Source organism: Lepisosteus platostomus, chromosome 18 (genome assembly GCF_059453375.1).
Source record: "Lepisosteus platostomus isolate fLepPlt1 chromosome 18, fLepPlt1.hap1, whole genome shotgun sequence".
Lineage (NCBI taxonomy): Eukaryota > Metazoa > Chordata > Actinopteri > Semionotiformes > Lepisosteidae > Lepisosteus > Lepisosteus platostomus.
In genome coordinates this window covers 15,791,671-15,995,764 of record NC_142628.1, presented here as the reverse complement: position 1 = coordinate 15,995,764, position 204,094 = coordinate 15,791,671, and the positions used below count along the sequence as shown (strand labels likewise).

The 204,094-nt window shown below is 44.4% G+C and overlaps 8 protein-coding genes and 1 long non-coding RNA gene across 15 annotated transcripts; 7 read left to right on the top strand and 2 right to left on the bottom strand.

Moving 5' to 3' along the window:
* The first annotated feature begins 5,851 nt into the window (after positions 1-5,851).
* Positions 5,852-31,054, top strand: LOC148645784 (mucin-5B-like). The gene is made up of 44 exons (XM_088611568.1): positions 5,852-5,972; positions 6,767-7,028; positions 7,906-8,020; positions 8,226-8,316; positions 8,576-8,685; positions 8,780-8,996; positions 9,422-9,547; positions 9,940-10,057; positions 10,373-10,511; positions 10,655-10,768; positions 11,259-11,328; positions 11,465-11,602; positions 11,754-11,918; positions 12,065-12,156; positions 12,244-12,370; positions 12,616-12,871; positions 13,336-13,382; positions 13,474-13,574; positions 13,760-13,911; positions 14,718-14,856; positions 15,044-15,154; positions 15,376-15,555; positions 15,838-16,074; positions 16,382-16,538; positions 16,931-17,059; positions 17,372-17,732; positions 18,636-21,108; positions 21,498-21,675; positions 21,907-22,157; positions 24,323-24,512; positions 24,880-25,084; positions 25,368-25,546; positions 25,899-25,968; positions 26,135-26,241; positions 26,673-26,704; positions 26,850-27,027; positions 27,303-27,407; positions 27,734-27,774; positions 27,902-28,024; positions 28,692-28,787; positions 28,884-29,012; positions 29,759-29,798; positions 29,994-30,117; positions 30,618-31,054. The coding sequence occupies exons 1-44, from the start codon at positions 5,909-5,911 to the stop codon at positions 30,859-30,861; spliced, it is 8,583 nt and encodes a 2,860-aa protein (XP_088467694.1). The 5' UTR covers positions 5,852-5,908; the 3' UTR covers positions 30,862-31,054.
* Positions 31,055-32,871: 1,817 nt separating this feature from the next.
* LOC148645783 (mucin-2-like) lies at positions 32,872-53,260 on the top strand. Its single transcript, XM_088611530.1, has 48 exons — positions 32,872-33,018; positions 33,738-33,999; positions 34,593-34,707; positions 34,913-35,003; positions 36,641-36,747; positions 36,845-37,061; positions 37,433-37,558; positions 37,948-38,065; positions 38,361-38,499; positions 38,629-38,742; positions 39,205-39,274; positions 39,409-39,546; positions 39,698-39,862; positions 40,383-40,474; positions 40,602-40,728; positions 40,975-41,230; positions 41,317-41,366; positions 41,439-41,539; positions 41,632-41,783; positions 42,133-42,271; positions 42,416-42,526; positions 42,738-42,917; positions 43,185-43,421; positions 43,553-43,709; positions 43,801-43,932; positions 44,111-44,249; positions 44,451-44,494; positions 44,570-44,722; positions 45,004-45,348; positions 46,200-46,868; positions 47,061-47,227; positions 47,393-47,564; positions 47,736-47,986; positions 48,289-48,472; positions 48,716-48,911; positions 49,041-49,219; positions 49,488-49,557; positions 49,651-49,757; positions 50,044-50,075; positions 50,194-50,371; positions 50,608-50,712; positions 51,126-51,166; positions 51,276-51,398; positions 51,489-51,584; positions 51,673-51,801; positions 52,117-52,156; positions 52,271-52,394; positions 52,878-53,260. Exons 1-48 carry the CDS (start codon positions 32,943-32,945, stop codon positions 53,131-53,133), a joined length of 7,272 nt encoding a protein of 2,423 aa, XP_088467656.1. The 5' UTR covers positions 32,872-32,942; the 3' UTR covers positions 53,134-53,260.
* Positions 53,261-61,117: 7,857 nt separating this feature from the next.
* On the top strand, positions 61,118-79,885 carry LOC148645782 (mucin-2-like; the record flags this gene model as incomplete). Its single annotated transcript, XM_088611862.1, has 30 exons — positions 61,118-61,232; positions 61,862-62,123; positions 64,017-64,131; positions 64,337-64,427; positions 64,687-64,796; positions 64,891-65,107; positions 65,535-65,660; positions 66,050-66,167; positions 66,477-66,615; positions 66,755-66,868; positions 67,073-67,142; positions 67,298-67,435; positions 67,587-67,751; positions 68,551-68,642; positions 68,763-68,889; positions 70,710-70,965; positions 73,398-73,447; positions 73,539-73,639; positions 73,831-73,982; positions 74,305-74,443; positions 74,664-74,774; positions 74,991-75,170; positions 75,438-75,674; positions 76,083-76,239; positions 76,703-76,834; positions 77,123-77,264; positions 78,359-78,402; positions 78,482-78,652; positions 79,018-79,056; positions 79,263-79,885. Coding segments are annotated over exons 1-30 (4,497 nt in total), but the record flags the coding sequence as incomplete, so codon positions are not given.
* An 8,872-nt stretch (positions 79,886-88,757) lies between these two features.
* On the top strand, positions 88,758-106,023 carry LOC148645781 (intestinal mucin-like protein). Its single transcript, XM_088611533.1, has 19 exons — positions 88,758-88,766; positions 90,555-90,679; positions 91,829-92,003; positions 92,297-92,547; positions 93,172-93,355; positions 94,182-94,383; positions 94,674-94,852; positions 96,173-96,242; positions 96,559-96,665; positions 98,045-98,076; positions 98,219-98,396; positions 99,123-99,227; positions 99,803-99,843; positions 99,932-100,054; positions 100,143-100,238; positions 101,060-101,188; positions 102,524-102,563; positions 103,614-103,731; positions 105,698-106,023. Exons 2-19 carry the CDS (start codon positions 90,557-90,559, stop codon positions 105,864-105,866), a joined length of 2,322 nt encoding a protein of 773 aa, XP_088467659.1. The 5' UTR covers positions 88,758-88,766; positions 90,555-90,556; the 3' UTR covers positions 105,867-106,023.
* A 10,580-nt stretch (positions 106,024-116,603) lies between these two features.
* On the top strand, positions 116,604-187,647 carry LOC148645778 (mucin-5B-like). 7 transcript variants are annotated; one of them, XM_088611525.1, is made up of 50 exons: positions 116,605-116,761; positions 118,192-118,248; positions 118,579-118,647; positions 118,779-119,040; positions 119,378-119,492; positions 120,037-120,127; positions 120,334-120,440; positions 120,784-121,000; positions 121,169-121,294; positions 121,511-121,628; positions 121,924-122,062; positions 122,301-122,411; positions 123,018-123,087; positions 124,149-124,286; positions 124,407-124,571; positions 124,781-124,875; positions 125,477-125,603; positions 125,710-125,965; positions 126,249-126,301; positions 126,834-126,934; positions 127,157-127,308; positions 127,462-127,600; positions 127,900-128,010; positions 128,113-128,292; positions 128,492-128,731; positions 128,901-129,057; positions 129,248-129,376; positions 129,860-130,010; positions 130,124-130,167; positions 130,274-130,489; positions 130,790-135,971; positions 136,845-136,915; positions 137,404-137,702; positions 138,095-138,269; positions 139,244-139,494; positions 140,326-140,509; positions 140,758-140,974; positions 141,239-141,417; positions 141,665-141,734; positions 142,013-142,137; positions 142,396-142,427; positions 142,626-142,794; positions 143,079-143,183; positions 143,397-143,437; positions 143,764-143,886; positions 144,182-144,280; positions 145,170-145,298; positions 145,704-145,743; positions 146,128-146,251; positions 146,660-147,831. In XM_088611525.1, the coding sequence occupies exons 1-50, from the start codon at positions 116,683-116,685 to the stop codon at positions 146,904-146,906; spliced, it is 11,877 nt and encodes a 3,958-aa protein (XP_088467651.1). In that variant the 5' UTR covers positions 116,605-116,682; the 3' UTR covers positions 146,907-147,831. The 7 variants fall into 7 exon arrangements, with proteins under 7 accessions (XP_088467648.1, XP_088467651.1, XP_088467653.1 ...); XM_088611527.1 differs by having other exon boundaries at positions 127,900-128,292; positions 130,790-131,734; positions 132,290-135,971; XM_088611528.1 differs by having other exon boundaries at positions 127,900-128,292; positions 130,790-132,023; positions 133,089-135,971.
* Positions 136,158-137,210, bottom strand: LOC148645780 (uncharacterized). Its single transcript, XR_015928179.1, has 2 exons — positions 136,845-137,210; positions 136,158-136,400 (listed from the first exon to the last, which is right to left on the bottom strand). It is a non-coding gene; the product is annotated as an uncharacterized LOC148645780 (long non-coding RNA).
* Positions 152,293-154,671, top strand: LOC148645779 (mucin-5AC-like). Its single transcript, XM_088611566.1, has 4 exons — positions 152,293-152,392; positions 153,819-153,875; positions 154,206-154,274; positions 154,406-154,671. The coding sequence occupies exons 1-4, from the start codon at positions 152,314-152,316 to the stop codon at positions 154,669-154,671; spliced, it is 471 nt and encodes a 156-aa protein (XP_088467692.1). The 5' UTR covers positions 152,293-152,313.
* A 400-nt stretch (positions 187,648-188,047) lies between the features above and the next one.
* Positions 188,048-189,400, top strand: LOC148645777 (mucin-2-like). Its single transcript, XM_088611861.1, has 4 exons — positions 188,048-188,096; positions 188,316-188,410; positions 188,899-189,025; positions 189,132-189,400. Exons 1-4 carry the CDS (start codon positions 188,048-188,050, stop codon positions 189,383-189,385), a joined length of 525 nt encoding a protein of 174 aa, XP_088467987.1. The 3' UTR covers positions 189,386-189,400.
* A 3,506-nt stretch (positions 189,401-192,906) lies between these two features.
* On the bottom strand, positions 192,907-202,507 carry tollip (toll interacting protein). The gene is made up of 6 exons (XM_088611036.1): positions 202,284-202,507; positions 197,674-197,823; positions 196,862-197,044; positions 196,619-196,771; positions 196,434-196,524; positions 192,907-196,162 (listed from the first exon to the last, which is right to left on the bottom strand). Exons 1-6 carry the CDS (start codon positions 202,314-202,316, stop codon positions 195,945-195,947), a joined length of 828 nt encoding a protein of 275 aa, XP_088467162.1. The 5' UTR covers positions 202,317-202,507; the 3' UTR covers positions 192,907-195,944.
* Between the last annotated feature and the right edge of the window lie 1,587 nt (positions 202,508-204,094).

The window sequence follows — 204,094 nt, the reverse complement described above, 5'->3', positions numbered from 1 at the left end:
TGAATTAATATTAGTAGTGAAAGGGGTATATTAAATCAGGGGTGATCCTGGGCACTGTACCTGTAGATTGGTACAGTGAGTCTCTTTAAAGCTCCATCACCTGAGCTGGGAAAAGCTGTTAGTCTGGTCCAATTAAGCCAGCGATGAGCTGGATGTCTGTTAAGGGCCCAGCTAGACTGAAAACAGTGGCAGTCCAGGACTAGGACTGGGGACTCCTGATGTCAATGACCGAATATTGCTTAATAAACCTCAATCAACACTCCAGTTACAGTAACGACACGATAAGATAGATAGTTTCACTTCAAATCACCCAGGATGGAGGGATGGGTCCTTGTGCAGTGACATCAGTCATTAGGAGTCCAGCCTAGCAATTCAGCCTGGAGGAAACCTCCTTTCACCAACAAAAATCCAGCTGTAAACTGAGCGCTGGAATAAGGTGACTCCTTGAAGCGCCCTGTTGCTGGCAGCTGTTCTGCCTAATGACACTGCAGCTTGTCCAAAAGGGCTGTGGGTTCTGGGGACGGCTCACCTGAGTTCAGCAGATTGCTTTCATACAGTATGTCTGGCTGCTGAGGGATAAGGCAGCATCAGCTCATAGCCTCTCTTCTGCCTGCAGCCCCAGTCTCCCACCCTGCTCCTTCCAGGCCTCAGCTCCTGCAGGCAGTTATGGCCCTTTAGCCACTAAACCCTGGAGGTCCGGGACTCTGTAGGAGACGAGCTGCAGGCTCTGAGCCTGGAGGACCGGGACTCTGTAGGAGACGAGCTGCAGGCTCTGACCCCTGGAGGACCGGGACTCTGTAGGAGACGAGCTGCAGGCTCTGAGCCTGGAGGACCGGGACTCTGTAGGAGAAGAGCTGCAGGCTCTAATCCACATGTTTCTCATGTGCCTCTGACTGGGGGCTCCTGTTATCAAACAGCACATGTGTTCGATTTTGCACATGCATGCCAACTGAAAATAAAATAATTGCGATTCTCCTACTAAAAGAAAACTTCAAAAGTAATAAAACTGAGCATCCAGTGTCCAATAGTCTCACTGATGACCAGTCCACTGACAGTGGAGCACCGTGAGCCCTGGTTCGCTCTGGGGTTTCCCTGGACCCTCTGGGGTTCCACTGTGCAGAGGCTCCTGATCTTTCCCATGCCCAATGGGAGACCCTAGTGCCCTTCAGCAACTTGGAACATCCTTCAGAAAAGAACACATTCTGTAACAGGACCAGTAAAGGGAAAATATTTCATTTAATCCTCAATGATGCATCTTATCTCGCTAACATGCTCTGTAAATTTCAAAAGGACTGCCATAACTGAAACTACCCAACAGACCATCAGGCATTCATTATTGTCTGCCCCCTGTATGGAAACGCCAAGGGAATAGAAAGTAACCTGCCTTTGAAGACTGAAATAAAGACAGTTTAGCTGTGTGTAAATGCAGAGCATCAAGGACTGATGAAGCAGGTTGCCTAATCGTATCTTTTGCAAGAAGAGCCAAGAGGCTGATGCTCAATGAACATCAGGGCAATAAAAGGAATTCAAAAGCATCTGTGAAGTGACAGACTGCAAGGTGGACTCCCAGACTGTACAGATATGACTCTTTATCTAAAACAAATTCTCAGTTTAAAATCCTGGGGCGGAGTGGTGGCTCTGCAGCCGGCAGAGGAATCCTACTCCGTTAGGCTCCTGAGCAAGGCCCTGAACCCCAACTGCTCCAGGGGCGCCGTACAATGGCTGACCCTGTGCTCTGACCCCAGGCTCTCTCCCTGTCTGTGTGTCTCCTGGAGATCAAGCTGGGATATGCGAAAAGATAATTCCTAATGCAAGAAATTGTAAAGGGTTAATAAAGTGATGTTATTATTATTAAAATCCATTCATTTTACTGCATACACTGCACACACACACACAAATGTATACGTGCAGTTTAGCAATGTATTTCAAGAGAAATAAAGCCTAATTCTCTGAAAAGGGTACGAGACAATGATGGGATTTGAGAAGAGCATCACGAGACGATCCTCAAGCGAGGCAGGACAGAATCTCTAAACCAAGGGGCGTACTGACTCGACTCTGAGGCAGCCAGACTCACTGCTGTTTCACCGAAAACAGCAGGTGGATAAATTATGCCAAGACAGAAAAAGAAAGCACAGTGGATGGGCTTTAGAGAATTATAGATCCTTATGCTCCCGGCATCAACTGCAATCATTTTAGTAATTAGAGAGCTCACAGTAGCTGTGTGTTTGACTTTAGTGGGCTGACCATGTGCTGGAATGCATCAAGGAACTACCTGGAAAAGGTAAACACTGATAAGACTTTCTTCATAAAGGAGAGAGGGATCGGGAATGGTAAAGCAAACCAAAAGTAACCCAAAGAAAGGCCGTTCTCAAATTAGAGAGAAAAGACTAAAAATGCGACACATCCCCGATGTCCCTAGCTCAGGATGAACCCCTGTCTCTGGACAGTGTCAGGCCCGTCCCGGGCTGGGGAGAGGACAGTCTGCCCACGCTGCTGGACTGGGTGCCACAGAGCTTTCAAGGCAGCATAACAGAGCAAGCAGCTCCAGGACCAGGAGGTGCTCACGCAGGCCGCAGTGAGATAGAGCCCACACCAGCCTGCCTGGCGCTGGGGTGCCTGTGCCAGCAGCAGGCCATGCTCGGATCGGGAGGAAGGGAACAGAAGGGCCTTTCCAAGCAGATTCCCAGACTCTCCTCCAGACCAGCCCCCTCCCACCACTGCACTCCGGTCAACACTTGTGCGAAAAGTTCTTGCAATCGCAATGCTCTGTGGCCCAGCCAGAACAGGCTGAACTGCTCATTAATATCCCATGGCTGACAGGTTCAAATACAGGACCACGCCAAGCTACTGCCTGTCTCATGTTAAAGAGGCTCCTCCAGAGTGTCAGACGAAGGGTCTCCTTCACAACCTCCTTGCTGAGGTTACCCCAGCAGCCTGTCTACCCCTCACTGAGCAGAGCAGCTGCATCCTCCTCGTCCTCACTGCTCAACCAGGGCACAGGGCTCGTTCCCGTTCCCCAGCGTGGACACGTCACATGGCTGATCGGTCTGTGGCTGTATTTCACCAGCAGTGACTGCTGGCCCCTTGTATCTGGCCCCTTGCAAGACAATGTAAGTGTCATGCTTAGCTGTCTGCTGTCTGTGGGTAAGCGCATGCCAACGCTTTTCAGAATGGGAACAGGTTATTGCATCCCATTGCACACAAGCTGGAGAGCAGACCTATGTGCTGGTATCTGCTCTGCAATTAATTATTACTTCAGCACAGTGTGAAGCAGAGGATAATCCAAACCACAGCTCACCACAGTTTACACACAGGGACGGGGTTCAGGATGTCGATTGCCTGGGTGGGTTAATGATAAACTGCAGGAGCCGCAGGAGCAGCAGCTGGGAAGCTGAACTGGGTGGTGTGCTGCTGCTGTTTGACGGAACCATCTAATGCAAACACCACAGCTTACGCAAAAAAAGCTTTGACTCGCTGTGCCTCCCTGTATCCTTATTGCAGTTCTCGGCTGTGACTGACGCCACTGACATTCCATTGCATCTGCAGGAACTTTAAAAGATCCATCTGGGCTCCTGGCAGGCTCTCGGTACAGAGCCTGTCTCTGGGGACCCCCTTCCTATCACTGGACCCCCTGTGTCTGGCCTCACTGCAACGATCCTCCAGGTTCATTCTCCAGCTCACATTTCTAATGTTGGCAAATTCAGTTGGCAAAGGTCACACATGTCAAATTAATACAGATAAAAATCTTGCTAATAGCTCCTTAAAAAGCTCCTTTTTTGGAGCCTGTCAACAATAGAAATTTGTTGCAGCCCGCAGTTATATCCACAAGCATCTGTCACAAAACACCACCGAAAATCTAACGTCCAAATTGTATTGTCTAGTTTTTTAAGATGGAGAATTGTAGAATCACAACCAGAAGCCCTCGTGGCCCAGGTAAGTACATTTAAAACCACTTCTTTACACAAAGAGTGGTGGGAGTAAGGACAAGCTGCCCAAGCCCACCCTGGTGTCTTTCAAGAAACGGCTGGACGAGATTCTTAGAGTGATTTGTTACTAACTTCCAAACAACTGGCCTCCTCTCCTTTGGAACTGTTCTTACGTACTTGACAAAACCAGTTGTGAAGATCACTGACCAAACTGTGACTTAACAGATCTCTTATTTGCTCTGCCTTTCCAAGTAATGAAATATATTAAACATTCGTGGTTATGGTTTCTGAATTAAGTGCTACTTTTTGTCAGACTGGCTAGAATTATTTTTTTGCTGGCGCAAACATAGAGATTTAATCAATAAAAGTCAAATATGACAACACTAAGTGACAATACTGGAAAGAACCCTATTTGTATCTATTGTTATTTAAGTCACTATATAAACAAGATACCTGTACGTCAAATACTGCCGTCTATTTTGTCCCGGAATCTATCAGGATGTGATCCGCCCAAATCTGCTTGGATCAGGAGAGATTACGCACAAGCGCTGGCAGACCACAGTGCTCGGAGTCGCCTGCTGATCATATCACTTTGCATGGCACCCGAATGGCTGAATACTCAGGGCAAACAGGTGTTTCGGCTAGTTTGACAATTGAATTTGCCTTGTATCTTCTAAGAAATGAATTGTGGTTTTCGGGCAGTGTAGGCCCTAAGTGGGGGTGTTTTGCTTTGAAAGGGTGGGGGTCCTTAGCCGTGCTGTACAGCCCAGGCTGGGGATTCGGCATGCAGGTAGAAGTGAACTGGGCTCTTATACCACAGGCACAGCACTGAAGCTTGTCCTCCACCAAACCTGTGATCGAAATGTCACCACAGGCCCCAGCCTCCTCCAGAATGCACATTCATTTCCATACAAATCTGTCCACAGCAGTGGTCAGGCAGAGCATAGTCTCACCTTCAGACAGCTACATCCTGCATCACCATCTGCTAGACTTCTGCCTTGCAGACAAAGCAGTTCCTAATACTTCTTTATGCTTGGCTAAATGTTTAATACACTACCCCCTAGAATTAAGAGTGTGAATTAACACAAATGCAGGAGTATCACTTGCAAGCATCACTTCCAAAGCTGGCTCTCCATGGCAAACTGGGAGTCTATAAACCAGAACAGAGGTCGTGCTGGGTTTGTCCTCCACTCAACAGTGTGTCAAAGATCTACACTGAAGTCCTGCCTTGTGCCACATGTGCCAAATTCAAAGATTTGAAATCTTTTTTCGAAGTTTTCTTTTTTCCAGTCTATAATACAGCGCAATTCGAAAAACAGCATGATTCCATCTGCGGTTAACTCGTCTATTAATGGCCGGCAGGGTAAACAGGAGAGGGTGCTCGGTTCAAAGTGTGTTGTGTCTGGGCAGTCTCTGCGGACAGAAGGAAAGATTCCCCAGGCTGTGCAGGTTGCGAAGCAGGTTATCTAGTGTTTGAAAGTCCGTTATGTGCCTTTGGAAAGGGCTTTGAGGAAGAGCCACGGGCCACTGAGGGGCTCTACATCCTGGGGGAGTCTGCACACTCTTACTCTGTACAGTAACCCACTGCCAACTGCAAAAGCACACAAACTCTCTGCACTTTCATGTTTCGCAGATAGCTGAATGAATGCACATGCCTTAATGTGGACTTTGCGGCCCAGTTTCCAGGCCCATGGTTTGTTACTGGAATGACCGTGACACGCAGGTCCTGATGTGACGCACATCACGGCTCACGTATGGCTGCTGTAGTCTCACCCAGCCTGCAGCATGTTAATGGGATTTGTTTGCACTGTCTCAATAAAACGCTGCTATCTGTCAGAGGTCCCACCCCGCAATTACAGCCCTCCCGCTCGGCGGCGGAGCGTATATATAGGGATGGATCGCTCAGCCTCGACCACGAACCGGACGGAGAGACTCGGCGCTCGACTCGGCAGCCCCCTCTTCAGGACACAATAGGGACGACAATGGCATGGATCTGTGTTTGGAGCTTCCTGATTGCCTGCACTCTGGGGTCCGATGTAACGAAAGGTAAGGAGATGGTTTGGGAAAAAGAAGAATACTCTTACTTGCCGTGCGGATGGTCATCACTAATGACTCCTGGCATTTTAATGACATAGTGATAAGGGCACAGCATGCTGATTACCAGCAGGGCCTGGTACCTCTCAGTAGAGCAATTGTGAGTAATGAAAGACACAGCCTGGCAGTGATTAAAGGTTAAAACCCAGGTTCTATAGCAGGAGGTCCAAGTCCTGGTCCTGAAGGACCACACACACGCTGGTTTTTGTTTCATCAAAGCCCTCAGTTACATAATCAAACTCTTAATTGAGTTAATCATCAATTAATTTATTCGGACTGTTTTCAGCTATTCTGCATGTTGGAAGTTGCCTCTTCACTACTGCACTTTGTAAATAAATTACAATTTTGCAGCAGAACAAAATTGCCAACATTCTGTTAGCAATGGTCCTGCAGGGCTAGAATTGGGAGCATCCGCCCTGCAGACTTATGCGTACTTCAGAAGAAACTCTGTTGAGTTCTGAGGATGCAGCCCTGAGCAGGAAGACCTACAGTCTCCCCTGGTCTTTGCTGGTGTGGGCCCTGTAGAGAGACTGTGAGCCCACAGGTACACCAAACCTTCCAAACGACAGAAGCAGACAAAAACGCTAGTAAGTTAGCACTTGAGGTAATGCTTAAAAAACCTTAACGCTGGAGGCAGCCATTAAGGGATGCATGTAAAAAAAACGCTTGCAGTTTCTTTTAATTGATCACCATCAATCTCAAGCCGCCCTTCAGCCAGTTGAGCTGCCCTTTGCCCTTCCTCCTAGGCAGCGGCAGTGAGCACATCCAGACGATCTGCAGCACCTGGGGCAACGGGCACTACAAGACTTTCGATGGGGACGTGTACCAGTTCCCGGGGACGTGCGAGTACAACCTGGCCTCCGACTGCCACGAGTCCTACCTGGAGTTCTCCGTGCACATCCAGCGGGTGAAGCGCGGGGACCACTCGATCATCAGCCAGGTGGTCATCACCATCAAGAACATCATCGTCGTCCTCCACAACAAGCTGGTGGCCGTCAATGGAGACGTGTGAGTACTGATGAGATTCGTAACGATCATCCTCAGTGTCACCCTTTGCAGACTGGACACTGAAACTTGGACACCTCCGTCTGGGGAAAAAGCCTGTTAATTAAAGCAAGCACAGTAATAATATCTTCACTCTAGTCACTCAGTAGGGTAGTGCTTTGTTGTGGTCTGGTAGGGTTAACTGAAATATTTCAAAAATTGATTCACTCCAGAGGAAAAAATTCTAGATGTATTGTCTTTCAATTCCATTAATTTTTTACGCAAATGTATCTTTATGAAGCAAAAATGGAAATCATGAAATATTGTAAACATGAGGAAAAGACTAGGACTGTCTCAGCTTGCCCTTGAGACAAGCTTAACTGGGCAGTTTATATCATAAAAGCAAATGACTGATTAATGCATTTGGCATTACAGCTTATTCCCTCAGGATGAGGATTTCTGTCTCTGACTGCTCACTGCAGTATGTACACTGAATGCTGACACCACCTCTCTCCTGGTGCTCGGGCAGGTTATAAAGTATTGGTGTGAGAATCTTTATGTCTCTTCAGAAGCTCAGTTCAAGGACAAAGCTGACAGAAGTGAGAAAACACAAAGGCATGGTAGCAAACAGAAATCAGCGATGAGTTCTGAAAATACATCAAGTTTAACTAGACTGTTCTTGGCTGTAAAAGTCTTATATTCTGTCCTTCAAATCATATTTTTTCTTGTGCTCATATTGGTGAGGAAAGCTTCCTCATGCAGGTTGTTACATTAAGTAAAGTCAGAATAATCTTCTCTCTTTAATACACACAGTCCAGTTACAGTGTTGAAAATGAATTGCCTTACAATCAGGCTGCAAAAGACAAGGACCTGAAACTAACGCAATGTATTTCAACCCCAGTGTGAAAACCCCATACTACGGTTCAGGAGTACTGCTGGAGAAGAATGAGGTTTACACAAAGCTGTACGCTAAACTGGGACTCACTGTCATGTGGAACGGAGAAGATGCCATCATGGTAAGAGCCAGCTCTTCAGAGAGGGAAGATTCATTCCCATCCTGTTACCAGTAGGTCACTCCTGGAGCTGTAACGAGACCATAGACATGACTTTGAAATGTTGGCATGTCTCAGGCCTGACATGCACACATTTCTCCATGTACTTCTGTCAAGACGCCAGGCTACCCCAGTTCTGAACTGAGCGTTCTGGGCTTTCTCTCCTCAGCTGGAGCTGGACTCCAAGTACAGGAACCGCACCTGTGGGCTGTGTGGGGATTACAATGGGATCAGCATGTATAATGAGTTCATCTATGAAGGTGAGTTATTGGAACAAGGGACTTTGAAAACTATGAGACAGTCAGGCATCACACATTGTTGTCAAACACGAATAGTGAAGACTGAGTTTATATACTTGTGAAACTACTTTTCTCATGGTTATAATTTATTTAATATAATCAAAAACCTTATGTGTACTTAACACAAATGAATTTAGTAAACTATTCATCAGTTATTCTGTAAATGTCATATCTTTTGCATTGCCAAAACATATTTAAAACCGTAAACCTTCTTATGCAGGTGAAGCCCTGAGCCCCATTACATTTGGGAACCAGCAGAAGATCCATCGGCCCAATGAGGTGTGTGAAGACCCCTATGAGGAGGAATCAACACCTTCCTGTTCTCAGTATGTGAGTATCACGTCTAAACCTCCAGCTCGGCACAGAATGTGATTGTGGACAGTTTCTCATTTCAGTGGCTGTAACCTGCCTGTATTGCACCTAGCGCACACCCTGTGAACAGCTGCTCAAGTCCAACACCTGGGCCGACTGTATGAGCTCCGTGGACCCTGAGCCCTACCTGCAGGCCTGCATTCAGGACATGTGCAGCTGTAACTCTACCCTGGGTGACTTCTGTGTGTGCAGCACCCTCTCCGAATTCTCCCGGCAGTGCTCCCATGCTGGTGGCACTCCCCAGAACTGGAGGACTGAGAAATTCTGCGGTAAGATGCATCAGGGTCCGGTGCTAGATTACAGGCGAACTGTTTATACCAGATTAGTATTGGGTTATAATTCATTACTACTTGGAATCTTGCCCTTAGGCTGTAACTGATGTTTTTGCTGCTCCTTGTAAGAGAGCAGGGTTTTTATCCTGAAAACTACTTTGTCTTTTTTGCTGCATAACTGTGAATTGCTTGGCCTTCTTTACTGCTGTGAGAGGCAATATTGTATATAAATATGATCCTTTGCCTTAAATCAGAGTCTAGGATCTGCCCTGAAGCAGAAGACCTTTGCAGTATCTTGAAATCAAAGCATCTGACAGACATCTGAACTCCTCACAGCTTCATCCTAATTCATGTCCTGCAGTGCTTAGTGTCATTAACCCATTGCTGTGATGACCTCTAAATATACTGTGTCCAAACTGCAGCCAAGCAGTGTCCCTTCAACATGGTGTACTTGGAGAGCGGCTCCCCCTGTATGAACACCTGCTCCCACACTGACACCAGCACACTGTGTGAGGAGCATCGCATGGACGGCTGCTTCTGCCCCGCAGGTCAGTGCCCCTGTGTTCTGCAACACCACCCTGTAAAACCAGGATGACATGCCTGGTCTCCAAGACCTGTTTTGGATGCTCTGTGCAGTTATAATTAACAGTATTGCACAAGATGCGAGACAAGAGGCTATTTGAATACAAATGACTAGGAAATGGGATGTAAGACTATGTTACTGGGTGAGTTAGGCTGAGAGCATGACGTGACTGTAGATCCACATACTGTCACAGTGTGTGATCACTAATGACCAAGTAGAGAAATGGTGACTTGCATTCTTCCAGTAAAGAGGTTATTTTTGGGTGTTGAAGTCCTTCCAGCAGGACCAGTAGGAGAGTGAAGCAGGCAGTCTGTCACGGACTGTGGTCTCATGCTGCCTGTCTTTGCTGTGCCACAGGGACGGTGTTTGACGATGTTTCTCAGACCGGGTGCATTCCAGTGGAGCAGTGCCAGTGCAACATGCATGGCACACACTTCCAGCCTGGGGAGACAGTCCAGCAGGAGTGCGAGGAATGGTAAGCGGCATCTTCGGCCACTGCAGTGGCTTCTGTCACCTGCACTCTCTCTATCTGATTCAGTGTAGTTTGAAACTGAAATGTTAAAGACCAGGTCCCATCTTATCCTCCCATTAAAATGGATTGTGTTCACAAACACTTATTTCTGTGTGACGTGCTGTGCATGCTGTTGTCTCTTTGGCTTTGTGTCCTAAACATGACCCATCCTTGTTTCTAGTGCTTGAGGCAGAGTTCCTCACAGTGCTGCTGAGCCAGGGGTGATATTCTTCATGCAGGGTGTGGGTGTGAAACTCGAAGGGCTGTTCTGTGTTTCAGTGTGTGTGAGTCGGGGAAGTGGGCCTGTAAGAGCCGGTCCTGTCCTGGGAGCTGTGCTGTGGAGGGGGGAGCTCACATCTCCACCTTTGATGGCAAGACCTACACCTTCCATGGAAACTGCTACTATGTCCTGTCCAAGGTAACGTCCCTGCCCATTACTGTAGGACGTCCTTTCTTTGTCGTTTCCAGATGTTTCGAGCTGTCCTGTAGAAATGTAAATTAGTACAGCCCTCCTTGATAAGAAGTGTGGTTTGAGTCTCTATTTGTTCCCTCTCATCTCAGCCGTGCATGGGAGCCAAGTTCAGCATCCTGGGAGAACTGATTCCCTGTGGCTCTCAGGACTTGGACACCTGTCTGAAGACAGTGGTGGTGCTGCTGGACAATGACAAGAACAATGTGAGTGTGGAGCCAGAGAGGCTGGTACTGGAGGGACAAGATACCAGGAAGGACAGATTTATTTTGACAGGTTACTGTAACTATATCCTGACTAGATCGGCTGGATTCCCACCATAAAGTGCCTTCAAGAATCTCTATGGAGTCACTGCTGCTAGCAGGCTTGGCAGTTTATTCTAGCAGACACTCAGAAATGCTCCCTGTTTTCAGTCCATGGAAATGCTACAAGAGTGCATCTGTGGTCTGTCCTAGTGTACAGTGAACATGGGGATGACAGTGGGAGTGAGAGAGGAGCACAACAGTATTTCCAAAGACCATTCACAAGATTTTGTACAAAAATCTTATTAAAGAACCCACCCTGTCCATATGAGCCACAGTTAGCCTTTATAGTAGGTTTACAATGGGTATTAATTCAATTCTGAGCACAAGGAAATATGTACAGTATATTACCTGGTCAGCTGCTGGATCTTTAACACGTTTCTTCTTCTTGAAGGCTTTGGTGTTTAAAGCTGATGGGAAAGTGCTCCACAACTCGGCTGAGATCAGTCTCCCATACAACACGGGTGAGAACTAGACTCCGTCTGTTGGGAACGTGCCCTGTTGTGTAGGGTGTATGATGAGACTGTCACAACAGAGAACTGCATGAATATACGAACAGTCAATACAGATCTAATGGCTTCCATTTCTGTCATTGTTTAGCGCACCTCCATGTCTTCAGACCCTCCTCCTTCCATATCATCCTGCAGTCGGACTTTGGTTTGCAGCTGCAGGTCCAGCTGGTTCCCATCATGCAGGTCTATGTGTCCCTGGAGCAGTCCTACAAAACCAAGATGTGTGGTAAGTTGCACTGCATCTGTTCCACAATAAAACTGGAGCTCTCTGGTAGCTTATCTTTGCCCAACAGCCTGTATTGGAGTTCCTTTGCTATGGAAAATGACAGTAAGTTGCTCAGGCAGAAGCCCCACTGTAAGCAGTGTCTTGTGCACAGGTCTGTGTGGAGACTTCAATGACGTTCAGAGTGATGACTTCAAGACCCAGCTTGGGCTGGTGGAAGGCACAGCTGCCCCCTTTGCCAACTCCTGGAAGGCCCAGGCCAGCTGTCCAGACAGGTCTGACCGGCTGGATGACCCTTGTGCCCTCAGTGTGGAGACAGGTGAGAGTCCAAGAGCTGCCTTCCATGTCCATATACAGCATGTGCTGGTCAGATAATGGGACTGAGTGTATTCAACCATTTGTTTAAAAATGGCATCTCTGCCACAGTGCAGTGGGATCTAATGGTTTTTCTTTCTCTCCCTTAAGAGAACTACGCTGAACACTGGTGCTCCATTCTGAGGAGTGACCAGGAGTTTGTCAAGTGTCACACTGTGGTAGACCCTGAGGATTACTACAAGGTACACATGTGGCCATCTTGTTTTTTTGAAAAGCAATTTGATTCGGACTGATAATAAGGATGACTTTCCTGCCTGCTGTGATTCCAGAAATGCGTGTACTCCACCTGTAACTGTGAGAAGAGTGAGGACTGCCTGTGTGCTGCCTTGTCCTCCTATGTGCGAGCCTGTGCTGCCAAGGGTGTGAGCCTGCAGGACTGGAGGAGCACTGTGTGTGGTGAGTGGGGGAGGGGGGGACTGGGGTCAGGGGCTCTGGGGGCCTGTCGGTCCCAGAGCTGAGAAACCAGCTGCAGGTACACACCAAGTCCTCTGTCCAAACTCCAGGCAACGGGGACAAAAGGCAGAGGGGAGGGGAGTCTTAAGCTTCAGCTCTGTTCATGTTGGAGCAATGCTGCACATCTTGGGGAAGAACTTTGGCTTGGACGTCTGCAGAAGTTGCATTCTTACTCTACTGATTTACAGATAAGTACAAGACGAGCTGCCCTGCCACTCAGACCTTCTCCTACGGACTCCATGGCTGCCAGCGCACCTGTCTCTCCCTCAGCTCTGATCTCCAGTACTGCTCCCCCACCTTCCTGCCTGTGGACGGCTGCACCTGCCCTGACGGTCTGTACCAGGATGAGCATGGCGTCTGTGTGCCCAAGGCCAAGTGCCCTTGCTTCCACAATGGAGACCGAATCCAGCCTGGGAAATCCATCACAATCAAGGATGAGCACTGGTAGGCGTCATTCCCAATATTCTTAAATAAACACCTGATAATCATCGAGAATTACAGGATATCATAATATTTAAGAGTTTCTTCCATATTGGAATAAGACATAAGAATAAAAGAACACAAGAGCATTTAAACAAGAAGAGGATACTGTCTCCTTCTGCCCAACTAGCTTGTATAGTTTTCAGGAGCGAATTGGTTCATAATCTCATCCTGTCAATGCCTTATAAGAAACCATGGTTTTAACTTTGACAGTATGGATGAGTAGCTTGTTCCAGATCAGAACCACATTTTTAGGACAAGAAAGTGCCTGTTTTCAGTTTGCGTTTTTCTTTTGCTTCCAAAATCCGTATGGACAAAGCTAATTGCAAATATGGACGCAAGTATTTGAATGCATCTGTTTTTTAATATGAAGTTTTCATTTTTGTTATCACTAAGATATAAGTAACCTACACATTCTGTGATTTCAGCACGTGCACCAATGGGAAGTTACACTGCACTACAAAAACATCAACAAGTAAGTACCATGGGCTCATGGTTGGCAAAGCATGCAGAGAGCTCTTGTTTTCTTCTGCTGGCTCTGACTCCCTGTGTCCTGTGTACTGCAGGCTGCCCATCCTCCAAGACCTACTTCAACTGTTCCACAGCCAGGCCAGGCTCTACAGGTCTGGGGTGTCAGAAGACCTGCAGAAACCCTGCTGGCAACTGTGTGAGTGAAGGCAAATTTCTCTCTCCTCTTCTCCAGCTTTTCAAGCTCCTCTATTCTATGGGCTTTTCACAGAAAATCAATTCATGCTTAATGTATTAGAGATTTCCAGTTTAATTTAGTTGTTTTAAAAAATCTAAGACTTTATTTAATAGCCTGATACATAACTTTGTGCTCTGTCCCTGCAGTACCCCGTTGGGTGCGTGTCGGGGTGCAAATGTCCCGATGGGCTTTATGATGACGGGATGGAGAACTGTGTCCATGAACATCAGTGCCCCTGTTTCCATAATGGAGCTTTCTTTGCCAATGGAAAAATAATGAAGGAGAAGTGCAACACTTGGTAAGTCTTTGACTAGAGGCCTTTTGAGCAAATCGACTCATTTACCTCAGAGCCCTTTCCCTGTCCTTCCTTATCCAAGAAAGAGCTTTGCGCTTGAAACACGTTGCTATTTGCTATTTTCTATCTGCATTAAGCAATTGTCTGCCTTGCATTCTTTATGCTTTTGAGGCCCTGTTTACAGTTATACTTAAGTCAATAAGTATTTATTCGTCTGTGACTGGATGATTCAGCTGTAAGACAACCCTGCATTTTCTACATCTTACTAACATAGCTCTTAAGAGTCCAAAACCCTAATGTATGAGATTTGCCATTGAAAATTGCGATTGCATACTCTTTGCATTGATGTGTCTTTTATTCACCGGTCTCTACAACTGAAAGAGTTTACATTCATTACTCCATTTTTAAATCCACCTGGACATGACGCAAATGCATGGCATCTTCAGACCCAGGAGTGAGACCATTAGATACGAACCCTTTGTGTGAAACTTGAGAGCTGTGCAATTCCATATCGTCATAGCTGCTGCCTGGCAAAGCCTCTTGCGGTGTATTGCTGAGAAACAGTTCTTCACTGTTGACTCTTGCGCACATATTGTCAGCCTTCCTGCTTGAGTTGGATCAGGTGGACTACCTGGCCTGTATACAACTGCAGTAAGCCATAACCTTGGTGCAATCCAGACTGCAGTGCTGAGAGGTAGTCACTGTGTAAACTGAGCTGTGCTCATCAGGATACTCCTGTTGATATTGACAGCTGGTGTGATTCCAGCTCTCTTCCCCTGGTTCAATGTTTTTGGTGACTCTCTCTCCAGCACCTGCAAGGCGGGGCAGTGGCAGTGCACGCAGGAGAAATGCCCGGGCACCTGCACCATCTATGGCAGCGGGCACTACATCACCTTCGACGGTCGGAGGTTTGGCTTTGATGGAGACTGTGGATATGTGGCAGCTCAGGTACTGTTTCTAAGGAGCTGTATGCTGATTAGCTTACCATTTATGCTGTCTGACCATCACAGAAATTTTCATAAACTAGATTATTGCTTTTACAGAAACACCTTAATGGCCAAGACACACAGAAAGCAATACGTTTATGTTTTTTTAATATTTATGCACTTACATTAATTATTACTATGTGTTAAAGGACTTCTGTGGAGATAAATCTGCAAACGGCACCTTCAGTGTGATCACTGAAAACATTCCCTGTGGAACAACAGGCACAACCTGCTCCAAATCAGTGCGGATTTATATGGGGGTAAGAGCCATTTCTTGAATATCATCATAACTACTTTTCAGGTATATCGTCATCCTTCTAGATCCAATCTCAAGCTGTACTCTATAGAACCGTTCTCCCATGTTTCTGACCCCAGCGCTGAGACGTTGTCTGGTTTCCTGCAAGCCTCCCCACTGTCTCTTGTTGTAGAAACTGGTATAAATGTTGGGGTTACCAGGAGCTGAGCTGTCTGTCTTTCACAGAGAACTGAGCTGAAGCTGTCTGATGGGAAGTATGAAGTAACTAAACTAGACTGGGGAGAACAGGTGACGTACAGAGTGCGGACTGTTGGCTTGTACCTCGTTATCGAAACCAGCATTGGGCTGGAGGTGCTCTGGGACAAGGGGACAGCCATACACATCATCTTGGATCCATCGTACCAGGTATTTCCAAAATTTCTGACACTGAGGTCTGTAGATGCAAAAATAAGATGGATTTAGTGGAAGATGCCCTTGTCATCCAGATGTTGTTTCCATGGCAAAGAGAACAGTATCACTGTACTCTGCACTTGTACATCCACTGTCTGATCCCAGATTTGCTGACATTTTAATTTATAAGTTTAACTTTTTCTCAGCATGAAGTGGCTTGTGGGAGGGATTCTGCAGTGCTGCTGTCGCAGGATGTGCCCTGCAGGCTCCCTGACTTGTGCCCTGTGTCTCCTCTAGGGGCAGGTGTGCGGCCTGTGTGGGAACTTCGATCACAACGGGAAGAACGACTTCACCACCAAGGGCCAGCTGGTGGTGGCCAGCCCCCTGGAGTTTGGAAACAGCTGGAAGGTGTCCAGCAGCTGTCCCGACGCAGCGCTCCATGACCCCTGCTCTATGAATCCCTTCCGCCATGGCTGGGCTAAGCTGAAGTGCAGCATCATTAAGGGAGAGACCTTTAAGGACTGCCAATCTAAGGTACACCCATCCTCATATCCCTTGTGCAAAGGATTGTAGAGGCATGTATTTTAAACAGCATTGCATGTCTTATTTGAGTGACTTAGTGACTGAGTTGAATCTCTGTCCTTAGCACACCTCCTGTGGATGAGCATACAGAATTCTCCTCCCAGTCAACACTGCAGTGTTGCAACATGATTTTACATTATGTTCACTCACTTTGGATATCATTCTGAGTAACTGTGGTCTTTGAGAGGTGAATACATTGCTCAATATTATGGCTGTAATAAGCTGTCATTTTCCATATTGAATTCCTCCCCCTGTGCAGGTGGACCCTGCTCCATACTATGACGCCTGTGTCCGTGACTCCTGTGCCTGTGACAGTGGAGGAGACTGCGAGTGCTTCTGCACAGCTGTGGCTGCCTACGCTGCAGCCTGTAATAAAGCCGGTGTTTGTGTGGCCTGGAGGAATCCAAAGATCTGCCGTGAGTACAGACACCGGACTACAAATTCACAATTACTCTTCATTCCTTCCTGGTGCACATGCCTGTTTAAGATGCCCTTAACTGTTATTAACATTACATTTCCCATCTAATGTTATGCCATGTCATGCCTTACAATACAATACTCAATACAACACTCTCGATAGTTAAAGCACGGCCCCTACATTTCAGCCTGAAAACAACCACAGGTACAGTACATCAGAGTGGACACCTCCATAAAATCAGTTCAGTTAATTACAATTACTGTCAAATTGTCCATCAAAAGAAAGCAAGTTTGTTCCACCTATTTTTTTTTAAATATAAGTACCACACACTCTTCAAAGAGAACAGCACAATGTACATGTGGTTTCCTGGATGTGCTTTGTCTCCGGCAGCTGTGTTCTGCGAGTTCTACAACAAGCATGAAATGGACTGTCAGTGGCACTACCATTCCTGCAACCCCTGCATTAAAACCTGCCAGAACCCGCATGGAACCTGCAACACCTCGCTCCTAGCCATAGAGGGTAAGAGACCACAAACACAGCCTCAGGTTTTTGAGTGAAGGTAGCTTCTTACTGTATAACATCTGCCTCTCCCATCACCATATTTGATACTACTAAAATCATCGATCCCTGCCTGTCTTGGGAAGAGTAGTACAGTACATGATCTGTGAGGGTAGCTGGTATCTTTAGCCACTTCCTTTATTGTTCAAGTGCCTGCACACCTCACCCTAAACTCCATCAGCTAGACTCTGTACCATTAAAGGTCATAGAATGATAGTACTGTGCAATATGTTTGGTTTTCACTACTAATTACGGAATTGTGTTCATTTCTAGGATGCTTCCCCAAATGCCCTCCAGAAAAACCTAAATTTGATGAAGAAAAGAGGGTCTGCGTGGACGAATGTGAACCCACAACAACCACCACACCCACCACCACAACAACCACAACAACTACACCTACTACCACCACAACCACACCCACCACCACAACTACACCCACCACCACAACAACCACCACAACCACACCCACCACCACAACTACACCTACTACCACCACAACCACACCCACCACCACAACTACACCCACCACCACAACGACCACACCCACCACCACAACAACCACTGCAACCACTACAACTACACCTACTACCACCACAACCACACCCACCACCACAACTACACCCACCACCACAACGACCACACCCACCACCACAACAACCACTGCAACCACTACAACTACACCTACTACCACAACGACCACACCCACCACCACAACAACCACCACAACCACACCCATCACCACAACAACCACCACAACAACCAAATCCCCAAGTAAATCCACTTTATTTACATTACTGGTGAATTTTAAAAATTACTTGAATAATTACATTATGAATCATAAAAAATATTTTAAAAAATTAATTAATCAATAATTATATGAAATAAATCTATAAAGAAACATAGAAACCACGACTAAGTTCAGTAAAAAAGTATGTTACTTGCAATTGCAATCACTTCATTTCTTCCTCAGTTCTTCACATAACTACTAGAATATGATATTCACAACACATAAAGTATGTTTTTCTGAATTAAATAAAACAAGCGAAAGTACAGCCATGAAGATAGATCCTTTCACAGTAACTGTTGTTGCTGTTAATGTATTGTGCTCTTCAGCCATTTAGTGTGGTATTTTACTTCTCTTGCTTGTCCAACATGAGCAATATTCTACGTCGCTCTGAATTGTTGTATTGTAATTAGTATTAATGATGATAATGATGATTAGCACCACTTAATGATTATACACCACACCACTTGGTGTATACTTAACTGATTTCTGCATGTGATAGTTCAAACTGTGATTATACTTTGTTCAAGTTATAGTTTCACTTTAATTAAGATGAATTTATAGTATATAATTTCACTGTAAAAAAGACATGAACAGCAGACTAGAGGTCATATTGCAATGTAATGTCAACAATGATTGAGTGGGGTGTTGTAAATCCATAGTTCTTGTTATAATAAACCTTTACTTGTTCTAGTTATTGGCCTATATCGCCAATAACAATAACTACCGTTTAACAAAATTCTTTCACTTCTTCACAGATTGCACAGAATGCCAGTGGACAGATTGGTTTGATGTTGATTATCCAAAGTTAGGTCCTGATGGCGGTGACTGGGAGACCTATAAGAACATTACAATGGCAGGACATCAAATCTGTGAACACCCAGATGAGATCAGTTGCCGGGCAGAGCCGTACCCTGATAAACCACTAGACCAACTGGGACAGGAGGTTCAGTGTAACGTGTCATTTGGGCTGATATGCAAGAACAAAGAGAACATGAAGACCCCACCCTTCAAGTGCTACAACTATCAGATTAGAGTGTGCTGCAGGCGGCCCATCCCCTGCAGTACTACAACAACCACAACTGGGCCCACTACCACAACAACCTCTCCAACAACAACCACAACAACTGGCCCCACCACCACAACAACTGGCCCCACTACCACAACAACCTCTCCAACAACAACCACAACAACTGGCCCCACCACCACAACAACTGGCCCCACTACAACAACAACCTCTCCAACAACAACCACAACAACTGGCCCCACTACCACAACAACCTCTCCAACAACAACCACAACAACTGGCCCCACCACCACAACAACTGGCTCCACTACCACAACAACCACAACAACTGGCCCCACTACCACAACAACTGGCCCCACAACCACAACAACCTCTCCAACAACAACCACAACAACTGGCCCCACAACCACAACAACTGGCCCCACCACCACAACAACCACAACAACTGGCCCCACCACCACAACAACTGGCCCCACTACCACAACAACCTCTCCAACAACAACCACAACAACTGGCCCCACAACCACAACAACTGGCCCCACTACAACAACAACCTCTCCAACAACAACCACAACAACTGGCCCCACCACCACAACAACCTCTCCAACAACAACCACAACAACTGGCCCCACCACCACAACAACTGGCTCCACTACCACAACAACCACAAGAACTGGCCCCACTACCACAACAACTGCCCCCACTACCACAACAACCTCTCCAACAACAACCACAACAACTGGCCCCACAACCACAACAACCTCTCCAACAACAACCACAACAACTGGCCCCACTACCACAACAACCGGCCCCACCACCACAACAACCACAACAACTGGCCCCACCACCACAACAACCTCTCCAACAACAACCACAACAACTGGCCCCACCACCACAACAACCTCTCCAACAACAACCACAACAACTGGCCCCACAACCACAACAACCTCTCCAACAACAACCACAACAACCGGCCCCACCACCACAACAACTGGCCCCACTACCACAACAACCTCTCCAACAACAACCACAACAACTGGCCCCACCACCACAACAACTGGCCCCACTACCACAACAACCTCTCCAACAACAACCACAACAACCGGCCCCACCACCACAACAACCTCTCCAACAACAACCACAACAACTGGCCCCACCACCACAACAACCACAACAACTGGCCCCACAACTACAACCACAACAACTGGCCCCACCACCACAACAACCGGCCCCACCACCACAACAACCTCTCCAACAACAACCACAACAACTGGCCCCACAACCACAACAACCTCTCCAACAACAACCACAACAACTGGCCCCACCACCACAACAACTGGCCCCACTACCACAACAACCTCTCCAACAACAACCACAACAACTGGCCCCACTACCACAACAACCGGCCCCACCACCACAACAACCACAACAACTGGCCCCACCACCACAACAACCTCTCCAACAACAACCACAACAACTGGCCCCACCACCACAACAACCTCTCCAACAACAACCACAACAACTGGCCCCACAACCACAACAACCTCTCCAACAACAACCACAACAACCGGCCCCACCACCACAACAACCGGCCCCACCACCACAACAACCTCTCCAACAACAACCACAACAACTGGCCCCACCACCACAACAACTGGCCCCACTACCACAACAACCTCTCCAACAACAACCACAACAACTGGCCCCACTACCACAACAACCTCTCCAACTACAACAACAACAACTGGCCCCACTACCACAACAACCTCTCCAACTACAACAACAACTGCCCCCACTACCACAACAACCTCTCCAACAACAACCACAACAACTGGCCCCACAACCACAACAACTGGCTCTACTACCACAACAACTGGCCCCACCACCACAACAACTGGCCCCACAACCACAACCACAACAACTGGCCCCACTAGCACAACAACTGGCCCCACTACCACAACAACCTCTCCAACAACAACCACAACAACTGGCCCCACTACCACAACAACTGGCCCCACCACCACAACAACCTCTCCAACAACAACCACAACAACTGGCCCCACTACCACAACAACCTCTCCAACAACAACCACAACAACTGGCCCCACTACCACAACAACTGGCCCCACCACCACAACAACCTCTCCAACTATAACAACAACAACTGCCCCCAATGGCTGCCCACTACTGAATCAAACTGTGAGTATAAAGCACTATCACAATGAATTTAAGCAAAGTTTACCAATACACAACTGAGCATATCTAAGTAAAGTTAGTTTTTAACTATTATCCGAATGTATAGGATTGGATAAAACTGTAAAATTAGGTGATCATTTATAAAGGTCAGGTAAAGCAGGAGAAAGTAAGTGCATTTACATACTATTTTTTATACAACATAAACCTTATCCTAATGAGGACTACAGTTTATTTGAGGCAAAGCCCTTGGAACAAATGAATCTCTAAATTTTAAAGGTAGGTCACTGTCCATGGCACAGTGGATTAATTAGTTTAGACTTGAAGAATTTATGGTGAAGGTTTGTACTGTAAGTACTGTGATTTCTAATCTATTTTTCATTCTTGAACTCTAGCAAAATGCAACATTTGAGATATGCAACTGCACAATGGCTAGATGCATTGACAACAATACAATTGAGATAATCCCCTACGAATGCCCTCCTGTTCAGAATATCACCTGTGCAAATCGAAGACCCCCAATCTTGGTTTGGGATGAGTACCATTGCTGCCCCTTATATTATGTGTGTGAATGTGAGTATTCTGCTGTACCTCTGGAGTGCTTTCCTAGGTGTATAAAAAGTCTAAATCTCTACTGAAAATGGAAAAAACGAGACCCATGTAGATCCATATTCACCAGGAATAAGCAAAGATTAATGTTGCAACAGCCCCCTTTAGTTTTGTTTAGATGTATTCTTGAAGTTTTATACAGACTGATACGAGTTAGCTCAACAGTGATGGACTGATGGGATTTCTGTTTTACAGGCTACTGTTTTGGCTTTGGAGACCCCCACTATGTCACCTTCGATGGGCTCTATTACAGCTTCCAGGGGAACTGCTCTTATGTGTTGGTGGAAGAGATCAAACCCATATATCATAAATTTGGGATTTACATCGATAATGTGTACTGCGATCCCCGAGAGGAAGTGTCCTGTCCTCGCTCCATCACAGTCTCTTTTGGTGGAGAGGAGATCACCCTGAAGGATAAAGACGACACATTGAGAGTGAGCCTGCAGGTCAGTCCTAGCTGGTTTTACTCATCCTCAGTTTCTCTATTTGGGTCTTTCATGTTGATTACACATCTTTAACTTTGATCATCTTCATACAGAATTTCATGAGGAGCCACCTCAGGACATAACTGCCACAGCAGAACTTTAAGAAAGTTAGGAGGGAAGCTCATTCCGCTCATCGGATTTTGTTGTTTCCCAGTATAGTAAATGTTTCATGATAATAGTTGAAGTAGGGAGCTGCGTCAGTATGCGTAAACTGTGTAGTGTGCTCTCTGAAGGCACCAGTTCTGTAGGGTTTGGGCATTTACTGGGACAATTATTAATTGTAGCAGTAAATCACAAAATGATTCTTTTGATGGCCTTAGAATCCAACCATGCGATATAACTCAAACAACGCACACACAGGTACTAATACATGAGGATACATTTATTAATACATAGAATATGCATATAAACCTAACAGATCTTATCGAGAGGGTTATCAGAATACAAAAGATATATATTCATTCAGTTACGAAGTGTTACATATATCAAGAGGACATACGTTCAGTATATCATTCATTTAGACCGTTTCGTAAATGAACTTGGTTATGACTTCTACATTAGATACTCAAAACAAGTACATAACTCTTAGGAATTAAATTGATATCAACTGGTTGGGATAAAAATTGAATTCTCGAGCAGTAATGCAGTGAATCTCTGGGGATTCAGATCTCCTGCGGGCACAAAGAAACAGTTGCAGGCTGTTGCTGTCCAATCCGCGCTCTCTGGCTCCGTGCCAGGCTGTGCTGTGCGGCTTGCGACGGTGCGCTGCTGATGCTCACTGACAGGCTAGTTAGTGTTGGCTTTAACTAGCACAGTTTGTGCACAGGAGAAAAGATGATTGTGGGTCCCAGCAGGTCAGGAAGAGGACCGGTTCGTTCCTGATGAAGCGCTAGTTCTGAATACTGATTCAGCTGTGCACAGTTCTGACCTGTTCACGAGGCCTGCTGCTGGTGCTAACCTCGGGTGGATCCTCTGGTTACTCTTTGGCAACCTCGGCTCTAGACTCTTAGAACAGAGGAAAGTTCTGGCACTCGGACACACTGGCCGTTCCGTGGTTGTCCGGGATGGTCAGGAGGCGTGCTGCGAGAATGTCCTGCCCTTGGGAGCCTTCTGCTCCTGGGCCGTCCTCCCCTTTAGAAAAGTCTCCTTTTAATTCCCTTTAGAAACGTCCACAGAATCCTCCCAGGCCCTCTGTGTTGCCTGTTTTTACCTGGAGGAACTTCAGCTCGTTGATTGGCTGAAAGTTCCATGGGCATCAGAGTCCCACGTGGGTTACTCGGCCCTACCAGTCCTTGATTGGTTGATCAAGGTGAGATATGAGTCACTTACTCCTGACACTTAGTAATGCAGTCCAGATGTCCATCTGGCACTCCCTAGACAGATAGGCGCCAATGGATGACCATTGATCATGATAGCCAGGCTTAGCTAAGTGCATCCCCCTTTGGGAGCTGTCCCTTATCAAAAGAAAACATCTTTAAATCAGCCTGCATGAATAGCTTCTCTGTGGCTGCACCACAGAGATGAACAGGGAGATGAGGCCTCATTTGGGAAAGCACCGCAACACTTAATTCTGTCTTATTAACAAGCATTGCCGCTACAACTGCAAAGGAGCAAGTAAAGGTTTATTCCCTGCTGATAAGAAGAAAAGAAACACAATGTTTCAGCTGTGGAGCCTACATCTTCTATGAACCAAAGAAGGCTCTACAGCCGAATAGATGTGTTTCTTTTCTTCACTTTTCAGCAGGGAATAAACCTTTATTTGTTCCAATGTTACACGATCCTGTCTTACTCACTTCTTACTATTAGCTTCCTGGATATTATTTCCACTTGACAATCTCAAGCAGCATTTAATTTGATAGTGGGTAAACAAAATGGACACACACTGAATATTGTGCATTGAACCAGCACACTGTATCTTGCTGCCTTCTCTGCAAGTTTACAAATGCACTGATCACCTGTATTTCATATCTGAAAACCTACTCCTGCCATCAGACATTTTTTAGATCAATCACAGACCTGACAAAGACCTCACAAATGACACTATTTTTAAACTTTCCAAAAAAGGCCCAGGGCTCAATAGCATGTATACTAATGTTTGTTTTCCTCCCGTCTGTTTCTGTGTGAAGGTGCTGGTAAATGGCGTTCCGGAGCCTGAAAAGGACAAGTACGAGGTGGGAAAGATGACTGTACAGAAGTATGACTATAGTCTGAAGCTGGACATCCCAAGCATAAACACTTCGGTGACTTTCGATGGAATTTCCTTCACTATCAACATGCCTTACTCCATATTTGGCAATAACACACAGGGACAATGTGGTAAGTGCAAGGAATACCTGTAGCAGAACTACAATTGGAAAACTGTAGTCTTCATAAGCTTGTCACCTAAAAGCCTCATTGTCTTCATTATCTGAGGCATTAAATTGCTCTTTTTGTTTCCTGTTTTAAGAATCAGAAAAAAATAATTTACAAATGCAAACTTTATAATTGCTACCTGTTATTTTTTTATTAGTGTACACACCTGAGTTGAGAACTGATTCGCTGCTTTCTACATCTCATTATTCACATCATTTAGGAAAAACTATCAAAACATTACAGAAGTTCAAAGTAATTTGGCCTCTTGTGAAAACAGTCTCCATTCACAACTAACTCTTTGATGTGCAAAAATACTGCTTTCTCTCCTCAGGAACCTGCAATAACAACCAGGCGGATGACTGCATGATTCCTGGAGGCCAGCTGGTCAAGGACTGTGCTGTGATGGGAGACCACTGGGTGACACAGAAGAGCAAGCCCCTCTGCCCCACACCTGCCCTGCCCACTAGCAGCCCACCAAACCCACCGCCCACCGGACCCTGCAAACCGGATTCTGTCTGTGGCCTCCTCAAGAGCACGTGAGCTAACAAAACAGGCCAGCAGTCACCCATTCATCGACACAGAGCAGCAGATTCCTTTTTCCAAACATTTGCAGCCTCCTCTGGTTTTATCATTGCTCTTAATTTACCTGTTTTAACTGGAAAAAAGTAGCATCATTTACATCCTAATTCAAAACCCCTATAAACCCTGCAGGACTCAGGCAAAACTCATCATAATCTCACTGACTGACAACTTTCCTTCATGCAACTCCCCCTGCCACTGCTGCCCAGTGATGGACTGCCCTCCTGTTGGTATCCGCAGGGTGTTTGCAGCGTGCCACAAACTGGTCCCTCCAGAGCCTTTCTACCAGGGCTGCGTGTTTGACAGCTGCAACGTGATTGACCCCTCCATTGAGTGCTCCAGCCTGCAGGCCTACGCCTCCATGTGTGCACAGCTGGGCGTCTGTGTGAGCTGGAGAGATGCCACGAAAGGGAAATGCCGTAAGTGCCTCATCCTGATTCCTTTGAGCTCCTGGATAAAGCTCCTGAGCATGTGGTCAATCAATTCCACTGCAGTACTTTAATTAATACACAGGATATCTCACATACTGTCCATACTGTATATGACAAGGCAGGGTGTGGTAAAGACAGTTTAGAAGGGCTGCAGGTCTGTGCAGATTTTATTATTATTATTTAAAGGTTTTAAAACATCAGGTTTTAGAATAGCTTTTCATAAGGTGAAAAGATAAAGAGGTGTATTGCACTGCTGTGAGCATGCCCCAGCACCATGAACCATAGCTCTTTTCTGCAGTTGGTCTACCCAGCTGACTAAAACTAAAATCTTCTCTTACAGCCTTTTCCTGCCCTTCCAATATGGTCTACAAGCCATGTGGTCCTATCAGTCCACACACTTGCCAGGACAAGTAAGTTATTATCATACAGAAGCACAGTGAAGGAAACAAGAACAAAAACTGGTCTTGAATTTAAAGTTTGATATGTGCTTCTGGCCTATTCCTCACCAGAGGGGTTGCACTGAAACGTTATGACAAATCGGTGCTGTTTGACTTTCTAACTGGGTTTTGTTTTCAGCCCATCTCAAAACCAGGGACCCCAACCAGCAGAGACAGAGGGCTGCTTCTGCCCAGCAGGCTCGATCTTGTACAACAAGCACACTCACGTCTGTGTGGAGAAGTGTGGTATGTGCATTTCATTTTTCATTTGAGAAAAAAACAAACAGCAAATCATTAGTTTTAGTAAGGGTGTGTTCTCAATAACAGCCCTGGTTAACATTTGGGGGAGAAAAGAACAGAACAGAACAGAATAAGGGTGCTTACAAGAACTGCAATTAAGACTACCAGCCTGAGCACAGTTTGATTCAGTTCAAACTATGTGTACAGTACGTATTGTAGAAACGGTGTCTGCAAATAATGTCTAAGCATTTCTAAAGGTTATTATTGCTCAAAGTCCATGATAAACTTTTAGGGAAAGATGACACAGTAGTACAGCTATATCATCAGACACCCCACAGTAACAGCCTCAGTCTGTAATGTCCAGCCAAGACACCGCTGTACCTGCACCTCCACAGTATCCTACTGACCTGCCTCACATTCGCTCCTTGTTTCCACAGGATGCCTGGACCCAGAGGGCAAACCTCGGGAGGTGAGGCAGTCTTGTTGTTTTGTTCTGGTAGTTAGAGAACTTTAGCTACCAGGGGACAACCTGAGCCTTCCCTGACCTTGCTGATATAAGAGGCTGGGAGGCTCTAGTACGAGGTCTGTCTGTGATTCTTCTATTTCTGCCCTAGTTCGGGGAGGCATTTGAGTACAACTGCCAGAACTGTATCTGTGACGTCAACATGAAAGGAGTGAGGTGTGAGCCAAAGGAATGTCCAGTGAAGCCCAAACCCGACTGCAGTGGGCCAGGCTTTGTCACCACCAGTGAGACCAGCTCGACGGACCCCTGCTGCAAGGAGCTTGTCTGCAGTAAGTTCATTTCATGACCAAAAGAGTAGTCTGCACCTACACTCAACCATCACTTGGCCTCTGTCACAGAAGAAAGGAGGAACCTGCTCTGCCAATCATCCGCCATGTGGCTGCTTCAACCACACATTAAAAATACATCTTGGCTATGTCACATTTTCAGCTCAAGATGTTTGTCTAAATGCATGTATTCTTGGGAACACGTTATCACTGCCTCAGTTGTCTGTGTTGGTGAAGTGGCGGACAGTCTTGCATTGCCTCTTGCTGTTTCTCTTCAGGATGTAATGCCAGCACCTGCCCACCCACTCAGACGGACTGCCCAGTGGGATTCAAGCCTACTGTCGTTATCCCTGATGGGAAATGCTGCCCAGAATATAAATGCGGTAAAGGCATTTAATCTTTTAACTCTCTTTAAAAGCCCAAAGCAGAACAGAACAACACTTGTTCAGTCTTCCAGGGCTTGTAATAAATTGCATTGGGAACTACAGGTAAAGTTGAAAATAATTAACTGCTATTCCAGGGTCTCTGGTTTTCAGTTTGATTCCTGTGACTTTTTTATTTATAGTTCACATAGATATAATTGGTTTTAAAGACCAATTTTTAAGGTTTCAAAGATGACAGCTTTAGGCAGTCTTTTATATACACCCTGAAGTGCAAGATGATATGCAATTTGGGCTCCACAGAGAATAATGTTTCTTTTTTTTTCCAGATCCAAAGGAGGTTTGTGTGCACAACAATACAGAATACCAGGTAATTTAATGGGTAACCCATCTGTCTATGGGTTTTGTGAAAATGCTGCATTTAACAGTACTGTTTCTAGTTTAAATGGAGATTCTAGCTCACTTCCTGTGTTCCTGTGTTCCCATGTCCTTCCCAGCCGGGATTCAGTGTTCCAGTGGATAAATGCCAGCTGTGCTCCTGCACCAAGGATATGGATCTCTCAACCCATCTCGGCATTATCAGCTGTGTACCCCTGCCCTGTAACAGGACCTGTGAAGAGGTGAGGAATTTCCATGAGCAAATGCACAGCACCTTCCATCTCAGGATACTTAATTGGAAGACTGATAACAGTACAGACCTAGATGCATCATGCTGATATACATGGATATTCACAATTCAGTTTGTCATATGCACAAGTGCAATGATACTGTGATACTGTGCTTATACAGTATTTGTATGTATGCTCCAACACAAAGACGTCGAAGAAACACCAACTTACACACAGAAAAGCAGCAGCAACAACAAAGTTAAATAACACTCAACTTGAATTAAACCCAGCACAAGCGGTGCTAAGAAACCGCAGTGTGAATCGGTGGCAGAGGCAGAATTAAAGAATCTGACGGCTTGCAGGAAAAAGCTGTCTCTGAATCTGGAGGTATGTGCCTTTCTGCTCCTTACCAGAGAACAGGGGAGAGAAATGTGAGGAATCAGAATTATTGTTATCCTAAGCAATACTCCCAGCCCACCTGAGACAATGAGATGTACAAATGTCCACAACAGAGGTACTCCGACGATGGACTGGACTGACCCAATCACCCCCAGTAAGGCCTTTCAGCCAGACAACGAGCTGCTGCCAAACCACACTGTAATACTGTATTGACAGTGCAGTATATACACATGATGTACACACACAGCACACATATGTAATGGATGTTTATATTTTTCAGGGATTCAAATATGTGGAGTCTACCGGCGACTGCTGCGGGAAGTGTGTGCAGACTCACTGTGTCATCCAAGTGGGCGGCACCATCCACGTACTCAAGGTCAGCTCCTGCTGTTTCAAACTTTGGGAAGGAATGTCAGCTTTCCAAGCTGTCTTGGGTCTTCACTAATACCGAGGGCTTCCTTCTCTTTCCAAGCCTGACGACACATGGTCGCCTCCTGGAGACAAGTGTGAGGTGCACAGCTGTCTGAAGATCAGCAACACCTTCGTCTCCACCAAGGCCACCATTCAGTGCCCTCCCTTCCACGAGAACAACTGTCAGCCGGTACGTGCACAGAAACTAAAGCAACTGCCTGCCAACCACTTCTGCTTCCTTCTGGGTTAAAAGAACGTCCAGTTGACGTGTCCCGGCTCTTCTATTAAACATATTCCCATTTGCGATCTGTGGCTACGGGTGGCTCAGTACCAAGCCAGTTAGTGCTGCGGCCTCACAGACTGTGTGTTTTCTCTGGCTGCTCCAGCTTCCTCCCACAGTCCAAACACGTGCGATCTGGGTTAACGGGCGTCTCTAAGTTGTCCCTTGTATGCACATGTGAGTGTGTGCACCCTGTGACAGGCTGTGCTTTGGCTTGTGCCCACTGTGTGCGAGGCTGGGCTCTACCTCACCAAGACCCTGTACTGGACTGAGCGCTTATTGAAAAACGGTGGATATTGGGCTATTCTACACTCATCTCAACTACAACTGTAAACTGTGCAGCAAGAATCTTCTTAATATCTTCTTTCTTCCATCCAAGGAATAAAATGGCAAACATTTTCTCCTAAAAAAGAAACTGGTAAACTGGGACTAAAGTGAAATATTGTAGATCTGGGAATGTTTTAAACATGAAAAAGCATTTCATTTTAGTGAAAAGATGACGTATTCACAAGCATCTCACATTGTGCATTTAGCGATTGCAAAATTCCCATGAATCTTGGAAGAGTGACTGTGTGGAAGATGTTTGGTCACCTGCTGATCTTTGCATCTGTTTTGGAAGCTCTTGCTCTAGTTTTCCATTTTTATTTTCTCTGTAGGGAACGATTGTGACTGCTCCAGACGGGTGCTGTAAGGCCTGTAAGTATTGCAAAAACTGAGGTTCATTCAGGTCATAAATGCTACCGAGCCACAGTGATGTCGTGTTGACTCACTGAGTCTGCCATGACTGTAACAGTTACAGACTTGTACTAATCCTGTCAGCTGAGTGCAGTAGAGATGCCATCAGCCACTTGCTCTGTTGCACTGGGCTACCCCTGCGGATTGTCTTTGCAGGTGTGGAGAAACAGAAGGCCTGTAAGGTGTCCACTTTGAAGACTCACATCACGGATAAGGGCTGCCAGTCCCAGGAAATGATCGAGATGACGCACTGTCAGGGTGCCTGTGACACCTACTCCATGTAAGTTCCCCTGCTCAATCAAGACCCTGGATTTCCAGTTTCCATTGAAAAAGCACATGGCCTAAAACCATGGAGCCTTTAGAAGTGACTATATTCTGCTGAGCTGGTGGTTTTGTGAAATAGTTTCTATCGCAACGGGCAGAATTAATTGCTAGTTTGGAATGTATAGGTTTTTTTCCCCCTAATAGGTCACAAGTTCCTCAGAATTTCACTCACCTGACTTGTCAAAATACCTGCTGCAAAATGTAATGATCTTCCAACTACTCCACCAGGGGGAGTGCTCCACATAACATTATTTCTGTACCAGGAATGGATTTCTGGTTATGGTGGCCTACACGAAAATGCCCTCTTATGAGTTCCGGACTAGCACATTGTAGTACAGTAAATGAATGTACAAATGTACAGTAAAAGAAAAGTCACAGTTTTCCTCTCTACCCTGTAACGATGAGTGAAACAGAGGGCTAAGCGCAACGTTGTTTCTCCTGGTCATTTCCTCGCAGATACTCTGCTGTGGCCGCCAACATGCATCACAAGTGCACCTGCTGCCAGGAGGTGAAGACTCAGAACCGCACCATCCAGCTGATCTGCCCCGACGGGACCACCAGGCCCTACACCTACATCCACGTGGAGAAATGCGACTGCCGCACCACAAACTGCGACCAGCCAGCCTCTGCTGTGCAGCTTCCCGGCAAGCGGAACCGGCGATCGGCTCTCAGCACAGGGACGATCTTCTACAGGCACTGAGCTGCGCAACCCAGCCACGCTCGCCAGCGCTAGGCTCCGGATAGCAACGACACTGCTGCGCTTTGAAAGCACTTCTTAACAAATACTGGGTTTAATTTATTGTTGATTTGAGACTTTAAACTAATCAATTATTCTCCAAAGTGGTAAAATCTATATGCTTTGCTTGTGCAAATAAAAAGCAACTTCAAAACCATTTTAAACTCTGATCTGTCTTGTTTCTGTGTTGAGTGTAAGAAAAAGAAATTGCAAACAATGACCTTTTTGCGAGTATCTCAAATATAGACATTTCTTACAATATGTAACTTACTGTATATTACAATATAACTTTCCTTTTGGACTGTCTGACATCTCAGGAGTATCAAATCGTCATACAACCTTTTTAGGAATTAAGCATTTTAACATGAATGTAATCTATGACTCAATCTCTGAATTCAAGTCTTTCTGAGCTGGGGAGCTTCTCTCCCCATTTAGACCCGGCTAACTTCTCTTCCCTGTGCTACACATCTGCACAGTGAGATGACAGTCGCTTCCTTTGTTAACCAGTATTCCCTTGGATTGCCATGACCTTCGACTGGAGATCCAAACTAGACCGACACCTCTTCACTCCTGCCTACCTTCCTTCAGGAACACAGGGATGCATCTTGGATTCATCAACCCTCATCCTTCCACAGCCATTCTGTTTCAGTTCCTTCTACTAATTTTTAGTTGCACGTTAATGCAGTGGCCTTGGGTTTCTAGCACTGAGGTATTGGTACATGAAATTTGAAGAGGCATTTGCTCTGGGCTTCCCTGATGCCAGGAGAGCTGGCCAGTTATGAACTGTTCCCTGCTCCACTAGTTCCCTAGTAGTTCAGTAATCCTCAACTCCTCTTTGCATATGCTTTCCCAGGACACCAGCACCACTCTGGCTAAGCGCAGCCTCACCTGCTCATACAGGTCTGTGCTGGGCTCTGGGCTCTGAGCTCCTGCAGCTCTGCCAGTCTGTGCTGGGCTCTGGGCTCCTGCAGCTCTGCCAGTCTGTGCTGGGCTCTGGGCTCTGGGCTCCTGCAGCTCTGCCAGTCTGTGCTGAGCTCTGAGCTCCTGCAGCTCTGCCAGCCTGTGCTGGGCTCTGAGCTCTGAGCTCCACCAGCTCCCCCAGTCTGTGCTGGGCTCTGGGCTCTGAGCTCCTGCAGCTCTGCCAGTCTGTGGTGGGCTCTGGGCTCTGGGCTCCTGCAGCTCTCCCAGTCTGTGCTGGGCTCTGGGCTCTGGCTCCAGCAGCTCCCCCAGTCTGTGCTGGGCTCTGGGCTCTGAGCTCCAGCAGCTCCCCCAGTCTGTGCTGGGCTCTGGGCTCTGAGCTCCAGCAGCTCCCCCAGTCTGTGCTGGGCTCTGGGCTCTGAGCTCCAGCAGCTCCCCAGTCTGTTCTGGGCTCTGCTCATTGCACACTGCACCTTAAAATACATTTTAATTACAGAATTACAGAATTTAGTTTGATGCACTATTGGCACTCTATATTAAACAAGGGAATTTGTAGCAAACCCCAGACGAGGAGAATTCAATCGATTTTAATGTACTGTATAATTTCACGCCGACTTGACGACACGTTGGTACAAAATGTGAAAGATAACAAAGCGAAGATGGACTACATTTAAATGTAAAACGGTATACTGTAGGAAAGTTTAATTTGGTATAAGACCCCGGGAAGGCAAAAAATCAGACCTCTGATGACTTCGGTCTGCACACCTGCCGCCAAGGCAAACTGGACTGCGCAGCACGGACGCTAAAATCACTCATTTAGCACTTGCGCGTACCGGCAGCTGGATAACAATCACACTCTCATATCGACTTCGGACCAACTGAGGACCCTGCTACGCGCAGTGAGGGCGCTGACGTCACCACACTAGCTCCGCTACATCATGACGGCAGTTAATTGCTATTTCTTAATAATGAGCTCCTCTGACCCGCTATTCGTGATGGAGATAGAGGCCCCACCCCGCAATTAAAGCAAGTAGTGGCGTGGTATAAAAGAGAGGGGGGGCGCAATCTTCCCTATCAACCGGGAGAAGCTCTCATACTCTAGTCTTTAGCTCTCTCTTCAGGCCGCGATGGGGAGGATAACGGTTTGGCTCCGTGTTTGGAGCTTCGCGATTGTGTGCGTTCTGGGCTCTCGGTTCTCCAGAGGTAGGACGCCGTTGTTACACACACACACTGCTGCTGCTGTCGCCGTTCGTCACTGCCGGAGTAATGAGGTGCGATCTGCTCAGCCGGCCCCGTGGCGGAGCTGTCGGCTTGTGAGGCGTCTCTTCCTGAGCCGAGCGGGGCTGCTGTCAGGACGCGAGTTGCCGGCATTGACAGGCGGCTTTCGTGGAGCCCGCAAGCGGTCTGCCGGCCGGAGTGGGTTCGCTTTCTCCTCGGTCGGAGTGACGACCTCGCCCGCGTCAACACAAATCAAACCTGTCTTTCACTTCATAAGACTGACTTCCTAGTCTCTATCCCACATGTTAATTTCCTTAACAACTAAAATCAAACCCTTTACAGCATAGCGTTTCAAAACCAGCTTGTTTTGTCGGAAGGCTGACGATCCTGTACAGCGCCTGACCGCAGGTTGAAATGCTGCGGTCTGATCGGAGGAAGAGCTTCACACACTGGTTTCCCTGTGGAAGGGCTCTGCAGATGTCTGGTCGTTATTGTGCGTGTTCTAGAACTGATAATGGGGGTGGGTGGTGGGGGAACCTAAGTGCTGTAATGTGGTAACCCCAAAGTATGCTGTCAGTGGCTGCTGTGTGCAACACAACAGCTGTTCTTAAGAACTGTTGTCAAACTAAGGACTTCTATAGTTTCGCACCTGTTAAACTGACCGCCCTTCAGCCAGTTGAGCTGCCCTTTGCCCTTCCTCCTAGGCAGCGGCAGTGAGCACATCCAGACGATCTGCAGCACCTGGGGCAACGGGCACTACAAGACTTTCGATGGGGACGTGTACCAGTTCCCGGGGACGTGCGAGTACAACCTGGCCTCCGACTGCCATGACTTCTACCTGGAGTTCTCCGTGCACATCCAGCGGGCGGAGCGCGGGGACCGCCTGGTCATCGGCCAGGTGGTCGTCACCATCGAGAACATCATCGTCGTCCTCCGCGGCAAGCTGGTGTCTGTCAATGGAGACATGTGAGTACTGAAGGCTCAGTCTGGGCTTTCTTAACTGTGCTGACCTTCTGCAGCACATGTTCTTGTGATTCTGACTACACCTACAGCAGGATATGATGCAAGCCCTTTCTTCAATAAAATGAGCCTGGGAATGTTTCTCTTAATCGCCCCTAGTGAAATACAGACTAGTTATACTGCATCCCTTTTCATTAAAAACTCTTGCGGCCACAAAGCATTCAATGTTGACAAGTGGGAGGAATGATTCTTGTCAGATCTTCATTCTCCCACTCCAGGTGTCTAAACGTGTGGGTCTTATAACCTTTAGGGCCTAGGCTGTGTGGAGGAAGGAGAGCTGCACAGTTCTGGAGCGCAGAAATCCAGAAACTGGCGCAAAATGTCTGTTCCTTGTTCAGAACAGTCAAGGACATGATAAACCTACTTGATTTGAAAGCTTTCTTCTGTTTCAAACCTACAGTACCTTATGTGGTGTAATAGTTTCAGCCTCATGAAGTAGAGCTAACCCCCAAATAGTCACTAGTCTTTAAATCCACAATGTTGATTGTAGCCTTACAACTTGGGACTAACACCATGGATTTTTTTTGACCCAACCCCAGTGTGAAAACACCATACTACGGTTCAGGAGTACTGCTGGAGAAGAATGAGGTTTACACAAAGCTGTATGCTAAACTGGGACTCACTGTCATGTGGAACGGAGAAGATGCCATCATGGTAAGAGCCAGCTCTTCAGAGAGGGAAGATTCATTCCCATCCTGTTACCAGTAGGTCACTCCTGGAGCTGTAACGAGACCATAGGCATGACTTTGAAATGTTGGCATGTCTCAGGCCTGACATGCACACATTTCTCCATGTACTTCTGTCAAGACGCCAGGCTACCCCAGTTCTGAACTGAGCATTCTGGGCTTTCTCTCCTCAGCTGGAGCTGGACTCCAAGTACAGGAACCGCACCTGTGGGCTGTGTGGGGATTACAATGGGATCAGCATGTATAATGAGTTCATCTATGAGGGTGAGTGGACTTTTGCCAGAACCTATTTATGTTGTGGCTTTGCAATTAAAAGCAATTTGAATGCTTTAATAGGTTGCTGTAAACTTCTACAGTGTCTCATGCTAGGTTACATTTTGGTGCTTATCTTCAGAGCCTTAAGTATGTGTGGATTTTCTGAGTAGAGAACCAGTAGGAAATGCTCGAGAGTCTTAAGGGTTCTGCATATCTTGAGTTTAAATTGTATTTTGTGATGGGGAGGGGGGGGCTCCTTCCTCCCAGGAAAGGGGAGATCTTCTCTGTACCCCCAGCTCCCCAATATGCCTACATAGCTTATGTAGGGGTATATTAAACTTCTGGTATTAAGTGATTTCTCCATAATAAGTCTTACAGTAAATGCATTGGTCAACCAACCTGTAGTTAGGTAGGTCTTCTGAGGCAACTTAACTATAAACTTAAATGAAGTGCAACAAATAGTATCTAAACCTGCATTTGTGCGATACTATATAGGCTACACTTGTATAAAGCCAAAATCGTTTGCTCATTCATCTGAAGGGGTGGAGGATGTCAACAGGTTTTCCTAGCTCTTGGATTTCTTGAAAGGGGAAGGTGCCCTCAAATACCATACAAAGTCTAAGCACTCAACAGCTGCTGTTCTCTTGCTTCAAGAGATCAATGCTCATCTTTCAAACAAGTCGGGTCACATTTCAGGACAAGAACTAGCACCTCTGCAATTTCTCTGAATCGGTTACACACCGGCCTGTGGCGTACTTGGTAACGGATATCCTTCGATAACTAAGCTATTGGCTTCATGACTGGATAGCTTGTAAAATGCTTTTTTTTTCTCTTAATTTTTGTGCTTGCATCCTGGTTCAAATTGAATTTATTCAAACCCATCGTTGTGTTTTGGGTTAGGCTCCCTTGTCATCTCAAAGATTTTAAAATTTACTAGTGCTTTGGATCCATTTCCAATCTCTTAAGAGTGGAAAGGCAAACAGGATCAGGAAGATGAAATTGGGCATTTGCCAAGGGCACACCATGACATTTTAAACATGCTAAGTGCTTGACTTGTTTTAAATGAAAACGACCATAGTAGCTGCTTCTGAACTTGCAAAGCATATCAACCTGATCTATATCTGAAGCATAAGCTTGTGGGAAGTTCTCCACTGTGGCCTTCTCTTAACTTCACCTCTCCTGTACAGCTGTACAAGTAAATGCATGCTGCTATCTGTAGTCCTCCTCTTTCAGGAGACATCTCATGAATGCAGCTAGTAAGAGGCCGTATACATGAAGCTAGATTAGACCTGCCCCTGGGTTTTGATTGTTGCCGATGTGGTTCAGGAGACCCAACAACGTCTCTTTCTTCCCACAGTTTCAGTATACCACATCAAGTACAACTATAACTGGGCACTACGTTCACTAGCTCTTGTAGCCAGGAAGCTATGAATCATGTATTTTACATGATTGAGCTGCACTTTCAAAGGCTAAAATTGGTTGGAGTCCACAGAGGGGCTTCCACCCAGCCAGCTGGCAAGGTGTGACTACCTGGTAGTAGCTAACGTGTACCATAGCTTGGCTGGAGAATGGAGTAGTACAGAGGTTGCCTTGCTAAAATGGCTCACTGTTTATGCAGAGTTGTTGGAAATGGTTTCTTTGTGCAGGTGAATTGATGAGCCCTGTTGCATTTGGGAACCTGCAGAAGATTCATAAACCCAGTGAAGAGTGTGAGGACCCCTATGAGGAGTCAACACCTTCCTGCTCTCAGTATGTGAGTATCGGGTCTAAACCTCCAGCTTGTTCATAATGGCATTCTGTACCAGCTTCTCACTTCAGTGGCTGTAACCTGCCTCTTGTATCGCACCTAGCGCACACCCTGTGAACAGCTGCTGAAGTCGCGTGTCTGGGCCGACTGCAAGAGCTCTGTGGACCCTGAGCCCTACGTCCAGGCCTGCATTCAGGACATGTGCAGCTGTAACTCTACCCTGGGTGACTTCTGTGTGTGCAGCACCCTCTCCGAATTCTCCCGGCAGTGCTCCCATGCTGGTGGCACTCCCCAGAACTGGAGGACTGAGAAATTCTGCGGTAAGATGCTAAATCACAGGTGGATTGTTCTACAGCTGAGATTTCCACTTGGATTCTTTGCAGCTTTGAAGTTTTTGCAGTTCTTGGTGGCTGAGATGGAAAGCCTTTTTCCATCTTGAATTTCACTACAGCTTAATTGAATTTACTTTCTGACTGCAGTGATAGAGGTACAGTCCTTTGCATTAAACCAAAGGATTTCTCCTTTAATGCTAGTCTTTTACTATTCACAGTAAAAATCACTGTACAGCACATCTAGCATCTGACAGACATCTGAACTCCTCACAGCTTCATCCTAATTCATGTCCTGCAGTGCTTAGTGTCATTAACCCATTGCTGTGATGACCTCTAAATATACTGTGTCCAAACTGCAGCCAAGCAGTGTCCCTTCAACATGGTGTACTTGGAGAGCGGCTCCCCCTGTATGAACACCTGCTCCCACACTGACACCAGCACACTGTGTGAGGAGCATCGCATGGACGGCTGCTTCTGCCCCGCAGGTCAGTGCCCCTGTGTTCTGCAACACCACCCTGTAAAACCAGGATGACATGCCTGGTCTCCAAGACCTGTTTTGGATGCTCTGTGCAGTTATAATTAACAGTATTGCACAAGATGCGAGACAAGAGGCTATTTGAATACAAATGACTAGGAAATAGGATGTAAGACTATGTTACTGGGTGAGTTAGGCTGAGAGCATGACGTGACTGTAGATCCACATACTGTCACAGTGTGTGATCACTAGTGACCAAATAGAGAAATGGTGACTTGTGTTCCAGTGAAGAGGTTATTTTTGGGTGTTGAAGTCCTTCCAGCAGGAACAGTAGGAGAGTGAAGCAGGCAGTCTGTCACGGACTGTGGTCTCATGCTGCCTGTCTTTGCTGTGCCACAGGGACGGTGTTTGACGACGTTTCTCAGACCGGGTGCATTCCAGTGGAGCAGTGCCAGTGCAACATGCATGGCACACACTACCAGCCTGGGGAGACAGTCCAGCAGGAGTGCGAGGAATGGTAAACGGCATCTTCTGCCACTGCAGTGGCTTCTGTCACCTGCACTCTCTCTATCTGATTCAGTGTAGTTTGAAACTGAAATGTTAAAGACCAGGTCCCATCTTATCCTCCCATTAAAATGGATTGTGTTCACAAACACTTATTTCTGTGTGACGTGCTGTGCATGCTGTTGTCTCTTTGGCTTTGTGTCCTAAACATGACCCATCCTTGTTTCTAGTGCTCGAGGCAGAGTTCCTCACAGGGGTGATATTCTTCATGCAGGGTGTGAAACTCGAAGGGCTGTTCTGTGTTTCAGTGTGTGTGAGTCGGGGAAGTGGGCCTGTAAGAGCCGGTCCTGTCCTGGGAGCTGTGCTGTGGAGGGGGGAGCTCACATCTCCACCTTTGATGGCAAGACCTACACCTTCCATGGAAACTGCTACTATGTCCTGTCCAAGGTAACATCCTTGCCCATTACTGTAGGACGTCCTTTCCAGATGTTGCAAGCTGTCCTGTGGAATGTAAATGGTGCAGTCATCCATGATAACAAGTTGGCTTGAGTAGGTCAACTTTTTGTACCCTCTCAGGACTGTGATGGAGCCAGGTTCAGCATCCTGGGAGAACTGGTTCCCTGTGGCTCCAAGGACCTGGACACTTGTCTGAAGACCGTAGTGGTGCTGCTGGACCATGACAAGAACAATGTGAGTGTGGAGCCAGAGAGGCTGGTACTGGAGGGACAAGATACCAGGAAGGATGGGTTTCAGTTACTGTAATATCCTTCCAGTGAAGATCACTTGGAATTTCAAGAACCTGTATGGTCAAGGCACCCTTCAAGAATCTTTATGGAGTCACTGCTACTAGCAGGATTGGCAGCTTATTCTAGCAGAAACACTTGGAAATGCTCCCTATTCTCAGTCAATTGAAATACTGCATCTGTGGTTGTAGCGTACAGTTAAGATTGAGGGGGGGGTGATTCCAAAGACCATCCACAAGATCTCTTGCAAAAATCGTATTAAAAAAACCCACCCTGTCCATATGAGGCACAATTAAAACCTTATAGTAGGTTTTCAATGGGTATTGATTCAATTCTGAGCACATTGAAATATGTACAGTATATTACCTGGTGAGCTGCTGGATCTTTAACACGTTTGTTCTTCTTGAAGGCCTTGGTGTTTAAAGCTGATGGGAAAGTGCTCCACAACTTGGCTGAGATCAGTCTCCCATACAACATGGGTGAGAACTAGACTCCGTTGTGTAGGGTGTATGATGAGACTTGAGCTGAGCATTGTGACGGTCACAACATAGAACTGCATGAATATACGAATAGTCAATACAGATCTAAGACTTCCATTTCTGTCATTGTTTAGCTCACCTCCATGTCTTCAGACCCTCCTCCTTCCATATCATCCTGCAGTCGGACTTTGGTTTGCAGCTGCAGGTCCAGCTGGTTCCCATCATGCAGGTCTATGTGTCCCTGGAGCAGTCCTACAAATCCAAGATGTGTGGTAAGTTGCACTGCATCTGTTCCACAATAAAACCAGAGCTCTCTGGTAGCTAATCTTTGCCCAACAGCCTGTATTGCAGTTCCTTTGCTATGGAAAATGACAGTAAGTTGCTCAGGCAGAAGCCCCACTGTAAGCAGTGTCTTGTGCACAGGTCTGTGTGGAGACTTCAATGACGTTCAGAGTGATGACTTCAAGACCCAGCTTGGGCTGGTGGAAGGCACAGCTGCCCCCTTTGCCAACTCCTGGAAGGCCCAGGCCAGCTGTCCAGACAGGTCTGACCGGCTGGATGACCCCTGTGCCCTCAGTGTGGAGACAGGTGAGAGTCCAAGAGCTGCCTTCCATGTCCATATACAGCATGTGCTGGCCAGATAAAGGGACTGAGTGTATCCAACCATTTGTCTAAAAACGGCATCTCTGCCACGTTGGGGTCTAAAGGTGTACAGGGCTTTTGTATCATTCAGAATGTTTGGGTATGGTGGCATGTGTTGCCATGAAGCCTGAACATGACATATCCAGTGCAATACAGAAAAAGCTAATGGTCTTAAAGAGAAGGAGAGCTAATGAAGAACCTGATACACTGGGTATCAAAATGCAAAGGTTCATATAAATTAAAGCTGAACCTACCTAGACGGTATAACTAGTAACAGTTGTAATAGACTGTAAGTCAGAGCCTTCTCTGTTTTGGTAGCTTTGCCTAGATAAAATCATGGGCATGACTGTTTAATGCCAACTCGGTCTTATAAATGGTAATAGACAGTGATTGTCAGGGGTCTGTAAAATTAGTCCATTACAGTAGTTCTGTGGAACTGAGGTGTTTCTGTGCTTCCATCCCACAGAGAACTATGCTGAACACTGGTGCTCCGTTCTGGAGACTGACAGGAAGTTTGCTGAGTGTCATGCACTGGTGAATCCCAAGGACTACTACAAGGTCTGGCTGTGAACTCCAAATCCAGATTATCTCGTTTGCTTCACTTTCTCTACAGATCAAAGAACAATTCTTCTGGTCAACTTGGATGTCTAATGTATAGCTAGTTTCCTGCCTGCTGTGATTCCAGAAATGCGTGTACTCCACCTGTAACTGTGAGAAGAGTGAGGACTGCCTGTGTGCTGCCTTGTCCTCCTATGTGCGAGCCTGTGCTGCCAAGGGTGTGAGCCTGCAGGACTGGAGGAGCACTGTGTGTGGTGAGTGGGGGAGGGGGGGACTGGGGTCAGGGGCTCTGGGGGGCCTGTCAGTCCCAGAGCTGAGAAACCAGCTGCAGGTACACACCAAGTCCTCTGTCCAAACTCCAGGCAACGGGGACAAAAGGCAGAGGGGAGGGGAGTCTTAAGCTTCAGCTCTGTTCATGTTGGCGCAATGCTGCACATCTTGGGGAAGAACTTTTGCTTGGACGTCTGCAGAAGCTGCATTCTTACTCTGCTGATTTACAGATAAGTACAAGGAGAGCTGCCCTGCCACTCAGACCTTCTCCTACGGACTCCATGGCTGCCAGCGCACCTGTCTCTCCCTCAGCTCTGATCTCCAGTACTGCTCCCCCACCTTCCTGCCTGTGGACGGCTGCACCTGCCCTGACGGTCTGTTCCAGGATGAGGGTGGCATCTGTGTGCCCATGGACAGCTGTCCCTGCTTCCACAATGGAGACCGAATCCAGCCTGGGAAATCCATCACAATTGAGGATGAGCACTGGTAGGCGTCAATCTTAAGGATATTCCTGAGGTACTCCACACCAGTTAATAGTTAACTACTGAACACTTTATGCCTTTTCCTTTTAGCACCTGCACTAATGGAACATTAGATTGCCAGCTAACGGAAAGATCCATAAGTAAGTACTTTAGCCTCACTGCTGGCAGCCCAGATGCTGGGCTTTGTCTGATTCCTATTCCCTATTTAATAGGCTGCCCGTCCCATAAGATTCCATTCAGCTGTTCCACAGCCATGGCAGGCTCTCCAGGCATGGACTGTGAGCAGACTTGCAGAAACCCTGCTGCTGAATGTGTGAGTACAGAGGTTTTCCTTTCCAGTTGTAATCTGGCTTCAAGTTGAGAATTGGTAGTAGCCTGGTGCTTCATTGTGCTCTGTCCCTGCAGTACACCGTTGGGTGCGTGTCGGGGTGCAAGTGTCCCGATGGGCTTTATGACGACGGGATGGAGAACTGTGTCAATGAACATCAGTGCCCCTGTTTCCATAATGGAGAGGTCTTTCCTCCTGGGGTGACAGTGAGGGACAAGTGCAACACCTGGTAGGTCCTTCCCTAGAGGCATCTTGTGTAGCTTCAATGCAGTTTTTAGGCATCTTAATGGGGATAAGTACTTTTATTCTTTTAATTGCAGTTAAGCTCGGTGCTCACAGATGAGAAGCATTTGGTCATTGCTTTACTAGTACAAAACATGTGAAGTTTACTTCACAAAGTAATTTCTCCAGTGGTAAACTTAACTGTGAGTTCACCATTATCCTGACAATAGTGAGGTACTTCCTGTGTAAATTTAAGCTGTGCTCATCAGGGTACTGCTGTTGATATTGACAACTGGTGCGATTCCAACTCTCTCTTCCCCTGGTTCAATATTTTTGGTGTGTCTCTCTCCCTGCAGCACCTGCAAGGCGGGGCAGTGGCAGTGCACGAAGGAGAAATGCCCAGGCACCTGCACCATCTATGGCAGCGGGCACTACATCACCTTCGACGAGCAGAGGTTTGGCTTTGATGGAGACTGTGGATATGTGGCAGCTCAGGTACTATTGCTAATGAGCTGTTGATTTGATAGGGTTGTAAGAAGGTGCTCTTGCAAGTCCACTGAGCTTGTTTTGTCTTAATTGCAACTTTACATGATGTTGCAATGAGCACCCTTTACTAGTGCCATGACCATTGTGTTAAAGGATTTCTGTGGAGATGAATCTACAGACGGCACCTTCAGTGTGATCACTGAAAACATTCCCTGTGGAACAACAGGCACAACCTGCTCCAAATCGGTGCGGATTTATATGGGGGTAAGAGCCATTTCTTGAATATCATCATAGCTACTTTTCAGGTATATTGTCATCCTTCTAGATCCAATCTCAAGCTGTACTCTATAGAACTGTTCTCCCATGTTTCTGAACCCAGCGCTGAGAAGTTGTCTGGTTTCCTGCAAGCCTCCCCACTGTAGAAACTGGTATAAATGTTGGGCTCACCAGGAGCTGAGCTGTCTGTCTTTCACAGAGAACTGAGCTGAAGCTGTCTGATGGGAAGTATGAAGTAACTAAACTAGACTGGGGAGAACAGGTGACGTACAGAGTGCGGTCTGTTGGCTTGTACCTGGTTATTGAAACCAGCATTGGGCTGAAGGTGCTCTGGGACCGGAAGACAGCCCTCTACATCATCCTGGATCCATCATACGCAGTGAGTCAGGACTGCCTGCAGTCAAGGACATCTGGTGTAAAAGAAATTAAATGGGGATTTAGCAGAAGAGACCCCATACTGTTTTTTAACATGTTGCATAGATGGCAATATGGAATTACTCTTCTTGTAAAGTATAAAGTACTGCTGGACTAGTACACTGGGCTCTAATTTCTCAGCATGAAGTGGCTTGTGGGAGGGATTCTGCAGTGCTGCTGTCGCAGGATGTGCCCTGCAGGCTCCCTGACTTGTGCCCTGTGTCTCCTCTAGGGGCAGGTGTGCGGCCTGTGTGGGAACTTCGATCACAACGGGAAGAACGACTTCACCACCAAGGGCCAGTTGGTGGTGGCCAGCCCCCTGGAGTTTGGGAACAGCTGGAAGGTGTCCAGCAGCTGTCCCGACGCAGCGCTCCATGACCCCTGCTCTATGAATCCCTTCCGCCATGGCTGGGCTAAGCTGAAGTGCAGCATCATTAGGGGAGAGACCTTCCAAAACTGTCATTACATGGTAAGTCCTCCTACAAGATTAGATGGAGGAAGATTTAAAAGGATTGTGCATGCAGCTTGGCCTGTCCGTGCTGCTTTCTAAAGCAGAATACAAATACTTGTATACTAATTTATAAACGGATTCTTGTGCAGGTGGACCCCACTCTGTACTATGATGCCTGTGTGACAGACTCCTGTGCCTGTGACGGTGTAGGAGACTGTGAGTGCTTCTGCACAGCTGTGGCTGCCTATGCCGAGGCCTGTAACAAAGCTGGGGTTTGTGTGGCCTGGAGAACACCTGAGATCTGCCGTGAGTAGGGCCTACAAGATGCAAATAGGAAGATCCTTTGAAATGTCATGACCACATCAGGATGTCCTTGCATTTGGGCTTTCTTTTTTAGCTGTATTTTGTGACTTCTATAATACTCCTGAAGAGAACTGTACATGGCACTACAGTCCCTGCCACCCTCTATGCTATAAAACCTGTCGGAACCCAGAGGAGAACTGTAGCAGCTCCTTCCTGAAGCTGGAGGGTAAGACCTAGAAATCGTGTCCACCCTTTGCTGTGTTCCATCAGCACCACCTCCTACACTGACTCTTGCCATCCTCGAGCAGTACGTTGAAGTGGATCATGGTCTCCAGTGTCCTACTCATTTCTGTGATCCAGAAAAACCTTTCTAGTGGGAAATGTCTAAAATTTGGTTCTTGTAGGTTGCTATCCCACATGCCCTTCAGACAAGCCTTTTTTTGATGAAGACCGCGGAGCCTGTGTGGAGAAATGCACATGTTCTGTTGATGGGACTCCCTATCTTCCTGGCCAGGAAGTTCCCAGTGACCAGTGTACCACATGGTAAGGCATTCCAGAGCACAGATGTACTTCATTGGAAATTGTAAAGGTCCTCTCTTTTACTACAGCTGGTGCTTTATACAGTCCATACTGTTATTAAAGCTTGTGTAATGGCAGAGGATGAAAGCTGCTTTTGGTTAGGTCAACTTCTACAGCACCTTGGGTTGATGGCTGCTTTGATCTGTGCCCCTCTTGTTCTTGCAGTCACTGTACAGAGCTGGGAACTGTTGAGTGTACAAAGCACCCTGGTGAGTGAATACCCTTTCTTTCCAACAAGTCCTGCAGAAGTTGAATTCTTGCCTGACTGGGGGTGTCTTCCACAGACTGCTGCGAGTACAATGGAGTGGTGTATTCTGATGGTCATGTGATTTCCAGTTTCCCAGACCACTTGGGCATGTGCTCTTATGTGACTTGTAAGAATGGAACAGTTATAAAATCTGAGCAACTCTGTGCATCAACTACTCCTCCAACGACAAGTAAGAATTTTATGGTTCTTCTATAGAATGTGCCCTCCAAGTTATTTGCATCTTAAAGTGGCTAATAGCTTGAATTCAAGCACAAGTCTTGGGAGTTCTTGTTGCAATGCAGGAGGAAAGGAACAATCCCTCTGGTCTTAATCCTCCACAGTACACTTGCGTCAAAACTGAGCAAACGAATGTAACAGATTTGAGCCAAATGGAATCCAGTGTTTGGCGCACGGAAATGTAATGCTTAGATGCCGGCATGGTACTAACGGGTAGGCCTTGTGCTCCTGCAGTGTGTGAACCCAGATGTGAATGGACAGAGTGGTTTGATGTTGACTTCCCGGGATTTGGCCCTGGAGAAGGTGAAAGGGAAACCTATGAAGAAATCCGTCGCCGTGGTTATGAAGTCTGCAGTGATCCCATTGCCATTGAATGCAGAGCTGTGGAGGCACTAGAAAGGAGCCTGAACCAAACTGTGCACTGCGAGCTCTCGCATGGGCTGATCTGCAGGAATGACGAACAGAGGGGGGTGCTGCTCTTCTGCCTCAACTATGAGATCAGAGTTTACTGTTGCCGCCATGGCAGCTGTACCACTACTCCTCCCACGACTCTTCTGACCACAACCAGTTCTCTCCCAGGTAAGTGGTTTTGCTCTGCCTTGGTGGGTGAATGAAGTACTCATTTTCACTATGGTGACTGTGAATTTTAACAGTCTACAGCTGGAGGGCTTAAAGTCAATACTGCTGTGTTCTCCTAACTGGGAGAGCCAATCGGATCCAGATTCCTTCTGCACTTGAAGTAGTTCTAGACTTGCTTTTTGGTGACTTTCTAAAGACTGTTTGGGGAAACCATGGAGCAAAAGGTGATTTGAAAGCAAACATCTGATCTCCATTTGACCTTGAAAGTTCCTGTGGGGAGAATTGAGAGGCCAGTGAATTTTAGTACCAAGTACAAATAAGGGTTTCCTTTTAGGAACTTCATTCTCCAGTATCTGGAGGAGTCCATTAAAACTTGCTGTCTAGCTCGGCAAGCCTGGGAGCATGCTGCAGCTTGGATTTTAGCATTTGTCTAGCTCTTTCTAAATGCTGAAATAGTCTAAAACCTGTTGGGTGCTACTTGATCGAGATGTGAGTGTTTATACATGGACTGCCTTGCTTAGTGCTTCATTTGGGTGAGAAGATTTGTTTTGGCCTAGTGAAGGTTGCACCAACTGATGGTCCCCATTGGGCCCTGTATTGATTCTCCATTGGGGCTGCTGTTCCCTTCATGGGCACGAGATGAAGTGGATTCCCTTCTATGATGAAGCCAGGGCAAGCCATTTACTTATACTTTACATCTGGAACGTACTGGTTCTATAGTCTGGGGTGCAAATGAAATGGTTGTTTGGAGGCATTTAACTGGTTATTCTAGTGAAACCATGGATTGTAGTGGTTTAAACTTTGGAATCAACTCCTGTCGGTTAACCTACATGTGACCTTTTTTTTTCAAGCTTGCAAGCCCATCTGTAAGTGGACAGAGTGGTTTGATGTCAGCTATCCAAAGATGGGACCTGATGGTGGTGACTGGGAGACCTTTGAGAATATTAAAAGCCATGGTGGTGACATCTGTGATCACCCAGAGGACATCCGGTGCAGGGCTGTGTCCTACCCCGAGTACACCCTGGAAGATCTTGGACAGAGGGTTCAGTGCAATGTGTCATTTGGGCTGATCTGCAAGAACAGAGATAATATGAATGCCCTTCCTCCCAAATGCTACAACTATGAGATTCAAGTGTCATGTTGCAGTTTGAACTGCCAATCTATAACCCCTGCAGCATCAACTCCCCACACCACCATTGCTGAGTCAACTACTTTTAAAATTGTTACTGGTCCTAAACCTACATCGGGAGCATTGGTGATCCGAACATCTCCATCTCCAAATGCCACCACCCAAATGACCACCCCCACAGCCCATACCACTGTGCCAACAAGCCATTCCCCATCCACAGTGGGTACCTCTACCACTGCAGGCTTTCCAACCAGTACCCCTTCAACTGGGGGCCCCATCTCGGAGGGTTCCTCCACATCAGTGAAAAATCCCACCACCACTGTTGGTCTTCCTACAACGAGCACGACACCTGAATGTTTCTGCGTTGTGAATGGCACTACCTTTAATCCAGGTGAGACTTAAATACAAGTTTAGGGGGGTTCCAGTGCACTTGACGTTGATAATGTCATTGCTAAGGTGCAAGAAAACTGCCCACTTCTCTGGGGTGGGGGGGGGTGGGTACTCCAGCATTTATATGGATCTTTCTGGGGAGTGAACTTCTAAAGAGGATGCCATAACCTTTTTTTTTTTTTCTTCCCTTCAGGGGATGTGATCACTGATGTTAACAGTGTGGCTGGCTCATGCTTCTATGATGTGTGTTCTGATGTTTGCAAGATTGAAAGGCACTCAAGACCATGTACAACAACCCCCACCCCTAGTCCCACATGGACTACTCCCAGAATCCCGGAATGCCCAGGATGGAATAAAAAAGTGAGTTTACTTGAAGGTTTTGCAGTGAGTAGTAATGACCCAAAGTATTTTTTGGTAGAACTTGGATCAGATCTTTTCCTGGAATGCTGGATCCTGTCCATCTGATCTCCAAATGGATCAAAACTACATTCAGTTCTGAAGCTGGAAAACTTTTTTTTGTTCTAGCAAAACGAAGTCTTTGAAATCCACAACTGCACAATGGCTAGATGCATTGAGAATAACACAATTGAGATAATCCCCTACGAATGCCCACCTCTTCAGAACCTCACCTGCACTAATGGAAGACCCCCAGTCTTGGTGTGGGATGACAAATGCTGCCAGCATTTTGAGTGTGAATGTGAGTATTGCTGTACCTCCCATGGGGTTTTCTATTCAAGCTGGAGAAAACGATTTGGTATGTTTCCTCCCTTTCAGCAGAGCCAGGCTTGCTTGCTTTTTCTGGTGAACACAATCAATACTTGAGCCTAAATTTCCAAGTTCATTCAACAGGCTGATTTCTGTTTTACAGGCTACTGTATTGGCTTTGGAGACCCCCATTATGTCACCTTCGATGGGCTCTACTACAGCTTCCAGGGGAACTGCACTTATGTGTTGGTGGAAGAGATCAAACCTGTGTATCCTAAATTTGGGATTTACATTGATAATGTGCACTGTGATCCCCGAGAGGAAGTGTCCTGTCCTCGCTCCATCATTGTCTCTTTTGGTGGAGTGGAGATTGCCCTGAAGGATAAAGGGGATACTGTGACAGTGAGCCTGGAGGTCAGTACTCCAGGCCATTATCCACCTTGTTTCTAGTGGGCAGTGGGATCTCCCACTTCTATGGGGAAGGCTAATGAGCCTTAATTTAGAATTTCCCTAGAAGTACTGGACTAAAGATCTTTAACTTGAAATTCCATGTATGCCTGCCATGGCATCCTTCAAAAGAGGTCTTGGCATCAACTTGACCTAGAAACCAGAGGCTTTTAAATACCTTGTTCAAAAATCCCTAATCTTAACCTCTTCAATGAGTGGTCTTTGGCCAGTTATGCCTCATCACTGTGCATTGCCCTTTCTTTTTGAAGGTGCTGGTGGATGGCCAATTGGCTCAACTCCCTTTCAAAGGGGAGAAGATGAGTGTTGTCAGCTCTGGCCTTAACCTGGTGCTGGAGATCCCAGATATAGGTGCTGTGGTGACTTTCAGTGGAATTGCCTTCAGTGTCAAGCTGCCTTACTTCAGGTTTGGCAATAACACGCAGGGACAATGTGGTAAGTGCAAGGAATACCCCTGTAACAAAACAAGAACTGGGGAAACGGGAGCCCTGATCAGTGGGGGTTTAGATTTTTTTTTTTTCCTGCCCTTTCTGGGATATTGCATCCAAGAGGTGCTTGTGTGGGAAGAGCCAAATCCATTTGTAGAAGTTCATCTCATTTCTGCAATCCTATGGTGTAACTTGAAGCTGGGTTTTCCATCAATGAACCAATTGCCCTCTTCCCTCCCCACCCCCTCAGGAACCTGCACTAATAACCAGACAGATGACTGCATGCTTCCTGGAGGCCGGCTGGTCAAGGACTGTGCTGTGATGGGAGAATACTGGCTACACAAAGATGAGCACAAGCCCCACTGCCCCTCACCACCTCCAGTGACCCCCAAACCACCCTCTGGACCCTGCAAACCACATTCTGTCTGTGACCTCCTCAAGAGCAAGTGAGCTAAAGTCTCCACTATACTGGAGTTCTGTCCTGTAGGCGCACCTAATTGCACAGACTGAATATGTGCAAGACTCTTCTCCCCCAGCACTTTAAAATTGCAGCTTGCCTGGTCATGTATTCACAGGGTGTTTGCAGCGTGCCATAAACTGGTCCCTCCAGAGCCTCTGTACCGGGGTTGTGTGTTTGACAGCTGCCACATGGAGAACAGCTCCATTGAGTGCACCAGCCTGCAGACCTACGCCTCCATGTGTGCACAGCTGGGGGTCTGTGTGAGCTGGAGAGATGATGCAAAGGGGAAATGCCGTAAGTGCCTCATCCTGAAGGAATTGGGTGTGGAAGAACTACTTTGGCATGTGGTCAGTCTCTTTCCATTACAGTAACTTACAGCTGGGAAAACGCTTAAATTAACAGCCACAGTCAGACCCTTTATTCAAAATGGTTTTGAGGAAAAGTCTTAAAGCTACCTTGATCTAATGCTGGGTTCTGAAACCTGTAACCTCTGAATAACCTTGATTTTAAACACTGAACACAATCCTCTGCCAGCTGGCTAATGGGCATGTTTCTTTCACAGCCCCTACCTGCCTTTCCAACATGGTCTACAGGCCCTGTGGTCCTGCCAAGCAACCCACTTGTGAAGACCAGTAAGTTACTGGGCTGGATTTTCAGTTAGAATCCACATACTTCTAGTTGGGGAAGAAATTGTAAGGAATTAAACCTGTATTCATGTTCTCTAGCTCATCGGAAGGCCATGATATCCTTCCGATACAGACGGAAGGCTGCTTCTGTCCTGAAGGCTCAATCTTGTACAACAAGTACACTCAAGTCTGTGTGGAGAAGTGTGGTATGTGCATTTCGGTTTAACTGAGCCTTTTCTAAGGGCACTTAAAATGCTGCCATTCACTAAATGTTTGCCTACAAAGGTGTTGGTAAACTTGCAATATTGCTATTGAAGTACATTGTCAAGTGAAGTTAACTTACTATTGGCTATACCATCAGACATTGGACCAACATTTAATTGATGCAGGTCTTTTTTTAAACATTTGTATAGACTATAATGACCTGCAAAATGGTACTGTACCAGCACTTTGATTTAGCTTTATTGACCATTATTGCATTGTTCTGTACAGGGTGCCTTGATCCAGCTGGTGTACCTCGAGAGGTTAGTTCTCACTGCCAGGCAGGGTCACGTGAGCCTTTCCTGACCTTGTTGAGAAGATGGGTGTGGCTGGGAGGCTCTAGTACGAGGTCTGTCTGTGATTCTTCTATTTCTGCCCTAGTTCGGGGAGGCATTTGAGTACAACTGCCAGAACTGTATCTGTGACATCAACACAAAAGGAGTGAGGTGTGAGCCAAAGGAATGTCTGGTGGAGCCCAAACCTGACTGCAGTGGGCCAGGCTTTGTCATCACCAGTGAGACCAGCTCCACGGACCCCTGCTGCAAGGAGCTTGTCTGCAGTAAGTTCATTACATGACCAAGCGTAGTCTGCACAGACTTGACCATTACCTGTCCCCTTTCCTTTGCAAGTGGGCTAGAACATCTCTTGATGGCATAAGCCTACTGAGTTTAAGTCCTTATCTTGACTATCAAGTGTTCCAACAATGCCACCCTTATTGTCAAGTGCTCCATAGTGCCTAGACCTATGTGCCAGTGTTGTGATGCTCATGTGAGGTATCTTGTTGTTCCACCTCAGGGTGCAATGCCAGCTTCTGTCCACCCAACAGCATGCTTTGCCTAGTGGGGTTCCAGCCCGTTGTCCAAGTCCCTGATGGAAAGTGCTGTCCTGAATACAAATGTGGTAATGAGCCCTGCATCTCTCTAAGCTGGTTCCCTCAGGAAACCAGAAGTAAACTTTAGCAGTGTTTGGGTTCTGAGGGAGCAATTTTGAATGTGTGATTATCAACTTTATTTCTACTCCACCTTCTAGGTCTTTATGAGCAGTACAATGCTGACTGAAGGCCACTGTTGGAATTCCAAATGGATTGCATTTACCAAGGGTTGCAAAACCTGAATATTGAAACAGAATTTGGACTTCAATATGGCTACATGCTTAAACACTTTTGGTCCCCAACAAAATGCCACTAAATGTGCAATATGAAGTTAGGATTTGTGATTCTCCTGGCTTTAATACAGAACTGCTTTAGGTAGTCTATTCAGTAAAGTCTTAAGTAAAAGATTCACTGTGGAGCCAAACTGCATTTTCTTTTTCAGTGCCAAAGGAGGTTTGTGTGCACAACAACATGGAATACCAGGTAACTTAATGGGCAGCCCATCTAGGGGTGTGAATGCTGCACTTAATCTAGAAACAGTGGGTTTAAAGGGAGATTCCGGCTCACTTCCTGTGACCCATGTTCTTCCCAGCCGGGATCCAGTGTTCCAGTGGATAAATGCCAGCTGTGCTCCTGCACCAAGGATATGGATCTCTCAACCCATCTCGGCACTATCAGCTGTGTACCCGTGCCCTGTAACAGGACCTGTGAAGAGGTGAGGATTGCGAAGTTGCAAGGCGCTGTTCTGGAGTTAAATATCCCAGCTGGTAGTGGGATTTACCTAGAGGCATCATGTGTATTCCAGGGATTCCAGTATGTGGGATATAATGGAGATTGCTGTGGAAAGTGTGTGCAGACTCACTGCGTCATTGAAGTGGACGGCACCATCCACGTACTCGAGGTCTGCTGAGCTGTACTGGCAAGCTTATTGATTGAAGTTGCATCATGGCTCTTTACTAATGCTGAGTGCTTCTCCTCTCTTCCTTTAGCCTGGAGAGCAATGGTCCCCTCTTGGACACAAGTGTGAGGTGCACAGCTGTGCAAAGATGAACAATGCCTTCATCTCCACTAAAGCCACCATTCAGTGCCCTGCCTTCCACGAGAACAACTGTCAGCCGGTAAGGGTGCACAAAACCTAAAGCCACTACTTGCTCTTTGAACTGGAAATGTTCATAAAGCTTCTGGCTTGGCTAGATGTTTCTAGCATTGTGGTTACATTTTAAAGCTACATATGGTTTATATTGGAGACCTCCTTCCTATAAAAGGATTTTCTGGTAAGGAATCAAAAGGGTTGAAGCTCAATATGCTAATTGCATTCTACAGGTGCAATCTTTCTTACTGTGGTACTGGGCACTTTTGAAATGGCTTTTGTTTCCCCCCCAAGGAAGTCGGGAAATGACCTGACTAGGTTTCATTTTTTTTTTTGCCTGTAGGGAACAATTGTGACCGCTCCAGATGGGTGCTGCAAGACGTGTAAGTATTGCAAAAACCTTGATAGACTTCTAATCCTGTCAGCGGAGTGCAGTAGAGATGCCATCAGCCACTTGCTCTGTTGCACTGGGCTACCCCTGCGGATTGTCTTTGCAGGTGTGGAGACACAGAAGGCCTGTAAGGTGTCCACTTTGAAGACTCGCATCACAGATAAGGGCTGCCAGTCCCATGATCAGGTTGAGATGACGCACTGTCAGGGTGCCTGTGGCACCTCCTCCATGTAAGTTTCCCACCAAACTGCTCAATCATCCTTGTGGGGGGGAGTTGTCCGCTTTGAAGCGTTTTGTCTATAATGGCCGTTCACTTCAACCAGTTTCCCTTAGTGTTTCATGGTAAAGTAGGGACTATTGTATAGAAGGAATTGTTACTGTTGCAGTGAGTAGGTTTGGGACCCTTTTTGGGCTAGAGAAACTAGTGCCTTGAAGTGAACTTTGTTCCCCTATGTAGAAGTGTTAACTTGTAGACTAATATGCTTCAAAACATCCCAATAGACCCAGAGGTTGTTGCATTAGGAAATTGCTATTGAAGCAGGAAAGGCTTTCTGCTTGAATTTATTGCTTTAATCTGCTTGCTGTTTAAGGGTAATTGGCTAGTGAATGCAAAGGCAAAAGCAAGGCTACTTCAATCAAGTAATGAGTGAGTAGAATAGAGGGCTAAATGCCACTTTTCTTCCCCCCCGCCCCCCCACATTTGTGCATTGCAGGTACTCTGCTGAGGCAGCTAGCATGAAGCACAAGTGTGCTTGTTGCCAGGAAGTGGAAACTCACGAGCAGACCATCACCGTGATCTGCCCTGATGGGACCAGCCGGCCCTACACTTACATCTATGTGGATAAGTGTGACTGCCGCACTACAAACTGTGATCAGACCACTTCTGTCATGGAGTCCAGCAAACGGAGCTGGCAATCCGCACTAAGTGATGAAAAGGACTTCAATGAAATGCCAAAAATTGTTCATTAGTGCTCAACTTTGTGAATGGAAATACTGCAGCTTTTGGGTCATTTTCCATGGTTGATTTATTGACTTCAGAAGTTTTAAATGGATCTAGTTGTATTGAGCCAATAAAATTGCTTCAAAACACCTTGAATTTTGGTGCAGAGTTTTTTCATTCTCGACGAACATGGTGGTCGTACTTGAGACCCATTTGAGGGAACTGAACTGGTTTATTGCAATAGCCCAAATACTACCTTGCCATTCCAGTTCACTAGGCTGCATCAATGTTTAATGAGCAGAAGAGACTTTAGGGAATTTCTAAGCCCTTGTCATCACATTGGCATGTTTCACAGTGCCCCTGCACTAAAGCTCCAACACCACTCTGGACAAGATTTGATAAACTTAATCATTACATATAACCTACTGTGATCAGGTCCATCCATTTCTCAGTAACTTCCTTGTTTCAAGTGCCTTTTTACAGCCTTTCTTGGGAGACTAAGTTCGGATCACATTTTTTGAGCAGCAGATCTGGGCAGCCAAAAGGAGCCTTGATTGTATTCCCCTACTGTTAAGGGCTTGTCATTAAGACTCAAGTGCAGAAGTATTTTCATTCAGTCTGGTCTCAACATGATTCAGCCCTTCCATCATAGTCAAGCATACTGTAACTGTTAATAGCTCAATCCCTAATTGCAAAGTGTTATGAGGAATTGTGCACTCTTGTGTTGCTCAGAAGGATCGCGTGCAATGTTTACATACTACCTTCTGAAGTCTGTATGGTGCGGTTACTGTGAGCATTATCCTAAGCCATCAAGAGCAGAGACCTCCTCCTTAATAAACATCTTGCTGGCAAGGAGGGGATGTAGCCGTCAACTGCCTTGTAGCTATGGGAGGTGCTGTTTATCTGGCAAAGCTAGTCTGGAAGGAACAGAGTATTTAAAAAGTCTATAAGGAAAACCACAACCTGTGCCTTACTGTACTTCTGTAACTTGCATTTTCCTATTTTTAAATGCAGTACTTTGTTTGGAATGTTGTGTGAATACACTACATTTCTTGAACTAGGGAATCTACAGGCTTGCTTCATTTCACTTGTACTACAGAATGAGCACATGGCTGAGGTCCCACACTGCCAGTGAAACGGACTTGAGCTGTCAAGTATTGCCAGAACACCGGGTGCTTCACCACTCCTAAGACTCCTTTCAGTTGCGCTGTTGATTTTGTGTTTATCCAGCACTGAAGCACATAATCCAGATAAGTATCGGCCCCACCTCTACCTCATACAGGATGCAGTGTGTTCTATCCCCCTGCATTCCTGGTGCCATGGTGTTTAATTTAGCAGGGACAGATACCTAAGCCCTTTGCATTCATTCTAATGGCTTTAACAACTAAAACTTATTGCAGGCTTTAGTAGCTCAATTGGGGAGCTGCAGCAGTGTGGGTAGGAACAGGTAAAGGTTTATTCCTGCTGAAAGGAAACATTTAGTCTGTGGAGCCTTCTTCATGTGTCACAGGCTTTTACTTGTTGAGTTTTAATACAATCCACAGTCCTAAATGAAAACTGATCTGTCTCAGAATCATGTTTCTAATGTGAAATGTATCTTTTTTTTTTCCAGTCAATGGGTACTACGCATGTCTTGCGTGCCATTGAAAGTGTTGTGTTAATGACTTGTAAACGCAATTTATTTCCTTATGTACAATTGGGGAGAAAACATTCAAGACATGTAGGCGTATTTATCTTAAGCTTGTCTAGTACCTGTAATGTTTCTGTTCACCGGTGCTGATATTTAATACAGGGCTTTGTGTGCTCAGCCCGAGGCATGTTGTCTGTTCCTTCCTTGGGAAACACCTTAGTGACATAAGCATTTCATACATCAGTCATAACCTAGAAGTGTCCTGTTTTTATCTTTGAGAAGCATTACTTAATCAGCTGCATTATTTTGTGTAATACTTTCAGTTATAATACTGAACAATACTGAAACAAAAATGTTTCCTTTGTTATATTCCTATCAATCTCTCCTATAATATTTTTGTTTAATACATTATGTACTGTACCCTTTCTTTAACTGGATCTTTTCCTTGTATTTTTCTTAATTAAATTATTAATCTATTCCACATAACAAATGTGGAATTTATGCCAGCAGCCATATCACTCTGCAATTCCCAGCTGGCAGCCCCACTGGAGCTCAGCAGTGTGAGCCTGGTCAGGACCTGGATGGGAGACTCCTGGGGAAAAAAGGTCGCTGCTGGAAGAGGTGTTAGTAGGGCCAGTAGGGGGCGCTGAGGTCTGGGTCCTAATGTCCCAGTATAGTGACGGGGACACTATACTGTAAACGGGCACCATCCTTCACATGAGACGTAAAACCGAGGTCCTGACTCTCTGTGGTCATTAAAAATCCCAGGGCGTTTCTCGAAAAGAGTAGGGGTGTAACCCCGTCGTCCTGGCCAAATTTCCCATTGGCCCTTACCAATCATGGGCTCTTAATAACCACACTCTATGAATTGATTTCATTACTCTGCTCTCCTCCCCACTGAGAGCCGCTGTGTGGTGAGTGTTCTGGCACACTATGGCTGCCGTCGCATCATCCAAGTGAGGCTGCACATTCGTGGTGGTGGAGGGGATCCCCATTACCTGTAAAACGCTTTGAGTGGAGTGTCCAGAAAAGCACTATGTAAGTTCAAGCAATTATTATTATATCATAAATAATACTGTTATTTTCTTTAAGCACACCTGGAGAAACAGCTTCAGATCCACCATCTTCTTGGTTATCAGAACTACTGTAAGTGTTTGTGTGTCAGCACTGTCTCCGATCCAGGCAGGAGTCTGAAGAGTCTGAGGTATGCCACCTGAGCTCCCCCTAGTGCATGTCTCTGACAAATCCTCATTCTTCTTCCCAAAACTGCTGTTTACAGCGTCTCTCACCCTTTCTGATATCCTTTGAAAACCAATCCACAAGTGATATCACGGGTCATATAAAAATCTGATGGCTATGAATCTGATAGTGCCTCTGCCTTTCCAAAAATATGTAAGTAAATTAAAACAATTCTTATTAAAAATATAACACTTAAAGCAATGGGATAACATTTCAGTAAAACTCTGTTGAATAGGCAAAAAGCAAATCTTTGCAACAAAGCATTAAGATGATGTATTATGCTTTAATATGCTGAAGTATGAAGTATTAAAAAAGAAAGTTAAAAGGCACTAGCCCACTCATGTGGAGATTTCCAGTAATACCATTAATTCTAAGTGCATCTGAAATGTTGAACAGGAAGCAGTTCTTTACAAAGGGTTGTGAAGGTCTGGAACAAGTCACCCAGCGATGGACAGTACCTCAAGCTGGATGACTTCCTCAGATCTAGTTAGCAACTACTGTAGCAACCAAGCAAACTAGATTTGTTGTGTGGCCTCCTCAAACCTCAAACCTCTTTCAAATAAGACCATATATAATTTTGTCTTTTTAAAGCCAGGCCACCAAAAGCTATGGGCCACTGTAAGGCCATCCAGTGTCAGGATTTGTAGGTGTCTTTCAAACGGTAGAAAGGTGTACAGTACCTGCTCTTTCATCTGCTAATACCAGGATGGGATGTGAGGTATGTGATGTGAGTGACAGAACTTGGGGCTTTTTTCTGTCATTCTGTTCAGTTTCTAAAAGTCAGTTTCCAAATTCTGTCATCAAAAATAAGGAAAATTTTAAGGTTGTTAAAAAAGACTTGGGGACAAAATCTTGTGTGATTCTTTTAAAGTTCAAGAATTTTACGTTTAGAACAGACATTTGACATAAAAGTAATATAAAATAATATTTCAGGGCATCATCTTTCTTTTATGAAAGTTATTTCTTAGTGTGATTTTGGGGAATGTTAAGGATTCAGATCTGCCGAACATCTTTTGAGAGCAGAATGGCCTGATCTCAGGTGGCTTTTCCATCAGCTGATCCGTCAGGGTGAGAATCAGGCCTGCAGAAGGCCATCCAGGAACAACATTTGCATGTCTTCACTCTGATGTTTACCTGTCAGTTGGTTTCACAAGAAACAAACTTGTGAAACAAACACGGAAAAGGAATTTCATAATTGTAATGTTGTGGTATTATGTGTGTGTATTTACACAATAGATTTGCAGTTAACCGTAGTTAACCTGCTGTGACTATTTATAGCTAAGTCATAAAAAGAAATTCACAGCACAAAATTCTCTAGAAGATGTGTCAAAAGCTTTTATTACCAAGCTGTTAATAAAATCTTAAATTGCACCACAGGGCAATCAAATCAAATGGAATGGAATCAGATCGGATCAAATAAAAAAAATTGCCTTAACCAAAGAAATGCTGTACATGGGTATAATTTAAATGTTCTATGTTAGACTTGTTAAAAGAATAATTCTTGCAAAACGTTGCAAAGTTGTATCTTGTAATAAGAATATTTTTTTCTTTGTGGCGCTAATTGTCTTCCATACATAACACTACAGTTATAAGCAGCTGTACGCGGATTTTAACACATGATATATTTTGCAAGATACAAAGAAATAATGCAAAGCCCGATTGCTAGTTTATTTGTCCCACACTCTTACATTTGCTCCCATGTGTACAGATGTGTACTGTTATTCACTACAAAAGTGGTGGGTGAAATGTCCTGCTAAAAGGTACAGCAACAGTCTCTCACACAGGGTTTAAACCCACACCCTTTCATTTAGAAGTTTACAGCCCTGATCTCAGCTCCACACAGCTGTCCGTGTGGTGCTGAGCCTCTCAGTAATCCTGCCACTCACATTATTTTTTTTTCCCATCACTCCTCCTAGTTGGTCTCGCCTCAGCGTGACCTGGACCTGATGAGCTACCCACAGTGCAAGTCCATCGAATCTGCCAGCACGGATCTATGCCGCAGGTCTCTGATGCAGCAGTGGAAGGCCAGGAAAGGCCTGTACCTACATTATAGGGGATAGGATGTTCTGTCTGGGCTCCTCTGCCAGCTTCAGGCCAGCATTCACTAGTTCAGTCAATTTCCAATTACAATGAATAGAGATGACTCATATAAAGGGATGGCGTATTTAATGCTGTAGTGTTTGGCATTAACTCATCTAAATAAGAAAAAATGGCAGCCCCAGCCAAAGGTCAGAGTTGTCAAACCCCCCTCGTTTATGAGGAATGAGACAGGGAAACAGCTGCAAGGGCACAGACAGGGTGGAAGGAGGGGTGAGAGATGCACATAGTGATGTGGGCAGCCAGCGAGTGTTATTACGAAAGAGAGCAGAATTGGAAGATGAGAAACAGAAGTGTTTCAGGTACTAGCAGGACTCAAGGTAAATCAATCTCTAGGTCCCAATGGTATCTTACCAGTTAGCAAAGGAAATGAGTGATGTTCTTCAGAACGTACTGTATCAATTCAACTCTTTCAAGAGTCACTCAAGTCAGGGTGAATACCCATGGATTGCCAAACGGTAACTGAAGTGCCGACAAAACCAACCCAAGTAATTATAGACCAATAAGTCTAATTTCTGTTAGGTTAGGTAAACAATTGTTAGAACTAAACTAGAGGATCACCTAATTTATATCGAAAAGCCATCCTAGGGTATACTTAACACAGTTTCAGAAAGATGGATCTTGCTTAATCAACTTGTTAGAATTCTTTGAATAAGCAACAACAGAAATGGACAAGCGCAGATCATATGATATTGCGTATTTAGATCTTTAGAAGTTTTATGATAAAGTTCCAGATGAAGACCGCTGCTCAAATTCCAGATGAAAGAATTTCAAGGAAATGTGTTCATGAATTAAGAACTGATGAATAAATAGGAAACAAAGACTATAGATAAGGGGTATATAGTCAAATTGTGTGATGTACAGTAGTGGAGTACCACAGGGGTCTGTACAAGGACCACTGCTCTTCCTAATTTATATCATTCAGGTTTGTAGATTATACCAAATCAGGTGGATCAGCAAACATTAAAACTGTTAGCAGAAAATTAAATTAAAAAAGATTTAGTAAAAGACTGGGCAACCACCTGGCAGATGACATCTAATGTTGACAAGTGCAGAGTTGTGCATACAGGTAGTAAAAACAAAAATTGTAAATACAAGTTGGAAGATGCTGAGCTAGACTAAACTACTTAGGATAGTTTTTTATGTTGACATTACTTAAATCTACCAGACAGTGTGGAGAAGCAAAACAAAAAACGGCAAGCAAAATGTTAGGCTATATAGTTGGAAGGGTAGGAGTTAAATTAAGGAAAGTCCTCTTAAATTTGTATTATGCAGTAAGGCCCTATTTACAACAGTGTGCACACTTCTGGTTGCTACAGTATGTTACAATACATATTGCAGACATTGCTCTGGAATCAGACCTGCAGCTGAACAAGGATGGAGCCTTTCCACCTGAGCTTGTTCAGCTGCTGTAGCAAGTTGTCTGATCTCAGGTGGCATTTCCATCTGCTGGCTGCCACTGTACTGTATCTGTCAGAGTGAGAATCAGGCCTTGAGGAAGGCCTAGCGCAACCACAAGAAAGTGTCCAGGAACATTTGCATGTCTGATGTTTACCAGTCAGGTGGTTTCACACAATTCACATCAAAAACAAGCAAAAGAAATTAAATAATTGTATTGTTGTGGTATTATGTGTATTTACATAATAACTTAACCATTGATTCTAGAGTTACTATGTAAACTGTAGCTAAGTAATTAAAAGTGACTCACAACACAACTTGTGTTCCTTATAAGATATGTGCTTCACATTTGTCTTAATCAAATGACAGAATAGTTGTGACTTAAATCTGCTGTTTTACTTTGGACCTTCTGTACACATAATAATAATTTTACAAATAAGGGAAGGCCATTCAGCCAACCCAAGCTTATTTGGTTGTTATTGAAGAATCTCATCCAGCTGTTTCTTGAATGAATACAGATATGTCTCAAATACAGGGTTAGGGAATGTGCTCTACATCTCCACAACACTTTGTGTAAAGAAATTCCCATTCTCAGTTTTACAGTATGCAGTTCCAAACTGTATCCTTCTGTTCATTGTCCATGAATACTGGTTAATTTATGCATTACTTCATTCAACTCAATTGACTTCTCATTTAAAATATGTAAGTCAATTCAAATCTATAATTGCAGAGAGCCAAAATTCATAATTAAATATTAAAACACCAGTTGACTTAACGCCTTATTTTCATACACATAAATGTGGTGAATTTTAAAGTAGAGAGAGTACAGCAATGTAATTCATGACTACATTGAAAGAGGCCAAAAAATGTACTGTTTTTAGTATAACTTTGGTGTATATGCATCAGTAAGGGGTTGAAAATCAGATGAAATGGACAGATTTAGCTTGTCTTGTTATTTCCATGGCTTTAAGGCAAGGGGAGATTACACTGGAAAACACTGCAATCATCCGCACTCATTACTGGTTCCAGAGAGGTTCTGTAATTCTGTAGCTACAGAGGGGTGTGTTGGACAGTAATGAAGCCAGCACAACAACACATACCATCTTTGGAATTAAAGTACAAATGAAAAACTACAATTCTTCAAATACTAGATCATACAAATCATGAACTGTGAAATCAACTACTACACTGTATCAGATTATAATCTGAAAAGCAATTAAACATCAGTACAGAGTCAAGAAAATAATACTTATTTTAAATGGTCAAAAATTAGCTTCAATTAAGATCTGAAATACATACTGTACTGTATAGTTCACATAGGGTTGAATTTTACCCTATTGGTGACATTCATGAAAGTTCCTGCCTGCCTCATTTCTGCAGTTTTTTAATAAATACTCTGAGCTGGGCTCCTGCACACTGCAACGCTGTATTGGACTGAGTGGTTAAAGAAGATGGAAGAATAGTGGTGGGGAAGCTCCTGCTTTTGCTCCTGTTTCATCATTGTGTTTAACTTGTTGCAAGGAAATTCTACATGATACCTGTTTACATTGAGGAATCATCAAGCTCAGCCCCTGGTACTTTAGTCCCTCCTTACCTCTGGAGCTATAAAAGCCAGAGCTAGAATCCAGTTGGGACACTTTCCCCGAAGATCCTGTGGAGACGCTGCAGCCTATCCACAGTGAACCATGGGAAGAAAGGCAGGGGTACCAGTGTTGGTGCTGATGTGGCTGATGATGTTTGCTGGTTATGGCTCTACGCAATCAGGTAGGCAGAGTAGATTGCAGCTACTAAAGGTTTATGTTTAAAATCAGTCAAATGTTGGCAGTGTCAAAGAATACTTTTGGGAACTCGTACACAGATTTAAACAATGAAGATGAATGTGTAATAACCAGCTTTCTGATCTGGTATTTGGAGAATAAATACACAAATCACCTATTTCAACAAGAATATGAATTAAAACTTAAACACTTCTTTAAGTAACAACAAGCTTAAAAAATACAGCAAGTTTTATCAAAATAAGTGTTTAAAACACAATTTCCAAGATTCTACTAAAACAGTGAGACCTGTACCAACAAACTTCCTTCAGCACTGAACGTCACTGAACATCATTCAGACACTGGTTTCCCTGTGGAAGACCAAGGACTGAGATGGATGGGCTCTGCAGATGTCTGCTCGTTATTGTGCATGTTTTAGAACTGACATAAAGGGGGTGGGTGGTGGGGGAACCTAAGTGCTGTAATGTGGTAACCCCAAAATATACTGTAAGTGGCTGCTGTGTGCAACACAACAGCTGTTCTTAAGAACTGTTATCAAACTAAGGACTTCTATAGTTTCGCACCTGTTAAACTGACCGCCCTTCAGCCAGTTGAGCTGCCCTTTGCCCTTCCTCCTAGGCAGCGGCAGTGAGCACATCCAGACGATCTGCAGCACCTGGGGCAACGGGCACTACAAGACTTTCGATGGGGACGTGTACCAGTTCCCGGGGACGTGCGAGTACAACCTGGCCTCCGACTGCCAAGAGTCCTACCTGGAGTTCTCCGTGCACATCCAGCGGGCAGAGCGTGAGGACCGCCCGGTCATCAGCCAGGTGGTCGTCACCATCAAGAACGTTGTTGTCGTCCTCCGCAGAAAGCTGGCGTCTGTCAATGGAGACATGTGAGTACTGTTGAGAATGTCTGAAAACTCAATTTATAAAAGGGGGGAACAGAACTGAGCCAAGAAACTGGAAGTGGGCTTCTGTTACAAGTAAAACCTTGGAAATGACACTTAGAATTAGAAGTTAGCAAAATACTTATAAAACAATAACATCTTAAAAAACAGCCAACTAGTTTTTGAAAAGCAAGGTTTTGTTTTAACTAGCTAGAATTTTTCACACAAACTCAAACAGAGCAGATAATACAAGTTGATATATAGATTTCCAAAAACATTTTGTCAAGGTCTCACAAAATTTTAAGGGGCACAATTTTTAATTGAATTGCACTGGCTGTGGATGTTTGCCCATTATACCTTCCAGCATGTAGGGGCAGCAATATCCTGTAACATTAGTTTTTTACGGGACAGGGTTATTAGCCTTGTGCCCAACCTCCAACATGGATGACCCACTACTCTGAGATTATGAGTCTCATGCTCTACTAACAGAGCTAGTCTGTGCCTGCAATTGAATTGCAGTGGTGTGAATGCTGAAACAGTTGCAAAGGCCGCATAAACACTTGGGCAAGGTCAAGGATTTGTCAGACACTTCAAATACCAAATTAAATGTAATGTAATATTTTAAACAAATCTACTGTACTTTTTTGAAGAAAAACTGAAATCACAAAAGGTTGTTAATCTGAGAAAAAGACTAGGACTGTCTCAGCTTGCCCTTGAGAGAAGCTTAACTGGGCAGTAATGCGTTTGGCATTACAGCTTATTCATTATTGCTTATTCATTTGGCATTACTGCTTAGCCAGCAGCCATATAACTCTTCAACTCACAACTGGCAACCTACTGAAGCTAAGAAGGTGTGAGCCTGGTCAGTACCTGGATGGGAGACCTCCTGGGAAAAACTAAGGTTGCTGCTGGAAGAGGTGTTAGTGGGGCCAGCAGGGGGCGCTCAGCCTGCGGTCTGTGTGGGTCCTAATGCCCCAGTATAGTGACAGGAACACTATACTGTAAAAAGGCGCCGTCCTTCGGATGAGACGTAAAACCAAGGTCCTGCCTCTCTGTGGTCATTAAATATCCCAGGGCGTTTCTCGAGAAGAGTAGGGGTGTAACCCCGGCGTCCTGGCCAAATTTTCCCCTGGGTCATGGCCTCCTAATAACCCTTATCTCTGAACTGGCTTCATCACTCTGCTCACCTCCACAATGAAAGCTGGTGTGTGGTGAGTGTTCTGGCGCACTATGGCTACCATCGCATCATGTGGGTGGATGCTGCACATCAGTGGGGGTGGAGGGGATCCCAATTACCTGTAAAGCGCTTTGGTGGAGTGTCCAGAAAAGCACTATATAAGTGTAAGCAATTATTATTATTATTATTATTATTATTATTATTCCCTCAGGCTGAGGATTTCTGTCTCTGACTGCTCACTGCAGTATGTACACTGAATGCTGACACCACCTCTCTCCTGGTGCTCGGGCAGGTTATAAAGTATTGGTGTGAGAATATGTCTCTTCAGAAGCTCAGTTCAAGGACTAAGCTGACAGAAGTGAGAAATCACAAAGGCATGGTAGCAAACATAGAAATCAGCACATGATTTTTAAAACGGTGTTGAGTTCTGAAAACAAATTCAGTTTAACTACACCAGGCCGTTCTTAACTGTTCTACTTAACTGTAGAATGTAACTGTTCTAGGCTGTAAAAGTCTTATATTCTGTCCTTCAAACCATATTTTTTCTTGTGCTCATATTGGTGAGGAAAGCTTCCTCATGCAGGTTGTTTCATTAAGTAAATTCAGAATAATCTTCTCTCTTTAATGTACACAGTCCAGTTACAGTGTTGAAAATGAATTGCCTTACATTCAGGCTGCAAAAGACAAGGACCTGAAACTAACGCAATGTATTTCAACCCCAGTGTGAAAACCCCATACTACGGCTCAGGGGTACTGCTGGAGAAGAATGAGGTTTACACGAAGCTGTACGCTAAACTGGGACTCACTGTCATGTGGAACGGAGAAGATGCCATCATGGTAAGAGCCAGCTCTTCAGAGAGGGAAGATTCATTCCCATCCTGTTACCAGTAGGTCACTCCTGGAGCTGTAACGAGACCATAGACATGACTTTGAATTGGTTGTGTGTCTCAGGCCTGACATGCACACATTTCTCCATGTACTTCTGTCAAGACGCCAGGCTACCCCAGTTCTGAACTGAGCGTTCTGGGCTTTCTCTCCTCAGCTGGAGCTGGACTCCAAGTACAGGAACCGCACCTGTGGGCTGTGTGGGGATTACAATGGGATCAGCATGTATAATGAGTTAATCTATGAAGGTGAGTTATTGGAACGAGGGACTTTGAAAACTATGAGACAGTCAGGCATCACACATTGTTGTCAAACACGAATAGTGAAGACTGAGTTTATATACTTGTGAAACTACTTTTCTCATGGTTATAATTTATATAATATAATAAAAAACCTTATGTGTACTTAACACAAATGAATTTAGTAAACTATTCATCAGTTATTCTGTAAATGTCATATCTTTTGCATTGCCAAAACATATTTAAAACCGTAAACCTTCTTATGCAGGTGAAGCCCTGAGCCCCATTACATTTGGGAACCAGCAGAAGATCCATCGGCCCAATGAGGTGTGTGAAGACCCCTATGAGGAGGAATCAACACCTTCCTGTTCTCAGTATGTGAGTATCACGTCTAAACCTCCAGCTCGGCACAGAATGTGATTGTGGACAGTTTCTCATTTCAGTGGCTGTAACCTGCCTGTATTGCACCTAGCGCACACCCTGTGAACAGCTGCTCAAGTCCAACACCTGGGCCGACTGTATGAGCTCCGTGGACCCTGAGCCCTACCTGCAGGCCTGCATTCAGGACATGTGCAGCTGTAACTCTACCCTGGGTGACTTCTGTGTGTGCAGCACCCTCTCCGAATTCTCCCGGCAGTGCTCCCATGCTGGTGGCACTCCCCAGAACTGGAGGACTGAGAAATTCTGCAGTAAGATGCATCAGGGCCCGGTGCTAGATTACAGGCGAACTGTTTATACCAGATTAGTATTGGGTTATAATTCATTACTACTTGGAATCTTGCCCTTAGGCTGTAACTGATGTTTTTGCTGCTCCTTGTAAGAGAGCAGGGTTTTTATCCTGAAAACTACTTTGTCTTTTTTGCTGCATAACTGTGAATTGCTTGGCCTTCTTTACTGCTGTGAGAGGCAATATTGTATATAAATATGATCCTTTGCCTTAAATCAAAGAGTCTAGGATCTGCCCTGAAGCAGAAGACCTTTGCAGTATCTTGAAATCAAAGCATCTGACAGACATCTGAACTCCTCACAGCTTCATCCTAATTCATGTCCTGCAGTGCTTAGTGTCATTAACCCATTGCTGTGATGACCTCTAAATATACTGTGTCCAAACTGCAGCCAAGCAGTGTCCCTTCAACATGGTGTACTTGGAGAGCGGCTCCCCCTGTATGAACACCTGCTCCCACACTGACACCAGCACACTGTGTGAGGAGCATCGCATGGACGGCTGCTTCTGCCCCGCAGGTCAGTGCCCCTGTGTTCTGCAACACCACCCTGTAAAACCAGGATGACATGCCTGGTCTCCAAGACCTGTTTTGGATGCTCTGTGCAGTTATAATTAACAGTATTGCACAAGATGTGAGACTAGAGGCTATTTGAATACAAATGACTAGGAAATAGGATGTAAGACTATGTTACTGGGTGAGTTAGGCTGAGAGCATGACGTGACTGAAGATCCACATACTGTCACAGTGCGTGATCACTAATGACCAAGTAGAGAAATGGTGACTTGTGTTCCAGTGAAGAGGTTATTTTTGGGTGTTGAAGTCCTTCCAGCAGGAACAGTAGGAGAGTGAAGCAGGCAGTCTGTCACGGACTGTGGTCTCATGCTGCCTGTCTTTGCTGTGCCACAGGGACGGTGTTTGACGATGTTTCTCAGACCGGGTGCATTCCAGTGGAGCAGTGCCAGTGCAACATGCATGGCACACACTTCCAGCCTGGGGAGACAGTCCAGCAGGAGTGCGAGGAATGGTAAGCGGCATCTTCGGCCACTGCAGTGGCTTCTGTCACCTGCACTCTCTCTATCTGATTCAGTGTAGTTTGAAACTGAAATGTTAAAGACCAGGTCCCATCTTATCCTCCCATTAAAATGGATTGTGTTCACAAACACTTATTTCTGTGTGACGTGCTGTGCATGCTGTTGTCTCTTTGGCTTTGTGTCCTAAACATGACCCATCCTTGTTTCTAGTGCTTGAGGCAGAGTTCCTCACAGTGCTGCTGAGCCAGGGGTGATATTCTTCATGCAGGGTGTGAAACTCGAAGGGCTGTTCTGTGTTTCAGTGTGTGTGAGTCGGGGAAGTGGGCCTGTAAGAGCCGGTCCTGTCCTGGGAGCTGTGCTGTGGAGGGGGGAGCTCACATCTCCACCTTTGATGGCAAGACCTACACCTTCCATGGAAACTGCTACTATGTCCTGTCCAAGGTAACGTCCCTGCCCATTACTGTAGGACGTCTTTTCTTTGTCATTTCCAGATGTTGCAAGCTGTCCTATAGAATGTAAATTGGTGCAGTCATGATAACAAGTTGGCTTGAGTAGGTCAACTCTATTTGTACCCTCTCAGGACTGTGACGGAGCCAAGTTCAGCATCCTGGGAGAACTGATTCCCTGTGGCTCCAAGGACTTGGACACCTGTCTGAAGACAGTGGTGGTGCTGCTGGAAAACGACAAGAACAATGTGAGTGTGGAGCCAGAGAGACTGGTACTGGAGGGACAAGATACCAAGAAGGACAGGTTTCAGTCACAGTAACTATATTCTTATAAAGAAGAAAAATCCCATTAAAGAACAAACCATAATAAGAATTGGCAGAAAATGTATGTCCCCGATTAGACAGTAGATTTTGTGCTTCCTCCATCTTTATATTCCTTGTTATTGTTGTAGGCGTTGCTGTTTAAAGCTGATGGGAAAGTGCTCCACAACTCGGCTGAGATCAGTCTCCCATACAACATGGGTGAGAACTAGACTCCGTCTGTTGGGAACGTGCCCTGTTGTGTAGGGTGTATGATGAGACATGAGCTGAGCATTGTGACGGTCACAACATAGAACTGCATGAATATACGAATAGTCAATACAGATCTAATGACTTCCATTTCTGTCATTGTTTAGCTCACCTCCATGTCTTCAGACCCTCCTCCTTCCATATCATCCTGCAGTCTGACTTTGGTTTGCAGCTGCAGGTCCAGCTGGTTCCCATCATGCAGGTCTATGTGTCCCTGGAGCAGTCCTACAAAACCAAGATGTGTGGTAAGTTGCACTGCATCTGTTCCACAATAAAACCGGAGCTCTCTGGTAGCTAATCTTTGCCCAACAGCCTGTATTGCAGTTCCTTTGCTATGGAAAATGACAGTAAGTTGCTCAGGCAGAAGCCCCACTGTAAGCAGTGTCTTGTGCACAGGTCTGTGTGGAGACTTCAATGACGTTCAGAGTGATGACTTCAAGACCCAGCTTGGGCTGGTGGAAGGCACAGCTGCCCCCTTTGCCAACTCCTGGAAGGCCCAGGCCAGCTGTCCAGACAGGTCTGACCGGCTGGATGACCCCTGTGCCCTCAGTGTGGAGACAGGTGAGAGTCCAAGAGCTGCCTTCCATGTCCATATACAGCATGTGCTGGCCAGATAAAGGGACTGAGTGTATCCAACCATTTGTCTAAAAACTGCATCTCTGCCACGTTGGAGTCTAAAGGTGTACAGGGATTTGTGTTCTGAATTTGCGGCAAATGTTTAAGAACATGTCTGGATATTGCAGCAAGTGTTTTATTATTAGTAATTAAGACAAAAATAGACATTAGCTTTTCTGTATCACACTGGAAGAGACTTAACTGGATGATGAAAAAACAGCAACAGGAAGGTGAATATCAGCCTCACAACAAAAGCTTGAGTGAATAATGACTACGAGATTCCTCATCTTATTCCTCATAAAGACACTGACAGAGAGAATAAGGAGAGCTAATCAGATCAATTTTGGTCATGTCAGATCTCTGATGCAAAACATTTCTTGCTTCAATTTTTAACATCTAACAGCTGATTGTCAGGTTTTTTCTAAAGTTGTGCATTATCAGCCTATAAATGAAAGTTGATGCCATACAAACAGTGTGAAGAGTCTGTACTGTAACTCAAAACCTTCACTACAATTGACAATCTTGACTAGATTTTAATAAAAAAATGTCCAGGATTTTATTCCTTCATGAGTTTGGGCAGTACGCAATACCAACAATTTGATAACAGAAAACAATCTGTTGGATTTATCATAGGCTGTCACTATAAATGGTAAAAATTGATGCTATTGATTATTAGTGGTCTGTAAAACTAGTCCATTACAGTAGTTCTGTGGAACTGAGGTTAACCTGTGCTTCTATCCCACAGAGAACTATGCTGAACACTGGTGCTCCGTTCTGGAGACTGACAGGAAGTTTGCGGAGTGTCATGCACTGGTGAATCCCAAGGACTACTACAAGGTCTGGCTGTGAACTCCAAATCCAGATCATCTTGATCTGTAGAGAAAATTAAGCAAATAATTCTTCTGGTCAACTTGGATGTCTAATGTATAGCTGGTTTCCTGCCTGCTGTGATTCCAGAAATGCGTGTACTCCACCTGTAACTGTGAGAAGAGTGAGGACTGCCTGTGTGCTGCCTTGTCCTCCTATGTGCGAGCCTGTGCTGCCAAGGGTGTGAGTCTGCAGGACTGGAGGAGCACTGTGTGTGGTGAGTGGGGGAGGGGGGGACTGGGGCAGAAATCACACTGGAGTAGTGCTGACATACAGTAGGGGGTGTACTGATCCTCAGAACCACACAGAGAAACCAGCTGTTTTGGGCACATTAGCTGAACCCTTTACAAAAAATGTAAAAAAGGACAAAATATGGGAGATTTTACAGCTGCCAAACCCCACCTCATCTATCCCATGTGATTGAGACCAAGATGACTGGTGTATCTGCCTGTTTTGCTGTAATGGGCCTGTGTGCCAGAGTCCTGTTTGCTGAATATGGTAACAGCAGCAACTCCAATAATGAAAGAGTCCTTCTGTGTTTCACTCTGCCAATGGTGACCTTGCATTGCCCATTGCTCATTACAGGCTCTTGGCCTGTACAAGGGATTGCACATCTGAACCCGCTGAGATTGAACCATGCCCAGTGACACCTCATTTAGAATATTGTGTATAATTATAGTGACTAGGTTACTAAAGATATTTCTGCTCTGGAATCAGTCTAGAGAAGATCAACCAAGCACATCCCTGGGATCAGAGGGAATATCCTAAACTGACTACAAATACTGAATCACTTTAGTCTCAAACAAGGAGGGCTCAAGCAATATCAGTTGCTGTAGTACTGTAGTAGAAGAGTAGAACCTTGCAGCATAACCCCGGTCTTGTTAAGAACATAAGAATTCCTCCATAAGAACTGATGATGATCGTTATTCCATGCTGAAAAGAGAAGAAAAGAAACAAAGTTTCGGCTGTGAAGCCTTCACACCCGAAGAAGGCTCCACAGCTGAAACGTTGTGTTTCCTTTCTTCTCTTCTCAGCACGGAATGTTTTTTTCTGTTATCCCTTTCTTGTTTCTTTCCTGTCCTCATCATTCTCCTTTTGCGATATATTGATGTCTTTCTTTGTTGCCCTATGTTGCTGCAACTGTTGAAATTATGTAATTTTGTTTGTTTCCAATAAAAAAACACTAAAAAACATGAGAATTGTTACCAAATGACGCAACTAGTTCATTTGATTAAAATAGTTTGTTGCATGCAATTATACTGCACAATTGTTTGTCCACCATCATAAGTGAATAGTAGGTAATCAGTTCTCTAATCAAATATTTTATGAAATTAAGGGGATAGATTTGAAATTGGTACCAATAGCTTTTGTTGCATTATTGCTGCCTCTCAGTATCTAATGATTGGGAATGTACGGTAGATGATGTCTTGTATTTTACTTATTTTAAATTCACTTCAATTACTTTTGTTATTGAAAAGACTGAATCCCTTTATTGGCTTGGCACTTTTTATTGTATAGCTTTATGTATCAGGAAGCATCTCAGTAGACTACCTCTCTTCTGTCAAAGAGAAAGCCTCTAAAACTGTCATCAGCCTTTTCAGATGTTTGAATAGTCCTGAATTTGTGTTCTTTATATTTTTGTTACTGTATTCCATTTTATTAAATAAACAACTATGTTTGGATAAATAAGCAAGTAAGTCAAAAGTTCCATAAAATACTATTATTTTGAAAAAGATTGACTTACATACAGTATGATATTAAATGAAAAATATTTGATAGCAGTGAACATTTTGGCAGCTGTTGAAAAATGAAATGCTGTTCTACTATAGTACAAGTGCTCCAAGAACAACTGTGTGAGTGTAATAATTATATTTAATAGGATCACAATGTTAGTTTAACTGCTTTAATTAAAGAAACAGTGCAAATATTGTGATTCACCTAATTAAATTATAATCCCATCCTTAGTTTCTTTATATGTGATAAGACACCCTGTTACTGTTACTGATTGTCATTAATTGTGCATGTTCTGATTCACAGACACATATATAGAGAGCTGTCCTGACACCCAGAACTTCTCCTATGGGCTCAGTGGCTGCCAGCGCACCTGTCTCTCCCTCAGCTCTGATCTCCAGTACTGCTCCCCCACCTTCTTACCTGTGGACGGCTGCACCTGCCCTGACGGTCTGTACCAGGATGAGGGTGGCATCTGTGTGCCCATGGCCAGCTGCCCCTGCTTCCACAATGGAGACCAAATCCAGCCTGGGAAATCCATCACAACCAAGGATGAGCAGTGGTAGATACCATTTCCAGTACTCTTTAATAGACTTACAAATGGGAGATTACGAAAGTGGTGAAAATCAGGATGAAGCAAAAAGGTCAGCATTTTATGAATCAAAATCCATTATTCAGTCCAGTTTCTTTCTTCCTGGGGTATCAAGCCAGTTACTGGCTGATCCTTTTCCACCAGGCTCCATAAATGGTGCCCTCACTGCACGCAGCTTTGGTCTGCCCAACACAAAAGCAGGCCTGGTTCTATTCGTCAACACTGGGCTACTGGGAGTGAAGCTGCTCTGGCCCAAATTAATGCCCACTGCCTCCAGTTGGCACTACAGTGTGAACTCCCAGATCAGTTCAAATCGGTGCTGTCTAATCTAATTGCTGGGAGTCAGAGAAATGGCAGCAAGGCCAATGTTAACTTGAGACCTGATGGATTCATTGCTCTATCTGTGCTCCTGCTGCAGTGAGGAAGGGAAAGTTCAGGAATGAAATCCTGGCTCCCTGATACCTAGCAGAGCTTCACTGCAGACAGATGTGGGCGGTGACACAGACAGCTTGTTAGTCCTGCAGACAGAAGTGAGTTCTTGAAGAGGCGTGTATGCAGGTTCGGCAAGGAAAAGCTGTCCCTGCAGTAGGACACAGTCTCTAGGATGACAGGGCAGGCCTCAGAGCTGTTGCCCCTGCTCTTGCAGTGTCTTGCAACTCACCCAGCCCCCTGAGGTAGCCTGATTGTTATAAGGACTCTGGTAATGCCACAGGCCTCTCACAGGGACCCAGGGGCTCAGGCTACTGACACCAACACTGTCAGTACTCTGCCTCCAGGAAAGCTGCTTCCACTGCTGCTGTGCCCTGTGTCTTCTGTCGGCCAGGGCTCTTCCTTCTCTGGCAGCTTGTGGAAGCCAGGTGGAGGTGCAGGAAGCTGAGATCCACCCTCAGGTGTGGTTCCTTTGGGTGTAGAGGCCTATTACTGTGGAGCTGGTGGCTGTTTGTCAGTCTCTGTCTCAAGTGGTGGACCGCTGTCTGCAGTCTTTTATGCATTAGAACATTCTACCGTGGACAGTTCTAGCCCTGACATTTGATCATCCAAAGAAAACAAAGACTGGGCTTTCCTGTTTAGAGAGCAACTCACTCTCCCCTGTTTCTGCTCCATCTACCTGGTCAGTACTAGGCTCACACACCTCTACCTTTTCACTAACAGCATTCAGAGCAACACCCGTCCTGTCCTCCAGCAATCTCTCTTCTGATCTCAGTCTTTACACCTCTAGGTTCAGATGACTCTGACACCTCTGCATCTATCGAACCCTCTTTTGACCTGTTGCTCTTTGATTCCGTCTCTCCCACATTTGAACACCAATTATGGAACTTATTCCCTAGCTCTTTGTAAATTATTTTTATTTCACTCGAAATCAGAATTTGACCAAGCGGTTCAGTTAGTAAGTAAAATAACTATTTATAACCCCCAGAGTGATTTCTAGCAACATACAGCACTTGAGCGGCTGGTATAACTAGAGGCACGTGAGCTCTTTGTTCTCTTGTACAGCTTTGGTGAGAGGAGTAATAATCCAGGCACACTTGGTTAAACAAATATTTAATAGAATGACAAGACACAAACTACACTACATAAAACAAAACATACTGTACAACACACTAGTTACTCTATGTACAGTTATTAAAAACAAGGTGTTTCTGAGGCCTAACATTCTGGTCACCCAGAAAACCCCAGACTGCTGCTATGCAAAGCTCTTAATGCCTACAGAGGCCAGACAGGAGAGAAGCTGCCTTCTAACTAAATACAATGTAACCTGCAGTTAAATCTCTCTCTCTGCACCCTGGGTGCCGCAAAATAAATGGGAGCCTATATCCCTATCCATAAAAAAGCACCCTTAGCAGGAAAGACATTTCTAACTGAGGTATCTTTTACACAACAAACCCAAGTTCCCTAAAAACACAGAATAGCATGCTCTCTCTAGCAAGGTTCAAATGCTTAGCTCCAGTCAGGTTTGGTTTGGAAGTAGGGGCTCTCGCCTGGCTACTTAAGCTTCAAGTCCCAACTCTTCTGGACACTTGTCTCTCCTCTCCTTGTTCCCTGCCTCTGGCTTCTTCTCTTTCTCTGTGCTCTTAATGTGCTCTTATATTGCGTGTTTCTGTACTGCTCCTTTACAATCATCAACCCACAACTTACCTACAGTAGGTACTGTATACTAAGGTAAGCTTTACATTTTTTCTGCTCAAGGGACCCCTGTAACAATACTGTACACCCGATTATCAGTGAGATTCAAACAAATGGTGGCATAATTTTCTTTTTCTTTTTTTCAGTGAACTGCAGCATAAAACCAATGCAGGGACAATGTCAGATTTTAGTATATAATTTTAAATACATCTGTTTTAATACTCCTTTTTCTTCTTGTTATCACTGAGATATGTAACCTACAGATTCTGTGTTTTCAGCATGTGCACCAATGGGAAGTTACACTGCCTGTCTACAGAAACATCGACTAGTAAGTACCAGGGGCTCGTGGCTAGCAAAGCATGCAGAGAGCTCTTGCTTTCTTCTGCTGGCTCTGACTCCCTGTGTCCTGTGTACTCCAGGCTGCCCATCCCCCAAGACCTACTTCAACTGTTCCACAGCCAGGCCAGGCTCTACAGGCCTGGAGTGTCAGAAGACGTGTAAGAATCTGGCGATGGAATGTGTGAGTACAAGCACCCTTCCTGTCAGTAACACAGCCTGTCACTTACAGTAAGTACAGGTACCTTACCTAATATTTTTAGCTGTTCTAAAGTTTTTATATATCAATTTCAGTATTCACAAAATGTGAATAAAGTTTTGTGTTTAAATAAAAAAGCCCACTCAGTTTGTGCTGGGTGTCCTTTGTCCCTGCAGTACATTGTTGGGTGCGTGTCGGGGTGCAAGTGTCCCGATGGGCTTTATGACGACGGGATGGAGAACTGTGTCCTTGAACATCAGTGTCCCTGTTTCCATAATGGAGATGTCTTTCCTCCTGGGGTGACAGTGAGGGACAAGTGCAACACCTGGTAGGTCCTTCCCTAGAGCAAATCAGCTTATCAACTTCAGACTCTTCTCGCTATACAGAAGTGTAAGAATATAACTTGAATACGTTTTATCAGAATACTTCATCTACAGTACACCTCACACTATGCCTCATGTATACATTTCAACATTCATAACTGCTGCAATGCAAAATGCTTGATGCTTGATAATACAGCAGACTACAGAGGGGTACTTTCTGTGTGAACTAAGCTGTGCTTATCAGGATACTCCTGTTGATACTGACGGCTGGTGTGATTCCAGCTCTCTTCCCCTGGTTCAATGCTTTTGGTGTGTCTCTCTCTCCAGCACCTGCAAGGCGGGGCAGTGGCAGTGCACGAAGGAGAAATGCCCGGGCACCTGCACCATCTATGGCAGCGGGCACTACATCACCTTCGATGAGCAGAGGTTTGGCTTTGATGGAGACTGTGGATATGTGGCAGCTCAGGTACTGTAACACTCTGTCAGCCCAAAGTGTGTTATGAATATGCACAGTAGCTGCTGTTTCATAAGGTAGTTTATGCTGTTATCTTTCTTTTTTAAAAAATCTATATCCTTGCACAGAAAACAACAATTAAATAAGAATTTATAAACTAATCTTGTAACAATTATGTTTGATTTTTTAATTTTTTTAAAATATTACTATGACTACTGTGTTTATTTTACAGGACATGTGTGGAGAAAAATCTGCAAACGGCACCTTCAGTGTGATCACTGAAAACATTCCCTGTGGAACAACAGGCACAACCTGCTCCAAATCAGTGCGGATTTATATGGGGGTAAGAGCCATTTCCTGAATATCATCATAGCTACTTTTCAGGTACAGTATATCATCATCCTTCTAGATCCAATCTCAAGCTGTACTTTATAGAACTGTTCTCCCATGTTTCTGACCCCAGCGCTGAGAAGTTGTCTGGTTTCCTGCAAGCCTCCCCACTGTAGAAACTGGTATAAATGTTGGGCTCACAAGGAGCTGAGCTGTCTGTCTTTCACAGAGAACTGAGCTGAAGCTGTCTGATGGGAAGTATGAAGTAATTGAACTAGACTGGGGAGAACAGGTGACGTACAGAGTGCGGTCTGTTGGCATGTACCTCGTTATCGAAACCAGCATTGGGCTGGAGGTGCTCTGGGACCGGAAGACAGCCCTCTACATCATCCTGGATCCATCATACGCAGTGAGTCAGGACTGCCTGCAGTCAAGGACATCTGGTGTAAAAGAAATTAAATGGGGATTTAGCAGAAGAGACCCCATACTGTTTTTTAACATGTTGCATAGATGGCAATATGGAATTACTCTTCTTGTAAAGTATAAAGTACTGCTGGACTAGTACACTGGGCTCTAATTTCTCAGCATGAAGTGGCTTGTGGGAGGGATTCTGCAGTGCTGCTGTCGCAGGATGTGCCCTGCAGGCTCCCTGACTTGTGCCCCGTGTCTCCTCTAGGGGCAGGTGTGCGGCCTGTGTGGGAACTTCGATGACAACGGGAAGAACGACTTCACCACCAAGGGCCAGCTGGTGGTGGCCAGCCCCCTGGAGTTTGGGAACAGCTGGAAGGTGTCCAGCAGCTGTCCCGACGCAGAGCTCCATGACCCCTGCTCTATGAATCCCTTCCGCCATGGCTGGGCTAAGCTGAAGTGCAGCATCATTAAGGGAGAGACCTTTGAGGACTGCCACCCTATGGTACACCACACCACAGACAATTCACATCTTAAATGTGGACTTTGTATTAAAACAAAGGTTTTATTAATTAGTCACAGATCATTATTAAAATTGTACTTTGACAAATGCCAAGCCTGATGAGTTTAGATTTGACTTTAAAATCCTGCTTATAACTTGTATTATAACAGTGCTCTGATTGCTCTGATAATTTTTTACAAGTAGGTTTGTATAATAAAAACAATTTATTATTATCACAATCATCTTCACTATCTGGATAACTCGTGTCTAAGCACTTGTGTTGTATATCGTGATTGAATTTGGTTAGGGTTATTTAAAATATCCAAAATGTTTATAACAAAGCTGAGTGTGTGGTTTTGATGATGTGTGATAAATGTAAAAAGCAGTGTGTCTTGGCCCTTCCCTGTGCAGGTGGACCCCAGTCCGTATTATGATGCCTGTGTCCGTGACTCCTGTGCCTGTGACACTGGAGGAGACTGCGAGTGCTTCTGCACAGCTGTGGCTGCCTACGCTGCAGCCTGTAATAAAGCCGGTGTTTGTGTGGCCTGGAGAACACCAGAGATCTGCCGTGAGTAGAGTTTACAAAATACAAGTTTATATTTATGGTTCTGCATTTTGCTTGTAGATGCTGCTGCAATTCATGCCTTTGAAAGATACTATCTATAGTGTCTGAAACACCTACATTTCCTGTTTAATAGTTGTATTAATATCACTTAGATTTTTTGTGTTTTTGCTATGCATCTTATTCAGTACATGATTGGTATGATAATATCTGCAATGTAACATAACACATAGGATGGGTGTATAAGTCTGTTCCAATTAGATAGATTCTTAACTTATATGACTTTCTGCACAAGTACAGAGTGAAAGCAGTTGAACTTCAGTACAGTTATCTCTCCGTAAGTAAAAATGGGTTCATTGCAAGTAGATGGCCAACCAACAAAGTCAGAACTCAGAGCTTGATATGAAGGTTATGTATTCTGAATTATGCATTCTGTTTAAGGATTGTATATGTGTTTTGTCTCTTGCAGCTGTGTTCTGCGACTTCTACAACCCCCCTGGAGAGGACTGTGAGTGGCACTACAGTCCTTGCCACAGCCCCTGCATTAAAACCTGCGAGAACCCGGAGGGAAACTGTAGCAACTCACTCCTGAAACTGGAGGGTGAGACTACAAAAACATCATTTCAGCCTGTTCGTCTCCATTCACCACATTCTGATAATCCTCCCACCATTATACTATGGCAGTGGACGATGATAGACTATGAATATAGATACTCCAGATAAAAAGCAAACAAACTTTATATGTCAAAAAACAGACTTAATACGTGTTTAAAGACACTTTGCGGATCCCAGGACAGACTGCATCATTATTACCAATTGCAGCTATAAGAAATTAGCTTGTTTCTAAGTACTGCATAATTACAACATGTTTTTCTCTGTTGCTTTGTAGGCTGCTATGCCAGATGCCCTCCAGACAAACCCCTGTTTGATGAAGAAACCAAAACCTGTGTGGAGAAATGTGGATGCTATATAGATGAAATTCTCTATCGTCCTGGGCAGGACGTTCCCACTGCTGAAAAGTGTACCACGTGGTAAGGCACCCTCAAAAAGAACTACTCATCCAAACTTAAATAATTTTACATCTCTCAAATTGGCTATTGGCAATTCTGTCCTTGACTCTCTTTATCAACAGTTGTACTACCACAGCAGGTTATCATCCTCTGAAATGTAAGCTGCTGGGTCATCTGTTTCTTTTCCACACAGTGAGTCCAGTGTTAACGAGAGAGTTAACAGATGGAGGATGGATACTTTTCCAAACCATAACATTAAAGGCCACAAATGGGCGCTGTGAGGGTAACTTTGCTCCCATAACCCCAGTGGGACTCAGTCAGTTGTGTGACACATCTGGGGAATCAGTCCATTCAAGCCATTCCAGATTCATACTAGAGCAGATGAAGACTGCACCCTGAATGGGCACATTTACTGGATAAACTAATTCAGAACCATGGAACAATCAATCTGAAAACTGTCACAATATGCTCAGCAAACACAAAACACCTCTGAGAAAGCCATGGGTTTTATTAGTAAATATATATTTATGATCTAAACTATCTAAACTGATGACTGTCACGAAGCGTCTTTCAGAACCCTATGCAGACAGCGCAATCCGGAAGGGAGTGAGAAAACACAGGGAAAAAAGACTAGGATAGGGGCTGGAAGAAGAACAGGGGGCGTCTCCAAGGTGCGCTGGTGCTCGGTGGGTGTGTCCAGGGCAAACAAGTCCAAAGGGAGTCTGTGAGAATAACCTGAGAAAGCCAATGTCCAGAGCCAGGTGATCCATCCTGACACAGACGAACGAAGTTAAAAGCCGGAGCGGGATCCGGCGAAGGGCCGGGGGGAATAAAAGGGGGTAACGGGGCCAGGAGCTCCCAGTCCCGGACCCAGATGGTTAGGAAGCCGTTGCGAAGCCTGAGCCGTGGAGCCCCTCCAGGACCCTCCCACCTGTGTAGGTGGGCTTCCGGGCATCCATGTTCCAAAGCTGAGCCCAGATTGGCAGGAACGCCTGGCTTTATAGGACGGGGGCAGGTGCGGGAGATCAAGAACAGACAAGGAAGGGCTGGAGCGTCCTTAAGAGGAGGGGTTTACGAGTGTGACAATGACGTGTACTTTGTTTTTATTCTTGCAGTAAATGCACACAATCTGGAAACACAGAATGTGAAAGGAAGCCTGGTGAGTTATTTAAATATAGGCACTTTATAATTGCTGAATGTCTTGAGTCCATGACTCAGTTTGAATCTGCTTTCCACAGGTTGTTGCTTTTACAATGGAAACGAGTACAAGGAAGGAGAATCCACTTCCCAGGACAACGAAGAAGGAGAATGTGTAACACACATATGTAGAAATGGAACCATAACAACATTCAACTGCATTATTACTACAACCATTACATCTACAACTCCCACTACTACACCCACAACAAGTAAAAACTATTTGAGTAATTCTGTTGTTTTAGAATATTGCCAATAACCTAGTGCTCTGTTCGACTACAATAACACAATACTACAATCATATGGTTTTTTGTGTAACTAAGCAGAAAGAGAGAACGATGTAGCTAAAGAGAAGAATTTAGATAACGTTAACAGTTTCTGAAGAAAAATGTTCAGAATTCTCTGAGCTTAACACTCAACGGGTCTATAGGTATAGAAATTTAGTAAAAGATGGAAATCACTTAAAGAAAACGAGAGAGTAAAATACAGAAACAGGACGAATTTCAACTGAAGTCTCATTATAATAAAAAAATATATATTTTTGTAAAAATTATAACTTTGTCTTTTTCACCCATAGTAACACCTGCAACTACCACCCCCCACATTTCTACAACACGTAAGTCTATTCTGATTTGCCAATTCTCATATTCTTTAGGCTTAATGTTGATGTTCAAAGCTCTCACAGGTCAAAAGGGAGAATGTGAGTGTACATTTCTTCCTCTGAACTACTGTATTTTAAGAAGGAGAGCTGAAAGACACAATGCTTTCTTACATTATACACAGTTTGATTAAGACAGTACAATTTTTTAAAACTTTTTTCAGCTTGTGAGAGGAGATGCACATGGACTTCCTGGTTTGATACTACTGATCCAGAGTTCACACCTGATGGTGATGACTTGGAGACCTATGAGAATATTAAAAGCAAGGGTGACAACATCTGTGATCACCCAGAGGACATCAAGTGCAGGGCAGTGTCCTACCCCGAGTACAGCCTGGAGGACGTAGGACAGAAGGTGCAGTGCAATGTGTCTTTTGGCCTGATCTGCAAGAAAGAAGACAATGTGAATTTAATTCCTCCCAAGTGCTACAACTATGAGATTCAAGTGCTTTGTTGCAGTAATACCTGTCCACCTACAACAACCCCCTACCCTCCCTCTACAACAATCACCCCTTCACCTCCTACAACAACCCCCTACCCTCCCTCTACAACAATCACCCCTCCACCTCCTACAACAACCCCCTACACCCCCTCTACAACAATCACCACCCCTCCACCTCCTACAACAACCCCCTACACCCCCTCTACAACAAACACCCCTCCACCTCCTACAACAACCCCCTACACCCCCTCTACAACAATCACCCCTCCACCTCCTACAACAACCCCCTACACTCCCTCTACAACAATCACCCCTCCACCTCCTACAACAACCCCCTACACCCCCTCTACAACAATCACCCCTCCACCTCCTACAACAACCCCCTACACCCCCTCTACAACAATCACCCCTCCACCTCCTACAACAACCCCCTACACTCCCTCTACAACAATCACCCCTCCACCTCCTACAACAACCCCCTACACCCCCTCTACAACAATCACCCCTCCACCTCCTACAACAACCCCCTACACCCCCTCTACAACAATCACCCCTCCACCTCCTACAACAACCCCCTACACCCCCTCTACAACAATCACCCCTCCACCTCCTACAACAACCCCCTACCCTCCCTCTACAACAATCACCCCTCCACCTCCCTCTACAACAACCCCCTACACCCCCTCTACAACAATCACCCCTCCACCTCCTACAACAACCCCCTACACCCCCTCTACAACAATCACACCTCCAACTCCAACAACAACCCCCCACACTCCCTCTACAACAATCACCCCTCCACCTCCTACAACAACCCCCCACACTCCCTCTACAACAATCACCACCCCTCCACCTCCTACAACAACCCCCTACACCCCCTCTACAACAATCACCCCTCCACCTCCTACAACAACCCCCTACACCCCCTCTACAACAATCACACCTCCAACTCCAACAACAACCCCCCACACTCCCTCTACAACAATCACCCCTCCACCTCCTACAACAACCCCCCACACCCCCTCTACAACAATCACCACCCCTCCACCTCCTACAACAACCCCCTACCCTCCCTCTACAACAATCACCCCTCCACCTCCTACAACAACCCCCTACACCCCCTCTACAACAATCACCCCTCCACCTCCTACAACAACCCCCCACACCCCCTCTACAACAATCACCCCTCCACCTCCTACAACAACCCCCTACACCCCCTCTACAACAATCACCCCTCCACCTCCTACAACAACCCCCCACACTCCTTCTACAACAATCACCCCTCCACCTCCTACAACAACCCCCCACACTACCTCTACAACAATAACCCCTCCACCTCCTACAACAACCCCCTACACTCCCTCTACAACAATCACCCCTCCACCTCCTACAACAACCCCCCACACTCCCTCTACAACAATCACCCCTCCACCTCCTACAACAACCCCCTACACCCCCTCTACAACAATCACCCCTCCACCTCCTACAACAACCCCCTACACCCCCTCTACAACAATCACCACCCCTCCACCTCCTACAACAACCCCCTACACCCCCTCTACAACAATCACCCCTCCACCTCCTACAACAACCCCCCACACTCCCTCTACAACAATCACCCCTCCACCTCCTACAACAACCCCCCACACTCCCTCTACAACAATCACCACCCCTCCACCTCCTACAACAACCCCCTACACCCCCTCTACAACAATCACCACCCCTCCACCTCCTACAACAACCCCCCACACTCCCTCTACAACAATCACACCTCCACCTCCTACAACAACCCCCTACACTCCCTCTACAACAATCACCCCTCCACCTCCTACAACAACCCCCCACACTACCTCTACAACAATCACCACCCCTCCACCTCCTACAACAATCCCCCACACTCCCTCTACAACAATCACCCCTCCACCTCCTACAACAACCCCCTACACTCCCTCTACAACAATCACCACCCCTCCACCTCCTACAACAACCCCCTACACCCCCTCTACAACAATCACCACCCCTCCACCTCCTACAACAACCCCCCACACTCCCTCTACAACAATCACACCTCCACCTCCTACAACAACCCCCTACACCCCCTCTACAACAACCACCCCTCCACCTCCTACAACAACCCCCCACACTCCCTCTACAACAATCACCCCTCCACCTCCTACAACAACCCCCTACACCCCCTCTACAACAATCACCCCTCCACCTCCTACAACAACCCCCTACACTCCCTCTACAACAATCACCCCTCCACCTCCTACAACAACCCCCTACACCCCCTCTACAACAATCACCCCTCCACCTCCTACAACAACCCCCTACACCCCCTCTACAACAATCACCCCTCCACCTCCTACAACAACCCCCTACACTCCCTCTAAAACAATCACACCTCCACCTCCGACAACAACCCCCCACACCCCCTCTACAACAATCACCCCTCCACCTCCTACAACAACCCCCCACACTCCCTCTACAACAATCACCCCTCCACCTCCTACAACAACCCCCTACACCCCCTCTACAACAATCACCCCTCCACCTCCTACAACAACCCCCTACACCCCCTCTACAACAATCACCACTCCACCTCCTACAACAACCCCCCACACTCCTTCTACAACAATCACCCCTCCACCTCCTACAACAACCCCCTACACCCCCTCTACAACAATCACCACCCCTCCACCTCCTACAACAACCCCCTACACCCCCTCTACAACAATCACCACCCCTCCACCTCCTACAACAACCCCCTACACCCCCTCTACAACAATCACCCCTCCACCTCCTACAACAACCCCCTACACCCCCTCTACAACAATCACCCCTCCAACTCCAACAACAACCCCCTACACCCCCTCTACAACAATCACCGCTCCACCTCCTACAACAACCCCCTACACTCCCTCTACAACAATCACCCCTCCACCTCCTACAACAACCCCCCACACTCCCTCTACAACAATCACCCCTCCACCTCCTACAACAACCCCCCACACTCCCTCTACAACAATCACCCCTCCACCTCCTACAACAACCCCCTACACCCCCTCTACAACAATCACCCCTCCACCTCCTACAACAACCCCCCACACTCCCTCTACAACAATCTCCCCTCCACCTCCTACAACAACCCCCTACACTCCCTCTACAACAATCACCACCCCTCCACCTCCTACAACAACCCCCTACACCCCCTCTACAACAATCACACCTCCAACTCCTACAACAACCCCCTACACTCCCTCTACAACAATCACCACCCCTCCACCTCCTACAACAACCCCTTACACCCCCTCTACAACAATCACACCTCCAACTCCTACAACAACCCCCTACACCCCCTCTACAACAATCACCCCTCCACCTCCTACAACAACCCCCTACACCCCCTCTACAACAATCACCCCTCCACCTCCTACAACAACCCCCTACACCCCCTCTACAACAATCACCCCTCCACCTCCCTCTACAACAACCCCCCACACTCCCTCTACAACAATCACCCCTCCACCTCCTACAACAACCCCCTACACCCCCTCTACAACAATCACCCCTCCACCTCCTACAACGACCCCCCACACTCCCTCTACAACAATCACACCTCCACCTCCTACAACAACCCCCTACACTCCCTCTACAACAATCACACCTCCACCTTCTACAACAACCCCCTACACTCCCTCTACAACAATCACCACCCCTCCACCTCCTACAACAACCCCCCACTCTCCCTCTACAACAATCACCCCTCCACCTCCTACAACAACCCCCTACACCCCCTCTACAACAATCACCCCTCCACCTCCTACAACAACCCCCCACACTCCCTCTACAACAATCACCCCTCCACCTCCTACAACGACCCCCTACACCCCCTCTACAACAATCACCCCTCCACCTCCTACAACAACCCCCTACACCCCCTCTACAACAATCACCCCTCCACCTCCCTCTAAAACAACCCCCTACACCCCCTCTACAACAATCACACTTCCAACTCCTACAACAACCCCCTACACCCCCTCTACAACAATCACCCCTCCACCTCCTACAACAACCCCCTACACTCCCTCTACAACAATCACCACCCCTCCACCTCCTACAACAACCCCCTACACCCCCTCTACAACAATCACCCCTCCAACTCCTACAACGACCCCCCACACTCCCTCTACAACAATCACCCCTCCACCTCCTACAACAACCTCCTACACTCCCTCTACAACAATCACCACCCCTCCACCTCCTACAACAACCCCCTACACCCCCTCTACAACAATCACCCCTCCAACTCCAACAACAACCCCCTACACCCCCTCTACAACAATCACCACCCTACCCCCATCTACAACAACCCCCTACACCCCCTCTACAACAATCACCCCTCCACCTCCTACAACAACCCCCCACACTCCCTCTACAACAATCACCCCTCCACCTCCTACAACAACCCCCTACACCCCCTCTACAACAATCACCCCTCCACCTCCTACAACAACCCCCCACACTCCCTCTACAACAATCACCCCTCCACCTCCTACAACAACCCCCTACACCCCCTCTACAACAATCACCCCTCCACCTCCTACAACAACCCCCTACACCCCCTCTACAACAATCACCCCTCCACCTCCTACAACAACCCCCCACACTCCCTCTACAACAATCACCCCTCCACCTCCCTCTACAACAACCCCCTACACTCCCTCTACAACAATCACCCCTCCACCTCCTACAACAACCCCCCACACTCCCTCTACAACAATCACCACCCCTCCACCTCCTACAACAACCCCCTACACTCCCTCTACAACAATCACCCCTCCACCTCCTACAACAACCCCCCACACTCCCTCTACAACAATCACCACCCCTCCACCTCCTACAACAACCCCCTACACCCCCTCTACAACAATCACCCCTCCACCTCCTACAACAACCCCCTACACTCCCTCTACAACAATCACCACCCCTCCACCTCCTACAACAACCCCCTACACTCCCTCTACAACAATCACACCTCCAACTCCTACAACAACCCCCTACACCCCCTCTACAACAATCACCTCTCCATCTCCTACAACAACCCCCTACACCCCCTCTACAACAATCACCACCCTACCCCCATCTACAACAACCCCCTACACCCCCTCTACAACAATCACCCCTCCACCTCCTACAACAACCCCCTACACCCCCTCTACAACAATCACCCCTCCACCTCCTACAACAACCCCCTACACTCCCTCTACAACAATCACCCCTCCACCTCCTACAACAACCCCCTACACCCCCTCTACAACAATCACCACCCTACCCCCATCTACAACAACCCCCTACACCCCCTCTACAACAATCACCCCTCCACCTCCTACAACAACCCCCCACACCCCCTCTACAACAATCACCCCTCCACCTCCTACAACAACCCCCTACACCCCCTCTACAACAATCACCCCTCCACCTCCTACAACAACCCCCTACACCCCCTCTACAACAATCACCCCTCCACCTCCTACAACAACCCCCTACACCCCCTCTACAACAATCACCCCTCCACCTCCTACAACAACCCCCCACACTCCCTCTACAACAATCACCCCTCCACCTCCCTCTACAACAACCCCCTATACAACAATCAACCCTCCACCTCCTACAACAACCCCCCACACTCCCTCTACAACAATCACCACCCCTCCAACTCCTACAACAACCCCCTACACCCCCTCTACAACAATCACCCCTCCACCTCCTACAACAACCCCCTACACCCCCTCTACAACAATCACACCTCCACCTCCTACAACAACCCCCTACACTCCCTCTACAACAATCACCCCTCCACCTCCTACAACAACCCCCTACACTCCCTCTACAACAATCAACCCTCCACCTCCTACAACAACCCCCTACACTCCCTCTACAACAATCTCCCCTCCACCTCCTACAACAACCCCCCACACCCCCTCTACAACAATCACCCCTCCACCTCCTACAACAACCCCCCACACCCCCTCTACAACAATCACCCCTCCACCTCCTACAACAACCCCCTACACCCCCTCTACAACAATCACCCCTCCACCTCCTACAACAACCCCCTACACCCCCTCTACAACAATCACCCCTCCACCTCCTACAACAACCCCCTACACCCCCTCTACAACAATCACCCCTCCACCTCCTACAACAACCCCCTACACCCCCTCTACAACAATCACCCCTCCACCTCCTACAACAACCCCCTACACCCCCTCTACAACAATCACCCCTCCACCTCCCTCTACAACAACCCCCCACACTCCCTCTACAACAATCACCCCTCCAACTCCAACAACAACCCCCTACACCCCCTCTACAACAATCACCCCTCCACCTCCTACAACAACCCCCTACACCCCCTCTACAACAATCACCCCTCCACCTCCTACAACAACCCCCTACCCTCCCTCTACAACAATCACCACCCCTCCACCTCCTACAACAACCCCCTACACCCCCTCTACAACAATCACCCCTCCACCTCCCTCTACAACAACCCCCTACACCCCCTCTACAACAATCACCCCTCCAACTCCAACAACAACCCCCTACACCCCCTCTACAACAATCACCCCTCCACCTCCTACAACAACCCCCTACACTCCCTCTACAACAATCACCCCTCCACCTCCTACAACAACCCCCTACACCCCCTCTACAACAATCACCCCTCCACCTCCTACAACAACCCCCTACACCCCCTCTACAACAATCACCCCTCCACCTCCTACAACAACCCCCTACACTCCCTCTACAACAATCTCCCCTCCACCTCCTACAACAACCCCCCACACCCCCTCTACAACAAACACACCTCCAACTCCTACAACAACCCCCCACACTCCCTCTACAACAATCTCCCCTCCACCTCCTACAACAACCCCCTACACCCCCTCTACAACAATCACCCCTCCACCTCCCTCTACAACAACCCCCCACACCCCCTCTACAACAATCACCCCTCCACCTCCGACAACAACCCCCCACACTCCCTCTACAACAATCACCCCTCCACCTCCTACAACAACCCCCTACACCCCCTCTACAACAACCACCCCTCCACCTCCTACAACAACCCCCTACACCCCCTCTACAACAACCACCCCTCCACCTCCTACAACAACCCCCTACACTCCCTCTACAACAATCACCCCTCCACCTCCTACAACAACCCCCTACACTCCCTCTACAACAATCACACCTCCAACTCCTACAACAACCCCCTACACCCCCTCTACAACAACCACCACCCCTCCACCTCCCTCTACAACAACCCCCTACACCCCCTCTACAACAATCACCCCTCCACCTCCTACAACAACCCCCTACACCCCCTCTACAACAATCACCCCTCCACCTCCTACAACAACCCCCTACACCCCCTCTACAACAACCACCCCTCCACCTCCTACAACAACCCCCTACACTCCCTCTACAACAATCACCACCCCTCCACCTCCTACAACAACCCCCTACACCCCCTCTACAACAATCACACCTCCAACTCCTACAACAACCCCCTACACCCCCTCTACAACAATCACCCCTCCACCTCCTACAACAACCCCCCACACTCCCTCTACAACAATCACCCCTCCACCTCCTACAACAACCCCCTACACCCCCTCTACAACAATCACCCCTCCACCTCCTACAACGACCCCCCACACCCCCTCTACAACAATCACCCCTCCACCTCCTACAACAACCCCCCACACCCCCTCTACAACAATCACCCCTCCACCTCCTACAACAACCCCCTACACCCCCTCTACAACAATCACCCCTCCACCTCCTACAACAACCCCCTACACCCCCTCTACAACAATCACCCCTCCACCTCCGACAACAACCCCCCACACTCCCTCTACAACAATCACCCCTCCACCTCCTACAACAACCCCCTACACCCCCTCTACAACAATCACACCTCCAACTCCTACAACAACCCCCTACACCCCCTCTACAACAATCACCCCTCCACCTCCTACAACAACCCCCCACACTCCCTCTACAACAATCACCACCCCTCCACCTCCTACAACAACCCCCTACACTCCCTCTACAATAAACACCCCTCCACCTCCTACAACAACCCCCTACACCCCCTCTACAACAATCACCCCTCCACCTCCTACAACAACCCCCTACACTCCCTCTACAACAATCAACCCTCCACCTCCTACAACAACCCCCTACACTCCCTCTACAACAATCTCCCCTCCACCTCCTACAACAACTCCCTACACCCCCTCTACAACAATCACCCCTCCACCTCCTACAACAACCCCCCACACCCCCTCTACAACAATCACCCCTCCACCTCCCTCTACAACAACCCCCCACACTCCCTCTACAACAATCACCCCTCCACCTCCTACAACAACCCCCTACACCCCCTCTACAACAATCACCCCTCCACCTCCTACAACAACCCCCTACACTCCCTCTACAACAATCACACCTCCACCTCCTACAACAACCCCCTACACCCCCTCTACAACAATCACCTCTCCACCTCCTACAACAACCCCCTACACCCCCTCTACAACAATCACCCCTCCACCTCCTTCAACAACCCCCTACACCCCCTCTACAACAACACCCCCTCATACAACTTCTACGACAACCCCCTCTCCACCACCATTCTCCCATACTCCGTCTACTACCAGAACATCAACCCCGTATCTCTCTTCTACATCAGTAACCTCTCCTTCTCTGTCTACATCACGTAAGTCTGATTCTCCTTCATCTTATTTGTTTATATAAAACAAACAGTATTTAAGTATAATACTGCAGTGACTTAGTTTAGAGTCATCAAGCCATTTAAAGATCTTGATAGTAACCAGTACTGACTGAAAATATTCTCCAGATCACTTTTTAAATATTTAATTTATGGGGACCTATGGGCTCTTTACTTATAATTAGAAGGTCTTGAGTTTAAATCCTCTTATTTTGTTATTTTACCCTTAATATTCTCAAAAGTAAATATGGTTAGGGTCTAGTGTGCTATCTCTGACATTATTTAATTTCTCCACAGATTCCACCACATTTTCAGTAATTACTGGTACTCATGGTAAGCATTCAACAGATGGACAGATTAAAACAGGAACAACACAAAAACCACCATGCCCTTGCATTTTGAATGGAACTCATTTTAATCCTGGTGAGTTAGACTTTTTACACACTTATGGAGAGTTTATTATTTATTATACATACATATAATTCATATTTATTTCCCCTTTTTTGTAATCATTTTTTGGTAACAAAATAACAACATAAAATAGAAAAACAGCCTCCTTTTCTATTATATCCTTTCCCTTCACCTCTCTTGGGTGGTAATCACCTCTACGCCCAAACCGTCCCACAGAGAAGCCCCGATTAACTGAATCAACAAGTTGAGCACGGTGATGAACTCACTGGAGCTTAGATCTTGTCGGCTGTATCTATTGTCGAGAGGTAAAATGGAAATTGTTCCAAACAGCATCAGAAGAAATGCTTTCCTTTATACAAGGTACATATCTTTATCAAATGTCATGATCTCAGCAAAAGAAAGTAGAGCCAGGACACCAGTTTCATAGATTAGAGATGTGATTATTCTAGAATAAAAAAAGTACTCTAGACAAAAAAATGATGTGAAGTCACTTAATAAGGCACTGGGCCACCACATGTGGCCACTGCAGTCTGTATGTGCCTATACCCTAGAGTCCACCCATGTCTGTAGTTCTGTACCACTCTTCCATGAGAAGTCAATCAACCATACAGTACCTGATTGGTGACTGAAGTGGAAAAAACACTCCTGGTCATAGTTCCTGAAGACCCCATAAAAACCCAGCTGGGTTCAGATGTGGTAACTGAGAATGTCATGACATACAGTATGGATATATCAGTGTCATCTCATCAAACTGTTGTGCGACCACACATGCTCTGTGCATGGAGGCGTAGTAATCATCCTGGAGATCACCCCTCCCTGCAGGAAAGAATTGCTTCAGGATGGGGTGAAGACCATTAAGTAGCAATTAGCTTTGTCCTTGTATTCTAAGGGAATGAGTGCATACAAACCATGCCAAGAAAATTGCACTTTACAACCTTGCTGAGCCACCAGAAGCCCTCACTGCTTTTGTAGTCTTCTTTAGGTTGGCCACAAACCTTTTTGTCTGTCAAGAATAAGATGAAGGATGAATAACCTGACTCCATTGCATTTATCCCCTGTTCAACAGTCTCTTGCCAGCGGTCTTTGCACCACTGGACTCTCAAACATTGACACTTGTGAGGAGCAGTATCAGTGCCCTGATATCCAACTGTGGATATGATGCTCTCCGGACTATTCGGTGTAGTTGAAATTTGCAGTCAATTGCAAATTGATGCTCACCTGTTTATCTTGTCTTTCCTGATGATGTTTTCCCTCTGAGTTCCATGCCGACATCACTTTAGACATCATTTCTTGTGAAACATTAGCATTTTGAGCTGTTTTGATGACTGGAAGCCCGGCCAAATGCACCCCAACAAGCAACCTTCACTATCACTGCTAGCCATTATTCTAGGCAAAGAGGCCTATCCAGCATTGATATACATGACTCAAGGCATACTGGGATGTCATTTCTTTCATTAGTGCATGAGTCACACTTGTGTGGAAACTCTTGTTTTCCACATACTTGGTGTGCCTCATTTACGGAGAAGTTTCTAGTTCTTCCAAGAGTACCTCTACTTCTGTTGAGTTTGGTAGCAATACAGAACAAGCAATAAAGTGAAAGGCAATAGTTTTGTTTGAAGTAATTATCAGTAATGATCTTCTTTCTAAATTCTGAGAAGACTGACCTCACTATTTCCAAAAATCATTTGTGTTCAATATTGTGAATCCTTTCACATCTGACATGGAAATTGTAGATGTGAATTGTAGATTTATTCTTCAAATAAATAAATTAATTTTTGTTTTTAATTTATTTTTCTGCAGGAATGAATATAAGTATTGTTAGAAATACAAATGGATTCTGCAATTACACTGTCTGTTCTGTTGCTTGTAAGATTGAGACAAAACAAGAGCCGTGTCCTTTTGACTGCCCAACATGGAATAAAACAGTGAGTAAATTCTGCTAATGGTTTGGTTGATGTTCAACCAAACATTGTTGAGACCTTCAAGTAACATTCTCATAGGTTCAACAACCATTTTACACAGAGTAATTTCAGATTCATTAAGAAGTATTCATATAATAATTATAATTTCTTATTAAGGAATAGAATACTGTATATTGGTATGCACTAGTGAAGGTACTTATTACAGGAAACATAAATTTATCAACAACAACTAGTTGCCTGTCTGCTAGTTGGTTTCTTTGAGTAAATATGAATTTAAAAACTAAATAACGTGTTAGAGTTAATTGGAAACCAACATCACTTGGATACAAGAGAGAGTATAATATGGTACTGAACACTTTGTTTTTGTAAATGATTTGTGTTGAAATTAAAAAGTATTTCATAAACAGTATTATTTCTTGTAATCATGAATGGAAAGATCAAGAAAAAATTAGAGTAATTGTGATACTTTAAGAAGGTCCATATTTCCATATTTATTTTTAGTTAATTCTGCTTTACTAATTATGTTACAACAACCTGTGGCACAGTGACTACTGTATACTGTAGGTAGAAATACAATTCCCATAGCATTTTCGGTAATGTGGTCCAGAGAAGAATCTGTATTATGTCTGAACCTATAGCCCTCTCACACCATCAAAATGATATTAACCTTAGAACGAGCAAAGAAAAGCAATAAAATGATTGCCTCCTCTCACTGGCCCATGTTCTCATGTAGTTATATATAGAAAAATGACATGGGTCAATAAAGAAGTGGAACAGTTATCTCTTTGCTGAAAATGAGAAGAAGGAACATTTGTGCCAATACCTATCAACACAGCAGATACCTTAGAGGTAATTTATTCTTACAAATGAAATCCTAGACAAAGCTTTATTTATAATGCAATCCTAGTACAGTAACCTGTACAGTAGCTGATGTTGTTTGGCACTATTCGTTCTGTACATCAGATGAACAGGAGGCTATAAAGTTCATGCCTGATGACTTGCTCAAAAAGTAACAGTCCTCAGCAAATGGTTTCCATGCCTGTTTCAGGTATTTGCTGAATTCATAATCTTGAGCCCCTCAAACAAAACCCAAAGGTAAACTAGATAAGCATACATGATTTCATTGTAATACATGTTTTCTATGAAATACAGTTAAATGAGGTCTTCTGGCTCAGCAATTGCAAGAAGGTTATATGCATTGGGAATGATACAATAAAGCCAGTCCCCTATGAATGCCCACCCACCACAAAGATCTCCTGCTCTAACGGAAGAACCCCAGTGTTGGTTTCCGATGAGAACACGTGCTGCCAGCATTATGAATGTGACTGTGAGTATTCTTTTACACTTCTGGACAAAGAGACTGGGCTGGACTGTATGTAAAATCTCTGTATTTAACAATCTAGGTTAAAAAATATAATTGAAATTTTAAGGTTTTATTTCTGCTAGTAAAGTAAATCCTCATTAATTGCAATTGAAAAAACAAACATCTTATCCTAGGTAATGTAGTGTATTTAGCAAGATGTTGTAACTAATTGCAGTGTTGCACCTTCACACAGACCGCTACAGATTGGTGCCACAGTAAAACAAGATCATAAAGTCAAACTGGTTTTGTGTTTGCAGGCTTCTGTAGTGGCTGGGGAGACCCCCATTATGTCACCTTCGATGGACTTTATTACAGCTTCCAGGGCAACTGCACTTATGTTTTGGTGCAAGAAATCATACCTAAATATGATCAATTTAAGATTTATATCGACAATGTCCAGTGCAACCTGCGAGATAATGTGTCTTGCCCGCGTTCGATCATGGTTTCTTATGGCACACAAAAAATCACCTTGATTAATAAAGATGTCACAGGCAAAGTCAAACTGCAGGTCAGTATGTATTGCAAGAATGTCAAATCATTTCTGCTGTATACATTTCTGCATTCATTAACTTCTCATAACCGTATGAAACTGTTTTCTAAGTACATATCCTACATTGATGTGACTTGTCTTTAATTTTGATAATCTTCATAGATTAATTTCCTGAGAAGCCAGATTAAACATCTTCAACTATTAAGCTTCTCCTCACAACATTGAGAAAAACATTATTATAAGTCATTCAGCACCAAAGCTGATCATGTGTACATTCAGTAATCTGTATTACAAAATAAAACTAAATGTATAAATGAATACAATATATTTTATTAGAGTTTATTTCATCTAATTTCTGTGTTTTCACCATACTGTATCTAAGTAATCTTACCATGCTGCCCAAAAAAGTATTTAATGGGCACAGATCCTAAGTGAGTCATATCAAAAACCACATGTGGCTACTGTATATCTTCACCAAAGGCAAGAAAATGTACTTATTAGTTTTATGTATCATCTGAAATTTGAAATCAAAGATTTTTAAGCATGTCAAAAAGAATACACTATTACAACTTGATCAGTTCAGCTGTATTGTTCCTGCTTTATTGCTTCTGTAACTTTTCCCTTATTGTTTTCTGTTTGAAGGTGTTGGTAAATGACAATGTCATATCATTGCCTTTCACTGGGAATGGCACAGAGGTCTACAGTGCTGGCATTAACGTGGTGCTGCAGATACCAGAGATTAATGCTGTGGTGACCTTCGGTGGAATTGCCTTCACTATCAATCTACCTTACAGGTTATTTGGCAATAACACACAGGGACAATGTGGTAAGGCCATTACATTTGTCCCGTTTAAACATTATTTTACACGTCACCTGTCAGACACCTCAAAGTGGCTTGCATTGAAAATCCAAAGGAATAATAATAACCTACAAATGTGAAAGAATAATAAGGGAATGGAAAAGGTTTAAGCCATGACTTAATAACACATGAAATCATGCTTAGTAGAGGGAGAAGACCCCACAATTGTGGATCATAGGAACAATATGTCTGGTCCCTAAAAAATGCAGTATGTACTGTAATCTTGTAAATCTGAGAAGAAAACAGAATGACAAGCAGATCTGTCAGGTACTCGGGAATTAGACCAGTCTTTAAACACAACAACACCATTCTCAACTCAATCTGATATTTCCAAGGTAACCAATATCAGGAATATAAAACTGGATTGATGTGATTAGATAATTTAATTTTATCTAAATACAGGAGTGTGAATATTGTGTATTAATTAATCTAACATTTTTTCCCCAAGAAACCAGTAAAGTCAGTTTTTCAACTTCAGCTCCACCAATACACTACTTTTGCTGTGTTTTAAAAGAAATCACTAAAATATTCTCCTTAAAGATTCGATGAATTGGATGTTGCAAGCTGTTCACTGTTATACACACAGTCTTCCTCTAGAGTGTTATAAGGTTTAGCTTCTGTGTGAAAAATGATCAGCCATGTAAGGTTGTATGTTCTGAAGAAAAACATCTCAGCAATAGAATTTGTGCCTTCTGGAATTAATTTGAGCACTGTGTGAATAATAATAGTGAAGAAGACCTATTTATACAGTAACTGGAAAAGACTGAGAGAAGGAAATATTTTCTCTCCTCAGGAACCTGCAATAACAACCAGGCAGATGACTGCATGCTTCCTGGAGGCCGGCTGGTCAAGGACTGTGCTTTGATGGGAGACCACTGGGTGACAAACAAGAGCAAGCCCTACTGCATCCCACCTGTCATGCCCACCAGCAAACCTTCAGGCACCACCAAACCCCCCTGCAAACCTGACTCTGTCTGCGACATCATCAGGTCCAAGTAAGATAATAAAACAGTCCAACAGAGACCCATTCATTGACACAAAAGATTTCCAAAAGATTGCAGACTCCTTCAGTTTCACCTGTACTCTTAATTGAACTAATATCTCACAGCCCCCTACAAAGCCTGCAGAACTCTGCCCTTAGAAGACTTCAATTTACATACCAAAAGCTTATCATAATCTCAGTGAGTGATGAATTTAATCACTGATTTTGCACTCTGAACTGATTGTGCAACTGCACTGACTCCTGTTGCCCAGTGATGGACTGCCTGCATGTTGGTATCCGCAGGGTGTTTGCAGAGTGCCACAAGGTTCTCCCTCCAGAGCCTTTCTACCAGGGTTGTGTGTTTGACAGCTGCCACATGAAGAACAGCTCCATTGAGTGCTCCAGCCTGCAGACCTACGCCTCCATGTGTGCACAGCTGGGCGCCTGTGTGAGCTGGAGAGATGCCACGAAAGGGATATGCGGTAAGTGCCTCCACCTGAAGCTGGGAGAAATCTGGTATAGACTCACACGACATGTGGCCGGTCTGTTTCAATATCTTATAGAAAAGGATAGTGGGTTGTAAGGAATGTACATTCATGTATACTTAGCTCCTAAGAAAACTGTGTCATTGTTTGGTTTGGGAATTGTAAGATCTCAGTCCACAAGTCCCTGCAACGAATTGTCAATACAGCAGAAAACATCACTGGAGCCTCCTTTCCCTCCAGTCAGGACATCTACTGTACCCCACACGCTGCACACACCAAGCCCCTGGGATCATGGACCATCCCTCCCACCCCTCCTGCAACCTCTTTGCCCTCCTACCATCTGGTAAAAGGTATCGCAGTACACGGCCCAGCTCCACCACTCTGTCACAGCTTTCTTCCACAGGCTGTCAGGCTCCTCAACACCCTGGTACCTACTGCACCTACTCCAAATCTGGAAAACCAGCTCTTTTTTGCCTAATGTCAGGCACACTGTCTGATGTATTCTTTGCACAATCCTGTAAAGTAAATTGCACTATGCAAATTGCACTTTATGTACCCTGTACCCTGTCAGAAATGTCTATGTCTATAGGATTGTCTTGTCAGTGTCTGTCTGTATTCGCACCGTAGACCAGGAGAATGATATCTCGCTCCTCTGTATACTTGTTTATGGCTGGACTGACAAATAAACTTGAACTTGAACAGTTTCATATTGGTAAACTGGAAACATAACAAGTTTATTAAAAAGAATCCCAGAAAAATATTTATTGATCACTTAGCCAAACAAAGCCAAGGGAAAAATTAACCAAATGCCAAAAGGATTGCTGTAGAAAGTAAAACTTTCCTAACACTATACAATGCTTTGCAAACGTTTTTATTCCTGCAAACAATGGCAAACTTTGCACCATCCCAGTGTTCAAGGTTAGTAGAGATGCATCCAAAAAGGCTGGCAGCTGTAATTACTGCCAAAGGTGTTTCCATCAACTAGTGACCCAAAGGAGTGAATGCTAATGCAGTCAGCATATTTTAGTTTTGATTTTTCTTTGTAGTTCTTGCTAACATTTAACTTCTTTTACTCATTAAAGTGTTTAGATCAAGCATTCAAGTTTTTTAAAAAATATATTCACTCTAAAAAAGTGTATTCATCATTTGTAATTAATCAGAATGCAAAACGGAAGGGGAAGAATACTATTTCAAGGCACTGTAGACTGCACAATACCATAAAGTTTACTCCTCCTGACACACCAAGGCACTATCGATACTATTTTTGCTGGGTGTTTTATTTTACATAACTGGCATCACACGTTTTCTGTTTTATAGCCCCTACTTGCCCGCCCAACTTTGTCTACAAGTCATGTCATCGTGCAAAGCAGCTCACTTGTGATGACAAGTAAGTTATTAGGCAGATGAAGAAAGAAGAATGTACTTTCCAGTGAGGTTATGAACATCTATGTCTGGTGTGTGTTTCAAGTCAGTGAACCAAGTGCAAACTGCAAGTGTTATTGAAGGAAAAAGTGTAAAGATTTCTTCTACTCAGTTATATATTTTTTTTATTCTGGAGAACTTCACAGAAGTTTCAAATACCAGTAACAAACACAATCCAGTTCACACTGTTGAAAAGGTAAAAGAGAGAGGAATAGGTTAAAATAGTTGGACAACAGCATTAATATTCTCTTTTTTAATTTAGATTTTATTTTTTTTCTCAGCCCATACGAAGACCAGGATATCATCCCACTGATAACAGAAGGCTGCTTTTGTCCTGATGGGACTACAATGTACAATAAGCAGACTCAAATCTGTGTAAAAGAATGTGGTGTGTATATTTATTTTCCATTTTGTCTGGAGAGATGCTGTTTGTTTTGGAGCAAATTGAGGAGGGTTAGTTAGACTGCCAGTATAGTCTCCCTTCATTAACTGGTACTGTATGAGTCAAGGTCCCAGACAGGAAAAAACAGTGAAAAAGGCTGCCCTTATCTGAACCTGAATGTGGAATTCTTCGACTTCTATTCTACTAAAGGGTTATTGATAGAAAGCATGTTCAAACACAAGGCATCTTATCACCACTTGGCAAACAATGTTGGCCAGACAGAGGTGAGAGACTGTACAGATGTTTGGGAACATCTGGAGGATGACCGTGTATGGACAGATTTCAACTCCCTCCTCCGGAAGAGCTTCCCTTGCATTTTGGATGTTACCAAGGTCACAGCAGCAGTTACATTCGTAGTTGTAAGATAACAGGTGTGGATGACATTAACCTGAAGATGTTAAAAAGTTCTGAGAAAAAGGGGTTGATGGTTAATACATTTTAATGTTGAGTGAAGGTACAGGGCCTCTGGATTGGCAAACTGGGGTGCAGGAAAAAGGATGTGTTCCAACTATAAGGGGATCACATGTCCCAGCCACTCTGGAAAAGCTTATGCCAGAGTGTTGGAGGGGAGATTCCATCCTTCAGCTGAATCACAAAATGTTAAGGAAAAATGCAAAACCTGTCCCAGCTCTTTGCTCCCTTGAAGATATATGAATGTCTATTGGGGTTGATAATCCAGTTTATCTCTGTTTTGTAGACCTAGAGAAAGAAAATGTCCTGTAGGACCTGTCTCACCATAAGAACAGACAAGACACTGTGTTCTTTACCTACTGTATTTATAGAGAGACCTAATGAAAAACAGCTGTATTAGATTCCTTTCTTATGTGAATGCCTGCACTTATTTCCTTTTAAACTGCCCTCTTAAACTTAAACTGATCTTAAACTGCCCTCTAGCTCAGAGACACAGACATTTCAGAGTTACAGCAATTCTAAAGCATCGAAAGGCAAGTGTATTCTCAGTTCCTCTGCCTCTCACTCCGTCAGGCACTTTATGTTCATGATGCTATAGCTTGGTATAAAAATATATTAATTTGATATGTTTGTATCAGATTATTTGTATATAGCTGATTACTAAGAAATGGGGTTCCACAACTGCTGGTCCCGAGCCTGTGTAGCAGCAGAAGCATTATTAGAGTCCATTACAATTTGACCTGGTCTATCAGCTATACCACCAGACATCTCAATGTCGCAGCCTCTCCACTACAGTCAATAAGGGTCTATTTAGAGCTCAGATTCAGTCTGTAATGTCCAGCCAAGACACCGCTGTACCTGCACCTCCACAGTATCCTACTGACCTGCCTCACATTTGCTCTTTGTTTCCACAGGTTGCATGGATCCAAATCGTAAAGCTCGAAAGGTGAGGTGCTGTTCTTTCACATCAACATACTGTATGCTACACTTACCAGGGGACAACCTGAGCCTTCCCTGACCTTGCCGATATAAGAGGCTGGGAGGCTCTAGTACGAGGTCTGTCTGTGATTCTTCTATTTCTGCCCTAGTTCGGGGAGGCATTTGAGTACAACTGCCAGAACTGTATCTGTGACGTCAACATGAAAGGAGTGAGGTGTGAGCCAAAGGAATGTCCAGTGAAGCCCAAACCCGACTGCAGTGGGCCAGGCTTTGTCACCACCAGTGAGACCAGCTCGACGGACCCCTGCTGCAAGGAGCTTGTCTGCAGTAAGTTCATTTCATGACCAAAAGAGTAGTCTGCACCTACACTCAACCATCACTTGGCCTCTGTCACAGAAGAAAGGAGGAACCTGCTCTGCCAATCATCCGCCATGTGGCTGCTTCAACCACACATTGTAACGAACAGTTCTTTCCGGACCCTATGCGGATGACACAATCCGACGAAGTGGGGAAACGTCATGCAGGAATACGGGGCTGAAGACAGGGGGGCGTGTCCAAGGTGCGCTGGTGCTCAGGGGAGGTGTGGCCGAGGCGAACAATCCCAAAGAGTAATCCTTAGAGTATCCAAAAACACACGAGAAAGTCCAAAACCAGGAGATCCATCAAAACACGAAGTTAAAACCACGAAGGCCGGGTCGGAACCGGCGGACAGGGAACAGGAACGGGACCAGGCGCTTCCAGGTCCCAGACTCGCACGATACGGAAATCAGATGCAGAGCCCGGATGAGCGTCAGCGCCTGGCTTTTAAGGTGGGCTGGGAATAGGAAACAGGTGCAGAGAATAAAGTCTTAAGTGAAAGGGCTGGAGCACCCTTAAGGAGGGGGAACTATAATCGTGACACACATTAAAAATACATCTTGGCTATGTCACATTTTCAGCTCAAGATGTTTGTCTAAATGCATGTATTCTTGGGAACACGTTATCACTGCCTCAGTTGTCTGTGTTGGTGAAGTGGCGGACAGTCTTGCATTGCCTCTTGCTGTTTCTCTTCAGGATGTAATGCCAGCACCTGCCCACCCACTCAGACGGACTGCCCAGTGGGATTCAAGCCTACTGTCGTTATCCCTGATGGGAAATGCTGCCCAGAATATAAATGCGGTAAAGGCATTGTTTAATTAATTCATTCTGCAAGCACAGAGCATAAAGGAATGACACTTGGTCAGTTTCCACAATGTGTAAAACATTGTTTTGTGAACCACACATAATGCCTGAAATTGTGTGGTCCCTGCTTTATTGTACTTATAAGTCATCTGACAATAGCCAATGAAACAGCAATTTAAAGAAATACTGTATATAGAAATTTTCCTTACTTTAACACAAAACACAAAGAGCTAAAAGAGGAGCTGTATTGTAGGATTTAGTACCTGGTATGTTTGGAAACCATTGGTTTTCCTTTAACAAACAGTATATGCCGATAACAGATCTCAGCATGAATAACACATTAGTAAAATCTGCTGTCAAGTCTTGCTATAAACAGCAGAACAGTTTCGTGATGTCATAACTGCAAACAGTTTGATGTCAATAACAGAAACCAGTTTTTACAGGGGAATGGAGTCAGATATGATGTGATATTTAAAAACTAAGATTAGTGCTCTGATGGGATCATTTGGTATATAAGAAAATATCAAGCATCAATGATTTTTCTTATGTTTCTTAATGTCGTTGTTTTTTAGAGAAAAAGGGGGTTTGTGTTTACAGCAACACAGAATATCAGGTAACCAGTTAGAGGATTTATTATTGTATTTCTATTCATGTATTTGTGAACGTGCAGTATTCTACAGAGTATTCTCTGTTCTTCCCAGCCGGGATCCAGTGTTCCAGTGGATAAATGCCAGCTGTGCTCCTGCACCAAGGGTATAAATCTCACAACCCAGCTCAACATTATCAGCTGTGTACCCCTGCCCTGTAACAGGACCTGTGAAGAGGTAAGGTTTTCAGCCAATGCATAGTGCCTTGTATCTCAAGATATTTAATTACAAAGACTGATAATATTACTATGGATATGTTTTCCAGGGTTTCCAATATGTCCAGTCTACCACCGACTGCTGTGGAAAGTGTGTGCAGACTCACTGTGTCATCAAAGTGGATGGCACCATCCACATACTCCAGGTCTGCTGAGTTATTTATTGTATATATATATTATTTGTGGAAAAAACATTTTCAAACACCATAAAATAGGATGCAAAAATGAAAATATCTCATTTCTCACACTACATGAACTTCTTTTTCACTTTTCTACCTAAGGACTCCTGAAACATGGTCGAACAGCTACAATGTAACCCCCGTATAATAAGGCTTCAATTGTGTCCATGATAGCACCATGGACCCAGCAGTCAGAAGTACCATATCAATAATATGAAGACAGGCCAGGATCCTGGTATCAGGAGAGGGCATGACTGGAGGTTCCTAATGCTGGACCAGCTCTGTTTAGCTGCAGTCAAACCAGCCAGCCAGATCCTTTCTGCCACTAAGAGGCGCAGAGTTGTCATGATTCACAGGGATGCTAAATGTGAACATGGAATAATCCTATTTAGAAAAATGGGACCCAACCTATTCCCAGCACTTAACAACCTCTGAACTAGTCAGGACTGTTATCTGCACTCTCATAACTGCATTTTGTGATACATAGAACATTTGAGTCACAAGAGGGAGATTAACTCTTTAGTTTCTTCAAGGCTGAGGAGGAAATAAGTCCAATTTCTTTCATGTCCCTGCCACCTAAGACCTTCAGAAATGAAAATCTCCACCTAAACACGCATCTCAGAAATGAAGGACAACAAAAAACTCAAAAGAAAATAGGTGGATGGAGCCTTATTGTTGAGCAGGCTTGCCAGAATCCTGGTCAGGTGATCTCCTACTGTTTTTAGCATTAGCAAGACTGCCAGCTATCAATACTGATTAACACCACGTGCTTTCTTCTGTCTTCCAAGCCTGGAGATAATTGGTCGCCTCCTGGACACAAGTGTGAGCAGCACAACTGTGAGATAATCACCAACACTTTTGTCTCCATCAAAACCAGGATTCAGTGCCCTCCATTCAACGAAAGCAAATGCCAGCCTGTAAGTGCACAGAAACCTAAACTTGTTAAAAACTTTGCTTTCTTCATTTGGATAGCAGAAAATGTTTCCTGCTTTCTTGATTTTCTTTTAATCTAATTTATATTTCAATTTTTTTTGTATTCATCTCAATAATATCAAGACAGGCCAGGATCTTTTCACTATTGACGTGTTTCTTCCTATCAACTTTCCTGGTCTGATCATGTCTGTTTTACATACCCTCTGGTTCATATTTACCTCCTTTACAGTTCCTTTCACCCTAAATATGCTAAAACAATCAGTTTAATAGACACTGGGATTGCTTTTCAAAATGTCACTCTCAGCCGAGCCAGAAACAGTCATGTTTGTCCAGTCATTTTTTTATTGCAGACAACGCCCTGCTATTTACATCAGATATCAGGAAGAATACTGGCTGATCTTTACAAAGATGAAAGATTTCCTTGCTCACAGTTCACCACTTTACCTCCCCCTATTATTAACTCACTGATCATCTTTGTGTTCTGGATTTAAATATTCGTACAAAAGGAAAGGACTGTATCGGAATCTCATACTCAGATTGTGTTCACATATTTCTCATTTACAAATGCAGTCTTTCACACTTCCCCCAGAATTAAATTTAAAAGGCTGTATTGGCAAATAGTTGCTTTTCTGACACATCTACAGATATTTTAGCTCTTCTGCCATTTTCTCTTTTCCCTTTACTTGTAACTGGTAGCACTGCATTCAGTTGATGACAACAAAATGTGCATACTCTTAAACTTGTAAATGAGTTTTCTTATTTACTTCCCAGGAATAAAGCAATTATCTCTATAATCTATTTAATGTTTATTTTACATGTTAATTTAAAATCGTCGCCGCGGTTATCGCCGGGTTTGTCCGATATCTAGGGGCAGGAGAGGCGTCGCTCTGAATGTATTTCTGTTAAAACAGCCTTAAAGCTCAGTTGTCAGAGAACTCCCGAGAGAAAGTTGCGCCTACGCTAGAGTCTGGCTCGTCCTCCTCTGCAGCTGATTCACCCGGATCCCGGAATGACACTCTCACACGGGTGTGACGCTCACCTGTATCCCCTCTCCCTTGACGCCCTCTAGCGGTGACCTCAGATATAGACTGATTCTCCGCTGTCACGCCGTACAGTGTAGAGAGAAAACACAACACACAAAATCTCATCTTCTTCAGAAAGCATTAAAATACATTCAAATTATTTATTTTGCACTTTTAATTAGCAATATAAAAGGGAATTAGCATAAGCTAATTGAGGCGGATATTAAAGATACTGTATGCTCATACAGTATCTACAGTACTTGAAAACTGTTCTTAATATGTATGTATTCCCTGTAGGAGACCATTACGACAACTGAAGATGGTTGCTGTAAGACATGTAAGTATTATGAATACTAAACTTAATTAGGTGAAATGATAACAATTACAGGAATCTATGGGCCACATTCATTTTTTAGCAAAAAATATGACATCACATGTTAATTTGTCTTTTCTAATATGATTGATATTACATAAAGCATTATGGTTAGGGTTGATAATGTTGATAATAAAAAATCAGTACATTGTGGTACAGTTCCTTCACCGATTTATTCCTGACAAAGCATTCCAAACATTTTGAAAAGATGTAGGTGGGTTCAAGGTCACCACACCATAGTTCAACGGGTCACAGTCATTATTTTTACTTTTTGCAACTGTTAATGTACAATATGTTAATAAACAGTAGTGATGTATTTAAATGTATCATATCTGTTTTTCGATAAATGGTAAATGGGTGTTGTCATACCAAGTTTGTGGAAAAGTTTTTTCATTTAAAGCAAAATGATAATTTTTTGTAGAGTAGATATCTGACTCATTTTTTCAGACAGCAAGCAGAAATTTACATATTGTGAATGTTTTACTAATTTTACTAAAATGTATCAAGAGAACTCTTTACCTTTATAAGTTAAAATATAGTTAATGAAAAATGTAATGTAATAATTAAACTTAGCACATTCATAAATTATTTCATTGTGCTGTATTTATACAAATCTTAGCTTTGTAGCTTCACATGACAGCAGGCCAAAAACATGCCTCCTGCTGTCAGTTTTTGCTAAAAAAACAGTATATATAAGTCACTGAATGTACTTATTATTTTTCACTTGGGTCTGGAATATCAGACCATGAATGATCATGAAGTGTAGTTTTTCTATTTTCTAAAAATGATTGGTATTGCTTGTAAGCTCAGACCTGTTTGGTACTTGTTTTACTTGTGGCAGATCTCCTCTTCTCCTTACTGATTGAATAAATAAGACTCTATCTTTATTTTTAATATGGACCACATTAGCTTGATGTGCTGTGCTCTGTTAGTATGGCTAAATATTCTATGGTAGTTGTCTTTCAGCTAGGTCCATAAGCCTTAAGTCGCAGCCCGTGTTGTTTTTCCTCACAGGTGTTGAGAAGACTTGCCAGTTGACCACAGTGAAAAGGAGCATCACTCAGAATGGCTGCAAGTCCCCAGATGTCATAGAAATGACACAATGCGAGGGTGCCTGCAGCTCCTACTCCATGTGAGTTTCCCACGAATCACATTCTGAAAGGTGCCCACAGATGGGACAGTATTCTATTGCAGGATTAGCCTTAGCAGTGTAGATACCTATCTATGCAGCTGGGTGGACTGGGGGAGTCAGGATGAAGATCACAGTGAGGACTCGAACCCTTGATCCTCCTGTCGGCAGTCTAAAACTCTGGCTACCAATCTAGGATAATCTGCCCATTCCACTACTGACATTTTTGTTCATTTACTTTGCTTGTAACTGTGCAGGCCTAAATGGTGACTTTCACAGCATGAAAGCACAGATAAAATAATCCAAATATGGATTACAACCAGAAAGGAAACTCCTAGAGTTATCATAATGTCTTTGGATTCTACAGACTCAAGAGAAATAAGGCCTAGATATCACTGATTTGATAAACTGCTCTGTGATCCCTTATACAATGGACAGAAACAAACACAAAACGTAATGACAAGCTAGGTTTATCTTACACTAGAATTTCAGTAGGTGGAGTATTTTCCACAGAAAATGATGTACTGTTATGCAGATAAAGGCTTTCAACTAACAATACATGATCTATTTTGTGATAAAATCTTTTTTTAATTGTCAGGCAAAATATAAAAAACAAACAAAACCATACAATCCCATTTTCTCCTCTACTGCCCTCTCTGGAGCCCAGGTAGTATCCTGCCCTCCATCTCTCCCCTCAGGTTATTATTGCTGTTCAAGTGGCAACTCCTTCCCTGCCCAAAAGGGCACCTCCTCCCCAGCCCGTTGGAGCTGCTCAATGGACAGCTCCACATGAACATTGAGGTTCAGCCGTGCCAAAACAGGGCTGGCAGAGGCTATGCCCCCATCTTCATAGCAGTAATAACACCAGTCAGTCAAATTCACTCCTGTGGCACAGATAAAACTGATCAGCTTTAACTTACTGGAAGTAGAGTTAAATAGGACTAGGACATGATAGCACATAGCACAGATTGCCAGAGGTTAATATGAAGATCTCAGTTTGTTGGCAAGAGCAAAGAGACCAGTTCCATTGTGCAGATCTTTACATTCAGTATTAAAATTAGGGACTGGAACAGACACACTGCACCTCAGGGAACTCCATTAGCTTCCATTGCTGAATGATGGTGTATACAAAAAAGAAAACAGTAACCTATAAATTGTATGAGATTGGAGGTGTTAGGCTGTACAGTACATACTGTACTTGTAGAAAGTTTCTTACCATTTTCTAAACTGTGAATTTCCAGATCGGACCACTAGGGGGAAACAAAGACATGCTATAGTGGGAACCTGTATTGTTTTTCCACCACATACTGTACACCCTGACCAGATAAGAAACATCAGGGCTGAAACATAATTTACATTTTTCAGAAAAATTCCAGAGTAAATGAAGTCTTGTAATTTGCAAGGAAAGACTTTCTTCTCATTGTTAAAGCAAACAGGAGCATCGGCATCAAACCAAACTACAGTAGGTGCTATACGAATAACCAGAAATATGTCTAAAGCTGAAAACATTCAAACTAAAATAATTAAATTTGAATCAGCTGACAATAATCCAAAAAAGAAGGATGCAAAAGCCATCTATTTTTATGGTACCCCATGTAGTCAGTGCAGTGGATGGAGCTTTGGTCAACATAATATTTAGCCTGACACGCGTCTGCTTTGACTGTCTGAAAGAAGTGGTTAATATCCTTTTTCGCATGACAGAGGTCTGCTTTCAGTGTGCTGACACACATTTCTCTCATTGATCTGCATGTCTGGGCTGTCTGAGAAAGCTCAGGACTGTACAGTACTCATGCAGGACCATGCCACAGATGGTGTCATGAAATGGCAGAAAAGAAACTTTATGTGGTTTAAGATCCATTTTACAGTACATGACCTCCCTAGATGCTGAAGATAGATTCTGCACAGCCCAGCTTTAAGCTGTGGGATAGACACAACGATATATGAGTTGTTCTTTCTTATGCCCTTGCAGGTACTCGGCTGAGGCTGCCAGCATGCAGCGTAAGTGCTCCTGCTGCCAGGAGGTGAAGACTCACAACCGCACCATCCAGCTGATCTGCCCCAATGGGACCACCAGGCCCTACACCTACATCCACGTGGACGAGTGCAGCTGCCAAATCCCACAGTGCCGAGTGCCGTAGCAGTGCGATCACCTGGAGATCAGTACCATGCACAGGAAGGAAATGAGCTGCTGAGCTACTTGCCTTTGTAATCACATGTTTTTAGATAGATGACAACCCCACTATGCTTTTAAAATGTGCTACTTTGTTTCTGCCTTCTAATAAATTCTTGACTTACTTTTTTGTGAAGGTGTCTTACACATATTCACTGTTTTTCAAAGGGGAAAATAAGTTTGCCTGATCCAATAAAAACAACATCAAAACAATTATCAAAATCTCTAAATTATTGCAATCTAAGAGTAAATAAAAGGAAACACTTAATTTATAAATCAGAGTTGGGGGCCTTTTTCATCTCAGTTCCCATAACATACTGTACCTATGTTGTAAGTTCTTCAAATGATATGGCTGTAATTAACTGGAGAAATGCAACAGTGTACTGGAAGACACATTATTCTGAGTCAGTCCAGGTCGCCGATGGGATGTATACTGTAGATGTTTAATAGGAGAACAATGGAAAATGTTTGGGGAATTATGGAGCACTCGCCACATTTTGTGTTTCCACAGTTTGTGCTCCAGCTCTGAAGCTGGACTAGCTGCCTCTCTTCCGAGGGTAAGCTTAGCTGTCCTTGGGAAATCAAGAGTGGACAAACATATTAATGAAGCAGAAATCTGTATGCAGAGCAGGTTACATATCACCCGCTGCAATCAACTATTGCTAACAGCTCAAATTCCCTACAGTATACCACAACACACAGTTATGAGGAATTATGCACTCTCCTGTGTGAGTTGGGTTATTTCTAAACAGGAATGTGAGCTGCTAGGAAAAACTGTGCAAACGTGTGTACAGTTCCTTCTGAAGTCCGTACGGCATACTGTAGTTACTGTGAGCATTATCCTAAGCCATCAAGAGCAGAGACCTCCTACTTAATAAACATCTTGCTGGCAAGGAGGGGATGTAGCCGTCAACTGCCTTGTAGCTATGGGAGGTGCTGTTTATCTGGCAAAGCTAGTCTGGAAGGAACAGACAGTATTTAAAAAGGCTATAAGGAAAACCACAACCTGTGCCTTACTGTACTTCTGTAACTTGTTTTTTCCTATTTTTAAATGCAGTACTTTGTTTGGAATGTTGTGTGAATACACTACATACATTTCTTGAACTAGGGAATCTACAGGCTTGCTTCATTTCACTTGTACTACAGAATGAGCACATGGCTGAGGTCCCACACTGCCAGTGAAACGGACTTGAGCTGTCAAGTATTGCCAGAACACCGGATGCTTCACCACTCCTAAGACTCCTTTCAGTTGCGCTGTTGATTTTGTGTGTTTGTCCAGCACTGAAGCACACAATCCAGATAAGGGTCGGCCCCACCTCTACCTCATACAGGATGCAGTGTGTTCTATCCCCCTGCATTCCTGGTGCCATGGTGTTTAATTTAGCAGGGACAGATACCTAAGCCCTTTGCATTCATTGTGACAGCTTTACTAGACACAACTAAAACACTTGTTTTACAACAACCTTTGCTAATAATCTTCAAAATCCGTGAGCCACATTAAAAAAAAGATTTTCCTTAAACTTACAACAAGCATCATGACCCGCAAACTACGTTTAGTTTAGTCTGTATAGTATACAAAGGAAATAAATTCCTGAAACAGCCATCCCAGGAGCTGGGAAAACTCAACTCTAACAGTTCACAGCTCCATTTACTAATAATAACTCCTTACACTTATACAGTGCTTTTCTGGCCCCTCCACTCAGAGCTCTTTACAGGTCATGGGGATCCCCTCCACCCCAACCAGTGTGCAGCCCCACCTGGATGATGCTCCAGTCCTCTCACACACACCAGCTCTCAGTGGGGAGGAGAGCAGAGTGATGAAGCCAGTTCAGAGATGGGGGTTATTAGGAGGCCATGACTGGTAAAGGCCAGGGGGAAATTTGGCCAGGACACTGGGGTAACACCCCTACTCTTCTAGAGAGACACCCTGGGATTTTTAATGACCACAGAGAGGCAAGACATCTTTTTACATCTTAGTTTTACCTCTCATCCAAAGCACAGTGCCTTTTTACAGTATAGTGTCCCCGTCACTATACTGGGACATTAGGACCCACACAGACCGCAGGGTGAGCGCCCCCTACTGGCCCCACTAACACCGCTTCCAGCAGCAGCCTCAGCTTTCCCAGGAGTCTCCCATCCAGGTACTGACCAGGCTCACACTGCTGAGCTTCTATGAGTTGCCAGTTGTGAGTTGCAGGGTGATATGGCTGCTGGCTGTTTGTGGGAGGCTAACATCCAGCAAGTCTCTTTATGATACTGAAAATACAGTCCTCTGTCTTTTTTCACTGTCTCAGTTAAGCAAACTGCTTCAGCTGCAAAACTGAACCTTAACCTTAAAATGCCCACCTGGGTATGACTAAAGTATTTTGAATTGAATAACTGAGAACTTGACTGAAATGGAAAGTAGAAGATGTTCTACTGTAATTGGACAGCCAGAGGAGATACTGAGCGGAAGAAGCATTCAGCTATTTTTTACATGAAGCTGGGCTCTTCATTTCACACAGCTAAAAGCCAAAGACTAGCAAATAACAGTGGACAACAGTAACTTTGGAGTGTGTATTGTACTTCAAAACCCTCATTAGCATGAATTTTCCTCTATACTGGGGAAAGGACTCCACAAAATGGAAAAGCCTGCAAAACAGTTTGTATCAATAATCTGTCTGCAGCTGACATCCCATAACTGTTATCTGACAAATTACGCACTCTTCCTCCTTGAGTTTTCTGCCATGCTGTGGAATGGTCTCAAAGTGAAGGACATTTAAAGAGTTGAAATTAGAGTCTATCAGAAGTTGTTAAAGATAACATCCCACAGTAAGAAAGATAATGAAAATAACGATTAAGATAATGAAAATAACAAAGATAATTAAAATTGCCTGGAGTCCTCATGTTCTCTCTGTGTTCACGTGCAGTTTTCCTCGGGGTGCTCCTGTTTCACACACTGGGAGGCTCATTAGCTTCTGGGAAAACTGGCCCTGGTGTGAGTGTGTGTTTTTGTCTGCGTCTGTTCTGCGATGGACTGCTGCCCCATCCAGGGTGCATCCTGCCAGGCACCCAGTGCTTCCAGGAATGGGCTCCAGACCACAAGAATCGTATTAAAAGTGTTGTGATCATGTGAAAAACAATGACTTGCAGTATTTCAATGAATTCAAGATTGCTATAAGATAGTACAGTAAAGGGCATTGCAATTAATGAGTGAGGCACAGTGGACACACAAGGTGAAATGTTTCAAGGACCTGTCAGAGAGCTGCAGTACTGTGAAACCTCAGTACTATCTGAATGAGCATTCTCAGATCAGACTGGGAAACCGTCTCACAGGTTGAGAACTAATAAATATAATTATCTGAAAGCCAGATGACCCCCCACTGAAGATGTTAGACGACTGCCTGAGCCACCCCATACCATCTTCACTGCTTTATACACAAATGTCTTTAAAAAGTGTGAGTTTTTGTCAAGCTTGAGTGTGAGTAAATATTCAATGTTATTTAATTAGTTATCTTGTTTAAATCATATCAGAAGGTTATTCCTTAAGGGTAAATATTACATAACCTTACATACAACACTCTTAGCAAAAGACTGTTTTGCTTTTGAATATGACACACTAAATGAACAATCAATAAAATTTACTGAAAGAGCATAACTTATAAATATGTAATATGTATACAATTCATACTGTAGGTACTTTATATATAATAATATGTATAACTCTTTATGTGTGTCAGTCAGATACTATTAGATCAAGTGCTACTTACTGTAGGTACCCAAAAACTTGCCCTATTTCACAAGTTCTGGGACATGACATTTGGAAAATATTCCCTAAAGGAAACAAATTCAATTTCACAAGTCACATCTGAAAGGTAGGACAGTGACGCACATTAAAGAGGTCTTTCAGCCCAAGCTGCAGGAGCTTTGTACAGTTTGGTTTTGAGAGGTTTGTTTGAATTTTCCCCATGTTCTGTTTTCCAAATGACTGTGCCCGCAGAGTCAACAGAATCATGTGGGAAGATCAACAGAACGTATAAGAGACTAACGCTATTTCATGTTTAAACAGTTTTGATTTACAAATATTAGTAAGTACACATTTACCTATGACCATAGGTTGCTGCTGATTGACTGGAGAGGTGTGTTTAATGTCATCGATAAAAACACAATTGACCAGGTGGGGTCAGTTTTCTGTGCTGAAAAAACATTGTACACGATCAGTTGTGTTGATTTAAACGTTTTCATTCAGAGAAAAAAAGCCTGCACACAGCATTAAGATCAAACAGAGCCAGGAAACACAATACAGAATCCTTTACCAGATAGAACAGTGATGTGCATCTCCTGCTCTTAGGGACTGCAGTCCAGGAGGGTGTGTAGGTCCTTTAAATCATTTTTCTTTTTCTAAAACATTTTAAACCTTTAAAAAATATTAACAACTGAAAACCTTTGAAAAACAAATCCAAGTAACCTGATTTATCAGTTGTATGGGCAGATTAGAGATGTCACACATCTCTTGATGAGCAGTTCAAGGAAAACCCTGTGATTCCTAGGGACAGGGGCAATGCAATGCTAATCAAGAGTATCTGACGTGTGGCACGAAAGCACACAGGTTTTGACATTTGAGATCCTGAGCTCATTTATCCTGGTGAGCCTCCGGTGTTTTCCGGATTCAGTGCTTCCCAGCAGTATGGCAAATGCCCACCCAGCATTGCTCTGGAAGCCCCCCTCAGATTCCGAGTGAGACCTGTCCTTGTCTGGTGCGCTGTGATGAAAGCAGGAAACAGGTCTGCTTTGTGAAAGGACTGAGCACACATTCGGGATGGAAAGTGTCAACAGGAACTGTGTGACGTGCGCGCCTGGAACATCCTGGACCCTGGCTGCGCCTGCAGTTGGGTCAGCAGTGCAGCTCCCCTGTGCGCTCTGGGCAAAACCATCATTTCCTCATCACTGGGCATCAGCCCAGTGTGGGCAGCAAGGGCAGCAAGAGCGCGCCCACAACTCCTCTAGCACCCCTCTGCCCCTTAAAGCTAAACATCATAGTTTATACTGTATTACAACACTGAGAGCTGGCCGTCTGATAATAATTAAGAGTGTCAAAGGTGTGACTGACAGCATAGCAATACAGTACCTCAGTTTAAAATGCTTTAACCAAAGCCCAGTTTGTTTCCCGTCACTAACCATACAGTATATCATTTGTAATGTGTCTAGTTTAGTATGTCTTATTAGTATGTACTGTATGTGCTCTCCAAAGAAATACTGCAGTAGGACTTAAAGTGAAACACGTAGCACTTTTTATTTATATAAGTAGCCGAGAATCTTTTTCCACATTGGTCTAAGGAGAACTTATATGTTAAGAGTACTGCAAAGACCAACATCAATCAAAATCTAATACTGGTCAGTGGCACACTGACTTTTCAGTGAAGGAAGGTTGTATTGAGTCAATACGAACGTCATTGAAATAATTAAGAAAATCGCATTACAAAATCCACATTCTTAAGTTTTATCCAACAGGAATCTCTTAGCAACCAGAGGTATCTTGTGTAAAATTAGACAAATTGCTTCAAAATGATAAACAGAAAGAAACCTTTCACACACAAGTGTTAAAGAGTGTGCCGTGTTGCAGATATCATTATGTGAGGATTAAGTGGAAGACTTAACTTGGCCAATCCTCAGACATCATTCAAATTGTGCAAACTTAAAAAAATGTTAACAAATGTCATATGCCCTAATGCCAATGTCATAATGTCATATGAGAATTTTATAGGTACAGTATAATCGCACGTGATACTAATCCCACAATACTGCGAGACTAATAAGGCTAGAATATGACATTAAATTCTATAGTACATTTATTAATGTATTTATTATTTAATGTCTTCTGTTACAGTGTCACATGTTTTGTTATCAGTGACAAAATTAACAAAATGTCCCAATGCTTGTTTTGTGCGTTAACTGCACTGTTTTCTGTTCTTTCTATTCATCTAATGGGTTTTGTCTAAAACATCCTGTAATTTTTTTAATAATTATAAATGCTCTGTAAATCACAGAACACTTCTCTCTCTCTGTGACCAGTGTAGCCTACAGACAGGAGGAGGTCATATGGCCCAGGCCCAGTCTTGCTTGTTTGATAGTTCATGCTGCTTAGTAGCCAAGTGAGTCGGAATCATCTAGCCTTTTATTAAAAGGGTCCAAGAGAATGGTCCTGTTGGCTGGGAAGCATATTCCATATTCAGGATATTTACACCTCTTTATGTAAAACATGTTTTCTAATCACCACCCCAAATAAATACTGTATCTCTTTTAGTTACCCTGTTGTGTGTTGTAACTCCTAAACACTGTAGAGGGTTTTAGATTCTTGTAACAAATAGCCTTCCCATCAAGAACGATCAGGAATCATTCTTCACTGAGCTGTTTCTAATGATATAATATCCTTTTATGGCGTCTGGCTGAGCACAACAATCTACTTGATATGAGGTCTTGATAGTGCATTGTCAAGCTTCCCTCTCTTAGAATTCCCCACTCTTGTGTGTTCTAGCCAAGCATCCTGTATGCTTCTCCATTGCCTCCCCCTATTGAGGACAGATCAGATCAGAATGACTCATGCAGCATGAAGTGGTTTGTATTGTGTGTGCTTCTACTTCCAGTGTGGATCGTTTTGCACTCACCGAAGTGAATTTGTCTTCTTGTTATTCCTTTGATACTGTTTCTGTTTCTATAATGTACACATTAATAAATAATAATAATAAAGTATAAGCTTTATAATTATAATAATTTTAAGCTTTCTGTATAAAGCACCTCTCTAAACCTGAACATAGTCTTAAGTACATAAAAACATAAATAATAAAAAAATAAAAAGGAAATACAGTACATGATGAATTGCAAGGCAATCAGAATGGCAATATTTTAGATTTGAAGTGTGTTCCATAACTGCATGAACAACAGAAAAAGAACGATCACCAAAAGCCTAAGATCCAGTCCTTGTGACAGTGACCAAAGCTGAAGAGCCTACAGGAGGGAGTGCAGACATGAAGGAGATCAGAGATGTATGATGGAGCCAGATGATTTGCTACACTGCTACACACACCAACCCCAGGGAGTTCTGTACAACGTGCACTAATATGATTGAAAAAGATACTTCAATGCCATCCTTATATTTCTCCTTGTGTATTAAATATTAGATTTATCCTGTTTATTTAACATTATTTTTAATATTTACTTAGGAGGCTTTAAAATGTTTTAAACATTTGCTGAACAAAAGGCAAAGAAAATACACACTGTAAGCACTACACCCACATTCAAATCATTAGGTGTGATCATTGTAGTTGACAGCTAAGCATATATAATTAGTGCCACACATACCAAATGTATGTTTGTTTTACAACCTTACTCATCCTGTTGTCACTTAATGTTGATCTACACCCTTCTTATTAAGTATTTAACTTTAATGTAATTGTATCTTTTTAAAGAAATAAGCATTTCTTATAAATTTCTAAATGAATCTATATCTCATGTAGCTTTTGGTGCATTAGCAAGGTAATATCCTGAAATATTTCAGTAAGCAGAATAGTACTGTATGCTTTACTGGTCTTCAGTAAACAAACGCCACCTGGTGGCCCTGTGCTGCAATGGAAACAAGTCGCCTTCTGCTCCAGTATTCGAAGGAGTGGGACCTTGAACCATGAAGGAAGGTAGAAAAGTAGCCACACAGTATCATCCTGCAGCTCACTGGTGTGAGCCTGGTCAGTACCTGGAGGGGAGACTCCTGGGAAAGCTGAGGTTGCTGCTGGAGGTGTTAGTGGGGCCAGTAGGGGGCGCTCACCCTGCAGTCTGTGTGGGTCCTAATGCCCCTGTATAATGGCGAGGACACTACAGTGTAAAAAGGCGCCGTCCTTCAGGTAAGACGTGAAACCGAGGTCCTGACTCTCTGTGGTCATTAAAAATCCCAGGGCGTCTCTCGAGAAGAGTAGGGGTGTTACCCCAGTGTCCTGGCCAAATTTCCCCCAGGCATTTACCAGTCATGGCCTCCTAATAATCCCCATCTCTGAACTGGCTTCATCACTCTGCTTTCCTCCCCACTGAGAGCTGGTGTATGGGGAGTGTACTGGTGCACTCTGGAAGCTGTCACATCTGTCACAAGTAACCATGCAAGGAAGAATAAAATATATAAAATAATCTACTTATAAGGTGCTTATTCTTCTACAACTCAAATAAGTTGTTACTGTTTGAACCACTACAAAATTATGGAGTTTCAGAAAGTTTCAGAAATATTGTATATATACCTACTGTATATAGATACACACATACTATACATAGTAACTTCTGTATAACCTCTGTCGATACTCACACTTTGTTTGGCCCAGAGACATGTCTTCACCTCAATCACTCAATAAGACAGTTTAATATCCTGGATTGGTCACAGTGTTTTCATCCTTTGCTATGGTTTAATCTATGACTTTTCAGAAGTTTTCTTTCTTTACTAAGCTGGATCTTGGAAGCAGCATGATATACTTTAACACATGTATCTAAAGAAAGCTCACAAACGTACACCACTCTATACACTTCACCGTCATTCATAAAATTCTACCAGATAAGGAAAAGAAAATTCTGGGGCCTTTTCTGTTTTCCTTCAGTGGATTTTATTTATAATCAAACCTGCCAATAGACTGTGATTAAGTCAAGTTAAGTTAAGTTAAGTCTAAATTTTGAATTTGAATTACTGAAGTATAAGATAAGTTCATTTTATTGACCATATACAATTTCTTGTATTAGGAATGTGTCTTCTCACATACAGTACCCCAGCTTGCTCTCCATGAGACACACAGACAGGGAGAGAGCCTGGGGTCAGAGTGCAGGGTCAGCCATTGTATGGCACCCCTGGAGCAGTTGGGGTGAAGGACCTTGCTCAGGGGCCCAACAGAGTAGGATTCCTCTGCCGGCTGCAGGATTTGAACCAGCAACCTTCCAGCCACAGGAGCAGATCCCAAGCCACAGAGCCACCACACCACCCCCCAACTATGGAGTGAAACTGTGTGGTGGCTCACTCTTGCAGCCTGCCAGAAAAGTCTGTAGACTCAGGAGGCGGCTCTTGTTAGCCAGGTCCCTCCTGGTGACTCATTTCCAATTCAAACTGGCTTTGCCTTGCAGCTCTGTCAGCAGCATCAGCTGGAGGTATTTATTTACTGGGATTGGAGTAGCACACGGGCCTGGCATGATACACCTAGGAGCTGTGATGAGTTTCCACATACAGGCACTGTTCTATTGTTCTGTGGGTCACGCTGCAGTTAATATTTGACCACGCAACCAGTTTAGCATTTGCTAAAGTGAGAAGGATTCCAAGATAAACTGATACATAGTCCTGCATGTTGTGAATTTCTTCCACACTGGGTTTATGTAAGACAGTATTTTACCATGTTTGATCATATTTTAGGTTTAACAAAGAAAAATAAAAAATAATGACTGCATACCATAATATTTTGTAAAATAGCATCTGAAAGAAGATATACTATGTCACATATTTACAATATTAGAGATTATGATGAGAAAGAAAATTATTCTTATACCTGAAAATAACTGTTCCCTGCCTAGATGGGTTCAGTACATTAAACCTTAAGGTCGGAATTCGTTGAGATACAAAATAACTGAAACTTAATAATGTAAATTTATATAGTCTCCTCCCTTTTCATATTCATAAATGTATACACTTTCCTCATTTTGAATGTATACAGTTAAAAAGTTATAAAATTGTAAAATACTAGGGGAACAAACAGGAATAGACAATTTTTGCTTGTGATGTATAGTCGGAAGTGTACTGTAAAAGTAAGGCTGAATATTGGTGGTTTATATGTAAAATGGTTTTGTTTTGTTCTCTAAAATAAAAAAAAAAAAAAGAAAATAACAGTTCCCAACTGTCATACACATAAAAATATCATTCAAATAGACTTTGATATTCTTATGGAAAAAGGAAACACAAAAAGAAAAAAGAAAGTGACCTCATCAATCCTGTTAACTAGAAGATTTGCTACATGCCTTTTCTGTTCATTTCAACACATTTGTATTCTCAAACACAATGTTTTGTCTTTATAAACAATATAATTTCTCTAGTAACTATGGCTGACATTTATTTTTCACACTTTAACCTCATTTATGATAAGGACAATAAAATAGTTTTGTTTCTTACTAAGCATCCATTTGTGATTTGTTTTTACTGAACCACCATATAAAAATGAAAACCATACAGTATAAACATACATGATAATTTTAGTAACCATTTCATTTTTTTCGACACCTACCTAAAGTCTGTTAATATTAATGCAATGTACATGCCTTTAGGAGTGTGCAGTATTATGTTGTGTAATGCCTCTGCACATTTATGGGTTGTAAGCTCATAGTGTAATCCATGCTAGTTATTAGCCTGTAATTTTAAATCCAAAAAATAACTCAAGACATTATCAAACTTAGTCTCCAAAAATGAACTTAATCTGATTGATGCAAAAAATGCAGGGAACCATATTTATAATACAATTTAACAAGTTTTTATCATACTTAATTTGAATTTAGGTGAAAATATGTTCAAGGAAAAAATTCAAGAGAAAAGCTTTCAGACAAACATTGAGACGGAATTACTCTGGTAGCCAGATATCATATCCCTACATTTGATAAGGTGCCAAGTTCAACCCTCTGCCCCACCTTCACCTCTGACTTCAAGGAATCATGGTAGCTCCTCGGCTATGGTGGTATAAAATCCAGAGCCAGAGCCCAGGTGAGACTACCCTGCTTCTGACAATCTGATTGACCCACTGGGAACCATGGGGACACGAAGGGGAATGTCCACATGGGTGCTGATGTGGATGATGATATCCATTGGATATGGCTCTATGCAGAAAGGTAGGCAGAAGACATCTTCAATATACGAGCTCATTACAGGATAATAGTGTATGAACTGATCAAATGATTAATTGATTGACAAGCAGGGTTTCAAGAATGTGACTGTACATGATCTAAAATACATCTTTGTCAGAATTTCCTTTGGGAGCCAGTGAAACATCTTTGATTGACTGGGCAATATTCATCCCTTTGAAACATAATCAATCCACAGCAGAAATAAGGAGGGTTGAAAATCTTTCTCTTAAGTACTTTCTTTAGTATTAGTATTTTCTGTGAATTTTCTGACCATTCATTTGTTAATACTGAAATATCTGTGGGCTTAAAAACTCATTAAAATGTTCATATAAGAATCTGTTCACTTAACAATGGAGTATGTGTATATTTTTGGTATACATACCAGCTTTATGTGTGTCTCAACTGCAGCAAGCCTTACAAAGTCCAGGATCACAGACCCAAGGTGGTGCCCACGGGCTCTGTTGTGCCGTTGGTTTTTGTCACAGTTGTGTTGTATCTTTGTCAAGGCTGCTCATTTTAGAATAACATGACATCTGGATATGAATGTGGCAAAACCACATGTGCAATAAACTTCATAAATTAATTAACTTAATTATACTTAGTAATCAGGAATACTGTATCATTACAAAAAGCATGTGGTAAGTGAAAAAGGACAAGGTCCTCAGTCAATGTCGATGTATGACATGAAGCTGCTTAAAGTTAAATGTATTAATTAAGTATGAAACAGATACAAATATTGTTGAATATTCAGTAGTTTCAGTACCAGTGTCATTCTAATCCATTTTACATTTAAGAATTTCAACCAGGACCTGTATAATTTAAATACTTTCTGTGATTGCAGATGTTTTAATATACTGTATTACAGAAAATATTGATGACTATATTAAAATTAAAAATTGAATAGTTTTATTATTTGCTTTGAGTTTGATATAGAATTTAATTTTCTGAATCATTTATAATTACTTTAATTATCATTTACATCATTACATTACACAGCATAGGAAAAATATCTGTCATAAATGAAAAAGGGTGATGAATTCTAAATCTACCTAATGACTTTTTAGCTATTTTAGTTTTAAAGCTATTTGTGCCCCTGATTCATTTAAAATGAGGATACTGTAAGAACATATTAAAACAACAACAAAAAACTGGACATTACAGGAGGGTAGTACTAACAGATAAAGCATAGACTAATACTTAACTCTGATGCACCTGAAAAAACAAACTCTTCTGATTGCTCGACGTCTATGTAATCACTCTTACATTGCTCTGTTAAAAATAAACTATATATTTTTTAATATAATACTTCACTTATAATGTGTTTAATTAATCACTGAAATGTACTAGTCTAAGGACATACAGTATTCCACCCTGAACACAGTTCAGGAAGCATCCATTCAAAACTCTCTACACAGGCAGTCAGCAACAAACTCAGCAACAGACTGAAGACTATGACTATGGTGGTCCCACAGGTAATTCACCAAACACCTGAACTTCAAGGACACTTTAATTTCAACACTTTGCAAAAGAAAATAATTGAAAGAAAAGAGAGACAGAAGAATACGGTTCACATGTCATAGAATTTTCTCATTGAAACTGAAAATACTACATTTCTTTAAGAAGTATTTAAATGGTTTCCCCTGATGTTAAAACTCTAAGATGAGAAACGGTTTCTGCCTGTTTGATTGAGAGACATTCTACAGATATTATCATGACAAATACATGATAAATACATGCCACACAGATGATAAATAATAAACTTTTCCTATTAATTTGGCTAATTTGTATTTTTAATTTGTCAGATGGCCCGCCTATTCCTGGTAAAACGGTTACAATTATCCCTTCAATGACCAAGATAACAACAATAGGAGGTAAGGTCTACACAGTGCATTTACTGGCATTGATAAATGGACACCCAGATGAACAGTTCAAAGTGCACTGTTTAATAGTGCAATCCTGGATGATGAATACTGCTTGACATCCCTAGTCTTTCTTGCCCAAGGCGTGAGCCCAGCACACAATGGCCAGGTCTGCAGCACATGGGGTAACTACCACTTCAAGACCTTCGATGGGGACGTTTTCCAGTTGCCGTCCACCTGCAACTACATCCTGACCTCCCACTGCAAGAGCACGTATGAGGATTTCAACATCCAGCTGAGGCGCCAGGTGGTGGACAAGCTGCCCGCCATCAGCAAGATCACCTTCAAGCTGGACGGGACAGTGGTGGAATTCTCCAAGGACTCCATCATCGTCAATGGAGAGACGTGAGTTCTTTGTCACAGTGATGTAAAAATTGCAAACCCGTTCAGCTCAAAGTTTCAGACAATAAGCCTGAAGCTCTGAAAGCTTCTTAGGGGTTAATTATGAAAGAATCATAAATCTGGGAAATCTTTTCTGCTTCTAGTTTTATTTTTCCAAATGTTTACTGACATATACAGGTAAGTGTTTTACATGAAACAAAGCAGTCAGAAAGTTCAGGGAACTTTTTGACTGCTTTGTTTGTCGGGGAATTTAACGCTGATTGTATAAGGGCCACCCTGACCCTGTAGCTACCCACAATGTAACAAACTCTGATCAGACCATGACTTCCACCTCTTTCAGAGTCCCCCTGCCATTCAGCCAGTCTGGTGTTCTCATTGAGAAGAGCTCCTCCTATATCAAGGTCACTGCCAAGCTGGGTCTCGTTGCCATGTGGAATGAGGAAGATGCCTTCCTGGTATGAAGTACACACATATTACATGTTCTAATTTTCCAATTTTATTTAACAAAACAAATAACAGAAGCGTCATCTCTTTACTGTAGAATATATGGCTAATAATCATGCCATCAGATTGCACTAGGAACGCTAAAAATACAGATTTTTCCTTTCTGTAACACTTTAGCAAGATTTTATAATAATCTATAACAATTGCTTAGAACCGAAACCTTGAGGCCAACTCCCAGTTGTAAAGCAGCTAGTCAACATCAGCAAACACTCACAAAGGAAAGATTAATGAAAGATAACATAAATCTCAATTTAATAGATCACCTAAGAAACTCCAATCACAGCCTCCTACCAACTCTGCAAATTTAAAGACACACCGCAATCCTAAATGGCATTTTATAATTAGGCTATTATTTATACATTTATATGATTTATTGGGCAAGTATTTTATACAATACTGAATTAGTTTAGAACTTGGTTACTACAGTTCACAAAAAGTTAATTACATTAAAAAGCATCAGCTATTTTCAAGGAAAGTTTTCATTTCACTGTCTAGGTGGAAGTGGATGAAAAATACCGAAACCAGACCTGTGGGCTGTGTGGGGACTTCAATGGGGTCCAGCTCTATAATGAGTTCATTCAAAATGGTAAGCGGGTATTAGAAGGGCAGCTAGGGAGGTTACTGCCAGTCAGGCTCTGTCACAGCCCCTAGATCTAGCCACCCATCCCCTTCACATTCAAAGGTCTAGAACTGCCAGTGACAACGTACAGTAAGAGATATTGCAAAGAACATTACAATCACTGCAGTAAAGTACAGAGCAGGACCTCAACTCAGTAATCTTGCTTTTTCAAGGCATGAAAGTATCTCCTTACGACTATGGAAACTTCTGGAAAATGGATGGCCCAACAGAAACCTGTGTTGAACCCACACCAGCATCTGATGACAAATGCTCAGACCTGGTAACTGTCTTCTTTGCCCTCTTTGATTTATAACAAGTTCTGTATTTCCTTAATCAGACTACATTTGATCACACTCTTGATATTGTTTTCATTATATTATGTAAAACTGTGAAGCACAAACCATATATCCTCTCTTCTAAGACAATTTCAGACTCTATTACCATTACCGAAAATATTATGCAAGCTTTAATAGCAAATAGTACTAAGGAAGCTCCAGCACTGATTAGCAATTAACAATACCAAAGGAACCATGTCAATTGACTCAGCTCAGATCCTTGTCATTGTGCTCTTCTGTGACTGAGGGTTACTCTTATGCTTCTAACAGTAAACTTTCCCTCTACAGACACCGATATGTGAGCAGCTTCTGTCCAGTCCTGCGTTTAGCAGCTGCAAGGGCCTGATCTCGATTGACTCCTTTGTCCATTCCTGCGTCAAGGACATGTGTCACTGTGGCAACAGCACCAGTGCCTTCTGCCTCTGCAACACTCTTTCAGAATACTCACGCCAGTGTGTGCACGCTGGAGGGAAGCCCAAGCAATGGAGGACTGCCGAGTTCTGCTGTACGTTTACCACCCTGCTGCCGAGCTCCCATTGATCTATACGGCTTTTAAACCTCGTGTCCGACGTGTACAGGAGACATAGTCATATAACCCTCCTCAGGAGAATAAGAGGCAAGACAAGATGACAGGCATTTCAGACTCATGACTTCAGCTTTGTGTGCTCTGCAGCTAAGAAGTGCCCTTTCAACATGGAGCACCAGGAGTGTGGGATTCCCTGTGCTGACACCTGCTCTAACCCAGAGAGAGGACAGCTGTGTGAAGACCACTGTACAGACGGCTGCTTCTGCCCCCCAGGTAGCCACTGCATTCGCTGGCTTTAAAGATTGTCCATATCAGTCAATCTGCAGTGTAGCCTGGCTTGTAAAGTACTGAACTTGGTTAATTGTACCTCACACCTGGTTTTTAGAAAGATACATTTTTAACAGGAAAAGGAGTAATTCTTTGTTTGTAATTTAGTATCTAGTAATATGAAGTGTAATATCTGACTTGAAAACTTTCCTCTCCAAAAAGACACTGTTTTTGATGACATCACTCAGAGTGGCTGCATCCCAGTTCAGAAGTGCTCCTGCAGCCACAACGGACAGACGTACACACCTGGGGAATCCTACTCCAGCAGCTGCAGTCGCTGGTAAACTGTGCCTTTGTGCCTGCTTTCATTCTGTATACCAAACCGTGTGAATTTACTGACCTTTCAGATTATACTCTCAAGACCTGCCAACAGATTTCTGTGCTTAAATAAAATGTTATTATGCAAACAAAATTGTTTATAAATGTGTTTCAGAAGGACTTTACAACAATGATTAATGAAAAATAAAAAAATAAAAATACTGGAGAACCAAAATTATCAGCAAGTAAAGCTTTGGCATAAGAAACAAAGATGTCAGGCAACTTGCTCAGCTGAACGTTAATGCTGTTCCTTGCAGCACCTGTGTCGGGGGACAGTGGAGCTGCCAGGACCTGGACTGTCCTAGAACCTGCTCTGTACAGGGAGGCTCCCACATCACCACTTTCGACGGGAAGCCCTTCACCTTCCACGGAGACTGCTCCTACACTCTGGCCAAGGTCTGAGCTCACACACACCACCAGTCTATCACCTCTACAGTTCAAAGCAATTGCAGCAATAAGTACATTGCCCATTTTAAGAATATCTGGAAAGGGATTTAAAGGCAACTTCAAGTAACCAAGCACACTAAATCTTCTGATGCTGTGAATGTGGACCTGTTTCTACTAGTGTAAAGTGTTCTCAAAGCATCTCAAACAATTAAACCGTCACATTTCTTATTCTGTTCATTTTCCTTAGCAATGCAATGACAGTCAGTTCACAGTCTTGGGTGACATTGTCAAGTGTGGATTAACAGACACTGAGACCTGCTTGAAAGCTGTGACCCTGGCCATCTCAGCAGGACAAACTGTAAGTTACCTTTGAGCTTCCTTCATGCACCACACTGAAAAAGACAATCTATGCTGCTCTTTCCTGGGTGGGAGCAACCTGCCACTGTGGTCTAGGAATTGTCTCAGGTACTACTGTTAGCTTTTGGTGTCCAAGAACCCAGCTTGGGAATACAGTAAGTACCACCGGTGCATGTTTGGCACATTGTTGAGAGAGCAAGCTTAGGTAATAATGAAACTATTCAAATACGTATTGTAATTTCTCATCTCCAAGCAAGCCTGTAACCAGGTAACAAACCAAAATTGCAAAGCAAATCATGCAGATTCTGCAGTGAAAAGTCTGCTGCACAACCTATACTTATTCGCTTGTACATCATATTACTATAGTCATTACAAGAACTAGTGAGCAGGAAGGGCAGCCTCACGTCACAGATTGTGGGAACTCTTGGTCTCGCCAGGAGGCTGCAACAACATTTTGTGCTTAATTACAAATTTGTACATTTTCTCTTTTAATTTATTTTGTTACTGAGATCTAATTACTGGTCTGAGAAACTGGGACTGCAGTTCCCCTTTGATTTAGAGGGGTAATAAAAATGTTCAATATCTCCTCTACGTGTATATTCCACAGGTGATCAGCATCAAGCCCTGTGGAAGTGTGTTTGTGAATGGCATCTTTTCTCAGCTGCCACTCTCTACAGGTCAGCTCATTTACACTCTTATTCTACCCAATATATTGAATGAAAATTCATTATCACAATAAATAGTTTCTATTAGCCTGGACAAGGCTGGCAACACTGTGAGGATTAAGTTTTTCGACTTCTCCAGTGCCTTCAATACTATCCAGCCCTTACTGCTAGGGAGGAAGCTGGAGGAGATGCAAGTGGGTGCCTCCGTGATCTCATGGATCACAGACAATCTGACAGGCAGACCACAGTCTGTGAGACTTCAGAACTGTGTGTCTGAACAGGTAGTGAGTAACACAGGGGCTCCTCGGGGGACAGTTCTTTCTCCGTTCCACTTCACCCTCTAAACTTCGGACTTTAAATACAATTTTCTACGCGGTAGTATGCTGGGGCTCTGGGTATAGAGCAGGGGATGCTAACAGGCTGAATAAACTCATCAAAAGAGCAAGCTCTGTCATTGGGTCTGACCTGGACCCCCTGGAGGTAGTGGCTGAGAGGAGAGTGGTGTCCAAACTAGAGGCCATCGTGGACAAGATCTCCCATCCCCTCTATGACATGCTGTGAGAATGAAGAGCACGTTCAGCAATAGACTGATCCACCCGCGGTGCGACAGGGAGCGCTACAGGAGGTCATTCTTGCCTTCTACCATAAGACTGTACAACTCATCCACTGTGTGTCTGAGCAGGGGCAACACTGACAGGGACCTGTTTCTGGACTAAACAGTAAACTCCCTGCTGCATCTGGCTCTTTCATTTACAACTGTTTTTGTGCAATATATGCCAGGGACGTGTGCAATATATTTATATTTATATTTATATTTATATTTATAATGTGCAGTACAACTTTTTCTGTACTGTTCTGGTTTGTGCTTTTTATATTTTGGACTGTGCATAACTCTTCTTAGTGCACTTTTCACTGACTGTACTGATTGTATTATATGTATTGTATTGTATTGTTATATTATTATATAATTTCATTACACTGTTGCTGTGTTGTCTGTGTTAAGTTGCTGCTGTACTGCAATTTACGGGATCAATGAAGTACCTATCTATGTAATATGATATTTGCGATTGCAGCGGATGTCGTCATCTTCAGACCCTCCACATTCTACATCATTGTCCAAGCCTCCTTGGGGCTCCAGCTACAGGTACAGCTCACTCCGGTCATGCAGGTCTACATCACCGTCAGCTCCTCCAACAAGGGACAGACATGCGGTACGTTCTGAGCTTCATCATGTCTTCAGAGAGATCCCGGACAACACTTAATTTAATCACTGAATGCCCAGTGCTAGAAATCCGATTATGAGTAAAACTGGTTAATTAACCTCTTTACAGGTCTTTGTGGAAACTTTAACGATGTCCAAGCAGATGATTTTAAGACCAACAGTGGAATAGTGGAAGGAACAGCCGTAGCTTTTGCCAACACCTGGAAGACCACAGCGAGTTGTCCAGCTGTGACGACCAGCTATGAAAATCCCTGCAGTCTGAGTGTGGAGAACGGTAAGACTGGCCCCCACTCCAGCAGGGTTTTAGTGTTACTGAGTCTGACCTGCAAATCCTGGCTGACATTCTGTAGGCTTGTGGAGCTGGGAAGCAACAGTCACAGGAAATGTTCTTGTTTATGAAGGGCAAAAGAAGTTACTTGCACCTTGCCTTTTGTAAATGAGAAAAGGTGCCTGTACTTACCCCACCTTTCTCTCTCTTCACAGAGAAGTACGCCCAGCACTGGTGCTCCATGCTGTCAGATCCTCAAGGAGTGTTTGCTGCGTGCCATGCTGTGATTAGCCCAGATATCTACAAAACAGTACGTTTCTTTTAAACTTAAAACATGAAACCTTTGTAAAATCTGTCACATTCATGTGAAGACACTATATCCTGAATCTGAGAGGCAAGAACAAACTGGGCAGTCTTGTGAAAATATCTCATAAGGTCATTGGTCTTGATCTTCCTATCCTCATCTCCATCTATCAGAGACATGTTTTGCATAACTCTGTCTCTGATCAAATTTCTTGATCAGAAATTTCCACTTACACCCATCAGAACCCAGATAACGACTCCCCAACTGCAAAATCAACAGACTGAAGTTCTCATTCATACCTGTAGCCATTACTCAACACTCGAACTTCTCTGTAAATATGTAGATTGTTGTTCCTGTCATTTTGTTTCTTGTGTCTGTCTGTACACCAACACTACTTTGTAGTAGTCGTACATATATAATGGGGTGTTGATGTTTACTTTAATGTTTGAATGTTTGATTTTCAAATTCCAACATAAAAACTTGCAATACAGACAAAAACAAAAATGAATTTCGAGCTTATGAATTGGCTTCTGTTTTTCTGAGAAGTAGTAGCATTTCAATTACTCTTGAATAACCGAGAGCACACCCTCTGCTCCTCTGCCCCCAGAACTGCATGTACGACAGCTGTAACTGTGAGAAGAGTGAGGACTGTATGTGTGCTGCCATCTCCTCGTACGTCCGTGCCTGTGCTGCTAAGGGGGTGCAGCTGGACGGCTGGAGAGCCAGTGTCTGCAGTAAGTGTCTGCAATAGCCAGGGACCTGGGAGCTTTCAGGGCAGGAAGTTCAGACACCTGAAGGGAGTGTTCCTGTGACTGAAACCCTGGTTCTCCCTTCCTTCAGCCAAGTACTCCAGCACCTGCCCCAGGACTCTGGTCTTTGGCTACAGCATGACCAGCTGTAATCGCACCTGCCGCTCCCTCAGCCAGCCTGACCCCACCTGTAGCGTCCAGTTTGTGCCTGTGGACGGCTGTGGCTGTGCCAAGGGGACCTACATGGACGAGGAGGGCAAATGTGTGCCAGCTTCACAGTGCCCCTGCTACAACAAGGGCACAGTGGTGCCAGCTGGAGAGGTCATCAGGAAGGATGGTGCAATTTGGTAAGGAGCTTTTCTCTCTTGTCACTATACTATTATAGATGAAACACATTTCAGGATTTCTGGCTTCATGCTGCCTTGTGCATATTCTTCACCAAGGACAGTGCTAAGTTGGTAGGAAGAATCTTACCACAGAAATATCAGTGTTCGGGGATGTCTAGTTGGTGTGAATATCTCTCCGTGGGAGACAGAAGGGCCAGCTGCAGGGATCAGGAGAGCACCAGAGAGAGTGTGCTGTGCTGTGGTCTTTTCATGCATTTCCAAATTCTTTTCATTCCTTTTCCAGCACTTGCAAACAAGGGGAACTGAACTGTATTGGACGTCCAGAGCCGAATCCTAGTGAGACTGCCTTTCTCTTACACTCTTTTCTGAAAAACATGCATGTTTTTTTTCTGTTTTTACTTAACACATTTTTAAGTTATGGGAAATGTGATTTCAGATATGAGAGGCATATTAACTGAAATGTTTTTCAAAAACTATTTTTCAAAAAATAATTCAATAATTGTTCAATCTTGGCATGCCTAACAACAGTCCCCAAAACCAGAGATGGATTGTGGAATAATCCAAGTGAGTGGTTAAATGACTTTAACTGGTACCTTCAAAACAAACATATGATGGACACACTTGTCTATTCTTGTCAATAGGTTTCACAGTAAAAGACATGTTGGTCTAGGTCTGGATAGGTCCTGCAGAAATAAAACAGTAAAGATACATTCTCACAAGCTTAAGTACCTCTGTGAAGTGCTGTTGAATTAACTACTGACTATAAAATCTTTGAAGGTTTTGATATACAAAGTAACAAAATACTTTATTTTTCTTACAAAAGGTGAAATGCAAAAATAGAAAATGTTTCCTTGCTTTTCATTTACAGCCTGCAAGGAACCAATGATCTTTTTCGACTGCACTAAAGCTGGGGCTGGAGCCAAGGGATCAGAATGTCAGAAGAGCTGTCAGACACTGGATATGGATTGTGTAAGTGAACCTGGACATCTTAATTCTAAACAACGAGAGCTGTAGCAATCTGCACAGTGTTTGGTGTCCTAAACCCAGACATCTTTACAGTTCGCATGGAAAACATGGGGGAGGCTTTCCAAAAGATTAAAGGACACATCTAACTTTTGTAATGCCAGACAATTCTTCTGGGATAAATTCATGCTAAACCTGGTTAAAATTATGGCACATTTCTCTTAACAGATCAGCACAGAGTGCACATCAGGCTGTATGTGCCCACAAGGTCTAGTTTCTGATGGGAAAGGGGGCTGTGTGAAAGAGGACCTTTGTCCTTGTATGCACAATGGAGCTTCGTATCAGCCTGGGGACAAGATCAGAGTGGACTGCAATACCTGGTAAATGAACTCATTACACTATACGTGTTTCAATATCTAAGTTATGCACTACTATAACTGTAAGCTTATAATAGTGAAAAAGGTCTGAAAAATTATATTTGAAATTAAACCTAAACATTCACTGCTTTTTGCTGTTCATTTGTATCACTTCAGTACTTGCAAAAACAGAAGGTGGCAGTGTACCAGTAACCAATGTCAAGGCACCTGTGCCATCTATGGAGATGGACATTACATCACTTTTGATGGGAAGAGATTCAGCTTCAGTGGAGACTGTGAATACACTCTCATTCAGGTACATTTCAAAATAAAGTAAAAGAGACTTTTACAAGAGAACTCAAATCATAATTGTCAGTGGATAATTCACTTATTGGGGTTATACATTTGTCGCGAGTATTTGTACCTATTCTTCCAGTGGGATATTTTCTTAAAGCAGTCTCCTCAAAGGTACAACTGCAATGGCTCTCACAGTATGAAGGTGTTCGTGTTGTACACAAAATAAAAAAATAATTTATTTCAGGGTGATTCAGACAAAACTCTCTCTTCTTAAGATTAGAAAGGGATCATCAGTTCTTTTATCTATCAATTGTTCAGGACTACTGCAGCCAAAACAATGAAAACGGCACCTTCAGGGTGATCACTGAGAACATCCCCTGTGGCACCACTGGGACCACCTGCTCCAAGGCCATCAAGCTCTTCCTGGGGGTGAGCAATCAGCCCTCTTTCTTGAAAGAAATCCAGCTCAACCAAAACACATTAGAATTACAGGCACTTATGTTGAATTTAAATGCTAATTCTTCTTTTCAGAACAATGAGCTGAAGCTATCTGAAGGAAACTACCAGGTGATCCAAAGAGGTACAGGCGTAGAGGTTCCCTACCAGATCCGCTACATGGGGATTTATCTGGTGATTGAAGCCAACAATGGCCTGATCCTCATGTGGGACAAGAAGACGAGCATGTTTATCAAGCTTAACCCTAAGTTCCAGGTCAGTAAGCATGTCTGCACTAAGGTTAATGTTACAGATAAATGTGTTTCTGTTAGTGCAGTAATGGAATATGTGTGACCCAGGATAAATAAATACTAATCGAACTTTCAAAGCTACAGATCTGCTATAGGTCTTGTGGGTCTTGGAGCCCCAGCTCTGGAGAGAATGTGGATTTCTGCATTGTGCTCTTATTCCTCAGGGCCTTGTCTGTGGACTCTGTGGAAACTATGATGGCAACGAAAACAACGACTTTACCACCAGAAGCCAAGCTGTTGTGGTGGATACACTGGAGTTTGGAAACAGCTGGAAAGTCTCCCCCAGCTGTCCTGATGCTGTTGTCACAAAGGACCCCTGCAGCTCCAACCCCTACAGGAAGTCCTGGGCTCAGAGACAGTGCAGCATCATCCAGAGCAGAGTGTTCACAGCCTGCCACTCTCAGGTACTGCGATCACACTGGAGATATGCACACACCACGGCAAGATCAGGGCAGGAAAGACACCAAGCTTCTCAGTGTGATTGGAATTTGAATCTAAAACAACAGGAACTGTGCTTTCCTGAAGGGAAAAGTAATGAAGAGTAAGGGTGATTGAAGATATTTCTCTCTAAAGGTGGACCCCACTCCATACTACGACGCCTGTGTGACGGACTCCTGTGCCTGTGACACTGGAGGAGACTGCGAGTGCTTCTGTACAGCTGTGGCTGCCTACGCTGAGGCCTGTAATGAGGCTGGGGTTTGTGTGGCCTGGAGGAGTCCAGAGATCTGCCGTGAGTCACAGACTGAAGCACAATTCTGCTTTAACTCACTGTCTCCTAAAGAGAGAGATGGACACAATGACTGACCAACACACTGACACTCAGTCTCTGTGATGAAGACAGGAGAGAAATGACACCTACATAAAAGCTGAAAAGGGATCTGTATGTTAAATAAATGAGATTTTGTCATTCCTCTCTCCAGCTCTGTTCTGTGACTTCTACAACCCCCCTGGAGAGTGTGAGTGGCACTACAAGCCCTGTGGCTCGCCCTGCATGAAGACCTGCAGGAACCCCTCAGGGAAATGCTCCAGTCAGATCCCAGCCCTGGAAGGTAGGAATTCTAGCTCATATTCTTTGAAATGTAAGACGCATCATGAAGGAGGTAATCACATCATAAGCTCTCAACTTCAGCTTTCAAATACTGCAAATGTGTTTTCAACAATCAGTGTTCCATCACTGGCTAATTCTTTGTACTGTAGTTAAAGACATCTCAATTTTTAGTGACTGCTAGAAGCCTTAAAATTCATAGTAATGTGCAAGAATAATATAACAAGCTTAAACGCTGTTTATGTATCACAATTTTATTGAGTGTTCATAAGTTTTTGTGCGTATTTTCTGTCAATTTCTTTTTATTTCATTCTGTATAAATAGAAAAACTGCCCACACCGAGATTTTGTCTCATATTCTAAAATTGTACAGTTCATACGTTTTATGATAGAATTCATCGCTCTGTATGCTCAGAGTTGTGCGTACTACATGAATTACATTTAAAGAAAGAAAATAATACAACAAATACTGTATGTTTTTTATCCAGGCTGCTATCCAAAATGCCCTCCTGAGCAGCCCTATTTTGATGAGGACTCGATGAAGTGTGTGCAGAGGGAGAGCTGTGGCTGCTTCGATGGTGACAGGATTCATTATAAAAGCGGAGAAGAGGTTCCCTCCGCTGAGAACTGCCAGACATGGTACATTTTCTGTTTCATACAATACCAGAACCAGCACTATAACACTTCTCGTATGAAGAGCTGACCAAATGTATGAAGGTCGAAAACACTAAACCTTACTTTCTGTCCTTTAGTTATTGTAAATCCACGGGAGTGCGGTGCAGCTACAACGTTCACGGTACAGTATGCAAAACTGTTTCTATTATCTAAATAATACTGCAGTAGTTTCAGTTCACAACAAATGGGTGTTAACAGCATGCAAACTGACCTGCCTGTGCCTACAGCTTGTTACTGCACATACCAAGGAAACAAGTACCCATACGGCACAACAATCTACAACACCACAGATGGGCTTGGAAGCTGCATTACTGCCGTGTGTGGAGAAAATGGCACAATCCACAGGGACATGTATCACTGTACTACTCCTGCTACAACAACAACCACCCCAGAGCCAACGACAACAATCTTCAACTTCACAACACCATCGCCAAAGACTACCAGTAGGTTTTATTGGAATGTAATTCTGCCTTTCTATCTATCTCCTTCTCTCCATGCACACACACTATGTATATCTAAGCAAAAATACTGAATGTGAATTTCTAGTTCTCCAAATCTATTCCTATTAATTCAAAAACTTAATATTTGAAAAAGGAAAAACATTTGTACATGCAGTGCGCTGCTTTGAAACAGTGAACATCTTGGACAATTGGAAATGGACTAATGAAAACACAATTCCAGCTGTAGTATCCCCATCATCTGTTTCCCAGCCTGAAACTATTCAATATTGTCTTCTATTGTAGGTGAGACCTCTCTATCATCAAGCACTCCAGGGACCACCAGCTGTGTGGAAGAAGTGTGCCAGTGGTCAGTCTGGTATGACATCAGCTCCCCAACTAAAGACAATGAAGGAGATCATGAGACATATGATAACATCCGAGCTAAAGGACATTCAGTGTGCGCTCACCCAATTGAAATTCAGTGCAGGGCCCAGGATTACCCCAGCACTCCTCTAGGAGACCTAGAGCAAACAGTACATTGCAACAGATCTTTCGGACTTAAATGCAACAACAAGGAAAATCCCACTGTGTGCTTGAATTACGCCATCAGAGTGTTTTGTTGTCGTGTTGTGCCTTGTGGAACAACAAGTGTACCGCCGATAACGTCTTCCAGTACAACACCAAAGAAAACAACAACCCCAAAGACAACACCTGAAGAAACAACATCAGCCCCGTCAACAAAATCTTCTCCTTCAACATCCTCAGCACCAAGCTCCACGGAACGTACCAGCACTGCAACAGTAACAACACGACAACCTCCGTCATCATCCACTGTTGTTTCCACAACATCCAGAGGAACACAGCCCACTAGCACATCAACTTCACTTCCCACAACCATCTCCACCAGCTCAGCAACCACCTGCCGGCGCCCATGTAAATGGTCCCAGTGGTACGACACCACTTTCCCCACACTTGGAACCCCAGGAGGGGACTCTGAAACGTATGACAACATAAGGAAACATGGTGGAAAAATATGCGAAAAACCAAGCAAAATTGAGTGCAGAGCAGAAAAGTACCCAGATAAGGCCATAGACGATGTGGGTCAGATTGTGCAATGTGATGTTGCGAAAGGACTTATATGTAAAAATGAAGACCAGTCAGGCATGGTCCCATTGTGCTATAACTACCAGGTGAGGGTTCTGTGCTGTGATGAGTATCAATGTGAGACAACGACAGAGCCAACCACTCCTATCACAACCCCTCCCAGCACAACCACTCCTATTACTACCACACCCAGCACAACTACTCCCACAACAACCACTCCAACAACAACCACTCCCACAACAACCACTCCTATCACAACCCCTCCTATCACAACCCCTCCCAGCACAACCACTCCTATTACTACCACACCCAGCACAACTACTCCCACAACAACCACTCCTATCACAACCCCTCCCAGCACAACCACTCCTATTACTCCCACACCCAGCACAACCACTCCCACAACAACCACTCCTATCACAACCCCTCCCAGCACAACCCCTCCCACCACAACCACTCCTATTACTCCCACACCCAGCACAACTACTCCCACAACAACCACTCCCACAACAACCACTCCCAGCACAACCCCTCCCACCACAACCACTCCTATCACAACCCCTCCCAGCACAACCACTCCCACAACAACCACTCCCACCACAACCCCTCCCAGCACAACAACCCCCATCACAACCACACAGAGCACAGTAACTCCCACCTCAACCACTCCAACAACAACCACTCCAATCACAACCACACCCAGTACAACCACTCCAATCACAACCCCTCCCACCACAACCACTCCTATTACTACCACACCCAGCACAACTACTCCCACAACAACCACTCCAACAACAACCACTCCCACAACAACCACTCCAACAACAACCCCTCCCACCACAACCACTCCTATCACAACCCCTCCCAGCACAACCACTCCTATTACTACCACACCCAGCACAACTACTCCCACAACAACCACTCCAACAACAACCACTCCCACAACAACCACTCCTATCACAACCACTCCTATCACAACCCCTCCCAGCACAACCACTCCTATTACTACCACACCCAGCACAACTACTCCCACAACAACCACTCCAACAACAACTACTCCCACCACAACCACTCCTATCACAACCCCTCCCAGCACAACCACTCCCACCACAACAACACCTATTACAACCACACCCAGCACAACCACTCCTATCACAACCACTCCCACAACAACCACTCCCACCACAACCACTCCTATTACTACCACACCCAGCACAACTACTCCCACAACAACCACTCCAACAACAACCACTCCCACAACAACCACTCCTATCACAACCCCTCAGAGCACAACCACTCCCATCACAACCACTCCCACCACAACCACTCCCATCACAACCACTCCTATCACAACCCCTCCCAGCACAACAACCCCCATCACAACCACACAGAGCACAGTAACTCCCACCACAACGACTCCCATAACAACCACTCCAACAACAACCACTCCCACAACAACCACTCCTATCACAACCACTCCTATCACAACCCCTCCCACTACTTCTTCACCAACAGCTTCAACAACAGTGTTCACTCCTACTTCACACTGCACTGTGTGTGAATGGTCAGAATGGATTGATGTCAGTTATCCTACTTTTGGTCCAGATAATGGAGATAATGAAACCTACACAAAGATTAGGGATTCTGGTATTCATATTTGCAAATCTCCAGAGGCAATTGAGTGCAGAGCAGTAGACTATCCAAATGTCCCCCTCTCAGACCTGGGGCAGCATGTGGAATGCAACCCATCAGTAGGACTGATTTGCAAAAACAAAGATCAGGGTATACCACCAATGTGCTTCAATTATAAAATCAAAGTTAAATGTTGCAAAAATATATGTACCACAACTACTGGCAAATCAACTTCATCTACAACAACTACAGCTGCTACCCATACATCATCTAAGAGCACTACACCTCAGACAACAACACAAGGACCCACTACAACTAAATTAACTAAATCTCCTGAAACCACTACAGCTGTTCCCACCACCACTACTTCAACAACAACTGTGTCTACAGAGACAACTACAACAGAAAAACCAACAACTACAAAATCAACACAACCAACCGGGACTACCACCACTGTTAAACCAACCACTACTTCAGCAACAACTGTGACCACAGAAACCACCACATCATCTTCTACTCCTATCCCTGTGACTTCAACTGCACCCATTAAAACAACATTCTCTGTTATTACTGGCAGAACTCGAATGCACTCAACAGAGCATCAGGTTCAGACAACAAATACATTCACGACTACAACTACAACAGAAAAACCAACAACTACAAAATCAACAACACCAACCAAGACTACCACTACTCTTAAACCAACTACTACTTCAGCAACAACTGTGACAACAGAAACCACCACATCTACAACAGAAACCTCAACAGCTCCCTCTACATCCACCCATGTAGTCTCAACAACATCACAAGTAGTCACAACCCCTACTCCTGTCACCACAACAGAGACCACCTCTAGACCCTCTTCTACAAGAGTAACCACAACTTCATCCCCTGAGACAACAGCGTCCTCATCAACAGAGAGCACCACTACTTCAACAACAACTGTGTCTACGGAGACAACTACAACAGAAAAACCAACAACTAGAAAATCAACACAACCAACCGAGACTACCACCACTGTTAAACCAACCACTACTTCAGCAACAACTGTGACCACAGAACCCACAACACCTACAACAGAAACCTCAACAGCTCCCTCTACATCCACCCATGTAGTCTCAACAACATCACAAGTAGTCACAACCCCTACTCCTGTCACCACAACAGAGACCACCTCTGTGCCCTCTTCTACAAGAGTAACCACAACTTCATCCCCTGAGACAACAACGTCCTCATCAACAGAGAGCACCACTACTTCAACAACAACTGTGTCTACGGAGACAACTACAACAGAAAAACCAACAACTAGAAAATCAACACAACCAACCAAAACTACCACTACTGTTAAACCAACTACTACTTCAGCAACAACTGTGACCACAGAAACCACCACATCTACAACAGAAACCTCAACATCACCCTCTACATCCACCCTTGAACCCTCAACAACATCACAAGTAGTCACAACCCCTACTCCTGTCACCACAACAGAGACCACCTCTGTGCCCTCTTCTACAAGAGTAACCACAACTTCATCCCCTGAGACAACAACGTCCTCATCAACAGAGAGCACCACTACTTCAACAACAACTGTGTCTACGGAGACAACTACAACAGAAAAACCAACAACTACAAAATCAACACAACCAACCGAGACTACCACCACTGTTAAACCAACTACTACTTCAGCAACAACTGTGACCACAGAACCCACAACACCTACAACAGAAACCTCAACAGCTCCCTCTACATCCACCCATATAGTCTCAACAACATCACAAGTAGTCACAACCCCTACTCCTGTCACCACAACAGAGACCACCTCTGTGCCCTCTTCTACAAGAGTAACCACAACTTCATCCCCTGAGACAACAACGTCGTCATCAACAGAAAGCACCACTACTTCAACAACAACTGTATCTACGGAGACAACCACAACAGAAAAACCAACAACTAGAAAATCAACACAACCAACCAAGACTACCACCACTGTTAAACCAACCACTTCTTCAGCAACAACTGTGACCACAGAAACCACCACTTCTACAACAGTAAAACAGAGTTCATCTTCACCAACAGCTTCAACAACAGTGTTCACTCCTACTTCACACTGCACTGTGTGTGAATGGTCAAAATGGATTGATGTCAGTTATCCTACTTTTGGTCCAGATAATGGAGATAAAGAAACCTACACAAAGATTAGGGATTCTGGTATTCATATTTGCAACTCTCCAGAGGCAATTGAGTGCAGAGCAGTAGACTATCCAAATGTCCCCCTCTCAGACCTGGGGCAGCATGTGGAATGCAACCCATCAGTAGGACTGATTTGCAAAAACAAAGATCAGGGTATACCACCAATGTGCTTCAATTATGAAATCAAAGTTAAATGTTGCAAAAATATATGTACCACAACTACTGGCAAATCAACTTCATCTGCAACAACTACAACTGCTACCCATACATCATCTAAGAGCACTACACCTCAGACAACAACACAAGGACCCACTACAACTAAATTAACTAAATCTCCTGAAACCACTACAGCTGTTCCCACCACCACTACTTCAACAACAACTGTGTCTACAGAGACAACTACAACAGAAAAACCAACAACTACAAAATCAACACAACCAACCGAGACTACCACCACTGTTAAACCAACCACTACTTCAGCAACAACTGTGACCACAGAAACCACCACATCTACAACAGAAACCTCAACAGCTCCCTCTACATCCACCTATGTAGTCTCAACAACAACACAAGTAGTCACAACCCCTACTCCTGTCACCACAACAGAGACCACCTCTGTGCCCTCTTCTACAAGAGTAACCACAACTTCATCCCCTGAGACAACAACGTCCTCATCAACAGAGAGCACCACTACTTCAACAACAACTGTGTCTACGGAGACAACTACAACAGAAAAACCAACAACTACAAAATCAACACAACCAACCGAGACTACCACCACTGCTAAACCAACTACTACTTCAGCAACAACTGTGTCTACGGAGACAACTACAACAGAAAAACCGACAACTACAAAATCAACACAACCAACCAAGACTACCACCACTGTTAAACCAACCACTTCTTCAGCAACAACTGTGACCACAGAAACCACCACACCTACAACAAAAACCTCAACATCACCCTCTACATCCACCCAAGAAACCTCAACATCACAAATAGTCACAACCCCCACTCCAGTCACCACAACAGAGACCACATCTGTGCCCTCTTCTACAAGAGTAACCACAACTTCATCCCCTGAGACAACAACGTCCTCATCAACAGAGAGCACCACTACTTCAACGACAACTGTGTCTACGGAGACAACTACAACAGCAAAACCGACAACTACAAAATCAACACAACCAACCGAGACTACCACCACTGCTAAACCAACTACTACTTCAGCAACAACTGTGTCTACGGAGACAACTACAACAGAAAAACCGACAACTACAAAATCAACACAACCAACCGAGACTACCACCACTGCTAAACCAACTACTACTTCAGCAACAACTGTGTCTACGGAGACAACTACAACAGAAAAACCAATGACTACAAAATCAACACAACCAACCAAGACTACCACCACTGTTAAACCAACCACTACTTCAACAACACATTCAAAAACAACTGAATGTGGCTGCCATTACAACGGGAAGCTGTTTCCACGTGGTATGTAAGATACTGTATATATATTTAGAACTATATGCTTTTTATGTGTCATTACATGTGAGGAAATTAAGGAGTCAAATCAGAACACCTTTCTATACACAAATAATCATGACATTGTGAAAGACACCTCCCAGCCATGTTGAAGCAGATTTATCGGGAACCTTCACAAAACAGCTTGATAGACACTTTGATGAATAGGTTACCACCAACCAAACAGACATAAATTATAACAGACATATAATTATGAATCTCTGCTTAAATCATCTAAATATCTGTCCATGTCTCATTCTTTATCCAGAAGGAGTCCTCTCAGACATTCTAAAATACTTTAAATCTATTAGTGTGGGACAGATTTAAGACCAGAAATGAGTCTGAACAAACCAAAAATGCTAATCTGAACATATTAAGGTCAATAACAATACAAAATGCAAAAATAGTTTACCTACTAGTGCTTAACCCATTATTTCACCTTATGTTTTAACGTTCAGGTTCACTGCTGTATAACACCACTGATGGCGATGACTGGTGCTTCACTGCTTTCTGCAACGAGACGTGTGAAATAGAGAAACACTCCAAGCACTGTCACACCACTGCTTCTCCTCCAACCACAAGCGCCCAGACCTCCACTGCAGTTGGCCCAACAACACCAGGGAAGACAACTACAGCCAAATCAACTCCCACAAAGACAGAGTCCTCCACTGCTGAGACATCAGCCACAGCTCCAACCACCAGCCTCCCAACCACAACTCCTCCATTAAACTGTGACCAGCTTACACCTCCTAGAAAGGTACTTTATATCTCACTTTCTGGGTATTACTTGAATTAATAGGAAAATGTGTTTAGTTCTAAATGTTGCTCTTTAAAATAACATTATTGTGTAACTTACTGCAATTTCTTTAAATCAGTATTTTACTGAATTATTAAAATTATATTAAACACTAGTGTTTATTACCAGATCATCAAACAATTTGTGTCAATCTAAATAAGCATTTTAATTTCAAAATATCTGGTAATATTACTGTAGGTGTCACATTTTATTACATTGGCATTGTATGAATATCTTATTTTGCTTTGTTTCATTTTGATAATTATTATACTCTTTCTAAGCTTGACAGAAATGTGCAGAGACTTTGTCACACTATTGTGCCTTTGCTCAGTTTCATTCATCTTTTGTGCTAGCATGGCGAATCCTGGCACTTTGGCAACTGTACCATAGCAACTTGCCAAGGAGGCTCCAACATCACACTACAGCCGGTGCCCTGTGAGCCTGTGACTAAACCACAGTGTGCCAATGGTCTGCCTCCGCTTGAGAAGTATGATGAATCTGGGTGCTGCATCCGCTACGAGTGTCAATGTAAGATCTCCACAACAGCAAAGATTAAAAATGTATTTCAACATTATGACACAAAGACAAACTAGGAAGACAAAACACCTTCAAGATTCGAACTCGCAAAATGACAAAACACAAACATGAAAGATTCTTCTGTTTTGATCTCACCTGAAAATTTGCATGCACTCCCATACTTTTTCTTACTCTTAATTATAAAACTATGTTAGTAGTTCAGGTGGGGAGCTGCGTCAGCACGCGTAGGCTGCAAAGGAACAAGTAATAGGTTTATTCCATGCTGATTTCAGCATGGAATAAACCTATTACTTGTTCCATTATAATACTATTACTACATTGATTTTTCTGTAACAACATTTTCATTTATAACAACATTTTCATTTATTCCACTGAACTGTTCAGTTTTACATGTGGAAATGTGTGTCCATTATCCACTAACACATATTTCTCGATTTTCCTCTCATGCTCAAGTGATTTATTCTCACACCCCTGTCACTACCTTGCTACAGAACACAATTTAGCTTAAACTGCAACAAATAAAGCAGAGCTTTACAACAGTCAAATTGTCTTTCAAAAAGAAACAAATCTATTTGATTTATATTAAAACACACATTTTTGTATGGGTTCCAATAAAAGCATCATATAAAACTTTAGTTTTAGAAATTGACTAACAGAAAATAGTTAAAGTAATGATCACAGCAGGTTATTTTCTGAGAAATGTCCAGTCTTTCAAAGCTCAATTAAACATTTGAACATTTCTGAATACCACAGCATTGTTAGGAAAACCTGCTTGGGATAGCATAGATTGAATTCAGTTATTAAATACTGTATTATGAAAAATACAACATGAAAATCACCAAAACTATTAAACATGCATATACATAATATTCCTTTGCAAGTCTAGGATCCTTATCTGTTTGTCTGCTACATGTAGAACACCTGGCAAGTGGTCTTATCAACAAGTCTCTTGTGTGCCTCCTCAGGTGTCTGCTATGGGTGGGGAGACCCTCATTATGTCACCTTTGATGGACAATACTATGGCTTCCAAGGAAACTGCACCTACGTGTTGGTCAAGCAGATCATCCCCAAATACGACAACTTCACCGTTATCATTGACAACTACAATTGCCACTCTGAGGATGGCCTGTCTTGCCCCAGGTCTCTGACTATCTATTACAAGTCGTATGAGGTGATTCTGGACCAGCGGACAATCAATGGAATCACTACAAACTTGGTAACTGTTTCCCTATTTGTTTAGTTGTTTAGAGGGCAGAAAGCTTTCTAAGAGGAACTTTAGGATGAGTTAAGACCTTCTTCTACCTTCATCAGAAGTCAAACTAAAGTGGAATAAACAACGAAAGGGATCATTCTAAATATTTTTATATAAATATTTAACTTTAAATTTATTCAAATCCCCTGATGAAATCAAAGGGTTTTGAATAAATTTAGGGATTTTTGTGCATATGATGAACAAAAAAATATCATATAAAAGTCTGACTTGTGTGTGCTTAAGAAATAAAAAAAAAGTTAGATTTTTGTATAGTAGTGCCACACAGAAGAAATCCATGTGACACCGCTGTATCATAACCCTATTATTTCATCAATTCTTCTCTGGCTGGGACTTCATCTGAAAAGATGTGTCCCATACTTCCAGGCAGAACTGTGCTAGTTTCTTTTGTTCCTGTGGTTTTTAGTGGTGATCAGCTTTCTCAAATGTTAGATTGGATTGAGGCCTGGATATTGACCTCAATACAATATGTGAACATTAAATGTTTTATTTAATGCTTATTTAATACAGTTACATTTTTTTACTTGCATCTTATAACTATAAAAAAAATAGTTTTTTAATATTGAATAACATTCACAAAAATGTACCAATCTGATGTTTGGATCAGTACAGTATATTGTGTAAACTATACAATTGCACAAAATTTATAAAAACAAAATCAAAGCAAACATTAAACACAATTAGAATCTGTACAAATGAAAGAACCTGAGTGATTCAAATAAGTGCATTTTTATGTTATTGTGTTTGTTATTAATCCATTCTTCTAAAATTTCTCAGATATATGTCAACCAAAAACGAATCATTCCAGCCTATAAAAACAGCGTCTTTACAATTACAAGCAGTGGAATTGACATGGTTCTGGAAATCCCAGAGATCAACGCTCTAGTCTCATTCAAAGGCCTCATGTTCAGCATCTTCTTGCCCTACTCCCTCTTCCATCACAACACGGAAGGACAGTGTGGTAAGAGGAGACTGTTCATTGTCTTCACGCTTATTCTAATCAGAGCTGTTGAGCAACTGTGATCATTGAGAGACGAGGGAGAAAACAAACGAGGAGCATTCTCTTAAGCTACATGCAAACGCCTCCTTCCATAGCTGTTTTAACAAACTTGATCTGGTTATGTGTGTTTAATTAACTTAATTTATTTTCACATACACTGTATTCTAATTAAATTATCCTAATTAAATCTGCTTTCCTCTATTTTAAAGGTAACTGTGACAACACAAGGAAAAATGACTGCAGGCTGCCAAATGGACAGATAGATCCCTCATGCCCTGACATGGCCAAACACTGGCGTATTCATGACAAGAATAAACCCTACTGTGACACTACAACTACAGTGCAGCCTCCTGTGACAACACTGCCATCAAGAACAACAGAGTCACCTGTCTGCAATCCAGCCATCTGTGAGATTATCTACGGAAAGTAAGCAGAATCAAGTGTAACCTCAAGAATCCTTGTGTTGTATCTTCATAGGACAGTCGTCACATTCCAAAAAAAGAAAATAAAAAATTAGCACAAAAACAGGACAGCCACGCTTTACCTCTTAATGAACACTACCGCATAAACTCAAAATTCAATCTTATTAACACAGTAGAGAGCTGAGGGCAGACAACGTCTGCTGTTTGAAATGTAGAACGTTTTGCTGTTGTGTGACTCGACGCAGCTGATGCGACCCCTCTGCCGCAGGGTGTTTGAAGAGTGCCGCACCGTGATTCCTGCGCTGCCCTTCTACGAGGCCTGCAGGTTTGACGTCTGCCACATGCCCCACACCAAGATCGGCTGCTCCAGCTTGCAAGCGTACGCCGCCCTGTGCTCATCGGTCGGAGTCTGCGTCGACTGGAGGAGCGCGACAGGGGGAGAATGCGGTAGGGCCAAGTCAGAAAACAGCGGGGTAGCTGCCTTCTTTACTGCTCAAGGGCTACCAGTGTACAGGAGAAAACATGTGAGCTCAACTGAGTACGGGCAACAACTGACCAAATCTGTGCTGTACCAGATACCACACTCAGCTCCATAAGAAATTCATTTTTAATTTCCACTAAACACATGATTGTCTCTTCAAGTTACTGTAGAACACAGCAGGAACTCAAGGTCCCCTTTTCTGCTCCTTTACAGACTATAACTGCTCAGCAACCAAGGTGTACAAGCCATGTGGACCAGCAGTGCAGCCAACCTGCAATGCAAGGTAAGTGAAATGAGTTGCCTTCAGCTGAGCACACACTAAGATTTACCTTTGTGATTCTCTTTATCATACTTTTGAATTATTATGCAATAAAACAATCCCATACACTCAATTTAAGTTTCAAAGCTATTTGTATGCCACAAAAATAAAGCAATGTCGTCATTTTCTAGACAATTCTCAAGATCAGACTCCAGATCTAATAATATGTACAGTGTTACATTTTCTATCAGTCACACTAAACACAGGCTAAACACAAATGCTGTGTTCACACTTTTAAACAGGTACAATGAGAAATTCATCCAGCAGAGCAGCAGAGAGCAGACAAGTGACTTCACTGAGGGCTGCTTCTGCCCCCAGGGGACGATCCTGTTCAACTCCTTCTCAGACATCTGTGTCCCCTCCTGCGGTAAGGACTGCTGGCCCCCACACTGGGTTACAGAAGTTACAGAGTACCCACCTTCCAGGTCAATCCAGCGCTAGTACACTGTTTACAGTGAAATACATGACATTTGGGAAGCTAGACATAATTAGCACTTTATTAGTTATTTTTCAGGCTTAATTTTCATTTTTTTTTATTGTTGTTTATAAAAGAGATCCGCACAGAGGATGAAGCTACAGTAGTATTCACTGAGGAATTAACTCTGTTTTAAAACTTTCTGTTTAGACTGCACTGGACCAGATGGGAAACCAAAACTGGTAATGACATTTTATATGTTATTGTTTTTTCTTTATTTGTGTCTTATTCGATTAATTACCAGTATGTCAATGGTCAAGATAAGAGATCTTTAAAGCAGGAGCTCTTTCCCTCCACATACTCTTCTGCATAGCTGAGCTAACGGCAGGTGCCCGAGGGCAGGATAAGCTGGTGCATTCACTCTGTGTGTCTGCCCTCAGCCTGGCGAGACGTGGGACAGTAACTGCAACGAGTGTGTGTGTGACGTCGATTCAATGAGCGTGCAGTGCAAACCCCGGCAGTGCCCCAGGCAGCCCCCCGTCACCTGCAACAAGGAGGGCCAGGTGCTGGTAACTGAGACAGTCGACTGCTGCAACAAGTCCCGATGTGGTGAGTAGCTGCAGGGACAGGGACAGACTCAGGACTGGAGGGGTTAGTGCTGCTGGGAGACTGGCTCTTTCAACAGCATCATAGAGGTGCAGCATTTAGAGCAGCACAGTTAATGCTTTGAAAAGACTATTGTTATTAAACTATTACAGTACTTTTGCAGTTTATCATTTTGTACCTTGCTAATAAGCATATGCTTAGCATGCTTTAAGCATACTCTTTTCTTTGGTGCAGTTTTAACATTTTTCCTGTTGCCCCCTGTTCTTTATCGCTCTTCTTCCCAACAGAGTGTGATGTAAAACTCTGCCCAAAACCACAAAACACCTGTAAACTAGGATTCAGACCAGTGATAACAACCCCAGAAGGAAGCTGCTGTGCTGTTTATAAATGTGGTGAGTGTTACTGGTGTTTTCCACTGTGCTGTGCTGACACTGTCAGTAGCTGTCTTCCCAGGAATGAGAAGTAGACGACCTGTTTTTCTGTATTTATAGTATTTATTATTCACAAAGGTTTTTAATACAACCAATGATGCTCAGTAGAGAATCCAGTTTATTTCCCGTCTATTTTTAATTAAACTGATTCAAGATTTATTTATTTCTTTACAGAACCAATAGGTGTCTGTGTTTTCAATAATACTGAATACAAGGTAAGATCCTTAACTAACTTTAACTTATTCTGGGCTTGCAGCTGGCCAGATCCTTTGACATGTGAATACAGACACTTTACAAATCAAGACAAGGTCATGTTATACCATTTCAGTTACTTCTGAAATGAGTTTGAGAATTAAATGACAATTACATGTGTACACGTGTTCTTATGTTGCATATTTTGTGTGTATTTGTCTATGAACTACAATGACTTTAGTAACTGGATGTGCAAATTCACTTCAGTTGCCCTATCAGCTGTTAACAGGTTGGGGTCTCCTGTCCTCTGTGTGATTCTAAGGGTGGTTCTGTTTTGCTCTCATCACAGCCAGGTGTCAGTGTCCCTAAAGACACATGTGAGTTGTGCCAGTGCAGTTATGAGGTGGATCCCAATACAAGACTGAACATCATTGCCTGTGATCCAATGCGCTGTGACAAAAACTGTCAGCTGGTATGGAACTTCCCTCAAAATTCCTGCTGATATCATATCTACAGAATCATAAGGAAAGACAATTGGCTATATTTCTGTGTGACTAAAATGTGTTAATTAAGGTGTCCCTATTAATAACATTTTTTATGAAGACTATTTCTAGCAATATTCTGAATTACAAAACCACCAATATAAAATCTATACTATCTAGTATTATTTCTTAATACTTTTCCAACTTTCTGACTAATGTGCTGCAGATGAGAATAGAAACTGGTTAACTGGTTGCCTGTGTTCTGTACATTCATTTTCTCTGCAGGGTTTTACATATCAAGCTGTCCCTGGACAGTGCTGTGGCCAGTGTGTACAGGACAGCTGTGTCATCATGCTGCCAGACCACACAGTGCATGTCATTGAGGTGAGAGCACAACACTCAGCATATGAAATAGCTTATTTTTGTGCTGTTGGAAAATCTTTCTTTCAGGAATCATATGGTATTTCAGAAATAGCTGAATGTTACTCTGACATGTAAAAGGATAAGAGCTTTAATCTGGCTAGAAAGTGCACCAATTAAACTTTGATCTTGGGCCTTATACCAAGTTGGTGAGGTTAAAGAGGGAACAGAAACAGCCAGCAAAATCAATTTTAGCAACACAAGAAAAAGTGGCTATAAATGACAAAATTCACATTATAGATTGCTACTGTTTTTGAAGTGTAAACCTTTGCTTCACTGTTCATACTTGTCTCCTCTGCTGGGCAAAGGTTTTAGAGCAGCTATTTGCAAATTGAGACCACTTTGTGATGTGTGTATTTCTGTTTTGGAAGAAACTTTAATTTCTGTACTTGTATCAGGGCTATTTTATAATATTGTATATTATATTACAAAACAAGACTGAGAAAACTATCCTGGATAAGAAGAACTATATGCAGCTTACACAATTTACCATTGTTGGTAATAATTTTTAAAATCCCTGTTAATTTGGTCATTTCTAGTAAATTGTGAAAAGTTCTTTTTATTCCCCATTTAACCCAATTCAGCATCTTCTGTATTATTTTGTTATTTTTGCCAATTGCTGAAAAAAAAGATTTACTAACTAAAATATAAATTCAGTGTAACTAAACTCAATCTTAATAAACTAAAAACATTCATTACACAATGTGCAATTTTATTAACTGGATCACTTTTAACACCCGATGCATGAGGGGATTCTATGATGAGGGCAGAGTTAAAATACATGTTCAGAAAGAGGGATGGCATATCAAATGTTTACTGCACTACGTTAATGACGTCTCCTTTGCAATCACAGCCTGGAAACCCCTGGTCGCCCCCTGGTGACAAATGTGTGAAATATGAGTGTGTGAAGATCGAGGATCAGTTTGTACCAGTAGAGGCCAAGATCACCTGCCCTCTCTTCAACCGCAAGGACTGCATTCCTGTAAGTGTACGAGTCACTTCCTCATTCTCCTGTGTGAGAGTGTACAAGGCTGCAGGTTTCACAGCTCTGAGCCAGCTCTGAGTTTGGTGATTCCTACTGTGTTGGATTAGAATAAAAAAATAAACTGGGATTCCAAATTTAAAAGACAATTAACAATGACTGTGGGTTTTGTCCAATCCTGGACCTAAGGTGTATAGACTTGGTTAAGAAAGCTATATTGTCACAATTTCCATTCTGTATGGCCTAACAACTGGTTTGTATGGTCATCCACCTTGTTCCTGAAAGAATCAGGAAGTGCCTTCAGGAAGTATTCTTCCAAGTGCCTTCGTTTAAAAACAAGCCTCCTGTTCTCGGTTTTAAACAGACCTTTTCTCATAAAAATCTTATCTAAATTTGTTACTGCAGGGCACAGAGACAATTGCCCCAGATGGCTGTTGCCATGTCTGTGAGTATCATTTACATCTTTGTTACATTCTTGAAATCAACACTGTAAACCACTGTGAATAAATACTGTGCTTCATTAACAAAATCAATGGTAACTAGAAGCCATTTATTTTGTATAAATCAGAGCTCAGTCCTGGTGACCTTGTCTTTACTCATTAGTGGAGTAATCCTGAAGGAGTCCACAGTCTTGAAGCTGATCTTACTTCTCCTTGACAGGGTGTGGTAGATAAGGCTCTTGGGTTCTGGGTTTGAATTTGGATTGGTACAGTACATCTTTCATGTGGAGTTTGGAGCACAACGGCATCAACCCCATATAGCAAAACAAACAGTCTACCTCACTTCTTCAAGCAGTGTCAGTAACGCTCTCTGTGTGTCACCTGTCCAGGTCCTTTAATACCAAGGAACTGCAACATTAAGACGAACACCACCTACATCACCAACAACGGCTGCCAATCCAGCAAACCTGTGGACATCACGTCGTGTGGGGGCTCCTGTGGAACCTACTCCATGTGAGTTTCAGAACTGTCTCTGCAGCCTCTCCCTGCAGCTTGGAGTTGTTTCATGTTCAGGTTTCACATAGCTCTCACACACCCTTATCATTATAATAGGGCAATGCTTGAAATTATGGCTCTACGTCCGGTATTCTACATTTTTCTGAGATCAGGAATGATTCAAAAAAGAGGTTTTGAATGAAACTACTTTACACACACAACCATCAACCACAACGAGTGACAAGCCCACTTCATTTGTGAAGTACAGTAATGCAGTTAAAAGTACATAACTGGGCTTAGTATCATGTACACAGTATCAGTGAACCCTTCCATGCAGCAGTGCGTGGGACAGTAACTGTGAGTCCCGCTGCCCTGCCCATGCCTGCACACCTCTCCAGGCTCAGCCCTCTGTCCTGCCCTTGCCAGGTACTCTGTGGAGGCCAACGCCATGGACCACAGCTGCTCCTGCTGCCAGGAGATGGACACCACTCAGAAGCAGGTGCAGATGGTTTGCCCCGACGGCACCACGTTCAGCCACTCCTACACCTACGTTGAGAAGTGCGGCTGCAAGGAGATCGAGTGTGAGGACTGGGACACCCAGCAGTCTACCAGCAAGGGTCAGGAGCCCTCCAAGTCCTCAAAGGGGCGGAAAATGTACAGAAGGCGACGGTGAACTCGAGGAGAATGAAGACTGCACTACCCTGATTTTAACCCCGAATCCTGTGCTTTTGTTTCTCCTACATTTAAAATATATGATGCACATCCAACTACCAAAGACTGTCAGCTGAAATGAATATATTTAATTAAAGAGGGGCTAGGTGACTGCTGCAGAATTATTTCCTCCCTTAATTTTCAGTGATTGCTTGCTGTATTTATTCTACACGTTCGCTGAGACGTGTGGCTGCAAGGAAACATAATGTGCGGACAAGAACACCCCCAGATCTATGAAATCTGTTGCTAAGGGTCAGAAGAAGACTGGCAGCCAAGAGCACACAAACAGGTCTTCAAGGGGAATGACAGCCCACAGCAAACAGGAGTGAGCAGGAAGTAAACTGACTGCTGCACTCTGCTGATCTAAATGATTTTTTATTTTTGTTTCACTCCATTTAAATTACCTGTTAAACTACAACACGCCCCGTTACGATTAAAGCAATCTATTTTTTAATGAGTTTAAACTCAGTCAGGCATCTTTTTCCAATTATTGCTTACATTGTTAACTCTTTAGAGAAAAAGGAAACATACTGTTGTTTTTCTTCTATGTGAAGAGTTTTGTAATAATACAGTTACATCTAAAAAGGTAAAGCTACGTAGGAAAAAGTCCAAAAGCGCTATAGGTTTTGCATTATTTTCTTACAATTAAATAGAAAAAATATATGCAAATTTAAGCTCTGGATTGTTTTGACTTGTCATATAAAATATAAATAGCTGTAAAGTGTTCCTGTTTATTTATCAGCATATCACCCAATTATATATCAAACAATTTATCTGAATCCATACCCATGGGCTGACTGTTCAACACACATGAAAAACTGCATCTTGCTTTCCTTTCCTGTGCAAAATGCTGAATCTGATCAATAAAAAATTCCCACTTTGCATGACTCTTGTTTCTCTTTGTGTCATTTCAACACATTCAATAAATTGCATTTAAGCCTTGAGAAGCACTGTTTCAGAGATATCTAGGTAATGGGTGTTACTTCACTGCAGTCATGTACTCATTGAATACCACAGTATTCTAAAGGCACATAAAGCTACTGAAACTTCTGATTTATACATTTCTAAAGGAGTGGTAAATTATACTGAGTGTAAAAAGCAATATATGAATCTATTAATCATATATGAATATACAGTATGAAATGAATGAATTGTTCGAATCCTAATGTCAAAATTTTGTATTGGTTAATCTTAGCACAGAGAATCTAGTACATGACAATCTTTCCTTTCTTTATTCCTGTAGCTTCATAAACCCAATTTCTAGTTTCATGATCTCCACTCTCAGGCTGTTGATCTCATTATTCAGACTGGAATTATCTCTGTTTTTACTCCTTTGTGCTGTTGAGTCTCTTTTTTTTATTCTCTCCAGACTCACTCTGAGAGCTGTAATTAAGATGCAAACAATACAGATTTTATTACTACTTTGTCATCGGCATGACAGTTTTGGACTGTCATGCAAACTAATCTAGTGGACTTTAGTTACATTGAGGGTGTTTAACTTTCCAGGTGAGATATTCTCTACCTCTCTCTGTTTATGAAGTGAAAGGTAACGGATCTTAATTTAAATCAGCATCTGCAGTGGTCAAACAAACGATACCGCATTCCAGTCAAAATGAGTAAACAGTTGTGGTCTTTTGGCTTTTAGGTCCAGTATCTTCCTGCTCCCCTCCCTGCAACCTCCTTTAATCTGACTCTGTGTTGTGTGTTGTCCACACTCTGTGGGTGACAGGGTCTTCTCCTGCTGCACCCCAGAGCTCTGGAACTCTCTCCCCACGGATATCAGAGAGTCTCCCACCCTGAGCACATTCAAATCCAGACTCAAGACCTTTCTCTTCAGAAAGGCTCTTATTAATTTGTGTCTGTGTCTGTGCACTGCATCTTCTACTGCCTAGTGTTTATTTGTGTTAATTTTGTTAGCTCCTATCTTTGTAAACTGCTTGCTTTTGTCTCAACTATTTAACGATAAAACTCTTCGAGAAGCTGCTTTTAAAGGAATAATATAAAAATGATTATAATATAAAAGAAGAGGTAAATACTTAATGAACTTAATGAACTCTAAAAAGTAGTTGCCTTGTGCTTACAAACAATTACAGGGTGGCCTGGCCACTAGAAGACACATCTGTTTTTCACCATTATCAAGTACAGTCATACTTGTAGATAGAAGTCTTTAAATGGAGTTTATTTAACTAAAGATCAGGAGGGATGACCACAACCACACTCAATCATCCCCAGCCGTCAGTGATTAGCAATCACTCCATTCGTCCTTCCTCCACCGAACACTATAAATACCAAATTTTCCCACCTCGAAACTGATTTGGAACGCACATGCAGTGCTTGTTACAGACAGCACTTTACAGAAGGTGGTCTTTTTGATGTTGGAATAAAACCTGGCTTTTTAGAAAGTCAATGCTAATGCAATGGTTGGCCCTCAGCCAAGTGGGTTAAGCCAAATATTCACTCCACAATAGTTTGTTACGTTTCAATTTTGGGGCTTTGTTATTCCTCGTGAAATCAATCACTCATGATGAAATTACTGATATAAATAATATCTTGAGATATATATATATATGAGTATAATATTTCCTTATCACTTTTTGGGCAATCTGGAAGATCCAATAATGAACAGAAACTGAACATAAATGAAACAATCAAACACAGGTATGCCAGCACTTAATACAAAAACAGCACAGTTGTTATACTGGCACAACACTAGCTGCATGGATGGAGAGATTCATTATTACATTTCTGGGTGCGTGGTAGATGCAACTGTGTGTAGAAAAGAAACAATGAAAATGAGTACTTTTGTAATTTAGCAACCTGAACAAATATTTTGTTTATTAAGTATTTTGCTTATATGATAAGGTTATCATAGAAGTATTTTGCATCAGGAGTATACATTGCACTATGAAAGCTATAGTCAAGTGTTTGTTTCTACACTAAGATACCAAGAGTGACACCTACTGTTGAACTGAGGACATTAACGGTCCCACAGCACTGTTCATCTGAGTAGGAGACTGTTAAATGAGACGAGATGATAAGATCACTTTATTGGCCACATACAATTTCTTGTATTAGAAATGTGTCTTTTCACATACCCCAGCTTGCTCTCTATGAGACACACAGACAGGGAGAGAAGCTTGGGGTCAGAGCGCAGGGTCAGCCATTTATACGTCACCCCTGAAGCAGTTGGGGTGAAGGGCCTTGCTCGGGGGCCCAACGGAGTAGGATTCCTCTGCCGGCCGCGGGATACAAACCGGCACAGAGCCACTGCACCGCCCCCGTGTGATGTCTCCTCCTATAACTGTGCTATTTATTCCAAAACATGGGATATGTTCTGTACATATAGGAGACCAAATCTAAATAAATTATACCTCTGCAAATATAAACTTACAAAACCAGTAGCATTGAGTGTTTGCATATAGTGTAGGGAACACAAGAGTATCCAAGGGAATGGTCAGTCTAATGTATAATCCACAGATAGTTCTATGTAGAAAAACAGTTTCTATTCTAACACCCTTTGCAATAAACCCTTAGATTGGATTCCCCGTTCTGGGCGTCTCTCTAAAATAAGTACTGAGTCTCAAAATTAAGTTCAGCTCAGGAATTCTTCTTTGCCTCAAGATTTCCCTGTTGATCAGTTACTTATTATCAAATTCTTATCTTGTTTGTGTATAGGCCCTAATTAAAGTGGAAACTGAATACAAATGAGAAAACTCACTTGCTCCTAATGGTGGTTAAAAGCTTCTGAACTAAGGTTAATCATTTGCATGGCACAGAGTTTGGTAACTAAGAGAACCACTCAGCTCATGACCTTTGCTATTTATCACTACTCAAAATACAGACTCACGTGCACAGACACTGCCTTTGCTTCTCATAACCTACTACTGTATCTTCAGCAGAGCCCTGTCATATTCTCCTCCCAAAAAGCTCCAGTTTTCTCACAGTATTGTGCTTTCATTGGGCTGCATGATGCATGGTTGTGTGCATCATGTTCTGCATATTGTGCAAGGCAGGACTGTAAGATATAGATGACTGGCATCTGACCCATGTGGCTATTAGATACAGCTGGCTCGTGTCTGACCCATGTGGCTATAAGATACAGCTTGCTCGCGTCTGCCCACGTGGCTATAATATACAGCTGGCTTGTGTCTGACCCATGTGGTTGGAAGTTGGTAGTGCCTGATCCATGTTTTACTTCTTTATTTGTCTCAGTTTTACTATTTTTGTGTCAGGGCTCTGTAGGTCTCATAACAACAGACAGTATGAGAGACTATAGACAATCTGAAATCATTAAACCCAACAGATGTTAAACCTTGCTCATGACATATTGATCATAGAAGCCATTGAGATGTTTCTTCAGATATTCTAATAGATGAAGTCTCACATTGTTAATCCTCTCCCAATACACTGGATTCTAGCAGGGGAAGGACACAGAATCTTTTTTTCATCTCAGGAAATTCAGGAAGGTAACATATTTTAGCACACACATGGCACTGGAAATCAATTGGTACACAAGATTACAAAGAGAATATTTTTCTTAGGCAAAGAAAGATAGAACATGGGCAGTCTTTATTGGAAACTTCATTGACTAAGAAAAGTAAGCACTAGATGATATATTAACAGTAAAACCCATGGTTTTCCAAGGTTTGACCAAGGTTTACAGTAACATAGGAGTAATCAATTTTTTCTCAGTAATTAAATAAGTCTAATTTAACTCACATTTATTTAAGCAATTTACAATTGAGAAACAAAAGTATCACTGCATATAAGAAAGAGGAGAAGGGACAGGTACAACTATTTTTGTATGTAAGACCTTGAAAACTGGAGTCTTAATGCTAATATGCTTAAAATATCCTTCTAGCTTCCTGTTCAGAGTTTCCTTTTCATAAATTATTAACAATATCAACTGCTGAAAGGAATGAAGTAGAAGCGTAAAGAATCATGAATACTTTTCAAAAGAAAAAACAAAAGAAAACAATGAGAAATGAATGAATGTATACAACATGAGAAGATCAGGATTCAGGATCTCGTATGTTTAAAAGAACACAGAATTCACATTTTAACTGGAATAACTGGAAGTCTCCCTTCAGACATTTTGAAGGGTGTGGAAGATGCCCAAAAGGTCTCAAGACTCCTCCCACTATTCTATGCAAACTGATTTCAATAGGAAGGAATTATATTTAAAATTGCATCCTATTTGTCAAATAGAAAGAGTCAAGTTCAATTCTCGGCTCCACCTTCCTGTTTGACTTTTATGACAATTTAGACCCTCCTCAACTTTGGTGGTATAAAACCCAGAGCCAGAGCCCAGGTGAGACTACCCTGCTGCTCACACCTGTGGAGACAATCTGATTGACCCACTGGGAACCATGGGGACACGAAGGGGAATGTCCACATGGGTGCTGATGTGGATGATGATATCCATTGGATATGGCTCTATGCAGAAAGGTAGGCAGAAGACATCTTCACTATACGAGCTCAGTACAGGATAATAGTGTATGAACTGATCAAATGATTAATTGATTGACAAGCAGGGTTTCAAGAATGTGACTGTACATGATCTAAAATACATCTTTGTCAGAATTTCCTTTGGGAGCCAGTGAAACATCTTTGATTGGGCAATATCCATGCCTTTGAAACATATTCAATCCACAGCAGAAATAAGGAGGGTTGAAAATCTTTCTCTTAAGTACTTTCTTTAGTATTAGTATTTTCTGTGAATTTTCTGACAATTCATTTGTTAATACTGAAATATCTGTGGACTTAAAAACTCATTAAAATGTTCATATAAGAATCTGTTCACTTAACAATGGAGTATGTGTATATTTTTGGTATACATACCAGCTTTATGTGTGTCTCAACTGCAGCAAGCCTGACAAAGTCCAGGATCACAGACCCAAGGTGGTGCCCACGGGCTCTGTTGTGCCGTTGGTTTTTGTCACAGTTGTGTTGCATCTTTCTCAAGGCTGCTCATTTTAGAATAACATGACATCTGGATATGAATGTGGCAAAACCACATGTGCAATAAACTTCATAAATTAATTAACTTAATTATACTTAGTAATCAGGAATACTGTATCATTACAAAAAGCATGTGGTAAGTGAAAAAGGACAAGGTCCTCAGTCAATGTCGATGTATGACATGAAGCTGCTTAAAGTTAAATGTATTAATTAAGTATGAAACAGATACAAATATTGTTGAATATTCAGTAATTTCAGTACCAGTGTCATTTTAATCCATTTTACATTTAAGAATTTCAACCAGGACCTGTATAATTTAAATACTTACTGTAATTGCAGATGTTTTAATATACTGTATTACAGAAAATATTGATGACTATATTAAAATTAAAAATTGAATAGTTTTATTATTTGCTTTGAGTTTGATATAGAATTTAATTTTCTGAATCATTTATAATTACTTTAATTATCATTTACATCATTACATTACACAGCATAGGAAAAATATCTGTCATAAATGAAAAAGGGTGATGAATTCTAAATCTACCTAATGACTTTTTAGCTATTTTAGTTTTAAAGCTATTTGTGCCCCTGATTCATTTAAAATGAGGATACTGTAAGAACATATTAAAACAACAACAAAAAACTGGACATTACAGGAGGGTAGTACTAACAGATAAAGCATAGACTAATACTTAACTCTGATGCACCTGAAAAAACAAACTCTTCTGATTGCTCGACGTCTATGTAATCACTCTTACATTGCTCTGTTAAAAATAAACTATATATTTTTTAATATAATACTTCACTTATAATGTGTTTAATTAATCACTGAAATGTACTAGTCTAAGGACATACAGTATTCCACCCTGAACACAGTTCAGGAAGCATCCATTCAAAACTCTCTACACAGGCAGTCAGCAACAAACTCAGCAACAGACTGAAGACTATGACTATGGTGGTCCCACAGGTAATTCACCAAACACCTGAACTTCAAGGACACTTTAATTTCAACACTTTGCAAAAGAAAATAATTGAAAGAAAAGAGAGACAGAAGAATACGGTTCACATGTCATAGAATTTTCTCATTGAAACTGAAAATACTACATTTCTTTAAGAAGTATTTAAATGGTTTCCCCTGATGTTAAAACTCTAAGATGAGAAACGGTTTCTGCCTGTTTGATTGAGAGACATTCTACAGATATTATCATGACAAATACATGATAAATACATGCCACACAGATGATAAATAATAAACTTTTCCTATTAATTTGGCTAATTTGTATTTTTAATTTGTCAGATGGCCCGCCTATTCCTGGTAAAACGGTTACAATTATCCCTTCAATGACCAAGATAACAACAATAGGAGGTAAGGTCTACACAGTGCATTTACTGGCATTGATAAATGGACACCCAGATGAACAGTTCAAAGTGCACTGTTTAATAGTGCAATCCTGGATGATGAATACTGCTTGACATCCCTAGTCTTTCTTGCCCAAGGCGTGAGCCCAGCACACAATGGCCAGGTCTGCAGCACATGGGGTAACTACCACTTCAAGACCTTCGATGGGGACGTTTTCCAGTTGCCGTCCACCTGCAACTACATCCTGACCTCCCACTGCAAGAGCACGTATGAGGATTTCAACATCCAGCTGAGGCGCCAGGTGGTGGACAAGCTGCCCGCCATCAGCAAGATCACCTTCAAGCTGGACGGGACAGTGGTGGAATTCTCCAAGGACTCCATCATCGTCAATGGAGAGACGTGAGTTCTTTGTCACAGTGATGTAAAAATTGCAAACCCGTTCAGCTCAAAGTTTCAGACAATAAGCCTGAAGCTCTGAAAGCTTCTTAGGGGTTAATTATGAAAGAATCATAAATCTGGGAAATCTTTTCTGCTACTAGTTTTATTTTTCCAAATGTTTACTGACATATACAGGTAAGTGTTTTACATGAAACAAAGCAGTCAGAAAGTTCAGGGAACTTTTTGACTGCTTTGTTTGTCGGGGAATTTAACGCTGATTGTATAAGGGCCACCCTGACCCTGTAGCTACCCACAATGTAACAAACTCTGATCAGACCATGACTTCCACCTCTTTCAGAGTCCCCCTGCCATTCAGCCAGTCTGGTGTTCTCATTGAGAAGAGCTCCTCCTATATCAAGGTCACTGCCAAGCTGGGTCTCGTTGCCATGTGGAATGAGGAAGATGCCTTCCTGGTATGATTTTTCAAGCTTGCTTTTTTTCTTTTTGCAAACAAGAATTGTTTGTAGACAAGAAGTTTAATAATTTAGTGAATCTAACATTTCATCCAGCCATTCTGTAAAATAACTAAGAGCTTAGGTGTCACAGTACACACAGTGCTACAGTACCTGGCAGGAAAGCCTGTTTCAGATACCCATAAATCTAAAGAAGGTTTACCCATTCTCCAGCCTGGATAAATTCCTTTCTAGTTTCAAATTGTGTCAGATCATGTCCTTGTCTCCAGGTCTGTCTCTGTCTCTACCCCTTGGGAGCTTATAGACTTAAATCAAATCTCTCCCAATCTCATTTGTTCCAGACTGAATGCATTTAGTTCACTTAAACTATTACAATCTCTTGAAATGACAAATCATTCTGATTACTCTTCGTTGAACTCTTTCTAAGGTATGGTACCAAAACGAGACACAGTGTTTATATCAAGGGCTTACTAGTGCATTGTTAAGTTTAAACATAATTTCCCTCAATTTAAACTTTGCATAGCTTACTTTATATTTCTATTGTAAAAGTCTAAGTAAAAAACAATTAGATATTTGGGGTCAAAACTTAGGAGAACAATTTGAGAGAATCTGTTATAGTTTACTTTAACCAAGGAAACTCTTTTGTCTCTTTAAAATCATTGAAAAAAGGTACAAGCAGGGGAACACCTTTCTTAAGTCAATAATTCAACAACCATCCTGGGAAAAACAAGCCAAGAGCCTCCTCCAATGATCAACAACGTTCATTTTTATGTATATAGAGACAACAACAGTACGACACAAACCTGCAGGGCTTGAGGAACAGATATGCCTCAGAACTACAGTTAGCCAAGTATCTTTAGTTTATGGTCCAGAACACTCACCTCATCTCCATAATGGCATTGGAAGCAGGATTTTCATTGTAACTACAATACTGCTATGATTAATTTGTACAATTATTTTTTAAATTCCTACGAAGTTAATTAACTGGATACCATTTACTATTTTCAAATACTGAGGAGTTTTCATTTCACTGTCTAGGTGGAAGTGGATGAAAAATACCGAAACCAGACCTGTGGGCTGTGTGGGGACTTCAATGGGGTCCAGCTCTATAATGAGTTCATTCAAAATGGTAAGCGGGTATTAGAAGGGCAGCTAGGGAGGTTACTGCCAGTCAGGCTCTGTCACAGCCCCTAGATCTAGCCACCCATCCCCTTCACATTCAAAGGTCTAGAACTGCCAGTGACAACGTACAGTAAGAGATATTGCAAAGAACATTACAATCACTGCAGTAAAGTACAGAGCAGGACCTCAACTCAGTAATCTTGCTTTTTCAAGGCATGAAAGTATCTCCTTACGACTATGGAAACTTCTGGAAAATGGATGGCCCAACAGAAACCTGTGTTGAACCCACACCAGCATCTGATGACAAATGCTCAGACCTGGTAACTGTCTTCTTTGCCCTCTTTGATTTGTAAAAAGTTCTGTATTTCCTTAATCAGACTACATTTGATCACACTCTTGATATTGTTTTCATTATATTATGTAAAACTGTGAAGCACAAACCATATATCCTCTCTTCTAAGACAATTTCAGACTCTATTACCATTACCGAAAATATTATTCAAGCTTTAATAGCAAATAGTACTAAGGAAGCTCCAGCACTGATTAGCAATTAACAATACCAAAGGAACCATGTCAATTGACTCAGCTCAGATCCTTGTCATTGTGCTCTTCTGTGACTGAGGGTTACTCTTATGCTTCTAACAGTAAACTTTCCCTCTACAGACACCGATATGTGAGCAGCTTCTGTCCAGTCCTGCGTTTAGCAGCTGCAAGGGCCTGATCTCGATTGACTCCTTTGTCCAGTCCTGCGTCAAGGACATGTGTCACTGTGGCAACAGCACCAGTGCCTTCTGCCTCTGCAACACTCTTTCAGAATACTCACGCCAGTGTGTGCACGCTGGAGGGAAGCCCAAGCAATGGAGGACTGCCGAGTTCTGCTGTACGTTTACCACCCTGCTGCCGAGCTCCCATTGATCTATACGGCTTTTAAACCTCGTGTCCGACGTGTACAGGAGACATAGTCATATAACCCTCCTCAGGAGAATAAGAGGCAAGACAAGATGACAGGTATTTCAGACTCATGACTTCAGCTTTGTGTGCTCTGCAGCTAAGAAGTGCCCTTTCAACATGGAGCACCAGGAGTGTGGGATTCCCTGTGCTGACACCTGCTCTAACCCAGAGAGAGGACAGCTGTGTGAAGACCACTGTACAGACGGCTGCTTCTGCCCCCCAGGTAGCCACTGCATTCGCTGGCTTTAAAGATTGTCCATATCAGTCAATCTGCAGTGTAGCCTGGCTTGTAAAGTACTGAACTTGGTTAATTGTACCTCACACCTGGTTTTTAGAAAGATACATTTTTAACAGGAAAGGAGTAATTCTTTGTTTGTAATTTAGTATCTAGTAATATGAAGTGTAATATCTGACTTGAAAACTTTCCTCTCCAAAAAGACACTGTTTTTGATGACATCACTCAGAGTGGCTGCATCCCAGTTCAGAAGTGCTCGTGCAGCCACAACGGACAGACGTACACACCTGGGGAATCCTACTCCAGCAGCTGCAGTCGCTGGTAAACTGTGCCTTTGTGCCTGCTTTCATTCTGTATACCAAACCGTGTGAATTTACTGACCTTTCAGATTATACTCTCAAGACCTGCCAACAGATTTCTGTGCTTAAATAAAATGTTATTATGCAAACAAAATTGTTTATAAATGTGTTTCAGAAGGACTATACAACAATGATTAATGAAAAATAAAAAAATAAAAATACTGGAGAACCAAAATTATCAGCAAGTAAAGCTTTGGCATAAGAAACAAAGATGTCAGGCAACTTGCTCAGCTGAACGTTAATGCTGTTCCGTGCAGCACCTGTGTCGGGGGACAGTGGAGCTGCCAGGACCTGGACTGTCCTAGAACCTGCTCTGTACAGGGAGGCTCCCACATCACCACTTTCGACGGGAAGCCCTTCACCTTCCACGGAGACTGCTCCTACACTCTGGCCAAGGTCTGAGCTCACACACACCACCAGTCTATCACCTCTACAGTTCAAAGCAATTGCAGCGATAAGTACATTGCCCATTTTAAGAATATCTGGAAAGGGATTTAAAGGCAACTTCAAGTAACCAAGCACACTAAATCTTCAGATGCTGTGAATGTGGACCTGTTTCTACTAGTGTAAAGTGTTCTCAAAGCATCTCAAACAATTAAACCGTCACGTTTCTTATTCTGTTCATTTTCCTTAGCAATGCAATGACAGTCAGTTCACAGTCTTGGGTGACATTGTCAAGTGTGGATTAACAGACACTGAGACCTGCTTGAAAGCTGTGACCCTGGCCATCTCAGCAGGACAAACTGTAAGTTACCTTTGAGCTTCCTTCATGCACCACACTGAAAAAGACAATCTATGCTGCTCTTTCCTGGGTGGGAGCAACCTGCCACTGTGGTCTAGGAATTGTCTCAGGTACTACTGTTAGCTTTTGGTGTCCAAGAACCCAGCTTGGGAATACAGTAAGTACCACCGGTGCATGTTTGGCACATTGTTGAGAGAGCAAGCTTAGGTAATAATGAAACTAATCAAATACGTATTGTAATTTCTCATCTCCAAGCAAGCCTGTAACCAGGTAACAAACCAAAATTGCAAAGCAAATCATGCAGATTCTGCAGTGAAAAGTCTGCTGCACAACCTATACTTATTCGCTTGTACATCATATTACTATAGTCATTACAAGAACTAGTGAGCAGGAAGGGCAGCCTCACGTCACAGATTGTGGGAACTCTTGGTCTCGCCAGGAGGCTGCAACAACATTTTGTGCTTAATTACAAATTTGTACATTTTCTCTTTTAATTTATTTTGTTACTGAGATCTAATTACTGGTCTGAGAAACTGGGACTGCAGTTCCCCTTTGATTTAGAGGTCTAATAAAAATGTTCAATATCTCCTCTACGTGTATATTCCACAGGTGATCAGCATCAAGCCCTGTGGAAGTGTGTTTGTGAATGGCATCTTTTCTCAGCTGCCACTCTCTACAGGTCAGCTCATTTACACTCTTATTCTACCCAATATATTGAATGAAAATTCATTATCACAATAAATAGTTTCTATTAGCCTGGACAAGGCTGGCAACACTGTGAGGATTACGTTTTTCGACTTCTCCAGTGCCTTCAATACTATCCAGCCCTTACTGCTAGGGAGGAAGCTGGAGGAGATGCAAGTGGGTGCCTCCGTGATCTCATGGATCACAGACAATCTGACAGGCAGACCACAGTCTGTGAGACTTCAGAACTGTGTGTCTGAACAGGTAGTGAGTAACACAGGGGCTCCTCGGGGGACAGTTCTTTCTCCGTTCCACTTCACCCTCTAAACTTCGGACTTTAAATACAATTTTCTACGCGGTAGTATGCTGGGGCTCTGGGTATAGAGCAGGGGATGCTAACAGGCTGAACAAACTCATCAGAAGAGCAAGCTCTGTCATTGGGTCTGACCTGGACCCCCTGGATGTAGTGGCTGAGAGGAGAGTGGTGTCCAAACTAGAGGCCATCGTGGACAAGATCTCCCATCCCCTCTATGACATGCTGTGAGAATGAAGAGCACGTTCAGCAATAGACTGATCCACCCGCGGTGCGACAGGGAGCGCTACAGGAGGTCATTCTTGCCTTCTGCCATAAGACTGTACAACTCATCCACTGTGTGTCTGAGCAGGGGCAACACTGACAGGGACCTGTTTCTGGACTAAACAGTAAACTCCCTGCTGCATCTGGCTCTTTCATTTACAACTGTTTTTGTGCAATATATGCCAGGGACGTGTGCAATATATTTATATTTATATTTATATTTATATTTATATTTATATTTATATTTATATTTATAATGTGCAGTACAACTTTTTTTTTCTGTTCTGGTTTGTGCTTTTTATATTTTGGACTGTGCATAACTCTTCTTAGTGCACTTTTCACTGACTGTACTGATTGTATTATATGTATTGTATTGTATTGTTATATTATTATATAATTTCATTACACTGTTGCTGTGTTGTCTGTGTTAAGTTGCTGCTGTACTGCAATTTACGGGATCAATGAAGTACCTATCTATGTAATATGATATTTGCGATTGCAGCGGATGTCGTCATCTTCAGACCCTCCACATTCTACATCATTGTCCAAGCCTCCTTGGGGCTCCAGCTACAGGTACAGCTCACTCCGGTCATGCAGGTCTACATCACCGTCAGCTCCTCCAACAAGGGACAGACATGCGGTACGTTCTGAGCTTCATCATGTCTTCAGAGAGATCCCGGACAACACTTAATTTAATCACTGAATGCCCAGTGCTAGAAATCCGATTATGAGTAAAACTGGTTAATTAACCTCTTTACAGGTCTTTGTGGAAACTTTAACGATGTCCAAGCAGATGATTTTAAGACCAACAGTGGAATAGTGGAAGGAACAGCCGTAGCTTTTGCCAACACCTGGAAGACCACAGCGAGTTGTCCAGCTGTGACGACCAGCTATGAAAATCCCTGCAGTCTGAGTGTGGAGAACGGTAAGACTGGCCCCCACTCCAGCAGGGTTTTAGTGTTACTGAGTCTGACCTGCAAATCCTGGCTGACATTCTGTAGGCTTGTGGAGCTGGGAAGCAACAGTCACAGGAAATGTTCTTGTTTATGAAGGGCAAAAGAAGTTACTTGCACCTTGCCTTTTGTAAATGAGAAAAGGTGCCTGTACTTACCCCACCTTTCTCTCTCTTCACAGAGAAGTACGCCCAGCACTGGTGCTCCATGCTGTCAGATCCTCAAGGAGTGTTTGCTGCGTGCCATGCTGTGATTAGCCCAGATATCTACAAAACAGTACGTTTCTTTTAAACTTAAAACATGAAACCTTTGTAAAATCTGTCACATTCATGTGAAGACACTATATCCTGAATCTGAGAGGCAAGAACAAACTGGGCAGTCTTGTGAAAATATCTCATAAGGTCATTGGTCTTGATCTTCCTATCCTCATCTCCATCTATCAGAGACATGTTTTGCATAACTCTGTCTCTGATCAAATTTCTTGATCAGAAATTTCCACTTACACCCATCAGAACCCAGATAACGACTCCCCAACTGCAAAATCAACAGACTGAAGTTCTCATTCATACCTGTAGCCATTACTCAACACTCGAACTTCTATGTAAATATGTAGATTGTTGTTCCTGTCATTTTGTTTCTTGTGCCTGTCTGTACACCAACGCTACTGCTGTAAAATAACTTTGTAGTAGTCGTAAATATATAATGGGGTGTTGATGTTTACTTTAATGTTTGAATGTTTGATTTTCAAATTCCAACATAAAAACTTGCAATACAGACAAAAACAAAAATGAATTTCGAGCTTATGAATTGGCTTCTGTTTTTCTGAGAAGTAGTAGCATTTCAATTACTCTTGAATAACCGAGAGCACACCCTCTGCTCCTCTGCCCCCAGAACTGCATGTACGACAGCTGTAACTGTGAGAAGAGTGAGGACTGTATGTGTGCTGCCATCTCCTCGTACGTCCGTGCCTGTGCTGCTAAGGGGGTGCAGCTGGACGGCTGGAGAGCCAGTGTCTGCAGTAAGTGTCTGCAATAGCCAGGGACCTGGGAGCTTTCAGGGCAGGAAGTTCAGACACCTGAAGGGAGTGTTCCTGTGACTGAAACCCTGGTTCTCCCTTCCTTCAGCCAAATACTCCAGCACCTGCCCCAGGACTCTGGTCTTTGGCTACAGCATGACCAGCTGTAATCGCACCTGCCGCTCCCTCAGCCAGCCTGACCCCACCTGTAGCGTCCAGTTTGTGCCTGTGGACGGCTGTGGCTGTGCCAAGGGGACCTACATGGACGAGGAGGGCAAATGTGTGCCAGCTTCACAGTGCCCCTGCTACAACAAGGGCACAGTGGTGCCAGCTGGAGAGGTCATCAGGAAGGATGGTGCAATTTGGTAAGGAGCTTTTCTCTCTTGTCACTATACTATTATAGATGAAACACATTTCAGGATTTCTGGCTTCATGCTGCCTTGTGCATATTCTTCACCAAGGACAGTGCTAAGTTGGTAGGAAGAATCTTACCACAGAAATATCAGTGTTCGGGGATGTCTAGTTGGTGTGAATATCTCTCCGTGGGAGACAGAAGGGCCAGCTGCAGGGATCAGGAGAGCACCAGAGAGAGTGTGCTGTGCTGTGGTCTTTTCATGCATTTCCAAATTCTTTTCATTCCTTTTCCAGCACTTGCAAACAAGGGGAACTGAACTGTATTGGACGTCCAGAGCCGAATCCTAGTGAGACTGCCTTTCTCTTACACTCTTTTCTGAAAAACATGCATGTTTTTTTTCTGTTTTTGCTTAACACATTTTTAAGTTATGTGAAAATGTGATTTCAGATATGAGAGGCATATTAACTGAAATGTTTTTCAAAAAGTATTTTTCAAAAAATAATTCAATAATTGTTCAATCTTGGCATGCCTAACAACAGTCCCCAAAACCACAGAAATGGATTGTGGAATAATCCAAGTGAGTGGTTAAATGACTTTAACTGGTACCTTCAAAACAAACATATGATGGACACACTTGTCTATTCTTGTCAATAGGTTTCACAGTAAAAGACATGTTGGTCTAGGTCTGGATAGGTCCTGCAGAAATAAAACAGTAAAGATACATTCTCACAAGCTTAAGTACCTCTGTGAAGTGCTGTTGAATTAACTACTGACTATAAAATCTTTGAAGGTTTTGATATACAAAGTAACAAAATACTTTATTTTTCTTACAAAAGGTGAAATGCAAAAATAGAAAATGTTTCCTTGCTTTTCATTTACAGCCTGCAAGGAACCAATGATCTTTTTCGACTGCACTAAAGCTGGGGCTGGAGCCAAGGGATCAGAATGTCAGAAGAGCTGTCAAACACTGGATATGGATTGTGTAAGTGAACCTGGACATCTTAATTCTAAACAACGAGAGCTGTAGCAATCTGCACAGTGTTTGGTGTCCTAAACCCAGACATCTTTACAGTTCGCATGGAAAACCTGGGGGAGGTTTTCCAAAAGATTAAAGGACTCATCTAACTTTTGTAATGCCAGACAATTCTTCTGGGATAAATTCATGCTAAACCTGGTTAAAATTATGGCACATTTCTCTTAACAGATCAGCACAGAGTGCACATCAGGCTGTATGTGCCCACAAGGTCTAGTTTCTGATGGGAAAGGGGGCTGTGTGAAAGAGGACCTTTGTCCTTGTATGCACAATGGAGCTTCGTATCAGCCTGGGGACAAGATCAGAGTGGACTGCAATACCTGGTAAATGAACTCATTACACTATACGTGTTTCAATATCTAAGTTATGCACTACTATAACTGTAAGCTTATAATAGTGAAAAAGGTCTGAAAAATTATATTTGAAATTAAACCTAAACATTCACTGCTTTTTGCTGTTCATTTGTATCACTTCAGTACTTGCAAAAACAGAAGGTGGCAGTGTACCAGTAACCAATGTCAAGGCACCTGTGCCATCTATGGAGATGGACATTACATCACTTTTGATGGGAAGAGATTCAGCTTCAGTGGAGACTGTGAATACACCCTCATTCAGGTACATTTCAAAATAAAGTAAAAGAGACTTTTACAAGAGAACTCAAATCATAATTGTCAGTGGATAATTCACTTATTGGGGTTATACATTTGTCACAAGTTTTTGTACCTATTCTTCCTGTGGGATATTTTCTTAATGCAGTCTCCTCAAAGGTACAACTCCAATGGCTCTCACAGTATGAAGGTGTTCATGATGTACACAAAATAAAAAAATAATTTATTTCAGGGTGATTCAGACAAACTCTCTCTTCTTAAGATTAGAAAGGGATCATCAGTTCTTTTATCTATCAATTGTTCAGGACTACTGCAGCCAAAACAATGAAAACGGCACCTTCAGGGTGATCACTGAGAACATCCCCTGTGGCACCACTGGGACCACCTGCTCCAAGGCCATCAAGCTCTTCCTGGGGGTGAGCAATCAGCCCTCTTTCTTGAAAGAAATCCAGCTCAACCAAAACACATTAGAATTACAGGCACTTATGTTGAATTTAAATGCATTTAAATGCTAATTCTTCTTTTCAGAACAATGAGCTGAAGCTATCTGAAGGAAACTACCAGGTGATCCAAAGAGGTACAGGCGTAGAGGTTCCCTACCAGATCCGCTACATGGGGATTTATCTGGTGATTGAAGCCAACAATGGACTGATCCTCATGTGGGACAAGAAGACGAGCATGTTTATCAAGCTCAACCCTAAGTTCCAGGTCAGTGAACATGTCTGCACTAAGGTTAATATTACAGATAAATGTGTTTCTGTTAGTGCAGTAATGGAATATGTGTGACCCAAGATAAATGAATACCTAATCGAACTTTCAAAGCTACAGATCTGCTATAGGTCTTGTGGGTCTTGGAGCCCCAGCTCTGGAGAGAATGTGGATTTCTGCATTGTGCTCTTATTCCTCAGGGCCTTGTCTGTGGACTCTGTGGAAACTATGATGGCAACGAAAACAACGACTTTACCACCAGAAGCCAAGCTGTTGTGGTGGATACACTGGAGTTTGGAAACAGCTGGAAAGTCTCCCCCAGCTGTCCTGATGCTGTTGTCACAAAGGACCCCTGCAGCTCCAACCCCTACAGGAAGTCCTGGGCTCAGAGACAGTGCAGCATCATCCAGAGCAGAGTGTTCACAGCCTGCCACTCTCAGGTACTGCGATCACACTGGAGATATGCACACACCACGGCAAGATCAGGGCAGGAAAGACACCAAGCTTCTCAGTGTGATTGGAATTTGAATCTAAAACAACAGGAACTGTGCTTTCCTGAGGGGAAAAGTAATGAAGAGTAAGGGTGATTGAAGATATTTCTCTCTAAAGGTGGACCCCACTCCATACTACGACGCCTGTGTGACGGACTCCTGTGCCTGTGACACTGGAGGAGACTGCGAGTGCTTCTGTACAGCTGTGGCTGCCTACGCTGAGGCCTGTAATGAGGCTGGGGTTTGTGTGGCCTGGAGGAGTCCAGAGATCTGCCGTGAGTCACAGACTGAAGCACAATTCTGCTTTAACTCACTGTCTCCTAAAGAGAGAGATGGACACAATGACTGACCAACACACTGACACTCAGTCTCTGTGATGAAGACAGGAGAGAAATGACACCTACATAAAAGCTGAAAAGGGATCTGTATGTTAAATAAATGAGATTTTGTCATTCCTCTCTCCAGCTCTGTTCTGTGACTTCTACAACCCCCCTGGAGAGTGTGAGTGGCACTACAAGCCCTGTGGCTCGCCCTGCATGAAGACCTGCAGGAACCCCTCAGGGAAATGCTCCAGTCAGATCCCAGCCCTGGAAGGTAGGAATTCTAGCTCATATTCTTTGAAACTTGAAGACGCATCATGAAGGAGGTAATCACATCATAAGCTCTCAACTTCAGCTTTCAAATACTGCAAATGTGTTTTCAACAATCAGTGTTCCATCACCGGCTAATTCTTTGTACTGTAGTTAAAGACATCTCAATTTTTAGTGACTGCTAGAAGCCTTAAAATTCATAGCAATGTGCAAGAATAATATAACAAGCTTAAACGCTGTTTATGTATCACAATTTTATTGAGTGTTCATTAGTTTTTGTGCGTATTTTCTGTCAATTTCTTTTTATTTCATTCTGTATAAATAGAAAAACTGGCCACACCGAGATTTTGTCTCATATTCTAAAATTCTACAGTTCATACGTTTTATGATAGAATTCATCGCTCTGTATGCTCAGAGTTGTGCGTACTACATGAATTACATTTAAAGAAAGAAAATAATACAACAAATACTGTATGTTTTTTATCCAGGCTGCTATCCAAAATGCCCTCCTGAGCAGCCCTATTTTGATGAGGACTCGATGAAGTGTGTGCAGAGGGAGAGCTGTGGCTGCTTCGATGGTGACGGGATTCATTATAAAAGCGGAGAAGAGGTTCCCTCCGCTGAGAACTGCCAGACATGGTACATTTTCTGTTTCATACAATACCAGAACCAGCACTATAACACTTCTCGTATGAAGAGCTGACCAAATGTATGAAGGTCGAAAACACTAAACCTTACTTTCTGTCCTTTAGTTATTGTAAATCCACGGGAGTGCAGTGCAGCTACAACGTTCACGGTACAGTATGCAAAACTGTTTCTATTATCTAAATAATACTGCAGTAGTTTCAGTTCACAACAAATGGGTGTTAACAGCATGCAAACTGACCTGCCTGTGCCTACAGCTTGTTACTGCACATACCAAGGAAACAAGTACCCATACGGCACAACAATCTACAACACCACAGATGGGCTTGGAAGCTGCATTACTGCCGTGTGTGGAGAAAATGGCACAATCCACAGGGACATGTATCACTGTACTACTCCTGCTACAACAACAACCACCCCAGAGCCAACGACAACAATCTTCAACTTCACAACACCATCGCCAAAGACTACCAGTAGGTTTTATTGGAATGTAATTCTGCCTTTCTATCTATCTCCTTCTCTCCATGCACACACACTATGTATATTTAAGCAAAAATACTGAATGTGAATTTCTAGTTCTCCAAATCTATTCCTATTAATTCAAAAACTTAATATTTGAAAAAGGAAAAACATTTGTACATGCAGTGCGCTGCTTTGAAACAGTGAACATCTTGGGCAATTGGAAATGGACTAATGAAAACACAATTCCAGCTGTAGTATCCCCATCATCTGTTTCCCAGCCTGAAACTATTCAATATTGTCTTCTATTGTAGGTGAGACCTCTCTATCATCAAGCACTCCAGGGACCACCAGCTGTGTGGAAGAAGTGTGCCAGTGGTCAGTCTGGTATGACATCAGCTCCCCAACTAAAGACAATGAAGGAGATCATGAGACATATGATAACATCCGAGCTAAAGGACATTCAGTGTGCGCTCACCCAATTGAAATTCAGTGCAGGGCCCAGGATTACCCCAGCACTCCTCTAGGAGACCTAGAGCAAACAGTACATTGCAACAGATCTTTCGGACTTAAATGCAACAACAAGGAAAATCCCACTGTGTGCTTGAATTACGCCATCAGAGTGTTTTGTTGTCGTGTTGTGCCTTGTGGAACAACAAGTGTACCGCCGATAACGTCTTCCAGTACAACACCAAAGAAAACAACAACCTCAAAGACAACACCTGAAGAAACAACATCAGCCCCGTCAACAAAATCTTCTCCTTCAACATCCTCAGCACCAAGCTCCACGGAACGTACCAGCACTGCAACAGTAACAACGCGACAACCTCCGTCATCATCCACTGTTGTTTCCACAACATCCAGAGGAACACAGCCCACTAGCACATCAACTTCACTTCCCACAACCATCTCCACCAGCTCAGCAACCACCTGCCGGCGCCCATGTAAATGGTCCCAGTGGTACGACACCACTTTCCCCACACTTGGAACCCCAGGAGGGGACTCTGAAACGTATGACAACATAAGGAAACATGGTGGAAAAATATGCGAAAAACCAAGCAAAATTGAGTGCAGAGCAGAAAAGTACCCAGATAAGGCCATAGACGATGTGGGTCAGATTGTGCAATGTGATGTTGCGAAAGGACTTATATGTAAAAATGAAGACCAGTCAGGCATGGTCCCATTGTGCTATAACTACCAGGTGAGGGTTCTGTGCTGTGATGAGTATCAATGTGAGACAACGACAGAGCCAACCACTCCTATCACAACCCCTCCCAGCACAACCACTCCTATTACTACCACACCCAGCACAACTACTCCCACAACAACCACTCCAACAACAACCACTCCCACAACAACCACTCCTATCACAACCCCTCCTATCACAACCCCTCCCAGCACAACCACTCCTATTACTACCACACCCAGCACAACTACTCCCACAACAACCACTCCCACCACAACCACTCCCATCACAACCACTCCCATCACAACCACTCCTATCACAACCCCTCCCAGCACAACAACCCCCATCACAACCACACAGAGCACAGTAACTCCCACCACAACGACTCCCATAACAACCACTCCAATCACAACCACACCCAGTAAAACCACTCCAATCACAACCCCTCCCACCACAACCACAACCATCACAACCCCTCCCACTACAACCACTCCTATCACAACCCCTCCCAGCACAACCACTCCTATTACTACCACACCCAGCACAACCACTCCCACAACAACCACTCCAACAACAACCACTCCCATCACAACCACTCCCACCACAACCACTCCAATCACAACCCCTCCCACCACAACCACTCCTATTACTACCACACCCAGCACAACTACTCCCACAACAACCACTCCAACAACAACCACTCCCATCACAACCACTCCTATCACAACCCCTCCCAGCACAACCACTCCTATTACTACCACACCCAGCACAACTACTCCCACAACAACCACTCCTATCACAACCCCTCCCAGCACAACCACTCCCATCACAACCACTCCTATCACAACCCCTCCCAGCACAACCACTCCTATTACTACCACACCCAGCACAACTACTCCCACAACAACCACTCCAACAACAACCACTCCCACAACAACCACTCCTATCACAACCACTCCTATCACAACCCCTCCCAGCACAACCACTCCTATTACTACCACACCCAGCACAACTACTCCCACAACAACCACTCCAACAACAACCACTCCCATCACAACCCCTCCCACCACAACCACTCCAATCACAACCCCTCCCACCACAACCACTCCTATTACTACCACACCCAGCACAACTACTCCCACAACAACCACTCCAACAACAACCACTCCAACAACAACCACTCCCATCACAACCACTCCTATCACAACCCCTCCCAGCACAACCACTCCTATTACTACCACACCCAGCACAACTACTCCCACAACAACCACTCCAACAACAACCACTCCCACAACAACCACTCCCACCACAACCACTCCTATCACAACCCCTCAGAGCACAACCACTCCCATCACAACCACTCCCACCACAACCACTCCCATCACAACCACTCCTATCACAACCCCTCCCAGCACAACAACCCCCATCACAACCACACAGAGCACAGTAACTCCCACCACAACGACTCCCATAACAACCACTCCAACAACAACCACTCCTATCACAACCACACCCAGTACAACCACTCCTATTACTACCACACCCAGCACAACCCCTCCCACAACAACCACTCCAACAACAACCACTCCCACAACAACCACTCCTATCACAACCACTCCTATCACAACCCCTCCCAGCACAACCACTCCTATTACTACCACACCCAGCACAACTACTCCCACAACAACCACTCCAACAACAACCACTCCCACAACAACCACTCCTATCACAACCCCTCCTATCACAACCCCTCCCAGCACAACCACTCCTATTACTACCACACCCAGCACAACTACTCCCACAACAACCACTCCAACAACAACTACTCCCACAACAACCACTCCAACAACAACCACTCCCACAACAACCACTCCCAGCACAACCACTCCTATCACAACCCCTCCCAGCACAACCACTCCTATTACTACCACACCCAGCACAACTACTCCCACAACAACCACTCCAACAACAACCACTCCAACAACAACCACTCCCACAACAACCACTCCTATCACAACCACTCCTATCACAACCCCTCTCACCACAACCACTCCTATTACTACCACACCCAGCACAACCACTCCCACAACAACCACTCCAACAACAACCACTCCCACAACAACCACTCCTATCACAACCACTCCTATCACAACCCCTCCTATTACTACCACACCCAGCACAACTACTCCCACAACAACCACTCCAACAACAACCACTCCCACAACAACCACTCCTATCACAACCCCTCCTATCACAACCCCTCCCAGCACAACCACTCCTATTACTACCACACCCAGCACAACCACTCCCACAACAACCACTCCAACAACAACCACTCCCACAACAACCACTCCCAGCACAACCACTCCTATCACAACCCCTCCCAGCACAACCACTCCTATTACTACCACACCCAGCACAACTACTCCCACAACAACCACTCCCACAACAACCACTCCAACAACAACCACTCCAACAACAACCACTCCCAGCACAACCACTCCTATCATAACCCACCCCATTACTTCTTCACCAACGGCTTCCACAATAGTGTACACTACTACTTCACACTGCACTGTGTGTGAATGGTCAAAATGGATTGATGTCAGTTATCCTACTTTTGGTCCAGATAATGGAGATAAAGAAACCTACACAAAGATTAGGGATTCTGGTATTCATATTTGCAACTCTCCAGAGGCAATTGAGTGCAGAGCAGTAGACTATCCAAATGTCCCCCTCTCAGACCTGGGGCAGCATGTGGAATGCAACCCATCAGTAGGACTGATTTGCAAAAACAAAGATCAGGGTATACCACCAATGTGCTTCAATTATGAAATCAAAGTTAAATGTTGCAAAAATATATGTACCACAACTACTGGCAAATCAACTTCATCTACAACAACTACAACTGCTACCCATACATCATCTAAGAGCACTACACCTCAGACAACAACACAAGGACCCACTACAACTAAATTAACTAAATCTCCTGAAACCACTACAGCTGTTCCCACCACCACTACTTCAACAGCAACTGTGTCTACGGAGACAACTACAACAGAAAAACCAACAACTACAAAATCAACACAACCAACCGAGACTACCACCACTGTTAAACCAACCACTACTTCAGCAACAACTGTGACCACAGAACCCACAACACCTACAACAGAAACCTCAACAGCTCCCTCTACATCCACCCATGTAGTCTCAACAACATCACAAGTAGTCACAACCCCTACTCCTGTCACCACAACAGAGACCACCTCTGTGCCCTCTTCTACAAGAGTAACCACAACTTCATCCCCTGAGACAACAACGTTGTCATCAACAGAAAGCACCACTACTTCAACAACAACTGTATCTACGGAGACAACCACAACAGAAAAACCAACAACTAGAAAATCAACACAACCAACCAAGACTACCACCACTGTTAAACCAACCACTTCTTCAGCAACAACTGTGACCACAGAACCCACAACACCTACAACAGAAACCTCAACAGCTCCCTCTACATCCACCCATATAGTCTCAACAACATCACAAGTAGTCACAACCCCTACTCCTGTCACCACAACAGAGACCACCTCTGTGTCCTCTTCTACAAGAGTAACCACAACTTCATCCCCTGAGACAACAACGTTGTCATCAACAGAGAGCACCACTACTTCAACAACAACTGTGTCTACGGAGACAACTACAACAGAAAAACCAACAACTACAAAATCAACACAACCAACCGAGACTACCACCACTGTTAAACCAACCACTTCTTCTGCAACAACTGTGACCACAGAAAGCACCACATCTACAACAGAAACCTCAACATCACCCTCTACATCCACCCTTGAACCCTCAACAACATCACAAGTAGTCACAACCCCTACTCCTGTCACCACAACAGAGACCACCTCTGTGCCCTCTTCTACAAGAGTAACCACAACTTCATCCCCTGAGACAACAACGTCCTCATCAACAGAGAGCACCACTACTTCAACAACAACTGTGTCTATGGAGACAACTACAAGAGAAAAACCAACAACTACAAAATCAACACAACCAATCGAGACTACCACCACTGTTAAACCAACCACTTCTTCTGCAACAACTGTGACCACAGAAACCACCACATCTACAACAGAAACCTCAAAACCGCCCTCTACATCCACCCTTGAACCGTCAACAACATCACAAGTAGTCACAACCCCTACTCCTGTCACCACAACAGAGACCACCTCTGTGCCCTCTTCTACAAGAGTAACCACAACTTCATCCCCTGAGACAACAACGTTGTCATCAACAGAAAGCACCACTACTTCAACAACAACTGTATCTACGGAGACAACCACAACAGAAAAACCAACAACTAGAAAATCAACACAACCAACCAAGACTACCACCACTGTTAAACCAACCACTTCTTCAGCAACAACTGTGACCACAGAACCCACAACACCTACAACAGAAACCTCAACAGCTCCCTCTACATCCACCCATATAGTCTCAACAACATCACAAGTAGTCACAACCCCTACTCCTGTCACCACAACAGAGACCACCTCTGTGTCCTCTTCTACAAGAGTAACCACAACTTCATCCCCTGAGACAACAACGTTGTCATCAACAGAGAGCACCACTACTTCAACAACAACTGTGTCTACGGAGACAACTACAACAGAAAAACCAACAACTACAAAATCAACACAACCAACCGAGACTACCACCACTGTTAAACCAACCACTTCTTCTGCAACAACTGTGACCACAGAAAGCACCACATCTACAACAGAAACCTCAACATCACCCTCTACATCCACCCTTGAACCCTCAACAACATCACAAGTAGTCACAACCCCTACTCCTGTCACCACAACAGAGACCACCTCTGTGCCCTCTTCTACAAGAGTAACCACAACTTCATCCCCTGAGACAACAACGTCCTCATCAACAGAGAGCACCACTACTTCAACAACAACTGTGTCTACGGAGACAACTACAACAGAAAAACCAACAACTACAAAATCAACACAACCAACCGAGACTACCACCACTGTTAAACCAACTACTACTTCAGCAACAACTGTGACCACAGAACCCACAACACCTACAACAGAAACCTCAACAGCTCCCTCTACATCCACCCATATAGTCTCAACAACATCACAAGTAGTCACAACCCCTACTCCTGTCACCACAACAGAGACCACCTCTGTGCCCTCTTCTACAATAGTAACCACAACTTCATCCCCTGAGACAACAACGTCCTCATCAACAGAGAGCACCACTACTTCAACAACAACTGTGTCTACGGTGACAACTACAACAGAAAAACCAACAACTGTAAAATCAACACAACCAACCGAGACTACCACCACTGCTAAACCAACTACTACTTCAGCAACAACTGTGACCACAGAAACCACCACATCTACAACAGAAACCTCAACAGCACCCGCTACATCCACCCCTGTGACTTCAACTCCACCCATTACAACAACATTCTCTGTTATAACTGGAGCAACTGGAAAGCAAACAACAGCGCATCAGGTTAACACAATGACTTCTTCAACTTCTACAACTTCATTCATAACAGAAAGTACCACTGGAAAAGTGGCAACCACAGAAAAATTCACAAGCCCTAGATCAACAGAGCCTCCTAAAACACCAACCACTTCACTAACAACACCCACTGTGACTACTGAAAATGCCACTACTGCGAAACAGACCACTTCTACAACAGTAAAACAGAGTTCATCTTCACCAACGGCTTCAACAACAGTGTCCACTACTACTCCACACTGCACTGTGTGTGAATGGTCAAAATGGATTGATGTCAGTTATCCTACTTTTGGTCCAGATAATGGAGATAAAGAAACCTACACAAAGATTAGGGATTCTGGTATTCATATTTGCAACTCTCCAGAGGCAATTGAGTGCAGAGCAGTAGACTATCCAAATGTCCCCCTCTCAGACCTGGGGCAGCATGTGGAATGCAACCCATCAGTAGGACTGATTTGCAAAAACAAAGATCAGGGTATACCACCAATGTGCTTCAATTATGAAATCAAAGTTAAATGTTGCAAAAATATATGTACCACAACTACTGGCAAATCAACTTCATCTACAACAACTACAACTGCTACCCATACATCATCTAAGAGCACTACACCTCAGACAACAACACAAGGACCCACTACAACTAAATTAACTAAATCTCCTGAAACCACTACAGCTGTTCCCACCACCACTACTTCAGCAACAACTGTGACCACAGAAACCACCACTTCTACAACAGAAACCTCAACAGCTCCCTCTACATCCACCCATATAGTCTCAACAACATCACAAGTAGTCACAACCCCTACTCCTGTCACCACAACAGAGACCACCTCTGTGCCCTCTTCTACAAGAGTAACCACAACTTCATCCCCTGAGACAACAACGTCCTCATCAACAGAGAGCACCACTACTTCAACAACAACTGTGTCTACTGAGACAACTACAACAGAAAAACCAACAACTACAAAATCAACACAACCAACCGAGACTACCACCACTGCTAAACCAACTACTGCTTCAGCAACAACTGTGTCTACGGAGACAACTACAACAGAAAAACCGACAACTACAAAATCAACACAACCAACCGAGACTACCACCACTGTTAAACCAACAACTACTTCAGCAACAACTGTGACCACAGAAACCACCACATCTACAACAGAAACCTCAACATCACCCTCTACATCCACCCTTGAACCCTCAACAACATCACAAGTAGTCACAACCCCTACTCCTGTCACCACAACAGAGACCACCTCTGTGCCCTCTTCTACAAGAGTAACCACAACTTCATCGCCTGAGACAACAACGTCCTCATCAACAGAGAGCACCACTACTTCAACAACAACTGTGTCTATGGAGACAACTACAACAGAAAAACCAACAACTACAAAATCAACACAACCAATCGAGACTACCACCACTGTTAAACCAACCACTTCTTCTGCAACAACTGTGACCACAGAAACCACCACATCTACAACAGAAACCTCAAAACTGCCCTCTACATCCACCCTTGAACCCTCAACAACATCACAAGTAGTCACAACCCCTACTCCTGTCACCACAACAGAGACCACCTCTGTGCCCTCTTCTACAAGAGTAACCACAACTTCATCGCCTGAGACAACAACGTCCTCATCAACAGAGAGCACGACTACTTCAACAACAACTGTGTCTACGGGGAAAACTACAACAGAAAAACCAACAACTACAAAATTAACACAACCAACCGAGACTACCACCACTGTTAAACCAACCACTTCTTCAGCAACAACTGTGACCACAGAAACCACCACATCTACAACAGAAACCTCAACATCACCCTCTACATCCACCCTTGAACCCTCAACAACATCACAAGTAGTCACAACCCCTACTCCTGTTACCACAACAGAGACCACCTCTGTGCCCTCTTCTACAAGAGTAACCACAACTTCATCCCCTGAGACAACAACGTCCTCATCAACAGAGAACACCACTACTTCAACAACAACTGTGTCTACAGAGACAACCACAACAGGAAAACCGACAACTACAAAATCAACACAACCAACCAAGACTACCACCGCTGTAAAACCAACCACTTCTTCAGCAACAACTGTGACCACAGAAACCACCACATCTACAACAGAAACCTCAAAACCACCCTCTACATCCACCCTTGAACCCTCAACAACATCACAAGTAGTCACAACCCCTACTCCTGTTACCACAACAGAGACCACCTCTGTGCCCTCTTCTACAAGGGTAACCACAACTTCATCCCCTGAGACAACAACGTCCTCATCAACAGAGAGCACCACTACTTCAACAACAACTGTGTCTACGGTGACAACTACAACAGAAAAACCAACAACTGCAAAATCAACACAACCAACCGAGACTACCACCACTGCTAAACCAACTACTACTTCAGCAACAACTGTGACCACAGAAGCCACCACATCTACAACAGAAACCTCAACAGCTCCCTCTACATCCACCCATATAGTCTCAACAACATCACAAGTAGTCACAACCCCTACTCCTGTCACCACAACAGAGACCACCTCTGTGCCCTCTTCTACAAGAGTAACCACAACTTCATCCCCTGAGACAACAACGTCCTCATCAACAGAGAGCACCACTACTTCAACAACAACTGTGTCTACTGAGACAACTACAACAGAAAAACCAACAACTACAAAATCAACACAACCAACCGAGACTACCACCACTGCTAAACCAACTACTACTTCAGCAACAACTGTGTCTACGGAGACAACTACAACAGAAAAACCAACAACTACAAAATCAACACAACCAACCGGGACTACCACCACTGTTAAACCAACCACTACTTCAGCAACAACTGTGACCACAGAAACCACCACATCTACAACAGAAACCTCAACATCACCCTCTACATCCACCCTTGAACCCTCAACAACATCACAAGTAGTCACAACCCCCATTCCTGTCACCACAACAGAGACCACCTCTGTGCCCTCTTCTACAAGAGTAACCATAACTTCATCCCCTGAGACAACAACATCCTCATCAACAGAGAGCACCAGTACTTTAACAACAACTGTGTCTACGGAGACAACCACAACAGCAAAACTGACAACTACAAAATCAACACAACCAACCGAGACTACCACCACTGTTAAACCAACCACTTCTTCAGCAACAACTGTGACCACAGAAACCACCACATCTACAACAGAAACCTCAACAGCTCCCTCTACATCCACCTATGTAGTCTCAACAACAACACAAGTAGTCACAACCCCTACTCCTGTCACCACAACAGAGACCACCTCTGTGCCCTCTTCTACAAGAGTAACCACAACTTCATCCCCTGAGACAACAACATCCTCATCAACAGAGAGCACCACTACTTCAACAACAACTGTGTCTACGGAGACAACTACAACAGAAAAACCGACAACTACAAAATCAACACAACCAACCGAGACTACCACCACTGCTAAACCAACTACTACTTCAGCAACAACTGTGTCTACGGAGACAACTACAACAGAAAAACCAATGACTACAAAATCAACACAACCAACCAAGACTACCACCACTGTTAAACCAACCACTACTTCAACAACACATTCAAAAACAACTGAATGTGGCTGCCATTACAACGGGAAGCTGTTTCCACGTGGTATGTAAGATACTGTATATATATTTAGAACTATATGCTTTTTATGTGTCATTACATGTGAGGAAATTAAGGAGTCAAATCAGAACACCTTTCTATACACAAATAATCATGACATTGTGAAAGACACCTCCCAGCCATGTTGAAGCAGATTTATCGGGAACCTTCACAAAACAGCTTGATAGACACTTTGATGAATAGGTTACCACCAACCAAACAGACATAAATTATAACAGACATATAATTATGAATCTCTGCTTAAATCATCTAAATATCTGTCCATGTCTCATTCTTTATCCAGAAGGAGTCCTCTCAGACATTCTAAAATACTTTAAATCTATTAGTGTGGGACAGATTTAAGACCAGAAATGAGTCTGAACAAACCAAAAATGCTAATCTGAACATATTAAGGTCAATAACAATACAAAATGCAAAAATAGTTTTCCTACTAGTGCTTAACCCATTATTTCACCTTATGTTTTAACGTTCAGGTTCACTGCTGTATAACACTACTGATGGCGATGACTGGTGCTTCACTGCTTTCTGCAACGAGACGTGTGAAATAGAGAAACACTCCAAGCACTGTCACACCACTGCTTCTCCTCCAACCACAAGCGCCCAGACCTCCACTGCAGTTGGCCCAACAACACCAGGGAAGACAACTACAGCCAAATCAACTCCCACAAAGACAGAGTCCTCCACTGCTGAGACATCAGCCACAGCTCCAACCACCAGCCTCCCAACTCCTCCATTAAACTGTGACCAGCTTACACCTCCTAGAAAGGTATATTTCACTTCCTGGCTGTTACATAGTTAAAAGGACGAAAGATCAATTTTATAAATATTGTATTTATAACATATTGTTTATTAATATATACATATTTATATATTGTTTAATACCACCTCTTTTAATAACAATAATAATAATAACAACAACATCACTTTATTAACCCTTTACAATTTCTTGCATTAGGAATTATCTTGTCACATACCCCAGCTTGCTCTCCATGAGACACACAGACAGGGAGAGATCCTGGGGTCAGAGCGCAGGGTCAGCCATTGTACAGCACCCCTGGAGCAGTTGGGGTGAAGGGCCTTGCTCAGGGGCCCAACAGAGTAGGATTCCTCTGCCAGCTGCAGGATTTGAACCGGCAACCTTCCAGCCACAGGCGTAGAGCCACCACTCTGCCCCAATAGCACTACTTTTACACCAGTTTGTACAAGTAGAAGAGTCTTATTTCCAGCCTAGGCAGTAAAGAGACTACTGTGTACCTTTCCTTTATGTATGCTTTGATTTGGACTTTTCTTCAAGTGTTGGGCTGATCAACCCCAATGAGGGCGGAATTGATTTTATTTAGAAGCCACCCACTGCTTTTTAAAATGCTAAGAGCTAATTAATAATAATTTCATGACCATAATTTGTAAATATGTTTGTGTGTTTGATGGTGCTGAAATCAAATCCTGATCAAAGCTGGAATCCTTTACTTTATTCTAAGCCCGTATTGTCATTTGAAGCTCTTATCACAAATAAATTTTTCTACACCTGTGTAACAGTCAGTTAAGACTCTTTAACTTTCTGACTGTAAAGACGTGGCCTAGGCTGCGTCAGTAATCAGGCTGAGGAATCCACGTGCAAGAGCTGAACAAGTGGAAGATGAAGCAGGCAGGGCAGGAGCAGCTAGAATAGAGGGAGTTCATGTTGCAGGGGCAGAGGTAAGCGCAGGGGTGGCAGCTGAGCAGCTAGCAGACAGGGCTGGTCCTGCAAGAGCAGCGTGCTGATTAGGGGATAAACAAGCTCATAGGAAACCTGCATACAGAGTTTGGTACCAGATAACCAGAAGACAAGCTCAAGCTGAAGGGAAGATCTGAAGACAAAGTTGAAAATTGAGGCAAAAAGTCAGGAATACTGAACAGGCTGAACAGGCAACCTGAGCTGCTGAGAGCTGGGAAACAGACTCAGTGTCAGAGTGCCAAAAGAAACCCTGAAAAGGTTTTAATAAACCAGATTGAGTTATTAACCAAGGACTGGTGATGAGAAGCAGCACCTGGCTTGAGTTTGGCTGGCAATGGGCTGTTCAGAGTGATTTGCTGCCATGGTAGGTGATGCCTGCAAGCCCTGGCTCACCACAGTATGACACAGACAGAATGTTTTGCTTGACCTTATCGTGTCTAGACTATTGTAACTATTGTACCTGTGGTATATTCTAAGTTACTAAACAAGCTGCGGTATGCCCAGATTTCTGTGGCTCTAGCTCTACTTATCAGTCCTCCGCATCAACATGTGTCTCTCATCACTCTTCAGCTGCACTGGCTCCCAGTGACATTCTGGACAATAAATCCAACACTTAATCCAAGATCATCTAATTCAGGCTTTTATTGTTTATTATTATTATTATTATTATTATTATTATTATTATTATTATTATTATTATTATTATTACAGCATGGCGAATCATGGCAAATTGATGCATGTACCACAGCAATATGCCAAGGAAGTTCCAATATAACCCTGGAGTCAGTGTACTGTGAGGCTGTTACACCACTTGAATGTGAGAATGGCCGCCCCCCAGTCAAGGTCTTTGATGAATCTGGATGCTGCTTCCACTATGAATGTGAATGTAAGTCCAAAGAGAAAAAAAATAACTTACTCTACAGAGAAATGTCAAAAAGTAGTCTCTAGCACAATCAGTGTGTTAGACGTTGAGGAGAGTTTAAGAGTTTCTTGTAGTAGTTAGGAAAAGTCTAAACACTGTTGAGGACTAAAAATATTGTTTTGTATCACTGTTTATCATTGAACCTATTAAAAGCAATGCTTTTATAAATGTTCTTTTACACAACTTAGCAATTGTATATTTCTCAAAATGAGCAAATGTAACTACCATTGGTTCTGATTACCAATTAAGTCTCATACATAATTATTAAATGCAGTATAATATAGTAAGAAATGAACAATAAGTATCAAGTTCTACATTTTAGAAAGTAATTGTTATATAGATTACTATAATATAATAAATGATAAACATTAAATAAAAGAAGATTAAATATAATAATCATTTATAAGTAATAAGTTAGCTGTATTCCATGTCAATAATGGGACATCATTCTGGAACTGATTATGTTGTCACACTGAAATAACTATCAATGAAACATGCATACTGATAAGTGTACGAAGAAGAGCCATATCATCCATGAAGTGCTGGTGAATTTGAATCACTGGGAACAGTTGTTTCACTAGGCCTCTTGTGTGCCTCCCCAGGTGTCTGCTATGGGTGGGGAGACCCTCATTATGTCACCTTTGATGGACAATACTATGGCTTCCAAGGAAACTGCACCTATGTGTTGGTGAAGGAGATCATCCCCAAATATGACAACTTCACCGTTATCATTGACAATTATTTGTGTAATGCCAGAGATGGCCTTTCTTGCCCCAGGGCTCTGACTGTGTATTACAAGTCCTATGAAGTGATCTTGAGGCAGGAGATAACTCAAGGAATAGCAACAAACCTGGTAATGTTTACTCATACGTGATGATTTCTTACATGAGCAGTACTTACATGGCATCTACTGTACATATCTTACATCCCTGGTTCCCATCATAAATACAGACATGAAGAGAGCAGACCATCACAAATGTGAATGTATATAACTTGGCAGATCTCCTGGGTTAACCAGATGATCTTTACTTGAATGCCTTGTGAGGTCCATAAAGCTACTGAGGATCATCTGTCATTTTCTTTACCGGATTCAGTTAATTAACTAATTTAATATAACTAGCCCAGTTAATTGAGCCTGACCAGAAGTCGGAAGAAACACATGTAACTTGCAAGTTGCAGACTAGGAAACTTTCATAGTTTAAACAACAATTGAATTTGTATATACTGTACAGTATCTGTATATGTCAACACTCATTATAAAAAATAAAAAATATGACTAATTTTATAAAACGGGTCAATGAAAATATACATCTGAACTGTATATGAAAACAATTATAATCCTTATTTGTCAGGGAATTCTTGACACAGTCACTATTCTTATTGATTTTTTTTTTCTGAAAGTACACATTATTGATTCACATTCTATTTGTAATAGTAATACTGCCATATTGTTGTCATTATGAGATAATTAATTGCATCTAAAAATTCCTCAGATCTACATCAACCAAAAGAAAATCATCCCGGCTTATACTAATGAGCATCTTACAATTACAAGCAGTGGAATTGACATGGTTCTGGAAATCCCAGAGATCAACGCTCTAGTCTCATTCAAAGGCCTCATGTTCAGCATCTTCTTGCCCTACTCCCTCTTCCATCACAACACGGAAGGACAGTGTGGTAAGAGGAGACTGTTCATTGTCTTCACGCTTATTCTAATCAGAGCTGTTGAGCAACTGTGATCATTGAGAGACGAGGGAGAAAACAAATGAGGAGCATTCTCTTAAGCTACATACAAACTCCTCCTTGCATAGCTGTTTTAACACTCCAGCCTAAATGTTTGAACTCATTGCTGTGAATTTAGCTGCTTTTAGTAATCTATCTTTCTCAAAGAGTATTGTGATGAAACTACGTAATATAGCAGATTCTCTATTTTGAAGGTACCTGTGACAACACAAGGAAAAATGACTGCAGGCTGCCAAATGGACAGACAGGTCCCTCATGCCCTGACATGGCCAAACACTGGCGTATTCATGACAAGAATAAACCCTACTGTGACACTACAACTACAGTGCAGCCTCCTGTGACACCACTGCCACCAGGAACAACTGTAACTTCTACTAAGCCTTGCAAACCAGCTATCTGTGATATCATCCAAAGCAAGTAAGGGCAATCACTTGAATAAAAATAGGTCCATCCTCAATGTGGAATTTTCTTCATAATTGCCGAGCACTATTAAAAAATGTAATATGCTGTAAAAATTGTTGCCTTCATTTTAATTATCAAGAATTTGAAATAACAAGGTTAGAAAGCTAATATAATTAGCTAAATAAGAAGTACATGTCTAGTATTTTGCTGTGCTGTTGTGTGACTCGACGCAGCTGATGCGACCCCTCTGCCGCAGGGTGTTTGAAGAGTGCCGCACAGTGATTCCTGCGCTGCCCTTCTACGAGGCCTGCAGGTTTGACGTCTGCCACATGCCCCACACCAAGATCGGCTGCTCCAGCTTGCAAGCGTACGCCGCCCTGTGCTCATCGGTCGGAGTCTGCGTCGACTGGAGGAGCGCGACAGGGGGAGAATGCGGTAGGGCCAAGTCAGAAAACAGCGGGGTAGCTGCCTTCTTTACTGCTCAAGGGCTACCAGTGTACAGGAGAAAACATGTGAGCTCAACTGAGTACGGGCAACAACTGACCGAATCTGTGCTGTACCAGATACCACACTCAGCTCCATAAGAAATTCATTTTTAATTTCCACTAAACACATGATTGTCTCTTCAAGTTACTGTAGAACACAGTAGGAACTCAAGGTCCCCTTTTCTGCTCCTATACAGACTATAACTGCTCAGCAACCAAGGTGTACAAGCCATGTGGACCAGCAGTGCAGCCAACCTGCAATGCAAGGTAAGTGAAATGAGTTGCCTTCAGCTGAGCACACACTAAGATTTACCTTTGTGATTCTCTTTATCATACTTTTGAATTATTATGCAATAAAACAATCCCATACACTCAATTTAACTTTCAAAGCTATTTGTATGCCACAAAAATAAAGCAATGTCGTCATTTTCTAGACAATTCTCAAGATCAGACTCCAGATCTAATAATATGTACAGTGTTACATTTTCTATCAGTCACACTAAACACAGGCTAAACACAAATGCTGTGTTCACACTTTTAAACAGGTATAATGAGAAATTCATCCAGCAGAGCAGCAGAGAGCAGACAAGTGACTTCACTGAGGGCTGCTTCTGCCCCCAGGGGACGATCCTGTTCAACTCCTTCTCAGACATCTGTGTCCCCTCCTGCGGTAAGGACTGCTGGCCCCCACACTGGGTTACAGAAGTTACAGAGTACCCACCTTCCAGGTCAATCCAGCGCTAGTACACTGTTTACAGTGAAATACATGACGTTTGGGAAGCTAGACATAATTAGCACTTTATTAGTTATTTTTCAGGCTTAATTTTCAGTTTTTTTTATTGTTGTTTATAAAAGAGATCCGCACAGAGGATAAAGCTACAGCAGTATTCACTGAGGAATTAACTCTGTTTTAAAACTTTCTGTTTAGACTGCACTGGACCAGATGGGAAACCAAAACTGGTAATGACATTTTATATGTTATTGTTTTTTCTTTATTTGTGTCTTATTCGATTAATTACCAGTATGTCAATGGTCAAGATAAGAGATCTTTAAAGCAGGAGCTCTTTCCCTCCACATACTCTTCTGCATAGCTGAGCTAACGGCAGGTGCCCGAGGGCAGGATAAGCTGGTGCATTCACTCTGTGTGTCTGCCCTCAGCCTGGCGAGACGTGGGACAGTAACTGCAACGAGTGTGTGTGTGACGTCGATTCAATGAGCGTGCAGTGCAAACCCCGGCAGTGCCCCAGGCAGCCCCCCGTCACCTGCAACAAGGAGGGCCAGGTGCTGGTAACTGAGACAGTCGACTGCTGCAACAAGTCCCGATGTGGTGAGTAGCTGCAGGGACAGGGACAGACTCAGGACTGGAGGGGTTAGTGCTGCTGGGAGACTGGCTCTTTCAACAGCATCATAGAGGTGCAGCATTTAGAGCAGCACAGTTAATGCTTTGAAAAGACTATTGTTATTAAACTATTACAGTACTTTTGCAGTTTATCATTTTGTACCTTGCTAATAAGCATATGCTTAGCATGCTTTAAGCATACTCTTTTCTTTGGTGCAGTTTTAACATTTTTCCTGTTGCCCCCTGTTCTTTATCGCTCTTCTTCCCAACAGAGTGTGATGTAAAACTCTGCCCAAAACCACAAAACAACTGTAAACTAGGATTCAGACCAGTGATAACAACCCCAGAAGGAAGCTGCTGTGCTGTTTATAAATGTGGTGAGTGTTACTGGTGTTTTCCACTGTGCTGTGCTGACACTGTCAGTAGCTGTCTTCCCAGGAATGAGAAGTAGATGACCTGTTTTTCTGTATTTATAGTATTTATTATTCACAAAGGTTTTTAATACAACCAATGATGCTCAGTAGAGAATCCAGTTTATTTTCATGTCTTTTTTTTAATTAAACTGATTCAAGATTTATTTATTTCTTTACAGAACCAATAGGTGTCTGTGTTTTCAATAATACTGAATACAAGGTAAGATCCTCAACTAACTTTAACTTATTCTGGGCTTGCAGCTGGCCAGATCCTTTGACATGTGAATACAGACACTTTACAAATCAAGACAAGGTCATGTTATACCATTTCAGTTACTTCTGAAATGAGTTTGAGAATTAAATGACAATTACATGTGTACACGTGTTCTTATGTTGCATATTTTGTGTGTATTTGTCTATGAACTACAATGACTTTAGTAACTGGATGTGCAAATTCACTTCAGTTGCCCTATCAGCTGTTAACAGGTTGGGGTCTCCTGTCCTCTGTGTGATTCTAAGGGTGGTTCTGTTTTGCTCTCATCACAGCCAGGTGTCAGTGTCCCTAAAGACACATGTGAGTTGTGCCAGTGCAGTTCTGAGGTGGATCCCAATACAAGACTGAACATCATTGCCTGTAAACCAATGAGCTGTGACAAAAACTGTCAGCTGGTATGGAACTTCCCTCAAAATTCCTACTGATATCATATCTACAGAATCATAAGGAAAGACAATTGGCTGTATTTCTGTGTGACTAAAATGTGTTAATTAAGGTGTCCCTATTAATAACATTTTTTATGAAGACTATTTCTAGCAATATTCTGAATTACAAAACCACCAATATAAAATCTATACTATCTAGTATTATTTCTTAATACTTTTCCAACTTTCTGACTAATGTGCTGCAGATGAGAATAGAAACTGGTTAACTGGTTGCCTGTGTTCTGTACATTCATTTTCTCTGCAGGGTTTTACATATCAAGCTGTCCCTGGACAGTGCTGTGGCCAGTGTGTACAGGACAGCTGTGTCATCATGCTGCCAGACCACACAGTGCATGTCATTGAGGTGAGAGCACAACACTCAGGATGTCAACCAGATTAACATTAGTGCTCCTATAACACTGAAAGCACATGCAGGCACTGCTGTGGAAACACATTTGATGGCTGGATTAGAGGTTATTGGAGATCATTTACATGTACAATACTAAAGAAAATGATTAAAACATGTTGTTTATGATAATATAAAGTGTAATGTAAATTGCAAATTTCCACATTGCGAAATCTGTGTCAAAGACGCACGGAAAAGTTTCTTGGCTAGAAACCATGTCTATCAAGCTTTGTTCTCGAGATTACATAAACAGAAAACTCAATCACATCCTCCTGCAACAATTATACCTCATTCCCTCCAACAGCCTGGAGACACCTGGTCGCCCCCTGGTGACAAATGTGTGAAATATGAGTGTGTGAAGATCGAGGATCAGTTTGTACCAGTAGAGGCCAAGATCACCTGCCCTCTCTTCAACCGCAAGGACTGCATTCCTGTAAGTGTACGAGTCACTTCCTCATTCTCCTGTGTGAGAGTGTACAAGGCTGGAGGTTTCACAGCTCTGAGCCAGCTCTGAGTTTGGTGATTCCTACTGTGTTGGATTAGAATAAAAAAATAAACTGGGATTCCAAATTTAAAAGACAATTAACAATGACTGTGGGTTTTGTCCAATCCTGGACCTACGGTGTATAGACTTGGTTAAGAAAGCTATATTGTCACAATTTCCATTCTGTATGGCCTAACAACTGGTTTGTATGGTCATCCACCTTTTTCCTGAAAGAATCAGGAAGTGCCTTCAGGAAGTGTTCTTCCAAGTGCCTTAGTTTAAAAACAAGCCTCCTGTTCTCGGTTTTAAACAGACCTTTTCTCATAAAAATCTTATCTAAATTTGTTACTGCAGGGCACAGAGACAATTGCCCCAGATGGCTGTTGCCATGTCTGTGAGTATCATTTACATCTTTGTTACATTCTTGAAATCAACACTGTAAACCACTGTGAATAAATACTGTGCTTCATTAACAAAATCAATGGTAACTAGAAGCCATTTATTTTGTATAAATCAGAGCTCGGTCCTGGTGACCTTGTCTTTACTCATTAGTGGAGTAATCCTGAAGGAGTCCACAGTCTTGAAGCTGATCTTACTTCTCCTTGACAGGGTGTGGTAGATAATGCTCTTGGGTTCTGGGTTTGAATTTGGATTGGTACATCTTTCATGTGGAGTTTGGAGCACAAAGGCATCAACCCCATATAGACAAACAGTCTACCTCACTTCTTCAAGCAGTGTCAGTAACGCTCTCTGTGTGTCACTTGTCCAGGTGTTCCAATACCAAGGAACTGCAACATTAAGACGAAAACCACCTACATCACCAACAACGGCTGCCAATCCAGCAAACCTGTGGACATCACGTCGTGTGGGGGCTCCTGTGGAACCTACTCCATGTGAGTTTCAGAACTCTGCAGCCTCTCCCTGCAGCTTGGAGTTGTTTCATGTTCAGGTTTCACATAGCTCTCACACACCCTTATCATTATAATAGGGCAATGCTTGAAATTATGGCTCTACGTCCGGTATTCTACATTTTTCTGAGATCAGGAATGATTCAAAAAAGAGGTTTTGAATGAAACTACTTTACACACACAACAATCAACCACAACGAGTGACAAGCCCACTTCATTTGTGAAGTACAGTAATGCAGTTAAAAGTACATAACTGGGCTTAGTATCATGTACGCAGTATCAGTGAACCCTTCCATGCAGCAGTGCGTGGGACAGTAACTGTGAGTCCCGCTGCCCTGCCCATGCCTGCACACCTCTCCAGGCTCAGCCCTCTGTCCTGCCCTTGCCAGGTACTCTGTGGAGGCCAACGCCATGGACCACACCTGCTCCTGCTGCCAGGAGATGGACACCACTCAGAAGCAGGTGCAGATGGTTTGCCCCGACGGCACCACGTTCAGCCACTCCTACACCTACGTTGAGAAGTGCGGCTGCAAGGAGATCGAGTGTGAGGACTGGGACACCCAGCAGTCTACCAGCAAGGGTCAGGAGCCCTCCAAGTCCTCAAAGGGGCGGAAAGTGTACAGAAGGCGACGGTGAACTCGAGGAGAATGAAGACTGCACTACCCTGATTTTAACCCCAAATCCTGTGCTTTTGTTTCTCCTATATTTAAAATATCTGATACACAGTTAAAATGAATAAATTTAATTAGACAGGGATTAGGGGTTAGGTAACTGCTGCAAATTTATTTATTTTAAACACATCTTTGAAGTCTATATTTTATTAATATGCACAACTATATATAAAACCAAGTGAAACTAAATAAAACACATTTTCCCTCTTTTGAATACCCCTACTTAGATAAAATATTATGAGTTTGTCTAAATCTAGACTTTTTTCTCTGTGATTAAATACTACATAAATATGTATCACTTCTGTCAACTTCACCACATTTGACTGTAGTGTGCAAATGACAATGTGCTCCTTTCTGTAATTAATAAATTGTATCCCTTTGCATACAATCCTGTTTCTCTTTGTCTTATTACATCAGATTTACACTTAATAACTGACATTTTCTCTAGAATTAAGTTGAACACATCTGATAAAGAACAACACTCTCGTCTGAAAAATTCATTCACTTGAAGTCCATTCCTGTACATGTTGAGTTTGGGAGTTTGCTTCAGGCTACTGCAAAAGCCACTGACAATCCTTAACTAAAACAAATGATGTTTAGCCAATTGCACCATTCTGTTTTCATGTTTTCTCTGAGTATCCTCAAACAGGGACACTTAAATATAGTGTCTTAAATTTCATAACATCCTTATATTTTAAAGAGATTAATTCTGTGTATAAAGTAGGAAAAGTAACTGAAAAACAAGATGTCATTTTACAACAACAGCATTAGCTGAACTGGGAGCCATAATGGAAGAGAACAGCTATGATCTCCTCTACTGTCTGAGTGTGGAGAACGGTAAGACTGGCCACCACTCCAGCAGGGTTTTAGTGTTACTGAGTCTGACCTACAATCAGACTGACAATCTGGCTGACATTCTGTAGGCTTGTGGAGCTGGGAAGCAACAGTCACAGGAAATGTTCTTGTTTATGAAGGGCAAAAGAAGTTACTTGCACCTTGCCTTTTGTAAATGAGAAAAGGTGCCTGTACTTACCCCACCTTTCTCTCTCTTCACAGAGAAGTACGCCCAGCACTGGTGCTCCATGCTGTCAGATCCTCAAGGAGTGTTTGCTGCGTGCCATGCTGTGATTAGCCCAGATATCTACAAAACAGTACGTTTCTTTTAAACTTAAAAACTGAAACCTTTGTAAAATCTGTCACACTCATATGAAGACACTACATCCTGAATCTGAGAAGCAAGAACAAACTGGGCAGTCTTGTGAAAATATCTCATAAGGTCATTGGTCTTGATCTCAAGTTCTCATTCATACCTGTAGCCATTACTCAACACTCAACACTCAACCTTCTATGTAAATATGTAGATTGTTGTTACTGTCATTTTGTTTCTTGTGCCTGTCTGTACACCAGCACTGCTGCTGTAAAATAACCTTGTAGTAGTCGTAGACATATAACGGGGTGTTGATGTTTACTTTAATTTTTGAATGTTTGATTTTTTAAATTCCAACATAAAAACTTGTAATAGAGAAAAAACAAAAATGAATTTCGAGCTCATGAATTGGCTTCTGTTTTTCTGAGAAGTAGTAGCATTTCAATTACTCTTGAATAACCGAGAGCACACCCTCTGCTCCTCTGCCCCCAGAACTGCATGTACGACAGCTGTAACTGTGAGAAGAGTGAGGCCTGTATGTGTGCTGCCATCTCCTCGTACGTCCGTGCCTGTGCTGCTAAGGGGGTGCAGCTGGACGGCTGGAGAGCCAGTGTCTGCAGTAAGTGTCTGCAATAGCCAGGGACCTGGGAGCTTTCAGGGCAGGAAGTTCAGACACCTGAAGGGAGTGTTCCTGTGACTGAAACCCTGGTTCTCCCTTCCTTCAGCCAAGTACTCCAGCACCTGCCCCAGGACTCTGGTCTTTGGCTACAGCATGACCAGCTGTAATCGCACCTGCCGCTCCCTCAGCCAGCCTGACCCCACCTGTAGCGTCCAGTTTGTGCCTGTGGACGGCTGTGGCTGTGCCAAGGGGACCTACATGGACGAGGAGGGCAAATGTGTGCCAGCTTCACAGTGCCCCTGCTACAACAAGGGCACAGTGGTGCCAGCTGGAGAGGTCATCAGAGTATTGGCTCACTAGGATGACACATACTGAACACTGAAGTGTTGTTTTATTTAATTAAATTGAAGGAATTTTCAGATTTGGTTCAGAAGTTGAGTGCTTAGAAAGTCTTCTTCTACCAAAGAAATTTATTGTCAGAAGAAAATTCTTCACTGAAGTCACAACAATTCAAGTGAGGCTAATGATTCCACAGGTCATTTCTGAATTACTAGATGAATGACTCAGGAAGTGTACTAATTGTAATTATGCATTTTGCCCAGTGTTCTTTAAATTAGCAGAAGTAACATACAGTATATGCCTTTTTGGACATGTGTCACTCGTCCGCCAAGAGGGTTTAAGGAAAAACCTTTTAGAAGAAAACCTAGTAACCTGTGTTTTACATTACATCTGAATGCGCAACTATTTGTGTGAACACAGTGCATGCAGGCACTGCCTGTTTAATCTTTCTGCCAGTGTGTTTCCAGACTTGTCAGCCAGGATCACTGACTTACACAGGACATCCTGAGCCAACCCTAAGAATGCTTTCTGTCACTCTGTCAGCTGAAGGATGTTCTTGCCCAGAACCAGAACCAAGTGTCTGATAACCCCCTGTACCTGTTATCAGTATTTACCTTAGCTTAAGGGTGGGTTAGCTGACCTGCAGAGCTAGTTCCTCTCTTCACCCATGGGCTTCCGTGCAGCATGGCTGCTGTGTTTCACCCAGGTGGGCCTCCTCACATGTGTACAGATCTTTAAAATTACAAGTGTTACGTAAACACAGTTGATTGTATTTAATGACTGCTGGGTCATTAGAGACCCCAGGGCTGTGTGTGAGAGGAGGGGTCCTCACACTGCTGTCCTGACTCTGGGCTGTACAGTCTGGACAGTAAACTGACTCCTGACTGCTGGGTCACTAGAGACCCCAGGGCTGTGTGTGAGAGGAGGGGTGCTCACACTGCTGTCCTGACTCTGGGCTGTACAGTCTGGACAGTAAACGGACTCCTGACTGCTGGGTCACTAGAGACCCCAGGGCTGTGTGTGAGAGGAGGGGTCCTCACACTGCTGTCCTGACTCTGGGCTGTACAGTCTGGACAGTAAACGGACTCCTGACTGCTGGGTCACTAGAGACCCCAGGGCTGTGTGTGAGAGGAGGGGTGCTCACACTGCTGTCCTGACTCTGGGCTGTACAGTCTGGACAGTAAACTGACTCCTGACTGCTGGGTCACTAGAGACCCCAGGGCTGTGTGTGAGAGGAGGGGTGCTCACACTGCTGTCCTGACTCTGGGCTCTACAGTCTGGACAGTAAACTGACTCCTGACTGCTGGGTCACTAGAGACCCCAGGGCTGTGTGTGAGAGGAGGGGTGCTCACACTGCTGTCCTGACTCTGGGCTCTACAGTCTGGACAGTAAACTGACTCCTGACTGCTGGGTCACTAGAGACCCCAGGGCTGTGTGTGAGAGGAGGGGTGCCCACACTGCTGTCCTGACTCTGGGCTCTACAGTCTGGACAGTAAACTGACTCCTGACTGCTGGGTCACTAGAGACCCCAGGGCTGTGTGTGAGAGGAGGGGTGCTCACACTGCTGTCCTGACTCTGGGCTGTACAGTCTGGACAGTAAACTGACTCCTGACTGCTGGGTCACTAGAGACCCCAGGGCTGTGTGTGAGAGGAGGGGTGCTCACACTGCTGTCCTGACTCTGGGCTGTACAGTCTGGACAGTAAACTGACTCCTGACTGCTGGGTCACTAGAGACCCCAGGGCTGTGTGTGAGAGGAGGGGTGCTCACACTGCTGTCCTGACTCTGGGCTGTACAGTCTGGACAGTAAACTGACTCCTGACTGCTGGGTCACTAGAGACCCCAGGGCTGTGTGTGAGAGGAGGGGTGCTCACACTGCTGATCCCCCTAGTTCAACCACAGAGCCGGTTTCTCTCTGCTCCCCTGGGCTGTGTGCAGTGGGACTGCTGAGTGTCACCCAGACGAGTCTTGTCTTGTATGGAGAGAGCTCTGAGTGCCTTTGGAGTGAAAAACAGTATACAAATAAAATTAACTATCATTGTGAATTTATTTATTTGTATCGTGGCATTGTACTGTTGATGTACTGTATTGTATTACTGTTGTATATGTAATATGTTTATGAGCTCTTGGTGTGCAAGAGGGTTAAAGGGTAATTCATTTAATTAAACTCATTCTGGAAAATATTCATCTCCACTGGTGACAGAGAGCTACCTGGTGGCAGCAACATCGTACAGCATGTCTGGAGAAAGTAACAGTACTGCTTGTCTACAAGTTCATATTAGTACTAGTATCTTACCTTAATCACCTTTGACTTTCCAGTTCGGAAGAACGGAATTAATTTTGTGGAAAACTGGACGATGAAGAAAAAGTATTCAGCTGATTTTTGTTGCTTTTTGTTGCCGTCGGGCGACGTGGGAGGCCGCTACGGCGTTGAAACTGTAAAGAGTACTGCTGTAACTGCAGTGCGGTTAGCAGAAAGAAAACAACGACAACTTTACGAACTGGGAGGTGGCGTTTTAGCACGCAGAACAATTTCTCGAGTGAAGTGTGAATTTTTAATGTCAAATAATTAAATTAAAAGAGAGGGGGGGAAATACGTCCGTCCGTTTTCAAGCGCCGTCCGGCCGCCTCGACGACTTCGGGGCTGGCGCGCGCCCGCCCGCCCGCCAAATTCAAATTTAACGTCCTTTCGTCTGCCGGTGAAAAAATAAAATGTAAAGTTCAAAAACAGCTTTATTTATCTTCGTCTCTCAATAATTCTCACAGCGCCAATTAGGGATCCGGCCAGTTCACAATGTAATTTTATTAGGTGGACAACTGAGGCTAAAAAGAAAGCCTCCTTTTACCTGAGTTTTGCTTCAAATTTCGTGCTGGTGTGCGGGGGGCAGCCTTCCTTGTCGAAAACTACAATAACAAGCCAATAAAGTAACGAAACCTGTAAGAGAGACGTCCTACTTTTCACCAAAAACCGTTTAAAGCGTGTGGTGCGTGAAATAACACGTCTCGCTTGTCTCAGACAGAACGATCAGAAATAAAAACTGAGAAATCGTTTTTTTGTTTTGTTAAACTTCTTAGTCATAACTACTCCTGCTGTATCCTCTCCAGGTAAAATGCGCATCCTTGGTTAACCGTATATCAGACACCACAGCAATAGCGTCCTGGGCTGTTAAGGCCTGCAGACCCTCACACTGCCTGGCTAAAGCCATTTTGATTTTAAAGTGATCAGATATTTGAGCCCAGAGACCCCTCCGTTAAGAAAAGGTCTTCCTTTGCTTGCGTGATGGCCTTTCCCTCTTTTGAACCCGAGTACCAACTTTCCAGCTCCTCTGATCAACCTCCTGAAACCCCAGGGACACCGAAGAGGAAACGCAGACAGGAAGCAGCCATTAACCCAAAACCTTCAACAGATTCAACACACCACTAAGAAATTCAGAAGGCTTAATACTATAATGTCAAAACGTGATCAGCTGTCTTTAGCCACAAATCCCACCCCCGACACACAGCTTCTCACAATTTTGATCACAGACCCAGAAACACACAATCCTTTTTGATTTATTTTCCACTTTATTAAGTCAGATTTGTTCCTTTTTTAAAAAACAAAACATGTATGTTGGAGGAGAACAATTTTACACTTTTTATAAACGTTTCAAGAACAGTGCAGCACATGCCTAGAAACTGAACACACGGACGGTGAATTTACAAGCTGGCCTGACCTTCCCTAACAAAACTTTGGGAAAACCTCCGGAGACAGCCGGACTGGAAAAGGCCAGGGATGCGCACAATCCAGGCAGACTACGAAACTTCAGAGAGTCTGACATCTGTGGAGACCATTCTCTCTCTGAACACAGACGGGTTCCTCCTGCAGTTGGGTACCTAGCGCTCAGGACATGAGGCCTGCAGTGATTCTGGCTGGGAGCCTCACGTCAAAGCAGAAAAACCATGCCGCAGTTCAGCCGAGAGCAGAGCTGCGTCAGCCCCTGCAGAGTGAGATGTTCCAGCACCGAACAGTCACCCCGGAGCTGGGAAAAAGAGTCGATTTCTGCTGGAAGGGAAAGGTTTACAACATCGCTGACGAAGTTCATTGCTGGCCACACTGGATCAACAGAGCAGGAAGTACAGTAACACTGCATTTGCGTCCGTGTGTGCATCAACATCATAGCACAGAGCACGGGAGAGCCGAAACTCAAAAACACACAGCAAACGCAGTGTACTGAGAGGTGCAGCACATTCCTCGAAAGTGAACACACCGACAGTGAATTTACCAGCTGGCCTGACCTTCCTTAACAAAACTCGGAGACAGACAGTCTGGAAAAGGCCAGGCACACAGGTGCGATTTCCCACATCGTCCCCTATCTCTAAAGATGGGAGTCGGTGAACAGTTTACTGAAGCAGAAGAAAGTCTGAACAATTGGCTCTGCGGAGCTTCTTTCAAACTTGGCATCCATTTTATTTTGTATCTTCAAAATGCAGTACACGCATGCAGAGACACAGTGTGCACACGCTGGTGGGACACATACGATCTTCTCACACGTTTAAAATGATATTAAAACAACAACAAAAAGAAACACTTTATGGCGACTTCTTATAAGGGGGCTGAACCTGGAAGGGTAGTTTTCTGGCTGAGAGGTGGGGGTGCATCCCCACCATGTGCCACCAGGGGGCAGTAGAACAGCTCAGGCAGGGCAGGGCATTGTAGGGAGGCTGGAGTCTCAGAACAAGTGCAACATTGTGCAACAAGTACAGTAAAAGTAACTTTAAAGCCTGGACACTCACCATCAATCTGCACACTGACCAGGGATCGAAAACCAGTGGCATACGATAAAAAAAACACTTTGCTCTTAACATAATCTTTCTCATTCACAAACTCTCACGAGTTTTCCAAATACACCGGAACTACCACTCTGTTTAAGCGACAATCTTAATATGACAGTAGCTGACATTGAAAACGAAGGGCAAGGGTGAGTAATGTAATAGAGCAAAAGACTTCACCACCTTCGAACCCTTCCCGCTATCTCCTCAGCTGTAGAGGCGGGGAGTCTGAGGTACAGCCTGAAGTGCACAAGGACGAGCCAAGAGGAAGTGCTCTGGAATTCATTTCATTTTTTTTGATTGCCTTGTAAAATTTATTAATACATTTCCCTGCATCTCATGCGGAGGACATCCAAATGTTTTCTTTTCTATTGAGATCCTGACGTTTTCCAAATATGGATAATTTAAACAAAGGAGGCAGCTGGGCTTGGGAGCTTGTGTGGAACAGGCACCAGGAGCAGCGTTTAGGAACCGTTCAAACGGCGGAAGAAAGTGTCACATGGGGCATGGGGGGTGTTGATTTTCCTCCTGCTCCCACTCTCTAATTACCCCAGCTGGGGCTGCAGGCCCTGTTCCTTCCTGAGCTCCTATCCGCCCCAGCTGGGGCTGCAGGCCCAGCTGCCTCCTGAGCTCCAGAGCTCCTAATGCACCCCAGCTGAAGGCCCAGCTGCCTCCTGAGCTCCAGAGCTCCTAATCCACCCCAGCTGAAGGCCCAGCTGCCTCCTGAGCTCCAGAGCTCCTAATCCACCCCAGCTGAAGGCCCAGCTGCCTCCTGAGCTCCAGAGCTCCTAATCCACCCCAGCTGAAGGCCCAGCTGCCTCCTGAGCTCCAGAGCTCCTAATCCACCCCAGCTGGGGCTGCAGTCCCAGATGCCTCCTGAGCTCCGGAGCTCCTAATCCACCCCAGATGGGGCTGCAGGCCAGGCTCCTGCCAAGCCAACATCCACCAGGACCGCACCAGGTCAGAGTGCAAGACGCTCACCCAACATGGCACCCGTGCCCCCCAGTCCACCCCCCAAAAATAAATACAGGATCTGCAAGCCCAGCCCACTGTGTTAGAGGCAGCCACTGCCAACCCAGGGTTTGTTTTTTTTATTAACTCTGCAGCTGAACCCCCCCACCCCCTAGCCGAATTCCCACCTCCAGGAACCAGAGCCCGAGCTCCCGTCTGGAAGAGCCTGGTTTCGGGAGGAGAGTCTCCCCTCCCTGCCTTATGGCAACAAACCGCCAGGCGCCAGAGCAGGAGCCTGGCCTGCGGAGATCAATAATATTCCACAGACTGTCTGCGGGTGTGTGTGTGTGTGTGTGTCAATATACAGGTGCAGTACAGCCGCATAAAGATCCATCGAGGGAGAAAGCTTTTTTTTTTTGGCATCCCAGTCGTACGGCCCACTGGGGACTTCTGGACTGACGCAGTCGCGGCCCGGTCCTGCAACAAAAAGCCCAGCGAGCAGACCGGCTCCAAGACCGCCGCCCCCCTCCGGTCCTCTCCCGACGAGAGCGCGCGGACTCGAGCCGCGGCCGTCCCCCGGGCGCTCCAGACGACGGCCGGGCGGCTTCGTCTTTTTTCTCGATTTTTCGTTTATTTTCTCAGCTCCGTTTTTCTAAGCTCGTGCGACGGAAACCCGATTAAGACCCCATAAATATTGCTACCTTTACAAAATGCCAGACACATATACTGCATGGCGAGACACACGCACGCACGGACGGGTACACGCAAGTACACACAGACAGCGGAGATATATACAGGCGTGCGGCCGCGCCCTCCGGCCCGTTACAACTCCTCCGTCATCTGCAGCAGGGAGTTGACGGCGGCTTCGCGGCTGCCCCCCTGCGCCTCCAGCACCGAGCGGATCACCTCCCGGTCCAGGTTGGGGAACATGTCCTGGAGAGCCTTCAGGTCCTCCTCCGTGCACTGGGGCTGAGGCGGGGGGGCGGGGGCGGCGGGCAGGCCCACCGGCACCATGCCGGGGCTGTAGACCGCCGGCACTCCTGCGTGGGACCAACAGGACAAGAGGGGTCAGGGGTCAGGGGTCAGGGGTCAGGGGTCAGGGGGCGGCCTTTTTTTGTTGTTGTGTTTGGCAGTTTCCGCCGCCAGCAGGACCATCCTGGGCACGCCGAGCGGGACGCCGCGTTAATGAACCCCAAACTCCCCGGGGACGCCCCGCGACTGTGCTGTGCGAACGGCTTTTTTAGTGTGTGTGTGTGTGCGCGCAGGCGCGCTCGCAGGTGAACAAACACCCTTCACCTCCCCGCAACGTACCTGAGATCGGGACATATCCGACTCCCTGCTGATACACAGTGGGCATCAGGACCACAGGCTGGGGCTGCATCACCATGCTGGCTGGGACAGACTGCAGGACAGAGGGAGACGAGAGAGAGTGAGGGAGTGAGAAAGACTCCAACCCACCAACCCGCTGGCGCCCCCTGCAGGGCCCGGCCGCTCACCGCGAACGACATGACGAGGTTGATCATGCCCTCCTTGTCGTCCCCCTGCCGGCCACTCAGGCTGTACCACTCGTCCACCACCTTCCCCTCCTTCAGGCCCTCCGGGACGGTGACGTGCGTCCAGGCGATCCGATCGTCCATGGAGAAGGCTCTCTGCGGGGGGGGGGGCGGACAGGCAGTCAGACCGGCAGGGGCCGGAGGCCGGGGGGCGCGCGCCTCCCGCCCGCTCCCCGCGCCGCTCACCTCGTCGAAGATCTCCAGGTAGAAGGAGTCCACGCCGGGCGGCACCGTGCTCTGGATCACCTTGTTCCAGCGCGGGTTCTTGGCGCCGTTGTGCGCCGTGGGCGTCTCGTACACCGCGTAGCCCAGCCGGATCCGGCAGTACGGGTCCATCCGCGTCATGCCGTAGTTCTTGGCTAGCTTGGCCTGCGGGGGAGAGGTGGGCGCGGCCGGTCAGGGGGACACCAACGCCCGCGCCGAAGTCCCCCGGGATACCCCCCTACATAAGCGGCTTCCACTGGCGCGTCTCAGGCTCCGGCCTCAAATCCTAAAGGCTATCGGAAAGCACTGTAATGCCTTGCCTGTTTCTTTCTTTTCATTTTTACTGGGTGTTTCTGGTTTTACTGGGTTGTTTCCCTCCGCTGTGTGTACAGTAGTTCGAGCAGGGGCTGCGCAGGAACAGGAGGAGGAAACAGGAAACCGCCTTCATCAGGTGTGGCTGCACAGCTGAAAGGTTGTGTTTCTTTTCTTCTCTTTCCAGCAGGGAACAGACCTCCTCCTGTTCCTGTGGCTGTATCTCACTGCTGGGCCTGACACTGCGGCTGAGCTGCAGGGTGATATGACTTGTAATCTGATTAAAACACCTATTTCACAGCCTCGTTTCAGTGAGCAAGGAGAGGCTACCTCCTTCGGTCAGCCAGCAGCCAAATCACCCTGCAGCTCCCAGCTGGCAGCCCCACTGGAGCTCAGCAGTGTCGGCCTGGTCAGGACCTGGATGGGAGACCCCTGGGAAAGCTGAGGCTGCTGCTGAGGACCCCAGACTGACCCACACGTACCTGCACCACGGTGATGCTGAGCCGCCCCACGGTGCCGATCGCCCCCCCGTACTGGAGCTGCTGCGCCGCCTGGGCGTCCAGCTGGATCTGCTGCTGCTGCTGGGTGGGCGTGATCCGCAGGAAGTCCTGGGGCAGCTCCCCGATGTACACCTGCGCACGCAGCCAGACGGGGCAGGGGCAGGGGCAGGGGCAGGGGCAGGGGCAGGGGCAGGGGCAGGGGCAGGGGCGGGGGAGAGAGGGGTAGACAGAGTTACAAGGGAAAACGCAGATGGGTGGGACGGTGTACTTGGTCTCTGTAATGCAAATTGGTTCAGGTCAAGGTGCAACGCTCAATTGTTTCCCCCCGGAAACATCCTGCAAACGTTCCTTCTTGAGACTCAATAATCACCCTCCAGAAAAATCAGCACTGAGCCGGAGCAGAAGCACCCACACAGCCACGCACAGCGCCCTGAGAGACACGGGCCCCCCGGGGAGCCCTCTGCAGGCTCGGGGCAGAGTCTCGAGCTCGAACGGCCCCTCCCAGCAGGGGGCGCTCACCGAGCCCCGCCATGACCGCGGAAACTCCCGCAGCAGAGCGCAGCCTGACTGGATTCTCCACAGAGCGCTCCCGTGGGCGACGGGGGAGCCCTGTCCCTGCGCCCCCTCTGTGAGCCGCCCAGGTGAGGACCCAAACTCCGCTCCTCCTCCCCGCCTGTCCCCGCCTGTCCCCACCTGTCCGTACCTGTCCGCACCTGTCCCGTCCAGCCTGGGCGGGAAGAGTCCCGCCAGGTCGGGTCGGGCTGGGCCGGGCCGGGCCAGGGCCGCGCAGGACACAGGGCGCGACAGCAGGCTGGGGGAGGGGCCACATTCCTGCCGGACCCGGCGCCGGGGGAGACCGCACCCCTCCGCACCCCTCTGCACCCCTCTGACCGCAGGCGGAGCCCGGCAGGGAGCTGGGGCCCAGGGGCCCAGGGGCCACTCCAGGCAGAGCAGGCAGGCGCACAGCACAGACCACAGCCCCGCCTGCGAAACCCATCCTGCTGCGTGTGGTTTTCCTCTCCGTTTCCTCAACAGCAGCGCGCGGAGACGGGGCGCAGACTGCAGCGAGAGGTCAGACCGGGGGGCCCCCCCCCGAGTCCAGCTCCCTCCCCCCTCCCCCCGTCCGACTGCAGAGAGCTGAGCGGGACCCCTCCCCCTCCTCCTCCTCCTCCTCCTCCTCCTCGCCAGGCCCCCGAAAAACACACCCGCCCCTTCCAGAGCTCACAGCTCGCCGGGAACACCGGGATCACAGCGCCGCCGCCTGCGCCCCCCGAGTGCGACACCTCCCCCCCCCCTTCACACAGATTCCTAAGGCACCGCGCTGCAGGCTGAAAGGACGGCACGAGACTGGGTCCACAGCGCCGGACCCCGTCGGCTGACCGGTTTCCTCACGTCCTCAGGGCGCGCCCCAGCGAGACAGGGAGCGCTGCGGCGTTCCTCGCCGGCGCTGCCCCCCCGCCCCACAGCCACGCCGCCCAGCCTGAACTTCGCCCTCGCTCGGGTTGTTATTTATAGCAGCCTGATCGCCGCAGGGGCCGGCGTCTTCTTCGGAGACAGAGGATCTATTCAGGAACGTGTCGGCTGTACTTCCTCAGTACCCTGCGGTTTTTAATAGGGAGGACAGGCATTAACAGAGCGCTTTTCACCCTAAAGGACCCCCAGGCTCTCTGCACTCGGGGGGAGACCCACTCACCCTCCCCCCCCCCTCCACAAGGGCATCCCCAGGAATGAGACTCAGCAGCCCAGGGGAGGAGAGAGAAAACAGCTCTGTATTTGAATGAAAGGGGAACTGCAGGGACTGTACAGCCCAGAGTCAGGACAGCAGTGTGAGCACCCCTCCTCTCACACACAGCCCTGGGGTCTCTAGTGACCCAGCAGTCAGGAGTCAGTTTACTGTCCAGACTGTAGAGCCCAGAGTCAGGACAGCAGTGTGAGGACCCCTCCTCTCACACACAGCCCTGGGGTCTCTAGTGACCCAGCAGTCAGGAGTCAGTTTACTGTCCAGACTGTCCAGCCCAGAGTCAGGACAGCAGTGTGAGGACCCCTCCTCTCACACACAGCCCTGGGGTCTCTAGTGACCCAGCAGTCAGGAGTCAGTTTACTGTCCAGACTGTACAGCCCAGAGTCAGGACAGCAGTGTGAGCACCCCTCCTCTCACACACAGCCCTGGGGTCTCTAGTGACCCAGCAGTCAGGAGTCAGTTTACTGTCCAGACTGTACAGCCCAGAGTCAGGACAGCAGTGTGAGCACCCCTCCTCTCACACACAGCCCTGGGGTCTCTAGTGACCCAGCAGTCAGGAGTCAGTTTACTGTCCAGACTGTACAGCCCAGAGTCAGGACAGCAGTGTGAGCACCCCTCCTCTCACACACAGCCCTGGGGTCTCTAGTGACCCAGCAGTCAGGAGTCAGTTTACTGTCCAGACTGTAGAGCCCAGAGTCAGGACAGCAGTGTGAGCACCCCTCCTCTCACACACAGCCCTGGGGTCTCTAGTGACCCAGCAGTCAGGAGTCAGTTTACTGTCCAGACTGTAGAGCCCAGAGTCAGGACAGCAGTGTGAGGACCCCTCCTCTCACACACAGCCCTGGGGTCTCTAGTGACCCAGCAGTCAGGAGTCAGTTTACTGTCCAGACTGTCCAGCCCAGAGTCAGGACAGCAGTGTGAGCACCCCTCCTCTCACACACAGCCCTGGGGTCTCTAGTGACCCAGCAGTCAGGAGTCAGTTTACTGTCCAGACTGTACAGCCCAGAGTCAGGACAGCAGTGTGAGGACCCCTCCTCTCACACACAGCCCTGGGATACAGCTCACCACTGCGACACCCCTGTTTAATATTTTGCCAACATCAGATATCTTCCTCAGGACAAGGCCTGGAATAGTCCGGTATTAGCCGGGGAAAAGTGGCTGGAGAAGCAGGAAGTGTGTCCAGTGTCGATGAGCCAGAGCTTCTCTCCTGACGTCAACAGCGAGCGGCTTATTCTCAGTCCCAGCAGCTCCGGAGCTCCTGGAGGTCACATGGGGTGCCGGGAGTCACATGGGCGGCCCGGCCCCGCTATCCCAGCGAGCACCCCGACGCGGCGCCTGCAGGGCAGGAGTGCCCCCGGAGAGCCCTTAACCTCAGCCTGACACTGCGGCTGAGCTGCAGGGTGATATGACTTGTGATCTGATTAAAACACGTATTTCACAGCCTCGTTTCAGTGAGCAAGGAGAGGCTATCTCCTTCTGTCAGCCAGCAGCCAAATCACCCTGCAGCTCCCAGCTGGCAGCCCCACTGGAGCTCAGCAGGTGTGAGCCTGGTCAGTACCTGGATGGGAGACTCCTGGGAAAGCTGAGGATGGTGCTGGAAGAGGTGGGGCCAGTAGGGGGTGCTCACCCTGCGGTCTGTGTGGGTCCTAATGCCCCAGTATAGTGACGGGAACACAAACTTTAAAAAGGCGCCGTCCTTCGGATGAGACGTAAAACCGAGGTCCTGACTCTCTGTGGTCATTAACAATCCCAGGGTGTTTCTCGAGAAGAGTAGGGGTGTTACCCCGGTGTCCTGGACAAATTTCCCCCTGGCCTTTACCAGTTATGGCCTCCTAATAACCCCCGTCTCTGAACTGGCTTCATCACTCTGCTCTCCTCCCCACTGAGAGCTGGTGTGTGTGAGAGGACTGGAGCATCATCCAGGTGGGGCTGCACACTGGGGGGGGTGGAGGGGATCCCCATGACCTGTAAAGAGCTCTGGGTGCAGTGTCCAGGAAAGCGCTGTATAAGTAAAAGGATTATTTATTTATGACTCTAGGAAGCCCTCTGCCTGCTGTGTAATGCGACTGTGTGCGTCATCCCGGATTCCGTCTCGGCTGGTCTTGGGAAACAGCGCAGGACAGCCCTGAGGCAGGGGGACTGGAGACAGTCCTGTGCTGGCCCTGCTGACCCGGTCCGGGCAGGAAGTGACAGCACTCTCAGCTGACCGAGGTCTCAACCAGCCACTGCAGGGATGTGGGGCCCCAGCCTCTCTGTCACACGGGCCGGCCCGCATCGCAGCCCCCCCCCCGACAACACAGCGACAGAGGCAGCCCCCGCACCCTGATCAGTTCGGGGGGTAGCGATGGGTGTCAATAAAGGAGAGAGTCCCACTCAATTCACGGACCGCCAATTTCAATCCGCAATCACGACCTTCGGCTGCGGACACACCTGGCGGATGGCGAGGAGCCCAGATTCCGGCCCGGCCGCTGTCGCAATGGGTACAGAAACGCACGAAGCAACACTCAGCTGGTTCCTCGGCCTCCAAAGCCAAGATGTAGATATTAACAACGATAAGGCGTTACAAAACACCTGGGGTATCCAGATTCTTGTGTTGTTGTTTTTTCTTTGGGGGGGACATTAATATTAGAAATCAGCTACAGCAGCGCGTACACGCCTCGTTGAAAGGACGCCAAGCCTGTGACTATGGCGCCCGTTCTCGCACAGAAAGACAGCGATACACACGACAGGAGGGCTTGAGGGGTCAAGCCGCGCGAGTAAGCGGGCCTCTGTAAACACGGCGACACGCGATGCTGCGGACACATGACTCGGTTTCGGGGTACCCCCGGCAGACAGACGCGATCTCGTTTACCTGCCCCCTCTGCGTGGAGATGGTGGTCGCCATGGCCGCACTGCCCGTACCACAGGAGCGTTCGCGGTTGCGTTAGAGGACGACAAACACTATAAGCAGGCTCTTTAAACCGCCCCCACGAACTGCAGAATATTCTATCAAAACAGAGAAACGGGACGGCGCTGCGAGAGAAAACCTTCCTTCCTCATCAGCTGACTCGTCTGCTGCCCTCTGCCTGACGTCATCCGGGAGGACCGCCCGGAGAGGCGGAAGGAAACTGCCTGCTCCCGTGGGCTGCCATCTTGGCTCAACTCCGGCCTAAAAGAACCTTCTCCCTGGCGGCCTCGGAGCCGAAATGGCGTCCCTTACTGTAATGCGCCAGTAGGACAGTCAGGTCACAGCCGCTCCGTCATCCCGTGGGTGGGTGGGTGAGTGTGGGGGGAGAGAGGGGTGGAGGATTGCACGTCTCGAGCTGATTGTACAGAAATGTCACTGTGCCCTTAAAGAGGCCCCCTGAGGTTTCGCATTAAACCACACCTCTGTGAACACTCCTTCAGACTTCAGCCCCACCATAAAGCACAGAGTTCCACTGCCAGGCCTGCCCCCAGCGATGAACAAATCACTTTTCTTCCTTCCTGCATTTCAGTTGCGAGCAATTATCTTCTTATTACATGGCAGCGCTTTTAAGAGCTGACACCAGGAGGCAGTGGAGCAAGCTCCTGTCAACAAGCCCTGTGGTTGAAGCCGATACCCTGGCTCCTTTCAGCTGCTGGGCGAGATCCTGGCTCAGTTAACTGCGAACTGCCACAGCCAGATGGAGCGAGCGCCTCTCCTCTCGGTGGTCACTGCTCTTGTGTTCCTTATTCTAAGAAAATTATTAGAACACGAATTGTGGGATCATCGAGTAGCATAGTAACAATAATAATAACTGCTTGCACTTATATAGCGCTATTCTGGACTCTCCACTCAGAGCTCTTTACAGGTCATGGGGATCCCCTCCACCCCCACCAGTGTGCAGCCCCCCCTGGATGATGCTCCAGTCCTCTCACACACACCAGCTCTCAGTGGGGAGGAGAGCAGAGTGATGAAGCCAGTTCAGAGATGGGGGTTATTAGGAGGCCATGACTGGTAAAGGCCAGGGGGAAATTTGGCCAGGACACTGGGGTAACACCCCTACTCTTTTCGGGAAACGCCCTGGGATTGTTAATGACCACAGAGAGTCAGGACCTCAGCTTTATGTCTCATCTGAAGGACAGCGCCTTTTTACAGTACAGTGTCCCCGTCACTATACTGGGGCATTAGGACCCACACAGACTCCAGGGTGAGCACCCCCTGCTGGCCCCACTAACATCTCTTCCAGCAGCAGCCTCAGCTTTCCCAGGAGTCTCCCATCCAGGTACTGACCAGGCTCAAACTGCTGAGCTCCAGTGGGGCTGCCAGCTGGGAGCTGCAGAGTTACATGGCTGCTGGCCATGTCAGATTAAACAACAACAGAGCCCTGACTATACGTTATAGAGCAGAGAACATGACAGAATTATAGCATCTAAGCAGCAGAGTGAGGCCCACACGAGGCAATGTCCAGCCAGATGTAAGCATGGGCGTGTGAACTGGAGGGGACGCGGAGGAGAAGTTGGCCAGCAGGGACGTTCTGGAGCGCGATGCCATAGAAACCACAGAGGGCGACGCCCCGCCTGTGCCAGCCCTGTTCAGCTGGCGTGTGGCCCGGGTTCGGCCGAAGCAGGTGTGCAGAATATAGGCAGTGGCGGTAGGAGGCCACACTGCCATGAGATATGACAGCACACGTGAGAAAGACTTCTGTGACTGACAGCTGT

Bases quoted from the DNA above. Each gene is read 5' to 3' on its own strand.
- LOC148645781 (XM_088611533.1), top strand. From the start codon at position 90,557: ATGAATATAAGTATTGTTAGAAATACAAATGGATTCTGCAATTACACT. The intron at 96,243-96,558 runs GTAAGTTATTAG...TTTTTTTCTCAG, and splicing joins CAGCTCACTTGTGATGACAA to CCCATACGAAGACCAGGATA. The intron at 99,844-99,931 runs GTAACCAGTTAG...TGTTCTTCCCAG, and splicing joins ACAGCAACACAGAATATCAG to CCGGGATCCAGTGTTCCAGT.
- LOC148645779 (XM_088611566.1), top strand. From the start codon at position 152,314: ATGGGGACACGAAGGGGAATGTCCACATGGGTGCTGATGTGGATGATG. The intron at 153,876-154,205 runs GTAATTCACCAA...TTAATTTGTCAG, and splicing joins TGACTATGGTGGTCCCACAG to ATGGCCCGCCTATTCCTGGT. The intron at 154,275-154,405 runs GTAAGGTCTACA...TTCTTGCCCAAG, and splicing joins CAAGATAACAACAATAGGAG to GCGTGAGCCCAGCACACAAT.
- LOC148645778 (XM_088611522.1), top strand. From the start codon at position 116,683: ATGGGGACACGAAGGGGAATGTCCACATGGGTGCTGATGTGGATGATG. The intron at 121,295-121,510 runs GTAGCCACTGCA...CTCTCCAAAAAG, and splicing joins CGGCTGCTTCTGCCCCCCAG to ACACTGTTTTTGATGACATC. The intron at 184,312-184,637 runs GTAAGATCCTCA...CTCTCATCACAG, and splicing joins TCAATAATACTGAATACAAG to CCAGGTGTCAGTGTCCCTAA.
- LOC148645777 (XM_088611861.1), top strand. From the start codon at position 188,048: ATGGAAGAGAACAGCTATGATCTCCTCTACTGTCTGAGTGTGGAGAAC. The intron at 188,411-188,898 runs GTACGTTTCTTT...CTCTGCCCCCAG, and splicing joins GCCCAGATATCTACAAAACA to AACTGCATGTACGACAGCTG. The intron at 189,026-189,131 runs GTAAGTGTCTGC...CCCTTCCTTCAG, and splicing joins CTGGAGAGCCAGTGTCTGCA to CCAAGTACTCCAGCACCTGC.
- LOC148645783 (XM_088611530.1), top strand. From the start codon at position 32,943: ATGGGGAGGATAACGGTTTGGCTCCGTGTTTGGAGCTTCGCGATTGTG. The intron at 41,231-41,316 runs GTAGGCGTCAAT...TTTTCCTTTTAG, and splicing joins ACAATTGAGGATGAGCACTG to CACCTGCACTAATGGAACAT. The intron at 41,784-42,132 runs GTAGGTCCTTCC...CTCTCCCTGCAG, and splicing joins AGGGACAAGTGCAACACCTG to CACCTGCAAGGCGGGGCAGT.
- LOC148645784 (XM_088611568.1), top strand. From the start codon at position 5,909: ATGGCATGGATCTGTGTTTGGAGCTTCCTGATTGCCTGCACTCTGGGG. The intron at 8,021-8,225 runs GTAAGAGCCAGC...TTCTCTCCTCAG, and splicing joins ACGGAGAAGATGCCATCATG to CTGGAGCTGGACTCCAAGTA. The intron at 11,919-12,064 runs GTGAGAGTCCAA...CTCTCCCTTAAG, and splicing joins TGCCCTCAGTGTGGAGACAG to AGAACTACGCTGAACACTGG.
- tollip (XM_088611036.1), bottom strand. From the start codon at position 202,316: ATGGCGACCACCATCTCCACGCAGAGGGGGCAG. The intron at 196,772-196,861 runs GTGAGCGGCGCG...CCCCCCCCGCAG, and splicing joins ACCTGGAGATCTTCGACGAG to AGAGCCTTCTCCATGGACGA. The intron at 196,163-196,433 runs GTACGTTGCGGG...GGTCCCACGCAG, and splicing joins CGGATATGTCCCGATCTCAG to GAGTGCCGGCGGTCTACAGC.